Here is a 283843-nt window from a genome sequence, read left to right as displayed (position 1 = left end):
AAGGAAAAAGGGCAGGAACTGGGTTTATGGAGGAAACAAGTCTTAATTAGTTCTGCTGCTTATTGAACACCTTGTTCTATAGGACACTGACATCCTTCTGGTGTGTCCTGTCTCAGGCAGCAGTAGTCAGGAAAAAAGGAACAAGCAAAATGGTAAGAGACAGGGAGTGTAAATGTGAATTTGTGACCTGTCAGCTCTACTGACCAGGTCCTGAAGGGTGGGTGGTGGCCCATTGATGAGGACACAGGGAGAGAGCTAACAGCTTTTTGTTTTCCAAAGCCCTGGTTTTCCTTGAAAGAAAGAAAGTATATCATTTAAATGAGAACTGTGCAGAGGACAGGTTTTATTTGCTTGGGTTTTTTCCTTTGAGTGATGTGTTTAGGATGTGACTTTTTAATAGCTTATTTATTGTAATGAGAGCCCTGATGACCAGACATTTTCATGGGCAGGAATTTTGACGCTTGCCTGGAATGGAACAGATTGGAGGAGTCTCATAGCAGCATAATTGCCCTTACAGGGCAGGCATTTCACAGTTCATTTGTCCATAGTCTCAGTGGCAAAACTGGGGGAAAAAAATACCATAATAAGTAATCAACTCATAAATGTGCCAACCACAGGTCAAAATGGGGGATAGAGTAAATTCACAGAAGGGATTCAAAAACATGTGAAATACCCAGCAGTGATTTTTTTTTTCTGTGCAAGCAGTGACCATATTAAAAATATTTTTGACTCAGTGAAACACTTTCTAACAAAAGCTTTGGTGTGAGTGATCAGAAAAACCAGCTGTGTTTAGTTAGGATCCACTCTCCCATCTGATTTAGAAGGATGCCATGTGCCTTATGTCCCTTCTCTCTCTAAAGCAGCCTCAGTCAGAGATTTCCTCCCATGTGATCCCATGCTGTATCTCAGGAACAAAAGGGACAGAGTTACTCCTCAGCCTGTGACTCAGATGTGCCTTGATCCTGGAGCCTGGTTGAAGCTCTTGCATTCAGATAATGAAATAGTTTCCCCCTCAGCAGGATGGCTGAATCCAAACTGACTTCTGGGGTAGCAGGATCCCTTTACCAGTACCTGTCACTATATCATACACAGGACAGGAATTCTCCTGGTGAGGATCTCTTCCTAAAGTTCAGGGGCCATCAGAGTGAGCAAGCACCAGTCACAACTCCACCACTTATTCCGCACAGCATCAAAGAAAAAAAATTTGCTTGTTTGGCTTTTCTTTTTCTCCTCTCTGGAAATCCAAAATTTCTGTGTAGGTCCAGCGTGGGAGGGATGCACTCATTATCTGTTTCTTTTCATGGATGAGCCAGAAGATATTATATCTTTAAGTAATTGAAAATAACCTCCCTTGCTTCACTTGCCTGTTGTTTTGTGGTTTGGGCTTTTTCCCTGCATGTGCCAGAACATTTCTTTTGCCCATGGTAAGTAACACCACCTTGGTCCCTCTTAGGAAGAAAGGTGTATCTACTGTCACACAGAGAAGCTTTTGACCTTTGCCCATGCAGGTCCAGCAAGCAAATAATGGCTTAATAATCCCCAGTGCCCCACAATCCTTGCTGAGGAACAAACACTACTGCCCTGACAACCAGGTAGGGCTGATGCCCAACAGATTACAGGGCCAACAGATGAAGGAGTGGAATCAAACTCCTGAGAGGCTGAGGGAAGGCTCCAGTTAGAAGCATTATTCCATGCAGTCCTGGCTGTGCCATACAGAATCAGACCCTGTTGGGAGCCAGAGCAGTCTCTGACAGGCACAGAACAGCAAGGATGCCCAAAGCAGTGCAACCAAGCAACTCTACAGCAGAGTCACCTGGGCACCCCACCCACCCCTGGGTGCACAAGTGCTTGGAACCTTTGGAATGGAAATGCAAATGCAGCCATCTGTCAGCTACTCCTTCAGGGAGGCAGGGCAGAGGGGCTCATCAAATCAGAGATAATAAATAATTAAACTCACCAACAGCCTAATACTGCACTAGGTCAAAATAGATGGTGAACTCAAAACACACGGGGAAGATTCATGAGTTGCACACAAACTAGGGAGGAGGCAGGGAGCCAGAAAGGAGTCAGAGGAGATGGGTGCCAGGTGGGAGCCAGAGCCATGATGTGAGCAGAGCTCTCGGTGGAGAGCAGAGGGCTCAGGTGTGAGCCCAGTGATCCACAGGGAAGGGACTGGACAGCCTGAACAGCCCAGTAATCCACAGGGAAGGGACCTGGGCAGCCTCTGGACAGCCTGAACAGCCCAGTGATCCACAGGGAAGATGGGAAGGAGCCTGGACAGCCTGTGGCTTTGGCACAGGACAAAGAACCCAGAGAACTGCAGGAGGAACCTGCCAGGCAGAGACGAGGAGATCCTGGTGCACAGGAATGATGCTGAACAGCCCAAAAGTTTTCACACATCCCTGCTCCATGTAGCTGTGGGGCAGCAGCAGGGACAGCTGGGAACAGCAAGCTCTTGCTCCAGCTATTGAGAAGGCAGCTCCTTGCACCTTAGCAGGCATGAAAGGTGCTCTGCTCTGGCCAGGGCACAGGGAAGAGACATTTAAATTTCTTCATCCCAGCTCCTTCTGGGAGCAGCAATTTCCCCCAATTTCCCCAGGCAAGTCATGTCTTTGTCTGCAGCATCCTGGCAGCTGCCAAAGATGGAGCATCCTTGGGCCTCTGGTCACCTCTTCCAGCAGAGCAGGGGAGAATGAGATTGCCCTGGGCTCTTTCTAAGGCTAAACCTCCAGAGTCCTGAAAGGAGGAGATGGCAGGGAGGGATTGTGAGCTCTGATACACATTTGAAGTCAGGGATATGGTTATGCATGTTTAGTCATGGATTTACATCTCTGCTCTTGAAAATCTTCCCAGGCCTGCTAAGCTCTGTGCCTGAGCTGGCAGCCACGTGCAATATTTGAGTTTGCAAACTGTGAGGGGAAACTGGAACTGAAACCAAACCAAGTTATTTTGGGGAACATTTTGGTTAAGTGTAATAATGGTCTGGAGGGACAGTTGAGACACCAGCCTTCATAAGGGGCAGTGTGGAAACTCATCTCACCCTGTTTCAGCTTAATTCTTACTGTGACTTCCTTTGGGTTGCTGAAGTCTGAGTCCATCCACTGCCAAGGGGGTTTGGATTCACCCCTTGTGGGGGTGAGCACAGTTACAGGAAAGCCATCCATGTAGGGCACATTCATAATACCCATATTAAAAATCCAAAGTATCACTAATATTTATATGAATAAAATTTGCCAGTGTAACAAAGTGCCAGCAAATTCTTCTGGTCCAAGATGTCACGAAATGGGAGAACTGGCAGGAGGAAGAGAGAAAGCTTTTAGGAGGGCAAAAACCATAATGGCAAAGGTCATTCCTACCACACTGAACAGTGCTGTATTCAGGTTTCCTCTCTGCTCTCACAGATTTTCCAAAGGTCAAAAACTACTTGATCATGACCAAAAACAAACAGAGGGAGATGGAAATACAGTGTCTGCAAATAATAAAAAAGATAAGGCAACAGGACATAATGAATGTAATAAATCAAGGCAAGAGGAAAAACGCTTTGAATTTTATATTAAAGAGCACTTCTCTTTGCATTGAAGGACGGGCTTTGAGCTGGCTGAAGCAGACAGTACCCTACCTGTGATTCACACCAGCCCCTGGGTCAGGGAATCAGCCCTGTTAGGGTTGTTAGCACCTCGCTGAAGGCTTTGACAAAGCTCCCTAGGGCAGAAAAGATGCCCATGGCACCCAGTCCGTCAGAGGAGTCCCCGGAAAAGCCTGGGAGCACGCAAGGTGACTGTCAGGGGGACAGCCTAACCTTGGCCTTCCCTTCTCACCTGGGGAGCAGGGAAAGTAACCCAGCTGTGCGGTGGCACTGCACTCTGGTCATGTCCATGTGCCTGCAGCCAGAGCAGTAAGACCCAAGTTTGTGCTGGAGATGCCCAAGCTCGACTGCCATGTAAATAATGAATTAACATGACAATGCAGATTGCAGATAGTGCTTTAGGCTCCAGGCAGCTAATATAGCAAATGTGAATTTTTCATAGGAACATAACAATCCCACCAGTCTATAATATCCTTTCCTTACTTTTCTTTTGCTGAAAAGGTACGAATATCTACACATCATTTTCAATCATCATCACTTTCTGGAGGATTTTTTATTACCTCTAGCCATGACTCATAAGAGTGGGAAACAAATTACTCCTGCTCCAAGTATAAACAGTGACGGCTCAAAATGCCTTCAGTTTCTGTCTCCTGAACTGTCTGCCTCTCAATCAATTGGAGAATATCAGAACGTATTTACTCTGAAGAGTAACAGATGTTTTCATCCTAAGTTAAATTTAAACTCAGCATCAATCTCCCAGAGAGAAATGAGATAACACAGGATCTCTTTCAGACTCTTAGAAATGCTGAACAAAACCCTGCATAAAGCAGCTCAGAGCTGGGACTTGGCTATACCTTGCCAATTTAACTAAATCAGCATCACTCTTGTTCAGGAAGATTTCCTGTCTGACCAGGCAGGACCACTCTTGTGGCCATCCTCTCACCAGCCCAGACTTCCACTGCTGGGACAAAGGGGATCTGGGATTTGCTCTGTATTTAAGGAAGATGCCCCTGGCTCTGAGAATAGTCTGATTTCATGTTCCTAAAGTATTACAGTTGGGAATTTTGCATCAAGAGCCATAAGAGCAAAACCATCTGAGCCCTGAACTACACAGGAAAAGTTTACTTTCTTGCTTCTTGCCTAGCAGTTTTCTACTTCACAGCATTTTTGAAAGCACCCTATAATATCCCAGAGCAACAGGGACATAAACTGCCAAAGCTGACCTGGACAAGACTTTCTGCTCTAGGATGAGTTTTGCATTCCTGGCACAGCAAAAGCAGAAGCAGCTCCAGGGTGGAGGGTGGGAAGGATGGGGAATTACAGGGCAAAACTCCCCATACTTCATCCCCTGAGCCAGCTGAGGAAGCAGCAATTTTGGTGTGAAAAGTCTGACTTTGGAGAGCTATTCTGCAGGCTTTGCTCAGCACTTGGGCCTCATGGCTTCCTCACTTTTCCTCCAGTTCACCTCTGTTCAGCCTGCAGGGTCCTCAGACCTTCTCTCCTGAAGGCCCTTACAAGCTGACCCAGTGTTCCTCCAGGTGAGGAAAAACCTGCTCCTCTTCCCTTGTGGACAAGGCTCCTACTTGGACAAGCCTTGGCTCAGCAAGTGTCCTGACCAACCCAAGAGACTTTGTCCGAAGGAACAGAGCTGAGAAGCTGTGTTGGGACACTTCAGGCACAGAATTTATCCCAAAACCACCTTGTGTTTACCTCAATCCTCACAGTAATGGGGGGAGACTTGGGAAAAAACAGGTGGGACTGGTGAGTCTACCAAAACTTTGGGCTTTGAGCCATGGAAGAGCCTTGGAGATACAAGGCCTGATTGGATTAGTCTGAACTGATGGGAAAACATCAGTTTATGGGGAACAAGCTGGGGGCCTGATGGAGAGAGTTTGAAACTAGAATCCATGAGGGAAGGGAATGCCAACAGCAGGCAAAGCAAGAGCTGGCATGGCCTTACCTGAGGGGGGAGATGGCAGTGGCACCTTTGCACTGCTCACAGGAGCACAGCGGTCTCAGGGTGTGTCTGAAATTCTGGTACCCCAACGCATACAGTGTAAGGGAAAGCCAGGGTGAACTGAAGGCACTGGTCAGTTCCCAGAGTAAATATGGAATTATTCCTCCCAGAGTGATTGGTGTTAGTGAGACTGGGTGGGATGAGTGCCACAGCTGGAGTGCTGGGGTGGAGGGCTAAGGGCTGTCCAGCAGGGACAGGCAGGGCAGGCAAGCTGGAGGCATCACTGTATAGGGGAGAGGTTTGATTGCACAGCCCTTAAATTAGTGATGATGTGATAAAGAGGATTAAAGGGATGTGGAAAACAAAGAAATGTAGTGGGTGTCTACCACCCATACCCCAGCCAAGACAGGTTAACTCACTGATGAGTTATTCCACAGGCAATTAGGAGAAATTCCTGGATCAGTAGCTTTCAGCTTGCCAGGCACCAACTGGGAATACCATACTGCTGTGATGAGCAGGTCTTGGAAATCCTTGGAGTTTGTAGAGGATAATTTCTTGTCACAAGCACTCAGTGAGCCAGCTAGGAAAGGTGAACCCTAGACTTGCTTCTTGTGAGTAGAGAAGGACTCATGGGGGATGTGTTGGTAGGTGGCTGCCTTGGCCATAATGATCAAAAACTGGTTCAGCTGAAAATTCTCACAGTACTGAGAAAAAAGAAAAGCCATCAGAATTGCTGCCCTGGACTTCAGGAGATCAAACTTCAATGTACAAATGAAGAGAGGAACTGTAGTACTTGCTCCTGCAGGGCTTTTTTGGATAAGAATACTTGGTCTGACCTCACATGAGCCACAGCCTATCCTGTGGACCACGAGAAATGTCTGTGTGTCTAGCAGGACCTCCTGGCTTCTGGTCAGAGCTGTTTACCTCTGACACCCCTCACTGTTTATCCTCTTTGCCACCCTCCAGGCAGTGAGCAAGGATAATGTCACACATCTCAGGGAACCAACAGCCAGGATTCAATTGCTGGCTGAACACCCACTCACAAATGACTTCTCCAGATCATTTAGCAAATAAATTAGTCCAGCAAACAAACAAGGCAGATTCACTCCTGCAGAAGGAATCTGTCTGCCCTGGAAGGGACTAATTGGCCAGCAATATTATTTCTGAAGTCCACCACCCCAAAACCTGCAGGAAAATGCACAGTCTGCTCCTGGTTCAAGGCAGGTTGAACATTTTATTCCTACTGTTGTCTCAGCATTGCATGTGCTTCCAAAGCTTTGTGAAAAAAAAAGCTGAAGGACATGGCCGGGAGTTATTGTGTCTCAGTTATTGTGTCTCAGTTCATCTGGCTTTTGCAAGTGTTTTCTGTGCTAACACCATTAACAGCAGCTACTGAGGCCACATGGAGGTCCTGAATTCACAGCATCCATAACAGAACAGGAAATTCAACCTTGCACTGTTTGGTGCCACATCCATCCACACTTCTTCCTATCAGGACACAAAACCTAATCCCACCACCACTCCAAAGCAAGCACACAGAGCTTTGGGCAGCTGGCAACCCTGAATCACCAGGGCTTTGCAAGGACTACTTCAATTTTTATTTCAGAAATGCTGTGAGCAAGAGGCCAATTTGTGACATATCCTTCCTTTCATTTCACAAATAATTCCAGTTGCTATTCTGTGCATCAATCTCGTCTGCCTTTTCCACTCTGAAAACTCTTGCAGTGGTTGCCTTCAGCTACTGCTGCTCTGCAGCTGGAAGTGCTCTCACAGACACATGATTTAGGCTGGGGAAGGTCTCCATCACTAAAGCAACTCTCCCTGTGTTCAGCATTTCTTCCTGACTATGCCAGGCTGCTTTTAGGAACGGGATGGACAAAATTTGGGCACAAATCTTCAGAGCAAGGTGAACAAGTCTCTCTTCTGATGTGGGCTCACAGCTAGTTTGGCTGCCCACTGCTGTGTTCCCAGTGGGCTTGGGAAACAACCAGCTCTGCATTCCAGGTGGAGGCAGCCATGAGAGGAGGGAGCTCAGCTCCTGCTGCAAGATCCTGACTGCAGCAGGGGATTTGCTCCCATCAGTCACAGCCTGGGCTTCTGTCACTGCAAACTCCTCAAAACATCTCCAGGTCAGAGCAGAGACGCACTGGGTGTGCACATCTCCTTCAGTGACTTGGAAAATTTCTGGGGCCCTACGCATGGAATGAGGATTTACAAGGAATTTGGGGATTGACGTGCTCCTGAAAATCTTGTCAGTTCCACTGAGGGATTGGTTACATAATTCAGATAAATGCCAAGCTCCCTTCTCTGCATTTTCAGGATTAAATGTGTCTGTTCAGTCACAACAATTTTTTTCTCTATTTTTCCTTCAAGCTAATTGTTTCAAGTAAAGAAATCACTTGCTATCAAAGCAAAAAAAATCTTATTTTACCGATGAAACTATTATTTCAAATTTCTATTTTCCACTTTTCCCTCTTTTATGGCTTTAAAATCTCCAGTTTTGGGGGAAAAAAACCCCAACATTTCACACAGCACTAGAAGGAACACTGGTGATTCCTAACTGCACTTAACCCTGCTAGGGTAAGATGAAAATTTTCATCACAAAAATTGCACTGCTTGTGAGGTAGGCTGGAGTTACTCTGTTTTAGATTAAGTATCTGGGAGGACAGTAAATAAATAACTGGTAAAGCTTTATTGCAGCCACCGTGCTGCTACAGAAAGCATCACAGCTCCTTTTGCAATGCCAGAGTGCAAAGATGTCTGTGAATGGCACATTCTGGACCGCTTTCAGCATGAAAAGCTAACATTTCTGGTTTGCAGAGTCTCCCTGGAGACTCTGTGATGGAAGGGCCCTTCCCAGATGGCATTCCCACATGCCCTGGATGTGCTGTGCCTGGCTCTCAGCCCCAGGACAGTGGAAGAGCTTGCTGCTCTGCAGCTGGGTGAACCTGCCCTCGCCTAAAAGAAGTTCTCATGGCAACATGAGTTCTGTTTGAGAGCAGGTGATGAATGGAGTTGTTCTCCTGTAAGGAAATTGTGTAATAGCTCCCATGGCTGAGCTAATGGAAGCTCTCCATGGATGTGGTCTGTCTGACACGCTGTGCCCTCCTCAGAGACCAGCTTAGTGCCACACAGGTGGGGGCTCCCAGTGCCTGAAGGGACATGGCATCATCTCCAGCAGCCTCTCCTTTACAGTTGTAAATTTAAATTGTACCTCAGTTACACCCCAGTGCCTTTCTGACTGGGGTCATCATGAAGCAGCACCTCTGGGTGCATAGCAACCTGCACATTCCTTGTGGACACTTCAGGATGCTGCAGTCCTGGCCGGCTGCAAGCTCAGCCCTGAGACCTCACCAAGAAACCAGCTCTGCTCCTGGAGAGGTTGTCTTCTACCTCCATGCCTTCCATGCTCTGGCAAAGCAACCTCTAAATTAATAGATAAAAATAATGCATTAAAAAAAAATATGACTAATGTTTTCAGGATTTTTTTAAAAGTATCTCTGGAAACCAAGAGAAAGTTGCCTTGGCAACATTGTTTTCTGTTCCTGTGCTCACTGTTTTCTTGTGTGCCTGTTTCTCTAGCTTACATTTCTGACAGTGCACACAATAAATGCAGCTCTGGGAAGGAAATCAGCATTCAGCCAGAAAAAGGCTTTTCTTCCTTCTCACATCATCAGGGTGGAACAGTCCCATCTATGATCAAGAGCAGTCAATTACAAAAGCTAATTTAGAAATTTTCAATGCTGAATAGAATTTATATTAATTTAAAAAATGTTCTGAGTAGCTTCTGTAGGACAGACAACTCAGATTAGGTGGGAGGGGTAAGCACTGCTCTGAGCCTTTTTTCAACTGAGTATGAGCCCAAAAGGAGCTATTACCTCTATGTAAATGCCAATTTTCATTAAGCAAACAGAAAGTAGTGTAGCAGCTATGAGGTAACTGGGATATAATTCAAGCTGACAGCTTTGAAATCTCTTCCCTTTGGTCAGATCTCATTGAGTTTGGCAAATGGATTCAAGAGCTCTGAACTTGCAGGTGAACAGGAAGAAAAAAGTCATTATGTCCTCTTGCTTCCACCCACAAAAACTGTACAAAAAATGTTAAATGGTATTTAGAAAGACCAACCATCCCTGTTTGAGTTTCTTGAACTTTCTGTATGTCATGAAAAAATTTGTTTAATAATATATAAAAGTAAAAACTATAACTTAAATGTGACTAGAGTACTTCTGGAAATCCATTCTCTGCACAGTGCTTCTCCATCACACCTCATGGAATGCATTGACTTCCAGTTAATTCAAAATTAATATTTGTGACCACAGCACTTTATTTTTACCACATTTATGCGGATGTTTTAGTTAAAAGGTCCACTCTGTCTTCTCAACAACTCTCTCATCTGTAAGTTTGCAATCCACTCACCCTGCCAGGAGAGGTGCAGAGGAGCTTCAAGAGGACAGATCTCAGTGTCACAAATGTTGTGTCCCATCCAGGACTTTGGCCAAACCACCTGAGCTTCACAATATGGGGACAAGCCACGGGCACAAATCTCAGAGCTGCTCCAAGGCTCTCTGCTAATGTGTGACCTGGCAGCTGAAATGCCTTCCAGGTTCAGGTCTTTCCAAGCCAGGAGATGGATTGCCTGTAACAACTTCAGTGCTTCATCCTTCTCCCCTTGATGTAGCCCACATTTCAGAGTTCAAAAACATTTATTGCTCTCTGTAATTACTTACCAAGAGGCAACTGACAGCGTGTTGACATAATTTTGCCAGAATTAAAACCTTTAGATTTTCTGAGAAAACACTTAAAACCTTAGACTGCCAAATATCCCAGGATTTCATACATCTAAAACTCTATTTTATACAAAGTTTAAAGTGTTGAGTTTCTTTGCCTTGAAATTTTCCAATACCTTCGTGTGACCTTGCCTCGGGGAAAAAAAAAGAAACAGAAAGTTAATTCAAAACAGCCTCAGTCAGCACAGATATGTTCATTTCCCCGCTTCCTTTAGCATTGACAGGTCTGGCAAAGTTCTCCACCAGAGCAAACAGAGCCATCACAGGATCTCGTTTGTGATGCATGGCTCCAGCCTCACTGTAGTAGCTGTTGGGAGCAGATCATCTGAGTGTTTCTGTCTGAACAGAGAGATTGTGCTTCTCCTCTGATGGACTTTGCTATCACTGCAGCAAGCTGCAGCCCCAGGTGAGGACAGACTGATGGATGTAGGTCTGCAGCCCAGCTCCCACCTGAGACCAGCAATTCTCTCCTGCATTACTTGAGTCCCATCACTGGATGGGAAATTCCCCTCAGAGATAAGCACAGCCCCTTAGGTTGAACTCTGACAGCACTCAGGCCAAGGGAAGAGCAATTTGTGCCTTCAAGAAAGGCAGGATTTTGCACATCATGGGGCATATCAAGGACAGACCAAACTAGAAAGGCAGGACCTTAGAGCAGTAACAAGAAAGACCACAGGGATGCACGTGTACATGGACAAGAGCAGATCCAGAACATGATGGAGGGGAAAAGTGGTGCTGGACTGGAAAAACTCATGGGGCCTGATGCCTGGTTTCACATTCACCTTGCTGTGCCTCACCCTCTGACAGCCCCTGGGGGACAGCCTTAACCTACAAAGGACCTACAACCACAAATCACCCTCATCTTCCAGACAATGCACATGATGATCATCCTGAGAGATGCCTGTGGATCAGAAGACCTTCCCTGCACTCATTGCTCCTCGTAGTGTGGATGTTCCATTCCCGAGTGCCACTCAGCTGCTGAGTTACCAGATGGTTTGTGAACACAAGATTTCTACCTCACCCACTGCCACTGCTCAGATCAATTGACACTTTTGGTGTTGTTTAGGAGAGTTTTGCCCTCCCTGCTTCTCTCTTAGCACTGCCTTCCTTACACTTTCAAATTGCAGCTCAAAAATCTTCCACAATAGATGGTATAAACACGTCTTGAGCAGCAGCAGTGGCTCAGCTTTCAACTAACATTCCTCACTACCCCAAAGCTGGCAGGGAGTCTGCAGAGAGCCTTTGGCCTTTGGAATGAGTCCGTGTGTTTTATTTGCAAAGTATCTGTGGATGCTTCTGGTTGGATTTGCAGAGCTCAAGGAGTAGATGTGGGTGACTCAGAAGATATTCAGCCCTCTGAGGAACCCTGTGGGTCACAAATGAAATGGGCAGAGTGGAACATCAGAAGTGCCTGCCTTGGCACAGTCAAGCATTAATTAATTTGCACTGAAAAACTGGGGTTTCAGTTAAGTGATGTTTTGCAAAAAAAGTCTGGTTTTCAGCTAAACGCATTGAGTTTTCAACCAAAGCCAAAGTCCAATTTCTGAAAGCAAGTGAGAGCCAAAAGTTGGTAATAAAACATTGAGACTTGTTTTGGACAGATTGTACTATGACTTCATTTTAAACCAAGACCTCCTAAATCCCAAGAGGAAGGCAATTTGAGTGGCTTACCCACTCAGAGTATTACAGACTGGGATGTTTTATACCTTCCTCAGCAGGTTTTTCTGCTTGAACAGGGCTTCCAGTTCCAGCTGTACCCACTCAGGAACCTGATGTGAGAAAGCACTGAAGGGGTTTTTCACATAGTCAAAGGCACCCACATGATCTACCATGCCCTGCTTTCCACCTCCCTCCTCTGAAGGTACAGACACCGAGTCATCATGAAGACTCATCTTTTCCTCGTGTGGAGATGAGCTTTAGGACCAGCCTTGTGGAGATCCCTTCTCCTTGCACTTTTACCTCAGGATCTTTGGCGACTGCGATGCCAACACTCCCAAAGTTTCAGGAAGTGCTGACTGACATCATCTGCAAGACTGGCAAACCTGTTTGCCCATGAGCAGAACCAGAGTCTGAGGAGAGCTGAGGATCTATCACACTATCATGGATGTTTCTAGAATTAACATCCTGGCTGTTGGAGCCTTTCCCATAGATGTTTCTGATCCTGTTCACCTTCAGGACTCATTAATTCTATTCCTTTAGGAATTAAATTACAACAGTACCCAAAAGCACTGAAAAATGCATGTGTATAAAGAACTTTTTTTTTTTTCCTATTTCTCCACTGATCCCAGAAGCAAAATATTGAACAGAGGCTATGAAAATGAGATTGGTCTGCTCACTCAAGGAACCAAAAGCCATAGTCATCTGAAGGCTGCCCTGTACAAATTAGAAGTGTAATTATATGTCTCAGTTCAGATCTGCTTTCCCTGAAGTGTGAACACCCATTCCAATTAATTTCCCAGCTTGTGCAGCAGATGAAAACCCTAAATCAGGGCAAATTACTCTTAGCTCTTTTTATTGGATGTCTTTGCAACTTGATGGACCATAGCAAGAACTGGAGTGACTGCAAAATATATCTAGAACAAAAAATAAGCTTTCATGTGGTGGGATTTATTATTTAATTTAGGTTGAAAAAAATATTTGTTAGTTATGCAGTCATTTAGTCACAGCCCTTAGGAACTGAGATAATTTTGAGCATCTTAAAAGTCACAATTACCTTTTGTAAGTCTAATTTTACGTGCTCCAATATCAGTGCTGATCACTGTGATATAAGAGGACATTTTTGTTGTCCCACTGCTCCTCCTGGAAAAAAACCCTGGGACATTACAGAGTAACAAAACCCCAGGATGGGTCAGGCTGGAATGGACCACATTGGATCATCTGCTCCAAGCTCCCTGCTCAAGCAGGGCCATCCCAGAGCACGTGGCACAGGATGTGTCCAGGTGGTTCTTGGTTATCCCCAGGGAGGGAGACTCCACAGCCTCTCTGGGCAATCTGTCCCAGTGCTCGGGCACTGCACAGGGAAGTTCTTCCTGGAGCTATCCCAAAGGCAAAAGTTCCCCTTGCACAGCACCACAGCTGCTGTAGATTGCTGCTTCCAGGACCACATTTTCAACCTTTCTGGCAAAGCAGTTCAAACTTTGTACTTTCAAATGCTTACACCTCATTCTGTGAGAACAAGGCAGAAGGGGAGGAAAGGCCTGAATCGATGAAAAAAGGTTTTACTTTGCAATGTTTGAGGCATACCCATTTCAACAAAAATCCAGGATCAAGCAGTAGGTTTTCTGTGTTTTACACCAATATTAATGAACCCACTAACATTTTTTATTCACTGCCACAGAATTGACTCCAAATTTCACCAAGGAGCAGCATCTTGTCTCGAACATCGGACTCTAAAACTGCACATGCAGAGTGTTTGGTTACATAACTGGGGACTTTGAGCTAAACCTTATTGCCAGTTTTTGGGGCTGACCTTTCTCAAAGCAAGTCTGAAATTAAACAGCTGCAGAAAAATAATAAAACCTCCTGGAGAAGGCAACACTCACAACTCCATCCATCGTGGTGGCCAAGCAGAAAAACATTGCAAGCTGCATCTTAGCAATCAGGAAAGAGGCAGAAGAGACTACTACACACTGAGTACCACGAGGAAATCAGAGATGGCAAACTCAAGATAAACCTACTTAATTCAAAATGACACTATAGGGAAAAAAAAAAGTTCAAAGACTAGAAAGGCCTGTTGGGAATTAGGAACGAGTTTGCAAAATTATTTTAAACAATGAGATTTTGTGCTTCTTAAAGGCTTCTCTAAAAGAAGTTGACACTTTGTTTAGTTGGAAATAGGAAACCTACAAAGCTCACCCTTAAATATATTTAAAAGCTTTGTAAATGGATTATCTGAGCACAGCAGGCATCATGCTTTTGGTAAGTGCAAGATGATATAAGCCTTAGGGAACTTTTGAAGATAGTTCATTCAATAATTCATTCACTTCCCTCTAATACTGTGTTGAAGAAACGTTAAACACTGGCTCTGCTCTAATAAGTGAATGATCACTCAAAATGTGGTTTCCTCACAGGATTAATTCAATTTACCACCTTTTTCAAAGCAACCCTTTGCAAGGCAGCATCAGGAGCAAGGCTCAGGAGCGGAGGACTGTGCAGGCACCACCAGATAACTTATGGCCATACCAGCACCAGCTCTTTCTGAGCTACAGATACTGAGTTTGAAGTGCAGATATTGCAGATGGTGACACATTTTCACATCTTGGCACAACATCTGAGGCTCTCTTCTAGACCTGATGACTTGATGCAGGCAGCTTCCGGCATAGGAGGGAAGGCTTTCAAAAATCCTTCCAGGATTTTATTTTAGGAACCGCTTGAGTGATCCTGGGAATAATTCAAGAGATTTACATCAGCTGCAGGAAACCAGAATGTGAGGACATTGTGTTAAGTTTGCGAGTCCCAGCAGAACCCCTTGAAGAAGACAGCACAGGCAGGGCAGGAAAGCATCCCATATTCCTGCTCTGGGAAAAGGTGTGCATCAGAGATGGAAAAAGGTATTTGTAAGTGCTCTGCAAAATGCCATTAAAAAGGCAAGACTGACACTTACTAGGTAAAGTATTTCCAGAATACTTCTCAAGTGTGCCAAAAAAAAAAAAAAAAAAAAAATCTACAAACCAAGCTTACTTTGAGCCTTTGGAATTATAGGAGGAATTAAATAAACCAATTCAGATTATTCAGTAAATTAAAGTTTTCCTTTATGGGGAACAAGCCCCAGTTTCAAGAAAATTAGGAAGTGCTCCATTTCATAGAGCAAGTCTTAAAATCTGACTTTATTTGGGATCAACTGTTTTGAAAAAGTTGTGCTTTTGTTCATTTAGTGAGACTTCTCTTCAACTCCCTGAAATGAGCAGAGAAGCAACACAGGAAATAGGTATGGCTGGTATTCAGTGGAGGAAACAAAGTGTGAAGGATTTGAGGACGTGGCAGAGGAATTGTTCCCTAATGTTTGGAGGCTGCTGCTCTCTCACTCTCTGCATAGCATGGTGGCCTTGGCATGGTTCTTCTTTCACTTCCACTTCCCAAACAGAGCATTTCCAGCCTTGCACAGCTGAGCAGGCCATACCTCTATCAGTCACCCAGACATCACACTTTGACTGGGCTGGAGCTGTTTGAAAAACATGACCTGCCCCAAAGGCACCAGAGGCCTTTCCTGGAACTGCTGCAGTTTCGGGGCATGCTTTGCCTTAAAAAGAATTCACACATCTTGATTGTTAAACTGGTATAAATATATTCTTAGGCCTGAAAATCTATTCAGCCAGGCTGTGTTCTCATGCCTTTGCCCTCTAGCTCCAAAGGCTCCTCTGAGCAGCAAGTGGCCTCTTACCACTTTCTGCACAGCCCTGTGGAGAGTCAATACTCACTGCTCCAAACCCTGGGAGCACATCCTTTGTCTTTTGGTGCCATGTGACCCTTTGAACACTGCATTGTATTTAGAGATCATAATCTTATATCTTCCCTGTAGAAATAAGATAAAAAATCCTAAGAAGTAAATTAGACAAGACAAGGTGCTCCAGTGTGCTGATGAGCTATCACACCTGCTCATGTAAGGCCATCAAAGTTCCTGAAGACATCAGTGCCACCAGAAAACTACAATGTAGCTCAGCCTTTCCTTCCTGTAGATGGTCTTCAAAACAGTGTAGGCTCTGGGAGGATTTAGAAGGAAAAAGACTGAAAGAATTGTAAAGCCACAGGTTGTGTGGCCCATATCCCCTGAGATCTGCTCCCAGGAATTTTACAGATTCCCTGTGTAACCTCCAACAGATATTAAGAACTGTTAACATGTATTGTGGGCTGTTCACAAAGGAGCACTTTGGATGCCCAAGTCAAAATTAATGTAGATGTTTATGGGTACATTTCATTTCCAATGTCAGAAATTCCAGAAATTACGTTTTTTCTACTTAGGACCGACTTTGGCTTAGTTTTGCCAACTCCATTATCAGTGCAGTTCTGATGATATCAGGTGAATAAGGTTTACTGTTCAGGTTGGGGTACTCTTTATTTGCAAGGTCTGTGGATCATTTGGAAGCAGGAGCACTGCTGTCTTCATGCCAGCCATGGATCCTGCTCAACTTTGACCCAACCTGGGAAGTCATTTATGAAAATTTGCAGAATCATTGAGTAGCTCAGCCTCCAGATTACTAAGTCCAGCTCTCTGCTCAAAGCAGGGAAACTTCAAACCAGATTGATTGATCATGTCCTTGTCCAGTCAAATTCTGAAAACATCCAATGGTTACTGTTCTATCTTCTGCTTTTCCCTCTTGTTTTGTTTGAATGCAGGAATTTCTCAGGCGGTTTCTCACTAATGTGGTGTAACTAAGCAGAACAGGCAGTTAAATCCCAGCCTGTAAATCACTGACCCTGTAAAATGTGCTGATTCATTTGTAATTAGTCATATAATGCTCCCATTTCTCAATTTCTAGGATTATTTACGATTATCAAAATGGATATTAAGGGAAGAGTGTCCAATTCAGTTTTCAGTAAGTAATGGCAATATTCCAAGATGATTCGATATGTGTCAGGTGAGTTTCCAGCACTAGAAGAAAAACACAGGTTAAAGAAATTCCACAGTAATTATTGCAATGCCACAGTTTTTACTGTGCATTAAGGAAAGTTCCAGGAATTCTCAGTGCCAGGCTACAACTCAACTCAATTTTTGTGAAAAGACACAAATTTCCTATTTATTGTGTCTGCCCTTTCTAACACCTGAATTCAGAGGGGTGATCCAAGGACAACAGATTCCAGCACAGTTTGCTTTGCTGAGTTTGGCACTACATTAATGAGAAACATCAGCTTTCAAATAAAATCAATTATTAGAGCTGTTCACACAACAGCAAGAAATTTGATCATTAAGGCCACATTCACCTGACAGTTTCCAATGACAAATCCCAAATACACTGGTCCTGCAGTGACTTTCCCTTTCTATCCCAGGGGGAAGAGGCAGAGCTTTGTGGTCTGGATCAAGAGAAAGTGCAGCTTTATAGAACCACAGAACCATACAATGCTTTGAGCTGGAAATTACCTTAAAGATCATCAGGCTCCAGCCCCTCTGCCATGGGTTTTTGTTTTGTTTTTTTTTTTTTTTGTATTCCTGCACCCCAGCAGCTGGGAATGTCAGAGTAACAGGTAAACCTACAGTGTCTGGCACCTTCAAAACTACCTGGCATGTCTTGCTGGAGTCACACAGAGCTGTTGTGAGGCCAGTATTTGGTAAAAAGGGTAAATTTTGGTGGCCTACATTGCATTGCTTTTTTTCTGTTGTACACACGAGCTTCATGAAAATTTAGAATTTAAAAAATGCTCCTATTTCCTGTGTACACTTCCATCTTCTCTATCACTGACCCATGCTAGCTCAAATCCTGAAGCACTGCAGCTCCAAACTCATGAGGATATGGAAATCAGATAAAATCTTTGCTCCATCATTTGGATAAAATTGTTAGCAAGAGAAATCTAGCAAGTTTACCAAAAGGCATAGATCTGGGAAATACTCCAGCTAGCTCACAAAAGATGTGTGCTTGTGCTCAGAGACAGCAGCATGACAAAGCATCAGGTTAAATGTGGTATTTGGGAGGGAGAAGCCTCACAGTGACATGACAAAGGAAATACAGCCATTAAACCATCCCCCTCATTGCCAGGGACAGGCCACAGCATCTTTCACCTCCCACTGAACCTTTCACCCGTCAGGGGAAGGAAAACCTCCCTGGCTGGAGAAAGAGCATGGCTTCTGTCTTCCACTGCAAGGCAAGGAGTGTGGCCCACCGAGCTTCCCTCCAGCAGAGGGGAGTGCAGCCTGCACCGCACGAGCTGTCAGAAGCTCCAAGAGAAGGGGAGAGCTTGGCATTTCCACCAGCCTGGAGCGATGACTTCATCTTGCACAAATATCCGTGAAAAGCCCCGTGTTCCTCCTTCTCGTGTAACTCAGAGCTGCAGGAAAAGCAGGCTGAGGTTAGCCTGCTTTCACAGGGAGTCAGGTTTGGAAGGAAGCTGGTGATAAATGAGAATATTGCTACAGACCAGTTCCCTGTGCACAAGGATTTTCAAACAACTGCTCACACATTTTGGTTAGAGACCAAGTGAATGCTGAAGTGCATTTGTAAACTTGTTTGCTGGGTCAGACCCACAGTTCACAGTTCAAGCTGACTCTGCCCATTTTACTTTTCCATCAAGTATCTGCTCTCTCCTCTTGCACTTGGACACATTTTTAGTGAGTTGTTATGTGTGAGCTGTAATGGATTCACATTTTCCTCTTCAATACTGCTAAGAGTGTTCCAGAACATTTTCTCTTCCTCTAAAAAGATACTATGCAGCAAAATATACCTTAACTTCCAGCCTTTTGGTATAAGCAGGTAAGCTCATTTGTCACAGCACAGCCTTCTGAGGGAGTAATAATCCACATCAATGTGGTTGAGGTCACTGCTAAAAGTTTTGCAGGACAAAAGCCAGACAAGACTGAGAGAGTCAAGCGCACACTTGCATGATTTTTCTTACAATTTTCATCTCAAAAATTGATTTTCAAAATGCATTTGCTTCAGTATTGAGCTATATTGTCTCGTTATTGCTGTTTCAAGATCACATTTGTCCGTATCAATCACCATAATTGCTGTACTGTAAAGGAAGTCTATTAGAATTATGTCTGCAAAGATTTCGCAATTCAGTGCTAGGAAGAGCCTGGACTATTAACAAAGTGTAAGAGTAGTCTAAAATCCAAATGTGTCTTGGAGTCTTTGCCCTTGGGCACATTTCACCTGCTGCCTCCAAAGGGGAAGAGGGGAATCCTTTCTCTCTTGCCACTGAGATTGGGCTCTTTTTTAAAGCCTGTTTTCTACCTACCACAGAGCATCATGACTCGGTTCTGCCCTGCCCATTTCCTGACCTGGGCTCACCTCTCTGCTTCACTTGCTCAGTAGAGACTGAGTAAATCAGTTTGTTCCCAAGGGAATGCAGCGTCAGCAGATTTAGACACCAGCTGTGGTAACTTTAGTTTCATTTTGCTCCGCAGAACTGGCATCTGATCCAGTGCATAAATATGTTTGCCAGACTTCTTCACTGATGAGGGTAAGAGGAATTGATAGCTCTCATAAGAAATACATGTCAGAAAGGCAAGGAAGTTATTAATATGGAAAAAGTAGTAAAAGTAAGAAACCATATGGAAGAGTTTCCAGGCAGAAATCAGTCCATCAAAAGAAAAGCAGAAACACCACAATTTGTTCCTCTGACTTCAGGCACAGGACTTGATTGTAAATTACTGTACCATGAAGATAAGAGATATTTAGATATTCTAAAGTGTTTAACCTTTTTTACATCTAGAGCATCTTTTAAGCTAAATTTCTAACATATCTTGTGGAAACAGGTGCTATGGTCCTTGGTGTCTCCCCCAGTTCAAAGTATGAATGAAAAAGGCCCCAGAAATGAATCTGCAAGTCTGTCCATCACTAACTCACCACCTCCTGTGTGCATTGCTTTCCTTTGCTTTTTTAAAAAAAACATTTATTTTGTCACATGAATACCCCTGTTTCCACCACACCACCGAGGTGATACTATTCCCAAATTATCAAATGAAAGCTGTAATAGGCATTTGGCTCCAGAGAATGAAACAGGGATTAGGGATTTCCTCTTAGGCTAACAGAGAAAAAACACATTTGAAGTGGCATGGGCTCACATGCCTTGTCTCCTCTTATTTGATCTCTGTCTGTGATACTTTGATTCACTCTTTTTTCTCAAGCCATCCTAACCTCCCTCCCAGCTAGCTGGAGTATGCCAGTCTCTTCCTCTGCCCATATGCCCTTTCCCCAGCTCTCTCTCCTCACCTTCACCTCAAAGCCAGACCCTTCCTTTGCTTCCCACCAAAATCCTCTCCCCATCCTTTCTCAGCCAATCCCCCCACCTGTACCATCTACCTTTTGTAAAACAGTCTCCCTTTCCCTGGGGGTCTACAGGGAATTTGTTATCTCCTCCTCCCACACCCATGCTCGTGACCAGAAGAATGTGCCCCCTAAGCTGCCTTGCACCCAGAAACATCACCTTTTAAAAATCTGGGGAATATGTAAAGGCAAAATTGTCCCTGTCAAGCAAAGGGATAAAATAAAGAATGCAAGGTTTTTTTTCCCCTTTCCACCAAATGGGCAAACAGCAAACAAGTTTGCTTTGCAAGTGAAGCAGATCACAAAACAGATCAAAGCACGCCCCGAATCTCAGCAATAGTACGGATCATTTCTCAGTAACACATCCCATGGAGAGAGCGCTTTGCAGGGGCTGCACCAGCCAAAACAGGATTAGCAAGTGGTAGAAATAAAAAGAAATTTTCACACTTTCACTCTAGCAGTGAAAGCAGTCACTGCTAGAGTAACTCAAAATGTGCAAAGTGCTTTCACTATAAAAGATACCAAGACTGAGGGAAAAAATATATAGGATGGGATCCCTTGCCACCAAAATGCTACCACTTCTGAGAACAAGAATTGAAACTGTTAAAACACGTTTCACATTCTTGTTCCAAGTCATTTAGGGGCACATGGAAAATGCTGACTGCAAGGCACCTTGTACTTGGGCTCTGGAGATTATGTAGAACAGAATAGATTTATTGTCTGAAATATACTGCAGAATCTGTCACCTGTCCTTGCATGCTACACTGTTGTAATCCTTTGGAGGAATCCAACCCAAACAGAGTTCCCCATACTTATTTCTGTAAATTCATAAAATAGCACAGCCTGAAAACTCAGTGGTAGGGAGGAAAATACAGGAGGAAGGCAAAAAGTTATTCTTCCAGCAGATACATGGACCAGACACAGTAATTTTATCTCTGTCTGCACCTTGTACGATCATGTGCTGGGCACAAATTCTAGGGGAGACACACCAACACCTCTTCCTTGGCATATTTGCCCAGCATATTGGTCAGAGTGCAGGCCATAGGAGTTATCATCCTGTTAGACAACCTTGACAAATCATCTCTGGAAGAGTTTTCTAACTATTTTCTGAAGCTTTCTCTCATTTAAATCTTTAGCTTGTGGAGCACTTTCTGGCAGGGAGCACCATGGCTTCACTGTGCAACACGGGATCCATGGAAGAGGATCTTCTCTTCAGTCTCTTTTAATATCTCCTTAAAAAATCTTTGAAGGTTTTTCAATGATGAAAAGCAGCAGCTGCTGTTTCTCTGCTCTCACCCTTATTCACGGAGGACCTGATCACAGCCCTTTCAGTTGTTTACTTTTATATTTATATTTATATTTAAACTTATATTTATATTTAAACTTATATTTAAACCCTTATTAAAGACCATTCACCCATACCTTGGTTCCCAGATTGCTTCTTCCTGTCCCTCCACTGCGTCCATGGAATTCTCTGAGACAGAGGGCACAAAGCTTCCTGCCATGTGCAAGTCTGAGGCACATGTGGGGTTTATGCAGCAGGATAACCTTGTCATCTGCTTTTCCCTGGATATCTTTCCCAATAGTTTCTCACATCCCATTTTCAATTTTGAGCATGCTGAGCTGCAAATTGAGGTTTTCACAGTGATTTACAGAGTCTCACAAATCACCAGACCCTCTTTGTAATTGGTACATGATAATTTAGAGACAAACAGCATATATGCATATTGAAGGCTCCCCCGCATGCACAGATACAATTCTGCAGTTTAACAAAATGAATTTTATTGGCAAGTTCATTTTTTTCTGAAGCTCCTAAGTTAGTTTAGCCAATCCAGAACAGGTCTGTATCAGCAGCAAGCTTGGCCATATCCTCCTGGATGCCGTGTAGGAGATTCCACAGGCAAGTTCTCTCCATGGAGAAAACAAGCATTCATTCTTCCTTTACCTTTTGGAACTTTTGTTAAGATGCTTTCCTACACAGCTCCATTTCTTATTTCTATGTCCCCTCTAATTCTTTTCTTTCTCATGATTTCTTATGAATGTGCTTGGCAGATCTAATCCCCTGCACCACCATCAAGTCTGCATAACATTTCTGAGGACTCTGCACCCTTTAGAGATTTCTTCACCGGCATAATGTAGCTCCATCTAATTTTTCTCCCTCTTTACCATGCAGCATGGATGCCAGTTTAACAACCTGACAATCATTAAGATCTTTCAGAGCACTCCTCAAGTTAACAGTTATTCAAGTTTTCTTTTTAGGTAGGACATGAAAAATCTCATCTGTTTAATCAATGAAAGCTTCTGTCACCCAGCATCTGCCCTTCCCTGCCCCCCCCACAGGGAAGGGGAAATTAAAAAAACCCTCAAAAAAAAAGCTGAAGTTCTTAATTTAGGCAGGGAGGGGGGGAAGGAAATCATACCATAAAAGTTTATGAGGAAGAGCAAATGAAGGGGCTGCTCTGGAGAACATATGTTCCTTCTGCAGAGACACCCCAGCTGACGCCAGCAGAGCACCGGCTGCTCCCAGGCTTATCTTAGCTCCTGTTGACTCAGTTCCAGGCAGAGAGGGAGCCTTAGCACCACCACACTGCAGTTTCACTCTGCAGTGGTGTTGGAATTATTAACAATCTCTCACTGCTTCCAAATACACTGGAAGCACAGGCTTGAAAATGCTTGGATATTCTAAAAGCAGAATCCTTGCCCTTCTGGCAGCCTCAAGAGCTTAGACCATTAAGAATAACTGTATGGGCTTGAAAAGAACAAGTTTAATCTAGAAGACCTAGCTGGAGTTTAAGTTAAGGCTAGAGTTAAGTAAAACCATAATCTTGTTGTGGAAAAAATCCTGTTGGTGTTTGTGCAAATTTTAAAATTGCATTACTAAATCCACACCACAAGATACCACATCTCCTACTCTGAACTGGCAAACCTGCTGCTATAGAAAAAACCATGTTAGGTGGTCCCTCAGGTATCCAGGAGGGCCATCCCAAATGGCCATAAACCTGCAGGACTGTTGACCAGGGCTGGTTGTGGGGAGTGGACAGGCAGGTAAGATGGGCCATTTCTAAACCTAGGAATAACTTTTACAAGAGGTTTTGTTAACTAACATCACTTTAATTAGTGGAAACAATATACCCAGGGAAAGGGAGGCCAGGACACTTACACAAGAATTCACTGATGCAAAAGTCTCAGTTAAAAGGTTTTTCAAGGGCTGTGAACAGGGCATGGACACCCACAGCCTACACTAAAACAGAAAACCTACTGGCATGAGGGAGGCCCAGGCATCATTTTCCTGAAAATTTTACTCTCTCTTGGAGGTATCCCAGTTCCCTGCCCTCTCCCAGTCATGAGGGTGACGCCTGGGCAGTGAAGCACCCCAAAAATGAGAATAGGCACTGCCTGCGCAGGATTGGGGTGCTCTGGGGCTATACCAAACTATTTCCCATGTGACTCCTTGGAGTTCATGCTGGATACAATATTTTTCACGGGCTGGTAAATGTGCCCCAGCCAGCCACTTCCAGCTGTGGCTGGAAGAAAACTTGTATCCATCTCTTTGGAGAGAAGGAGAACTTCCCTGCTACTTTGCAAATGTTATCCCACTGTCCTTGCCATGGGAGGGAGGGGAAAATAGTGCCTCTTACTGCCCTTCCTCCCAAAATACAGCTGTCTAAAACCCTCCTCGGGCAGAGGCACAGCACAGAAAATTTTAGCCCCAGAGGTGAATGTCTCAGAAGGTTATGGGGAAATGAAAACAAATGGGATTGAATAGAATCTGACTTGTGACCTCAGTGCCAGCGGTTGCTACTAGAGCCCAGAGCAGGGATTGCTTGTGACAGGCTGAAAGCAATCTTCCTCACACCACCACTCACACAGATTAATCAAAGACCTTGGAAATTTTGATTTATAGATCATATATTCCTAATAAGGATGTATTTATTATTATACATCAGAAAGCATCCATACAAATGAGATATTGCTGAACTAGAGCTGTCAGATATTTATTTTTGCAGTCAATAGAAGTAATGTTATTAAACTACCCAGAGGCAGCCTTCAAAAGCAAGAAAAATAAATTCCAAATTGGTTTAAATGAATGAATTCATAGTAATCACAGCTGAAATATCAAGTGATCAATCTCTGTCTCCACTGCTTTCCAGGCCTGAATATTTAATTAGCAGAAGATGAAACACAGTGTGAAGGTTAGGGTGTCTGTTGGGGAGGTAAATCTGGAGCCAGCCCACACCCATGAAAGAAGCACTTGGCTCTCTGCTTTGGGCCTCCTGCTGGGTAAACAGCAGTCATCAGTGCCAGAAAAGTTCCTCTGTTGAACTTCTTGGAAATACAGGGAATTAAAGGATAATCGAGGTGGGAAGGGACTGTGGTCAGGCTCAGATGAGGTTGCTCAGGACCATGTCTGGCTGAAATTTGAGGGTTCCAAGTAGGGACATCCTACAGCCTATCTGGGCTTCCATGCCCATGTCTGAACACCACAGAGAAAGATTTCCTGGCAAATCTTCCTGTCTTCCTCTGGCTGCTGACACTGACCCCTTTCCTAGAAGAATGAGGATGTTTCTGACAGTACAAAAGGGAGCAGCAGAAGAATGGGGATGTTCCTGACAATACAAAAGGGAGCAGTAGGCAAAAACAGCTCCCTTCTTCTTCCTTCTGCCCTCCAACTACCTTCAAACAGGGGGTAGATTTAGACCAGGTATAAGGAAGAAATTTTAGAGGGAAGTTGTGGATACACCATCCCTGGAAGTGTTCAAGGACAGTCTGGATGGAGCTTTGAGCAAGGTGGTCTAGTGGAGGAGCCCAAGCCCACAGCAGAGGGTTTGGAACTGGACGATGTTTAAGGTCCCTTGTAACCCAAACTATTCTGTGCTTCTGTGATTCTGTTATTCTGGGCAGATATCTTGAGGAAGGGGGAGAAAAATGAGGACGCTTAATCAATGATGGGACGTGCCGTGAAGGACTGCTGCTCTGCCAGCCTGGAGCTCGCTTTCAGACCCCTGAGAACATGCAGGAAATTATTAATGATTACCTAGTAATTATTTTAATTGCATATTAAATCTCTCCTGTGTTGTATGAAATGCATTAACAGCATTAAGGAGCTGCTTGTGAAGTATAAGCAGCAATAGCCAGCTGTAAGAAATTCTGCTTTCTCCTCTGCTTTCCTCTCTCTTTCCAGGGAGGTGGTAAAGAAGGAAGCCACTCATGGAGGCTGAAGGTAGGAAAAGAGAATTTTGGGCTGCCCCAGAGCTGTGCACTTGCAGCTTTATGGCCCCAGCACCGGCAGTGTGAGTAATTTCATGCTTTTTGGAGGGAAGCGCTACTTTTAGTCTTTGTATTTCTGTTTTATAGGCCAGAGTTTCTGAAATGTTTCACCCTTGACAGGTTTACGGACCTGATATCTTTCTTTCATATTTAGTCATGTTCATGCACAAATTACCTAATTCCAGTCACACCAACACTGACATTACACCCTTGCTTTACTCTCTGGGTCTGAATATTTATCTTCTCCAGTTTGTACTGTTGCAACAGGGAGGTGCAAAGTACTGCCTTTCCCCAGCCCCCATGGGAGAAGCTGCTGCCTTCAGCAACGCTTCAACATATCCAGGAGAGTCTGGAGACAGCCCCTTTCACAGAGACACCAATAAAGGACATCAACATTGTCACCCCTGGACTTCTCTCCTGACCCTGCAGGTCCCTGTGAGCCCTGGAACATCTATGGACCACACAAAGCTCACAACACCAGGGAGAAAATCTGCATCTCTTCAGCCGGCAACAGGATCTGGAATGAGGGGCCCTGCAGCAAGCAATGGGCAGCTTCCAGTTTCTCCAGCACATGCATGGGCCAGGATTTCTGCTTCTGCACTGCCTTCCAGGAGCCAAAGATGCAAGAGAGTCTGGCCAGAGGACAGCATAAGAGGGACAGCCCTGGCACACTGAGGAAAGGAAGACTGGAAAATGTGGGGGATGAGGACCATCTCTGCTGGGGCTCCACAGAGGTGCCAGCCTCTCTGACTGGGAGCATCCCTGGCTTTGTCAAGCTAGCATGGAGCTAGTGGATAGCAGTGGCTTTGGATCAAACTGCATTTTCCCAGTGAAAGCAGTTTTGCTGAATTTAGACTCTAATTTCAGCAATACTCATCAGAGGCTCTTCATCCTGATTACAATGTTCATCTCCAAAAGCACTATTTCCACAGAAGTGCTGATTAATGTTATCACACCAACAAGGTTTCAGAAATGAAAACACACTGGAGAAAAGTTGTCAAGATCCCATCACCTCAAGATGACTGCAGATGCAAGGGAACCCCTGAGTTACAGGATGGGGACTCCTTCCTAATCCCAGAGGGCTAAAAATGATCTCTGTGATTCCCTGGATGACAGATACTTTCAGGCAGAATTCGGTGATCAAGCTTGCTTCAGATAAAGCACTGCTTTTATCCTGGCAGCTCCACTGCTCTGGGTGATTCTGGCCATCGTTTCACAGCAGGGGAACAAATCAAAAGATGGGATCTCCTTTCTGATCAGGACAAAGGAGTATCAGGCCATAAGCCAACTGTAAAGATTAAAAGTTTCTGAAATTCACAACATTCAACAATCCAGGGCTCCAAAATCCCCTCTGGCAGCAAGGATGATTGGCAGAGCTATGCTAGTGACATTCAGTCGTGGCTGAAGCAGACCTTCCTCTGGGTGGTTTGCTGTGATTAAAAGTGTGAATCTCCATTCTGTCTGCCTTTCTCTTGCCTTCATCCATCATAAGACTGTGAACATTTTGAAACCTTCAACTGTTGTGTTACTACACTTCTGTCATGTTTGCTTCTGTTTTCTGGGGCAGGTGCCGTTTTGTTTTGCCATAGCAGCTTTGCCATGCGCATCACCAGTGAGAAAAACAACTGCTTTCCCTCCGTGCATCATAGCTGTACCCAGAAGAATCCTATATATCTGTACCAGCAGAATCAGACATTTCTGTCATAAGTGCCTCCATACCTCCAGTGACTGACAGAAGTTGCCCCATCAATCCAAAGGGACACAACAGCAGAAAACAAACTCACACCATTTCTGCTTTGCACAGGAATGAACAAGAACAGAACAAGATCAAACCCAGTTTCTGCTTGCAGACTGAGGTTCCAGATGCTAATGCACCAGGCAGCTGTGAAGATATGGGGAGATTTCCACAGGAAACCCTTTCCCTGCACGGTCCTTGTGTGCTGGCTGTATAAACAACTGGACTGCAGGATCGGCCAAGGCCTGAGGCTATCAGCTCTGCAGGGTTTGTAGGCTGAGGCAGTGAGCTGGACCAAGCCAGCAAATCAGCAGGAAAGCCATGCAAGCAGAACCTTGATCTTTCCACTTTTTGCAGGTTGAGAATGATTCTTTTAAATTATCCAGACTCATACAAATTAGACATATTAGAGAGATGGGCAATCACCAACCATGTGAAGTTTAACAAGGGCAAACGGCAAATTCTGCACCTGGGATGGTGCAGCCCTGGATGTACAGACTGGGGAATGAGAGGCTGGAGAGCAGTGCCATGGAAAGGGACCTGGGGATCCTGGTCCATGGCAAGTTGAACATGAGCCAGCAATGCCCTGGCAGCCAGGAGGGCCACCTGAGTCCTGGGGCCATCAGGCACAGCATCTCCAGCTGGGCAAGGGAGGGGATTGTCCTGCTCTGCTCTGCACTGGGGCAGCCTCACCTCCAGTGCTGGGGCCAGCTTTGGGTGCTGATATAAAAAAGACATTGAGGCATTAGAGAGTGTCCAAAGGAGGCCACAGGGATGGTGAAGGGTCTGGAGGGGAAGCTGTGAGGAGTGGCTGAGGTCACTCGGTCTGTTCAGCCTGGAGAGGAGGAGACTGAGGGAAAACCTCAGTGGGGTCTTCAACATCCTCATTGGAGCAAGTGGAGGGGCAGGTACTGATTTCTTCTCTCTGCTGACCAGTGACAGGACTTGAGGAAAAGGCATGCAGCTGAGTCAGGAAAGGTTTGTGTTGGGTATCAGGAAAAGTTTCTTCACCTGGAGGGTGGTTGGGCCCTGCAACAGGCTCCCCGGGGCAGTGGTCACAGCACTGATAGAGTTCAAGAAGCATTTGGACAACAATCTCAAGCACAGGGTGTGACTCCTGGAGTGTCCTGCACAGGGCCAGGAGCTGGACTCGATGACCCTGATGGGTCCCTCCAACTCCACATACTCTCTGACTTCATGGTTCTGTGAATTTAAGAGAACAGGGTGGTGTTTGGGCAGCACACAGGAGCATCAGAGAGGAGGAAGGTGAAGAAGTGGCTTAGACCACAGGGATGGTTAGAGAAGAAAATAAAAGTGTGTTGATTCTCCCCAGGTCCTTCAGGGGCAGCTGGACAAAATTCCTGTGCACTGTACAACCAGCACCTCCTGTTTGCCAAGACCCACTGCAGGTATGAATTTCTGCTCCTAGGCTCATCTTTTGATGTCATGTTTGCAGATTTCCCTTGATGATCAAGATGAGAAAATGAGAAACAAAGGGACTGTTTAATGCAGAATGTTCCCTCGCTGGTAACCAAGTGTGCTGTCCTTTATAGACTGTTTGTCTCTGTTTGTGCTATTGTACCAGGGTTTCTTGGCTTGCCTCGCATAGTTTCCGTGGTGCGTTGGGTTCTTTTGAAGCAGATTGTGTTACATAAAGCAGCTCGGTAGAATGGCGTATGAATGGTGCCACCGTCCCCCTGCCCAGTGCTCCGGGCTCACGCAGCGATGTGATATGGAAGGGAGATGATGCTCCTGTCACAGCCAGCTCCGTGCAGCCTCGGAGGGCTTTTATCAGGCAAATGACGGGGCTATCAGCATCTGATCGGGTGTAAATGGCTGCAGCCCCTCATGACAGGCTGCTCTAGGCAAACAAATTAAAAATAAAATTTAAAAAATAATAAAGGAAAAAGGCAGGAGGATTTTTTTCTCCTTGCTTGGCAACCAGCAGTTCATTTTTTTTTTTCCAGCTGTGGTTTTCGAGTTTCAGATGACAACCCAAATATTTTCACTGAAAGCAAAACTCTCAGGGAAACCCTCTGTCTCCTTTACTTTTTTTTTTTCCCCCAAAAGCAAAACTTTCAACAAAATTGTTGAGCACATCCAGTGTTAAAACATTGTCTGGATCCTCTGCTTGCTTCTGCTGGCTGGGAGTCTGGCCTGTTGAGACCTGAGGTTTCTAGCATAGAATTTCAAAACTGTCATTTCTCTGATGTTTTAAATAAATGTAGGCAGCTGTCTCAGCCATACATCTCCCCTAGCCAAAATATTGTTCATTCCAAGTGGATTTGCTCCATTATAAGTTGCCTACAAATAATTTTTAAAAGTGACAGTGTTTCTTAAATTATCTTAGCTCTTTAAATATTGAAATGCATCAAATATTAATGCTTAGCAATTCAAAGTATCCTTAGTCCTGGTTCCTGCAATATTCTGATCAGCAGTAGAGCCACGTTCTGCCTGCTCTGGGATCTGAAGAGAGGGTCCTACCTAAAGGGAGGCTCATGACCACCACCCTCAGGAGCTGGTGCCCGGCCCCAGGGGTGTTCCTTGGAAGGGGGAAATGGGGAAGGCTAAAAGCTGGGCTGGTTCCAGCAGGAGTGAAGCCAAGGAGTGAGCAGGCACAAGCAGAGCCAGGAGCAAGCATGGACTGGTGCAGGCACCATCCAAACATGCTGCTGGTGGCATGTCTGGTCCCCAAGGCCAGCAGAGCAGGTCTGGAGTGAGCTGGTACCACCAGACCCATGCTTGTGGGCTTTCCAGCTCCTCTTTGGCCAGAGAGCCCTCAAAGTTACATGCAACTTGCAGCCCATGTAGCTGCTTCTGAATTCATGAATATCACAGTGCTGTGATCCTCATCGCTTCACCTGCAGAGGCAGCTCTGTCAGAAGACAAGGAAGTGTGAGATATAAAAAAGCACTGTGTGTGGATTTGGCATGTCACAGCTGGAAAAGCTGCACCTGCAGAAGCCCGAGTTCAAATGAACACAGATAATATCAGAGCAGCTCGTCCTTTTCTCCCAGCAGAAACCCCAGAACAAAATTCAAGTCTTGTCTTTTATAAGCTGAGGAGAAGGTCTGACTCAGCTGCCTGAAGTATCTCATTGGGAATGCTGATATGCCATTCTGCATGCACGTTCCCAGGCTGGTGTCCAGTGGAAGGGAGCTGGGGAGATGAGACAGGCTCCCTGACTTCTGTATTTACAGCTCCCATCCAGGAAACAGGAATTTTCACAACTTGCTCATCAGCACGTTTTCTGCATGGCAGATTGCCCCAAACTCTGATCCTTAGCAGTGCCACGAGGCTGGCAGCCAAGCAGATGAATTGTCAGGGAATCAGCAAGAGGGTTTTGATGGATTCCCTCTTTCCTTACTCCCACCCCACCTCAGCTCACCCCGTGGCATTTGAGGCTCAGCAAAATCAACATGTTCTTCTGGAACATTTCAACTTTGACTAATCAGGAGAGTTTCTGACAGAAAAATGTTCCACTGGAAAATTTTTGACCAGCACTAATTAGCATTTTTTCTATTAGCTTTGTCCTGAAGGCACAGTAATTTATGCCTTGGTGAAATAAACAATCACTAAGAATTGGACACTCCCCAGGTTCAAGGCATAGTTGCTTACCCTAAACAGAAAAAGTCTTGTTTGCTTGCAAAACTTTACATACTTAACACAAGGAAAGAATGACTGCCTGACTCTCTAGTGCTTTACCTGGGCACAGGCCCAACTGCATTTTAATCACTTTGCTTTAAAAAAAAAAGGGGGAAATAGTGGATTTTCACTTGCAGAACAGTAAGGTTCAAGCAACACTGGAGACAAGCCATGGATGTGCAACAAGAGCTGCCCCACACTCAAAGAGCTTGAAGGTAGTCACAAGAAACAAAAGGAAGACAGAAAATGTCACAGATGCCCTAGGAGTTCAGATTTCCTTGCTATTCCTCTACCATATGGTTATGTCCTAAACTGAATTTCTCACTGAACCACAGGAAAATCAAGGTTGTGAGGGAGCTCTGGAGGTCCAACCCCTCTGTTCAGAGCTGGGCTGGCTTCCACATTAGATCAGGTTGCTCAGAGCTGTGTCCAGCTTTCCCAAGCACTTCATGCTACATAAATGCACCTGAGCTACACATCTGAATATGCTGTAGCCTGCCCAATCATCCCTCTTCCCCAGAAAGCCTTCATTTTGGAGCCCTGTGCAAGCCAAATGCAGAATGACAAGTCCCTGGCGGTCTTTGGGAAGCGGCTGCGAATGCTGGGCAGATGGTGCAGCCTTTGCTGCAGTGAGAGTACAGCTACAGGGTCTCCCAGGAAAGCAGGCAGCTATATTTAAATCCCTCTTACGAAATCCACATTGATATTCATAAAAGACACTTCAACACCTCTTTGGTGGCTCGAAACTGCAGCACACAGCATGGGGAAGAGCACACATGTTTCTGAAGACCAAGGCTTGCTTTCATTTTGTGGCTGCAGCGTTGATAGCGGCAGGCAGAGAGGACAAATAGCACAAAAAGCACAACCTCCCGGAGCACAGGCCTGGACAATCAGCATCTAATGCTGTGGGAGAGCCTGGGGAGGATTTTCCCCAGGAAGGTGTACAGCTCTGGGATGGGACTCAGGTGTTGGGGGGCTCTCCAGGGGGGCCAGGCTGCAGCAGATGAAGCCCCACCACCCTCACCTGGCACAGACACAGGTCCTGATCCAGCCCTGCATCCACCAGCGCTCCTGCAAGCCCAGCTGGTGCCAAGCCTGGCAGAGCTGCTGATGTTCCCTACATGTCTCACCAGCAAAGGTGGCCTTTATCCTGCTGGTCTGCTTGTTTTGGGGAGGAGGAGAGAAGTCAGTGGGCACAAAGGTCAAAGGTGCTTTATTTCCATCTCCCTGAGGCCCTCTTGGTGCCTGGCAATGCGGCTGTCTGCTCTTTCTTTTGCTTTAGGAAAATGCCTTTCACCTTATCACCACCCTGATACAAACTTCACCTCTCCCAGCAGGGAAGAATGGAAAAACCTCTTGATGGAAAATCTGAGAAGCTCTTTGGCCACTCTCTGTGGGGGGCAGAGTTTAAGGGGGGTGGTGTCACCCATCTGGAGGGTAACACGGCCACTGTGCCAAAAGGCAGATCAAAGCCAGAAAACAGCCTACTGCCTTGTCCTTGTAGCTACTGAATTTCTGAGTGAATTTCTTTGTCGTGTTATCCTCAAAGCCACCTAGGTTTTTCTTTGGCACTGAAAACCACAGACACCTGTGGTTTTCAACATTTCCCTCATGGAAAGGAGGACACTGAGGTTTTTCTCATGCAATGAACTGAGGTTTTTCTCATCTTAGCCCATTTTTGTTGGCCCTTAGACCTCTTAGGAGCAATACCTAAAGTCAAGATGTTTGTGAGACGCAAATACACTCACGTGTGAGTGCCAAACCTTGTTAATTTTTTGTGCTGCTTCATGGCAGCTTCATGTCCAAATGTGGGCAACCTAGTAAAGCATAGAATGAAAATCACATCAATAACCCCAGAGGAATCAGAAGCATTATTCAATATTTAAAATTAAGCATGAATTCAAACACTTTGCTGAATCATGTTCTCATTTGCATTAGAGCACAGAGCTCCTGAGTCACCAGGTGTGTCTAACATGCAATGGTGATATTCCTGTTCAAGCACCTTCCTAGGATGAGCTTGGCTCCTGCTCTTGAAAGGCTGGAGAAACTCTAGGGCAAATTTCCAGAAGGAATTTTTCTCATCCCATTCCTCTGCACAACCTCAAACAACAGGGGGCTGTACACAAAACAGCCACTTGGAAAATGTACTGAAAACTGGAGGGTCCCCTTGTAACTACTTATCTTTTCCAAAATACTCCTTTTGCTGCCTGTTGCATGCTTCCATAGGCCTTCAGCTTGCTCTGGGATGTGCTCCCAGGGAGGCTGTCTGCTCTGGGTGCTGGGGAGATGCAGGGAATCTCCCCAGATCCCCATTTGTACAGACACTCCCATGCACATTCCCTCCAGTTTCTGAGACAGCAAACAGCAGGAGTCAAATATGCCACTTGAAGAGGCATTTCTAATTGGGCAATTTGTAAATGTAGAAAATGTAGTTTATCATTAATTGTAAAGGTGGAGCTGGTGAGCTCTTTTAAAACTTTTCTTCCGCCTGGTGTTCAACAGATGTTTCGGAAAAATCTCAAACAGTCAAGGTCATTGGTGTGTGGGAATACACAAGGAATTTCCATCTCCTGCAATGAATCAAAGCCACCATGTTTGAGGATGCCATTTTCCATGCAAGTGCCTGAATAGGGACACCTACATTCAGCCTTAGATATCTTAATTCTCTCTGAGTATGACTTTGACCAGTTTTCTTTCATCCAGAGAGCCCAGTATGAAGCAATTGATTAGCTCACTAATATCTCTGCCGCTATAAAAAACAATAACAAAGACATCTATTTAGTGTTTCCCTTTCACTGGAGCCCTTAACATTTCCATTTGCACAGCAAAGATTACAAAGGGCAGAGTTAAGGGTAATTATATGACTTCTTTCCTGACCTCCTGTGCCACAGGGCTCCCTCCCATTTTTGCTCTTTATCAGCCCTTTCTGAAACTGAAATCGAGGAAGCAGGAAAGTACCTAGAAAGATAGAAAAAAGAGCAAGGAGTGATTTATTCATAAATAGATCTGCAGGAAGCTTCCAAACTGCAGCTTCTCTCTTCATAGTTTCAGGCATGTCCCACGGTGGCTACTGTAATATCAGAGGAATGCTTACTCCTGCTACTGCTGCTAATCTGGGAGCAGTCACGTGGCTCAGCTGTATTCTCTCTCTCCAAAAATTTGACTTTTAACCTTCCTTTGCTACAGACATGATGTATATTGCTTTGACATGATTCCAAGTAGCAAACATGCAAAACTCTGACCTATAAGCAAGGCAAATGGAAAAAAAAAGATATTTATGAGAATAAAATTATGTGAGCCTGCAGGGAGAGAAAAATCTGCCTGGGTCATTTCTGTTTGCTTTCCCCTAGGAATAACTTTGGGAAAAACAGCAAAATGTTAATCTGGGGAGAAAGAAAAAAAAGAAAAGGTGTCCTGAGGTGCAAATAAAAAAAAAAAAAGAAGGAGAGCGGCAGCAAATGTAATTATTTATTCGCGCTCATTTACGTGTCAGATGAAGCTGAAAGCTGCCAGATAGCTTCTTTTCGACAGCTTGGAGTTACTGTTGGGAACAGATCCATGTATGGAAGCGAAAGCAGAAAAGCATAGATAAGCTGAGATCCAGCTATGCAAACCATCTTTAGAGACACTTAAAGGACAAGCACCCCAGCTCCTTTCTTTCTGGTAAATATAGAGACACTATCATATGAGGGTTTTTTTCCATTCTGCATGACCCACAACTGCTGAGCCTCGGCTGGGGTAAGTGAAGAGCGACTCAGGCATTTCTTGGGAACACCTGGGGATTCGGTTGGACTGACATCCTGGGAAAAGCTGTAAATCTGGGGCAATGGGATGGCTCCAAGAGCTGGATAATGGTTAAGCTCTCTGAGTAGGAAACATGACATATAACAGCTCTGCCGCTGGAGGGACAGGAACTTTCCAAGTGTCTGAAGGAGGCAAGAGAAAAATGTTGGGAAACAAGAGTTTTATCACTCAAGAAGTGAATTCACGGACTGGGTGATGATAGAGCTTCAGTGAGCAGGAAGGATCAGTGGTGGTTGCCAGTGTCAGAGTCTCTCCGTGTTTCTATTTTAAAAAATTTATTTCAAAAGTCAAGGGCTTTTTCTTCCCTGCTCTGCACTACTTTCGTTTTGAGAAACATGTTTCACTTGGGTTGAGCTGACTGGACATTAGGAAGAGCTCATTGTAAACGACTGTTGTTTTTCTTGGCACTTAAAGGCAGTTTCCCAATGTTTCTCTGTAGATTTGAGGCTGATTACATCCTGTGCAAGGATTTTTGGTTCAGTTTTAACTGCCATTGCAGTGTTGTGAAAGTCAGCTCCAGCAAAACCAGCTGTGTGCTGTTGTGAATATTTCCAAAGTACTGAAGTAATAGGTCTCCTTCAAACTAGCACAGAAATGTGTCAGCTCTGGGAATTGGGCACTGTCACAAAAGCAGAGTATAGCCTTGGCAGAGAGGCTTTCTTCACCAAGTGTTTTGTTAAAAAGAACACAAAAAAGCTTTTTATAACCTTGGCTTAAAATCTGGTTGGTATACAGTGGTACAGTTAAACATGAGGTTTTTCTTTAAATGCTAGTGAATGGATTTCGGTTAACATTTCATGTGTTTTCAGGTGTTATAACATTGTATTCATAGTCCCACTGCAAAGTTCTAGGTAAAGTATTGTCATTTTTCAGGTGGTTAATAGACTGGAAAAAAACCATCAGAGCAGGTGAAGTGCAATTATACAGAAAGAACTGAAAATAATATCAGGAGTATTGAAATTGTAGGAGATTTCCAGAGATATGAAGGATGATCGTAAAGGGAAATCACTTGACCACAAATGTCATAAACATTTCCATTCATGAATGAAAATGCCTTCCCTTGTCCTTACATAAGAAGAACATAATGGAAGTGTTTGCTTGTAACCCCATAGTAGAGTCTGCAGTTAAAAGGGCCAATGCCCTCATCTTCCCTTATTTGGCCAGCATCTCCACAGATATTCTCACTTTCCTCGGCTTTCACCCTCACTGAAATACACGTCTTGTCTTTCTCTGGTTTCCTTTGTCCGTGCTAGGCAAACTTTGATTCTTTTGAGAGGTATCTTTTAAACACATGCCACCTGCCTACAGGAATGCTAACACATAAATCAATCTTTAAATAATTGGGGTCAATAAATAGCTTTTAAATTGCTAGTGAGTCACTAACCAATAAACTTTTTAGCTGCTAATGCTATGAAATAACATTTCTGCATTTCATTCTTGCTCACATTGCTTCCATTTTCTATTGGATATGGTCCTGGTTCATAGGTTGCTGTGAACCTGCTAATATAAAAAATTTCTTCCTCAATTTTTCCTTTTTCTCCCCACCCCCTTCCCCAGATTGTGAGCTTTCCCTTCCCCAAGAGACACAAAGGCAGCTGATACGTGTGTGGTCCCCTGAGCAGGGCGTTACCCGACAGCTGTGCTGGGCAGGCCAGGAAGAGGATGGCAGGATGGAGCTGGAAAAGCTGGGACTTATTTAATTTGCTGTTTCCATTTGGTGCAGGGCCTGGGGCAGTGAGGCCTGGTTGACAAAGCCCTGGTGGCATGAGTCATCTCTTGGTTGCCAGCCCCAAGGCAGACTTGCACTTTGTGCCCCCCTCCCTCTATCAGGAGCATTTTCAGGCCTTAGTGTTGTCACTAATATTTATTGCTATGATCAGTGTGCTGGCTGCTTTTAATATTTACTATCGATTAGCCATGGGTACCGCTGGGATGTGTTCAGCCCCTTGCGTGCAGCGGGTGGGATGTCACTGAGAGACCCCAGCCGTGAGTACAAAGAGCCCCACGGAGCATCAGTGATAGTATCACTAACATCTTTTACAAGTGACTAGTCATTAGGAGCGCTGCAGTCTCCGAGCATCCGCCGCGAGGTCCTCCCACGCTCCATTCTCTGCCAGAGTGCAGGCAGGAGAGGGGGAAGGGGGAGCTCTGCTCTTTCTCACCATCAGCCTCAGCAAGGCTGCGAGCTCAGTCGGGGCAGCACATACACACACCAGGAGTGAAGGATCAAGGGCAAAGCTGAGCTCTGTGCCTATTCCTGCTGGCCTGTGGCAAGGGTAAAGCTGTCCTCACCCCAGTGGCACCTGGAGAGAGCAGGAATAAGTTCTGTGTCTCATGAAAGGAGCCAAGGCACACAGGACTTCTAGATGCACCAGTGGCTTCTGCTCCCAAACCTTAGTGGCTTTAAAAAAACCAAGCCAAACACACTTGGGTTTCAGACAACACATCTGAAGAAAGTCTTTGCACCGGGCATTCACAGTTAGTCCCTGAATTCAGACATTTGTGTGAGAAGGCAAAACCACTGGTTTACAGTGTGCCCAGGAAGAGAGCATCCCCGAAAAGAAATCAGCAAGGAGAGCTACACCCTGAATTCACTCAGTAAGGATTTTGCAAACTGGCTCTGACTTGAAGTAAGCCCACTGCATATCTCCTCCTCCAGACACCTCGATGGTTTTGTGGAAGGATGGGGTTTGGACACCATCTCTGTCTTTTCTCTAGGAAGTCAGAAGATTGGAGCACATTCTGAGAACATGCTGACAGACTGACCCACTTCTCTGGCCAGATGCACACTACTGCCTATGTCCTAGCAAAATGGGCTTTGTGCAATGGCTCTGCCTGCTCCCAGCCTGGAAACCTGCAGACCCATTTGCCAATTGAAATCTGATTTGGAATTCGGGAATTCAGGCCTCTTCAAAAAAAAAAAAAAAAATCTGAACATGTCCAGCTCTCTTTGGTTTTCTCACAAAAACAAAATCTTCCTATTCTTACAGGAAGAGGAAACAACAGGACAGCTTTAAGTAGTGGTGGTGTTTTCTGACAATTTACAAGTAAAGCAGGGAATTTATGAGCAGACATTCATTCTGGAGTTGATCCTTGGGGGAACTCATTTTTGTTCTGGCAGCATATAGGGGAAAAACAGCAACAATGCAGTAAACCTGGAGGTTTTAAAAACAGTTTTTTCCTATTTAGGGCTCCAGCCGTCACTGTTATCTAATCATAAATGCATTCTTATTGCATGGGGTCACTGCAGGGCAAAGCTTAAGTTATTTTGATTTCCATTCTTCAATATATTTGGACTTCTCTTATATTTAATGCTGAACTTCCTCCTAAGTTTGGGATGTTTGTTTTTAGGATCTTTCCCAAATCCTTGGAATGCTGAACTCTGACGTTGCTATCATAAAATGCAGGTTTCCATTTGTGATGTCTCTAGCTGAGTCTTTTCCAGAGACATGGAGAGGGAGAGGGAGAGGGAGAGGGAGAGGGAAGAGAAGAAGAAGAGAAGAGGAGACTCGAGGAGAGGAGAGGAGAGGAGACTCGAGGAGAGGAGACTCGAGGAGAGGAGACTCGAGGAGAGGAGAGGAGAGGAGACTCGAGGAGAGGAGAGGAGACTCGAGGAGAGGAGAGGAGAGGAGAGGAGAGGAGAGGAGAGGAGAGGAGAGGAGAGGAGAGGAGAGGAGAGGAGAGGAGAGGAGAGGAGAGGAGAGGAGAGGAGAGGAGAGGAGAGGAGAGGAGAGGAGAGAAGAGAAGAGAAGAGAAGAGAAGAGAAGAGAAGAGAAGAGAAGAGAAGAGAAGAGAAGAGAAGAGAAGAGAAGAGAAGAGAAGAGAAGAGAAGAGAAGAGAAGAGAAGAGAAGAGAAGAGAAGAGAAGAGAAGAGAAGAGAAGAGAAGAGAAGAGAAGAGAAGAGAAGAGAAGAGAAGAGAAGAGAAGAGAAGAGAAGAGAAGAGAAGAGAAGAGAAGAACATTTCACTCTGGAGGATTCCACATCAGTTTATTTATGGAGAAAGGTGGGCATAGGAGAAGGAAAATGCTAACAGAATTGGTGTTCTGCAAAATGTGAGTATTGGGTACAGGTACAGTGGGAAGACTCGTTTGGATTCCACTCAGCTTAACAATGATTAATGACTTATCTCTAAATAACCAAAAATAATGAATACTCAGGACCTTCTTCTGCCACAGAGAGCTGTTCAGGTATAGATTTTTCCCTGCCAGGCAGGAGATTCAGCACTTGGGTTGCTTTACTCCCCATGGGAATAAGTGCACTGAATAGTATATAAAATCCTTTTCTTGCCATCAGTCCCCCAGGGCTCTCAAGCTCTGCTCAGGATGAGTTTCACCAGAAGTTTTGTCCCTGTGGTATTTCCCAGGTTATCCCACAGACCACAGTGTGCCCTGGAGGTTGCAGACTAATCCTGCATGACACCACCACACATCATTTCCTGCTCTTCCAGAGAAATGTTCCTTCTTTCACTGGAACATCAATTTGGAGTTTTTTTATTCTCTTGTATAAGCAAAAGCAGGAAAATAGAGGAAAATGTAAAAATAACAAAACATGGAAAGTGCAGAAATGGGGCCTGCAACATTATTGCTGCTTTTCTATGTCCCCCCAGCCAAAGGTTTCCTTGAGTTCCTCTTGGAAACGCACAGGAAATGCTCCCTTGCTGTGCTTTAGGAATGGTATTCCCCAGTTTAATACAGCCACCAAAATCACTCTGTGCTGCTCCCTCTCCCCTCCAGTTGAAGGCACTCAAGGCAAAGATCATGGGTGGAGATAAGAACAATTTACTGGAAACAGCAATGGGATGAGAAAATGAATGGTAATAGCAACAATACGGAATGTCAGAGGAGATAAAGAAAAGAAACAATTCACATAGAACCACCCCCCGATAACAGTGGTATCTGATGGCTCCCCCAGCCACATTTTCTTCATCAGGAGGAAACCCTTGTGCCCAGGACAGTTTCCCTTGCCTCTAATCCTGGCAAAGACGTGAGGGGGTACAGAATAACCTTCCAGTCCCAACCATGTCCCCTTCTGGCTACTACACCCCTGCAGATACCGAGGTCTCCCAGGCTACAGGGAGATCTCCCATCTCAACAAGCCCTAGGAAGCAAGGGACAGCACATGAGCTCAGTGGAGGTGATGAAGGGGCCTGGCCCACAGTGACTCGGGCATGGTTTCAGCCTCAGGCTGAGAAGCCTGAGCAGTCATGAAGCAGCTGATGGGTTGTGCATGTCCACCTAAGGCATCCCCCACCACCTGTACGGGCCTAGGCTTTTGTGGATGAATGTATCTCTTGCCCCACAACCCCTCCACCCTTCCAAACCCGCTTGGTTTGACACCTGTTTCTAAAAGAGACAACCACACATCCAGGCTTTAGTGTGGGAACAGGGATCCCATCTCCTTGAAAGAGCCCCCTCCCAGCATCAGCGTTTGCACATCCACACACTGGAGCAAGGAAGCAAATCCAAGGTGACAACTCCTTTCCCAGCCTCTAATTCCCAGTTTGCTTTTGCTGCAGCCTGGCAAGCAGGACAGGAGAATTATCCCGTGTTATTTTTTTGGCTTACGGGGAGGCTCCAAGAGGAGATCTTGTGCCTCTGCCCTAGACGCAGCAATAAACTTCTGGATTTGCTGCTGCTGTGCTGAGACTGCCAACATGTACACAATAAAAGTAAAGCCTTCCTGTGGCCACAGACCACAACCTGCTAGTGATCCATGGTATTATCCTGTTATTTAGTGAGTCATCCTTGCTGCTGAAAAATACACACAGCCCAGTAAGTTGTTAACAATAACACTGGATGTGAGAGATTGGTGTTTGTTTTACTCCAGTGTAACTTATTCCATATGGTCCTTTAAAGCATGCTAAACATTACATCGCTTTGGGCTGCCAACTATTATTTCAAGATGAACTCACAGATCTAGAATATAGCTACTTGAAGCAAGGCTCTGAAAGCATTCTCTGTCCAGGAAAAACACCCAGCTTAGGAGCAGGATAGATGTTGGGGATTGCCCTATTTTTATCTGGATAATCGGGTCCCCACTTTTATTGAATGGCCACAATAGTGATGTTTACTGCTGCTCTGCTGCCTGCTACGACATCTTTCAGATGTAAGCCCCATGCACAGGGCAGAAGCTGTATCCTGGCCAAGGAGATAAGTTTAATTTCTAGCATTTACCTCTTTTGCATGTTTTTCCAAGTTGCTGATGAACCAATTATTTGTGGAATCCTAGCATGTTTTCCAAATCTCCTTGGTAGCCTTAATTCATGAGAAAAATACTGCAAAAAGAGAGACATGCAGCTGTGAGAGGTGTCCTCACTTCACTCTCTGACTACATTACTCAGAGGTTTAACACAACAAGGTCCAGCACCACAGTATCCTTGTGTTCCTGCCATCTTCTATCCTGGACTTAGCCCACATCACTGCTTGGAAAACAAACACATTAAAAAGTTTCTCTTGTCACCAGGGGTGTTCCCCAGGCCTCAGTATCAGGATGAGTCCTGTTTATTTATTTAGGAAATGGTGGAATCACCATTCCTGAAGATATTGAAAAGATGTGTAGATGTGGCAGCTGGGGGACATGGTTTAGTGGTGGACTTTGGTGTGTTAGGTTAACAACTGGACTCATTATCCTAGAGGCCTTTTCAACCTAAAACATTCCGTGATCCTACTTTTTTAGCCACTGGTTGAAGAAAAGAGATGCTCCACAAAGCATCTTTTTTGATAAGTGAGAGATTTGCCTTTTGGCTTGAGTTGATGTGATCCAAAATGAAGTTTTGAGAGCAAGAGTGACTGACACTTAGAGTTTTTTAGAGCCTTGCTGATAACCTCACCCTTCCCCCGAAGTGTGACATGCGTCCAAATTAATCTTGACAAAAGAGTTAATCTTGAAGGTTCTCTGCTGTGTGTGTACAAACACCATGGAGATATGTATGGGGATCATGTGAAGGAGAATTGTGTGTGTGGGATGTGAACCTTTCATTGTCAGAGAAGAGAAATCTTTGTACTGCTTGCCACTGAAAATCCTCTCAGTGGGCAATGATTTGTCTGTTAAGTTGTCAATCATCAGTTAGGATTCAGGACAAATAGTGATTATTTTAGAAAAATTACTCAGACCCTTTCTAGATGCTTAAAACCTCCAAAATAATTCACCAAAGACCCACTGAAGATCCATAATTTGGTGAGAGTCATTGCATTTTCAGAGGCCGGGACAAGTCTGTCTATACGTGCACCATCTTCATGTGTACCTGGAAAGGGCCTTAAGGTGTTAAAATGCCTGAAGATGTTAAAATACCTGAAGATGTAGCTCCACAATAATAAACTAAAAAAGTATTCAGCCTTTTACCCTTAATTTCAATGTTCTGACCTTAAAACTAACCAGGCAGACTATTTTGAGCATGCCTTGAGACACGGACCTAGAAGATTGCTACAAAACAAGACAAGTTTGTAGGCATTACAAGCTGCGCCACTACTGGTGTTTCCTAGACATTTTCTGTCCCTGTTGATGAGAACATGCCAATTTTTAACATTTGAAACACATTCTGGTTATCTTGAAACGTGCCTTGATGTACGCAGCTTACGGAAAATCACACAGCAAGACAAGTTTGAAGGCTCTAACCTTAAAAAAGTTGATGTTTTGCCAGCACAGATGCCCTGCCTTCATCCTGAGCTGTAACTTCATTTTTTGTCATTTGACCCATGTCCCTTCTTTTGTGGCAGTGTCTTATGCAGACACTTCACTTCAGCAGGGTCTTGGCCACACAAAGTCATCTGCAGGAAATCCCTGTGCTGAGTCAGGCTCTTTGAGGAGCTGGGTGTGTGCTGGATGTGGCAGACGTCAGTGACCTGGCTGACTTCAGGTACAGCCTCACACCTGCGTTGCTGTGGTGGTTTTGTATTGGAGGTATTTATGGCAGTGATGTAAAGTTTTTGTGCAATTGACAATCTGTTTGAACTACTAAGAAGTTGTATATGCTTGTGTGAAAAATACACGTTAAAGATGGAAGAAACCTGTGAATTTTTTCTTTTTTTTCTGGTTGGTAAAGAAGTTACAAGGTTGGCCCAGCCCTTGTTTTGGTTAGGTTAGGCTGGGCAGCCCCTGCTGTGGGCACTTTCTGGGTTTTTCTAATTAGTTGCTGAATAAAGGGAGAGAAGAAGTTATTAGCTTCTTTCTTTGGTGTGTTACTGCTGAGTTTTAGTTTAGTTACAAAGATCTTTGTTACTTTTCTTTAGGTGTAACTTTGATCTGTAAGGTACTGAGCCCGGCTAGGGTTAAGTGACTATTTGTAAGCCCTGGATAAGACATTAACTTTTTTTAGTGCTTCAATCTTCTTTTGAGTGAGGCAAAATAATAAAATCTAGGCGTGTAGAAGAACAACATAAAAACACTGAAGTCAGTAAAGAAGAAGTCAAGTCCCAGATAAGAAGGATATCCTTTAGTTTTAAGGTAAAATCCTCTTGTAAAATCAGGAAGAAAGACTCTTTTTCCCTACAACATGTGAAGGTAAAAGGAAATAAAAGTGTTCAAATTATAGATATCAAACAAAGGCCTCCATGCTAAAGAAAGCAAATATTAAGCTAAGTGTAATCCAATGAGACATTTGAACAAAGAAAGAGAAAAGAGTAATGAAGGTCCTGTAACCCCAAGAAAGGGAAGAAGATCTCTGTTCCTAAACATGAAAATTATTTCAGAGATAGATAATGAGAAGTTTTACCTTTAAACACTAAAACAATACCCCATAAGTTTAAATAAGCCATAAACACAGCTGTAAGAAAAGCTTATAGAAAATGGGAGGGATTTCATGATTATAAATCTCCCTGGGTGGCTGTTATTCATGAAAATTAAGAGCCACAAAAGAACCATTTTCTTGTGGAGAAGTCTCTATAACATTCTCTCCCTAAGCAAACTGCAGAAAGACTATTCTAAAAGTAGTAAACTAACTGAAATTTTAGGCATCCTTTCTTTACACTGTCATTAGGAAAGAAAAAGTACAAGGAGAAGAAAAGTGTCCTAAAAGTTTTGTTCTAATTCTCATTACTCTTTCTCTTAGTTACTATTAATAAATTTTTCTTTATACCCTTTCCAAATTTTAAACCTGCTTTACCTTTCTCCCTGTCCCACCCCACAATAAAAAAATCAGTAAGTACATTCTAGTAAGTACAACAGCAACTGGCCAACACTAAACCCACCACAGTTGCTCATTTGTCACGTTGCCATAATCAAGCATGCCGCTGACCAAAGGCCCCAGATCAGTCCGGGCTGTGTCACCTCCTTTACCTCATATTTTGGTTTTGCCTCTTTTTTTCTTCCTGGGTTCTGCTTCTTTATCCAGTCCCTCTCCCCCAGACAAGCCAGTGATTAAGCTGGTACCCTGCCTTTGTTATCAGCAATGTTTCTCTTTCCTGCCATTTGTCCTGCTGCTGTCTAGTCAGTGCAGCTGCTGATCAGACACAGTCAGCTGCATGTACATCACCCCTCTTCTTACAATCTGCAGGTTCTGGTAGCTTCTCATACCTTTACTTCACGTTGTTAGACAGCCATAAGTCAGAGTTAGCCAAAGATAGAATCTTTCATAGAATCACAGAATCACAGCATGGTTTGGGTTAGAAGGGAGTTTAAAGATCATCCAGTTCCAACACCCCTGCTATGGGTAGGGACACCTTCCACCACACCAGCTGGCTCAGTGCCCCATCCAGCCTAGCCAGGAACACTTCCAAGGATGGGGCATTCACAGCTTCTCTGGGCAGCCTGTTCCAGTGCCTCACCACCCTCACAGTGAAGAATTTCTCATTAACATCTAATCTAAATCTCTTCTCTTTTAGTTTAAAACAACTAGCATTGTTCTGTCACTATCTGCCTGTGCAAAAAATGGCTCTCCCATGAACATATTGTCATGTGAATCACTCTCTCTTTTGTACACTTTTAAAATTAATAGTGTTGCTGTTACCGTTCATTTTCTTATCTCTCTGCTGTTTCCAGTAAATTGTTCTCATCTCAGCCCATGATCTTTGCCACTTGTGTTGGAAGGGGGAGTGGGAGCAGCACGTGGCTTCGGTGGAGTATTAAACTGGGGAATACCATTATTCAACCACAAGAGCCTGGAACAATCCCACAAAACATAAGTGGGATTTACCATGGGCTTCAGAGCAGCAGTCAGCTCTCTCCCCTGGTGTCCTATGAGCTAAATGGCTCATCCACCCAGGAAATTGGCTGCCAGCCTGGAATGAAGGTTGGTCTGCTCCCAGGTTGTGTGAAATTGGATAGTTTTGCCACCTAGACTTTGCTATGCTCTCCCAGCATGGCCCAGTTTCCAAAGTTCTGACTCTTCAACAACACCAAATTTTTGTCCAAAGCCTAAAGGCACGTCTTCTTTTCTTTCAGCCTAAACACAGCCTCGGTTTTCTCTTTGTGATATGCTCACTGTCTTCTGATTGTTCATCTCAGATCTTTCTGGTGAAATGATGTTGAGAACTAGGTCACCTGCACCTGATCTGAGGTTTGCTCATCCTGATCTGAAAACCTTTCAGTGATAAAAGACACACTTGTCCCTCTTTACAGACCACCCAGCTGCCCACACCATTCCTATCATGGCTATAGAAAGTTTTCCCGTGTGCCAAACTTCAGTGTCCCTGCCTATAGTTTAACCCCCTGACTTCTTATCATGTCAACAGGAGGAATGGAAAGCATCCACTCTTTCAGATGTGTAAGGATATATGTCTCCTCTTGACTTGTCAGTTTGCATTCCTGCAATGTTTCCTCTTGAATCATGTCTTCGAGACCTCTCACCCCTCTAACTTCTTATGCAGCTGTTGCCTGCTTCCCTGATGCCACTGGTCATATAAATACAGCTGTTATCTCTGGATTTCACTGATGGCAAATAAAATCCAGGCACTGTTAGCAGCCCTGGCACAATTACCAAAACACCACACTGGTACCTTGAGGTGCAGGGGGCAAAAAGTTTCTGAGTGACTGAGGTGCACGTGGAAGGGAGCTGGATGAAAAGGGAAAGCCTGGATTCCCATCAGGCCTGGAAGACACTACCCTACCAAACACACAGCTGCCTGCACACCAGCAAAGTGCTTCTACAGCCTCAGAACCAAAACACATTTCAGAGAAGCTGGGTACATCTCCCCAAAAGAGCAGAAGATTTCCTTAAGGGACTTGGGGATTTCTAACCATGAGGCAGGTGGCAAAGAAGCATCTTCAATCATTTTAAAGCATCATCACAAACCAGAAAGACATGATAAAAACATTCAGCTCAGGGCAGCTTTTAAACAGGCCATGTTTGATATTTCAAGGGGGAAACAGACTAGCATGTGAGAGCATGGAAATTTGAAAGAAGAATCCAGTCTTACAAATGGTGCAGTTTCATATCTCCAAAGTGTCCAGCAAAACCCCCAAACCCATAACCACTAAGCAATCAGGAAGTTACATCTGGTTTTCTTGTTTCTTGTTTCTTTTTGTTTCTTTCTTTTTTTTTTTTTTTTTTTTTTTTTGTAAATTCTCTTTACATGCAGAGCTTCAATTCCTACATTTAGGGCATGCAGCAGTGATTTCTGCCTCTGTACTGCTTGAGCAGGCAGCACAGAGAGGATGAGCATTTTTGGTTCATGCATCTTCAGACAAAAGCAGAAGAACTGGAGCAGACTGTGCTCAAACAGCAAGATCTGTGTGTGCACCAGGGTGAGTCTCTGGCCAGCAGACTAAACTGTGGGGAAGGAAACTGGGAAAAGAACCCTGCAGCTGTCTCAGCTGTCTCAGGGGGAAAGTCAACCAGGAGCAAGGACACAGGATTTCTGCAAGGTGCCTTGGTAAGGCCAAGGAGCACAGAAATTCCAACCACATGGGTCCTTGTGGCCTAAAATTGACTGATAACAGCAGAGAACACGTTCCTCTGTCCCCAGGACTCGAGGACTCATCTCTGGCAGAGCCCTTGTGTGCTGGAGGGACACCTCGCCAGGCAAGGCCACTTGGAGGTGAAACAGAGCAGAGCTTGGTAAAGCCAAAGCAGCAAGGAGCCAGGGAACATTTCTGACCAGCCACCCTCAAGGACAGCAGATCAGAGTCCACTACAGAGAAGAAAATTTCCCTTCAGGAGAAATCATTGCACAGCCTCTCACCTAATGGGCCTGGCTTTTGCAAGGTGTTCCACCAGCCTTCTTGATCTAGAAGACATAAATAAAATATCAATACAATGCTTTGTGCAGCTGAGGCCAGTCACATCTCACTTTTAATAAAAAAGGCCATTTTCCCTGGAATACCCAGCCTTGCTGAAGGCTGGCAAACAGATGATACAGAGGAGGCCAAATTACTTTCACAACCAGGGGCCACAGCCAGAACCATGCACTACATCTGATTTGCCTTGTGCTCCCACTGGTAACTATGGGAACCTTGCTCATGGATCAAAGGAGAAATGGGGCCAGAGCTGCTGGGGAAGCCTCACAATCCCCAGTTTGCAGGACACAGCTCCCAGACAGTGCCACATGGTACTTGCACTTCTGTTTTTCTGGAAGTCCCAGCTCCTGGGGCCATGTGATTACTATTTCAACACTCTTATGGGTTTTTTTAACTTGCTTCTGGTTGCCAAGTAAATTGGAAAGCACCAAACTCTAGGGCTCAAGAACAGAAGACAAATCCAGAGAACACGTTATTTGTACTTTATAATTCTGTACTTAAGGGGGTTTATTTTTTGTTCAACCAAAATTTTTCCAGGCCTTGGAATGGTGGTGAAGGGGGTTGGAGTGTCAGCTGGAGAGTGCTAATGCCTATCTGATGGCAGTGCTACCCCAGGGCTGGCACGCTGCCCTTCCATGGCCCTTTGCAGGGAAGCAGCAGAGTCACTGGGCTATGGCTTTCATGGGGAAACAAATTTCAGTCAACCTTGCATCTGCATTTTGAGTCCCTGCGTTCTGAAGTCTTGTAACAGCAAAACAAAGCTTCATTGGTGTCATGGTCTTGCTAGGGAAAGAATCTAAGGGACAGCCAGTTCAGCAGGGGACATCTGGTCCCTCATTTTCCAGTGATTCAGTGACTCCAGCTAGGAGCTGGTTTTTGCCTGAGAAGTGGGAGTGAGATGCTGGTGTTAGCATGCACTCCTGGTGAGACAACTGACAGCTGCCAGAAGGATTTTTTGTTTCCACCCCTTTGAGAAGAGTGAGGAGACAGTTTGCACCTTGTACATCTCTCACAATAAGCCCAGCTCCTGAAGTAATTCTGTGCACATATTGAAGTTTTCCTGTACATTCCTGGTGACCAGAAAACGAGTTTTTTCCACAAAGAAAAGTATGACTATGAAGCAAAATTTGAATAGAAAAACATGCATCTTGCTTTTCAGCCTAGATGTTTGCAAAACATGAGCAACTCTCCCCATTTCCAAGCTTCCTAAATTCAAGTCCAGCCCCTCTAACTACTCCTTTCAGTCCCCGTGCAGCAGGTGATTTCCAGTGCAAATATACTTTCGTGTCTGTTACACACAAGCAGTGCTCTGCAAAATTTGGCCAGTCGATGTTTCTTCCAGGAAAGCTCTCTCCCAAGCTGTTAAATGCTATGCTCATGAATTTGTGCTCTGGATTTATTGTTTAAACATGCATAAAACACAGCACAGAGCAAATATCCGGGGGGAAGCTCTAAAGGGGCACAAGCTTGGTTTCTCCATTTACCTCTGCAGGCTCTCCAAGCAGGAGAGTGACAGCAAATCACACACTACCCATTCCTCACAGGTGTGCCCAAACATTCCATCAAACACTGCCTCCTCCCCGGGGTGCAGTATGTACTCTCAGCTTTCGAGGGAGAAGAACCTTTCACCTTTCACATCCAAGCCCCCTGGCTGGCTGATGGACAACTGTGATGCAATCAGACCTCCATGGGATCACTGGGGCTCAGACTGCACCAGGTACTTGAAAACAGTTACAGAGGCACTGCCTAGAGAGCTCAAAGAGAAATATATTGATGTCCAGCACACAAAATTGCCCTTCCTACTCACTGCTGTGTCCCGCTCCATTTGCCACATTTCTAAATGCCTGATTTATCCTCCTAACAGCAAAGGCTGGTTTGAAGGTGTCAGTGAAAGGAAGTGCTCAAATTGCTGGAAATGATGTTTCTAAGCATCTTTTTTAGAAACACACTCTCCAGGGATCTCCAGGTCTCTGCCAATAACATGCATAGAAGAGCCAGAGAATGTTCAGGGAGCGCATGCTCAAGTCTGCTGCAGCAAGGAGCAAAGATGGATGGCAAGCAGAGGTGACAACCCATCTGCTTCTGCAGGACCTCTCTGGCATCTCCTGAGGGACTCGAGGAAAACCATGACCAGAGATAACCAGCCAAAGCAGACTGACTGGTTATCCTCCAGCATCATCTGAGACCAAAGCATTCCACTGAGGAGATGTTCCAAAGAGGGATGAGAAAGGGTGGTAGGACAGCTCCTCGGAGATAAACATGCTTTGGCTGGGCTGAGCATTGTCCTGATCTCTTGTCTCTTACAGGGAATGCAAGGCAGAAATTTTTCAAGCAAAAAGTGCCAGAGGCTTTGTGTCCCCCTCCTCTAAACTGTGCATCAGTTCAGATGTCTTTTTTCACAAGGCACAGCACAGATAATTGGCCTGCACCATTCTGTCCTGTGCTCAAGGCTCCACAGCCCACTAACCCCATTCTTTGCCAGGAGGAATTGCCTTTGTGCTCTGCACATGCAGACAATACCCAGAAACCTCCTCCAGCAACTGCAGAGAGATGCAGGCTGCTGTCGGGGAGAGCTGTGGGTGGGCATGAATGAATGAGGGAGTGAATGAGCCGTTCACTACTACTGGCATGAGAATCTCCATGGTTTGGAGACGAGTCACCCGAGCTGTAAGCATGGCTGCAGTGGCAGGTGCTCACCTGCACAGCTGCAAAGAGTGACAGGCAGGTGGAGGTAGCTGGAGCAAGCAGCTGCTTCTCCCAGCACAGCGCAGGCTGCAGTCTGGAATGCTGGAGCATGGATGTGCCCACACGGTGACAGAAGCTGCTGTGTCAGGACATGAGCAGTCTTGCTGGGTTTTTGCCTAGCGCATCAGGCAGAGCGCAGCAGCGTTTGCTCAGCTCGCCCAGCAGATCTCACAGCCCATGCAGAGCTCCATTCTGTCACAGCCACCACTTCAGCTAGCTTGGCTGAGAAAAAGCAGGGTGAACCATGGCCACTGGAGTGGGGAGCAGTCCTGGAACACAGCACCTCCTCTCAGCAGCTGAACTCACTGTCTCTCCCACTCCCTGACTTCCACCCTTTCCTTCTGAGCCCATCTCCGCCTTTCTCTTGCAGGCTGTAAGAAATGAAGGTCTAAATGTGCCTGGAAAGAGGTGTGTGAGGGACCAGGGAGTGGGGCACATCTTCTCCAAGCCTCCCAGCCCCATACTCTTCCTAACCAGTCACTTTTGAAGCAGCCAGATCAAAGCTGCTCTCATGTTCAGATGGGAGAGTGCTGCTTCACCTTTTCTGTCCCAGTGCCATTAGGGCCGGGTGGGTACAAAGGGCTCCTGGACTAATGAGCATCACCACAAACACTGACAAACTCTTTGTTTTCTTCAGCTCCCCTGGGATGTCACAAAAATCCCTCAGCTGAAGCAGCCTGAGGGTCTCAGCAGGAGGCACTGGGAGACAGGAACACCACTGCAAGCTGCAGAGAGAGGTGAGTTTGGAGGAGCCATGGGCATGCCAGGCTCTTCAGAGGGCAGCTCACCAGTGGATGCCCATCAGCACAGCCTTGGTGATCCAGAGGAGCTGGGTACTGCATTCACTGAAAGAGCTGGGAAGTAGGTCAGCAACATTACTGAGGGAATTAAGGAGTTTTAGGGAGAACTCCATGACTAAAATTTGAGTTCCACTGCTTACTGCTGCAGTGATTGGATTTCAGTGTGCAGGGTGAAAAGCACCAGCAGGGATTGTGTGTGCTGCAACCATGCCAATTTCTCCTGCTCACCCTATCCTTTCGCCATGTCAGCTTGTGCAGTGCCTTGCATCCTGCAGCCACTGCCAAGCCAAATGCCACTGATACACATCCACTGCTCTGCTCAGCTCCTGAGCCCAGCACAGCACTGGGCATGCTGCACACATTTAGCTGTGCTCATTTTATATCAGTGGCCCTGCTGGGAGAATTGAGTACCATCAAAGTACTACACAGGGCCAGTCACAAACTTATCCCTCCTCTAAAGAGTTTTAAATCAAAAGAGGTGAGGCAGAAAATCAGAGATAGCTATTGGACAAAAAATCCTGTTTTTTTTCTAAACCAAATTCTTATATGGAAATGCCTTTCATTCCATATATAGGCAATAAGCTCTTAAAGTGAGACCAAAACTAAATAACACCCATAACTGCTGCAGCACTAATTATAAGTCCCTGGTTAGTTGGTTGGCCAGCTCATCACAAAGTGCTTCACAAAGGAGTTTTGTGACAGTGTCCATGTCCTACCCTTCATGTTGAACAGAGAAATTTAGTTTTCCAACTCTGCTGAAAGACATAGTGGTGCAAAACTCTTCAAAAAAAAATTTTTTTTTTTGAAAGCAAGTAAGAAAAGCACAAATGAAATTCACAGGTAAAATTCTGGGTTGCTGTCTTGCTAATGGTGACCAAAATTACAGGCAGAGCTGACACAGTAAGAGGGAGAGGATGTAAGAAGGTGCAGGAGCAAAAACAATATCTCTGCTTCCCCACAGTTCTTGTTGCACCTGAGGATCTGGGCACAGAGGGTTCATCAAGGTCGCTGGGAACTTGCACACCAGTGTGTGAGCTATTAGCTCTGGTCCTATTTTAAGTTCCCAAAGTCACAGAGTTTTGCCTGGAGGGTGGGACAATGGGTTCATCTGCTCCTTGCTGGAGCCAGCGAAGGGTGGAGGAGTCATTCAGGCATGGTGAAAGGGGAATTGCCCACAGGAAGGACAGCCTGAGGTGCAGCAAGTCCTTCTGTGCCAGGCTGCTGCCTTCCTGCAGGACCTCCCTGAGCAGAGGACCCTCCTGTGGGGGCAGGAAACTCTGTGGGTTCAGGGGCTGACCCAGCTGCCAGATGTGAGGTCAGCTCCCAGGAGGGTCCCAGCTGACCCATATGCTCCTTGCCTGTCATCCCATGTCCCCTGCTGACCCTGGCCACAACTCTGAGGATGTGAGAGGGGACTGAACGTCAACCCAGGGCCCCTTGGGATGCTCCTGACCTCCTGCCTCCCCACAGCGGCCATGGGCAACACTGTGGGGCACGGGGACAGACATAGCACGGCACACACACACGGACACACGTTTCCTTTCTCTCCATCCTTCCCAGGGCTCACTCCCTCCTGGAGGGTGCAAATGGGCTCAGGATCGCCCTGGCCGGCTGCAGGTCGGCGAGGGGGGTGTGGGCAGGAGTTGACCGACCAAGGTGGGGTGGGCTGTGCTGGGCTGCGCTGGAGGCAGGCAGGGCATGGATGGGGACTGTCCCGGGCAGGACGGGTAGGGCTAGGGGCAGGCAGGGCAGGGCTGGGGACTGCCCCAAGCAGGGAGGGCAGGGCTGCTGGGGGTGGGTCCGCAACCAGCCCTGCCTTTCAAAGTCCCTCGATGCGAGGAGGAATTCGGGAAATATTTCCAGCAGCGGGAGGACGAGGAGGAGGGCTGCAGCTGCTCCCCAGGAGCAGGGACGGCGGGTGTCTCGCTGCCCGCGCACCGCGGCCGAGGGATGCGGAGGGAGGGGAGGCTGCCTGCGGGGCGGGCCGGCTGAGCGCATCCCCGGGGCGCGCGTGTGTGTGCGCGCGCGCTCCCTCCATCCATCCCTCCATCCCTCCCTTCCTTCCTCCCTCCCTTCTCCCTCCCTCCCTCCCTCCCTCCCTCTCTCTCTCTCTCTCTCTCTCTCTCCCTCCCTCCCGCCCGCCGCCGCAGCCGCGCACCGGGGCTCCGCCGCCCGCCCCGCCGCGATGCCCCGCCGCTGCTGAGCCGGCCCCGGCGACGCCCGCTCCCGCAGCCCGCCAGGTAGGACCGAGAGCGGCCGGCTCCCGCCCCGACCCTGCCCAGCCTCACGCTGCTTCCCAGGGCGCGATCCGAGTGCCGGCGGAGGCTGCCGGGGGGCGGCACGGGGCACCCGGAGCCATGCGGGAGCGATGGGGAGGCGGGGGTAGGATGCTCGCACTCGCCACACAACCCGGGAACGCTTCCTACAACCCAGCCGCGGCACCTCCAGACGGGCGGAGGGGTTCGCCGCCCTCCCCCGGCGGCCAATCGCGACATGTCGCGACGGGAGGTGCGGCTGCGGCGGGGATCGCTTCCCCGCTAGCCCAAGAGTCCGAGGGCATTGCCGGGCAGGTGGGGTCGGCAGGGGCTGAGGCAGATCTCCTTCCCGGGGGGCTTTGGGCGCATCCCCCCGTGCGCGGCGGGGTGCGGTGCCTCCGCCTGGCGGGGCTGTGCGTGCCTCCAGGCAGGGCTGCTCTCCCTGCCTTGAAACGCTTCCCGAGGTGAGTGGTCGGAGGCACCTGCAGCCACGCCGAAATTCCCATTTTCGTCTGGAGCAGCGTGCGTTGTTAAGGGCTGGCATTAAGCAGCGCTCATCACGTAGGCTTTGTCTAGGTGGAAGCATGGCTGGGGCTCTTCCGTCATCTTCAGTTTAATTCTTTATTCACAGCCTTGTTGCTTCCCTCCCCGCCGAGCCATGCAAAACAACTCCACGCTCTGCTCTGTCTCCAAGGCGAGAGCAAACTGCCAAAATGTTGCAGAAATGCAGCAAGCATTAGGGAGGACTGGAGTCTGAAAATGAAAGCTGTAGTAAAATCACAAGGTCACGGGTGTGAAGGTGCGAGCGTGTGCTTTCAGAGCTCCTTTTCGCTTGCGCTTTGCAGAAACCTGTTCATTCCTCCAGTCCCAGATGTTGCAAATTCGCAAGTCAGGCAATTGAAATGAGAGCTGAGAGAGGCTGGGGCTCTCTGTGTTCTCCCCTGGCAGCTGCCTAGGAATTCACGTGCTGTTTGTCACAATGAGAAGGGGTGTGCTTTTGTTTAGAAAAGGGAAGCTGGGACACTTGCATATTGATGTGATGGTAGGGCAAAAAGAGCTGTGACATATGGCTTTGGTTGGGGACATAGCTATCATCAAAGAAAGGCATTTGTGATCCTTTGGGAGTGTCTATTAGCTGTTCCTTTCTCCCCTTTTCCTTCTGATTGGTTCTTCAATAGCCGCTTTGCCCCTTATCCAGCTCAGACATTAAGGGCAAAGAGGGAAATAATGTAACATTTCTAGGACCATCACACCTGCCAGCCAAGCCATAAGCCCCCACCACCAGCTCCCAGGAAAGCTGTCTGACTCCTCTAATGCCCCCACCAGCTCACCCCACCAGTTGACATGGACAATTCCTAAGTCAGGGCTGAGGAGCCACATTGGTCAAAGCTTCCTCTCTACCAGGCTTTTCATTCCAGACACCTGAGGAGGTTAAATGCACTCTCTGTGTCCAGCACCCCTGAGTGTCAGCAGCAGCAGTTCTAACCTGATGAAACTTCGCTTGCTTCTCCTTCCCTCACTTTCTCTAAGGTTTTTGTAATCTCTTGGCTGTGAATGGCTCCTGAAACTTAAATGTCCACTGTTCCTGTACCTGCCCAGGCTGTGCCTCATCTTCTCTCCTGGAACTGCTGCACATGACCTGGCACAAACTTTGGTTTATGTCCTCTCTCTTGGGAGTCTCTACAGCACCTAAAATGATGCTGTAGAGGCACAGCCATTTCTCTGCCTTTTGTAGTGTCCTGATACGCTCAGGGCATTCAGGGTTGTGATTTTCTGGCTTTGCATCTGGGACAAAATTTGGGTTTTTGCTGTGGCTTTGAGGGGATATGGTCCTGATTGCTCACTGGGAAAAAAAGGCCCATGTTCTCCTGCATCCTAATGAAACTTAGATCCTGTAATAAAGCCCAGTGCCCTGCAAGATACAAGCATCACTGGACAATCAACCAACAGGTTGGTCATAGACAACACAAGTGGCAGTGGGTCTCCTTGTGACTGGCACGGGGAACAACCTGTAGCCCTGTCCAAGCTCAGAGTGCTGGGATCTGCATGTGCTCCCAGCTCCTGGACATCAGTGCACACAGCTGTGCAAATCCTGGCTGCACCTGCAGCTGCTGCAGGCTGCTGTGCTCTTGATACTCTGGCATCCAGAGTGGGCTGAGCTGCCTGACTGGGCTTTCCCTTGCCAAGGGTGTGAGTGGTATCTCTCCAGCTGCTTTCAGGAACCTTGAAGGAACTTGGCTTTTGCTGTTATCTCTATCCCTCTGGTGATTTCAACTGAAATTGGAAAGAGGGGGGAGCAATGTGAACAGACAGACAGACATGGAAACTGTGATTTCATGTGCCTGGCTTCCTAAGGAAACCTGGCTACAAATAGAAGTGAGGTTTGGTGCTGCAAAGAGCTCCTGAGGAGACAGAGAAGGCGGGGGAGTCTGAGGAGAAGGAAGGGGTGGCTAACCTTGTGTGTGAGATGGGTAAAGAAGGCCTGGCACACACCTGGGCTTAGAATCCCTTGCCTGAGGTCTGGGGGTCTAAAAGCTGGCCATCTGCTCGGCACTAGCATCCAGCTCCCTCTAGAGTCAGCCATGCCAGAGCTGTGCCTCTGGACGTGGCTCTGCTGGGAGGTGCTACCACGCTTCCCCAGCCAGGAGCAGTCCCACAGATGGATGGAGCTTGCCAGGACGAGCCCCCAGCCCAGCCCAGCCTGCCCAGCTCCTGCCTAGTACTGTGCCTGAATTGCTCAGGTCAACAACCTGCACTTCCATCGGTCTTCCCCCACACCCATCCCCATGGACATTTCCACCTCTTCATCCGTGGATGTTCACGGGGAGCTGGGGATGGGGATTTATCTCCTCTCCCTTGAAGCTTTCTGTTCCTGCCCAGGGGAGCATCCTGCTGCACAGAAGATCCATACACAGCTACAAACCCAGTGCAAAAACAGTCCCGGGGGAAGAGAGGACACAGGCATAGGGGAAACCAATAAGCCTGGTAATTCCTCCCTTCTGGCCCCTTTGGGGCACCTCTGGGCAGATACTTCCTCCCCAGGCTGCCCAAAAGCCTCAGGCTTATTAACAGTGTTTTATTCTCCCAGCACTCACAGGAGATGCTCTACCCATTTTCCACAGAGACACGGAGCACAGGGAGATGCTGGGCTGCCCTGAGATCACACAGGGACTCTGCCAGCCAGGCAGCCTCAGGGCCAGCTCGTGGAGAACGGGCAGACTGTGCTTAAATCAGCAGGGAGATGCACAGGCACAGAGGAAGGCACCAGCAACCCCAGAGGAATCACAGGAAAGAGCCTGATGCTGCCTGATAAAGAAGAGACCAAAGGCAGGTGGTAAGAGTAAAGAAATGGTCTGAAGACAGCAGCAAGCAGGAAGACAGTTGTTTGAGAAACAGACAAACAAACAAACAAACAAAACCCAGTCCCAGAGAACTGTGGCATTTCCCCCTGGCTTCTCATTTCCTGGCATATTCCTTGCTGAGTTCTTGAGTCGTGGGAGAAAGGGACAACTTGACACTTGGTCTCCATGTGTGAAAAGCAAGACTGCAATTTCCCTGACAAACAGTTCCAAGCTCATTTTCTGCAAGCTGCCCCCAAATTCATCCAATGCGGTTGAAATTTTATATCAGGGATGTTTTATTTTCTCTATTTGTCCGTTTATTTTGGAGAGTTGCTGGGGAAATTGTGGAAGGAGATTGGATGTTTCATTGAAGAGATAGGATACTTGGAAAATTCAGTTGCAGACTGATAATTATTCTTAATTTTTAATGTCCTTTACAGAAACCAGGGTGGCCTGATATGTGTTTTACTTGATCGGCTTCATGGAGGGCTTGTGCCTCTGACTATATTTGGAAAGGTTTTCATGTTTTTTTGTACTGATGCAATCAGGATGCTGATGGCCTGGAAATCATTTTCCTGATGTGGAGATCTACAGGGTCATGGGTACGGGATGCCAACAGGCTGTGCCTGTTTTGGAGTGGCAGAGCTGGGTGAAAGGGAGCAGGAGCCAGGCAGAGCCAGAGCAGGGAAGCGAGCCAAGGGTTTTCCAAGCAGTGTTTAAAGTGCCGTCACGCTATGCAGCCCTGAGTGGCAGCACAGCCTTTGGATTTAGCAGCTCTCCTGCACGGTTTGGATGTGCCAATGTGGCAGAAGGGTCCTTTACCTGCCCTGAGAGGCAAATCTCACAGCTGTCAGGAGCTCAGTTTTACCAAAGCTGCGCCATGGGGTCAGCACCAAGATCAGAAGCGAAGCCAGCGAAGCCTGTGTCTGCCCAGACAGATCTCCAAGCACCCTGTACCTCCTAGCAGGGCTGTTGGCATCTGTTTTGTGTCCCTTGGCTGCAAGAAGCTGGACCTGTGATGGTCAGAGACCAGATGGCTTGTTTGGGTGGTTTTTTTCCCCTACGGCCATATCTTTTCCCAGACCAGGCTCTGCCCAAGCCGTCTGCTGGAGAGCAGGCTGCTGATTCCAGTGAGGCACAGGTGTACAGGCTTGAGCACAGCCAGGCAGGGTCAGCAGCAGAGAAGTTCACTGTTCCTCCAAAGATGGGGCCATGGCTGTAAGTGCTATGCATGGAGGCAAGGCATGCAGTGCTTCTTCCCAGGAAGATTACAGCAGATTCTTCTCCTCCTGCAAGAGAAACTGGGGGAGGGGTGCTGTAACCTGGGGACTTCAGGTTTGGGGTAGGAGAGAGTCTGTCTTTTTGGGGGTTGCTGTCTTTTCCCCTGGGATAGGGTGGGGAGCAGCTGAGCTGCTTTGAGGCTCTTTCTCCGTCGTGCAGGCTGGCTGTTCCTTGCAGTGACCACTAGCTACTTCCTCATCAGTTTTTGGTCCCTCTGGTTGAAGGCGTACTGTCTTTCTTCAGCCTATGACACCAGAAAAGGGTGGCTTGAGCTGCTTTCCCTGTCTCTCCCTATTGCATTCATTCTAGGAAAAGGTTCTCTCTTGTCTAGCTCTGACTGTAGGATGGGAAAAGACTCTTTGGGAATCCCCATGGTGTTGCAACACTCTCCTGGTTGTGCTCCCACATCGAGCTGCAAAGCAGCCACTCTCATGTGAAGAACAAACTTTTACTGGTCCCCAGCAAGCAACCAGGCACCCTGTAGGGAGAGGGTGCTGCTCCAGCCTCCTGCACGCTGGTGACACTGCTGTGGGGACACCTCCTACCCCAGCTGGCAGTAAATTGGCAGGAATGATGCTCATGATGAAGATGATGGTGTCGCAGTGGGGTGGGCACTGTTGGGGGCTGTAATGGTGTGAACACTGCTGTGTGCCAGCTGCTCTGCACACGTTTTCTGTGGGATGCTGGGAGAAAATTTCCACGTGGAAAGCCTCTCAGTCTTTCTTTGTGTGGCCACTCATTCCTCCTGAGCCCAGGCCATTTTCTTCCTTGCCCAGTCCTTCTGTAATTAAAGTGTCTGGACCAGCAGTGGTTTTTTTAGTGTTCTTAAAAATAACCATACACACTTATAGTGTGTTGCAAATGGTTATAGACCCGTGTGTGATACCAAGCTTTAGGAAAATAACAGGGAGGGTCTTACAGTGGATATTTCAAAGCTGAAGCGCCCCGATGGAGATGGGACTTTTGGGAGGGTGATGCAAAGAAAAAGCTGTGCTGTGTTGAAATGCAGAGCAGCTTTCAGGCTCGCTTTGCATGCAGCAACCAGTCAGCCTGAAGGATCGATGCTGCCAGGGAAAGATCAGAGCAGACTCTAAAAGGCTGTTTCCTCCCCATCTGGCAGCTCCTCAGCTGGGGGGCAGGAGCATGAGCTGGCAGCAGGAGCTCTCTCCTACCAATTTGTAAAACCTAGAGCTCCCATGTCCAGCAGGGAGGCAAATATCTCTACAACCCTCCCAGCCCTGCTGTGGGCAACAGCTGCCCTCCTGGTGTTTCACAGCACCAAGGAGTGGAAGAAAGGCTGCAGTGACAGCCCTTGGCCAGGAGCTCCATCTAAACTGGGCTTGTTCTGGAGCCTCTCCCAGGCTTTCCTCCCTGACTGTGCAGAAACACCTGCTGGCACCCCTGTGGAGCTTGTCTGGAAAGGGGAAAGGGCTCAGGAGAACCCAGGTTGGGCTCTGTCTCTCCTGGTTAGTTTTAGCTGTCCCTGAGAGCTCTCCAGCAGCACCAGGACAGTTCCCCTGCTACAGTGGTAAAAAGGGCTCTGGGTGCTGTCCCTGGGCATCAGGTGGTGCTTGTGGGCAGGGCAGTGCTGGGATTTTTCACCACATGTGTATGGCCAGCACCCAGCCTGAGAGCAGCCTAAGCCCCTGCTCTGTGCTGCCCTGATCCCTCTGTCCTCAGAGGTTCTGGGGCAGTGCCACCAAGGCCATGAGCACCGTGACAGGCAGGGTTTGCCAGGGCTGCCAGCCCAACACTGCATCAGCTGCTGCACACGCTTTTATTGCTGATGGCCAGGATGGGAAATGCAATTGAGACCTTAATGAAAAGCTAACAGAGTTGGGTTTGGAGAGAGGGCTGCTCTTCAGGTAGCCTTGCTTCCTCTTACAGCATATTAGAAATTATTTTTCTGGGAATATTCCTACACTATGCCACAGCGTGCTGACTGTGAGCTGAGACTGTAGGCAAATGCAGAGCAAGAGGGTCTCTGGGGACCAAGCTGTTTATTTTGGATTGTACAAATAAAGAAATGCTGATGATTTAATAGCAGGTGCTTCTCAGAGATATTTTGAGTGTCAGGCTCTGGCTGCATGTGTGTAACTAGCATGTTGTGGCCAAGCATTTCCTAGCCCTTCACAATTCCTGAGCCTCACTGTGAATTGGTTTAAGTAGGAAAGCTGGTCATGATGTGTGAACCTTGCCTGATGACTACACCACAAAATGCTGGAGGAAGTACAACAGGGTTGGGGGATGCTGCTGCTGCCCAAAGGATGCACATTGGCATGGCTGGTGGATGTCTCTTCCAAAGCTCCAGCCATTTCTTATCCCTCTCCAGAAAATCTCCACATTTCTTACCTCCCGACATCTGAGGGAAAAATATTATTTGTACATGGAGTGCTGGTTGGGAATGCCAGAAATATGGATTGCTCAGATGCAAGCCTCTAGGCCTTTTTTCCTCCTGTTTAAAGTAGTATGGGACTTGATTTCAGACAAACAAACAAACAAAATAAACAAAGCAAAACAAAACACAACTTATATTAGAATATTTGAAAGGGGAAACACACAGTAAATAAAGTTCAAATTTCTTATTAATTTCATTTCATGGGTGTCTTTTTTTTCTGAATGAGACTTCCAGTACCCAAATCCTTTTAAGGCTGGAGAGTTGGTCCAAAGTGTGATGGGACTCTCCTCTTCTTCATGACCTAAATCAGTGACCCAAAGCATAATATTTTTTCTAGAACCATCTGTTTTCTCTTCTTGCCAAGGGGATTTCACAATGCCTGATTGCTCTGAATAATTGTACGTGTGCAGGGATATGACTTGCCACAGGGAGAAAAATTAACTGAACAAGGACAGGTGGATGTTCTTGAGTTTTCTGAAGAAACTACTACCCTTTAGAAGGAGAGGGTGAAGAACCATGCAACTGAGTAATATTTTATGCCCACCATGAATTTTTTTAAGCTTACATATTTAAAAAGGAAACAAAACTACACTTAGAAGCTATCTCGGATTAACAGAGTAGGTACCAAGTCAGCCTGTGTTTTGACAGCCCCTTTATCAAATGTCTCTGTGACTTGGAGCAGTGTGAAACACAGGAGTACAGATGTTGGGTGACTAATTCATGCTTCAGCTAAATTTCAGTGACCATGAATGCACATCTGTTTCAGCTTAGCCATCCACTGAAGGGTGTGCAACAAGGTGCTCCTCTTTGCAAACATCATGCTTGCATTTTTTTTCACTTTGGGCTTGTAAGCAGTGGCTACAGCTCACATCTGGGGAAGCAGAAGGTACCCAGGCACTACGATCAGGGGGGCAATGAGTCTGGTAGTAAGAGCGTTTTTGTAGCATTAGCAGGATTCCCAATGCAAACAACTTTCTTTTAAATCTGTCTTCCCACAAGAGACTTGCTTTTTCCTGTTCAATTTCTCTGTTCTTAACACCCAGCTCTCGGATTTGCTCACTTGCTCCACTGTGTATCTTTTTATTTTCTTAATTGCAATACCAGAGAGTGGGGGTTGGAGGCACACCAACAGTTCCTAGTGAGAAAATGCCACTTATATGAAACCATCTTAATAAATTCTCAGTATTACCCTCCCAGACCAATAACAGAGCCACAGCATCCACAAATAAAAGCAAAAGCAGGAGAGGGCTTTGATCCACCATTACAGTGTCTCTCTGTGGAGCAGATCCCATATGAGGGATGGTACCCATTGATTCCTCCAGCCTTGTTCCCTTGCACACAGCTCTGTCCTGGCATTATATGCCCCTGCCCTAAGGAGGAGTTAAAACCTTTCATGGCTGAGCTTTGTTGGGTTTTTCTTTCAGGGGTTTGGGGTTTTTCTGAGGAAAATCAGCTCAGCTTTTTGTATTTCCCAGTGAAGTCGAGGTATTGACATGCTCATTTTCATCTCTTCATAGAAACATTTTTAAGTACCATCTGATTAAATTAACTTGGATTAGAGAAGCGTGGTATAGCAAAGGCTCTCCTTGAGGAGAAAATACAGCTTTAATAACTAGGGATCTAGCTTTTATTGGCTAGTAAATTTGAGAATGTAACACTGAGCATGCTCAGGTTTTTTTTTTTTTTTTTCACTAAGCATCTCTTTGTACTTAAAGGCATCTGTTCTGTCGGTTTATGCACTGTTAACTAACTGCAAACCTCTTTAACAGCTCCTCTACATTGCTGGAAAATCCTGAGGCAGGACAAGGGCAAGAACGGCTGTCATGCCTGATGACTGATGTTGTAAATGGAGTGAGAAAGGCCCTTGAAGGGGAAGCCGTCAAAGTTGACCTAGTGGGAAAAGAGCGTAAGGACATGTTTCCTCTACAAGCATGCCAAGAGAGCCAGGCTTCGATGCATATGCGGCTCTTTCCAGTTTTGGGAAGGTGCAAAGTGATGCACTCTGGAAGGAATGGCTCCAAAATCATTAATTACAGGCTGCCCTTCTGGTGCACCTTATGACCAAGTTACTGTTAAGAGTAAGGTTTTGCCAGGGCTCTAGCTCACTTTGTGCAGATTTCCAATGTGGAGTAGATGCTTGGGAGGACTGTGAGCAAGAAAAGACTGTGAAATACATAGTTTACAGTGATTAAAAAAGTATAAAAAATATTTAAGCATGATGAGGAGATAGTAGATTCTCCTGTCCTCTCCTGCTCTTACCCTGAATTCCAGTGAAGTGAGTGAGTGCACTGTAATTTTGAAATGGGAAACACTTCTGCCAGCTGTGAAACAGAACGATGGGCTTTAATTAGATTAGAGGAACAAGAAAATGCAATTGAACAAATAGGTTGTCAACAAAGAGAAAGAAACATCATGGTAGCTAAAGGAGGTAGGTGCTAGCTCGCTGGTACCATGTGAATCCATCCTGGTTCAGATGACTGAACTAGAGGATTTCTACATGGAAAACATCACCAGTCATAACAAAATGGGCTCAAAAGCTGCATCTTCTTGAGTAACAGGATAACTTGATCGTATCTTCTGAGAGGTAAATCTGTTATTTCTGGTTGGCCTCACTTAATCTTTGCTTTTTGCCTCTTTCAGGTTGAGAATGTTTGGGACCCGTCTGGTGGAAGTGGCCATGTCGCGAGTAATTCCCACGCACGCCTTCCCAGTGAGCTTCCCTCTGCTGAGCCTCGTCCTGCTGCTGCTCCTCCATGCAGAGGGCTCACGTGCGGAGAGCCCCAGTGAACTGCCCGCCAACGACACCGAGGAGTGCGCTGGCTCCTACATCTGCAAGAAGGGTGTGATTTTACCAATATGGGAACCCCAGGACCCCTCGTTTGGGGACAAAATCGCTCGGGCAACGGTGTATTTTGTAGCCATGGTGTACATGTTCCTGGGAGTGTCCATCATAGCCGACCGCTTCATGTCCTCCATCGAAGTCATTACATCCCAAGAGCGGGAAATAACCATCAAGAAGCCCAACGGCGAGACCAGCAAAACCACCGTGAGGATCTGGAACGAGACTGTTTCCAACCTCACGCTGATGGCCTTGGGCTCCTCTGCTCCGGAGATCCTCCTCTCTGTTATCGAGGTGTGCGGCCATGGCTTCACGGCGGGGGACCTGGGGCCGAGCACGATCGTGGGGAGTGCTGCCTTCAACATGTTTGTCATCATCGCAATCTGTGTGTACGTGGTGCCAGATGGAGAGATAAGGAAGATCAAACACTTGCGAGTGTTTTTTGTTACAGCGGCCTGGAGCATCTTTGCCTACACTTGGCTTTACATTATTTTATCTGTGTCTTCTCCTGGGATTGTGGAGGTTTGGGAAGGCTTGCTCACCTTCTTCTTCTTCCCCATCTGTGTGGTGTTTGCCTGGATAGCTGACAGGAGGCTTTTATTTTACAAGTACGTCTACAAGAAATACCGAGCCGGCAAGCAGAGAGGCATGATCATTGAGCACGAGGGTGACCGGCCCTCCTCCAAGGCCGACATCGAGATGGATGGAAAGGTTGCTAATTCTCATGTGGAGAACTTTTTGGATGGGACACTGGTGCTGGAGGTGGACGAGAAAGACCAGGATGACGAGGAAGCCAGGAGGGAAATGGCTCGGATCCTGAAGGAGCTGAAACAAAAGCACCCAGACAAGGAAATTGAACAGCTCATAGAGCTGGCCAACTACCAGGTCCTGAGCCAGCAGCAGAAGAGCAGGGCCTTCTACCGCATCCAGGCCACCCGGCTCATGACCGGCGCCGGCAACATCCTGAAGAGACATGCCGCAGACCAGGCCCGCAAAGCCGTCAGCATGCACGAGGTCAACAGCGAGGTGACCGAAAATGATCCCGTCAGCAAGCTCTACTTCGAGCAGGGCACCTACCAGTGCTTGGAGAACTGCGGCACCGTGGCCCTGACCATCGTCCGCCGGGGAGGAGACCTGACCAACACGGTGTACGTCGACTTCCGCACGGAGGACGGCACGGCCAACGCCGGCTCTGACTACGAGTTCACTGAGGGGACGGTGGTCTTCAAGCCCGGAGAGACCCAGAAGGAAATCCGTGTTGGCATCATCGATGACGACATATTTGAGGAGGATGAGAACTTCTTGGTCCATCTCAGCAACGTCCGTGTGAGCACCGAGGGCTCAGATGAGGGCGTTCTTGAGGCCAGCCGTGTCTCAACACTCGCCTGCTTGGGATCACCGTCTACTGCCACCGTCACCATTTTTGACGATGACCACGCCGGCATCTTCACCTTCGAGGAGCCAGTAATGCACATCAGTGAAAGTGTAGGAACCATGGAAGTGAAAGTGTTGCGAACCTCTGGAGCACGAGGAAATGTTATTGTGCCCTACAAAACCATTGAAGGCACGGCCAAAGGTGGAGGAGAGGACTTTGAAGACACCTGCGGGGAGCTGGAGTTCCAGAATGATGAGATAGTGTAAGTTGAGGTTTTATTTGTGTCTTACAGTCTCTGTTTCTCCTGAAATGAAATGCACTTAGCTCCCAGAGCTGCACTGGAGGTGTTTGGGTGCCAGTGCATTGCAATAAGCCATGGATGGCCTCAGGTGCTTTGGGTAGCCTGAAACACTGTGTCCCTGCCTTGCCGGCAGACTGGAGAGTGATGCCTGGTCAGGGGCACTGCAGCCTTCCAGGAGCAGGGAGGTGGAGCTGATCTGGGAGCCGTACCCATGCGCTAAGCAGATCTCTACAGCCTCTGCTGCAGCTTCTACTGCTTTGCAGCAGAGCAGAGAACAAAACTGAGGTGGCTGTGACCACCCAGGCACGAGGGCTCAAACTGAGTGTGTGAATTGTGGTACCTGCTTCCTGTTTCCTGCTGAGGCTCAGTTCATCTGGGTCACAGCTGTCCTACTGATGCTCTGCTCAGGGCTTTGGTGGAGGTTGCTTCACCTCTTCCTGTTTTAAAGGGTGCAGGCCTGGGTCACTGTCCAATACACATCTTGAAAAGTGTTGTCATGCAAGGAAGCCTCATGGTTAGGATGTAACTGCAGCCACATTCAGCTGCTTGCAAGTAAAAAAAGGAGGCTGAAAGCTGTTGGAGGCTACTCCTGAGTGTTGCTATTTGGATGGTGGGGAAATTATTAGTGTTGTAGCCTTATTACATTATGTGGAGAGCATAACTTTGCTCAGTAAATCACGATAGAAAACATCAATCCTTGGGTATGTCATGAAGACATTTCCTTGCCCAGCTGGTGGTCTGGGAAGAGTAGGGATTGGAAGCTGTGTTTTTCCAGCCTGAGGCTCTTCCTATAGTGAATTCTGTGTTTGCAGCCAACAGGGACTAAGTTCTGTAGCACAAAAACACCGCATAGAGCTGAAAGAAGTAACTGGAATAGGACACTGCTGTGTAAAGGGAGAGTGAAATTTTGGCTTTGGTGGTATTTATTGTGCTGCTGGTCTCCCAGGAGCTGAGACAAACCATGGTGAGTGCCCAGAGTGGTCCTTGTGTTCTCTCTGTCACCTGTATCTGCTGTGTCTGCACAGGGAGAATGAAACTTCTTCATAAAACTTCTTGAAGTAGATGGTGGGGGGAAAAAAGGTGATTTGTAGCTCTCAGGCAGGATTTATACCAGTTGGGATTTTGACTTCCCAGGAAAAACTGAGCAAAAAGTTCACAGCTCTACAATGTTGTAGCTCTGGAGGCTAAAACAGACATGTTGCTCACACAAGGGTCAAGAGCACATGGCTCCTGACTGCTGAGTGATAAATGTAGTAGAGACGAATGCAGTTATTTGAATTTTTTTTATCATTTTGGGAGAAGCAGGGAGTTGTCTGCAGAGATGCAATGAAGTAGGCTATAAGGATATCTCCCAAAGGCTCTTTGCTTTTTATCCAGGTCACTCAGCACTACCAAAACTGGGCTAGTGGCAGTTAGACTTTGCCATTTGTTCCCAGCTCCCATGGGATGTGACATGTTTACATGGCAGGCCAAACACACAGCCACAGGCTCTGCAACAGTGCTCAGAGGGGCTTGGACTACGCCTTGCCTTGGATCCACCACTGTGGCCAGGATCTCTGTGCTGTCCTTCATCCAAGACCTGTGTCTGGGCTCCCCCTTGGTGCTTGGGCTGTGATGAGGCGAGGTGCTCTCCCCGGCACTGCTGTGCTGGCTTGCCTCTGGTGTGGCCTTCCCTCCTCCGAGCCCTTCACTGCTGACTTTTGCCAACAGCCCAGTAACCAAGGGGTGTGCTGGAAGCCAGCTGACCACATCCTGTGGAATCTGTGCTGGTGTGCCCTCACTAGGGCTGCAAGCCTCCTCCTTCCTCTTCTCACCAGCTGCCAGAATGTGCCCAGCAAGCAAGAAACAGGGAAAAGCAGCTTTCTCAGAACCCTGAGCGTGCCTCTTCTGTGCAGATGCCATTGTATCTCTGTTGTCTTTAAACTGTGCCTCCCAGGAATCACAGTGAGTGATGGTCCCTCAGAAGTGCCCACAGCCTGGGGCCTGGGTGTAAGGAGGTGGTGGCTGCAGGGACAGATGGTGACCAAAGGGCTCTCTCCATTCAGGTGGGAGAGGACATTGACAGAATGAAACCAATGGTACATATTCCAATCTATCCATGTGCCTGAAAGGCAGCAGGTATTAATCTAAAGCTCAGCTGCTGCAGTCCATGTTCAGGTGCTGGGTGGTACAATCTGACTGGCAGGTTTCCTGCCAGGTCCATGTTTTGCCTGGACACAGGTTTAGGACAACACAGAGGCAGTGTTCCTGATGCTGAGCTGCTGCTTACAGGCATGCTCCCTTGGAAGAATTTGCTCCAATAAATATATGCTAGCACAATATGTGGATTATGTAGCTAAAGACTTTTCACTCTGTCATTGCTTGATAGTGCTGTACTTCAGTTAAGCCACGGTTATGTGGAATGGTGCAATTCCCTAGCACACTGGCTTCAATACAGTTCTAAAATTCCAGGTTTTCTCATGCTCTGATGGCCAAGAGAGATGTCTTTGCTGCCCTTTCTAAAGGTCTTTAGTGCCTCTTCAGTTCTGCCATTCAAGTCTGAATGAATCAGCTTGATAAAAGTGAGTAAGATGTGTTTTTCTGGGGCAGTAATAACAAAGGTAGGGCAGTACAGGGAGACATGAAGATGAAAGAAAAGCATGCACAAGCCTCTATTATTAGAGGGCTGGCTTGCTGGTAAGTCCCAGTAAAATTAGAAAGCGCTGGGAGGGCCCTGATCTTCTGGAGACCTTCCTCTGGTTCCCAAAAGGCCTAATTACGTAACATGTTGTTTGTTTGCAGTGTCCAGAGAGACTTTCCCATTTTGCAATCTGTTGCTGTCCCCCCTTCCCAGAATACACAAAATAGCAGTTTAACTGCTGAAGCCATGCTGCTCCTGTGCATTTAATCAAACATCTCATTCTGATGCTACCAAAAAAATATGTGTAGTGGAGAAGATGTTGGTCCTCCTGTGGAACATTTAACCCAGCACTGCCTCTTGGAGCAGTGCTTTTCTGCTCCTTGTTCCTGGAGCACAGCTTGTGTGTTCAATGGATGCATGTTTGGTGAAAGAAGCAGCTTTTAGGTGGGGTTTGCATGACACATTGCTCCAAGCTTTGTGGGAGAAGGTGTCTGGCTGGGGTCTCAGCAAGGTCAGTCTCAGTGATGCTGCACAGGTACCTGGGGCTCTGAGATATCAGTGTAGGTGCTGTGATTGAAAGCGTAAGAGAGCCTTCCCTCTGAGCCCAGCCTCAACAAGGTGGCTCCAGCCTTGTCCTGCATCTCCATTAATGACTGAAGCTTTCTGCATGGGAACCTGGAGAAGATGTGCACTTGTAGGCCCTTCCTGCCCCCCAGCTACTGCAGCTATTGTGATCATAGAAGAGGTCACTGGTTCATCCAGGCAGTGTATTTTTATCTGCTGACTGAATGCTAAATAATTCAAAAGAAGTCCAGCTTCCTATATCAGAGGAGGAAGCAAGCTTTCCCTCAGCTGATATCCCATCAGCTCTTCTCCTTTCTGTCTCAGCATCAGGAGGAGCACTTCTTCCAGATGTGACTGCAAAGCCCTTTGAAAACAGTGTGTTCTTTCATGTTCAAAAAACACAGTTTTTCTAGGGATAACATTGCAACTAGAGATCTGTTACAATCTGCACTCCAGATGTCTGCACACACACCCCAAAAGAAAAGATTTTACTGCATTAATGTCAATGAGGAAGATGGTACATCTGGATAACCAATTAAACTCATATTTCACCTATGCAGTCACACCTGTAAACGCTTGGAAAATCTTATGTCAAATGGTCTTGCTGTTCATAATATACAGTTTAGTTGTTTTTATAAAACATGTCTGCTGCAGATTTAGGAAATGACACTTTTTGCCCACTGAATTTTACTTGTCCAAGTCAGTTTTGGCATTTCTCTGGAAGCATAAATTTAGGAGCTGAATACTAACAGAGACACAAACCATCAGCTACATCCTCTGATTTTTTTTTTTTTTTTTGGGAAAGTGTCCTCAGAAACCACATAGGCTCCCTCCCAAGAGCCCTTTAAAAATGTCAGTGTCAATAAATAGAGATGGTGGCAGGAGGGGAACCAAGTGGTACTGCTTTTTTAAGTGCCCCTTTTATTTTCTTCTCCAAAAAGAAGTTGGGTCAGTATTTCTAAAGAAACAGCAAAAATAATATCCTGACTCAGCCCTGGAACCCCTCTATATGAGTTTTTCATCTGTAGCCTGCAGCTTCAGAGGAAAAAAGTAAAGCCTCCAGCATGAGCAGCCTTGCAGTAGGATGCAGTTGAAGAGCAGGATGTCTTTGGATGTGGCAGAGAGAATGCTGTAAACCAGGCTGGAAGGGAAGCAAAGAAGCATTCCCTTTTTCAGGTTTCACTGTTGAGAACATTCTCTTCCTCTTTGTGGTCCCACTCTGTCCCACTGGGCCAATGTGCATCCCCTGCCTCCACAGCCCCAGCTTCCACAGGGTTAATGTCTGGCAGCACGCTGTGAGATATCAAAGGAGACCAAACAAAGATTAAACTCTTGCTTGGCCTGCTTCCAGGGCCCAGCATGGGCTTTGCAGAGGATTCTCCCCTCACCACTGGAAGTCCTGCCTGGCCCAGTGGGATTTGCAGTCGGTACAGACATGGCCAGCTGGATCTAGGGCTTGGATCCTGGGTCCAGTGGGATTTGTAGGCAGTACAGACATGGCCAGCTTGAATCCTTGGCAGAAGCACCCAGTATTCCTGGCCCATCCAGTACAGATCCCTCTTGGGGAGCTGGCCCTGGCCAAGGCCCACGGCAGGGGTCTGAGCAGGTGTGTTGCACCACGCTGGGGCATGGAGGAGGCCTGTTTTCCTTTTGAGGAGAAGTTCTCTGGGCCTGAAATGTATAATTTCTTTGGTTCCTGAAGGCCAAAAGCTGGTTGTAACCTCTTCAGAGGAGAAGACACAGGTCTAACTGGGTCATCTGTCTTTTCTTTTTCTTGCCTTCATTCAAACAATGTTTGGTCTTTCCTGAACACTCCTAAAATGTTGGCCTGAATATCTCCCAGGCATGGGCACCTCTCTTAAACTGCTGTGCTCCTGCCTCAGCTGCGTGGTCAGCCACGTCTCTGTTAGGAGACAGCAAGGGAATAAGGCCACGTGATGCCCACAGACCTTCCCCTTTGTGCTGTGCCCAGGACGTGGCAGGTACTGGAAAACTCATTCCCAAGTGCCAGGTCAGGTCTCAAGCCCCTGAAGGGCAAACTCACAGCTGTGTCTCTGAGTGTCCCATGACTTCATTTGCTCCCCCGGGTGAAGCACTCCTGTGGCACTCCTCGGTGGTGTGGGACAAGTCCTGCCCCTGGCTCCCTCACGGGATGCAGACTGTGCCGTTTGCCCAAATAAGTCAGGAAATCCAGGAACTTGATTGCATGATGTCCCCTGTGGAGGGGATTAGGCGGTGAAGTCGTGTTATTGGACAAAGCAAGTTGTGCCAGCCCATCACTGGGGGTGAGTGGTGGGGGGAGAAGGGTGAGGACAAGAGTTAGCTGAGGAACTGACACAGTTTTTGTCCTTGAAAAACCAATGTTTCCTTATTTGTAATGAAATGTTGTTGGCAATTTACTGCTGCCAGCTGCATCTCTGTGGTTGATTAAGGGAGCTTGGATCTTAAATATGTAATAACTCCCTGAAAGCCATTGAGAGGTAGTTATTAGCTTCATCAGGGTCTGTGCACACATCCGCTGCGCTCCTTTATGAAAAGGCTACCTATTTAATGCATTGTAGTGATTCACAAAATGCAGGATCTAGTCTTGTTTTAAGACATTAAAACAACAGCCCTAGCAAAGCTTGTTAGCGCAGGAAAGTTATCTCAGAGTGAAGCACTGCTCCACAGCCCCCTGATGGGGGACAAGAACAGGAGGTAGGAGAAGTCCTATTCCTTTTTGCAGACCCTTCTCTCCCTGGCCTGTGCTTGAGCACTGCTGGGAGCAGCATTGGCACCAGCAGGTATTTTACAGGAGAACAGGCACCTCTTCCAGCTGTGCACATGAGATCCATGGCTGTGAAAAGCCCTTGAGCAGGGAGAGGTAATTCATTGTTACTCAGGATCCCAATGGAACTGGAGTTCAAGTTGGGCATTTGCCTTGGGAGTAGACTTCTCTCCTCTGACACTTTGCCCTTGGGTTTGAACTCAGTGGATGGCACTCAGTATTCTTCCAGCAGCAGGGCTGAATCCGTGGGCTCAAAATGAGAGTGACACGACAAAAAGCAGACAGCTGACCGTAGCCAGCATCCAAGCATCTGTACAGATGGGCTGAGAAACATCTGCTGCCATCCAAAGCCAAACAGAGAGGAGAAGCTGGACCTGGCAGACTGAGTCAGAAGCAGCCCCTCAGAAGGAGAGGCTGAGCCTGGAGGCAGCATCCTGCATGCTGCAGGCGAGTGAGTGTGATCAGCCAGCTCTTTGCTCTCAGGGGGATGTGATGTTGCCCTGCCCTTGTCAGATGCAGTCTTCCATGTCTGGAGCTGGTTTCTGTGTCTCTCCACCGGCTCTGCTCACACCAGGGACAAAATCATGTGTCCACTAGCAAGGACATGCACATCACTGCCATGCAAGGGGAAAGTCACCTATTCCTGTCCCTTGTCTCTGCTCCTTCCCCTATTCTCCAGCACGACAGGGGAACTGTTTTACCTTAACATTCACAGTCTGGTCTTGCTGACCCACCTGTGTTTTCCCAGTATTCTTGGATGAGGAGCTTTGGTTAGCAGTCTCTCACAGCCACAGTGTTTGCCATGGTGTGTGCATGGCCTGGCTGCACTGGTACTATGGGGTACGTCCTCCTCTTTGCAGTCCTGAGCATGGTTGGAGTTAGGGTCAGTCCTCTCCAAGTCATAAATGCCACTTAGCCTGAGGACATCTTGGGACATATCAAAAACTCTACTAATAAAGTTTCTGACAATGACATTAGAAGCACTGTGCTGGTTTCCAAGAATGGCAATGCTGGATCCTGGGTGACAACAAACAGTAACAGCATTCTCTGATTTAAAAATATCTTAGTGTAAGAGAGAAAATATTCCCACTGCTGTGTAAGTAAGAGGGTGACCAGCATGAGCCTCCTCTGCCCAGTCCCTATATGGTTCCATTTCCATAATGTCTGGACTGCTTCCTACACAATCAAAGTAACAATCAAATGTGTCTGGCAGGGAGAAACAAAGCAATAACAAAGAATGGGGGGCATGGCTGGATCCCTGTCAACTGGGTGCTGGAAGGAGAGAGATGGAACTGATGACATATGCCTGCCCCCTCAGAGCAAAGTCCTCTCCAGAGAAAGGTCCCCTGAGTGCAGATGGCTGGGGGCAGGGATGGGGCACAACTGAGTGGAGTCCAGAGACACTACCTTTGGAGTTTTTCAAGGGATGGTTTAAATTCTATGGCATTGTTATCAGGAACCTTCTTTTGAGGGTTTGAGTGATTCCTCTGGTTATTTGCTCCCATTGAAACACTGATGTGTGGTAGTCACACACTGTGCTATTTTGGGGCCACGCAATATGGCTGTAATTCAGCCACAAGCCCAGTACGCCCTGCATGAGACCTTTGTCCCAAGGGCCAGATGCACTGTCACCAGGTGGCAAAGCTGTTGTCTCGCTGGCTGGGACATAAGAAGGACATGAAGACAAAAAAGGATTGATTTGCTCAGAGTTCTTTTCCAAACTTGGTTGCTTGCTTCCTAGTAAGAAACTCATTTTGAGATGTGCTTGCATGCTTCCAGTTTAATTTGTCAGTACACGGGATGCTAAAGAACAAAATAGTTACGCGTGGGTTTTTGCAAACAATTTGGAGTAGAAATCTATGGATCCATGAGAACTCAGCAGCCCCCAGAACTGCCAAGCAGGCTCTCAGCATTCCCCCTGCCTGGCCCTCTCCCTGGCGCTTGCCCTCCCATCTCTGTACTGCTCATGTGGCCATGGCTGTGCCACCCTCTGCCCCAAAAGCTCCCCCGTGCATCCTGAGCAACAGCCTTGTGACAGATGACTTCTTCTGGCATGCCTTAAGATCAGGGCAGGCAGCAGATGACTTCTTCTGGCATGCCTTAGGATCAGGGCAGGCTGCACTCCTGTCTGCAGCCTCTGGACATCGTGCTCCGAGGAGCTGTGTGTCCTCAGCCACAGCCCTTGCTCGGCCCTCGGCAGTGCCGCCGTGCAGCCCAGGCTCCGCTGTGCTCACCCTGCACAGCTCTCACTGAAATTCACAGCCCTGTCACAGCATGTAAGGCAGGAAAAAAGCCAGTTCTGCAGGGAGTCTGGAATGAATTGGGCTGCAAAGAGCAGGGGAGAGACGCCCTGGTTTCATTGAGAAGAGGAGGCTTGATCTGAAACAAAACCTGTTACTTTGGCTGAGGCAGGTAGGGAGCAGGTTTTACCTGCACTGGAGCCAAGTGTTCGCTTGGTTCAGTAGATTTCCATTCACACTTCAGGTTTGGTTATTGAAATTTATCTTCCTCCTTAGTGACTGGGTATGTGACAGGACCAAGGGGAATAAGATATCACCCCTACACAGGGCAAAAATAATGTAAAAATAGTCAGTATCAATACCCTAGGTACATATCATCCTGGGAATAAGGAGGGAAGTGTAGCAGGAGATTTACCTGACTCATGAGCTCTCTGGTGACCTGGAACTCAGAAAGACTCGTACAAAAATCTGATAATGGGTCAGTTTAGTAGGGAGGATTGTAACAGAGAAGTGTGGGAGGGTTGGGTCAGAATCAGGCAGAGCATGAACTGGACAAGAATTAGATGGGAAGGAGATATTCTGGACATTCATGCCTTAGCAATGCAGAGGGAAAAGGGGAAAGGAGCTGAACAACAGCTTCTGCCAAGAAGCAGGTCCCTCTGTGATGTCTGTGATTGTGAGGCCTGAGGTGTAGGACAGAGATGACGCAGCGTGCCTGTCCCCAGAACAGGAGGCACACGGAGATCTGGCCTTGTGCTGTAAGGGGAGTGCATGGGGGGCTCTTAGCAGTCCCTCTGGAAGGTTTCCTGGCCAATAGGTGACATGTGCAGGCAAGCTCAGAAGCTGCCTTCAAAAGCAGCTCAGCCAGATTAGGTCTGCTTTTGTACCTAAAAGAGCCTAGAATAAATCAACACGTTATTTGTAAGTACCTCAAAGATAACAAGGAGATGAATAACAGCCAGCATATATTTGTCAAGAACAAATCTTATCAAGCCAACCTAATTTCCTTTTATGCCAGCCTTTTGGGTAAAGGAGAAGCAGTGTTGTCATATCACTGAGCTTCAGAAGGGCTTTTAATGCTGTCTTGTTTAGCACTGTCATAAGCAAGCCCTGGCTAAATGGGCCACTGGGGTGAAGGGGGCTAATCTGTCTGGAAAGAGAAATGTGTCACTGGATGGGGGTGAAAAGGTGTTCAGTAAGTGCTTGTCCTGAAATGGAGCTTGTTGGGCATGGGAAAGGGAAAATTGGTGTTTTAGCTTGCAGATAGAATAGTCTGAAAGTGTTATCAGAGGTAGGATGGGGATTTACAGAGATGTCAATTAGCCTGAACAGAAGCAAGACACTGCAAAGTGCTTGTGCAAGAACAGTCATAAACACAAATTCAAGTGGGAGGGGAACAACCAAGTCAGGAGGTGCCATTATGACCTGGCAGCCAAATCTGAGCTCAGAACACTGTGCTCTTGTGATGAATGAGACAGATGCCATCCTGAAGATATTCAAGAGGAGGGTAACCATCCTCGTGGCTCTCTCTTGGGGGAATGGGTGGCCTCTGTCAACAGCAGGAGACAGCTTAGAAGGCACTGCCCAAAAACTGACTGAAGGTATCAGGAGTATTGTCTCTTTCAATACACCTTGGGTCAGATGAGGCCTTGGGAATTCCTTCTCTCCTCTTGCTATGTGCTAGCCAGGCAAAAGTGTTCCTGCTGTGAGCTGCACTCAGTCAGATGGCCCCTTGTCCTGCAGGGTCTTCTGCCACAAACCTGTGATGGGATAGCATGCAAAGCAACCTACAGATGGAGCAGAAAGACCACATGCACACATGGCACAGCTTTCCTGTGGCCACCCATTCTGGGCTCCTTGCTCTCAAGGGGCACCTGGGGCAGGGGCAGTGCCGCCATCTGTCTCCTTTGCTAATAATTAGATGCAATCCAACTTCCCTGCAGGAGAGCCCTGTCCCCGTGGGGGAAGAAGCAAGGCTGCACACATTAAGGAAGCTAATTAGAGGAGAAGAGAGCATTGGTACTGAAACCCCAACAGTAAACTTTGAAATCTAGATAAGGAAGCAGTATTTAATTATACACAATTAAAACACCGTATCTCAGCCCCCTGAGAACTGGCAGGCCTGGAAAGCCCTCCCAAAGGTGCTAAGGAACAGATCTGAAGGCAGAGGTAGCCTAGGGGCTATGCTCATCAGACTTTACCTGGGAAACACACCTGAAGAGAAGAACTAAGAAAATTCCCTTGGACCACCACCTCCTTATTGCTGCACAATGTCCTCCCTCTCCTAGAGCAGGTAATGGGAACCCAGTTCTTTGGAACAGAAAGGGAGATTGCTGTGCTCTCACATGCAGCTGAGCAAGGCCATTGCAGGCACCTACACAAGGAAAGGCAAACCTGAGAATGTAGGGGAAGTCAGAGAGGATTGTAAATACTTGGTCTGAGAAACAACCTTTATGCCCTTTTCTCCCGGTGCGCAGGAAAAAAAATCTCCTGCCCCTGTGCCTGCCAGCCAGGGGTATCCTAGAATCTCCAGGGAACACCACGCCAATGGTCCCCTTGGCTTCCCAAATCCTGCAAAGTTATCTAGGCTATTTTCCTACAAGTTCCTCCTAGCCACTAAAGCAGCCACTTCCCCTCCCTGCTCCTTTGCTGCATCATGTATACAGTCCCTGACTTCTGATCCTTTCACCTGTCCTCTTCAAGCCAGGAGGGCAGTTTGCTTTCCCTGCAGAGTGCCTGCCTTGTGCCCAAACATTCCCTGTCAGCTGAGCCAGCTGAGCCAGCAAGCTCCATGGACTGCAGCAGCAGCTCTCATCCCATGGCTGCTGCTGGGTGTTAATGCAGAATCATGATGAAGGAAAGCTTGGATGGATTCATGTCATCTGACAGATTAGAACTGCAGAACCAGCCTCAAGTTATCCAAAATTCCTCTTCCTCAACAACTTCAAACCCTCAAGGAAGGCTTTTAGTTCAGGCTTGGCTGCCGAAGGAAGTGGTTCCTGTTTTAATTTGTAAATATAAAGTGCCAGAGGGCTTCTGCCTTCTGAAGGCAGCAGCTTTGAAAAGCACAGGTGAAAGCCTAGAGCTCCTTTTCCTGCAACCTGGTCTTGTTGAGGAACACACCTAGTGCAGGTCTCTTGTTCAGCTGCACTGGGAGCTGCAGGTTGTGCCCGGGGTGGGGGAAAGAACAGGAACTTCAGGCAAGGGGCCGTGCCCTGGCACCAAGTCTTAGTCTGGCAAAGGGTACGGGGACCTGCAGCACTGCCTCGGGGGGGCCAATCTCCTGGAGACTCTACAGAACCCAAATAAACAAGAAGACCCCAAACAGATATCAAGTGTAAGGGGCATAAAGAGCACGAGGGGAATGGGTGCACAGACTGTAAGGGTGCAGAAGCAAGGGATTCCTTCACTGACCCTGGAGCCACCAACTCAGGCTGTTGCTGTGTGAGTGCACCTCGATTAAATGAAAAGAACCAAACATCTGTAGGAAACCTGGGACTGAGACAGTGTGAGAATCTGACTGTGTGAGTGGGGTGTGAGGTGGGAACCAAGCTGGGTTCACTGGAGCCTCCTGCTGCCAAGGGGATTTGGTCCCAGCAGTGGAAGCCTTGGGGGTGCACTTGTGACTCCCAGAGTGGCTCCTGAACGGTCAGACAGCAAAGATTCCTTAATAATCTTTTGCCTGGCCTTTGCCCCCACATTCTGCCAGCGAAGAACCTTGCTCCTTTCAATGTGCAAAGCCCATGAGTCACATCTGTGATGTTGTCACACACAGCCTCCTTCCCTGGTGATATAGCTGCTTAAAATGTTACAAGACCCAAAAGTGATGCCAATGCCACTGAGGCTCTTTTTATTTGTCTGAGCCTTTCTGGTGATGTTTTCCTCTGCTGTGCCAAGAGCTAAAAACCTCAGGACATCCTTCACTCATTGTGTTTTATGTGAAAATTAAATTTGTTGTTGAATCCCAGGTCTCCAAGAGCTGTGGTCATAAGAAAAATGCTGACTAATATCTAGTGTGCCCTGTCTGGTCCTTGGTATGCCAGGAAAGAAGTCGCCATGCTTTGGGAGAAGAATTGCTCTTTATTGCCAGTCCTCTAGAGCTGGAAGGAAAGGTGGAAGCCTTAAGCTGCTTCTCAAGTCAAGCATTCCTGCATTAGTATGAATGAGCATGTTGGTGTCTTGCAAATACACAAACAGATTTCCACAAAACACTTGCTAATGAACCAAACCAGCAGTCTGTCCTTTCAGTGATTTGTGGGGAGTCGGTAAAAGACTCAACCTGGGGAGCTCATTACCCTGCTGAAGGAGTGCATTTTGAGGGGAGATGCTGGGAAGCTGTTAGCTGCCAGCTGTGAGGCAGGGCCAGAGGCTCGGCAGCGCTGGGAGGAAGCCTGGCAGAGGAGATGTCCATTGCCTTTGTGGGCACGGGCACAGGGCTCGCTCACAATGAGAATAATTTCTCTTTCTGTGGTTGTGGGGCACAAGAGGGGCTGATTTCCACCCCCAGTCACTGTAATCTCAGGGCCAGGCACGCTGATACTGTGCTGGGGTTTCTGGTGTGAAATGGAGAACAGCAGAGTCAGCACCAGCCACAGGGGAGGCCCACAGCAACCTGGTCAACCACACACGTGGTATAAACCAGAGGCCTTCTGGAAAACACAGCCACACTCCCAGGGCTTGAAAAACAGGCACTTAATCCTGTATATCAGAGGGAGTGTGGCACTGCTCAGCCACTGCTCTGCCTCACAGGCATTTGTCACCTACAGCCATTGCACAGCTCAGCCAGCTAATCCACACCATTGCCTTTCCTCTGGGTGTGAGTGGATGGGCTCAGGCAGCAGCTGCAGCCACCTCCAAAAGGGATGCAAATACCTCAAGGTGCACATGTACCTGAGGGCTGCACCTGCCCATGCCTCAGCAATTAGGGTAGGTGAAAGGATAACCAGGGAAATGCATCTGTGGGGATGAGGTGGGCTAAGGTAAAATACGAATAATTGGAAAAGGAGTGGAAGGAAAAAGTGAAATAGGGGCCAAAAAATCACAATGTTTTTTATGAACACCCCCTCTTAGCTGCTGCTGAGCACTTGAGAGCTGCAAAGTGCTTGGTTCCCCTCAGAACCCCCTGTCCCATCAAACCTTAGAGCAAGGTTGTGCTGCTCAGGTTGGCAACAGGTACTTTGAAAAAGCTGTCAATTTTCATGTTCAGTGTGTTTGCAGGGAGAGCCCTGGCTTGGCACTAGGCATCAAAGGTAAAAGCAATGAGGAAAAGAGAGTACTTCTAGCCTTGCCAAGAAAAATCACTTGTCTGGGAAAGGAAGAACTAAATTGATCTGAATTTTCCTGCTATTCATCAGCGTTTTGGTGCCAGCGCAGTGCATGTGAGAGAGGAAAGGAAAAGGAGAAGATGAAGAGCTCTATATTTAATATTGTGTTAATCTCTTCCCTCCCAGCTGGAGCAGAGGTTTAAAATACCTTTCCTGTATGTGAAGGAAAATGTACTGATCTGTGTGAGTGTTATTATTTAGAGAAGGAAGATTTACCTTTCAGGAAATCTGCAACCTGAATAAACCAATCTGGAAGTCTAAAGAAATTAATTGAAGTTTGGAGTTGTCAGATTTTGGTTTTAGTTATTTCTTCCTTCACAGAAGATTTATTTTGCATTTTGACCCAAACTTTCCTTAATTGACTTGGGAAACTGAAGCAGGGGGGATACATTTCAGGCCAAGTGTTTTGGGAAACCCTGCTAACAGCAACTGAGACAGAAGGTGAAGCAACAACACTTCAGCACCTCAACTTCTCTGTGAAAGCCCATACACTGGGAAGGAATAGATTGTCAGGCAGCTTGTGCAACAGCTCTTTGCAAGTAAGGATTTGCTTCTAGCACCCCAGTTCTGTGGTGGGAAATCCTGCAAAGGAGCAGGTGGAAGTGGCAAAGCCACGTGCCAGCTTTGGACCCGGAGCTCCACGTGACAGTGACCTCCCCAAGCCCCTTGGGGAGTGGGGAGCAGTGCCTGCCCTCCAGCCCTGCCTGGGTGCAGGCACTTTGATTTGTGCCATAAGTTTTATTCATTTCTTTCTTTCTGAGCTTAGGCTCGTGGACTAATTAGAGGAGAACTGGTGAGCTCAGCTAACGCATTTGAACACTGGTAGCTTTAGGCTTGCATTTGGGTCATTAAAAATGAAGTAAAATGATGTTCTCTTTGCACCAGCTATTGTGAGCAGGGGCCTTGGTTTGGCAGGAGTTATCTCCCCAACACCCTGCACTAATGACTGCCAGCACAGAAAGAGCACTGTGGCATTAACTCAACAGGGTGGTGGGAATCTGCTGTAGGCAAAGCAGGATCTGGGACACAGCAGTTTATGTCACACCTGTAACAAAGCTGGCACCAACCGGCTGAGTTTAGACCCTTGGGAGGCTGGAAGGCACCACAAGGGGAAGCCCTTCCCTCAGGGACATGCTCCCAAGGGTGTGGGCACGCTGCAGGGGGAGTGAAGTGGGTCTCCTGGGGGCCTCTTCTGTCTGCTGGTGAGTCCAAGCAGCCTGGGTGACCTTGATATTTGAGCAAGGTTTTCTTCATTGCTCTGTGGGATGTCTCTGCTGGCTGAAGGCTGGTTTTGGTTGAGATGGAGGCCATAAGTTTATGACATAAAAGGCTGTGAAGAAAGGCTTCATCTCAAATTTGTCTAAACTGCAAATGCAACATAGCTACGTATGCCAAAGCAGCTGGGGATGGCCTATGAAGATAATTTGGCTTACCTCCCTGTGGGACAGAGGTTGTATATGTTTGTTGGTTGTCATTCCTACAACAGCAGAAACTGAGGAAATGTTAGATTGAGGATTTCCCCCACAAGTACCTTGCTGCATTTTCTCCCCTCAGTGGAAGTTAGGAAAATTGGAAGCTCCACAGACACATACCTGCTTTTCATTAAAACAGCTGGAGAGGAGAAACCATGTAGATTTAGAGGTGTTGTTTGCTTGTATTTTAGAGTAAACACCTGGTATGAAAGAAAATGTCTTTTTTGCCTACTTCAGCCCCTGATGACAGAAACCTGCACTGCAACACTGATGCTGAGTGACCTGCAGAGATTTACAATGCTGGGAGGGCCCTGGGCCATCGTCCTGCTGTGGGGGCGCAGTCACATTGCTCCAGGTTCCATGGAGGTGGAGGCTTGCTTGCGTGCTGTGACAGTGGAAATGGCTCACATTTCTTGAGCTGCAGAACAAAATTACCTTCAATTTCTTCCTCAGTCTCTCTGTGCCTTGTAGCAATGCTCTCCAGTGGTGGTTGCAATGCAGGCATAAATAAAATTTGGCATGCACTGGGACTACAGATACCTGGAGCCATAACTTAATGAGTTAAATCAGAGCTTTTATTATCTAATTTCTCATTGTCATCCAGTTTCTTGCATCTCTGTAGATAATTGACGTGGAGAATAGTTCTTGCCTTCTGGAAACTGGCTGCCTTTTGAAATGCTCCCATCAGAGATGCTTTTTTCAAGCTTGTACTTCTTTCTTCTCATTATCCTGTTAATAGGTCTGACAGGGCCAAGGGGAGGAAGGGGAATGTATTGGCAGGGTGCACGGGGCCGGCGTGCCTTTGCCTTGAACATGTGGGCACTGAGGCCTGGGGAGCAGCCCCTGCCAGGTGAAGGGAGGATAATTCCCCTTTCTGCCAGAAGAGCTGTAAGGGTGGCTGCAGCCTGGTAGAGGGAAGCCAGCTGAGCCACAACTGGGGCTGAAAGTGCCTGGGAGCAGGAGGGTTAATCCCTGGCCACTGTTCCTGCTGGGAGGCTCTACTGCTGCTCTTTCAGCAAAGGAGCTCTTCTGAAATCTCAAAAATCCCAGCTGCAAAGGCAGTGCATCTCTGAAGTCTAGAGGAGTATAAAAGACTGCAGATAAACCTGAAGAGTTTTCCCCAGTAGCTAAACCCCTGGGTTATATCTGTTGAGATTGTCGAGAGAAGATCCAACAAATATTTGTAACAGATTTCTACCGAGGATGCCGCGTATTCACATGAAAGAGTGGAGATGGCTGCTCCTGCAGCTGGGGAGAGTGAGCCTGCATGCAAATATCACTGTGCTCTTTTGGGGACAGCTCCTTTTCCTTTCCAGCCTTGTGCTTGGGCATATCTGGCAGATGTGCCTTTCTTCTCAGATCTGTCCCTGTGCAGCGTTTGGAGCAGCACGTGTTGGGCTGTGGCACGCAAGGCAGGGAGCAGTGTGCACTGGGGACAGAGGTGGCCAGGCTTCCGAGGCACCTGGAGCGAGGGTTGGCAGCAAAGGGGCTCTCACATAAGGCAGCAGCATCAAGGTCTCTCCTCACTACACCTAATCCTCCTCAGAGGTTGGAAAACCCCTTTTTCCCAGAGAGATCTCTTGTCTTTCATCATAGTGCCCCTGTTTCAAGCTCAGCCTTCCTTCTGTTCTTCCTCTGCTCATCTTCTGTGTGATGATCTCAGGGTTAGGAGGCGTGTGCCCTGCCCCAGACCACGGGTCATCCTGCCTTACAATGTGCTGTGACTCCCTACACAGGTGAAACGCTGCTCCTGGCTTGGCCCTGCAGGCTCCCTGCAGAGAGGACTGGTGTCTGTCAGGTCTGACCCTAGTCCTCAGAGGTCACAAATGAACAAATGAGCTCTGTTTTCCTGGGATATAAATCAGGATACCCCGGTGCCCTCTGGGTGCCCCGGGCCGCAGTGGGATGCGCGGTGGTGCATGTGCGTCCAGCCTGGTGCTGCCTGCAGGATGAGCTCCTGCTGGGAATGCACCAGCACTGTTTGGATAAGCCCAAGAGTGCCCTCTGATGCAGCCCACACAATAAAAACTAGCACAAATAATAACTACCAGCACAACCCCCCTGTTGGGGGAGTTCTGTTTCAAACTGTAGCTCTCAAGCCTGCATATCCTTCTCTGCAGTCCCTTCAAAGAGGTTTGCTGTGTCCAGGGGTTGTTTCCACCCTGGGAACTCACCCTTTGCTGTGTCACAGCTGGCTGGTGTTACTGCTGCTTTGGCACTGAGAGAGACCAAAATTTGGTTGGTCGGTGGTTTCATGATCACACCCTGTGGGATGCAGCATGAGTTACAGAAAGAGAAACAAAGAAGGGTTGGTATTGAAATAGAAGTGGTTCTCATGGTTTTGACACCCCATATGGCAGGGACATATGCAGAAATGGATTTGCTGCAGTTTGCTTAATAACAATAAGCAGGTTGAGACAGTATGTTAGATCTCACAAAAGGAAACCTGACTTTTTGGTTATACTCTCTGCTTTTTAATTGAGATGTTCACTGCTGTTTTCTTGAAATTCAGCTGCGAGTAGTGGGAAGGCATTCAACTGCATGAAAAGGAAAGGCTGCCCCAGAGGCACATGCCTGTCAGAATGCTCTATGAGATGTCCAGTGCAGAGGCTGATGTCTTGATGAGGACCAAGCATTGTGAGCTCCAGCTCAAGGCTTAGACATGTTGGCAAACTCACTTGACTGGTTTGAGATTAACATTATGGGTGAGCTGTTAGAAGCCTGCATGCAGCAGGCTGAGAGCAGGACTGCCAGCTCCTTGCTTTTGAGCATGGAGCCATCTCTGTGCTGAACAGCGGGGTCTCAGCAAGAAAAAGCTTTTAATATCACAGGGTCAAAGCTGTTGATTCTTCAGGGCCACAAACCTGTTCTTCCCCCCTGTAAGAAAAGCCTGCAGTGCTGTTTTTCAGGCCTGTCTGATTTTGAACATACATCATAGAACTGTAGAATCATAGAATGATTTACTTTGGAAGGGACCTTAAAGATCACCTCAGTCCTACTCTCCTGCTGTGGGCAGGGTCTCCTTCCACTAGACCAGGTAGCTCAGAGCCCCATCCAGCCTGGCCTTGAACATTTTCAGGGATGGACAGCCAAAGCTTCTCTGGGCAGCCTGTTCCTGTTAGCAAATGCTCAGGTAAAAGCAGAGGAGGGCAATGAGGAAATGTCTCAATCCCACCCATGCTCCAGGGTGGAAAGAAGGACCTTGTGCTCTGCACTAGGGGGGACACAATGCGAATAAAGCTCTGCAGTTCATTTCCTGGTGCTGCAGAAGGAGGTGTGGTGGGAGTTCTTAAAAGAAAAACAAAAAACAAGTGTAAAATGTGGACTTTTGCTATCAGAAGAACTCCTTCAAAAAGAAATCATAAACACTAGTAAAGTCTGAAGCAACACATTTCAATGCCTTGTGATTTTCTAGGTCCCTTTTCATGCAGGAGTTGGTTTTGCTCTCGTTTTTTGCCAGCCTGAACACCAGAAAGCACCATTCCTCTGTTCTTGTGTCTTGTAGAATGCCCTGCCTCTGCCTGGCAGTGCTCTCCTGCAGGAGTGCAGGGCGTCACCCATAACTTAGCAGGAGTTAACAGTGCTTTTCAATTCCCAGCTGCTGTCACAGGCACACGAGGCCGGGGGACGTCTCAGCATTTCGGGAATGCTGCGCCCTGCCGTACACGTGGCTGTGAGTGTGACATGCTGAGACATCCCTGGGAGAGCAGAGCTCTTCATGCAACAGCATGACAATCATACTTCAAAGCTAATTGACGAAGCGGGCTTGCTAATTTTACAGAGGTTAATGGATCTTCTTGGAGCCCTGTGTATGAGGAGTGCTGGGGACTTAGCATCTTTTTCTCCCCCATGGAGTTCTTTGACCATATATAGCCAAGGTATCAACTTACAGGCCTGGGATTTCAGCTTTCTGTTTAGATTTCAGATGAAAGGCTGCAGTTGGAAGTGATTGTTATAAATATTTCCTGCTATCTGGTAGCAGGCTGACTTCAGCCCCTTCTAAGGAATTTGCCATAATTATCCTTTACCAAACTGCAATGAGAGCACCGCTGCTGGCAGAGGCTGCTGAGTGGAGCACATCCCAGCAGGATGGATGGATGGAGGGGCACCACGAACCAGAGAGCTCACTGGGGGCTGGACTCCTGTCTGAGGGGCTCACCAGGACTGCTTCTGCACTCCTCACCCTAGCTGGCTGCTTTCTCCTTGCTGCCAGGGTGCTGCTGGCCAGAGTGACCAGGGCTGGGCTGGTTTACAGAAGCTGGGGCTGGAGAGGCATCCTGAGGCTTGCAAAGGAGATGGTAGTGCTCAGTGCAAAGGGCAACCTGCTGCTGTGGCCACACAGGGTACAGGAGGTGGGACTGGCACTCCTCACTTTGCGGGAGCCAAAGATGCACCTGAGCTCTGCTCCCTGTTGGCCACCAGCAATGAGTTCCCAGTGGAAGGAAGGGAAGGAAGTATGAAATGTGGACTTTGGTCACCCAAATGCTCAGGGTAATAGGGATGAAAAGTGCTGTCACCCTGCCCAGGACTCTTCCTTTTTCATTTTTCCCTTTATCTCTCCCTCTCACCTATCTCTTTGAATCTCTTCATGTATCAGAAAGCCACATCAAACCAGCCAGATCTGCCACTACATGCAGTAGGGCTAAAAAAATAAAAATGCAGCTAGATCAGTTAGAAATCCTGACTCCCAGGGCCCCTGAAAATTCGTGCCACAGAAAGGCTGCACAGTTGTGCAATTTAGTGCTTCTGAAGAAGAATAAATTTGCTTTAAAAAAAAAAATCCATCAGCATATTGCATATATTTATAGTTAGCTGCAAGCCTTTCCAGTGAGAACTTTTAGAATTTATTTTAAATTAAAGTGACTAGCATGACATACCAGTACTTAGCCTTTTAACAAAAACATTTTAGTCGTATAAATACAGTTGCTATTATTAAACTCCAGGGAAAGCCAGCGAGCTGCTCCAAATAACATCCCTCTGGCCTGCCTGTCCAAGCTCCTCTGTTCATACCCAGAACCAAGACATTTGAACACCTTGCTGGAGATCAGGGGTTCGTTTTATTTTCTGTTCCCTGGATGGCTTTTTAAGCTTGTTTTAAACTTTGTTTCCACTTTCCCTTCTTTAGTCCCTTCTCCATTCCATTATGGTACTTATTATACTCTTTTTCCTTTTCCTTTAGATTTATTTTACCTTTTTCCTCCCCCTCTCATTGCCAGGGAAGCCAAATTTTCCGTGGTACGTTTTGGCCTTTCTGAAACCTGTTTGCTAAATCAGTTGCTGGAACTGACTTTAAATACATCACAAGTTGCCCTCTGGGTTAGCAGAGAGCAAGGGTGCTTCTGTGCATTGAAAAAGTGCCTGTAAATGAGATTTTAGAAAATCTCTGTCTGCTTATCCTGTCTGTATTTACATCTTTCAGAAGTGCCAAGCAAGAGCAAGTTCTGATGCTCCAGAGTAAACACCAGATGCGTTGCCAACAGACTGGTGGACAGATTTGGACCTGTGACCAGCACAGTGCAGGGAGGACCTCCTTTATGGGGACCCCTCCCCACCAAAGAGCTGTCTACAGTTAAAAACCAGGCAGGCAGTGCCTGGGGTTATTCCCCTCTCCTCCACGTTAGCCTTCACCCTGCTCATTTCCAAACAAAAGCTGAGCAGCCATTCCTCATGCAGCTTTTAAGCCTGTGTGGCTGCTAAGAGAGGGAGGATGCAATAAATCATCCAGTCAATTAACCAGGGACTTTCTCCTTATTTGTAACCTCCCTTCAAAGCAAATGAGTATGACTGGTAATGAAAGGAAACATATGCAATAGTTTAAAAATAGGTGTCTGAGGCCAGTGGGGGAAGTCTTTGCCCTGCTGTGTGTGGCATCCAGCATCTCCAGCTTGCCTGGGTCACCTCTCCACACAGCATCCACTGCAGCTTACTCCTTCATGTGATAGAGCAGCATTTCCACATCCAATGCCATGCCAGCACCATCCCATTCAAAGGGCTTTGTAGACTTTCTACAAACCTAAACCCCCCCCAAATCTTGCTCTTGCAGATGGGAAGTGGAGGCAGCGGGGTCTGGGAGCAGCCTGCAGCATTGCAGCAACTCCCCTGCCAGCCCAGGGCCTTTGGGGTGAGCTGCCAGAAATTCAGCAGCCCACAGGTGGGACCTGAGTCTGCTGGCAGGAGAAAAACAGCAGCTGTGCCCTATTCACAGCCTCCTCTTGCTGGCTTCAGTCGAGTGTCTCCTGAGGGAACCCACCAGACCTTCCCAGGGGTTCTGATGTGCTTCAGAATTTGCTGGGCTGAAAGGCTGGCTTCAGCTCTACACACTGCATTTCAAACCTGGACTAGAACCTCATGGCTTTGGGACACAGGTTTTTTTGTTGTTTGGGGTTTTGTGGGGTTTTTTTGTTTTTCTTTATTTTAAAAATTCCTTGAGGTCTTTCATATTCCTTGGCACCTGCCTCCTAGTCAGTGTGTGTCCCTTAATGTGCACTATGAGGGAAGAGCAGGGCAGCTGCTCATGGCTTAGAGGTCCTGATCCATGTACCTGGGAGACACAAGGCTTTCCAACAATGCAAGAGCATTGATTTGGTGGCCCAAACAAGGGCTCATCTGGTCAGGCTGGATGGACAGGATACTGGGCAGCAGGAGCATGGTATCATTGTCCAAAACAGTGTGGGTCTGTTGTGTTCCCCTGCAAAGCCAGGATTTGCTGGAAGTAGGAGAGCTTAAGATTTTAGCATTTATCTTTCTCTCCAGAATGAGAAATTGAAAGGTATCAGGAGTGTTCTCTGAATGTTAATTTCTGTTTGCTTTGTCCTTATTCCAGGTTTTCTTTTTTTTTTTTTTTTACCTCTCTTAATTCTGACAGTTTAAAGGACTCCAAGAGTTATGCTTCAGAATTAAAAGCAGACAGTCTTAGTTGTGCTCTGAAAATAGCTGAAACTTTGCAATTATGGGACAGTGATTCCCTCTTTCCCTGTCTGAGCTGGTCACTTGCCCTGAATTGCTTTTCCCCAGCTCAGCAGCACCCACCTGCTCACACTCTGCTGAGTTTCTAGCCACAGAAAACAGGGCCAGCATGGGTAGGGCAGTAATCCTTTAATAACCAGTAACCAGGAAAAAGGCAAACACTCAAGCAAGTATGGGGGAGAAAATAATTTAATCCCCCTAACAATCACTTTATTGTTAGGTTTTTGGTTTATGGTTGGGTTGGTTTTTTTTTGCCTGGAGGTTTTCTGATGGTTCAAGAGATAAAAAAAGTCTTTCTGCCATAATCTGTAGCTTTAATAATCACCCAAGTAATTGCATTGTTTGTAAACTGTGCGGTAATGAGCATGTGTAGAGCTGTGATGCAGAAAGCAGAGCTAAATCTGGCTGAGGGTGCCAGGCAATATGCAGTGCAGAAGTAATGATTATTAATAGTGTGTGTTGACTGAGGCTGATAAAGCCCCAGAGTTTTTGTGCCATCTCACCAGCGGGAAGCTGACGCTCTGTGCAGAAGACAAATACCTTGTAACCAGGAAACTGCCTGTGCCTGGGTTCCTGGGGCTGGACTGACCTTGGAGACAGCCTTTCCCCAGGAGACAGCTTTGTGGTGCCCCCTGAGCAGCCACCAGGGCAGGGGATGTGAGCTGTGCCTTGCAGGTCTCGTCTCACAAAGGGTCACAGAACTGTGTTCAGACACGACGCACGACGCAGGTTTGCCTGTGGGGAGTTAATGATTCCCATAACCACAGATAATCAGTGCTGAGCCCTAGTTTTGGAGGCAAATGCCAGGTGAGCTGGTGAAATATTAAATAGGAAAAGTTATTACATAGTCTGAATTGCACAGTCTCTCATTGAAGAGGGAGAAAAGAAATGTAACTGAAAAAATACAAAACCTCAGAGTACTGAAATAAGAAAATGCTGGATTAATCCATGAAAAATCCCTAAACCAACCCAAAACCTAGAATCATCTCCTTTTCTTTCTTTTCTGGCTCTTATTCAATCTTTTCAAATAGGACCATATGTGACTGTCAAGGCCCTGGGAGGGGTTGGGAAGAAATACTTCATTTGCTTTCTTCTTTAAGCATCTCTTTTTCTCCATCTTTCCCAGAATCCCCTGAGTTTATGGGAAGAAATCTCTGATATGGCAAATGAAAAGTAAAACTATGGCTATGGTAACTTGTAGCATTTCAGAATTTGGAAAACAGTTTAGCAAAGAAAATTAAGACAACAGTCATTCTTCCCCTCCAGGTTTTGCAGTTTTGAAAAATTAATGCAATGTTGAAAGTCAAAGAAATTGGTAGGACTCAGCAACAGTGAGGATGTAAAGGAATGGCAGAGAAATAGGTATAATAATAAAAATAGGAATTAAAAAGAACACTAAAAATAATGCTGTAAAAATCAGTCAGGGGAAATGTGGTACTCAAACATTTTGTTTGAAGAATAGAGAGGGCTTGACATTTTCAGAAAATAGTTCCAAGATAAGTTTTGGATGGGGAAAAAACTTCTAGCAAGACATTTTTTGGAAGGTCTGATAGTAAATATTATTCTTCTAAGGAGAATTGTGGACATTTAGAGGAAATAAAGAGATTTTCCTTAAGCCAGAGCTGCAAGTGGCCTCCACTCAAATTTAGTGATTCATGCTGCTTTAAGGATCTGAGATCCCTTATATTCAAAAGGAAAACTGGGAAAGGCTCCAACCATAAGGGCAATTAATACTTCAAATGTGAAATTTAGAGCCAAAATTTTCACAAACAAAGGTGTTTCTCATTGTAGGGCACTACTTCTCATCCCACGTGAGCTGGAATTCCAGTTGGTAAAACAAGCAGCTAAAATGTCACCTATGATATTTATAAAAATGATCTTATTGCACAAGGTGGTGATTTTAAGGGGTTATGCCAAACACCAGCGTGCAACTTAACATTGTCAGAGCTCAGGAAATATCACCTGCAACCCAAGGCCATTGGCATTGTTTAGCGAAAGCTTTCATAAAGATTTCTCCAGCCATCCATCTAGGCCTGGATAAGAACTCTGAGGGGCATTTCTGGCAGCAGAGAGCTGTTTCTTCTGTTTTCACTGTAGGACTAGGGGGGACCAGAAACCTTGGCTGTTGAGATCTCCCAAACCTGTTCTGTAAGAGATGGAGGACACAACCACAGATGCAGCACAAATGCTTCTTTCCTTCTGGATATTTAACAAGAAGTGGCTAAAAACCTGTGCTTGGCAGTGGGGCACTAAATAGCTAAGAATTGCAGTAGTAATAGTGGGAGGAATTGATTTTTTTTCTGGTTGTTTGGTTTGGTTTGGTTTGGGTTTTTTTGTTTTGTTTTGTTTTGTTTTTTGTTACTTAGACTTGTAAGCAAGTTTCTTTAGTGCCCAGGGAACTAAGGGATCATTTGGGGACTTGGGGTTTCTGCTAAGAAGCATCATATTTGAGGATAGGTGATTGATCAGGCATCCATGGACTCCTGTCATGACAGGCCATAGGAAGTGGTAGCATTGGTTCTCTCAAGCTGAAAACAACCAAAGTCGCTTTTGTTGCAGAGTAAGTGGTTTGGATCCTATTTTCCCATTGCATATTGTACTTTGCCGATTAAAAAAGACATGAGAAATAGAAGTGACTGATTTTTCCATTCCTTAAGCTGCCTCCATGTGGGTTGATTGCTCAGGGGATTTCAAGGCAGACTGAAACACAGACAAACGCTGGCTTCGTGTACGCTCTTAAATATTGCTGTGTTTTGAATTTTATTAGAAACTTGGCAGGCTTCTGCTTGAGCTCTAACTGCCTTTTCTGCCTTCAGTTTATCAGCTACCATAATTTTAGATGCACAGTCACAGTGTGCAGCCGTGTAGCCCAGCACGCATGAGCAAGGGAAGCACTCTAAAAACATGTCTGGTTAAAGTACTTGTCAAATTAGTAGCTGTCAGCCAGGATGAATTAGACCCAAAATGGTACATGCACAAGTGAGGAAACACGTTCTCCAGCACGCCTGGTGCCATCAGGCCTGCTGTGCTTGGACAGGGAGCTTAACCCAGGAAAAAGCCAGGATCTTCTCTCTCTCATATTGTCGGAGTTCTGCCCGAAGACACCTTGGGTCTACGTACTGGAGGGGATATGTGTTCAAAGGAGGGGATGTGATAAACCCATACATCTGTCAGAAAATAAACACAGCCTCGTGATCTTTCTGAGCTGGCTGCAGCTCTAAATCCTGCCGATGAGGCAGCCATAATTCCTTGTGCGAGACGCTGAAGGCAGATGTACAAATCCTAGTTTAACAGGGGAAGTAGGTGTTTTTCCATTGCTCCAGGGAAGCATCTGACGTGTGAAATCAGTGCCCTCTATTCAGTTTTGCTGCAGTTTGTCCTGTGCAGGGTCCAAAATGCAGGATTGCAGATGCTCCTGGGTCTGGCTGATTAGGTCTCACAAACCCATAGGGACGTGGAGGACACGAGCAATTTGGGAAGAAGAGATGGGTGCAAAACTCTTGCAGAAGGAACCCAATTCTTTGGAGCAGCATCTGCTCTCAACACTTTGATGACCGAAAAGGCAGGAGAGAAAAAAAGCTGATTGCTAACTGATAATGCTGGTAATGTGATGAGATGCTTTCTTGAGCATGGTCCAGGCCACAGCACGTTTGGGAGTCATAGGCAGCTTGCCACCTGCAAGGGAGATGTTTGTGGTCTCTATCAGTGCAAGACAAGGAAACTCCCTGCTTGATTTTGCTTCCCACACCAAGAGGTCCTGTGCTGAAGAACTGAGGTGTGCCTCAGAGCGGGGGACACTTGTTCTTCAAGGCACTGCCACACAGGCCTGCCTTGGGGGCAGCAAGGGCTTTGCCTGGAGTGGCTGGCACAGCTCTCTGAAGCAGAGGTTTCATCACACCACGGGGAAACACCAGGGAAATAAACAAGGCTTGCAGGTAGTCTGTCAAACGCCCACATCACCCAGTCTCAAGGTGGAGTGATAATGAAGACGACTTGGGGAAAGGCAATCTGTACCCAGGGAGGTTTTCCTAAGTGAAATTGGAAATAAATCACTGCAGATGTGATGGCTCATGCCAGCTCTCATCCATGCTCATCCCCTCGCTCTGCTTTCCTTTCCATTTGCTAATTCCTCTGCTGCAAAGCACTGTTATCCTGGTTTACTACCCGGCTGGGATAGTCTCTGAATCTGCCCTTGTAGAGGAGCTGCACAGGCAGAAATCAGCCGTCTCAGCCTGGGAGAATAAATTAGGAAATGAGAACTGGAGAGCCTGACACATTTGATGTTGCAGAATTAGGTGTACTGAACTGATTAAGAGCCAAGCCCACAGCACTTTGTCATATTTGTGTGCCCCCTTCAAACTGAAAGCTCGCTGTCATGGTGCCAAAAAGCAGCCCCCCAGAAAGGAGGGCTCCATGCCTGCCCCTCCCCTCCCATCATTCCAGAGAAGTTAAAGCAAGGTCTGGGAAAGCAGCCGTGTGCTGGAGACCTTATGAGATGTGGCTCAGAATAGAAACACTCTGCCTCACCACAGCCCTCTTGGAAGCCATCTCTCAGCCAGAAGGGGTTTGTTCCCATCTCCTTACTGACAGTCCTCCGGCTGTAGAGCAGGAGAAGCCATGGTTTGCACACTTCCCTGGGTAGTATTTGTGTTCTTGGGTGAAGGGCAGCTGTTCTTGCCTTGTTTTTGCCATCAGAGATGTGGATCTTTGTTTTGGAGCAGATGGACAAAGGCAGCAAAGTGCAGCCATTTCATAGTTATTAATTTGGAGGGAAGGCTGGACTGTGCTTATCTCACCATGCTTTGGGAAGCCAGATTGCTCCCCAAACCAGCTTGGTGTATTCCTGATCTCACATCCAGCCAGCCTGGCTTGCACAACTGTGCCTTACACGCTCTATGGCATGGGTTGGCACTCTGTGGCATAGAGTGCCAACCCTTCAAGGTTTAAAAGCAGCTCTGGGTAGTGCCAAACCAGACAGAGCAAGATGTGCTGGAACAGCAGGGCTGCCTGCAAATGTCAGAGAATGGAGAGCTGCACTTTGGGGCTGCTGGTGAAATCTGCAGCCAGCAGCCTGCCTGCTGCTGCTGAGCAGGATGCAGAGGAGCTTGTGGGGGCTGGAGGGTGTTGTCTGTGCTGCATCCAACAGCAGAGAGCTGTGAGAGATGGATGAGTTTCAGGAAATGGCCGTCCTTGGGGTAAGCTAGGACCACTGTCACTGTGCCTGAGGCATATCAGCCATGCCAAAGTCCAGCCAGGGGATTTCTCAGGCAGTGGCAGTGGTGCCATTGCACACAGGGATGCTGAAGGGAGGGTGGCTGGGGTGGCTCTCCCTCTGCCCAGTGGGCTGAAGTGCAAGGCAGTGATCTGAAGCATTTTAAAGATGTTTTCTCCTGATGTCTTTCCATTTGGCAAGAACCCAACTCTGCTGGCAAGAAGCCAGGAGTGCATTGTTGCTTAGAATCACAGAACCATTAAGATTGGAAAAGACCTGGTATCATCGAGTCCAGCCTTTGACCAAACACCACCATGTCAACTAAACCACAGCACTGAGTGCCACGTTCACACTTCCAGTGATGGGGACTCCACCACTTCCCTGGGCAGCCTGTTCCAATGCCTCACCACCCTTTCAGTGAAGAAATTCTTCCTGATGTCCAATCTGAACAGCTTGAGGCAATTTCCTCTTGTCCTGTCACTAGGTGCATGGGAGAAGAGGCCAACCCCAATCCTTGGGTCAAATCCCCTGTCAGGGATTTGTAGAAAGTGATAAAGTCTCCCCTAAACCTCCTTTGATGTTAAACCCCCCCCAGCTCCTTCAGCTGCTCCTCGCAGGACTTGTGCTCCAGCCCCTTCAGCAGCTCCATTGTCCTCTGGACTCGCTCCAGTGCCTCAGTGTCTGTCCTGAATTGAGGGGTCCAGAACTGGACACTCAAGGTGTGGCCTCACAAGTGCCAAGCACGGGGGAAGAATCACTGCCCTGCTGGCCACACTATTCCCGATCCAGGCCAGGCTGCCATTGGCTTTCTTGGCCACCTGGGCACACTGCTGGCTCGTGTTCAGGTGCTGTGAACCAGCACCCCCAGGTCCTTTTCTGCCAGGCAGTTTTGCAGCCACTCGTCCCCCCACCTGTAGTGCTGCAGGGAGTTTTGAGCCTTCTGCCATTGGCCTTGATCCCTCAGCCTGTCCAGATCCTTCTGCAGAACCTGCCTGCCCTCCAGCAGAAGCTCAATAACAGCAAGCAGGACTCACCTCACAAGGAGCGTGGGGATGAGCTGGCTCATGCTGAGCTGCCCACTCCATCCCACACTGTCTCAGAGAAGTGTCAGGGCTGAAGTCCTGTCAGTCCTGGGTGAATGCTCACTATCAGTCTGACTCTGTGAGTGCTCTGCAAAGAGCCAAGTGCCTTTTGGCCACATCAGCCTTGCTGTGCATTTCCAGGCAAACCTGCAAGGATGCACGTGCCTAGGATGTAACACACATGCCACACGTGCAGCAGGTTTCCTTGTTGCAGGTAGATGCAAAGATGCTGACTCAAATCTCTCAGGAGAATTAGGCAAGTTCTTTGCTGGCTTCTCCATGTCTCTGAATTATTCAAGCAATTCAAAGTAGAGAGTAGGTTACTCAGGGACCCTCTGTGAGCAGCCAGAATGGAGACAGTCTGGTGAAAAAGGCAGGGAGATTAGGACAGCTGGAGCAGTAGGATCCCCTGGGCAGATAGCCAGGGAGGCTCTGCTGAGGAAGGAGGACTGCTAATGCTGGAGGTGGTGATTGGACCAGAGAAGTGGGTGCTTGTAGCTCCTGCACCTGACAGTGTGCAGGCTCACTCTGGGTCCCCCTTGCAGACCTTCTGTCCCCTGAATTTCAGCAGTATTGCACAGGGCAGCAATCAGTGCAGTTTTATAGGATGTAAGACAGCGGCTCCAGCCAAATCTGGTTCTGAATTCGGGAGCAGCAATCAACCAGCATGACCCCCTTCTTGAACTTTTCACAGTTGTGTGTCCATGTCAGGCTTTGCACATCTGTGCATACCAAGTGCTCCCCAATTACAGAAATCTGGCATACAGAATCACTCGTCTCTTTCAGGAGCAAGTGAAAAATTTGCCTTGTGTTTCCTGGTTTTGGCAGCGATTCTCAGCCTTTCATCTGAAGCCCTTGAGATGTGAGAAGCAGGGATGGTTCCTTGCACACTGCAGATGGGCTGCTGCATGACAGAAATGAAATTATTCGTCTTGTGTGTAATCCAGAGGCTCAGCTGAGTTACTCATCAAGCCCTTTATAAACCACTTTGTAGACTGCCACTGCTGCTTATTACTTATGATATCTTACATTGTCTGATGAGTTACTGGATTTTGCCTGCTACTTCTTCCATCGCATTGAACTCTGAGCAGCTTTACTGTCTCAGGCAGCTTCTGCTGACTCAGAGCAACTCAGCCCTGCCGAGGAACTGTGAGTGGTTTGGAAGTGCACTGTGCAATCCACTGGAACCTGGAAGCTGAAGGGTGAGGGCTTCCAACAGGTGCCTTGGAAATATTCAGCATGGTGGCATTTGGGTAAGGAACTTTCTCCAGCTCTCTGTGTTTTGCTGCTAAGCATGCAACCACTGGTCTCGAGGAGGCACGTTCTCTGTCTGATCTGCATGGAGTTTGGGTGCAATAGGATTTTACACACATTTTCTGGAGTTTTGAGTTTCATTTCCTCATCAACAAATACAAGTCTGTGCAGGAATGGAAAGCACTGAAGTGCTGGAGAAGGTTCTGGAGGAAGCTCTATGGGAGAAGCACTGATATGAAAGTGTACAGCTTTGGCTCATCACAGTGTGGTGGAAATAAAGGGATCAGCTGAAAGTCTCTTACACTGAGTGCTGCTGGCTCTTGCTGGAAACTTCTTCCCTTCCTTTTTTTTTTTTTTTTTTCCCCTTGCTGTGTGCAAGGGGAAAATACCACAGCTGCTTTCTCTGAAAAGTCATGTCTCCTAACCAGCTCCTGAGTCTGGGAGGCAGGCAGTGAGGTACTCTGGATGCATCAACACGAAACCCCCTGGAAAACATTGCTTATGTCCCAGCCATCCTGCTGGCATGCTGGAGACAAGCCTTGCTGGTGGCATAATTCAGGAGCTCACTCTCTGCTTCAGAACATGATTCCTGCTATCAGTATTTCCAAAATAAAACAGCCAGGACTTTCAGAGATATGGGGGGGCCAGGGGGGCAGCCTGCCTGCCTAGCCCTGAGCCATGGGGTGGTTTTCGGCATGGCAGGGCTGGATTTGGGGCAGCCTGGCACAACCCCAAGAGAAAGCTGCCACAGGAGGCAGGGTCCATCTATGCTTCCTGCAGCAGCACAAGCATAACGGGCAGACATTAACAATGTGAGCTGATCCTCAGGTTCTCTGTAGGCTCCTACAAATTTGGCCAGGGTCTGCACTATTAACCAGTTAAGACAAAAATGCTTTCTTCTTTTAAAGAACCACTTCCTGGGGTTGGATCTAAGGCTTTGGTAGGTATGTTTAGCTTTAACTAGCTTGTATTTGTTTGGCAACCCAGCTCTGTTTTGTTACCGTGTGAAATGAGAGGGATTTCCAAAGAGTTCTGGAGTTTTTCCCACCAGCTCTAGCAAGAATCCCTCCCTGCAGCCTCACAGTCCTATTCCCTTCCCAGAGTCCAGAGTTCCCCTGCACTCACACCCTGGGCTGCTGAGCTCCCTGCAGCCTCTCTCGTGTTGATGTCACAGTCCTCTTCTGAAATTGTTTATTTCCCCCTTGCTGCCTTCACCTTGTGAAATCAGAAAAGACCAAGGGCAAACCATTTTCCCCATGGGTTGGGTCAGGAGGGAGGGCACAGAGGGCACCATTCCATGGGCAGAGCTGGCTGGCAAGAGGAGGCTGGGGAAAGAGCCCCAGCCACAGCACTGGCCCCAGGCAGCATTGGCCAGCCTGGCCCCAGCTCCAGGCTCCACTGCATCACCGTGACCTACATACACCCCTGCTGCTGGTGGATGCGTTCCCAGACTTCTAAAGAGTTTGTTCCCCTTGGCCTTGCTGGGAGGAGCCAGGGATGTTTTTTGGGGCCAGGCTCGGAACATGGCTCGCCTCGGAAGAGCTTCCTTAGTGTGCTCTTTTTTGTGGTGTAAATAATGAATTGTGCATTTAATATTAAACATCCTGCGCACTTACCAGACCTTGCTGTGCACGTGAAACTTGGCAGATGAAGTGCATGAAGGTGGTTTGTCTTTACAGCCATGCAGGGTTTCTAATGTGCCCCATTCTTTTTTGGGGGGCAGCAAGGTTTGATCCTTTGCCCTTCCCTCTGCTGCTCCAGTTACACCTCAGTGCATCTTCTACTGTGCTGAGCACAGTCCTCAGAGTTCCTCTGCCTTGGCCATCCTGCCCTTTCAACCACAACTACCCACATCTCCTCATCCTTCTGCACTAAAACCTCAGCTGCCTACATGGGCATGGTTCAGTGCACAGCCCAGGAGGACCACAGGCACAGGCAGAGAAAGCCTGAGGGATTTGCTTATGGTGAAACAGCAGAAATGTGTGTGCAGAGCCTGGTGGAACCAAGTCAAGACTGTTTACTGGCAGGAAACTCAGCAGGATGTTGGAGCTGAGCAAGGGAGATGGAGCAAGAGACAATTAGTCATTTGGGAAGGAAGGACTGTCCGTACAGCGGGTGACGTCTGCATGGTTAGCTCACAGTCTTCCAGGGACATGCTGGGAACCCCTCCACTGGAGTAATTTAAAATCCAAATGTATTCATCCATAGGGAGGGATCCTGTACAGGCAGTAGGGAGCTTGTGTGTGTAGGCATGGATGCATCCATAGGTGAGGTGGTGGACAGCAGCATGATGCGCTTGGTTTTTCCATCTCCGACTCCTGTGGCTCAAGGACCATTGATCATTTTGGAGAGCTAACCACATTACTCCACACCTTCAGGTGAATAAGGAAGCAGGCAGACTCCCTGGGGACCTGGCACACTGTAAAGCAGGCATCCATCTGGGAGAGCATTATTGCATTAGCTCAGCATTCCTGTTGGTATTGATGCATGTTCTGCTCTTGCGTGGCTCCTTGCAAGCGAAGGCTGCATGGGGTAACACACAGAGGGGGGTGAGACACGGCTGGGCACTCTGGTTTTTAGGTGCTGTTGTTTGTTTGTGTAAAATTCATGGGAAGCAGAGGGAGGGGAAAAAAATCAGGATGAAGATGAAAAATGATGCTGCACGTAAAGCTAGCTCTGAATCTGTAGAGCTGGCCTTTAATTCAGTCGTCATAGTCTGAAAGCAGCACACACACACACATGTGCAAAACCCAGGCTGCAGATAATGAATTTTGAGAAAATGATTCCTCAGCACCCCCTCCCCAGCTTTACTTTTTAGAGAATGCCCTTCCTTAATTTTGGAAATGATTGCATTATCTCAAACTGCTTGTAAATCTTGTTAGCCAAGTAATATAGTTTGGACTAAATGTCTGTTCCTACATGAGCCTCAGGGGAGTATGGAAAATAACCGATGCAGCCCTGTTGCAACCTCCCACCAGCTCTACAAAAGATACTCCTTTTTTCTGATTAACCTCAGTTCCTTTCAGCAGTGAGGCAGAGAGAGGCAACAAGATTAATGAAAATTAGGTCTATTAAAGCCAGCCTTGTTTTCTAGTCGTGTGTACAGCCTTGCCACAAGCTGAACTCGTCACCAAATGCACAATTAATCAAAGTGGAGTGCAGGCACTTGGTGTCTCTGTGTGCATGTGTGTGTGTGTGTGTTTGTGTGAGCATGCACTAAGGTGGCTGCTCCAGATTAGCAATTGAAAGGAGCAGAGGAACAGAAGCAATATGTTAGTTTTCCTATTTATTATTTATGTGGTTGAGAGTCTGCACCCAGCAAAGCTCGTGGAGCTGTGACTGATGAGTTAATTGGATACCACACTGGCATCTCTGGAAGAAGCTGTGGAAACCCAGGGACAGAAATAGTAGCTGGGACTGCAGGAGAGCATGTCCAATGTGTGTTGACGTGCTTAGTGATGCAAAGCCACAGCTCCTGCTCCTGCTCCTGCTCCAAAGGGAAGAGACTTGTCATTGTTGGTTTTATTTCCCAAAGGAGTCCAGTGTAGGGTGGGAGCTTCTATAAGGATCAAGATCCCTTATATTAAAGCTGTCTGATCCCCAGATTTGGGGGAATTGCTGGGGACGTGCCGGAGACAGGCCCAGCTGCATTTCTGTACATCCCAGATGAGTCTTAGATTCTCACTGTTGGCACTTTCCTCCTACCAGCTGCTGCCATCCATCCCCTTTTCCTGCTTTTCTGACAGGGTTTTATGGGGTGGGGAGGACCCTGAAGCCACTGGTGGCAATGATTTCTCTGTCCATTTCCTGATGTGTGATTGCCTAGCTGACCTCCTTGGATGTGTGTCTGTGCACCTCCTCTCTGCCCATGCAGAACCCAGAGCCTTCGCTCTGTCCCAGTGATGGTCCAGCTCTGAGTTTCTTTTTACCATGAACCAAGTCCAGCTTCTCTCCATGGATCCTCCAAGGACAGGGGGAGCTCCCAAGGCCCCATTAAATTACACAGGGAAGTTTAATGCATCCATTGCATCCATTCTCCCGGCCCTGATGCCATGGTGGAACTGGGTCTTGGCCAGACATGATTCCCCATGTGCGCTCCCATACCAAGGGGCTGTTTGTCTCACAGGGACAATGCCAGGGGAGTGAAGGGACTTGGAGACTTTCCCACTGCCCCTTGGTGAGACACCCCCATGGGGAGCAAGAAGGAAATCCCCAGCCCTCTGCAGCACTGCTTGAAAACTGCTCTGGGGCTAAACACCTCTGAACATTTTTCATGTGATGCCTTTGGAAGAAAATCACAAACTTACATTGTCCGAAAGCCAGTCTAAGCCTGCTGATGGCAAACAGGATGAAGAGAGCCCAGCAAGTCCAACAGTTTGCAGAGAACCTGGGCAAATGTAGATCTCCTCATTCTGGTAGACCATGCTGCCTTTGGGAGCAATGCAGCAGCTGAAAATGATGGGTGTTACCTTTCCAGCCTCCCTGTAGAGATTGTGGGGAGATCTGCAGTGGAGATTTCCTGTGGACATGAGGGGTCAAGCAGTCCCAGAAGGCTGGCTTGTTCATGTCACCCATCTCCATCGCCCTGTAGCAAACAGGATAAGAGATAGTGGCCCACTGGGCTTACCAAGGTCAGAGCAGGGGCTGGGAACAGCATTAGGGTCCTCTTTCCCCTCAGTGGGACCATTGAAAGGGAAGTAGTACCCAGTTGTAGTGACCAGCAGGCCTCTGTGCACCCCTGCTTCTGCTCAGGCAGCTCCATGCCCAGGCCCTGTCCACACTTGCTCAGTAGCAGGCAAAGCTCCATGTTTTTCTGTGGCTGGGAAGCCCTGAGCCAGAAGCAGTCACTGCTGCAGAGCACTCTTAGGGGGCCAGATGGGCAGAGCTCCCCAGCAGACTCAGTGCTGTGCCCAGGCCAGGTGCTGAGCAGGACCTTGGCAGAGTCACATTGTTCCTGTGCTGCTTCTCCTCCCTCCCCATCATCCCAGAGCTGTTCCTCATGGAAGATGTCAGTGCTCTATGGCACAGGAAGAAAATATCAGCCTGTCCAAGGGTACACAAAGATCAGCAATTAAGCTGTTTCACTCTGCAAGCATCCCCCTACCACAGTGAGTGGTTTATTTGGCTTGGGTTGTGGATCTTGCCAGGAGCTGCAGTTTCATTCCCACCACAAAGCTGAGCCCACTGTGGCATGATCTTGTCCCTTTCTGTACCATACCACTGATAAGGAGCAGCCCCTTTGCTCATTCTTTTCTCAGGGAGAGTCCCTTTCTGACTCTGGGGGACACCATCAAGGTGCCAGCAAAGACAGAGAGAGGAAAAAGCTTTTTGTTCCTGCAGCAGAGCAGCCCTGCCCAGGGTACCCCAGCTGGAGAAAGACCAGACAGGCTTGTGACTGGGAGGTCAGCTTTGGGCTCCAAAACTGTTGGGAAAGGGTGTGAGCAGATCTAGAGAGCACTTTCCCATAGGAAAGGACAGGAGGATGTGACCTCTGGAGCTGCACCCTGGGCTGCCCGTTTGCCCTCTGCATCTAGCAGTGATTTCATTTCCATACCCTTCTCTTCCAACCAGGCACTCAGCTGTGAAGCACAAGGTTGAAAGGAGTCAGGCCAGGGAGGGAGCATGGGGAAGTAAGGTTGCTGTAGGATAAAAACAGCTGATGGTTGAAATCCTATCCACTGAGAGCCAGGGGAAACCTTCCTCCGGGGTTATGCTGAGTTCTGCATGGCTCAGAGAAAAGGGAGTTAAATTACTCCCCTTACCCAGTAAATTCAACCCTTTTTCTTTCTACAGACACAGCAAATTTTTTTTTTTGTTCATCTTACTGCATGCAGTTACATGTTTCAGAATAATCATCTGGATTCCTTAGGATCCCATTATTCCTGTGCTGTTGGCCATGCAGGTTAGATCAGACTCTCCCAAAGGAGCAGAACCTGCCCAGAACCACTGAGGTGGGTCCACACTTGCCAGGTGAGCTTTCCAAGCCTCAGCTGCTCTTCAGCCTTTACCAGGGCCTTGAACAACCAAGTTGAGAGGTGGCCATGGAGGAAGGACCTTTTGGTGGCCTCACTGGTGCTGGGCTGTGGTGTTCCCAACTCCTTGCCCATCATTGTCTCCCTTTCTGATGCACCCAGCTCAGGACACAGAGAGAGGTGGAGGGAGAGATGCACCATTTCCAGAATCACTGCTTTGGGGCTACCTTCCAGCATCTTTGGACCAATTCTTTGCTCCTATTTGTTTGGCCTGGACTGAATGAAAAAACATATTTGTTAATATTTTCTCATAAAGGCACAGGGGCTTGCATGGGTTTTTTCCTAAACTTTCATTTAAAGTAACTGTATTTTCCTCCTAAACATCTGATTCTGTCTTTAATCATGCTAATTTCCTGATCTCAACAACATGTCAGTGCCACAATTTGGTGCACTGTAGGTAAGAATATAAAAACCCTTTTGTTTCTTTGAAATACGTTGCTTTTTCATTTCACTGAGATCATTTATTCTTGTGTCAAGGAAGAATAAATGAGAAGTGTCAGGCAGACCTTTTATATATTGCTTTATCTTTAAGCTAAACAAATCCTCTGTGTGCAGCCTGGCTTAGTATGGAAATCTCTGCACTCCTTTATCAGTTGTCACCCCATTACTTGATGTTCTCCCTTTCTGAAGCAGAATAACAGAAACCTCATATGTGCCCTTGCAGCTGCTTTACTGAATGTTATTGTGCTGGTTGGATACTATTTTTTTCAATCTACTGTTTGCACAGCAAAAGATTGTATTTTGTTTTTATGATGTCAGAGTTCTTTGCCGGGCTGGCTGCTGGGAAGTCGTTTTCAGGAGCAGCTTCAGCTGATTTACAATCTAGGGCATGTAGGAGTAGTTTGGGTCTTTTGCCATTGCTGTGTGTGCTGCTCTGCATTAGTTTCTTCAGACTTCATCTTCCCACTCCCTTGTCCTCCTCGGGTGCCTTTGGAGGTTCTCACAGTTCTCCCTAGGCTCGAGTTAAATGTGCATACACACGTGTGCTAGCCCCAGCTGGGGGTCGGTCCCTTCCACCAGGCAGCACTGACAGAACCAGAGGACACAACCTCAGGCTATGTCAGGGAAGGTACAGGTTGGATATTAGGAAAAAAGTTTTCACTGAAAGAGTAATAAAGTACCAGAATGTTCTTCCCAGGGAGGTGGTGGAATCCCCATCTCTGGATGTGTTTAAAAAATGTCTGGACATGGCACTTGGCGCTATAGTCTAGTTGAGGTGCTAGGGCATAGGTTGGACTTGATGATCTTAGAGGTCTCTTCCAACCTCATTATTCTGTGATTCTGTGGTTCTGTGATTCTGTATGTGTCCATCCATACACTTTTCTCAGCATGTTCAAGGCCTTCTGCAGCCCTGTGCATCCTCCCACGCACCCCACAGGTGAGCTCGTTCCTTTGAAAACTGACCAGTTATTCTTCCTCCTTGTTTTCCACTTCTGAGATATTTTCAAAGCCTCAGCCTCTCTCAGATCCCTTAACCATTGTCAATGGCTTTCACTGCTGTCCTTTCATGGGAGCTGGACCAGGCTGAAGCCACCTGAGCTACGCACAAGATACGCACAGAGTGCTCTTAGATGCTTATCCTCAAATTTCCTGCTCTGACACCAGACACCTCTGGTTGATGGCTCACTTGCTCTTCAAATTTAATTCAGTTACTGCACAAAGCCACTTTGTACCCTGAAAAAGAGGTTGGAAACTTTCCGTGTCGCACATGAGCTGGGGGCGGGAGAGGAAGACAAAACGTCAAAGGCCTTTTCTTAGCTCTGCCGGCAAACCAGCAAGGCAGATCATGGCCACTGGCCACTCACCCCACACAGCAGCTGCCCCTCTTGGTGCACTGAAACCCAAATAAGAAAGCATGTAATCAAATCTAATTCCCAGCCAGAAATACAGCCAGCTCCTTACAGAGGGTCAGTCACCACAGCCTGCTGAAGCCAGTGAAGGGTCCATGCAGGACCTGGGCCAGGCTCTGTGCTTTCCAGGTGGGCCATGAAGTGATATCACTGCTGCAGATCCAGGCAGCCTGCCTCAGCAGAGGAGGATGGGCAGCTTCTTTGGGAATCCTTCAGGAGGCCAGGAACAACATGAGCAAGTTTTACATAAGGCAGTGAGGCTGTCTGGCCCCTCTCCATCCTGAAATAAGATGAGTGGTGCATCCTCTTGGGTGAACATGAGGAGAGCTACTGCCCTGCTTGCTTTTGCTGTAGCCTTCCAGCTTTAGACCCACCTTGAGAGGAGCCAGATTCCTTCATTTTATTAAGGGCTCTTTTTTATTATTTTAAATTTAAGCTAACCTCATGTTCACTGAGTCCCTTTGTGGCAAATTTCCCAGTGACAATTCGAGGGGGGAGCGTTCCACTCTAGTGAGGTCTGGTGTCTCATTCAGCATGAGGAGTGGCTCTTGGCACATAAAATTTGGCTTCACCATGCTGGGAGAAATGGAGCCTATCATGCACGCTGTTAGTGAGTCTCTGTGAAACAATGTTAAATAGTATAGAGGAGAAAGAGAACACAAAAACAATCCATGAGCTTCTTTTATCCCCAAGCAGCACTGCAATGTGCGTCGGGGAGGGCAGAATTCAGAACTGCCGCTTTTCAGTGAAGTCTCATTTCCCTTCAGATGGGGAAGCCAGTCCCAACAGAAAAGCACTTGATACCCCACGAACTTTTCAAGGAGAAATACCAGCAGAGGCCTTAAGTCAGCAGCTCTGGTTGAAACAACACAGGAGATGGGCTGGTGCAGGCTGCGCACGAGTGGAGCTCGGGCACAGCTCTGCACATAACTGATCATCCTGCCTGGGCGGGGTTTGCTTTCCCACTGGGTGCAGGTGGCTTCCACTGCTCCCACAGGTCCTGCCTCTGGCTGAAAAGGAGGGAAAACCCCCCATCCTGCATTTCTTTCTTGGGTACAGATGCCATGCTGCTTTGCAAGGCCACAGAGATTTCTATTACCTTTAAGAAGTGACTAAGAACTCCTGGATCAGACCCAAATTGTACATAGACTTTCCCTATCAGGGCAAAGCCTTAAGGCTGATTTGGGAACTGAACCTACGCAAGGATTTGAATGGCTTTGAAGCCCATCTTCATGTGTCTTGCCCTCATAACCTCAAGTGAGACACTGGAACAGGCTGCCCAGAGAAGTTGTGGATGCCCCACCTCTGGAATTGTTGAAGGCCAGGTTGGAAGTGGCCCCAGGCAACATGCTCTAGTGGGTGGCATCCCTGTCCATGGCAGGGGTGTTGGAATTAGATAATCTTCCAACACAGAACTATTCTATGAAAATACTTAGACAGGCATGGATGTACATGGTGGTAAGGGCTCCACTGAGTGATTGGGCTGTGTCAGTGTCCTCGGCAGGGGGGACTCAATCAAACTGACTGAATTTACTGAGGCTCTCTCATTTTTTCATCATCCTGCCAATCTACCCAGCTGGGCGAGTGGTGAAAGGCCATGTTTGCCACCACAGGAAAAGAGAATATGGAGAAATACGGGGGTTGCTGAAGGGGTGTCTCCCAAGCTTGCTGCATGAGGTTTAGGCAAAAGTAAGTCAAATTTAATTCAGTTACTGCACAAAGCCACTTTGTACCCCTTTTGGGAACTTTTTGTCCCACATATGAGCTGGGGGCAGGAGAAGAAGACAAGCCCTATCTATCATGTGAAAATGAGGTTCCAAAATCCAGCTTAGGGCAAAAGGTTCCTGTCCTGCATGGTGCTGTGCTTCTCACATGTCTGCACTCCACTGGGGGAGTTACACTCTCACCTCTTTACTCAAGCACTGTAAATAGCTCCCCAAAACTGTGCAGGAGTGCTTGAGCTGTCCTCAGGAGTCCTGGCCTGACATCAGGAAGCAGGAGCCCATCTCTGACCGTCAGTGCCAGTGGGGCAGGGGGTGCTAATACCAACATTAACACTTGAAGTCTCCTGTGGTTTAAGAGCTGAGACCTCTGCTCTCAATTGCACTGAAATGAAGAGCAGATCAAAAGGAAGGATTTGGCCAAGATTCTGATGTGCCTCTGTGTTTATGAATGTGCACATGCACAAAACAAGTTACAAAAACCCCACCTGGCTGTGATTCACCCAGATATTGTGTGGGGGAATCGTTTTCCACCAGGGAGCTAATTGCTAATTACATGAGTGTGAAGCAAATTCATTTGCAAAGTTTTGCTCTTTGCAGCCTGAGAAACCAAATTTCGCAGAAGCTGAGCTGATGGGTATTTAGGCAACAGAGGTATTGTTACTTCTGTCACAGCCCTGAACTGAAGTTTTTAAGAAAGCTATTGCTCTTTAAAATAACTTCACTTTATTTATTAGCTCAAAACTTTCCCAGAGTGAATGACAAATAAAGCCTGTGTTATTTTTCCAGGGCTTATTTTGAGATAAAAGCTATCTGATATAAAGGGTCCCTCTGGCAGCTGGACAAGGAGACCATACATCAGCATCAAGGGGCAGGGAGAGATGCCTGACAGATGTGAGATGTGCTGGAGGATTTCTCTGCCCTGCTTGAGAGCTGCTCAGGCTGCTTGATACAGAGGTGTGGGGCATAAAAATGGGACATGAAAATGGTGCAGTGTGGGGAAAAAATATCCCCTCTCTGCTCTCCTGTCCCCTCCTTGGTGAGCACCGCCTCAGCAGAGCGTTGGTGTGGTCATGGGGCCAGAGCAGAGTGGCAGAACAGGGCTGGGGGCTGCCAGGGATGATTCCATCAGGAAATGCAGCGTGGCTGAACGTGTGGCAGCAGCAGTATCGTGGTTACGCAGCCGTGGAGCTGCTAATTAGGGATCATAAGCTCAAGCAAATGTGGCTTATTTCTTTGTGCCTCAACAGAGAGCTCATCCTCCCCTTATGAGTCCTTTAGTCCTCACAGCCCAAGTCCCTTTAATTTATCCAGCCCGTGCTGGGGTGGCTTCCGGCAGGTTTTGATCAGGAAGAATGGAGAGGGCTTGGGTTGCAAGAGCCGAGGGAAGCTGCATGAATCATTAAAAGCAAGATAAGAACCTAAAAGCCTCCACCAAATGCCCTTATTAATGCTGATTTGATTGTTTATGCCACTTGACGGGATGAAACCAGAGGCAGATGCAACAACTAAATCCTGGGTCACTGCAGCGCCCTGCCCGTGGTGCCTGGCCTTTGCCGGAGACATCCCTTGTGCATCCAGGCACGAGGCTATGTGTTTGGGGGAGCAGTTCTCCTCTCTCCTCAGGGGCTGGCTGCTGCAGGCCAGGCAGGGTGTGTGGCTGCCCAAACAGCTGTGGCCAGATGCCGTGCAGGATTTCTCAGAGAATGGAGAGCGGCGGTGGCGCAGCTCGGGGCGGCCGCGCTCAGCAGAGGCAGTGGCAGGCTTGGTCACTGTCACCCATCGGGCTGGGGGCATTGCTGGTGTCCCCCAAGGGCTGCTGTGGGTGCCTCGGGGTGCTTGCTTGCTGTCCTTCCTGTGCCTGCAGGCTTTTTGCTTGCAGCCAAGAAATGGGGGCTGAAGCGGGAGCTTTGAAAGGCTTTTTTTAACCTAGGTTAAAAGAGGAGGGGAAATCGAGCTCGTGGTCTTTGCTGCTTACCCCAGGGTAAGGCAGATGCTCGTGCTCTAGAGTCATTCTGTATAGGCAAGGGGAGCAAGCTTTGTGCAGCCTGGCAGAGAGGGACTGAGGGGGGACATCTCCCATCCCCAGGACTCACACCTGCCATCCACACCAGCTCCCCACCTGCTCCCAGCCAACAGCAGCAGCTCCTTGTATTGCAGAGAGCTGGTAAAGCTTGCAAGGTGCTCAAACACCATGGCAAAAGTGATAAATGCAGACAATTTCAGGCAGATTATGTGTGCTAGAGAAGCTGCCAGTGTCTGGAAGAGTCATTGAGGGACAGCTGCTGTGCAGCAGTGGAAGATGTTTCCTTTTCCTGCCGCTCCCACATAAGCAGTTGGGTTTAGGTGCCTTTTGAGCATTCTTTATTCCAGTGCATGCTGGAGACACTCCACCATGGAGCAACACTCTGCCTTGCTTTGGCGTCCTGCAGCTGAAAGCAGAGAACTGAAAGGCAGGCCAGCAGCAGCACCAGGAGCAAGTCACCAGAGGGATGTCCTGGCACATGTCAGGACAGAGCTCTGAGGGTGTTGAGGTCTGTCCTGACCTCTGCAGAAGACAATTGCTGGCAGTGTTTCACGTCTCCTCTCTGTTTTACAGCATTTCTCCAACCCATAGCAGTGCTCAGTAAAAAGCATGGAGGGTTTTTAGAGGAGGGCCTGAGTATGCACCAAGGAGCAACGTGCCAGGCTCTTTGCAGCTGCACACAGGCTTTGCTCGGTGCTTGTGCTGCTCTGAAACCTTGCCAGTGCCCAGTGCAGCCCTGCAGAAGGCCAGACAGGATCAGGTGCTGGAAGCTGGAGAGGTCTCAGAGGCACAAAGACCTTTTTTGGGTCCAGGTCTTCGGCATGTCCTGCATCTTGCTGTTAGTGGCAGATTGTCATTGGCAAACCTTTAGCACCATCCAAGCCAAATCCACCCCTGGGAGCGCTGGGAGAGAGTTGCCCTTATTTCTGTGAGGTCTTTCCACGTCTTGGCTGCCTTGGATGGCCAGGCTGGCTGCTGAGCTCGCTCACTTGCGCTGTCTCAGGATAACTGCGGCTGGCTGCACGTGGCTTTCACCCCCTGCAGCATGTGCCTGCTTCTTTGGCTCCAAGGGCTGAATTCCTGGTGCTTTTCATAGCATTGTGCTTCCTCCCATCTTCAGAGCAAGCCATGTTTCCCAAGGATAAAAGACCAGAGCTAAACCAGGCTGAATTCAGAGCTGTGGCGTTTGTGAAGCGGAGCTGATCTGGATTTAGATCAGCAGAGCTCAGCTCACAGCACAAAAATAGACAAAATTCTTCAAGGCATACTGGAAATGTTAGCAGCTCTTTGAACAGCAGCTCTTTCAGTCTATCTTCCTGACTTTCTCCCTGAAATGCTGCTTGTTGCACAGAATGGGCCCTGTTTTCTCCTCAGTCCTGCAGCTGTCTGCAGCTTTGCTGGCATTTGGAGCTGTCTCTGTGGCAGGCTCTCCTGGGGTTAAGTCACCCTCCAGCTCCAGGGTGATGGTCTCCCTGGGAGTGCCAAGCCAGGGATATTTCTTCAGTCAGTTTGAGAAGAGGAACCCTCTGATCAGGTAGATCCTTGGCTTTGGTGAGGTGGGGCTGGGTGGGTGGGAAGGGAATCCTTTCTGCTCTTCAAATGCATCAGACTTCAGTCTGGTTGCTCCCCCCAGCAAAGTCTTACTGGGAGCTGTGTGCACACAGGTGCAGCTGCAGCCCCTCCTGGCAGGAGACAGAAACTTTCCAGTGGGGAGCTTGCATGGCTCAGTAGAGGAGAATCAGTTCAGGCAGCCCCAGTGCTGCAAGAAAACCCAGGGTGAGAGCAGCCCTGAATTAAACATTTGGTTTAGGAGGGTACTTGTATAGGTCATGGCAGCTGCCACATTGTACCCAGTCCACACTTCCAGCTTTTCCTCTGTGAGTGTACAGGGAGAAATTTATGTTTGCAGAAAAATAAACTAGCTTTTTCATGCTGGGCATCCCCTGATGCAAATAAGATCCCTTGATGGTAATGGTATGCCAGCCCTGATCAGTAAATGCCTGGCTGTTGATGGCAAGAGGTGATTGCCCTGAATTAGCAGCAGTCAGTGCTCAAAGATCCCTCTCTGCCCAGGCTGGGCTGGCTCTTTGCACACGTGGAATCGGGGGGATGAGAGGCTCAAGGCTCAGTGCCTGCTCTATTTTTTCTGATCTCCATTTTTTTTCTTTTTTCTCACATCTGCCCTGTGCATTTTAAATCACATCTCAGGGCAGCTGCAGCATCCTGCCTTATTGCAGTGGCATGTCTGTGTATCGTCCACACTTGCTGTCTTCACAGATGAAGAAGCTTTTCAAAATAAAAATTCCCTCACTTGCAAGCACCACGCAGATGAAATACGCTTTCCTTAGTAAAATATTAAAACAAATCTCTTCCACACAGGCACAGCCCATGAAAATTTCTTTAAAACACACAGGGAGGCATGGATGCAATATTTACAATCTTGAGCAAGGCAATTTATAATCTGCCTGAGCTCCCTGATGCTATTTGAGGGTTTTGGGTTTTTTCCTGAAGTGTATCAGAACAAATTAATCAACCTTTCCTAACTACATGCATATGGACTTCTAAAATTTTTTGGCTGTAGGTTGTAGCACTGATTGCTCACAGGGTTTATCCAAGTGCCTGGGATTTGATGAGCAGGAGAATGCACCAGCCACTCCAGTGAATTTCTAATGCAAACTGACCAGCCCATTTTCCCTTCTGCAATTATTAAAGGTCAGCTCAAAATGAACCAGGCAAGGGGAGGGATCTGGTTGCTTTTTGCTTTGATACTGGGTTCTTATTTCTCTTCCTTGGACTGGGGGTGGGGGCAGAAATGGAAGCAAAGTGCCCTTCTTCCCTTGTGCTCCTGTGTCCTCACTCTGGGCACAGAGACCTGGACCCTGCCAGTGCTGGGAGCCCGGCCCACAGGGGCTTGCAAAGGGTCTCCTACGCCACTTCTTTTGGCTTTCTGCTCATTTGCCCATCTGTGAATTTTCCCCTTAAAAGAAGTGTATAAAAGAGACCATCCCACTGCTCTTCCAAGCTCTCCAAAGCCCATGAACTCAGCTATCACATGCTGAACCATTTCTCATATGGCAAAACACAGCTCCAGGCACCTGCCAAAAGACTGACTTTTACTGTTGCTATTAAAAAAAAAAAATTAATAAAAACTGTCTCCCCCCCCCCCCCCAAAATGTCAAATTTTATTGCCAGGCTTTGCCAGAGCTTGAGAGATCCCAGTGCTGACCCCTTGGGTATTTCACCTCTGGTCCCCTGCAAGCACTGGTGCTGAAACTGCAGGGGCACAGCAGGAACTGGGGTGAGGTGGAGCCTTTTTCTGGTGAGCTGGTTGGAAGGGCTTGCTCCCATCCCCTGCCACTGCCTGGATGCACATGGTATGCCAGGGATTTCCTGCATGTGCTTCCTGCTGAGGCTGAGCAACACTTCCACTGCCTCAATGAGTTTTCCTGCACTTTTCTGTGTGACAGCTGCAGCTGGGAGAAATATAGGAGAAGAGGAGTGAGGAGAGGAGCAGAGAGCTGCCCGGGGAAGCCTGAACATTTCTGTGGCCCTTTGGTGCCCCGTGTCACAGGGTGCTTGTGACCCGTGGCTGTGCATGGCTTCAGCCAGAGCCTGCCAAGCACGGGCTGGAGTGGTTGAGCATTGGGAAATGGCTGCTCACTGCAACCATGCTGCAGGAAAACCAAAGCTGTTTTCCACATTTCAGGATCCATGTTTTAGGAACCTGGTTGCTGAATTTTAAGACATGCCGTATATCCATGAATACTGGCTTGTTCTAACTTCTCGTGTGGAGACCAAGAAATGCACAGAGCTGTGAGGAGGCTGCTCTCTCACAACACAGGTCTGAAACCAGAGCAGCCCTGGTTCACATCACGTCAGGTCAGGACGTCTGCAGGCAGAGAGGGGCTGAGATTGCTCTGGAACAGGTGACACTGCCTGCACACCCCTCTGGGACCAGAATTTGCAGAAGTCCTGGTGAATCTGTAAAGCTTTCAGCACAAAGCAAACTGCTTTGCAGAGGTTCAGAGCCTGCTGATTGCCACTGGAGAGAATCCACTCCAGCATCTTCCAGCAGGAACTGCCAAGCCTTTTGTACCAAACGCTTGGAGTTGATTTTCTGTTTGCCACCATAAATTAAGACTTGGTGTTCCCTAAGTTTGTCCCAAGCAGCTGAGTTGTGTGCCTGGTAGCCAGAAGGAGAAGCTGCCCATGGAAGCTTTGCAGCACTGCTGACAGGTCCCTCTCTCCCAGGGTCCTGAGGGATTCTCCCAGCAGAGCTGAGTTTCTCTGGTGGTAGGCTGGCCAGCCTAAGTCTAAAACCACAAAACAGCTGCAACCAGAGCTGGGCTGCTGCTTTGGCCATGCCATCCTTGCAAAAGGTCAGTGCTGTGGCAGAGTCCCTGCTGCAGGAATGGCAACACCCAGCAAACCCGAGGTTTGGAGGCTCCCTGGGGTGGAGCCCTTCTAGCCATGGCATCAGGGTTCTGGGGGTTTCACAGCTCTGCTTTTGGCCACCAGCAGCTCGCAGGGCCTGTTGGGTAGCCCAGCCCTGATTGTTCATCCCCAGAGATCACAATGCCCCAGTCCCATGGCAGGAGAGCTGTGGGCACGGAGAGGTTGATGCTGAGACCAAGTGGAAGCAGGTGAAAGTCTCTTGGATGAAAGTCTTTCACAGTGTGACTTGTGGGGCAGCTAAGAGCCAATGTCTGGTCCCTGAAGAAGCCTGGCAGAAAAGTTACATGTGGTAAATCCCTGCTGCACAGCCCCCCCATGCCTGCCATGCTCTTACATCTTGTCAGCGTTTCCTGCAGATAAGGCTTCTGGGTGCTCCAGCAAATGATCCTGCAATAGCTGAACTAGGCATGCATGTCCTGCAGATCTTGATGCTTTTTCTGGGAAGTGAAGGTCAGCAGAGAGCTGCTGACCAAGGTTTGGCAGGTCCCTTCTGCTCCAATGCAGCTCTCTGCTCCCCTGTACTTACAGGGAAGGGACAAGAGGAATAAATGTGGAGGTGGGGTGCAGCCAGCTTGAGTGCAAAACACTCACAAGAGTGTGGGGAGGGCTTATTGAAATTGTTGCATCCTTGGTTTCATTGCCTTTCCTAGAGCAGACACTGGCATCATTGTCCCTTTTCCTGTCAACCAAAGTGCCACTTTTAAAGGTGCTGCTGAGAGCTGTGGCATGCAGTGTCCAAGTGCTTGTGCCAAACAGCCCCTTGGGCTGACAAAAGCCTGCCCTCCCTATTCAGGGAAGGCAGCAGAGGCTGGAGATTCTGCCTGACCAGCAGAGTTTCAGCACAAGCTTCAGGAGGACCAGGGTTTCTCTGGCTGCTCTAGGAACATAAAGAAGGGACAGCAGGAGGTCCTGGGCACTTTGCCCATGGGCACCCCTGCAGTACACTGGGAAGAGCAGGGAAGGGTGTCCAGCACCCACTGCATGGGCAGAGCCAACAGAGATATGGCTGTGGGGCTGCTGAGGCTCCAGTGAGCCCCTGAGAAGTTTTGGGTGAGCGAAGGCTTTGATGCACCTGTATAAACCAGCAGGGCAGCTGTGGAGTCACAGCTGTGGGCAGAGGGACTCCACAAGTGCTGAGTAGTGTATCACTGTGGTACTACCCCCAAAAGCACCTCCCTGCACTTGGTGCTTCCAGGATCCCTGTGCCAGGCACGCAAGCTCCATGATGGCTGGGAGAACCAAGAGGTTGAGACATTTGGTGAATTATTTATCCATTATTCATTTACTCAATATGTGTATAATGCCATGCACTGAGTGAGCAGGCGCAAAATTAAAACCCAAAATGATGGATGCTGCCTTATCAAGCTCTCCTCATCCCACTCTGGAGACTCATTCAGCTTTAAATATTGATGGTGGATTGCCTGTTGGCAAACAGAGATTGTGTAAATCCATCCATCTCCTCTCGCTGCCACGCTTTGGAGGCAAAGCTGCAGCCGTGGCTGAGGCGTGTGGTCTGTGCTGCCTGGGATGGAGAGGGGGCTCACAGTCCCTTTAATTACCTCCTGAAATGGTAATTAATCTGTGCCTGAGCACTCACCTAGGTGGCAATACAGCGAGCTGCAGTGTTTAATAAGCTGATCCTTATAACATCCCTCAGAAGCCCGGGCCACCTCAGCAGGGACCACAGCACGGCTGCAGTCGCAGGGCTGCCATTCCCTCTGCGCAGCTGCTTCAATGGCTGGTGCCTTCAGCTGCTCTCCTTTTACTTCAGAACCTGCCAGGCACGCATTAGTATGGAGGATTAACTAAAAAAAAAAAAAATAATTAAAAAGCAGATCCCTTCTGAGAAAGGTGGTGTGATGCCAGAGAAGCTTTGGGAGCCACTGTGTTGAGGGACTAGCGCAGTGAGGAGCATCTTCCCAAGTGCAGGGGGAGCTGCATTCCTGCCCAGGCCAGACAGTCTTTCCAAAGACCTGTGGGACCCTGCATTTCCCAGGTGGATCCTGCCCCTGCCACCCCCAGGCCTTCTCACACCTTTAACGGGAGCTGCATTCCCAAAACCAGCCACAAGCCGAGCAGACCAGAGGGGCTGCCTGCACAAGGATAAGTTCAGGGCTGTCCCAGGTGAATCCTGACGCTGGGGATCTGCTTTTTTCCTCTCTCACAGCCTCTTGCTGGGCCCATCCATGGGGCCCAAGCTCCTGACAAGAGTAATTTCTGAGACGACACCGCTGGGTGCTGAGCTCAGGAGGCAGCAGGGCCCCTCACACGGGCCAGCTTCATCCACAGCATGGAGTGGGGGAGCAAACACCTTTCCAGGGTGTGTGAGAGCACAGAGGAGATCTCCAGCCACAGCCTCCTCTACCCTGCCAGCGTTCCCACTGCTTCTTACACCATCCCCTGCCCTCCCTTTCCCAGCTGTCAGGAGTGTGGGGAGGGATGGGGGCTGTGCACAAAGGGCAGGGATTTATCTGCTCCTCAGCAGTCTGGAGGCACCCTTGGGACCGAGGTCACAGATGGATGGCCTGGGGGAGATGCCAGCAGAAAGCACACTGGAAACATCTCCTCTGGCTCTCCTGAGCTGGAGGCATGTGGCAAGGTGCCTCCCTGGGGACGCTGTCCTTGCTCGACTCCGGGGCTGATTCACCACGTGCTGCAGTGTGACTCCCATGTGGCAGCTCCTGCCTGCTCCTGCCTGCTCTGGCAGTGCTTGCAGGCGGCTCAGGGCATCGCAGGCCTTTCAGGACAGCAATAAAAAGCGGGTTTTCATGCTGGCAGCATTTCAAGGGACAAAGCAGCGTGACTTTGGGGTAAAGGCCTAGAGGATATGCAAGCTGAAGAAACAAATGCCATCAACCCCTCTCATCCTTTCTCTCTGGAAGAAAGAAGTGATATTCTTTGCACATTTGAAAAGCCCAAGACAAGGATCTAAAACGTGGAGCGTGGCCAGTCCAATTACTTCTCTTGGTCTCGTGCCCAGGGTTTATTCCGTGAAACATCTCAGTGACAAATGTTCCCACTGCAAGAAACTTTCTAGTACTTCTTTTTTTTTTTTCCATTTCTTGACACTGTAAACTTGTGCCAGAGGCTGCTCAGAACCAAGGTGTAATTCAGATCCATCCAGACCTCTGCAAAGTGCAGCTGGAAAATATCTCAGGAAGGAGATAATCGCTACAGCCTTGAGAAACAGCTTTGTGTAAATGAACCCTGAGATTTCTTTTGTGGGAATAAACTTCTCTTGGAGATATGTCCTTTCACTCCTTTAATCTTTCCACTGGGATTTCCATATCAGCAACCTAAGACCCAGCCAGACTGTATTGCTCATTTTCAGTGTGTTTTAAGCACAGATTAATTGCAGGTACCCAGCTCTCCTGCTCTAACTAGCCATCTCACACCATTCAACTAAACAACTGCCAACCCATCTGAAAGCATGCATGAATAACATTTCTAATTGCCATTCTTCATCCACTAAAAAGAAAAAGCCCTGATGGCAATTCAGGTTCAGACCTTTGCCTTGGAAAAAATCAGTGCCTCTCTGTTGAGCCATCTTGTGCTGGCAGAGAGCTTCTGTGTGTGTTGCTGCTTGAACGCAAACTGTTTACATAAAGGTTGCAAGAGGCTCAGAGAGCAATGGGAGCCGCCATCTCCAGAGGTTAAACTCTGCTCTGCACTTCTAGGCTGGATCACATCTTCTAAATGGGGAAGAAACTGGGAGGCAGTGGTGCATTTTGGAAGGACAAGAAGTGTGCTAGTGACAGAGCCACAGGCATGGAGGGCAGTGCCAGGCCGAGAGGAGCAGGTCACCATCCTGGTCCTGAATTGTGTCTCAACATTGAGGCTTTTTATTCAGTGCAGGACTCTGTGCAAATGTGTTGCCAGCTCTGGCTGCTTAGCCAAATTAATAGTGCCAAGCAGGAACAAGATGTACTGGCGAGCTTCCCTGGGACCAGGTGGGTCCTGGCTGTCTCTCCAGGGGAGCCAGGGAAGGGAAAGGCTCCCTTCTCCCAGGCAGAGTTCAGCCTTGATGGCCTTTCTCTCTCACAGCATCCCCAGCTCCCTTAAGCTCCACTTAAGGGTCGCATTGATTGGTCATGCTGGGAGTTAGGGACAGGCAGCTTGCAGAGATGTGCATCTTCTCCATCCCCCACCACCAGCCCTGGGTGACCATGGCTGACCCCTGCATGTGCCTCAGTCCCTCCAGGTATTTCCAAGCACTCATGGCACAGCAAGCACCAAAGTCCCTCTTTTTTCGTTATTCTTGTAGCAATGCAGTGCAAGCCCCCAGTCTGCAGCCAGTGACTCAAGCACAGACCGCTTCCCTTTGGAAAGCACAGGGACAAAGGGACTCCAGGGCAACTGGGGAGCACTGTGTGTAGGAAATCAGCAATACCTGGGACAAAGCAGTCACTTGCAGCTCACAGAGCAGCTGCTATGTGATGATGTCACAGACCAGCAGGCTGTTTGTCCCTGCCTTCCCTTTTGTCTCCCATGGGAAACCTCCTGCGCTGTGTGCATGGATTTTCCTGATGGAGCTGCTGGATCTTCACAAATCCATCCCTCCCCATGCCTCTCTTGAGGTGTCACTAGAAAGTCTGGAGTCTTGGCCATCCGAAGGTGCAGACAAAATGGGAATTTCCATTTTGAAGCAGCCTGACAGCCCAGGGGTTGCACACAGAGAAGGGTTCCCCAGCTCCTGTGCTGCCATGCACCACTGGCAGTGCTGGCATGCACCACTGGCAGTGCTGGCAGGTACCAAACCATGTTTGGGGTTTTTTACAAGCCATGGACTTACATTTACTTCTTTGCTTGCTGATGGGAAGGCTGCCTATGATTCTGGTCCCCAGCATTTCACAAAGGCTTCATTCACAGTTCAGTTTGGGGTCCAACAAAGCTTCAGATTTGTGGGAGACTGCTGGGAGTTCTGGTCAGTTATTAAAATATTCCTGGTATTGCTTCCACTACCCTCACCCTAGCAAAAGGCGCTGGAGAATGTGAGCAGTATCCTCTGCAGCCTGCAGAGGAATGGAAACCTCCTCAAACCAAACTCAATGACTGAAATTCAAAGCATGGCATTGAATTTTTTTAACAAAATGCTGTCATTATCCTAAATATAAAAATGCTTGATTCCAAACCTTTTTTTCATAGTAATATTAGACAAAAGCAGCTTGTTCTAAACATGTCACTTTTGACAAAACCAGCATCTTTGTGGCTGAAAATAAATACTCTGCGAATAAATCTCTATGCCAGTACTAGTGATAAGTCTTTCATTTCATGCTCTAATTGAACATTGGCTTTACAACTTAAAAGCAATCATCCTAAATTGCCTTCTGCTAATATTAATGCTTCAGACAAAGGGTAGCAGCCAGATTATAGGTTTGTATATTATTCAGGCAAATCTGGGTTCTTCATACATCACTTCTAAAAAGAAAATTAATTTTTCCATGTGTCAGGAATGAAAACAGTAATAATGGATGATACACTTACATCACCCCGTATTGCTGAGATTGGCAAGAACATTGCCTCTGAACAAAGTGAGCACAGATAGCATGCGTGCCTTCACGCCAACCCAAGCAGGCGGGTGAGCAACCTCAAAAGTGCCACCGCCTGTGACTTAAACCTGCACTTCTTCAAGTGACAAACTAGATCTCACATGCTGCACTGATAAGCAACACCCCCTTCCCCTGTTTAATGCACATAATCTATTTAAGTCCCCCACCTGGCAGGTGGCTATGTGAATTGGCAAGGACTCGCCCCCTCAAACAGGGCTGAGAGCAGAGCTGCAGGGGGGTGTTCTGTCACCCCAGCAGTGTGCCATGGGTCTGGTTTTGGGCAGGGTCGGTGCACTGCTCCAGGTGAGTGACCAGCAGCACCCATGACACTGAGGGCTGACACTGAGCCTGGGCAGATTCCAGCCATGGTAGTAGAAGTCTGGTAGCAGACAGGGTCTTCCAGTGGGAAATAAACAAAAGCTCAAACCTTAGCCATCACCTGAGGCTGTGGTGTCAGGGCTAGACCTGTCTTTGAAGCATCTGGATTCTCCACTGGATGGGAGTCACTAATCATTTGCACATTTTTCTCCTGCTTTATCCACTTCCCAGCCCAGCTCCCTCACAGGGACGGTGGTGGGTTTGCACAGCAGTGCCACTGTGCCACCCTGCATGCCCTCTGCTTTTTTGGCTGTGCCATGGGAAACCCGCTCTTTCCCAGGCCTCTGCTGGGAGTGGGGTATTTTTAGCTCTTGGTGACGGGGCCAGGTGTCCATGGATCCCTGGGAACTGCCTGTTCCCACTGCAGCTGCTGCCCTCCACTTGCAGGCACAAGCACCACCATCACCTCCTCACTCAGCAGCTTCATTCTCTCACACCTTGTTGCCTCTTGCAGGAGCATCTTCCCTCTGTCAGCTTTAGAGAGCTGCTTGTATTCACCCTGCAGTTTGAGATCCTGTCTGCCTTCCCACTCAGCCCTGACACGCTGACCATCTGATCCAGCCCAGCATGTCCAGGGACTCACTGGCACCTAAATTGTTGGGGGATGTCTTTTGCATCAGCTGGAGCAAGTCTGTGCTTGTTCTGAGCTTGGACAATGAGGTGGGATCACAGCTGGCTCCAGCCATCACATCAGCAGTGCCAGATCACCCCTTTGCCCTCCTCAGGTGCTCTGGACCTCATGCAGGAGATTTGTGACCCTGGTAATGATGGTGGGAACTCAAGGTCCCCCAGGCTGCTGAGGGAATGGAGGTAGCAGGTGATGAAGGGAAAGCACCACATTCAAACTGTGCTGTCCTAGCTAGCTCTTCCTTCCTTCCTTCCTTCCTTCCTTCCTTCCTTCCTTCCTTCCTTCCTTCCTTCCTTCCTTCCTTCCTTCCTTCCTTCCTTCCTTCCTTCCTTCCTTCCTTCCTTCCTTCCTTCCTTCCTTCCTTCCTTTCTTTCCCACATGTGGAAACAACTGCCCAGCACACTGATGGCTCCTTGGGCAGAGACAGAGTGGAAGGTTGTGTGACCTGCAGAGGCATCACCCAGTAAAAACAGTAACCCAGTAAGAAACACCAGCTGGAGCTGGGAGCAGTGCCTGGCACTGAGGGGCATGGCCCCAGCAGGGTCACATCCCTGTGGGCAGAGGCTGGAATGTCACGAGCAAGATGGAGCTGTCCTTGCCCTTGTTGGAGCAAAGGGCACTCGCAGCTCTCCTGCTCTTTCCTTGTGGGAGCTGAGGCTCCAAAAGGGCTGGGAGGGAATGTGTCATAGCTCAGGGCTTTCTTCTTGAGGTCAAGATGCTTGGACAAGCAGAGGGTGAAGAGCAGCTGCAGCCCTGGGGAGTGTACTGTGCCTGGCAAAGGATTTCTCTTGTGCTTACTGAGGAACATCTGATACCAACAGGGCTGAAGTGGTCACACAAGAAATCCTGAGCTTCTTTAGGCTCAGGAGGCCAAATCCAGTTGGTCATGCTGCCCTCCATGTCCCATACACCACCCAAGGATGCCATCAATGCCAATCTGCAGTAGCTCAGCAATTTGCAGCAACATCCAGAGTCTCAAGCAGCACTTCCAGCTTAGAGGTGCCCAGGTGCTTCCCAAAGCCTGGCTGGCCTCGTGCTGTCCCAGAGGTAGGGGACACAGTCACGGTGAGGCTGGCACAGAGGTGATGTGTGCTGGAGCAGAGTTGCCCAGCACGGGGCTGGCAGGCTGAGCACTGCCCTGGGCTGTGAGCAGCACCTTGTGTGGACAGAGAAGCACTTGGGGCTTATCTGCTGGCTGGTATTTACTCTGCAGTTGTCAGCCTCCTGTTAAGAGCAGTACAGTACCAAAATGCCTCTTGTTAATGGCTTGTTATCAGGTCTGGTGCAGCTATATACAAGCCTTATCTCCTTGATCCCATCTGTCTCAGGAAATGTGGTTGAGGGGAGAGTGAGGGTGGAGCTCAGTGGCTGCAGGAGTCCTGGAGAGAGCCCTGGGCACCCCACACCTACATCATGGCCATCTCTAATTCATCCCTGCTCAGTGGAGCACTTGGAAATGTCACTGGGGAGCTGCAGTGGCCATGATTGATCGTGTCTCTGCTGCATGCTGACGGAGGAGAGCGACTTCAGCAAGAGGAGACCTTGGCTCCTGAGCCTCCCCTTGAAGTGCAGGAATGAATTATGCAAACTAATCCGTCCCTTGGCTCCTCCAGCAGCTGCTGCCTTCCCAACACCTCCTGCCTTCACATCTTTCTTTATCTCTGAGCAGTTTTAGAGCCATTGAGGCTACATATTTTTTTAGTCTATTGTCTGTGTGTGTCTCAGGATGCCTGTGGAGATGGGGACAGCTCATCACCTCTAGTAGGATGTTGTCCTATACACAAAGATAAATTGCTAAACTAGCCTTGAGCAGAGCTTCTGGACTCCCAGGTTCATGAGGAAATCATAAACCATATTAAAATATAACCAGTTTCTTCTGGGAGCCTTCTTTTGGCTCAGCTAATGGATATATGAGGGCTCCTGTGCTGGGGACACACAAACACAGGCTGGGAATGGGTTGTTAAGCTCCCTGCATGGACTGATGCTGTCTCCAGTGGATGGGAGGAGGGAAAAGGGTGGAGAGATAATTGGGCCAGTGGAGAAGGGCATCTGCACAAAAGTGTTTGGTCAGGCTTTTGTGTCCATGTCCCATTGCAGAGGAGATTTGGTCCTCACTTGTCCAAGCTAAGCAGGTGTCCCCTCCTGCCCATGACTGCTCTGCACTGCTTGCCCTGGCTGCTTGCTGGGATTTTGGAGCCTGAGAGAGCTGGAAGCTGAGGCAGGCAGAGAGGAGGGCAGAGAGGAACCAAAGGGGAGCAGGATGGATGTGTTGAAGAAGGTGGACACAGGACCCTCACAAAACTCATAGCTCAGACACCTCTTCGCCACGTGCCTGCTGTGCCTCTCGCCCCAGTGTGACGTGCCTCAGCCACAGGCTGCCAGCACAGCCCAGGAGCCAGGAGAGCTGCCATTTCCCCAGCTGTGCTCCTGCCCTGCTGAAAGCCACATTTTATGTAGAAGTGAATTGGCAAATAGCCTGTCTCATTTTGATTCAAAAAGCTCCCAGACTGGAGAGCTGCAGTGAAAGTGGATGTTTTAATCTGTCACTTGCTGGCAGGTGGGGAAATGGGCTGACAAAGATTCAGGGAGGTCATCAGCTTTTGGGGGAATTAAAATGGGAAACATTTTTTTTTTTTTGTTCCAGGCGCTGGGGAAAACACAACCTAAACATCTAAAATCTTACAGAAATGGCTTCTGTAAGGCAGAGGGAATATTTCCTTCCCCCTGCTCTTTGTCCCTGCAGAGCAGGGGCAGGCAGGGCTCAGCTTTTATGCCAATATTGTCAGCCAGAAAAATGTGTTTTAGTGATGGCTGAATCTTGGAAGTGATGCTGAGTTGGGAATGCTCCCAGTGATGGCAGCTCAGAATGGAAATGGTTTAAAAGGACTGTTTCCCTCCTGCTCTCCCAGGGGCACTCAGTTGCACAGGCTGGCCTGCTGTGTGCTCAGAGAGGTTTGGGCAGGCAGTACCATCACACTTGACTGCTGGAGGTGTCGTATCGGAACACTGAACATCAGATTTATGGAGAATTTTTACAGAATTAAGGTTGGAGGGACAAGCTTTTCTTTCCTGCCTGTGGGCACTTCTGTGCACAGGTAGCTCTCAGCACACTCTATGCAGTGCAGTGACTGCCAGGCCACTGAGAATATGGTGTGAAATTATCAGGGCACTTGCTTGAGGCAAGACAGCACTTGAGAAGGCCATGGGAGCAGTGCTGTGTCTGCATGGTCACACTGCCCTGCTGCTGGGCAATCAAAGCATTAAATTCCCACAAACCACTCATCAGGAGTCTCTCAGCAAGTGGATGCTAACAGGTTAACCCTGCTGAAATGGGCTGAGGTCATCATTCTTCCAAGCAGCTCTTGTACAGTTTGCATTTTTAAGATACAGGGTTTGAATTTTTCTCTTTGCTTTCAGCTGTCTGGAGCACCAAGTTTTCAGCACACAAGATAATGAAATCCAAGATTATTAGCTTTTGTGGTTTGCCACTGTTTGCAGAAGAAAATAATAACTAGCTTAAATACCTATTAGTCACCCATAGCTCTGCCTGTCTGCATTGTGAGTTTAGAAAGCAAATGCAATTTAGAAGTTCAAGGGATTTTTTTGGTTTTAATTTTCTTTATGAAGAATCTCTTAAAAGTGCACTTGGGAAAAATCAGCTTTTAAGTATGGAAAACTTGATACGGCTTGGCAGCTCTCATCCATTAAAAAGCCACTGTTCAAACCCATTTCTAAAGTGCCAGTAGGAAACAGAAATGATTCCTGCCAGAGTTTAGAGCCCAGCTTAACCCTGAGCCCAGCTTCAGGAAACAGACGCAAAATGCTGTGTGTGGTTTTGTGGTATGCTGTTGTCTAAGGCTGGTTTTGTGTCACTGGTCAGGGCAGGGAAGTTAAAAACTCTTTTCATGGATCTTTTCCCTTCTTAGTGTTGTTTCTTTTCACTTTACAGATGAAAGCATCTTCCTCTGAGCTAGGGAGCCCCAGAGCCCTTCCCTGTGTCTGTGGGATTTCTGGCCAGTTTCTTCTCAAAGGCTTTGGAGAGAGGGCATGAAATAACCAGGGGGAGCTGGGAAGCCTCCTTCCTGGATTTGCCTAGGAAAAAATCCAAGCTAGATGGGCCATGCATCCATCAGAGAAGCCCTGACCCAAAAGTCTGAGTCTGTTGGCCAGGTATAAGGGGGTAGGCACAGGTTGGTGGGGAGGATGAACCCAGAAGAGAGGGAAGGTGATTTTTATTTGGCATCATCTCATTTCACTCGGTTAAGCTGCTGTCACCCCCATTTCATGGTCTGCAAGGGCCTGGCAGAGATTTCAAAGTGCTGCTTCCAAACCCTTGCAGAGGGAAGGCTGGGAGGATGTCTTTTTTAGGTTTGTGCTTGTGTCATAGACAGAAAACCAGGAAAGCCACATTTGAGAGTGGATTGGAGATGTCAGCAAGGGTCTGTCCAGGGCTCATGGGTTTCCTTGTGTAGCCCACATCACCAAGGCAGGCTCAGAGGGACCAGGCTCAGCCATGGAAGGTGCAGAGGGCTCAGGGAGAGAGCCCCAGCTGTGATGGGCTGAACCAGCCCTGCTGCCTGCGCCTGGGGAGCATCCTCCATGGATACCACACTGGACCCCTGTGGGGCTCACAGCAGAGTGTTTGCCGCCAGGGCTTCTTACTCCTTTGCAGCAGCAGAGCAGGGAAAGGCTTTTTTTGTGGCAAACCAGAGCATTAGACCCATGGCATGCTGCAAGCATGCTGCAGTGCCTTCATCAGCCTGGAAATATCCCAGGGAGGTGACAGACCCTGCTCACTAAGCCCTTTCTTGCAGGGAAAGATGGTGCAGGTCTCTCCACTGCCAATAAAATTCCATTCAAAGAGGCAGAAGGGAGCTGAGCAGCTATTCCCCCTGCAGGAGCTGAGAGCCCCCTGCAGCCTTTCCCACTGGTGGGGGGAGTATGGTAGAGAGGGACAAGCACCTCTCTGTGCTCCTCGTCCTCATCAGCAGCACCAGTGCAGCATGCAGGGCTCAGGATGAGCTGTGTTGAAAACTAGGGTGAATCTGATTTCAGGCTCCTGATCCAATCACTGGTCTGGGGAGAAGGAGATGCCCTTGCCACTCAAATCTAGGAAAAGTCGCAACTAATGGGTATTGATCAGAGGAGAGAGCGGATCTGTGGGCACAAATTTATGTGTGAGCTTGAAAGAAGTATGTTCCCTAAAAGAGGAACAGTGTGAATAATCAGGCTTTGAGACAAATGCTAATCAGCATTGCATCTTGCCTCTGAATCTCCAAACAGAGTGTTTAATGTCTGAAATTAAAAATTTCCCTGGTGAGAAGTTAGACAACTTCAAGAGGCTCGTGTTTGAAAGATTCAGCTTGGTGTGCGTTGGTTTTGGATCTTTCTGATTGTGTGGAGCTCAGCCTGGCCAGAAGCTGGCCCAGCCCCTGGGTCTCTGAGCAAAGCAAAACCATCCATTTCTTCCCTGCTTTATTGAAAGACCAACAGAGAAACATGTATTAGTCAAAGGCTACCCAGGATGGCTTTCAATCAGATCTAAAGGCACAGAGTTCTTCCTTGCGAGAGCCATGACACAAACATTTTCCCATTGGGAAATATTTTATCCAAGATTAAAGCTCAGATGTTTGTTATGTGGAGAAGAGGAAGAACACAGCCTCTGGAGAGAGGCTGTGGCTTCCTTACTTCCATTTCCATCAGGAGTGCACTCAGAGGAAATAAACTTAATCGAGAGGAGCACCTGGACCCATTTCCAGGGGCCCTCTGTGACCAGTATCTCCTGCAAGTGGCATCTTGGTTTTGGTAGTCTGTGGGACCATTTTGCTTTGGATACAGCTTAGCCATAGGAGAAGAATGGATTTCTAGGGACTTGGCTTGGACATTTGACAGCTGCAGGTGCAAGCAGTTGATTAACCAATAACTGGTATCCACCCCAGCTTTTCACTGCACTAGTGATTTCTAGTTTAAAGCAGTCTCAGATGGATTTACCTTTTATTGTGTACTCTGAGAGCCTGGAAAGTGTTCACCTGCGTGCATCTATACAGAAACCCACGTGAGCACCCTGCCCTTGCTTGGGGGTGGGCCTTGCTTTGACCAAAGATCTCCTGAGGTCCCTGCCCTGACCTCTGAGCCCTCCTACAGCTCTGTGTTTCTGTCCAGGCTTGAGCAGAGGGTGTCTGTGCTTCCCTCTGCTGTGTGTCCATATATGCACGTATGTGACGCTCACTACAGCAAAACAAGCTGAATGAAGTCACAAAGAAGCAAGAATAAAAACTGTGCCTTGCTAATAAAAAAATGAATTATTTTTAAAATACCACACCAGCAACAACAATATATAAGGCAGAGGTTTGTTTGTTCCTCTTAGGAATAAGTGTTCTGGTATTACACTACTTTTTTTGGAAATTTCATGACAGTGATTTCATCCTTTCATCCTCATCCACGTGTGGCTCGGTACATTTTTACCATGGTTGCCAAGTAACAATCACTAAGCATTTGTGTCTAGATCAGTAGAGGCAAGTGGAGGGAATGGATAAAATCTATTTTCAGAGGCATAATCATTGTTGGCTCTTTGTAGGTTAATGGTTAAGTTCACTCATCAGGGACAGTATTTTGAAGGCCTTGGGATTTACAAACAGAAAAATAAAAAGCAAAGAGACTAAAGAGGGGCTTTTTTATCATTATTATTTTTCTTTCAGAGCAGAATGGCTTATGAGTGATTAAGAAGGCATTAACTATGTTGGACATCAAGTCCCGCGTGCAACAGGAGCTCTGTAATCCCCTCCTTGGGGCCACTCTGCCTCCTGATGGTTTCCTCCCGTGTTCACTGTGCCAAAACCTGCCCCAGCACAGAGCCCACTCTGGCCTTCCTCTGCTCCTGGGGGCAGTTCTGCTCCTACTTCACAACCGGTGCAGGTGCAGGAATGGTTTTCCTCACTGCAGAAAAAGCTTTGGAGCAATGTGGGGAAAGCAGGGAGGGAAGGCAGGATATCTGGCTAAGTGTGGCACAGCAGAGGCACTGCTCCCTGCTCGGCCAGCCTGGGCCAGCTCCTGGCATGTCCCCAGGCTCAGCTGTGTCACTGCACCTTCATTGCCCCGGCAGGGCTGCTGCTATCACACAACTCCCCTTCCCTTTTCTCCCAGGAAGGAAAAGTCAACCCTGGAAAATGGGGCAGGTGTTAATTACATTTAATTACTCTTTCTGTGAAGGGCCAGCATGTGGGGTGTACCTGGAGAGAGGCTGTGGCTTCCTTACTTCCGTTTCCATCAGGAGTGCACTCAGAGGAAATAAACTTAATCGAGAGGAGCACCTGGACCCATTTCCAGGGGCCCTCTGTGACCAGCCTGGGTTTGTCTTGGCAGATCAAGACTCAGGGATGAGCCAAGGAGGAAGCGCTCACTGCTGACTCTGGCACAATTCAGCATCCCCTCCTGGGAGAGGAGTCAGGGCTGCCCTGCAGCTCCTGCTGTGACAGAGGAGTGATGAGGGAGGGCAGGAGAAATGCCAGGGAGCAGGCGTGACCTCAGCTCGGGGTGCTCGGTGGTGAACACGCTGGGGAAGGGAGCACAAAGGGGCTCCCCCTCCCCTGTCATTCCTGCCTCCTATGGAATGATACCTGGCAAGTGGCACTGCCCTGTGCGTGGATCACAGGGATAGCAAGCCGAGGTTTTACTCAAGGGGATGAGCACTCTGTAAGATGGCTGATCCTGCTCACTCAGGGGAAATCATGCCCGGTTTTGTCAAGGTCTGAGACACCCACAGGTGCTGCCTGCTGCCCACAGCCCTGGTGCACTTGCAGCTTTTGCCTGCCTGCTTTTGACATGGAATGAAGAGCCAAATGGCATGGGTGTGTTTGGCAGGAACAGGCTGTGAGGAAGGACTTGGAAGCACTGCCACACCTGGCACTGGCAGCACTTTTCCCTCCGGTTTCACAGGGGCACGAAATTCCTGCCTGGTGTCCCCAAGCCTCCCGCACACAATTCCCACCTGAAAGCCAGATTGTCAGCAGGCAGGAGCAGGGGAGAAAAAGGGATTTGCTGAGTGTTTTTGCAGGTGCCCTGGAGATGGCAAGCGTGGAGGGGGATCTATCTCACATACGCTCTCCCCACGGCAGGAAGGAGTGGTTCCTGATAATTGTGGGATGCAGGATCACTGTTCCACACTGCTGAATGGGCTGGAAACCAAGCAGGGCCAGACCAAAATGTGCCAGAGCAGAACTGCTGGCACTCTCCCACCCAGGCCCTCCCCCTCGTGAAACAGCAGTATTTTTAGAGGATTGGTCACATCACGGAGTTCACTTCATGTCTGTTGGCTGGGATTGCTGAGTCCATCTGTCATTAGTAAGTGACATAAGAGGGGTGGAGCTGGAAACCACCAGGATGGGTGGTGCAACACAAATGGGAGTCCCAGAGTTTGCCTGGGATGTGAGCATAAGCACTGCAGATCTGTCATTTGGGCCAAGCAGTTTTTGTGATCTGCTGGGCTGGTGTGTGGTTTAATGAGGATATAAGGACAGCTGGATTTAGGGCTGGGAAGTTGCTTTCATAGAAGTGAGAGTTTCAGTCATTTTGAGGATCTTGAGAGTGTGTTCATAGGAATGTTTAGGCTCCTATGTGATTACAAACATGGAAAGTAAGATTGTAAATGAATCAACTAAATGCATAAGCATTTAGGCTTATGCAATACCAATATTGCATAAGCTCAATATTAATGCAAATGCAATATAAATATTGCATTCAGCTTATGCAATACCAATAGCATAAGGTACATTGAATGGATCCTCAGACACAGGGAAATGCGTCATTTTTAATAAAGGAGGCACCTACGTATTTTGGGTCACAAATACCGTATTTGAGAAAATGAGTCTCCAGTGACCTCCTGTCCTTCAGCACCTTTTTCCTCCAGAGCAAGAAGGTTTTGAGGATGGGAGGGCTAACAGAGCCAGTTCAGCCTTTAGTGTCAGTGATGGCATTGTCACTTGTACTGCCAAACCCCCAGAGCTGGGGACAGCCACTGCCCGGCTGAAGCAGAGCAGAGCTTCTCTGTGTGCAGCCCATTCTGACCACAGTCCTGAGCAGGAGGAGACCAGATGTGTCCAGGTGTGGGCTGTGTGTTACTGCTCCTTGGGGAGTTACAGTCAACAGCTGCAAAGTGAGGTGCAGAAAAGGCTTAATGCTCAGATCTGCACATCTGTTCTGCAGGAAATGCATACTTGTAATAAATTAACATCTTATACCTTCTGACCAAAAAAAAAAAAAAAAAAAAAAACAAAACCACAAAAAATCCCCATCAACCCTGCTGAAGAAACTTTCTCCTTCCACTTATAAAATCCAGTACCTAGAGCAGCTCCCAGTCCAGCAGGAATTTAAGTTCACACTGAAGAGTTTCAGGGTTGGGTTGAGCGTGTTTTTTTCAAGTAGATTTTGACATCTAGATCCAAACTTAATTGTCCTCTTCCCATGGGCTGAGATTTGGGAAAAATAGAGACAGACCACTAGTAATTGCCCTGCCTTCCTCTGAGAATCACAAGTGGGGAGAAAAACCACACAGCCTCTTTTTCACATCTTCATCTGACTGCATTTCATGGAGCAGGAGAGATAAGGAGCCCTGCAGGACCTTTGCTTTTTAAACATGGGCTGAGTGCTGGATTTCACACCTCGCTATCAGAGAGTTTCTGCCTGTGCAGTGCCTTACCTATTTGGGAAGAGGCACATGGCATTCCTGCCTGGTGTGCCAGCACTTGGCCCTGGAGGTGTTGAGAGAAAGGCAGCTGGAGCTGGAGCTATTTGGCTTGGACCCAGCAGGACATCACTTCTCCAGGCAGATATGGACATCTTGATGTGCCAGCAGCCCTCCCCATGCCACCAGCTGGCTGGGACATTACACTTGGCACCTGCCAAGGCTGCTCGGTCAAATCCAACGTGGCCACACCATTCCTGCCTCACAGCCACTCCAGTCCCATTGGGTCTCCTGCCTGGTGAGGTGTTTTGGTGCATGAGCCCAAGCAGCTGCTGCTTGCAGAGGTGTGTTTTGTCATTTTTTCAGCAAGAGGAAGATGAGAGGCAGCTTGCACGGCAGTTTGTTAGATCAGCAAAGCACCCGAGGCTCGGAGGAGACCCCGCCGGCGTGTCAGAGTGGTTTCGCTGAGCAGCATCCCACTGGGCCTGGCAGCACCATTGCTCCAAGGCAGCTCTGGGCAAGCACTCCACCAACGTTTGGAGACACCCACTCAATGGTGTGGATGGTAACACAGCCTGAAGTGGGCATGGCATGGGGAGAGATGGCAGGTCAGCACCGTGGGGATATTGGGCATGAGTAACAGAGACAGGAACACTCGTGTCAAGCCCCTTTCTGAGTCAGTTCAGGCTGGGAGCGTTCACAGGCAGACGTGGTAGGGCAGCACATGGTCAGACTGTTTTTGGAAGCTAAAAATAGCAGCAGAGTGGAGTCAGTCCTTGGTTAATCTGGGCTTGTTAAGGCCAGACATCCAGTTCAATACTTTTGCTAAAAAGGCTGCATTTGCAGCGCTGCCGGACTGGCCCGTTGCCCACTAGGGTGACACTGGCCACTGGGCACTGGGCCAGCTTGACTGGGTGACTTCAGCATCCTCCTCCGAAGGCTGCAGCAAGATGTTGGCCTGGCTCATTCTCCTGAGACCTCATAGAGTCCGTCACAAGCAGAGCTGGGATTTCTCTGCTGGATGTCTCGGCCCCAGGCTCATGAACATCCTCTTCTGTCCCCAGAATTCTGCTGGCAGGCCAGAGCTTTCTAATGTCTAATAAGAACACTATGCCAAAATGCATTTTTGGATGTGGCTAAAAAGTCCAGGCCATGATGGACATCCCAAGGAGAGGGGAGGGAGGCAAGGCAGGAGAACGAGTGTGCATTGGTGATCCACCGTGTTTGGCTTCATAACAGCCTGGATGTTGTTCCCTGGACATTCTGAACTGTCCAGTGATGGAGGGGGCTGCTGAGAGCAAAGGCTGCTGAGAGCAAATCCATTGGCTCTGGAAGCACTGGGATGAGTCCTGTGCCTCTTTTCCTAGAAGAAATTATCACTGCAAGGAAGAGGGAACCAGAGAAGAGTGAATGGGCAGAGCAGCATGACCCGGTGTCTTCAGGCTGGCTTGGCTTGCCTGGAATAAGCCTGGGCCATCCAAGTGGCAATTTATGTCCTTTGTGATGCCAGGACAGAAGGTCACTGGCTTAAAACTGGGAGAGAGATTACTTTGTTTGCCCACAGACAGCTGATTAAAACCATATTTTCCACACATTTGAGTAGTGATTAGTGATGAAATGCAAATTTCATGTAAATTGGTGCAAATGGCTGGTGTGCACAGCCAGCTCCAAAGTCAGTCAGTTTTCTTTCCTCTGAGGCATTGGGCGCTTTTAATGTTCACGTGGAGGAGCTGGACAAACCTACTTGTGATCCAAGTATGTAGCTGAAGCAAACAGTGTGGAGAGAAGGGGAAATCAACTGGCACCTGAATGCACTCACCAAATTTAGGTGGCACCTAGTTTGGGTGCATCAATACATGGATCTTGTGCAAAGATCTTTATTAAACAAGCAGTTACAAACAGCTCAAACAGGCCTTGCACATCCCTCACTTCCCAGCCTTTGTCTTGTTTGCCAGGGCCTTCCTGCCGTTCTGTCAAAAGCAGAAAAAGTCCCAAACCCTTGCCACAAACAATAATCACAAATATATATATACAAAAATATGTGCATATTTTTAACTTGATTCCTGTTTTCCTTTGGCTAGCAGGTCCAGAGCATTGCTTCAGTCTGAAATGCAGTGAGGCCAAGTTCCCTCTCTTCCAGGCAGCTTTGTGGGGACAGCAGGGCCAAGAGAAATAAATAAATAATGGCTCACAGAGTGAAATATTATATTTAGTAAGGCTGATGGGTCCTCCTGAAACCCGGTTGTGAAAACTTTAAAAGTTTCTGTTTCCTGTAGCTATCAACATGCTGGAAAAGGGGAAGCCCTACAGGCTTGTCAAATTTTTCCCAGTGGCTGTAGCTTTCACAGCTGGTCCTGATTTGCCCGGATATTGCTCATTTTTCTGGAGCTTGTAACAACCCTGGAATGGAAATCCTGGCTCCCCTGGCACCCAGTGTATCTCCATGGTGTGCTGGTGGGTGAAGGCTGCCAGCCCAAAAATTATTTGTCCTCATTAGCTCTTGGCTTTCCCTGCAGTTTGAAAAAATGAGGCTGGAATCATGAATAATAGAGTGGATGGAGGAGACTAATAAAGGACAGAATCCGTGGTGTGTGTAAGTCCCATCAGGTCAGCAAACAGGTTGTGCTGCTTGTGGCATTGCCCTTCTCCACACACTGTGTTCACAGGGTTTGAGTGTGCTGGGAAACAAACCCTTCCTTACCTGTGCCTGGCTGCTGGTCATGAATTGCAGGAGGCAAAAGCAACCCAAGCCAGCAAGGAAGCTGCAAGTTCAGGGGCTGAGTGCCTCCAGGCTGTGCCTCTGTGTGTGTGCCTGTTAAATATACATGGTCCTGCTATTTGTGGGACACAGACAGGGTGTGTACCAGGGGAGGGACTGGGCTGATGTGGGAGCAGCTCTGCCCCATGGCAAACCCAGAGGAATGGGTGACTGCACCTTGATCTTCTCAGAATCAGGCGTAAATCTCACCATCTTCAGCTTTCAAACCAGCCACCCTCTGATGTTTTTCATGGCACAGCTGTTTCAGGTGGGAAACAATGGCATTTTCTGCCCCCCTGAAAAAGCTGTGGTGTCCCCCTTGCCCAAGGATGTGGTGCAGGGTTCTCTGCTCTTCAGTTGGAAATCATTTTTGTTCGCTGCTTTCCTGGCAGGGCCCACTGCATGCAAATCGTTGTCCACTTGGAATATACCTTGGGCATTTTTATCTGGGTTTCTGGGAGCTGGGAAACATGTTTTTCTGCCTATTTCTAGGATTTTGACATGCAGCTGTTTATTTGAGATGTAGAAATGGAAATCTCATCTTCCCAAGTCACTGTGGAATTTTCCTCCAAAGATCAGTGAAAGCAATCATTAATATGGGGCATCATTTATAGCTCTGTGCAGAATAATCCTCCAGGCTCTCTGGCAGCTATGAATTGGAAAACAATAAAGACCATTGCTAGAGGGTTCTTTAAAAAAAAAAAAAACAAATAAACAAAACAAAACAAGACCAAAAAAAAAAAAGCACACCAAAAAACCCACCCCAAATAAGTTCTTTGATATGTTGTCTAGCTCTCAGAAAAGGAGGCAGCAAATTGAAAAGCTCTCTCAGAAAATGCATGCAGCACCATTCCAAATTCTTACGTTTTTGGGGTTTGTTTTTTTTTTCCATGCCATGGCATCTTCTCTGAGTAGTGCCAATAAAATTAGAGACTTTTGCTAATGTGGCCTGTGAAGGTGCCTCTGGGGAAACAGCAGCCACGGGGAAATGTTCACTCCCAGGGAGGGCTCCGAGGCTGCTGCAGCTGCCCCTGGGCTCCAGGGCTCAGCTGAACTCAGCCCTGTGCCCGTAGAGCTGGGGCTCACCCCGGCTCTCCTGGTGCTGCCACACTCGGAGCCCTTCTGGAGGTTCATCCCGTGCTTGCTGCTGGGATTCTCCCCATTCATTTTGAAATGCAGTCAAAACGTGCTGCAGATTGAAGCAGGGGGAAATTTGACTGGATTGTGTGGGCTCACAGCCCCTCTCTTCAGCTTTGGCTGGGGTCCCCACTCATTTTGCTGCACATGGTGGTACCACAGGCTGCACTTTGGGTGCACTTGCAGCTTCTGGCCCATCAGACTCCAGCACATGGCCAGGAACCCTGACTCACCATGCTTGAGCCCTGCTGAAGTTGGGGTTTAATTTAACCTAAATAGTTTTAAAATGTGAACACTGGTGAGAAAATAAAACTTAACTGTGTGTGGCTACTGGAGGATCCCTACCTGACTGTAGTAAATAAATATGCTCGTGGTCAGTTCGACATCCTGCTATTCAATGGGAAGCTAGGTATCATGATGAGATGATGTGAATTGATGTGATGAAGGACAGCAGGGGGGCTGCATTGCAGAGCATTTGGAAGGGCACCTCAGCCTGTCTTTGAATGAAGTCTCCAGCTGAGATTTCATTCTCTTCTTTGAAAGCATTAATAGCCCCACAACAGCACTTGTCCATGCTTGAAGGAAAAGCAAATGAGTTTCAGAGAGGAAAAGGAGCAAGATACAAAAGGCAGCTTGTATTTCCTGGCTGGTTGGTTTGGTCAATTTGGTTTCCTCTTACTACAGTTTCCCTTTACTACAGTTTCCTTTAATGCTGACAGTGTCTTCAGAGCACTCCTTAAAAGCTACTTTCACAATACTGCAGTTGCCATCACTAGGGAGGCCTTCTGGAGCCAAAGGCAGCTCATGCAAGCTTTGCTTTTATCTCTCTCTCTCCCCCTCCCCAGTTTTGCACTGGGAGGACTCTTTGGGAAACCATTTTCCCCTTGGCCTCCCTCCTGCCTTCCTTGCACCCAACAGCTCCTAAACCATCCCAGTGGTTCCCACCGCACCCGCACTAGGGAGAAACTCCTGAGCACTGAGGTGTGTTTCCACTTCTTCATGCTTTAAATGCTTCTGAGTCTCCTGGTATTAAATTGCCCAGGAGCAGCAGGGGTTTTTTGGTAGCATGACTGCCCTTGCAGCCAGAGAGCACAGCACAGGGAGCAGGCTCTACTGACCCAGCCAAGCACTCTGGACACAGATGAACTCTAGCTCACCCCAGCAGCCCTGGCTCACTAAGTCAAGCTCAGGATCAGGACAGAAAAGGACAGAAAAGGAGAATCATACCCTGCAGATCCCAGGCTGAGTATGAGGGGACAAGTGTCTGTGTCCCAGCGAGCTTCATCATTTCCCTCCACATGCTGGTAAAAACACTGCAGAGAGCCTGCCATCCTCTCAGCAGAGGTGCAAGGTCTGTGATGCATAGTCCATGTGCCTGGAGACATTGGTAGCTCAGAGGCCAGCAGTGAAGGAGGAGGAGGAGGAGGAGGAGGGGAGGCATGGCTGTGGAATTTCTCAGGCCCCGTGGTTGCCCCTGCCATGGGTACCCAAGCCAGCCAGCTTTCCTGTTGCTGTCAGAGCTCCCAGCTCCTCAGCAGCTCCAAGGCTCAGGAAAAGCCCTGCTGAGGGCACAGCCTGTGCAAAAACAGGTTTGGCACTGGGAAAGAATGGAGCATTTCCAGAGCAGATTAAATCTTCCAAGACTTTGAGCTGCCAGTTTGAAGAAGCCTACGCATTTTGCAAGTTTTTAGAGTCTTAGGACTTGGTCTAATTTAAGCAAATTGGCACATCCTGAGCACTAGAGAGAGATCCTTCTGCTAAGTTTTGTCCTCTGCAGCAAAGCATAAGGAAGAGAGAATTACTCAATATAGTGTTTGGGGAAAAAATGTTTGCATGGGCAGAGCAGCATTTCTTTTTTTTCCCAAAGCTGAGACGGTGGGGCTTTTCATTACTCTCTCAGCAGTGGCCACTCTACATGGAAAGTTTCATTCTGAATGGCTGAAGTCTGGCAAAGCACCAAGCAGCTGAGACAGACTCTAAAATAGTGGAAAGTCGTGGGCAGGCTCAACAGCAGGCACTGCCTTTCACTCACAGCCCTTGACTGCATCAGGCATCCGGATGAGCATGTGTAAGATATGAGGATCTGCTGGAGAAACAGCATCTGGGAACTTTTCCCTCTCCTTGTCTTAACTAAGGGTTGCAGAGGGATGGAAAGCAGCTTTCAGGCTCTGGGATTTGTGTGGGAATTGCCACTTCCATGTAACATCTGCAGTTCCCAGCACAAGAGAAATGTGCAGCTGGACCTGAGGCAGCCCATGTGCACCCCTGTCTTCTTGTACAGTGTGGTGGCGCTTATCTTCTGATCTTTAATGGTGGATCTTGCTGATCCTAAATGTCTTCTCCAACCTAAATGATTCTGTGATCCTGTGACTGTTACAAATCCAGCACATGTGTGTCCATGGGGCTCTGCAGTAGGATATTTTCATCCCATATTCCATGTATCTGCCAGCCCCCTGATCTTATAGACAGACACTGGAGCTGCTGAGCTGGCCACAAAGGGTGGAATTTTTAGCCCCACACAGAGCTGGATTTAGTTTGCTCCCAGAGGGAGATCTCCTCTGAGAACCTGAACACACAGGTCCAAGCTGAGGCCATCGAGTGCCGTGTCCTGCTGCCACAATTGCCATAAATGGGGCTGGCACATGGCTGAAACCTCTGTAGGCAGGGACTTTTCTGAATTGCCATTTTTAAAAGCTCTTGGCCATTTTCACACAAGTACCTGCAATCCAAAATATGGAAGTTTTCCCCTGGGAAGAGGGGAAGAGCTGCTGGCCAAGGCTGAGCCCATCACAGGCACCCTGCTCAGCAAAGCCATCACAAAGCATTCAAGTGGCTCTTCCACTCTCACGTTTCTCTTGGCCACTTGGTTCCTCTTATTTTAGCTTTGTTTGAACAATCTCCTTGGTAACTGGAGACAGAAGCAGAATTTTTTCATGCTCCTCATTGGATTGATTTCCTGCCCATCTCAGCGCTGGGAGGGATCCTTGGCAAACCTGTGTTTGCTTTTTTGTTCCCACCACAGGCTTTAACCTCATGGATCACTGGGGACTTCAGGATATCTAGTGTCTCTTTCAAAGGGTTTTTGTGCCCAGAGTGTCAGCTGAGAGGGACGTATTTCATGACTGAATTTATCTGGCAGTAAACAGGTGGTGTGTCATTCATAGTGTGAATGGTGACTGCTGAAGTTGCCTACATGCTCCTGACTTCCAGAGTGTCCAGCAGCAGGGAAGTTCCACTGGTATGGCCCTTGTCAGGGTGCTGCAGCCACCAGAGCGGCAAAACCCTTCAGCAGGGGCAGGGAATGGCTCCTTGCTGTGGCAGAACCCTCCAGCCAGGTCCCACAGCCCTGCAAACTCTGCCTGAGGACATTGGGGTCCTTCGGTCTCTTTGGAGCAGTTTCTCTGGGGTAAGGGCATGAATCCCTGCAAATTCCTAAAGACCTGGATGTGTTTGAAAAGGCAGGGGAAAAATCCCATCTCAACTGACACACTTTTTTCATCTCAGCTCTGGAGATGGAAGTCATTGCAAAGGAAGAGGGGGTAAAAAACCAACAAACCAAACAACTACCAAGCTGTCTGAAGATTTGCTGGACTGAGACAAAGAACCCTACTGCTGGTTCTCAACTCTAGCACATGCTTTTCCTTGGCCAGAGCCATCCCCAAAGGATGAAAATAGCAGTGTGAATACATAAAGCAGCAGACTTGAGATTTTGGGGTCATCTGTTGACTTAATGGTCCAAACAGTGTCCCTGCTTAAAGCAGCATTGTCCCAGCAGCAGCCCCTCTCTGGGGGTGGCTGAATACTTTATGGGGCATTGTCTGAGCTTGCTGGCCTTATCCCTGCTTAGAAAGGACAAATGCAGGATCTGCATCACCTCCCTCACAGGGCTTGCCTTGTGGCATAGAGACAGCATGGCAAGGCACTGGGGTGTAGCTCTCAGCTTGGGTGATGGTCTTCAGAAATCCCTGCACAGCATCCCAGCTGTTTCACAACATCCCTGATGTTTCAAGCCTATGTAATGGCAGCATTTTGTGCACTGGTACCCAGACACTTCACTTGGTCTTTTGTACCATCAGGTAACTTCTGACACTGACCCAGCACGGGTGACTTACCAAAGGGAGTCTGGACCAGGGGTGAACTCTGCATCCAGTCACTTAAAATGCTAAATTGTGAGCATTCCACCTGAGCCTCCCTAGAACCCTGGCACAGGATAACTTACAAGTTCTTCTAATAAAAGTTCAGTGTGAGTCTACTGTCCAAGTCTTGAAATCCTTCACTGGGCAGGGGATGATGAATGTAGTGATGGCCAAGTGTTTACTCCTGCCAGACCATCAGGAGGCTTTGATCCTGCTGCTGGGTCACCACGCCAAGGATTTCAGAGGAGTGTCTGGAAAAGCAGGGCCTGATCTTTGAGGCCAGCCATCAAATAAGAGGAGTCAGACTCATGCCTGGCTGAGCATGGAGCTGAAATGACGGTGGATGCTGCTCTTGAAGGTAGACCCGCACATTCTGTATTGATGTTTGCCATTTGAATTTTTGTGGCATGCCCTCTGCTGTCACTGAGCATTCCTCATCTTCTCCTCCTTTTCCCCTGTACAGCTGCTTTTCCAGCAGCAGAGCTGGCTGTCAGCAGCCCTGGCAGAGTGGCAGGGCACAATCATGACTCCTTGTCAAGTGTCTTCCCAAATAAGAAGGGAGATTCTCCCTCGCCCTGAAACCCAGGCAAGCAGGAATTGAAATGTGCCTTCCCTGAGAGGGAAACACTGCCAGGATTGATACAAAGTCTTGCTGTAGTGGCGGTGCTGGAGCAGTTCATGCACAGCACATGTATTTTGGGCTTCCTTGGATCCTGTTTCCTGATACTGAAGCCATGCTGTTAGACATTGACCTATTACTTCTGGTGGGCCCCACTGTTTTGTTTAGTCAGGTTCAACTCGGCGAAGTTTGCTGAATGATTTACAGAACTGCAAAAATGCCCTTTTTTGCTGGCAGTTGCTCATTGAAATTCATTTTGTGGAGGCCAAAAGCCATATAAATAAGAGTGATGTCTTCTGTTTGAGGAGCATTGTCATGGCAACTATCCAGGTGCACACAGGGAAGAGCAAGTCATATTTATTTGAAAGGTGAGAGCAATTATTGTCATGAGGGGGAACCTGGCAGCAAAGAAAAGCTGGATGTGTATTTGGGTGCAAGAAGTAATTGTGTGCCAAGTTTCTGTCCCCTTATTTACCTGCCTGCACTACCCACAGACCTGACAGTCCAACCAGGTCAGTCAAGAGAAAATCCCAGAAAGGCAGACTAGGGGGAAATGCCAGATTTTGGCTCTTAACCCTGTAGGCTTAGAATTGGGATTTGCAGGCTTAGAATTGGGATTTGCAGGCTTTTATTCTGAGCAAGGATGCTGGGCTGGGCTGAGCCCTGGGCAGTCAATCCTTTGCTTGCAGCACAGGCTGGATTTTTCAGGACTAATGCAGTTTTCAGCTGGCATGGGCAAGGCTGTGCACAGCCAGGGGAGAAGTTATTTCTACTCTGTCAGCTTTCCTAAGTACCTTAAGTAATTGCTGCTGGGAGTGTTTTTGATCAAATTCACATCAAATGTGTTTTCCCTCCTAGTCATCAGTGGTATTGCACTCTTTGGGCAAGCTGTCCTTGGAGCTACAGGCACTGATCTAGGTGGGTCACTTCTCTTTGATCCCTCAGGGATCCTGCCTCCAGCAGGCACTCTGGGAGCTTTAAGGGCTGTGGATCATCATCACTAGACATGCATGGCAATGAGATTGGGAAAAAGCAGGAAAACAGCTTTTTCCTGGTGTCACCACATCCAGAGCCATGGAAGGGGAGGCCACAGCTGGAGCTGTGGAAACATTTAAACATGACCCAAGGCTCAGGCACTGGTTTGGGGCAGATCAAGAGAGTCCCATTCATTTTCACCCAGCTGGTCCCTTGCAAGATGTGGCACTGGCAGATGGATGAAGAGGTGCATTAGTCAGAGCATAGAATTCACAGTCACATCAGAGCAAACATTGAGGATTCGCCAGAAAAACATTTCTGATCTGACAAATCCTTCTCAATATGGTCTTCCTAGGAGGAGAGTAACGCAGCATTCAGTCTGGCATGTGAAATCATCTTACCTGGCAATCGTTGCTCCTAAAAAGTATTTTCTGAGACACTGAGCATCAGCTGTGCCTGTCATCTCCCAGCTATTCGAGCAGCAACAGCCCTCAGTCTTCCTGTCTCTGCAGACCACCTCTCATGCCTTGTGTTTCTGCAAGGCCAAGGAAGAGCAGGCTGGATCTTTTTCCAGGATTTTCCTGGTGGTGATGCTCTGGAGCAGGACGGTGTTATGTATTTGAGCCTTATGTTGTCATTTAAACTCAGCCCATCCCGAGGCCAGGGGAGCAGTTGGTTTATGCAGACACGGAAATGACAACACAGCCCTGCGGTCTGATTGATTCAGGAGACCTTGGGGAAGGAGGTGGAGGGCACACAGGAAAATGAGAGTAGCCAGATGAATTTTGACTCCAGAAGTGGGGGGAAGGTATAGAGGGACCATTTCCCCTTCCCCCTCCCCTTGTTTGCTGTGTCCAGGCTGGTTTGCTTGATCGTTTTGGGAGGCATTGGAGTGTGAAGCCCCATGCAGACCTGTGCTGCTGGACCAGCAAACCAAGCTGCCACATCAGATCAGCTCACATCCATACTTCCCAAAGCATGCGTCATGCTTCGTTTCAGGCAGGTTTTCCTTTTCTCTCCCTGTCATGTTTGCAGTGTGCTGCAGGCAGAATTTTCATTAAGTACAGACATTTCATGTCAGCGAGGCTTGGTTTGGCGAAGGATCCTGCATGGGTGACTCATGGGACATCTTACACAGATGGGAACCCATCAGCAGGGACAGAAACCCTGACGAACCCTCTCCTCTGCCAAAGACCACTGTTGAGCAGCTAAAAGCACATGTGGCACAAGGTCTTTCACATAATCTGGCCCTGTTCTGCCCCTCTTCTGTCCCTCAGGAAGGTTTGTCCCTGCGCTGGCTGAGCAGGTGTCACGTTGCCCTCACCTTTGTCCCCCCACACACACACCCTGTGGCTGGCACAAACACCTCCACTGTGGACCTGGGTGCCTCTCTGTACATGAGGCTGCCACCCCCTCACCATAAGGTGCAATTTTGTTGTCAACTGGTGAAAGAAAAGCCCCATCACCTCCTTTTCTTCCCAGCAAGAAGCAACTGTCAGGAATTTGAGACGGAAAGCTGCTCTTGGTGCTTGGTTCCACCCATGCCCGGGGGTCTGGTCCAGGCTCCTCACTGTGACTGGGGGCCATTTAGGTGGCCCTGCCCTCTGGCTCAGGTGGTGCCCAGCTGTGATGATGATGATGATGATGATGATGATGATGATGATGATTTGGGAGTTTTCTTGCCCCAAAGCCCCTCTGCACAGGCACTGCCCAGTGCCCAGTGACCTGTGCGAGGCTGGGAGCTTCCCAAGCCATGTGCCCATCTCCCATGGCAAGCTCTAACTTCAGCTAATTAAGTGACTGGCTGGCAGGCAGATGTATGAGAAATCAGTGTGGCAGGGTTCTGTGGGAGTCTGGGAGCCCGTGCTAGGACAGGCAGCACCGATGGATGTGGCTTTGGAATGTCACCTCCAGAACAAGTGTCCCTCATGGCTATTCCTCAGTTAATTGATGGCCCTCTGGGTGGGAAGTGCTGGTCTGTTGGGACATCAGAGCTGGCAGCACCAGGCTTAGGCAGCACAACCCACTCCTGGCTGCCCAGCCTGGATGTTGTAGCTGTGAATCTGCAGCTGAACATCCTCCAAGCTACTCCTGTGGCTCTCCTGGGCAATCAGTGGAAGCTGGATGGGTGACAAGCTGCAGAAGTGCATCATTCCCTCTGTTGATTCAGGAACAAGTGTCTGTGCAGACAGCAGCAGCGTGCCACATTCTCATGGGCAGGCTTGTTACTGACTGCTCTGACAGCTGGTTGTGTGTTTGTCGTTTTCCTGGCCCACTGGAGACACCACTACTGACTGTGGGCAGAACTTCTTGGCCATTCCAGCTCTGGCATGACTGTGGTTCTGAAAGAAAGCTGAGGAAGTGAGCACTGGACTTGTGACATCTCTGCTCCTGGAGATCTGGCCCTGCCAAGAAGTGCCCTGGATGATGTCCCCTGTCCTCCAGCATGTCCTTGGCCTGAATCTTTCCAGAGCTGGCTGCTGCTGCCCTCCAGGCTCCCCTGGTCCTTGCAATGCTGGTTGCTTGTCTGAGCCAGGAGAGGGGTTTCTGCCATTTCATTGAGCAGTGCAGTGTAGATTGGGAATGGCAGGATTTTTGCAAATACATTCAGGATTTCCATAGGTGTGTCATGACTGTGCAGGTGTTTGGGTTCAAAAGGAAAGCAAAGGTCCATGGAGATCCTCACCAATCATTTCTGATGCCATTTGATCCCTTAAGGGAAAAGGCCAATGCAGACAGGAGAGCTGGGAGTCCCAGATCCTTATATCTTTGGCCTGTGCTGTGCTCATCTTCTCTCCTACGGTCAAAAAAATACTCACAGAGAAATACTTTGCTGTTGATCTCTGTCCTGCTCCTGGCACCCTGTGCCAGACTGTTCTAGCTCATTGCATATGTACCTGTCCCTGCACACTCATGGGATTGCTCCCAGGGTGCCTTCCCCAGCTGGCATTTTGCTCTAAGCTTTGCTTCTCTTCTTGTCCTGCTTTTGCCATTGTACATTGTTGCAGCAGCTCTTCCCTAGGCATCACCAGCCAAGAGGACTTTTCCATGGGCTCTTGTAATTAAGGGTTATGTGTGGGAATGCTGTGAAAAAAGACCTCTTCAGTTTGAATGAAATAGCATGGTTTGAAATGAAAAGTCTTGATGGAGAGCACTGGACTTGGAGCGAGGGCAGAGCTTTGTATGACACATCCACAAAGTCACCACCCCTCTCCTGTTGCTGCTGGGTGTCTGCAAGAGGAGAAGAGCTGGAGCTGAAATTCTGCAAGACCTGTTTACTCTTTGATTTCCAGTACATGGAAAGGGGATGAAATTCATTCCCTCAGCAATTACTTGGGCTGCAGACTCAGGGAAGAGCAGTTTCTGGCACAGAAGTGCCGACAGTCGGATGGGTCATGGATGCCTTCAGTCTTCATGGTAGAGCAGGGCTCCTTAGCTCAGGTGAGATGGACCCAGCACCAGTGCAAGGAAAACCCAGCAGCATCAGCCCTGGTTTGCTGCTAACTTGCCCCATGGTGTGACTGGAGGAAGGAACAGGGAGGTGTGTCAAGACTGGTGATTTATGTCAACACAGGACCTCTATCCCCTAATTCTTCAGAAATTGTTCTTTCCCACCTGCAGCGTGACTGAGGGTCAAAAGAGGGAAAACTAATCCAGCCATTCCAAAGGCTGTGGTGTTAAGCACTCGTGGGATCTTGAGTGTTTGTCTTAAACACTCAGCTCCTGCAGACATTAGGTTATGGCAAAAACACCACTGTCAGCCCTAAATCAAAGCTGATTCTTGGCCTCTGTCTAGAAGGGGCAGCTTGGAAACACCCTGCACTATTGACCCCAGATTTCCACAAGGTGAAGAAAATGTGTAATGGTTTAGAGTCTGCTTTTATCCTTTGTTTTTTTCCCTCTATCTTGTGGCTTTGGGACTCCTAGATCCTGGCCCTACAGTGACACAGCACGAGGGGTTTCAGGGTGCTAATAATTGTCCCTTTGGTTTTCTGCAATGCACTATCACAGCTTTTTCTGAAAGAGCCCCTGAGGCACAGGAGACAGAGATCTTAAAAACAAATTTCAGAGGGTACTTGTGCTGTGGGGACTCTGTTCTCCCCATCCCACTGTGTCCAGCTGGGAAAGTCCAGGGACAGATGCTGCAGGCAGTGCTGTGGTTGCTCTGTGAGCCTCAGGCAGCCATCCTGGCTCTGCTCCACCTCATTCCCACCATGTCCTGGACCTGGGAGAGGAGTGAGAAGCAGGGACCACGTGTTAGGGTCCAGCAGGAGCAGGGGGACATTGGTGCCCGTCCTAGATTGCTGTAGCCAGCAGCCCTTACTCTAATGCAGGATAAAAGGTGCCGTTGCCTGGCCCTCCTCCTTTGCACTGCCCAAGCCCTGCCACATGTGTGCAGGACCCTGGAAGGGGCTCTGTAGCAGGCAGAAGGCTGTGATGGAGATCAGGCACGTTCTAACAATAGCCTGTGTTATTTTCACATCCTTGCTGTTCCTCAAACACCGTTAGGAGGTAATCCTTTCCTCCAGGATTGCAGTCTCATCCCAGGGACAAATTTGCCTCAGCAATTTTTGCTGATTGGAAATTCACCCAGAGAGCAGACTTGCCATTTGTTCTGCCTACCCATTTTCCCAGCAGCCTTGTGCAGCAGAAACAGCGGCAGCACACAAGTCTGCCCAGCACAGGGCACTTGTTCACACCCTGGAGTGATCACTTGGAAAACTGCATAACACCACCACCTCCTGGCAGTGGCACTTAAAGCCCTGTTATTCTGCTTTATTCTGTGAAGTCCTATTGCTGTTGTTTCTAAGCATCAGATTTTTTTTTTTTTTTTTTAATTTGGCACACAGATTCCTTTTTGTGAGGGAGAGTTATTCTGGGGGGCTTTGAGGAGTGTCACACATGGCAAGCCAGAGTACACCCATAGGAAGTTTATGTCTTGATGTGTCTGCTGCCCTCAGAATTTAAGAAGGCACCTCTCTTAATTAACTTTCCTGAGGGGATTTTTCCTGCATGAGGCCAGGATGCAGTGTACATTTTAATGGGAGCTGTCAGGAAAATTATTGATTTGGTTAGTAATGTTTCTGAAATTGTGCCATTCTGGTAATTCTATCAGGTTCTCTTTGAAAGCTTAACTGAGAGCATTTTTATATCCTTCATTAGTTTTTTAATACATGATAATTTCCCCTAACTCATCAACGCAAAGCAAGATCAGCTGCCTGCTTGGTAACCATTTTTCCTGTGTACAAACCTATTGCAGCAATAATTACAAACTGAACAAATTATTACAGATATTAATTATAAAATACAATTACACTGAGCCGTGCTGCATTGTTACACTTTTCACAGCCATCACTTGCTCTTGAGTAAATGGTTTCATTAAAAGCATGAAGGGCAAACTTAATACACTTCTGACTCCCAGCAAACAGCACAAGAAATCATCCTGGCTGTTCCTCCGAGTGCTTGAGGTGTTTACCCTGAATGAGTAGAAAGTTGACTCTGCTGCCAAAGACTTGTCAGCTTAACAGAGGGGCTCTGGGTGGCCAGTGCAGATGTGCAAGGAGAGGAGAAAGCCAGAAATCACGGCAATGTGGCCTCAATTTCACTCCCCTAGAGCGTGGCTTTTTTCCATGTTTATGGGTTTTCAGTGCTGGGACCTGCCAGGAGCAGCAGAATCTCCTTCATCATATCTTGGAGCAGCCTTGGGGCTGCTTCAGCTTGTGCTGGGTGCTCGTGGAAAGTACAGAGGAGCCAGGGGTGGGGGGGGAAACATTTCTTCGAAGGCCTGGGCATTCAGGCTTGGGCAGGGAGGGAGCAGTGGGGAAGCTGGTTTAGGTAAAAGCTTTCACAGGAGGACAATGCTGTCAGGGGAGTGTGGGGGAAAGCAAACCCAGCCAGAAGCAAACACAGGACTACAATCACTGCCTTGGCTTTTTGTTTTGTGCTGTTCCTTGTCTGGATTGAGATGAGAGCCAGGAGGAGGTTCTGTCCCCACAGCAGTGCCAGGACAGTGAGCAGAGCCTCCAGGGAGGAGCAGAGGCTGCTGGATTTCTGTCTGTGTTGTCTTTGCAATGGCTTTGCTGTAGGAAGCACAGGTCCACCACCCCATGTTTGTACCCCAGGTTTGGTCACCTTCTGGTGAGCAGCTTTCAGCCAGCTGTTTCTGTGAGTCCCTGAAAAGAGCTGAAACACATCTGTGCTAATTTTCTTCCTCTGGAAGAGCAATTTTTACTTCATTGGGTTGCTCAAGGAGCAAATCTCTCTCCTGGTGGCCCCAGCCTCCTGTGAGGCTTTCAGCTTCTGTGGTGTGTGCTTGTGGCTGTGCTCTGAGCCGTGACTCTGCCTTTAGACTTGTCCTGATGATGTTCCAGGGGCAAATTCAGCAACCCCTGGGTCATGTGAGAGTGCACTGCTGCTCAGCTCTCTAATGGGAGAGGACTAGACCTTGAAGGCTTGGGAAAGGGTGTGCTGCTTGTAAAGTAAAATTTAAGAAGCAAAATCCCAAAATTTAAGAAGCAAAATCCCACATGGAAGTTTTCCATGTGCCTGCCCTAACCAGAAAGGCCATTTTTCCTTTGCATTCCCTTCACAGAAAAAGTCCTAACTCCAACATCTCTTTTAAGCTTGTACATCAGAGCCTCCCTGAGCAGCTGATCATGATGTTGTTCATGAATCTGCTGAGGAGCCTGGGGATACAGAGCCTCTTCCATGCCCAAGCTTGAGCATCATGCTTCCAGGGGCTTGGTCCGTGCTGGTTCCCAGTGCCTGTGCCCATGCAAGCTGTGCAAGGTGCCAAGGGGCTGTCCTATACCACAGGTTTTTGGAAAGGGACATGTCTTGCCAAGACACTCTGGGAGAGGTTGGCCCAGCCTGGCCATGCCAGGGAGGATGGCATCGGTGCCACAGAGGACCACTGGTGCTCTGTGGTCCATGCCCATCCTGAGGCAAGCTTGGCCCATTGGCTCCTGCCTTTTGCTTTTGACTGTGCTGTCCCTCCAGCCTGTGCCACCAAAACCACTGTTTTCTGTCCACAGCCCCCTTTTCCTGCTCTTTCCACCTTCCTCCTCTACCTTCTTCTCCTTCTCCTGTTCTGCTCCCTGTTTCTCTTCCTCCCTTCTCCCCCCTTACTCTTGAATCTCTATTTCTTCTTCTCTGTTCCAGCAAAACGATATCAATCAAGGTGATAGATGATGAGGAGTATGAGAAAAACAAGACCTTCTACCTAGAGATCGGGGAGCCCCGGCTGGTGGAGATGAGTGAGAAGAAAGGTGGGGGATGTGCTCTGGGGCTGAGCCCAGCCTGTGTGTCCTTGTCTGACTCACTCATGTCTGGCACCTGCAACACCGAGCTCACATCCCCGGTGCCTATGGAAAAGGGCAGGAGCGAGGCCACTCCCCGTTCCCCCCGAGCACAGCCTGTCCCCAGGCCAGCAAGGCACGACCTGGGCCAGGTGGTGAGGATGCTCCTGCCCTTCCCCATATGCCCCAGGGGGGATGTGCAGCCCCTTTCCCCCAGCCAACCATCTCCGTCACCACAGCACCCGGGCGGACGTGACCTGCATGTGTGTGCGATGCCAATCATGTGTTTGCCTTTGTCTTGTGTTCCCACAGGAAATTCATTACCCTTAGAGTGCTTGACCGTGAGGAGTATGAGAAAGAGTGCAGTTTCTTCCTTGTGCTTGGGGACCCGGTGTGGCTACGACGAGGAGTGAAAGGTGTGAGAGTAAAACCAGACCAGCTCTCGAGGCGCTGCCGCTTTCTCTGTGTCTCCCTACTCTCACACTCCTTTCTCCTCGCACTTTGGCTCCTGGCCGTTTTTGCCCTCCCTCCTTTGAAGCTTGGCCGCTGCACCTTTTTGCTCTGTTTTCTTTCCTCTTTTGTTTGGAGAGGACTCCATCCCACCCCAGGGAGCGAGGAGTGCTCCTGGCACCACCCTGGAGCACCTGGGCTGGGGACAGGGAGCGTCACCAGAGACATTTTGGGAGTGCTGCCCTGCTGTGCCTTCATTTAATCCAAGAGAACATCCAGCCTCGACAAGTAAAAAGGGCAACGCTGCATCATTTTTATCAGAAGATAAAACAGCTTTCACTTGAAATAAAATGCATGGCCAGAGCAGTAATTTTAGCCTTTTTATACTGGCAGTAGGATCCGAAAATAGACGAAAATCACAGCCCAAGTAGGTAATATCATGAGATGCAATCAGTTTAGGTAAATCAGGTTATGCTCAAATGAAGTTTCATGGCTCTGCATTGGATAATAGCTTCTCACAGGAATAATAAAAACAATTTCCTCTTTCATCACATTTCTAAACCAAATGCCAAACTTCCCAAAAAGACAGAGTTCACCTATTTTCCCATGCTTTTTTTTTTTCTGCTAGAAAATTAAATGAGGATTAATGGCAGCGGCTGGTTCTGCACCCTACCAGAGCCTGAGCAAGAAGTAGTTTTAGAGTTACTTAAGAGATGGACCATTATTAAAGCCTCTGCAGAAGATTTGGTCTGTCTACCTTGGAACTGCTTTCTAGTTTCTGGGACATCAGCTCTCCCTCCAGCAGGCATTAGGCTGTAATGTTTCTTTGATCAGAACAGAGAGGGCCCTCAGTGGTCCCCACACTGAGTGGGAGCATGCCACGTTCCTCTTCAGCTCAGGTGCTAAGTCAGCTGCATCGTCCCCTCCATCAGCTTCCCGGCTGGTTTATGTGACTCTCTAACAAAAGCTGGGCTAAAAAATCAGACACTGCCATGACTCAGGCACTGCAGGTGGGGTCTGTGTCACTAAATGGTGCTGGTGGTATCCGTGGAGCATGGACAGTACAGCCAGGATAAAGTTACACAGGGACAACTCAACTCAGCACCTCCATCCTTGCCCACAGGGGCCAGTGTGGGCTCAGCCTTGCAAGTCCAGCAGGAGCAAACATGCTTTCCAGAGCCAAGGTTTAAAAATTGTGGTCCCAGCTCTGAAGATCCCAGATGAAATTTTTATCTAAAAATAAAAGGAAAAGGAAAAAAATTTCTTATCTTCCTGGTCACAAAGGTAACTGGAGAAACCTGAGCGAAGTTCACGCTTGCCAGCTCACTAAGTGAAAGGCAGGGCAAAACCTTAAAGGACTATTGAAGGCAGCTATTTGCTGCTTTGGCCATGCAGTTTTAAATTTTATTTCTTTTAAATTTGTTTCTTTGTACTTGGTTTGGTACAAGAAGCAGCGAGGCAGGAGGAGCAGTGTGCTCAGAGAGACAAGGGCATCTCTGAAATGTCACCCCTGGGCTGTGGTGGGGCCCAAGAGCCACCAGGGCACTAAGGGAGAGGCTTTTTCTTTCACTTTGGAGATCTAAAATATTGAGCAAGAAGACCCTTGAGCCAAGCCTTGCCACAGACTTTTCTTCTCTCCTTGTCTGTGCCAAAAGTGCAGCTGCCACTGGAGCCATTGCTCCCACCAGGCAGCTGGAGGAGGTCAAAGCCAGTAGCTGCTGCACATGGGACATCTTGTGTTCCCCCCCGGGGCAGAACTGCCTCTGAGACCAATGGAAGATCTTGCACATACAATTCAAAGGGGAAAAATGAATTTTTTGGAGTGTGTCTTCTAATCCCATATCCACCCCATGTTTGCAGTGGTTTTTATGTTAGATCCACAATCCCATGAAACATTTCTGTTTAGTGTCTTTCTCTTAACACTAATGGTATCCTGCAGCTTTACAGATCTGAAATCTCTGCCCTGGGATCTGGTGTCTTTCTGTGGATATCCCTTTTGATTTCATTATTCATTTACTTTTCTTCTTCTGTGTTTGTCTCTGTCTCCTTCACAGCCCTGTTGTTGAATGAGCTTGGTAAGCGCATTCATTTTTCCTTTCCATTTTTCTGGTTTGCGTATCTCTGGAAGACAGTCGTTTTGCTTGATGTTTTTCTTTGCTCACAGCATTCTCTTTTAGGGTGGTCAGCACTGTTTAAGCAAGGTCAGGTACCTAATGCCCCATCTTTCCTTAGACCAGAGCCCCAAAGTCACCAATATTAAGAGATGGTGCAAGGAGCATTTTTGGAGGGGTGGTGCTGTTACAGCCAGAGTAAACCTGTCAGCACCCTGAGATACAAACCTGGGCCACATAAATGAACCCATCACTTCTAAACTGGCGTGGCAAAACAGGATTTCCTGGTGACTGAGAGATGCTTGTGGCTGGACAGGAAAGTTGGCCAATCCTTTTTGAAGAGACAGTACAAACTTTGCCTCCTGTCTTGGGTAGACTTAGAGCCTAAGCAACCTTTGAATTTCCTTGCTGGCCACCTCCAGGGTAGGGCAGCTGGGGAGTGGGCACCCTTGTTCCTCATGCACCCACAGCCCAGGACAGATTTCACCCCTTTCACAGCACATATCAGACACCGTGGGGTGGCAGCTTGCAGATGTGGGTTGAAAAGCCTGTGTTCAGGTCTCCCCACACTATCCCTGGGGTGTGTGCTGCGGAGCAGACTCCATGTCCACAGTGGGGCAGGGAAGGACCACCATGTCTATGTTGACGTGCAAATGCTAATCCTCATTTATTCTCTCTCTCTCTCCCCTTTTCTCATTTTTGGTTTCATCCAGGTGGCTTCACCATCACAGGTATGGATTTCTACTCTTCCCCTGTCCCCCTGTTCCTTTCTGTTAATGGCCATATGCTCACCCTGCTCTTTCCTCTTGGTTTCCTCTTTGCTCTTGTTCTGTCCTGGAGGCAAACTCTGCAATGGTAAGCAGTGCCCGGCCGGTCCCGTTAACTCTGGTCCTGCCACAGAGTGCTCTGCCTGCCTCACACGCTAACCCTGCCTCGGGGAGGGTCACCTCTCACCCCCCAAGCCACAGGCCGCCCCTCTCCATGTCTTGGAGCAGGGTGGGCTTCTCCATCTGGTCCCCTTCCCTGCGCACAGGGCTCTTTCCTCACTTCCCAGGCCCGAGCGCTGCAGGAGGGGCAGGACCCCACAGCTGCTGCAGATGTGCAGCCCCTGCCCTTCCCTGCAGTGAGACCCAGCAGCAGGGCTGGCTCCTTTGTCATGAGCCAGCCAAGCTTCCCTCCTTCAGCTGAACAACACGGGACAAGAACATCCTGGGTCCCACACATTGCCCCTCAGGAGCCCAGAAACATAATTCAGATTTAGGAGGCTCTGGCTCCAAGGTGGGTCTCTTTGGCCTGCAGGAGGAGAAGGGCTTTCCCTCAGCTCCGTGCCACCTGAGCAGACAAGGGGCATCCAGCAAGGGAGCAGCACTAACCCCGTGTGACATTAGAGTGGAGTTCACTAACTGCACGGGGACAGCTTGTAGAGTGTGTGCAGTCCCCCCTGCTGATCTCCTGCTGATCACTTCAATAGGCAAACCTGTCTTCAGGAAGGTCCAGGCTAGAGATCATCCTCTTCCTTGCACCGTGGTCTCCATCCAAGGTACCTGTGCTGTGGCACCATGTCAGTCTCACGTGGACTGACTGGGGTGTTTGCCTACTGACAGATTAACTCCAGTCCTTTTTAGCCTGATGTTCTTCTGCCCACCCCTCAGGTGGACTGGAAGGGAGTTCAGTGGGGTCTGCACAAGGGACAGTGACAAAGGGCGTGCTGCCTGCAGTCCCCATGCCAGAGGTCACACAGATGACAGTGGAGGTGCAGACCCGCTTCACTGATCTTGTAGTCCCTCTGCTGCTTCCTCTTCTAGGGTTTGGAGCCAGGCATTGCCCTGTGGATGGCTTCTTACATCTGCACTCATCCCTCCAGCCCCGCCATCACAGCAGGTGTTGGCTGCCAGCCCCCTCTCCAAGGCAAAGCCCTGCTCAGAAGGAGGCAGAGCCAAGATTTCATCTGTGTCTCAGCCCAGGGGCTGCTGACAGAGCTCTCTGGCTGTAACAGGCTGGTGGAATTGCCCTGACTGTACCTCAGTGCTGACCTGGAGTGCTGGGGAATGAAGCAGCCTTAGTGCTGATCTTTCCCCTTCTCAGCAGCTCGGTGGGAGAGGCAGCAATTACCAAGCAATAAGCTATTCCCCAGCCCCAGGATGAGCATCCTGAGGCTGGATGAGTTGCAGACCTCTTGCTAGCATTCCATTAATCAATCCTGTCTGTTGCTCCATGAGCTCCTTCTCCACTGTTCTGTCGCTCACGCTCCCACTGGAGGCCTCCTGACCTCCCCCTCTGACAGGAGGCCAGATCCAGAGGGACCAGGTGGGCCTGCTTCACCCATGGGCTCTTTGCTTTGCAGAGGAGAATGAGGAAAAGCAGCCCCTGACTAGCAAGGAGGAGGAAGAGCGTCGGATCGCAGAGATGGGGCGCCCAGTCCTGGGGGAGCACACCAAACTCGAGATCATCATTGAGGAATCCTATGAGTTCAAGGTACTATTCACATCCTGCATCCCTGTTCTTCTTCCCCCCTCCTCCTTCTGGCTTTGCACAGCACTGGGAGGCACATGGTGATGGTACTGGAGCAAAGCAAGGCAGTGCATGGACTCACACACGAAACAGGAACTGAGGTCCCAAATGCTGCAGGTTGCTTTAAAACATGACCCTGTTCTCACAGTGAGTTCTACACACTGGTCCTACTTACAGGCAGCCTTGAGTGAGCCCCAAGCCTGGCACTCCCAGTGCAAAGGGCTGATAACCCCAAATGCAAGTAATGGTTGTGCAGCTCAGCTGCCATGAATGCATGTGCCTGGCCAAGAACTGGCCATTTCATTATCTTTTTCATTTTTCTGTAGTATAAAAATATAACAGGCTACCCTTACTGTGGCTCTGAGATGGTTCAAACTCCCATCCATAAGCAGGTTTCCAAAGGTCTTTATTAGCAGCAGCGAAAGGAATTGCAAGTACTTACATTTGGGTCTCTTGAGCTTGAAATCTGCTGACCTTGTTCCATAAACACATACCCATAAGCAGTGGCACTGGGGGGCTTTAGCCCAGTATTTCCAGCCCCTAATTCTCTGCTCTGCATCTCCCTCCACAGAACACAGTGGACAAGCTCATTAAGAAGACGAACCTGGCCCTGGTGGTTGGCACAAACAGCTGGAGGGAGCAGTTTATCGAGGCCATTACTGTCAGCGCGGGTGAGTCTGGGCCGCGGCTCCGCGTGAATTACGATCACCCTCGCGCCCGCCTCGGCTTGGCTGCATCACTAACACAGACTGTAGTGGAGCAGCAGGAGGCAAAGCAGGTGGCAGAGTTATTTACAGCTTCTGCATAAATAAGGCAACTGATTAAAGCCTTTTGTGAGGGCACCTTGTCTCATGTGTAGGAAACCTTCTGTGTGAAGCGTGTCTGTAGCACCAGGCAGAGCAACACCTTGGCTGGTAGCAGACGGCAGAGGGGGGAAAGTCAGTTCAGTGGGAGAGATCTGGGAGGAGAGCACAGTGTGGAAATTCAGAGTGGCATAAATAAGGCTGGTGTGAAGCAACAGTGCTCCCCTTCCCTGGTTCTCCCTGTACCTCTGTGGTGAGGACAACGCAGTAGTGAGGGTACGAAGCCTGAAGGCAGTCACTCTCTCTGAGCCAAAATTTTCCTTTGACAAAGTTTTCCCTTGCCCTGCTTTCTGGAACTCCTGCTGCCCCAGCCAGCTGTGGCTGGAGGATTATGGCTCAGCAGCCAAATAGCTGCAGCAGCACATCATATCTCTGGTTGAACCAGATCCTGTGTGATCTTATCTTCCCTCCCTTGGAGAATTGCCTTTCCCTCAAATGCCTTGTGCCGTTCTTGCAGGTGCCAGTGCCATGCTTACCAGTACAGGATATATCATTCCCATATACGTGGAAGAAGGAAGAAACAAGATCTCCTCCAGATGTTGTTTTAACAGCTGGAAACACTATTACTTACTGGCTGGATGTTACAACCTCACAGCCCAGCCTGGGCTGTGTGTGCACACATTAGGGCAAAATCAACCAGCTTAAATTAAATACCTGGGGAAGGCAATTACCTCTCATCTGGCTAATTGTGCACTGAAATGCATGGGGGAGCGCTCAGCTTCCTACCTCTAACTCTGCTCTACAAGGTAACCTCTGCCCAGCACCATGTAATTAAAAATGATGGCAGTACCATTTACCCTCTGCTTCTGGAAAACAAGGGCAGGACACTGTGCAGCTTCTCCTCAGATTGTGGTCCCTCCTCTTGTAGCACAGTTCTTCTCAGAGCCTCCAGGCAAGAGCCTCCCATTATTTTGGATTCAGCATGAACTTATCATGCAAGACAATCCTTGCTGCAGGTTTTGTAGCTAATATGGCTAAACTAATCTATGCCAGAACCAATTATGTAATTGCATCCCATGTTAAAGCAAAGATAGTCACTGACATTGGATCCCATTTCTGTGACACTCGTAAAGGCTGCAGTTATGTTGCCCCCATATCTGGAACATACAGCCATGATCAGAGCTAACAGATGATTAACAGGCATTTAGGAAATGGGATGTATTTTGGTGGACGTGAGCTGTCCCTTGCAGTTGTGGATCTCAGTGGTAGTTTATCTCTGAGCTCTGGAGGTACCCAGGCTTTAGCTCCTCAAGCTTTGTGCCAGATAAGTTAAAATGCCTTAAACACTGGAGGTTGGGTTTGAGTTTTTCCCCCACAGCTCACCTGGGATACCAGGTGAAAGTCCCCTGTCACCACTTCAAAATGTAACATCCCAGCTGAGAAAAGAAAGATTAAACCCCCATTTCCCACCCAATGATCAACTCAGGGCAGTGTCTGCAGGGGGATGGAGCAGCAGGAGGTGCTGAACACTGGTTGGCGTGACCACACTATCTCAAAAAAACTTCATTTCTTCTCAAACCACGACAGTGAGGTCTGTGGAAGGGCAGTGCAGGGGCAGACAAGGCTGTGCCATTCTGCACTGTCCAGAGCCTGTCACTCAGCTCCTTTGGTCTGCTCCCAAAAGCTATAAAGTTTCTTCCACAGCAAAAACATTCTGGGGCTTTCAGGCCTGTTGGTGACTGTGCCCCTGGGTCACCATCCAAGGCCACTCTGTGTTTCAAGTCACCTCCACAAGATCTGGCCAGCTCTTCAAAAGAGAGACTTCATGGCTGCTTAACAAAATGATAGGCAGATCTGGATGAGTGTTATGACAGTGGCATTCACGTTCATTTTTCAGTCTGTTTTATCATCTCCATAAAGATTTAGGTCCATAGCAGCCCTGATGCCTCCCTGAGCTTGGCAGAGGATTGAAATACCTGCTGCAGGATTACAGCACGAGCACAGCATGGTGTATCCTGCCATTAGCAGCCTTTGCACATTGAGGGAAAACACAGGCCAACATAGGCTTTCCAGGCTGGAAAACTGCTCCTTATCTTCACAACAATGCACAGGAATAGGTATTTATATCTGCCAAAATAATATGACTGATTTGCTGCTGTTTCTGCCATAGTGAGTTTGAAGCTCCTAAGCTTGCATCTTCCCCTTGCTAAGGAGCTTCTTTCAACAGCCATGCAAGGAGACCTGGTGCTCCACATCCTTGAGGGGAAAACAAAAAGCATTAAAGACGTGGAAAATCACCAGACAAAATGCAAGGCATGTCTTTAGCACGATTTAGCCTTGGAATCCCGAACATTTGTGACTTAGAAACTCATCCTTGTTTCTTAAGGGCAGCAGGAAAGCTCCCACTGGCTTAGTTGGAAAAGTGTCACCTCCCCTTCAAGTCTGGGAGTGGTTCCAGTGTGAGCAGGAGGAGTTTTTGACTATGATGATGTGCACTGTGCCAGGCTGGGGAAGCCCCACATTTGCCATGGAGCTTGCCTGAGGCACAGGCTGGCCAGCAGGCTCTCCAGACAGCTCCTCAGAGCTGCAGGAGTCAGGCAAGGGGCCACCAGCCCCAGTGGGCTCCCTGGTGGAGTCACCCCCACCCCGTGGGGACTCCCTGTAGGCTGGATGCCAGGTGCTTTTGCAGAGACAGGTGAGGTGCCACTGTCTGGAGCAGGAAAGGGAGTTCCCACTGACCTAGGAGAGACCAAACATCAAGGAGCAGGCAACCAGAGCTTATGGGGAAGCATGTGAAGGGGCAGGGAAATGCAGCAGGAAAGGACAGCCAGCAGTGGTTGAGCAGGGAGGCTTTAGGGCTGGCAAAAATCCATTACTTGATCCTGGTTTGCAGCAAAGGTAAGGTGAAGCACCAGAGAAGTTCAGCAACCATCAAAGCCAGCTGCCTTTCCGGAGAGCTGGAAGCAATTGCAGGCACTTGTGGAATGCAGCTCAGAACAGCTCAGAAGGGGCTTCCCTGTGGGAGTCTCCACAAGGCAGGAGTTGCTCTCGGTGGGTTTGCCTGCCCAGTCAGTTTCAGCCAGCATGAGGTGGTTTTTTCCCACTTCTTCTGGGGGAAGAGCTCTTGAGCAGGAGCTGAGTCCCAGAAAAAAACTGATGGTTAAACTCAGGCAGAGGTGCTGGCACAAGGCTCTGCATTTTCTGAAGTGCAGGTTGTTTTTTTTGAGCCATTGCCTCTGGGGTGTGTCTCTGTGCTGTGGAAAGGGACAAGGACAGGCCATCGAGCCACTTTGATGATTGCTCATAAAATAAGATATTTGGAAGTCAAGGCCTTGCAGGGCCCAAATCATGAGACACAGCATTCTGGGGACTGCAGTTTGCACAGGAGCTTTGCCCAAGCTCGCCCAGGATGAGCAAATCTGATCAGGCACTGCCGGTTTTCTCCAGGGGAAGATGACGATGACGATGAATGTGGGGAGGAGAAGCTGCCCTCCTGCTTTGACTACGTGATGCACTTTCTGACCGTCTTCTGGAAGGTCCTTTTTGCCTTCGTGCCCCCGACAGACTACTGGAATGGCTGGGCTTGCTTCGTTGTCTCCATCCTCATGATTGGCCTCCTGACAGCTTTCATTGGCGACCTGGCATCCCACTTTGGCTGCACCATTGGCCTGAAGGACTCCGTCACTGCCGTCGTGTTTGTCGCCCTGGGGACATCGGTGCCAGGTAAGCACAGCCACGGGGTTGGTTGTGAAGCTCCATCTCCACTCGGGCTGGGGCTGGGGCTGGGGCTGGGGAGGGCTGTGCTCTGCAGGATCCCAAAGCACAGGTTTGAGATATAGATGGAAATTGGTTTTCAGTCTCAGGTGGGCTGAAGGATAGAACCAGGATGCGGATTCAGGATTCAGTCCCATTATTATTTAAGGCCAATCCCACTGCAAAGACTGTGAAGTATCTATTTCTGTGGGCAGCCTCTGTGGTATCCACTTTCAGAGTCAGAACTGGCCTTCAGTTAAAATGCTGCCTGCATTGGCAGTCCTGCATTTTAGGCATCTGCTGCTTTCACCTTGCTCCTGGGTGAATTAAGTGTGAGTCCGTACTCAGGGCACACTGTCCAGCATGGACACCTTTGTGTAAGACCAGGTTCAGATGGCTCAAGGTGAGGTTGCTGAGCTGGGGGAGCTCTTGAAATGCAACTTGTGAAGCTCTGTGGATTCCCATGTCAGCTTGTGTAAGAGAGTCTGTGCCTTTCACTCACCTTCTCCCATGGGCTGTGCTGGGCAGGCAGAGTCTGATTTCTGGGCAAGGGGCTCTGACCCACCCCAACCATCCCTTGCATCAGACACACCTTCCCTCACCACCTTCAAACTTCCAGTTATGGGCACCCAGATGCTCAGAGATGCTGAAATTGTCCTAATGCTAGCAAAGGCAAAGAGAAGAAGCAGCAGAATCAAAAGAGAGCAGATCTGGGGCAAGGAACAGAAGAAGGAGCATTTTTTAGACCTCTGGCAGTAGAGGCTTTAGCAGAAGGTTTGCAGAGTTTCTTCACATGTTTGACAGTGAAAATCTTCCCTCCTGCTTTTGCTGGCATAACGTAGCATTTAAGAAGTTCTTTTTTAGGTTACTTTTGGGCTACTCTTGTTTCAGTTGGCTCCCAGGCCGTGCTGTGTTAGCTGGGTGCTGGTTGGGCTCCTTCAGCCCTGCTTTCCAGGAGATGGGCAAGCACCAGAGGAGGGTGCAGAGAAATCAGCACTGACAGGGACCATCCCTGCATTGAAAGCACTGCTCAAACTTGCAGAAGTGCACGTGGTTGTTTCTACACTCATTCCTTCTCCCCCAGTGGCAGCTGCAGAGCCATGGAGGCATCAGCACTGTCCCACAATTATTACTGCACCATGATCAAGGCCTTTTCCTTCCCTTAGGTGCATTTCCATGGCAACTTTTTTTTAAATAAAGCAGACTTTTGATTTCTTTGCTGCAAATGGACCCGCTTGCTGTGCTTCTATGTGCCCATCCGCTCCTGTTCCATGGAACTGGATCTTTGTGCCAGGCTGCACTTTGCCATCTCACCTTGGAGCCCGGTGGGGAGGAACAGAAAGGAAATTCTGTAGAATTAAAAGAGGTGAAATATGACCTCGTTGTTTCCTTTTCCTGAGCCACACTGGGCTGCCTGTACCCAAGGGGATCTGGAAGTGTAAATATGTTCTGGGCTCCTCTTCTCCTTGTTAGCTGAGAGTGTTCACCTGAACCAACCCACGGGCTAACCCCCCCTGCTCTTCCTTCCCTCTGCAGATCCAGAGTGGGTTTGGATGTAAAATCAGCACTTCCCTGTGGTGCAGAGCAGTGTCAGACTGGTCTGCCTGACACCAGGTTTTCCATTTAAATGGCCAGCCAAGTTTTATCACTGGTGTTAAAGCTGGCAGAGCACCTGGGCAAGCATGCACCCACCCCCACGGTTTTTCTTCCCAAGGGATGGAGGATGACCTGGTTTATCAAGGTGTCAGGGCATGCACAAGGCACTGGACTTCAGGGAGGCAAAAGATGCTAGAGGCCATACTGGGGGAAGCCCTGTATTTCTGACCATTGAGATTCCCCCCTGTGCATTTCCAGACCCTGATGGTCCAAGAAGAATCGGATGGTCCCCCGATTCCCTAGAATTTCCATTAGAAGGGGCTGTACCCTATCTCCTTACCCATTACTTTCTTTCCCCAGGTGTTGCCATTGACATTTGTCCCCAAGCTACCCTCTTTTCCTGGCTGTTTCCTGAGGGTTTCTCCCCATCTTTCCTTTGCAGACACATTTGCCAGCAAAGTAGCAGCAACGCAGGACCAGTACGCGGACGCCTCCATCGGGAACGTCACCGGGAGCAACGCTGTGAACGTTTTCCTGGGCATTGGGGTGGCCTGGTCCATCGCAGCCATCTACCACGCGGCACACGGACAAGCCTTCCAAGTCTCCCCTGGCACTCTGGCCTTCTCAGTCACCCTCTTCACCATTTTTGCTTTTATCAGTGTGGGAGTGCTGCTCTACCGGCGGAGACCCGAGATCGGAGGTGAGCTGGGCGGGCCGCGGACTTCCAAGCTGCTCACATCCTCACTCTTTATCCTCCTCTGGCTCTTGTACATATTCTTCTCATCTCTGGAAGCCTACTGCCACATAAAGGGCTTCTAAAGGGACAATCAGAGATAGTAAATATGTGTATATCTATATATATCTATATAGAGTGATATATAGGTATAGCTATAGATATAAAGCTGTGTATAATGAACAGAGAAAGAATAAAAGAGATTTGCCATGTTCACACACCTGCTGATGGAAAGCGGCTTTGGAGCATCCTTTGAACTAGGCAGGACCCCAAAGCCAGCAGGACCCCTCCCCAGGCAGCGGCCCCGTCCAGGAGCCAGGGGCAGGGCCCATTCTGCAACTCGACCAACAGGAGAGGCCGATGGCCACCAAGCCCCTTCCCATCGCTGACTCCCACCCGCTGGCCCCGGGAAGACGGATGAGAAGGCGACCGGGGTGCGTCGGTGTGAGGAAGGCCAGAGTAGCTGGTGAGAAACAGAGCAGTGGGCAAGGGAAGGAGAGGAGAGCAAGGGTTCTGATCTCCCACCACATCCAGCTGCCTTCGCCACCCGGGAACAGGCCCTCTGGCCCTGTTGGAGAGGAGCGAGAGACCAAACTGAAGACAAGGGGAATCTGGGAGCTTTCTAAGGATAGAATACAAACCGTTTTCGTCATTGATTTGGGGTTGGTTTTTTTGTTTCGTTTTGGCGTGTGTACAACTAGCATTTCCCACCCACATGCCCCTCGCCTTTCCCTGTCCATGCTTTGGGGGTGCACAGCCGCAGCCTCGTGTCCCGTGTCCCAAGCCGAGGCCATGCGGAGCGGCGGGAGCCTTCCTCCCACTCCTCCGCCTCCTCGGGCATGCTGTCGTGGTACTTGTAACATTTGCATGAATGAAATGAAATCTATCTGTATATAGCATCCTATAGCGATAGTCCTTCCAGCCATGTGGGTTGAGCATTGCAGATTACAAGCGTTTTCTTTTCACTGGGTTTTATTTATTTTTAGTTAGTTCGGTTTTGCCATAGGGTTTTGCTCGTTTGTTCGTTTGTTTCCTCTTAGCGGGGGTGGGAAGGATGGAAAGCTGTCCCCACTTACTGCTCATGGCACGGGTCCATGAGAAGCAATAACAGCCATGCAGTTGTAGGTTTCTCAGGGCAGGAAAACCCACACCCCAGAGACTTCAGGCTCTGTCCAGCTGTGTGGATGGGGTCCTCTGACGTGCTGAAGCCAGTGTGAGGCCTCCTCTGCCCGCAGGAGGTGTTACACAGGCTCCCAGGGAGTGGGGTGAGCAGTCTGCGGGGAACAAGCGTGGCTGATTCCCAGCACCTCACATGCTTCTGCCTTTCGAGTCAGTGGCTGCCTCAAAGCCCTTGGCCCCCTGCTATTGCCCGTACCCCCAGAGGTGTAGTGACAGCCCCTGTTTCTGAGTGTTAAGCCATCAGGACCAGTCCCCAAAGCTGGTCCTTCCCCACAGCCATTTGGAGGCAGGGCTGAAGGGCCGTACAAGATCTCCCACTCCACGGAGCGTGACCAGGACGCATCCCCCCAGGAAAAGGTCATGTTTTGCACTCTCCAAATCCGAAGTCACTGGACAGGATGAGACGGGGAGGTGTGACTCAGCATCACCCCCCTGGTGCCAGGAGGGCAGGCTGGGATAGAGAGCTGAGCCAGGGAAATGTGGGTGTAGAGCTCCCCAGGGCACAGCACGGGGCAGACACTGGGCACTGGTGTTGAGAGATGTCTCCTGAGCCTCTGCCCTTTGCCAGGCTTCCTGACATTCCAGCCAGGCAAACTCCCAGCCTGCATGTCCATGGTGAGCTCTTCCCACTCAGCTGAAAACCATGTCTGATGCTTGTACCATAACCAGCTGGCTGGGGGTATTTGTACTCATCTTGAGCTATCTGTGGAAATTTTAATTAACCTGCTGTAAGATTTTCTCTAGGAATATGAAGTTGTGGTTGTGTTTTTTTTTTTTCTTCTTGAGCCTTTTTTCACTTTTGATTTGTTTTGGGGTTTTTCTTTTTTGTTTCTCATTGTTTTGGGGGAAAAAATCAAACACAGGTGCAGATTGTTCAGGTTTATGATTACCTTTATGTACAATGATTTCATTTTCATCTGTTTGGCTTCATTTTTTTCTTTGTGTGTATTGCCCACCACTATAGGCAGTGAGTCCACTAATTGTGATGATCCTTATCAATGGTACACAATGCACAGAGAAATAAAGTTTGTAGTGATTCCTGATGGACCCAGTACTGCTCCTGCATATTCTCTATGGAAAACCCTTCTCTCCCCTCCAGCTGTTTCCCCTTCGTAGCCATCCCTCCTTGACTCATTGGTTTGCCTTCCCCGTGTTTCTGCCTCTGGCAGGGGCAGTGGTGCCTTGGCACGGCCGCCCCTGCCCCATCCCATGCCCTCCCTCCCTCTCCATCTCCATGGTGCCTCAGGCTTGGTGTGTGCTGCCAGGGCTCACAGCCTGCTCCACTCTCAGGGGGATGCAGGAAACCACCCAGGGACAAAGCTGCAGGGCAGCCCACCCTCCTGGGGCCAGGAGCTGCCCCTGTGCTGCATCCCTGGCCTCCTGCTGGCTTGCCCTAGGCTTGGGGAGAGCCATGGGTGTGCCCCCAAGGTACCAGGCAGCTCTTTCTTCTTGTGTCCTCTATAGAACTGCTCTTGCTACAGCCTCACAGTGTCCTGTGCTGGGTTAAGCCACGTGCTAGCTATGAGGGAGAATGCAAGAGGTGCATTACCAGGGCAGGGTCCATGGGTGCCAAAGCAGATCTGAGGCACCCCACGAGGCTGGGCTGCCCTCAAGAGGTGCCTGCCCGTGCCCCAGTCCAGGTACCGTGGGCCATTTCAGACCCATCTGTGCCTCGACACAGCTCAGCCAGCACTGAGGAGGAGAAAAGTCTCCCCATGGCCAGAGATGTTGTTCCTCCCTGTTGAGCTGTCCCCAGATAAACCCTCCCTGCAACGCCTGGGAAGTCCTGCTCTGACAGCTGAACTCAAACACCAGCCCTGGAGATGGGCCCCAGGCAAGCACTGCCTTCAACACTCCCCAGCAGAGAGCACAGCCAATGTCCACGTGCTTCTCCCAGGCAGTGGATAGTGAAAGCAAAGCAGCTCTTCTGACCCAGTAATTGCATCTGCTGAAAGGTGATGTGGGTGTTTTCCCCTCATCATTTGCTTCTTCAGAATGAATTGCCTTGGCTGATGTAATTAACAAGTCAAATGGGACTTGTGTGCCCACTCAGGTTAGCAGGCAGTAAATAACTCTTCTGCTCACAGAGCTTTCCAAAGGGAATGATGGAGCAGTGCTTGCTTAGGACCAGGCCTAAATCACAGGCTGAACACCAACCCTGTCCATGCAGTTGCTCTCTGCCAGCTGTGTGCTTTTGGGCATCTTTACCAAGGCTGTGCACAGTGGGACCTGAGTGTGCCCAGTGGCTCCAGGAGGGGTCAGGGGGGAGCAGCCAGGGGAAGCGGTGTTCCCAGGGGTGTCAGGCCTGCTCTTCTGCACAGTCTCCTCTTCAAACATGCCCTCCAGAGGCAGAAGAGAACTGCCCTCCCTGAGAAGACATTGGCTGGCAGTGCTGGGAGGCAGCAGGAGGAAGCACATCCCTGGCACAGTCACGCCTTGTCACAGCTCAGCTCCCTGGATCCCTGTCCGATGCTGGAACACTCCCATCTCTTCCTTGTCCAGCCTCCCACCCTTGCCTGCACAGGGAGAACATTGAGCACCTTTGGTAAAGGCCTGGGTTTATGGATGTTGCCAGAAGCAGCAGTTCAAACCCTTGGCCTCCATCCATTTCCCTGCCCCATTTGCTCTCACCCCCTCTCATCACCCCACCACCCAAAGGCAAACCTTTCCATGGAAAAGGATGCAGCACATGTCCAAAGGACACTCAGAGACAGGAGACACCCAAATAACTCCAGAGGCCACTGCCAAGCACGTGGGGACAAGCAGAAGGAACACACTAGTGATGGCCCCAGCCATCATGGACAAACTGTGTTTCCAACTCTTCAGGGCTCAGTGGGTGTGGAGGCAAATCCCAGTCACAGCCTGAAAACTTGGAAAAGGCACAAGAAAAAAGGAAAGAGCCACAGATCTGCAGTGCCTCGTGGCTGAGCCCACCCCAACTGCCACCTGTGCCAGGGCAGCACAGGGACTGCTCAATCCCGAGGTGTGAGCCCCTCATCTCCAGCCAGACGAGGCTCCTGCCCCTGTGTCACCTGTGCCAGGCAGCCCCTGGTGCCTCTGGGGCGAGGGGCGATCGCGAGACTCCTTTGTGCATCTTCATCTCTGCTCCCTGGAAGGACAGAGGGGAGAAGAGGGACCTGGAGCCCGCCGTGGTCACAAGCCTGGCTGTGAACTCTCTGCTCTATTTCTGCTGCTTGCAGGGACTGGGGAAGCAGAGCCCCTGTGTTATTGTTACAGCTATTTTTAAATTCTCGCCTAAGAATCGCCGGCGTTGGTGGCCATATCCATAACTCAGGAGGAAGTTCAACTACATTCCTGGAGGGACAGAGCTGAGCACAGCCAGAAAGTGAGGAAAACTTAATGCTGGACGGTGTAATTCCAGGACAAAGCCTTGCATTATTTTCTGTAAGCTTTGGCACCCAAGCCCACCTGGAGAAACGTGTTTGCAGAGCACCAGGAACCTCTCTGGCCTCTCTGAGCATGCAGTGACCAACTGCTGATGCCTATACCTGTGATCAGCACAGCTGTGGAAGAGCCTGTTTATCTTGTAAAAAATTGGCTTGCACAGGAAAGCATCCAGAGGCGTCCGTATTCTTGCAAAAAGCGCCGAGGGACAATAAATACAGTGAGATTCCTCACCTTTTAAGGACTTGAGCCTTTCTGCTGTTGGAACTGGAGGTGCCAAGAACCTCTTGCTAGCCAGCAGCACCCCTCACATGGAGGGAAGGGACACTGCAAGGGAAAGGGGCCTGCCTGGCCAAGTAGGAGCTGTTGTCAGCAAAGACAGGCAGGAGCTTGCTGCTACCAGCAGGATTTTCTGCCTGTGGGATGCCCCTGAGAGCATCCTAGGAGTCTCCACAGGGCCTTGCTCTCTCTCTGGAGGATCTTGAGAGCAGCAGTCCTGTCTCTGGGACTCAGTGCCCCCAGGGTGGTTCAGCACCCTCTCCCCTGGCTCCTTCCCCTTTCCCAAAGGGAATGCCAGCTTGGGGCTGCCCTCCCCACAAGTGTGGAAGAGGGCACTGGGGCACCCAGTGTTCCCAATGCAGTGCTGTGGAGCACTGCTGGAGCTGGGTGTGCCAGTGGGATGCCCAGCACCGGAGGGCATGGGGAAGGGACGAGTGCCAAGGGCTCCTACTCAGATCTGGAAACCTTGTTCAAGCACTGCCACAGCGTGTCCCCTGCCCTGGCTGCCACGGGCACGGACATGCACCTGGATTTCTGCACAGACACAGCACAGCCTCCAGCTTCTCTGGCTGCCCATGGGCACCAACCCCAGACAGTATTTTTATCTCTTTGAGTCAAAACAGCCCCTGGCCTGTTGCTCTAGACCAGGAAAGCTTTCTGCCCCTCCAGTGACCATTAGTGACCCCACCTGATGCCAGGGTCCTCCACATTCTGCCTTGAGCCATCTCAAGGTCCCAAAATCTACACTCAGTGACAATCCAGCCTGCAGCCTGCTCTGTGCTTGCCTCCCCTGTGAAGCCTCTTCAAATTCCATCTTCTCCCAGGCTCCCCTGTCCCTCCCTCCTGCCTCTCAGCTGGGGGTTTCCTGTGTGGGACAGATTTCCTTCCTCACTGCCCTGAACAACAGCACTTGTTAGCTCAGCCTTGCTGTTTGTGTCTCAGGACAAAGATGAACCATCCCACATCATGGACATGAGCCCCTAAAACCAAGGAGCAGGCAAACATCCACACAAACCCCACAAACCCTCCTGCTCATCACTCAGGCACCATCACAGCCATTACCCACAGGCACAGGTTTTATTGTGCCACTGTCCTTCACTCATTAGTCTGTTGAAGATTTTTTGCTGAATTTCCACCATTAAGAAGTCCCACAGATGCTCCAACTCCACCCCCCCAACCCAAATGTCCTCTATGCTTCCAAAACAAACTAATTTGCTTTAACTGGGGGTTCAAGGCTTTCCCACTCTTGCTTGAAATGGGCAGTGGAAATAAGCATCCCAAGCAAGTTGCAATGGCTTGGGATGCTTATCCACACTTGGAGCTCCTAAGCCCTTGCAGCATGTGGGAGACTGCCACGGGGCTCTCTCCCTGCACCTCCCAACCTCTTTGTGGAGGTGGGATTTATTTCTCCTCCATTTCTTCCAGCTGAGAGGAGTCTCTTGACAGATCTGAGGATGAGACCTGCATGGAACACAGGCTTGCTCTGCTTTCCTGATGGAAATTGCCTGTCCATGGCACTGCCATCCCCAGGAGTGTGTGCCCCTCTGCCCCAGCCCACAGCCCCTGGCAGGTTCCTCACTCACAGAAATGTGACATTCTGGCAGATGAGCTGCTTTGCAGAGATACTTAGAAACACGCAGAATTTCTAAGTCCCTGTGAAAGTGCTGTGCTGGCACAGGCAAGGCTGGATCCTGGTGGTGCAAAAGTGTCCCAGAGCTTGTTTGGGAACATTAATGAAAGGTTTCACAAACCAGCAGCTTTGTGACTCCCAGGGACGTAGGGAGGTGCACAAGTGGATTCCTCCTTGTTTCATGTAATGCTGAGATGCTTCCCTTGGCTTCAGCTCCAGCCCTGTGCCCTGCCCTGCCCTGCCTTGCAGTAGGAGCTGTGATGAGCTGGTCCTTGGCTGAACCCCCCCCTGCTCAAATGAGAACAAACTCATGCCTGTTTGTGTCTTCATTTGCTTGCCCCATGTTGCCTCCTTCATCTTGCGAGCTCTTGAGAAAAATGTGCCCATGCAGGGAGCCTTGCAGGAGCCCTGCTTGTCTTGCTCTTTAATCAGGAAACATACACTACTTTCTGCAGCTCAAGAGAGCAAAAGATGGCAATAATATCTCTTACATTACAGGCACTGTGTTAGCAAGGAGGAAAATGTTATTTATTTTTTCCCTGACAATACCTGTCCTACTTCTTTTTTCCATAATGCATTAAGCATTAGGAGGCACAGCTCTGCACACAGTCCAGCTCTCAAGACTACCTGTTGAGGACATTGCCCAGCAATCCTGCAGTTTTATTTGTGGATGAAGGGCGGAAGGTGGTGAATTCTCCTAGGATTTCTTGCTCCTGCAGGAAGACACACAGCCATGCTGGCAAAACCCACAAAACGCAGGGGTTTGTGAAATGCAGCCCTTTGTATCCTGGGTCTCTGGGCCAAGAAGACCTAGCATGAGGTTGTAAAATCCAAATAATGAACTTCCAGAAGACCACTCAGCAGTGATGGGCATCTTTATCCATCCTGCTGTCTCCTGTGCCCGGAGAGGTCTCTGGCACAGCCGGTGTTCACCACGTGAGAACGTCACCGCTAATCAAACGAGAAGAGGACACAGAGAAGACAGACCACATCCTACCTCCCACCCCAAATACAAGCCCACAGGATATTCCCAGCAAAATGCAGCCACACTGCTAGGCAGTCCTTGGGAAACCTCCCCCATCTCAAAGGCAGCAGGTTCCCCATGGTACTCACTCCCCACATCGCTGCCCTGAGGGAGGGGCTGCTCGCAGCTCAGCATCCTGCAGGCACAGCCAAAGGAGACACCTGGGCTCCCTGGGCTTCCTTCTGGGAGCATCAGCCAGAGAGGCCTGCAAGGAGTGGCCATAATATTCCAAAGGAGAGATAAATGAGATGGGAATTAGTTAAAAAACCCTACAGTAGGGATAATTTAGATCCATCACTTATTTTCTGCTGTAATGAAGTGGCCCAATTATCTTGATGCTTGAATGACCACTCCAGTTCTCAAAAGTCATTTCTGCACACTTGAATGGCTGCTCCTCCTTCCAGAGAAACCATCTCAGAAAGGAGCACATCTTTCTTGGCAGAGAGGTAATCCATGTCAGCAGCTCCTCCCACTGTCCCTCTCAGGAGCGGAGGGAGACTTGGGCAGGGAGCTGCCTGCACAGCCTGTCCCAGGGTTGCTGGACACTCCCCACAGCAAGGGTCCCCTGGAACAGAGGGATGCAGGAGGGAAGGAGCTCAAAGTGAGCCTGAGAAGTGATGGGGACAGCCGGTGGCTGGATGCAGCCCATGAGAGGAGGCAGGCAGCAGGTGTGTGTTGAGTCTCCTCACGGGCACCCCATGCCAGGGTGGTGGCTGGGGACAGCACTGCCAAGGCAAGTTGTCCTCTGGAATTTTGGATGTGCTCCAGAAAGAATGGCTCTCACTTTCCTGCTCTCCTCTGACAGCCACCAGTCTCTGACAGGCACCAATGTGCCCTGCTCAGCAGCCCGAGGGGAGCTCCCCCGGAGCAGCCTGGGGCAGGCAGGCAGGGAGGAGGCTGTGACCACCCTTCCTGACGCACCCAAAGCCACCTGCCACCGCCATCCTGTCACCCATCACCCTGTGTGTGCCCCCCTCACAACTACAAGGCACTCTAGGGCAGACAGACATCTTGTGCAAACCTTGACAGAGAGAGAGAGAGGGAGAGATCTCGGACAGCCCAACCAGCCCCCTGGTCCCCCCAGCAGGGACAGGGCAGGCAGACCCCAGCTGGACAGAGCCAAATTATTCCAAAGCTGGGCTGAGAGTTTGCAGGAGAGCTGGTTTGCCTGGAGACAGAAACCAGAGCATGGGTCATAAACTGAACTCCACCTTTCCTCTGCCACCTGCACCATGCTTGGTGCCACGAGCTGGCCCTGCCCCAGCTTGTGCCCCAAGCTGAGGGCCACCCCCGGGCTCAGCAGCTGGAGCCCCCCCAGTCTCTCTGTCTCTGTCACAGTTCCTCACAAATTCAATGGCACAATGCAGCTACACTATTTGAAAAGCCATAATACTTGTTGGTACGACTCTTTTATTACTGTCAATTTATATATATATTTGTTGATAAAAGAGGTCATCTTGGGAGACACTTCCAGTCTACTGGGAAATAATTGTCCGATGCTGTATATTCTGTACATGCTGTATAAACAAAGCAAAATATGTAAATCTCAATGTTTGGTGGACTCGGTGGCACGGGCTGCAGGGGGAGATTGGCACCAGGCAAGGCCCCTTCTTGGGCCACCACGGCTCGGGCTGGGGGCTCCCAGCAGAGTCCCCGTCCTGCTGGGCTCTGGACACAGTCTGGTGCAGGGCCCGGCCCCGTGCAAGGGCGAAGCCTGCGGCTCCCTCGGTGCTTTTCCCGCACAAGGTGGACGGGGCGGCTGCGGGAGCGGGAGCGGCCGCGCTTGGTCTCCCTCCCGGGGCACAGCACGGGGCCGGGCACGGCCCCACCCATCCGGAGCCCGCTGTCACCCAGCTGCTCCCCAGCCCGCAGCCACCACCCAGCAGGACGTCTCTAAGCCTTGGGGGTCCGAGAGAGAGGATTCCCCGCGGGAAGACGGCCGGTGAGGGCAAAGACTGGCTCCGAGCATCCGGCTTCTCCAGCTCCTTCCCACGCCCGGCCAGCCGTCCTCCCGGGGGTGTTCTACAGCAGCCACGAGCTGTGACCTTCTAACCCGACACACGCTCTTAGAAAACCTGTTTCATATTTTCTGTGGTATCGATCTACAACTTTTGAAATTATTGGACACAGTCATGGTAGCCTAAAAGTTGTGCTGAGCTCATATATTTTTATATTTGTGGTGTTTTCCTATCAATAGAGAGTAGTGAACCCTATAGCTGAAAGTGAACTATTCAAAATAAATATATGACTGCAGAAAATATTTGTAAAAATAATTTATTTTAAATATTCTGCCAAAGATAGCTCTCTAATTATCTGTAAGATGTCGTTTCTCCCTTTTTGCTCTGAATGTCATTGTGAAAGGACCTTTCTCCCCGTATCTTTTGAAGATTTTTTTTTGTATCTTTAAGGGCAAAGAAATATTCCAATGATTTTTTACTAGAGCAGAAAATAGAGTAGTAGGGAGGCACGAGACAACTGTGCAAAGGTGATAAACAGGATCCAGTATCAATCACTCGAAAATCCGGTTTCTCCCATAATTCCTCTGGCTGACAGAAGGGGTTTGAAGCCTGGGACAGCTGTCCAGCAGGAAGACCTTGGCTGCTGCTGCTGCTGCTGTGGCTGCTGTGTAGCTTACCCAAAGGAGAGAAATCTCCCTAGAATCCCATCCCCAGGCTTGGGGCATTTGGATCCCCTTGCATCCAATCTTAGCCTCTTCATTATTTATAAGCATGATTTATTTATTAGCCCTTAATAGGCCCTGTGGCACATGGGGAACCCTCACCCAGAGCTTTGTGGGGCTTCAGTCCAAAGCCATTCCCTCCACACACCTGCCAGCAGCCCTGAACCCGTGGCACAGGGAATCCTGCTGGCATCCAGACCTGTCCCCTTCCTCCCGTGGGGACAGGGCAGGGGACAGCCCGCCGCCAGGGGACACTTTAGCAAGAGGATCCATCCCTGCAGGTATCCAGTTAAAACAGGAGAAAGTACAGCCTTTTACCATGGAGAAGCTGCCTAGATTAGTCTTTGAGAAATGACTATTTTTTTTATTATTATTATTATTGTAGAGAAAAATCTTTCCCTTCTTCATTTCTCCGTTTTGAAATGACTTTTCAATACTAGGGAAAGCCTTCATTATCTTCTGTGATCCCCAGGTCTGCTGCTGTGGAAATAAATCCTCAGCCACATCTGTTAGGCTCCACCACTTCAAAGAGATTCTTGGCTCAGATTTTTTCCCTTTCTGAGCAGATTCACAATTTCTTAAATGTCTTGGTCATAAACGTCTGGAGGAATTAATGGGTAAAATAAGAAAACAAACCCCTGTTCCAGTGAATGTGTTTCCGCAAGCAATTCAGCTTTTGACTCCCACAAGGTCAGGCACGTGTGTAAGTGTTTTATTGGGAAGGGAGGTGGGAAAAGCAGTTTCCAAGCCATAGGGTGTGGTGGGTGTGATGGGAGGACTGCTGTGAGTGGGGCGTGGGTGGCACTCTGCAGCCGTGGGGAGCACTGCCAGGGAGTCTTTGTTCCCCTGGGCTCTCTGAACCCGGGGCTGTGCAGCTGCTGCGTCACAGGGAAACGTGAGCGAGCCAGGGAAGACAATGGTGAGAAGAATTGGGTTTCTGATCACTGTGCATTTTGTTAATTAGTGAATTCAAATAGTTTTATTTTTACCAAAAACAGATAATCTTTATTCCAGTAAAGACAACAGTTGACTTGAGATATATATAAATATATATATATTATTTGAATGGTTTATATCCTGTTGCTCTAACTACATAAAATGGAAACATGTTGCAAGTTGTGTCATTTCAATATACAAAATAAATGACTTTTCCCTGCATGCTGCCTGGGTATGTTGTGATTTGAATTAAGAGTTATATTTGAATTGCCTTATTCAAGAGGTTGTATGTTACCTAACTGGGGAATGACCTGGCACTGTTCATCACATTACATGTGTACTTGATGCTGTGTTATGTCAAATTCAGATGAGTTGTCTGTCATCTATGTATTTTGTGGGAGATCTTTTATCTTGTTAAACTGTGATATGTAAACCTTCATTGCCTGAAATAGTCACAGTTGTATAAATCAGTGTCTTCAGCTGTTTTCCTAATTTTAACACAATTCCTAACACAAAATATAGATGTTTGTAAATTCTTCATTCATTTGGTCTATTTTTATGGATGAGGCTTTTTTAATCTGGCAAAGCAATAAGATAAGGCAGCTTTCCCGGAATTTTTCAATCAAGGCTCAGCTACATTTCTATCCCTCGGCAAGAGGCAACAACCAATTTTCAGCAGGGACAATTGGCATTGGGGATGTCTGTTTATTGCCATTATCTTTCCTGGCTCGGATGGGCCATTATCACCGTAGACCGCGATGATTAATGACGAGCCAGACGTGCGGCTCCTGCAGTGACAGCGCTCCGGGGACCCCGGGCGCTCCGCAGCGTCTTCCTCAGCCCCGCACCTCTGCGGGGCCCCAGGCTGGCTGGGAGGGAGGGAGGCGAGGGAGGGAGGGGTCCCTGCAGACACAACTGGCGGCAGCCCCGCGGCCAGGAAACAGCTCGGCTCGGAGAGCAGACCCCCAGGAACCCACCCCCAGCTGGTAGACGACTGGAGCATTTCTGGACATTTTCATGCCTAAAACCCCGAGTAAAGTAGTGGCTGGGATCATTAAAACGCTCTGGCTGGAGTCAGTCGCTGTCACTGCTCAGCTGTGCGGGTGCCACATCGTCCCGAGCACGAGCAGCAGAGACGGCTCGGGAACACGAACACGCCCAGACGTCTCCGCCGTGGTGTGACAGCCCCACCGTGCACTCCCCACTCTTCCAGTTTGGACCGGAGTTGCACAGGAAACCCTGCTCGCTTTTTATGTCAGTAACCATAAGAAACATGTGGCCAGAGAAAAAGAAATTCCTGGAGCAGGACAAGCTGTGGTCCTGGGTTATTGAGTCTCTATCCAGGGCTTCGAGTGCTAAAATTTCCCATCCCGTCCGCAGACGTACCCATCTCTTTTTTATCTTTTTCTCCCTTTACTTTCGGCATGCTCCGGGTTGGAAGGGTGTCAAAAAGGGGGAAATGCGCTGGGAAGGGCTGGGGGAGCATGGGGAGGAGACTGCCAAAGGCAGCGCGGTGCGGCAGCCCGCGAACGACCCAGAGAACTGGGGGAAATAGGCTCGCTAGAGGCAAATGTGCGGTAGAAATTCCAGTTTTTGCTCCAGCCCCTCGGGGCTGTCAGCGTGACCCCGAGAGTGTCACGGCGGCGGCCGAGAGTCGCAGGGGGTCACCGCGGCCGCCGAGACCGGCGCAGCTCAGCGCAGCGAACGGCGGGGATGGGGCCCCGCCGCTAAGCACCGCCCTTCACACCCCATTGGCTGCCGTCGGCCCCGCCCCTGCCGCCATTGGCTGGTGCGCGGCCGGGTTTCCCGCGCGCGCGGCCGGGCGCGATGGCGGCGGAGCGGGGCATGGAGCTGGTGCGGGAGCTGCACCGCGCCGCCGGCGGGCACCTCCCGCCCTTCCGGGTGAGCACCGGGAACACCGGGTGGGCCCCGCCGGCGGCCCGCGCTCACTGACTGTGCCCGCTGTTGCAGACGGAGGAGCTGCGGCAGGCGCTGGAGGAGATGCGGACGCTGTACGAGCGGAACCAGGCGGACGTGTGAGTTGGGCGCTGCTCCCGGCGCGTCCCGCACAGCACGGACGGCGCTCCCCGGCCCGCAGCTCCTCCTACTCCTCTTTCTCTCTCCCCTCATCCCCCAGGTCCGAAGCGAAGGCGGGACGGACGGACCTAATTTTCCTCATCCGGTTCCGGCACTGCTGCCTGCTCCGCAACCAGCGCTGCCTCCTGGCGTACCTGTGAGTGCGGCGGGGGGTGGGCGCCTCCCCTGGGCTCATCCCTGGCGGCACAGCATCGCCAGGGCCAGGGTCGGGACTCTCGGGCCGGGCAGGTGGCTTTTCCACGAGCAGCAAGGCAGCTGTGGAGCTGGTTCTCCTTGTGTTCGTTGCTGATATCACCGCTCTGCTTCCTCCTGCTCTTTAAAAGTTTAGATTACTGGATTGTCACTGCCCCTCTGGCCTGGGGATGTTGCCAGCACTCACCTCAGCAGAGGTGCTGGGTTTGCCCCATTTCTTCCCCTAGGTATGACCGGTTGCTACGGATCCGAGCGCTGAGGTGGGAGTATGGCAGCGTTCTGCCCAACACCATCCAGTTCCACATGTCAGCTGAGGAAGTGAGTCAGCCTCGTTTCAAACTCTTCCCGCATATTCCTCCTGATGGATTATTTAGTACAATCAAATCAGGGTAGTCTTCCCCCCACTATAAACATGACATTTAACATGTCTTTCTGTAAAAACTTGTGTATTCATTGTCTGTGGGTACACCCCTGTTCATGCCCACAGGTGGAGTGGTTCAATCGGTACAAAAAGTCTCTGGCTACCTACATGAGGTCAGTAGGAGGAGAGGAGGGGCTGGACCTCACACAGGACATCAAACCTCCTAAAAGCCTGTACATTGAAGTAAGTGCAAGATTTCTGGCTTCTATCCATCAATAAACATTTCCATGACTATCTCTTTTCGAGCATTTCATCCTCATCCCAAGTCAGTTCATCAAGCAAGACCTTTCAGAGTTCTAAAGCTTTCACAGGTGTTTTACTTTGCCTGCCAGCATTTTATTCCTTCTACTGAGAGCACAAAGTATTTTGGGAGATGGCAGTTCTGGTCTGCAGGGAGTTTGTGGTGGGGCGAGTTATCCAGTAGGAGGTTTTTGCAGGAACTTTAACTAGAGCAACTAGAAACGATGTTCCCATGCCAAGGACTGTCACCTGGAGGGGGTGGTTGTTTTTTATTAGACTCTTACAGAGCTGTGTTTCCACTTTGCAGGTGCGGTGTTTAAGAGACCATGGGGAGTTTGAGATCGATGATGGCACTACCATCCTGTTGAAGAAGAACAGCCAGGTACCTGTGGCAGGAGTGTGGTCTGTTCTCTTCCTTCCCTTTCACTTCCATGACATCCCTCAGCTTATGCTGGCCTTGCAGCATGTCCCAGTCCCTGCACACAGCTCCTTGCATGTGCTGTCTGCATGGTCCAGAGTGCAGCTCTGCCTGATCTGGTACCATGAGGCACTGGATGTACAGCACACCAAACAGAGCTGGTTGTGTGCAGCAACAAATCCAACAGATTCAAGGAGGGTTTTTCTGTGTTTCTGTGCAGCACTTTTTACCCCGCTGGAAATGTGAGCAGTTGATCAGACAAGGAATCCTGGAGCATGTTCTGTCCTAAGAATGCAGGACAGGAGGCACAGCTCTTGCTTGGTGACCTGCCCACAATGGGAACTGAGCTCTGGTGTGCGCAGGACTTCAGAGACCTCAGTATTTCTGCAATGGCACCCTGCCACTCTTTCTAACAGCCTTTGATGCCTTAAAACCACAGCTCTTCATGAGCAAAGGGTGCATGCTGGTAATATAGCAATCCCGGGAACCCAGGATAGTGGGGGGGGGCATTATCCAAGCCCCACAGCTACACCCAGGGTTTGTGAATGCATTTTTTTGGAGTAGTTCTTTGTTCACACCGTGCATGTAAGACAACAACTGGCTGGGCTCTAGAAGCCAGGAAAGCTCCGTGGTTGCAAAATAAAGAACTCCTTCAGCTTCAGTCTCCTGGGTTTTTAAGAGTTAATGTGGTGTTCATTCAGCACTGTGATCTGGCTCTCCAGCCAAACCCATCCTGACCCTGCAGTGTGATGGTTATTTAAGTATCTCAGTGGAACTGCTCCTCCAAGTGTCAGATGAGGCTGCACAAGGTTCTTTCCAGGATTACACATGAAGCCTTGTCCCCATCAGAGACCCATAAATGTTGTTTCTCATGGTGCTGTGTGATCAGTGCAGTCTGGATCGTGGGCCTGGGTTTCTCCCAGTGTGCCTCGCCTGTGCCTCTTCTCCTGTGAAGAATCTCTTATCCCAGAGCACTGGTCTGGTAGGGCCTATGGGCTAGTTGGAGTAGGAGTGGGAAAGGGAGTGGAGGGTTTTAAGGATTCTGGTTAGCACAGAGCCAGAACAAGGCTGAAGAGTTGCTTTCCCTGTCTGCTTTTCCTAATGGAGCTCCTCAGCTCTTGCACTGTCTGGGAAAACACTTGCAAAAACATCAGCCCTAGGTGAGATTAGAGGTTTGCTTAGCCCCCATTTCAGACTCGAGGTGAAAAAGCAAATAGCTGGGGAAGAATGCAGGAACAGGATAAATGTCTGGGGCATTAGAGCATTGCTCTGTCCTGCTCACGGCAGAGGCAACAGTCTGGTTGGTTTTGGATCCTAGGCTCAGGCTGCAGGAGGAGCTGTTGGGAATAAATGTTCAGCAGCAATTGGGGAAGGTAACAAATACAGAGCAGACTGCAAATAGCAGGAGGTGCTGTAACATTACACATTTTTTAATGCCACAACTCAGCTTTCTTTCCTGCTTGGAGTGAGCCAGGCACAGGGTCCTGCAAGCCTTTCTGCCCTGGCTTTTGAGATCTAACTGTGCCTCCAACATCAGCTTTTTGCAGAGAGGGAGCACCTACACCACCACGAAACACTGCCAAAGGAAATCCTGTGAGCTGGCTGTCCTGAGACAGACATGACATAACAGCACACTGCTACTGAGAAAGGCACCAAGGCTGCTGCTTTCAGTTGGAAAACTCAGCTATCCACAAGACCAATTTCCTCAAAGGACTCTATGGTCTCCATTTGGTATTTTCTGCACAGGAAAATCCTGGCAAGACCAGAGAGGACAAGGCTGATTTCCCAACCCAGGCATATCTCCCATTCTGGACCCGACCAGCCCCAGCCAGGACCAGGGGCTGCCACTGCAGATGTTCCATCACCCACTCAGAGATGCTGGTGTGATTTTTCCAATAAGCTGCTTCAGAGCTGAGGCTTGTTCCTCCAACAGCTGGTTTTTCTCCTCCATGCTCTTCTGCTTCAGCTCAGCAGCCTGCAGGGCCATTGCAAACCTCCTGTTCTCTCCACGCAGCTCTTCAATTAAGAGTTTGTTCCTGGAGAGTTGGGCCTAAAGCAGGAACAGGAGGCTTCAGATTCAGCATCACATGCAGGGGTACCAGATGGGCAGGGACACACAGCACCAGCCCCTCTGGCACTCACCTGGGCATCTCTGAGCTGAGCTGCCCTCTCTGCCAGCACAGCTTCAGCATTCCTCAGACTCTGTTCCAGCCCCTCTGCCTGCTCCACAGCTGCCTGCAGCAGCTGCTCATGCTCCTCCTGCAGTGGGCAAGAAAGTCTATGTGTGGGTTGTCCCAGCACTCTCCTGGCCTCTGGCAACCATGGACTGTAATTTCCCCAAGGCCCTGTTCATGGACCCCCATGCTCCTTGAGGCAGAGCAGGGGGTTCATCAGAGGTGCAGGATACAAAGAGCAGTGGGACAGAGGTCTAGAGCAGTACAACCTTCCCTAGGTCTGCACCCAACAAGACACGACAAGGCACAGATTTTCCAGTTGTGTTTTCTATAAAAATAAGCCATTGGCCTCCCCTCTCCCAGCCATGTCCAGGAAAGCTCAGGGAGAGACAAAGTCTCCTTGGATGCAGTACTTGTGCCTGCTCATTATAATTCCTTAGGTTATAATTTGCCCGATCTTTCCCTAGAAGACAAACTCACAGAAACCCAACACCTGGTTGCTCAGTGCCCTGGAGATAAACCCACCTGTTTGAGTGCAGGCTGGTGACTGAAGGATTCATAAAGAATTAAAGTTGCAGCTGAATTTGAAGGTAAGTGCATTTTCCTTGTGGGTTCTTTATATCTACCATCTTCCACCCAAGTCTCTGGTGGCTTCAATGACAGCTGCCTTCCAGGCTGCCAGGCCAGCAGTGTTCCCTTCACAGTACCCTTGACTGAGCTCCTGCAATTCCCTGCTTACCTGGGTCCTGACCAGCTGCCTGCATGTTTGCTCAGCCTGCAGCTGGAGGCTTTCCTGGAGCTGCTGAGTCTTGCACTGTTCCTCTCTCAAGGTGTTTTGCAGCTGCTCAAACTGCTTCTTTGGCACCATGTTGTTTATCTGGGCCTTGGCCTGCTGCAACTGCAGAGCGTGCTGGGCCTGGGCCAGGCTCAGGCTAGCTTTGGCTTCCAAAAGCTGTAACACAGAAAGGTTTACAGCTGCTTACAGCTTTGAGCCAACAGCAGGACAGGCCCAGGCTGTGTTTTGGGGGAGAGGAGAGGTTAGACAGTGCCCTCAGCCTTGCCTCGGCTCTCACCCCAGCACAGGCACAGCAGAGCTGCAGCACCACAGCAGTGGTGCTCACTGGGCAGCCTGCAAAGCAAGGGAGTGAGAGCACTGAGAGCTGCAGGAGGAGAAACAGAAACCCCTTGCTGAGAGATGCTCCCCTTGCTGAGTAGTGAGGAACAGGAGTTGCTGGAGGGATTCTCTGGGAGGGAGTCCCAGGACCAAGGGCCACAAGAACAAGAGACAGAGGGGGCTGCTCACTTGGGTTTTTGGATACATCCCAGGCTAGCTGTGATGTACTAAATGTCCTGTACTACATGTCCTCTGCTTCCTGTCACCAGCAAAGGGTAAAACTGGTAATGGGAAGCAGATCTGCATTAGGACTGCCTAGGGATGGCTGGCATGGGTAAGCTGTACTTTGGAAAGCTAGTCACCAAGGTGGAATGCAGGAGAGGAATATTAACACATTGGAAGGTTTCTCACATTGGCTTTCCTCCCTCTGTCCTGGTGATCCACATTACTCTGCTCTGACCTCCTCATTTCCCATCTCTCAACAAGCCCTGTCTGGCTGCTGTCATCCCTTCCCAACCCTTATCCAATTCTGCCACTGCTCCAGCTCCTCTGTCAGCTGAGTCACAGGGAACCACAGCTCCTGGCACCCCTGTGTGAGCCACCTCCACTCAGCCCCCATGCCCTCTGCCCAGCCAGCCTGCACAGGACAAGGACAGGGAGGGTATCACAGGGACAAGCAAGCAAGGAGCTCCCCCCAGCTGAACTGGCTTCGGCCATAGCTGAGCAGGAGGGAGAATCCTTTGTCCCCCACAACGAGGAAGAGGACAACTTTTTTTCTGAAAAGTTGGACACCCTCCCTTCTGGGAGGGTGTCCAGCACAGCCCCAGGCAGGACAATACCAACATCACAGAGTCCACTCAGCAGCCTGCCACTGAATGAGGGACACTCACCTTTTCCTGCGAGGCCTGGAGCTGCTGTTGGAGCAGCTCCATCTCCATCCAGCATGCTGCATGCCTCTGGTGGTGCTCCAGCCTGGCAGCAATCTCTGCTCCTCGTAGCCACTCAGCCTCCAGAAGGCTCTGGCTCTGCAGCTGGGCAGTGCCAGGGCCAGCACTGTCACCAGCCTTGTGCTCAGGGGGCTCACAGCCCAGCTGAGGCCTCTTGACATCTGGGTGAGAGAGCCCCTCCTTGCCCTCATCACTCTGGAAAAGATGGAGAAAAGAAACAACAAATCATGCACAGGAGGCTTGGGGTGGGAACACAGGCAACAAAGAGTGACTGAGCCATGTGGGTTTGAGACTGGGAGTGAGAGAAATCTCAGGGAGAAAGAGTGAAAGTAGTGAAAGTCATTAAGCCATTACAGACTTTCCCCTTCTGTAAGACTTTCAATGTCACAAAAGTTTTCGCTGCTTTACAAGTTATAAGATGAAGATGGTTCTTCAAAGGAAGACTGGGTTTGAATGTTTGAAACAAACATTTTTGCTCTCCTCTGTGAACATGTGCAACTTTTACCCTTCTAAATCCTTCAGCCAAGAGCCTGGCAGTTGGGATTAATGGCTTCTTACCAATGCTGTTAACTCTGCTATTTCAGCCAGCTCCTCAGCTTCTCTCTACCCAAATCACTCCCATTTTTCCTGCTGGGAAGAGGGGTAGGATCAGCTTCAGACCAGAGAGCAGCAAAGCAGTCCCCCAGGGGAGAGCCCTGCTTTGGGTAGTCCCACATCTGGTTTTGGCCTGCAAGAGGAAGCAAAGCCAAGCCAAAACAGATATGGCCCTGAATCAATGCAGGAGTGAGTCAGGTGCCTCTGCCCCAGCAGGTGACTCAGCTCAGCCCAGCTCAGGGCAGACAGCCTGGGAAATCCAAAGTCCTGCAACGCTGTCAGAGACCTAAAACAAAGGAATGAAGAACAATGGGAGGGACAGTTTAGCAGACTGGGATCATCCACACCAGAAACCTGTCTCTCCCCAGATTTATGGCTCAGTGGGTGACACCAGTACCTAGCTAAAGCTTCCTAAGGAAGAAATCCATCCCATGTTAACTCTTCAGCAAGCTGTTCTCCAGCAGCCAGCACAGGTCTCCTGTGCAGGGAGAGAGAGCAGAGTGAGAAAACCATGCACAAGCCCCATTTGGGGGCTGGCATTCTGTGCTGGCTTCCTGATCTTTTCCAATTTGGTTTCCAGTGACAGCTAGGGACTAAGGAAAACTGAGAAAAAAACATAACAGGCAAAACATGTGGGGACAATCAAGAGACAAGAGTAGAGAAGGAGCAGGTCTTCAAGGGAGGGGAAATAAATGGGAATAAGGACAAAGAACATCAGACTGAAGTTATGTGGCTTCCAGCTGGCTAAAATTATTTGGCAGTCCTGTGGATACAGTGATTTGACTCATCAAGACACACCAAGACTTCATTGCAGGGTAACAGGTGGTGAGGCCAACCTCTCAACTGCAATAAAACCAGGTCTGGAGAAAAGAGGCCTCTTGTTTGTGAGGCCTCTGTGCTGGACACAAAGCTGTGACCCCAAATCCAAGGTGGCCTCATTATCCTTCCACTTCTGTTGGTTCTCCCAGTCTCCCAGGAGGCCATGAATATTGGCACTTGTGGGAATGAAGCTTAGTCCTGTGCTGGACAGTCCTATCCAACAACTGCTGCTAAACACCAGAGCCACACAGGACCCAAATTCCTCAAGGGAAGGTGCAGGATAACAGACCATCCATCCTGGCAGGGAAGACAGCACTGCAGTTTGTGGCAGTGCCTGTGGCACGCAGAGGAGCTGTGTGAGGAAGTTCTTCCTCTCTTCTTGAAGCACAAGGACCAGTCCATGGGCTATGTGGTGTTTGCTCACCTCAGTGCAGCTGCTTTTGGGAATTTTACATTGAATTCACATGCTGTGCTTCCTGTGGCATCTCCAGCATCCATGTCCAAGGCAGAGGAGATGAGTGTGCAGTCAGCCACAGCCACAGGAGCACATTCCAGCTCCCTGACCACACTCCTACAGTCAGCAAAAGACATAATATAGCTTTTGCATTTGTCTGCATGTCCTCAGTCATATTTATAAATTAGAAGTATCCTAGTTCATAGTCCAGTTCATGAGAGCAGCAGAACAAAGCTGCTCTTGGAACATCCAGGAGAACACAGCTGCTGTTACAGCCTTCAGCACCATCATGGTGTTAAGCAGCCTTGTGTCTCACGAGGCACCTACTTTTTCTTTGCAGCAGCATGTTAGATCTTCAAACTACCTTTGCACTCAAATCTGACACTCTCTTGAGCTCTGGGTTCATTTTCCAAGTACTGCATGACATCTTTGAGCTGCATCAGCTCCAGTTTCAACCTGTTCCTCTTCCTCTTCAGCTCTGTATTGACAGCCTGAATGTCAGGTTTCCTCCTATGCTGTTACACCTCTGTCTCCCAGAGCTTTTTTCTTTCTTGTCTTGCCCTGCAGGGTCAGGTCTATGTCCTGAGATGTCTGCTCTTTGAAGGCATTCAACCTGCCTCCTTCCCAAGCACATCCCCTTGTCTATCAAGATTCCATTTCTCTGACAAATGCTTTCCACTTTGCCTCCAGCTTCTAGATTGAACAGGCCATTTGTTACAACAAACACCTGCACTGTTTGCACTGGTGTGTCCATCACACAGTTGCTCGTTTCTTCTCTGTTCCTTCGGTGTTGAAATTGCAACAGAAGATTTTGGTCTACCTGCTCATCTGAGTCTTAGGGGATCAGCTCATTTTCCCCCAGAGGGCAGCTCTCCAGACACCTTGTCCCTTCCAACAGCAGAGCCCTCAGCTTCACTGTCTCTGCATTACTGCCATTTCATCCTGGTGCCTTTTTAATCTTTTCATACCCAACAGCCAGCATTTCAAACATCTTGGTTCATTCATCATTAACATTTTCTTACAACTTGAGCTGCCTCTGCTTTTCCACAGGTCTTTTTTCTTCTGCTTCCACTGCTGCCTCTCATGGTGCCCTGCTCTTGAAGGCCTCACCTTGGAGCCTTTATTGTTGGGAAATCACCTCCTCTCACACCACTGCTGCTGCAATGAAGCCTTACAGCTGTCCTCATGCTGGCATTCACTCCATGACAGCTCTTGGTTATGCTCAACCTCTGCACCTTTCCTAAAGATAAAAACCACTTTGCTGACCAGGGTTTGATATCACAGCTTGAAATGCTCAGCCAGCCTCTGAATGTACATTTGCTGGAGAGGCAATACAAAGGGTTTTCTATGCTGCAAAGTTAAGGCAATTTGTTAAACTTCACAGAAAGTTCCCACATCTTTTGCACTTAAAGACACACAGCCAATCCCATCTTTTCCAGCAACTCTGAAAGCTCCCCACTGCAGTCAGCCCATCTGCCATTCACCAGAGATAAAATAGCTTAAATGCCTTATGGGTTTGTTTCTGGGTTTGTTTCCCTGGTCTACCACAGACCGGTGATTCAGACAAATCACCTCCCTTCTCCCTCACCTACCCCATATCTCAGCCCTAGAACAGGGATAGTGACCTAGCAAAATCCTCTGCTGGCATATTGCCAAGGGGAACACTGATCCTAAAGGAGACACAGCAGGGCAGAGGCAGGAGGAAGGGAACAAAAACAGTTATTCAGCGACAACCTCTTTCTTTCACAAGCCAGACTCTTTTACCTATATGGAGAAATTTAAGACATTTTTTTACTGCTTTTAAGATAGCAAGTTGTGATCATCTAGCAAGTAGAGGCAGGTTTGCTGAAGGACCAAGAAAGAGGTCATAAGAAAACACTAATGAAAGCTCTTTTGTATCTTTCACTATTTTAAGATTCAGTCTTTGCTGGGCACTGCCTCTAACACAGCCTTGGAGAACATGCAGAAAAACTTAAAGTCTTGAAATAAAAGCACTCATGTCAGGGGAGTTAGATGCCTCACTTCAAACAATTGAAACCCTGCAATTCTGCCTAGATTTTCTTCCAAATTAAAGCAGCTCTCCAGCCCTGTGAAAAATCAGCCCAGCCTACTCTGGTATGAGCAGGAGATGCACCCCTAATCTCCCCCTTAGCCCCAGAAAGAGACAGTGCCAGACCCCAGGCTCACTCTGTCCCTCTGCTGTATCTTTATTTCTTTCTCCTGGTCCAGCTGCTGCCCTGGATGGCAAATGTCTTCAGTGTGCTGCTGTCACCCTGCTCCATCTCAAACCTTTCCTCCAGCTCCAGGCTCCATTCCCATTTTTGCTCGTTCAGCCCATTAATTATAGCCCAGTACTTTGCAACTGTTTCCTCAAGATCTCTTCCCTGGTATTCCATCTTGCACATCTCAGCCTTGAAACTTTCCTCACTGTCCTTCCTCTCCCTCTCAAAGTTTTTCCACATTAACTCTATTTCTTCCTCATAATAGTTTATCTGTTGGAAGGAGATAGGATTGGGATATTAGCACCATGCTCCTGAGACCATTCCTCTCCTCCAATTCAGATTGATCTATTGGTCCCATTCAACACAGGACTCTCTTCAGGCAGTTCTGGTCCCTGCTGAATAATCAGTCTCATGCAGCAGTGTCTAACAAGCAGAATCCAGTGAGTCCCAATTGTTTCTCTTTCAGGCTGCTGCCAGCAAGCAGCACGGTTCTCCCCATTCTCCTTGTTTGCAAGGAGCCCCAGAGAGGAGAAGGGAGAGGCCAGGGCATCATCTGCCACTGCTCCTCATATCCCTTCTCCACTGCAGAGTGGTTCCTTGTCAGGATGTGCTGGTAAGAAGCTGCTGCTCCCCACAACTCCCCTGTGAACACCAGAAACTCCAGGATTTGATGTGCACAAAGGCAGGACTATAAAGCAGGCAGAAGATCTGTAGGTAGCTTTGTGCTCCTTGATCTGTTCCATCACCTGCAGGGCGGTTTAGGATTTTCTCTTGCAGTGCTGCAACAGAAAACCCAGCAAGCATCACTGACCTCTCACTTCAGCAGCAAAGAGAGTAAATATGGAAACTGAGGCCTCTCCCACGAGCATGCACAGCTGTCTGAAGAGGAGGTTGGGCTCACATTGTCACCTCTGAGCAAGCAAGTTAGAAGTGTGCTGCAAGCCAAGGGTGACAGGGCTCTGATACAGCCCCTACCATCAGGAGACACCTGGCTGTTTCTCCTCTTGGTCCTGTCCCTGGTTTTACTGTGACAACAATACTGAGTGATCTCTGGTTCCTCACAAGACCCACACAAACATTTCACAAGGTGACAGTGATTTCCACAGAGCCTTTGCCAGCCAGTGAGGCAAAGGCTCCAAACCCTCCTACCAGTTAAGACAAGCTGGAGAAGCACATGAAATAGCCCCACACGAGCGATGAGGCACCACCCTGCTCCCCAGCCTGAACTCTCTCTCCAGCAACCCTACTCGAGCAGATGTCTCATCAGTCACGCTGTAGCAGCTGTGCTTACCAAGCAGTCAGGACACCTCCCCCCACCCCACTCACCTTGGTTTCCAGCTGCACCTTCAGGTCCTGCAGCTGCTCTTGGAGCTGCTCCACTGGGAGTGACATTTCTGTAAACACAGAAGTAGAACAAGAAGGCTTGGAAAGGGGTGTAAGGGCAGAGAGGAGCCCTGTGAGGGGGGAGGCCTACAAGACAGGACTGATCAGGATGGCTGCAGCTTCATCCAGTCCATAAGGGGTTTGGGGGATGGCATACAACCCCAAAAGATGAACATTCCTCATCTATCTGGCAACTAGTCCCAGTGCTGTATCACCCCTCTTGACCAGAAGCTTTCATCTAATGCTCAACTTGAATTTTCCAACCCACAGTTTGAGGCTACTTCCTCTTTATTGCATTATTTCCTCAGCATCTTCAACACTGAAAATCTGCCAGTTCACCCATAGCTGCCTACTTCACAGGTTCCATCAGCAGCTCTCAAGTTGGAAAACCCTCCTCTCCTCCATCTTCCTCCTCCCCACCACCCATCCTCTCCTTCTTCCCTCCCAAGGCTACCCAGTACCAGAACTGGCAGCAGTAGTTCAGGCACAACAAGCTTCCCCACACTCCCATGCAAACTTGGATGCAGAGGGAACTTCGTCATTGCTGAGAGGATGGGCACTGAGCCCTCCTGCGCGTCACCTGCTGCTGGCAGCCCTCCCTCAGCCCTGCTCTCCTGCAGCTGGAGGCGCAGCTTCTGCAGCTCCCTTCGCAGCGCTCTGTTCTGCTCGTACAGCACCTGAAACAAACACTGCTCAGGACACAGGACAAAGTTCCTCCAAAGCTCCTGGCAGGGCCTCTCCCAGCCCCAGCACAGCCTTCCCAAACAAAGGAAGACATTGGAGAATTTGGAGGAGCCAAAGACGAAATATAACCTCAGATTTCCAAGACCACCATCGCTACACAGTGTAAAGCACAAAGCAACTGCCCCTGAATGCAAAAGCATGCAAAAACAGGGTGTTTGCCAACACCTCAGGGGGCTGGGCCTCCTGAGACCCTCCTGACCTAAATAACCATTGGTACAATCCAGAAGAAACATCATCATCTCTGCAGAAGGCCAGGGGTTTGTGTTTACATCCTCAAGATTCTCTTGTGGCCATAGGGGCTGGCCAACAAGCACTACTCTATGCAGAGAAGGCAACCAGCAGAATTCACAGTGAAGCAAAGCCCACAGGCCTCAGGGAGGGAACTTTTCCAGGTTGCAGAAGGAATAAAACAAGGGAAGAAGGTGCTGATCCCATAGGAAGCACAGCACGAGGCAGGTCCTGCTGGTTTCCTGGTGCCAGAGACACCCTGAGGCCAGCACAGGAGCTCATCCCATCTCCATCAGCAGGGAGTCCCAGAGCTGAACACCAAGTAATGAGCCACCACACCAGCGCAATGAGCCACTTCCATGGAGGGGTCTGGAGACGGGCAGCTGCTTGCTTCACTTCACATCCTCTATCCTGTACTGGAAGCAACAGCATACAAGGCATCCTGCCTTCTTCTGGACTGTTCATTTTGAGCAGACATCCAATTACACCCCATATCCTGCCACCAGGAAACTGATGTGCTGCAAGAGTCTATGAACTAGGACACTTCCAGTTAACAAATATTACTGAGCAGATGTAGACAAATGCAAACCCAGTTTGTTTCATCTCCATTCTAAACACGAAAGGGGGGCTGAGAGCATTCAATGAGGGTAAAGGATAAACCCCAGTGGGTGCCTTCACAGGGGCAGGTGAAGCCTGAAGGTCAAACATTTCCATCCATCAGCATTCTCATGGACAACTCTGGGGCTGCTCAACGAGAGGAAAAATTGCAGCACTGAGCAAATCCAACCCTCTGGTGCCACCTGGAGCAACGCTGCACTGGATAGTGCTTGAGAATATTTGCCTTTAATTACAGCTTGGAGAAGGGCTGCCTGATGCATCCACAAAATGGCTTTGCTGAAAGTCTGCAGTTCAGCCCTTGCTGGGGGGATGTGACTGTCCCTGTCCCTGTTCAGGGGTGCTCCCCAGCCACACACAGCATTTGGGAACAAATAGGCAATGTGACAAGTGCAGAACTCAAAGAACAGAGCACCCAGCACAAGTTAAAGATACACAAGTTAAAAATGCAAGATACACACGTTAAAAATGGGACAAGGGAAACAGTTTGTGCTCGTGCCTCAGAGAGGCCCAAGCTCTGGGAGGGAGCACAGCACCCTGCAGGAAGTACAATACACACAGCACCAGTTCTTGGACCACACACACACACACACACCCACACCCACCCACACCAGATATCTGGATGGCTTACCTTGACTCTCTAGCAGAGTTCAGCAGCAACAAGATTTTTAGGGGTTTTTTTTAAGCGGGGGCAAGAAGGAAGGGAAAAACAAAAAGATAAAAGACTTTAGCTGTTAATATGGTTTCCAAATTAGAACAGCTTTTTCTCCTTGTGCTCAAGAAGAAATCCAACAGAGCCCAGGGTCTGTCCTTAAAAACAGAGGTACATGGTTCCCTAACAAAATAGTCCACGGCTACAAGCAGGAAGGAATTTATGATCCACCCCTACTCTCTCCTGCCAAAATCCTAGCAAGACAAACAACCCACGGAGGGCTTCAGGAGTGAGGAGACAGGACTCTGAGCAAAGTAAGAGGGATCCCTCTGCCCTATGATCAGGTCTGCCTCCTTCCACTCCCTCAGGCCCAAGTGGCCAAGAGATGTGCTGCAGAGAGCACCACTGTGACAGTAGCAGTGCTGCCCACACATACCTGGCACTGCTGCTCATACTCCAGGACAATCTCGGCAAAGCGCTCGCTCTGCTTCAGGAACTCTGGGCTGTGGGGCTCCCCCTGCTCCAGCTGCACAAAGAAACACTTCTCATCAAGAAAATCATCTCCAAATCGAGATTCAAAAGCTCTGCTAAATCCCTGGGGTCACGGGGCACACCCATACATTCAACAGAAGGCTCCCTAAGGGGCCCATCACCTGTGGGATGGGTCAGAAAGAGGAGGAAAAACAATTTTCTCCACATATGAGACACCAAACTGCAGGCAGGCTTTCCTGGCTAGCAAGATCACAGACTCACTACTTTCCCCAGATTCATTTTAGGAGTGGAAGATACTAAAACAAACCCTTTATTTCAATACTAGTGAAAAATAAAACTTTTCTGGAAACCGAACTCTGTAAGTTTTCCCTTGAAGACTGCAGATTTGCAGAATTCTCTACAACTGGAAAATTTCCTCACACCTTTCCCCCCCCCCCCCCAGCTTCCAGGCTGTCATTAAAGCACAGGAGAGCTGACACAGGGGGAGACCATAGCAACTGACACAAAATATGCAAGATCAGTTTTTTCAATGAATTCCTGAAAAGTTCTTATTTGACTGCAATAAGGAAAAGTTACCTTATCCTTCACAATGTGGTTGAGTTCTTTTTGCAGCTCTGACACCATTTCCTCAGAGGCTGACAGTTTCTCAGCCATCTCCATGACTTTATTTTGTAGCTGTGTGTTCTCCTGCAGATAAAATGGAGATTTCCCTGATGCAGTGGGTCCTGACATGGCAGGATGGGTTTATCAGCCATCCTGACCACGGGATCATCTCTACCTCTGCTCCCAAAAATTGTGGTTTCCCTCACAGTTAACAAAGGCAGCAAGTCCTGAGCTATCTCCATCTGTACTTTTACACTGACCAGAACTGGGGTAATCCCAGGCATGCAGACACCATCATCTCTGCCTTTGACATGGCCCCTGGCACAATTTTAGCTTTGGCCATTGTGTTTTCAGGTGTTACCAAGGGCCAAACCACTGCCAACAGACAACACAGCAGTTTAGCAATAGCATGGCAAGGTAACAAGGTCTGTATTTAATACAACTGTATGGATGTGGCAGATGATTCTTCTCCATAAAATTCCTGTTCTTCCCAACAAGAGCAAAGTGAACCATCTATATTTGTCACCACCTCTGCTTTGCCACCTCTGAAAGAGTGAAGGTGTTTCATCCAAGGCAGTTGTACTTACATTCATCACATGGTTCAGTCTCCCTTGTAGGTTGGCCTCTTTGCCCTGGAGGAGCTGTGTAGCAGCCTCCAGCTTTGCCTGGTGACTCACTGCTTGCTGCAAAAGCAGGTCTTTTGCCTCTACTTCTGCCTGAAAATTCCTGGGGGAAAAAAAGCAACATGGTTGGGACAGACACAGAGCATGTTCCTGGATGGCCACAAGCAGGAGATGAGAGCTTTGTTGGAAGGATGCTGAGATAATAGGGGTGGAGAGGGGTCTTCAAGGACTTTCCTGCCACTGACACATTGGCAAAACAAGTGGGAGATTCAAAAGGGATGTGTAAGCACATTTTCTCCACCCCACCAAAAGAACCCCTTCTACCTGAGTTTGCTCTGGGTGTGCTCAAGAGCGATGTACTGCTCATCCAGCTCCCTGCCCAGCTGCAGGCAGTGTTTCTCTGCCTTCTCCAAACTGAGCTTTGCCTTGTCCCTCTCCCTGGCGATCTGCCTCACCTGGGTCCTGCTGACACAGCGAGCAGGGCATGAAGACACCCCTCAGGCAGCCCATAGAAGGCCCTCACAGGGAGCAGAGCCCTTACCAGAGGCACTGCAGTTTGTATCTGTAGGAGGTGCCAGCTGCAGGCTGGAGGCCACTCCTGGGGACCATGAGTGTGTTGTCCCAAGCTGCAGGCAGCCCTGCCAGGCTCACCTGCTGCTCCATGCTGCTGCTCCGCCTCTGCAAGAACAGCACAGACTGAGATCACTTCCTCCCTCTTCTAACAGCTCCAACAGGATTTCTGTTGTCACACCCTCTGTCCACCCTCCACTCTTTCAGGGATGCCCCCCCATCTCACAGATAAGCCTAGATCACATCCACCCCCACATTCCCCCAGGCCTGGGGTGACCAAACCCATCCTGAACCTGGCTGCAAGTGCTTCTCCCACCCTGGGCAGTTGCTCACTTCACCCTCCAGCACCGATCCAGGCAGAACCAGGGACCCTGAGGATCTCCTCTGAGTTCTTCCAGGGCTCAGGTGGCAATGACAAGTTGAGGCTTGGCAAATTCAGTGTCTTTGCTGAGGCTGGAGAAGTGATGTGGGCCCAGGTAGCTTGGCCAGAAGAACAGGCTGCTTCCCTGAGCGCTCCCCTCTGATGCTGAGGAAAAAACCAGCAGGAATAAGTCAGTGGGGCCAAACTGGCAGAAGAAAACTTATGGTTTTCAATATCAAAGGGAAACTTCAGAGACCAAATCAATACTGAAGAGCATTTCAGAAACAACCCCAGGCTGCCAGGAGGGAGATATTCTGAGCTGCCCTCATGGCAGCTACAAGAGCAGGTCTGCAGGCACAGACCATTCAGTTTGGTCTCCCTGCTGACCCATCAACACCCAGTGTCCACAGAAAGACCAGCACTGAAAGTTGTATCACTTACAGGGTCTTGTGAAAACTGTCAAATGGGGACTGACAGCCAACATTTTATTTGACCAAAGAGCAGAACCCAGAAAGCTGATACAGAACTCAGAATATTTCCAAAAGTGCCAATTTTTTACCAGCTTTGGAAGAAGGCTGTCTTCAGAGAGCTGTTACCTCAAAGTCTGAGGCCAAAAGAACGATTCTTTTTTCTTTTTTTTTGCTCAAGATCCTGGATTGAGCTGTCCTGGCTGTCAAGGCAAGCAGAGCTTCTCTTCCACCTTAGCAAATTCACGTGGTGCTACTTCAAAAGCAAATGCCTTGCCAGTCCTTGGAATTGAATGCACTAAGGAGAAAGAAGTATTTTACATCAAACAAAGAAAACGTGGATGAAGCTTGTTCATGCACTAAAAAAAGGACAATCTGTGTCACATGTGAGGTGCAGAGACATCAGCACTTCTCAGATCAATATTAGAACTAGCGTGATGTTTTTCCTTTCCTAGGATGTGCATCCCTCTCCCTTCCATAAAAAGAGATGCGCATCCCTCTCCCTCCCTGTTGTTCTGCATTATAATCCCACACCACCTAGGCAGAGACTGCTCCTACTCAAGCAGTTCCCAAGGGAGCCTTTCAGCCACCATGCAGTGGCTGCAGCACAGACCATATCTAAAAACTGTCTTGCAAGTGAAAAATCCTCCCGCAGATCACCACCCTTAGATGCCTGACTGAATCCTGTGGAATCACCATGAAAGATTGTGAAAAGAGTATCTTGGCCTGAATTGTTCTTAGTAAACCCTGATCTTCGGCCTCCTTCTCCTGTTGTTTTTGTTTGTTTGTTTGTTTGGGGGTTTTTTGTTGTTTTTATTGGGGGGGGCACAGGGAAATGGATAGTGTAACCTAAGTGTGTGGTGTCTGGACTCGTTTCTGGATTCCCTACAGGATCGTTTTAAAACATCAAACACAAACGAACTGTCCTGGATAGGGGACTGGCAAGGACTTAATTGCTCCTTACCCAAGGTTAGTGGAAATCGCCTCATGGAGCTGCAGATCAAGGCCATCAACCAGGATCCTTTTTACAAAACCTCATCCCATAATGATGCTGAGTCTTGGCTGCTTAAGAGACACTGACATACCGTGGGAAACGGGGTTAGGCATCCGCGGGGACGCAGGCACGGCAGCATCGGCCCGGCTCGGCTCGGCAGGGCTCGGCCCGGCTCGGCTCCGTTCGGCTCCGGCGCCCCGCGCATGCGCAGGCCGCGCGCACACCCCCGTCCAGCGCCCTGGATGCGTTTCCTGGGGTGAATTCCGAAGAGCGGCGGCAGGAGGCGGAGGGAGCTCATCCCGCCTTTTTGCTCAGCTCCAGTGCTGTGTCCAGTTCTGGGCTCCTCAGGGCAGGAAAGGCAAGGAGCTCCTGGAGAGGGTCCAGCGGAGGGCCACAGAAGTGATGACGGGGCTGGCGCACCTCTCCTGAGGAGAGGCTGAGGGGGCTGGGCCTGCTTAGTTTGGAGAGGAGAAGACTGAGAGGGGATCTGATCTCGTCAGTATATACAAATATCTCAAAGGCAGGTGTCAAGAGGATGGTGCCAGGCTCCTTCCAGTGGCGCCAGCGTCAGGACGAGGAGCAGTGGCCGTAAACTAAAACACGAAGTTCCACCTCAGCATGAGGAACAACTTCTTTGCACTAAGCGTGCCAGGGCAGTGGAACGGGCTGCTCAGGGAAGGGAGGTCGCTGGTTCTCCCTCTCTGGGGACACTCCAGACCCAGCGGGGCTGATCCCCACAGGGCCCTTCCAAGCCCCGGCCATCCCGTGGTCCCGTGCGCATGCCCCGTGGCCTCAGGCGCACGCCCCGCGCAGGCGCATTTGCGCGACGCGCCCCGCGCCGCCCTCGGCCCGTCCCCGCGCAGGCGCGCGCCTCTCCCGTCCACCCCCCGCACAGGCGCAGTGGCGGAGCGGGGCGCGCGCGGCGGGCGTTGTGCGGCGGCGGCGCGGCCATGGCGGGGTCCGCGGGGTCCGCGGGCGGCTCGGCGCGGAAGCGCTTAATGAAGGAGGAGGACATGACCAAGGTGGAGTTCGAGACGAGCGAGGAGGTGGATGTGACGCCCACCTTCGACACCATGGGCCTGCGGGAGGACCTGCTGCGCGGCATCTACGCCTACGGTGGGCGGCGGGGACGGAGGGGGAAGGGACGCGGGGGAGGGGGCCCGGGGCCGGGGGCACGGGTTGAGGGCGAGGAAGGGTTCGTGGGCCGGGGCTGGGCCCGGATGTTCGCCCAGTCGCGCCTGCGCCGTGCGGCCGGGCCTGACTGACGGTGTGCCTTGGCCCCCGCAGGGTTCGAGAAGCCGTCGGCCATCCAGCAGCGAGCCATCAAGCAGATCATCAAGGGCAGGGACGTGATCGCCCAGTGAGTGCGGCCGGGGGTGGGGCGGGGGATGTCCGGCACGTTCCCTGCCTTGAGGCTGGAAGCGGGATCGGCCACCCGTGGGCCTGGGCTGGTGCCTGGCAGAGTGTGGGGAATGACCTGAAATTGGTTGGACACGGGGACAGGTTGGCCGGAGCAGCTGTGGGTGTCCCATCCCTGGAAGTGGTTAAAGCCAGGCTGGATGGGGCTCTGGGCAACCTGGTCTAGTGGGAGGTGTCCCTTCCCATGGCAGGGTGGGGGATGGAACTGGATGTTGTTTAATTCCCTTCGAATTCAAACTGTTCTGTGGTTTTATGGTGTGACAAGCAGTGAAGTTGCCTAACAAGTTGTGATCCTTTCTCAGTTGTTGCCAAAAGTTTATTACTGTAAAAAATATGCCTTAGAGGCAAAGAAGGATATGCATCCCACTGAAAAAAATTTTTCTTGGTCATTAGTGCAAATTACTGGCCTTGCAAATTGCATTGGTTTATCTGTCATTTACTTGGAAGAAAGTGTATGTGTGGCAGATGGCAGAAAGTTAAAATGCTGGTCTGATAAGGAGTGAAGGTGCCAGAGCTGGGGACCCTGGACTGTTCTGTCCCTGATATTGCAGTTCTCAAAGCTGCTTGACAGCAGATCAGGCTCTGATCATAACAAGGCTTGGTTGGCACTATTGAGTTCTTTGAGGTGGGGGGGTGGGAGAGAGCAGAGGGTTGGAATGTGTTGAAATTGCCTGTGCTGTTTGTCCAGACATGCAGAGTATTCACCAAACATCTGTTCCTCAGGTCACAGTCGGGAACAGGGAAGACAGCAACGTTCTCCATATCTGTTCTACAATGCTTGGACATACAGGTAACCTCAGAGCAGCACATGCTAAAAATAATTTTTACTAAATCACTGGTCTTCATCATAAAAGTGTGTTCTTTAAGAGTGAGTAAATGAAGTTTTACTTTGAAATCTTTTAATTATGGGCAGTGAACCTCAGACAAAATTCTGACTGAGAATTCTGTAACAAGACTCTGTAACAATTTAACTGTTAAAGCCAGTCTGACAAAATAAGTTCAGATCATGTCTTATAGTGATCAAGTTGTCTTTAGCAGCTGACCTCTTTCACCTGTTGGGGCTAAGTTAATCTCTCAGCAAGCAGAATTGTCTTTAGACAGTCCTAATAGCATCATCAGCCTATCTGAACTAGTGCCACAGGTTGCACAGAATCAAAGCTAGGTTTTTGACTGACAGCTGTTTGCTCTTGTTCTGCTCAGGGGCATCGTGTCCATCCAATAGTTTTGGGTTATAATTGGATGTGCAGATGCAATTGAATAAAAGGGTGGTTTTCAGTGGGCTGGGATTGTTACTCATCTGTCACTGTCTGGGGATGTAAAACTTAAGGTTACATGTTCCAAGTAGAAAGGACAGCTTTTGATTTATTTCTGTAAAGTGCTCGTAATACTTTTAGAGGTGATACTTCAAAACTTTGTCTTGGAGTCATTGAGCAATGTGTTTGTCTGAACCAAACACACAGAACTGAAGGACTTGAAATTTGGTTCTATCTAGCAAGAAGTGTACATGCCTTTTTTTTTTTTTTAGCACAAAATTCTGTGCTAAATCCTTCAGCTGTGACATTTCACAGCTTTGATTCTGTGAGATCCATCACCTCTTGCATGCCTGGCTCTGGCCTGTGATTAACTGATTCACTTCCTTGTGATTCCATGCTTTAACCAGGTTCGTGAGACCCAAGCCTTGATCCTGGCACCAACTCGGGAGCTGGCTGTGCAGATCCAGAAGGTAGGAGCATTTCAGTCCTTGTCTGGAAAACCTTGCAAGGCCTGGGGCCAGTGCTCTGGTGTTTCTCTAGCAGAGCTCAAAGCACAGCTTCCACTTTTTCTTCCTGTTCCTGAGGGAAATAACAAAAGTATATCTGATACAGGGCTGTTTGTTCCTCAGCATTATATTCATTACTTTGGCAGTCTGAGGTTTTGCACAGCCCTGAGTTTTTAAGGCCAGCCCGTCTAAAGCAGTTGTGATCCCTGAGGAAATGAGTTCCCAGTGTTTTAAGGCCTGCTGTTGTGGAGGTTTGGGTAACAGACATTTAAAAATCCTAACTGCTTGTGCTGACATCTCTTTAAAAAACCCACAGCATGGCTGCACACACCTGCATCTCCTGACAAAGGCAGCCTAGGGAGAGCTGGGGTAATGAATCCCTTCCTTTGTACCCACACAGGGGCTTCTTGCCCTGGGAGACTACATGAACGTGCAGTGCCACGCCTGCATCGGGGGCACCAACGTGGGCGAGGACATCCGCAAACTGGATTATGGGCAGCACGTTGTGGCTGGCACTCCAGGCCGGGTGTTCGGTAAGGAAATCCTGACCTTTATTGTAACACCCGTAATGTAACATTGATGTGAAGTGTAACAAGGTCGCAACTTACTGCTGTTGTGCCTGGAAAAGACATGCGGGAAATCAGTGGTGATGGTGTTTTCATTTTCTCTTTTAATGCTTTTCTTTCCATTGTTGAGGTGACTCTTTATGTGGTGGCTTTGGAAAAAGGAGAAAGTATTACAGTTCCTGAATTGTCAAGGGGATGGGAGCCAGGCCTACCTCAATGCCAAAATTAAGCCCACATTTTCTATGTCCTGGTGGTTGCTCCATCTTTGTTAAATCAGGTGCACTTGCAGCTGGTACCTTCTGGTTTCACTGCATGAAGAGTAGCATTTACTGCTCATGGCAATTACCACAGGGGTAGTGTTGGCCTTCAAGCTCCCATCTTCTGGGTGTCTGAGGAACACACAGCACTTGCACAAGCTCCTGTCGCTGGGAGAACATGAACTGGTCCCCACAGGTGTTAAAAAAACCCCACCAAAACTTAGCAGCTGCTGAGCTGACGCTCCAACAGGATTTGTGGGTTCTGTTGACATAAAGTTCACCTGGCATTTTGTATTTCTCACATCTGTCCCTCCTCCTCCAAAATGCCCTGACAGTGGTGGGGCTCGCTTGCTTTCAGAGCATTCTCATCTCACAAAGTGAAATCTTACAGATATGATTCGTCGCAGAAGTCTAAGAACTCGTGCCATCAAAATGCTGGTTTTGGATGAAGCAGATGAAATGCTTAATAAAGGTAAAACATTTGCTTTCCTTCTACTTGCTTTCTCCTTGCTTCTTTGAGATTCTAGGGTGTCCCAGACTATTGCAGTTAGTTATAGGCTGTAGTTGGTTAAGGTACACAACGAGCCTTTGTCTGATGTTACTGATTCACACATTTATGTTCATCCCATAGTATAGACCCAGTACTGAATTCCGGATCAGATTGTGAAAGAGGAGGATATTTGGGAGAAGGATGTGCTAACTGTTCTGTGTGGCTTGACTTGCACTGCAGGATTCAAGGAGCAGATTTATGATGTGTACAGATACCTGCCTCCAGCCACGCAGGTGGTTCTGATCAGCGCCACTTTGCCGCATGAAATCTTGGAAATGACCAACAAATTCATGACCGACCCCATCCGCATCTTGGTGAAACGGTCAGTGAGTTTCCTTGGAGAGAGCAGGGACTCTGAGTTGGTGCAGCCCTTGGTAGTTCACAATATTCACTGATTTAAATGTACAGGGAGTCTCTCGTGTTCCTTCCCATCGTTCCTGAGTGTCCCCAGATGTGCTCATCTCCTGTTTCCCAGCAGGGGCTGGCTTATCTCCCTGACTTTATCCTTGTCCAGTTCTCTGTGCTGCTGCTCAGCCTGGCTGTCCCCTCATTCTCCCCATGGATAGCAGTGTCTCCTCATGGAAATCTATCCTTCACATTTATCCAGTTCCTGGGCTCCCCCAGAGGATATTTTTAGGCTTCCTGTTAAAATTTACTCTTACATAGGAGGCAAAAAGCCCCTTTAGCAAACTGATCCCGGGTGTTCTTGGCGGCACAGTTTGCATCTGGTGGTGTCACAAGTTCTTGTGCACTGGGACTTGGGAAGAGTCTCCCTCTTGCCTGAGCTCTTACACTGCCCCATTTATTACATTCGAGCTTCTTGAGACTTTCTTCAGTCTCTCTTGTCAAGAAGCTGGAATGTAAAAATGATGAGAACAGAAGTGTTCCCCTTTGGAGCCTTCTGGCTGGAGCAGAGCAGTTCCAGTCTCTGCTAAACAGGTCACATTCAGGGCCCTTCTTAAAGCTGAGTTTTCCCAGGACTTTCTAGAACAGTTTGGATTCCATCTGGACCCAGCAACCCATGGGGCAGAGGGGTTGTCTCTGGTGAAGCACACCCAGCCCTTCTAACTGCTTGTGGTGTTCTTCTCTGCAGTGATGAGTTGACCCTTGAAGGAATCAAGCAGTTTTTCGTGGCTGTGGAGAGGGAAGAGTGGAAGTTTGATACCTTGTGTGATCTCTATGACACGCTGACCATCACCCAGGCTGTCATCTTTTGTAACACCAAGAGAAAGGTACAGGGGCCATCAGAGGGGTGTGGTGCTTCCTGAGGGTGACACAATCAATGCTGGATTAGTTAAGGGGTCTGGTTGCTCCCCCATTTGGAAATAGTTCAGTAGGACCATAGGTTAAACCTTTGGGATGTGCCTCACTTAAAACAACAGAGGCAGACCTGATACAGCTGACAGGAATTGCCTTTTTAGAGAAGTTAGAATGTGCTCAATCTAACTGCTTATAATTCCTAGAGCAAACCCACACTTCCTGAATAGATGCTCTTAATTCCTTTCCTTTCAGGGATTGTGGAGCCCTGTATCATGCAGCTGATGCTTTGTAAGGATTATTTACTTCTTTAGTCTCAGAATGCTTATGGAGGTGTCTCTCAGTCCGTACCAGCTCATCTCAGCAAACATTCTCAGCTCAGCTGCTGTGTTTGGCTGTCTGAGCAAAGAGCTAACCCAGGCTGTGTTCACAGGTGGACTGGCTCACAGAGAAGATGAGGGAAGCCAACTTCACAGTTTCCTCCATGCATGGGGACATGCCCCAAAAGGAGAGAGAGTCCATCATGAAAGAGTTCAGATCTGGTGCAAGGTAAATGCCTCAGACAGCATTGTTTAGAGCAGTGCTGCCTCAGGGCAGGGAAACCCTAATGCCTCTGTCTCAAGGTTTTGTTCAGCTCAGATTAAGGAGACCTCTGATTTCCTGTGCTGTGGAAGGATTGAGAGCTTGCTATTTTCCAAGGAGGGGATACTCATACCTTTGGGTGGAGAATTAGTCTGTTCTATTTTGCTAAAGATGTTGGGAGTTGCTGCATTTAAAATTCAAGGAAAAATGTTTGTGCTCCATCCTCAGTATTTTAAACACTTGGGAGCATTATTCCTTCTGAAAGATCCAAGCTGTGTTGGGCCTGTCTTGGCTGAAGTTTGGTGATAGTAAAAGGGGCAGCTTTCTGTGCGGCAGAAGTATGAATGCTGCTGGTGTGCTGTGGGTAGTGGAGAGCATGGAATAGCAGGGGATGCTCTGTGCTGGAGACTGGGGGTTCCCAGAAAAGTCCTGACTGTGCCCTTCTCTTTGCAGCCGAGTTCTTATTTCCACAGACGTTTGGGCTCGAGGCCTGGATGTTCCTCAGGTGTCGCTGATCATTAACTATGACCTGCCCAACAACAGAGAGCTCTACATACACAGGTAGGCTGGGGCTTCCCACGGGCCACTGGGGCTGGGGGAAGTCTTCCCACAGTGGCTCCATTCCCTCTCCCCTCGTGCCTCTGCAGAATCGGCCGCTCGGGCAGGTACGGCCGGAAAGGCGTCGCCATCAACTTTGTGAAGAACGATGACATCCGCATCCTGCGGGACATCGAGCAGTACTACTCCACCCAGATCGACGAGATGCCCATGAATGGTGCGTGCTGCCTGGCCCATCTTCTGGGGAGAGCCCGGGGGCAGCAGTGTTGTGCTGTCCCACTGGGCTGGGGCTCTCCACACACTCAGTTAATACTTCTAATCCTTTCATTTTGTCTCGTTTCAGTTGCTGATCTGATCTGAAGGTCCGTGGTTAGCAGGAAGTTGTACCTTTTGGTACCCTCCATAATTCTGTTTTGGGCCCACATCCTTTTATCGTATTTTTGGTCATATGTTCTTGAGTTGAGCTGCACTTGAGAACTTGTGTAAATATTGCCTGTACTCCCACCCATGTTTTTCAATTAAAAAAGGAAGTTTTACCATAACCTGTGCTTAATTACTTAAACCCAGCATAGTAACAGGCAGGGAGTTTTGAGATACTGCTGTGCTTGGCTAGCATAATGAAACAAAACACTGGACACTCCCTGTTATCTGGGTTCATAGAACACAGTGCTTCCTGTTCTCTACACTTTTGTTATTTTTGTGCCACACCACCCGATATACTTTTAGTTTCCTTAACTTAACCTTCAAGGATCAGACATCTACAGGAAAAATCTGTGGCCTGGCCCTAGTCTGCTGTAGGAAAGTAAAGTTAGGAGATAGCCAGAAATTTCCTGCTGGTTACGTCTTTCTGGAGCCAGAAATCACCACATGTACTGCTCCAGATGGGGATTTCCTATCCCAAGGAACTTGGGCACACGCTTCATTACATCTGCCCTGTCACCTCTGCTCCTGTGTCTCTGGCACGATGCTGTACTTTGCCAGCTGTAGGATCTTCCATGTAGCTTTCCTACCTCACTCTGCCATGTCCCTCTGTGAGGCAGGAGTTGGCCACAGGTCAGTTACCATCTTCTGCTGTGTGCTTTTCCTGCTGAATTTGGCTTTTTGCATGCTCAGGGAGGACAGGGGAAGCAAGGCCTGAGTATACCACAGTTAGCACAGAATTGGATCAGGTCTCGGAACTCCTTTTCTGAGTAGCAGTGGAATAGCCCAGGGTAGAGAAAGCAGCTGTCACCTCCTTTAAAGCCCTGTGAAACTCCTTGGTTCCCTGAGGAGCCCACTCTGCACCAACCTGATGTTCTTACCAGTACACAGAAGTTGAGAAATGCTAAGGTTGTTCTATTAGGAATACTGATTGTAAGGGGTTGCCCATGGAGGTGAGGCCACTACGGCTTCATGCCCCCATGTGCCACCTGCAGCAAGGCTGAGCCAGCATTCCCATTGGGCACACACATGGAATGTGCTCACGCCATCCATCCAGGTCAGTGGCACAACAGCACCAATGCTCTCACCCTGCCCCTGCACCCAGTCACCATGAAGGGCTGTTGGGGACAATACATAGGCTCTGGATCCCTCCAGGAACTGGGCAAGGAGGCTCAGCTCATCCAGTATCCATCCTCAGGATCACCAGTCTGCTCCAGTAACCAGCAGCTGGACATGGCCCACAGCGGCACTGCAGCTGCTGGTTCAGCCCACCTTGAGACACAAGTCTGTCCTCAACTGGCCCTTGCAGAGCCTCTCTTGCCCCCACAGAGGGAGTCGCACATGATAATGGACCCCACACCCCCCAAATAAGGCCAGACCTTGTCCCTCATGCAAAAATAGACGTGTCCAGCCCAGACCTAGAACTGCTCCCACATCTGGCTCCCAAGCCCCTCAACCTTGCTGGCTAAATCCAGCTCGCTGTTCAAGTGACACCTCACTCCAGGCTGCTGCCACTCCAGAAGGGCAGCCCCTGGGACCCCAGGTCCCATTCCAGTGCCCACAGAATGGAGGCCTCTTTTCAGGGAAGTGTGAGATGGGGTTAACAGTCAACACGGCCAAACAAGGACCCGCACCAGCAGCAGCAGTTTCCCAGACCTCATCAGAAGTCATCTTCACCCCTCTCCTTCCCTACCTTCGATCCCTCCCACAAGCTCGAGGGGATTTTGCATTCACGCTGCAACTTGGTAGCACAATGTTCAGGAACTGCCCCCGCAAACCCTGAAGAGTCTGTATAAAGCCTCCCAACTCCTTGTCCACGTGCTAGGAAGAGTTCTGCTTTTGCCCTCTCCGCGGGGCACAGCCTCAAATCTGACCTACACCTTCCTGGAAAGCACGAGCAGCAAGGGCAGGTATGGCCCTGCGAGCCCCCGTGTGACTCATTTGGTTGGTAAGAGATTAATCACCAGAGCACAGGCTTGTTTGAATAACAGTATTTAATCTGTACAGGTTGAGATATCATAAAATGCGACATTCCTACCTCATCTTTAGCATCATTCCCCTGGAGCTGAGCCCTCACCTGCAGAGGGCAGGTAACCACCACTCCCCAGCAGTTCTTTGCAGTGCAAAAGTCACAGTGCAATTGCTTTAGTCCTAGACAGATGATTTCCCTCACTCAGGAGAGGGGAGATGTTAAAGCTCAAATGCTGATGAAAATTGTTACCATTAAGGAATGCAAAAAACCCAGCTATTGCACACAGCCATTTCCAGCTGAAACTACAGCAGTTAATTGTTTAGCTGCCTTTACACTCCACACAGTTGATACTGATTTAGCCAAGAATGAAAGTAAAGCCAGTAACAGGATTTCAGAGTGATACAATTGTCGGAGGGCAGAATCTGACAAGCAACTCCACAAGTCAAAAGCGTGCTTAAGAACAGCAGGAGGTTTTCCTATACAGGGAGCGGGTATGAGCTGGACAGAGGCCACCTTCCAGAGACAAGCATGAGAGGAACATCGGCTTCAATAGAAAGCTATGAAGTACAATAGAACAAATCTGTTCATATAATTGTCAGGATAAGTATTTGACATAGTTTATGTAGTAGAATACAATACTTGAACATCTTTTAAAAATAAGCACGGATTTCATTTCATATATACACAACTGATTTTAATCATGTACTGAAAATAAATTACAAGAAATAAGTTTAAAATGCAACAGAAGACAAGAGTTTCACAACAAACATTCCCATTGATTTTTCCAAGGGGGTGAGAGATTGCAGTGCTCAAGGCAGGTAAATATCACAAATATATCAAAAAACTTCAAATTGTTGATGCATTCACACATTTACATGAGCCACAAACATTCCTTTACAGGAACTGCACTTAGCTACCACAGAACCAGGTTTTGCCATAAACTACAAAACTTTGATACAAAATCGTATTTATATATTTATATTTCATATACATGCCCTATCTGTGATTTCTTAAAAAATAAAAACTAAACACACTGTACAGACAATCCTAACTCATTGCTTGGTAGCTGTAGGCAACATTTTTGGATGGAATTTCTTCCCCAGTAGAATTAATGGCAATATTATATACATGAAGGCTAAACTGCAGAAAAAGATAGCTCAGTTCCGATATGCACCTCCCTCGGGACCAGGTCTGCGAGATCAAGGCAAGACACCCTCTGTGCTGAGCCACTGCCTCCCTGACAGCCCAGTTCTGCGTGAGGAACCAGCACATGCATCTGTGTAACACTGGGACAAGGCAAGAAAGCAAGAGACGCGTTGTAATGGAGTGGCTGCTCCGATGGCTGCACCTGCCACGCACAGAAACACTCGCGGGAGCTGGCAAGGGTGGTGCCGAGCTGGGGACATCGGTGAGAGCGCAGCTGGCGTGGGGTTGATCATGACACTTCCCTGAAGTCAGCTGCTGCAGGGGACAGCTTCCCCCTGTAAGCCAGAGCCTGCAGGGACTCACAACGCTGGGGAAGCTCCCCCTCCCTCCCCCAAACACGGGGCACCAGGACTATGCAAAACTGAGCCACTCCCTCCCACCCCAGCAGGCTCCATGGCACCAGTTTGTCTGAGAAGCTGAGCACTGACAAATATAACTTTTCCCCGGTGATGGCAGCAATCTGTGAAGCCAATCACACTAAACTACTTCTACAGTTGATTGTAAACTTTGGTTTATTTTTATTTATTTTTTTTTATTATTGAGTTCTCATGGTACAGCAAGCATGTCTAGGATGAGAGGGAAGAGTTGAAGAGGAGACGAACTGTCAGTCTGTCTTTAGTCTGGCATGGTGAGCCACCTGCTCGGTCAGGCCTGCTTTGATAGAGTTTTTTACAGACTGCCTCACATGATCCTCCATCAAATTATCACTCATGGGCTTCAACACCTGTGGAATGAGAGATGTGCAAAAGAAACAAGAAAATGAGGTAACCAAGGAAAATAAGATATAAAATCATATAGAGAGATGAGACTTGAAATCATGAAAAAACTTAGAATGATGAAGTCTGACACAAAGTGGCATGAACTGAAAGAGAAATGAATTTTGCTGCTAGAGTAATGAGGTTAAAGCAGTCACATGCTATGGACACAAGTGATACCCCTCCTACACAGCAGTATTTCACTGAATTCAAACCACTTTACAGTTCCTAGAAGATGGATGTGCAATTCCATACCCCATATGCAGCATCAGTCTGGTATGGTTACAGCATTTATGCAGACCGGCCCAGACGGTCCAGCTTATTGTCCTATATGTGTAAGTGTGAACACTTCAGATACAGAAAGAAAGTTAAAAATACTGGCTAGTTTTTCTTCTTGTTATTGTTGGATGAGAGTCGCTGTCGCGGCACTGATGTGAGAGCACGATGAACCGTTCGGCGTCTAAGGACTTCAAAGAGTTTGGAAAACACCTAAAACATGAATTCAGCTGTTAGGGAAAATGGCTCTCACAACACAGCAGAAACTCAATCAAGTTCAGAAAAACAAAAAAAACCTGATTGCCAGTAACTTCTCACCTTCCTGGGATTCCTCTGAAGCAAGGAGGGAAAAGAAAGGCAGAGATTCAGAAAAATCAACAGCAAGAATGAGTATTTAATCAGAGTGACTCAGACAGGACCTGCAGCGCTTTGCATATTACTGGTGATGTGCAGCTCTAACAGCAACACTGCTGAGGTCTTTTGAAGACCACCTTCCTCCAGCCCCCAAGTGGCAAGCTCCAAGCCAAGCTCTCCCCCTCCCAGGGAAGGTAGCACCCAAACCAAGGCTTCTGTGCTTGGGGCATCCTGCAGCAGCAGCAGCTCCAGTAGTACTGGAGAGCCTCAATTTTAATCACTAGTGAGTGGTGCTCACTCAAGATTTAGCTACCAATTTATTTACTGATGCTCATTTCCCTATTTTTAAGAACCCACTTTTTCTGCTCCAGTGTAACTCAAAAGCTGACTGGGACCCTCAGCAGGTTGCTCAGATAGGCCTAGTGTACCAGTGCCTAGGATCAGCCTTGAACACAGGAATTTTCCAGCTGTGAAAGCAAGCATCTGTCCAGAAGGCTCCAGTTAGTTATCTGCTCATGCCTCACAGGACACCCCAGATAAGCTCACCCTTTATTTCCAGTAACAACAGCAGGAAAGTGCTTCCCTTCTGCTAGCACAGGACAGAGCTAGTCAGAATGCTCCAAAAACGGCTGGTCAGGAATTCTCTACATTGACCTTACTGGCACAGTTGAGTTCAGGCAGCAAAATCTCTATGCAGAAAGTTTTCTCCTCCAGCTCTGTTGTCCTTACACTCACATCTTTTCTTCCAGGAATTTGCTGAGTATTCCTTGCAAACAGCAGTTGCACCCACTGAAGCTGTCACAGACAGCACAAGCCTCCCTGACGGACAAAACCTGGTGTGCACTCTCTGGTAGCAGCTGCTGAAAGCCATCACTCAGCCAGTTCTCTCCAAGGACTAATCAATTCCTTGCTCTGAATAAGGAAATAGAGTTTTGAAGAGTCTCCTTTACCATCTAAGTAACCTTCTGCACCTTAAGTAGCATTTCTTTGATAATATCCTAAGCTTATTTACCATTCCTTGTGTGCAGCATCTGTTCCTGAAGAGAGCAGTCGCACTAGTGAGCAGATTTTCCCTTTGGCAGCACTAGCATTCTCTATTAGTCTAGACCAGCTTTTCCCTCTCAGCACTGAACAGAAGCTGTTTGATATGTCTGCACAAGACAGCAAGATTTTGCAACAAAGACAGATACCAACCTGTTCCCATATAGCTTCAGCGATCTGATCAATGGCTGTTCCAACTTCTCTGAATTCCCCAGAGTACTTAACGTATGCCCAAGTACAAAACGATATAAGAGCCATCCCCAGCACGAGATTACACAGGGCAGCTATGGAGTTCATGCCAAGGAACCCAGTCAGTCCTGAGATTATGTACATGGCAAACATGACTGCAAATAGAGTGGCAGGTGTACGAGCAGCATAAAAGATGTTTTTGCCATCGTTGTGCTTCACAAAGTTTGCATAGATCTCTTCGATTTCCACTTCGAGTTGCTCCTGGTAGCGCCGGCAGAACTCTTCCCCTCCCATCTTCTTGACGGAGCGGAACTGGCGGATGGCGCTCTCACGGAAATCCTGGTGCTTCTGCTCCAGGTCCGACGGGGCAATGTAAGGCTTATCTCCCCCACACACCTGAGGGAGAAGCAGACACCATGGAATCACACCTTGAGCACCTGCCCCTCGCTGCCCCCCGCAGCTCCCTTGGCTCTGTGAGCCCCAGGCCCATCCAGCGAAGCAGCCAAAGGTATTTTGGATCCTGGCGGGGCAGGAGCCTCACCTGTCCAACTACACACAGACCCACCGCACAGGCCTGAACTCATACTTCCACTGTTCTCTTCAGGCAAGCCCAGGACAGGACAACAGCCACACACACATCCCTGCTTTTTCCCAGAATGAAGTCTTCCACATCCACCAGATCTCCCTGGAAAATGCCTACCAGTCTCATCCTCCAGAACAGTTTTTTCACATTGTCCACAGCATGTTAACACCAGGAGCTACTGAGGGATCAAGAGGCCAACCACACAAATAACTGCCACTGTTTTCTTATACTCTGTGACACTGCACCTGTTGTTCCTTACATATCAGGTCATAAGGGGGACAGTATTTGGTTATGCACACTCAGCAGCCGGCTTTGGTTCATGAGGACAACTCAGAAGCTGCAGCAAGAACTACCTTTATATAATCGAGTTTTAAATCCGAAGAGTTCCCACTTCTGTTCTTAAAAATAGAAGTTTCAGAGCTGTGTCAGATCAAGAACATCATAAGAGACATCTGGATAAAAAACTATTCCATAATTTGTGCATATCTCTACAGTGATATAAAAATATACAGTACTGGGGAACATTACTATGGAAACAAAGTCTGTTTAAAAGAACATCTGTTTCTGTTTATTCCCTGCTCCAAGTTAGAAACCTTACAGCTACAGAGTCTCAACAACCATTGAAGATTTAAGTTTGGAAGGCAGCCTTGGCACTTAATGTAAACAACACATTTGCTATTTCAAGACATTTTCCAAAATGGAAATAGAGGAGTTCCCTTAAACCAGCAGAACATTCTCCAAACAGCCTGCTAACAAATGGAACTGGCTTGTCTGGCACTAGCACTAGGTCTTACTTTAATTTCAAAACAGCAATTAAGACCACAATTAGCCTAATTAATGGGGAGCTATGTTTGTAGCATGTTCTCACACCTACTGGTCTTTCTGGTTGTACAGCTTCACAATAAGCACAGTCCTGTTAAGCTTTATGAGATATGTAATGGTTTTCAGAATTTCCTATGATAAAACTTTGCATACCACTACATTAAAGTATGAAATCCATTCAGCATTCAGCTTAGGCTCTTTTAAGACCACTATCTTCAAGAGAAGAAGCAAGTGGGAAATTACATACACAGGTTTTTCAAAGTAATTCTTGTATTCTAAGAGGTTTCTTTAAATTTTTTAATCACTTCAATGCTTGCATTTTACAGCTAATGAATGGCCACAATTCAGAAGAAATGACACTACAGAACTAGAATTCCACCCCTGTGCAAGCCTGACACAACAAATGTCCGCTCACCTGCTTGTGCATTTCATGTCACGGGGTTTTGAGATGCCTGTCAAGAGCTGTAGAGGGAACTAACAGGTGGGAATCCTGCAAACACACCCATTCTCAAACCTCCCCAGCATCACACACCCAGGCTCAGAGCAGAGTGCAGAAAACACACAAGTCCTGGCCCTGAGTTACCTTCCGCCACTGAAGTGCTCACACACAGAGGACAGCATGGAAGCTGAAGGCCTGTATTTGCATGTAGGTGTTTAGGAAAGGTTGTGCCATCATACCTGCTCCATGCCTTTGCTGTACAAGTCTTTTGCTCCTGCCACAGCAGCAAGATTGTTCGCCTCAGCTGTTGCCTAGAAAACATGGAGCATCCTGTGTCATTCACAGCATTCACAGGTTTTACACAGCACTGCACCCCAAACACCTCCAGAGCTCCTGATGGCCAGGAAAAGGCCACACAAAAATAAGTGAAGTTTAGCAATATACATTAAAACATGCTGCTGCCTTTCTTCAGCTTTCTAGCACACAGCTGCAAACAAATCTCAGCTTGCTTGTACAGGCTTTTCATCATGAGCAATCTCTTCTGAATGTTCCACTGTTAATAAACACTTAAGGGTCACTAAACTATTATATTTTAATCCTGGTACTGGATTACTTCCAGTACCTGAGAGGAAAGAAGGAAGCTGTGATTATTTCTACATTATGAATATACAGTTTTGGTGTCAATCGTAATTGTCAAATTTGTTAAGAATTTAAGTCTTATTTTCTACCTGTGTCATGTCAGGGACAATTATTGTAGTTAAAGTTGCAAGATGTCATTTTCTGGATATCTCCCAGCCAAACAGCAAGTTACAGGAAAACAATGCTTAGAGAGCTAAAAAACCCAACCAACCAGACAGACCCCAGCTCTATCTGGTTGATTTAATTTCATTTGGTTGATGAAACTGAGGGAAAAGTACCCAACCATTACAGTTCAGGGGGCTTTCAAAGCACACAGATTCTTCCAGAACTACAGCTGTGGGGGGGAGACTCAGGCCCACAGCAGTCATGATTATCCAGATGCAAAGAACTTATAAAGTACACATCTACTCAGATTATTTGAAAGAAAATAAAATACCTGCAGCATAGATTTTGGATGAGGTAGCTCCTCTCCTTGATAGATTTTAATGTAAGCCTAAATGGGAGGGAAAAAAAGTTTAATTTTCTAAACATTTGTGTTTAAGGACAATAAGAAATGAGGGATGATACAAAGACAGAGCTCAGATTATTTCTCTGTAATAGTGCTGAATACTAAATTATGTCATTTTCTTCACAGAAGTCTGGCAATTTTTTCCCCTTCACTTTCCTATGCCTGAGACTGGGGCCCAGCAGGACAGCAGAGCACCCTGAGGAGACATCACCACTGCCCCAAGACATGACAGATTTTGACAGCATGTTTCTACTCCCTCAAATGCATAAGGTCTTTGCTAGACAGGGAATCTTCACCCATAACAGGAGTGGAGATGACTATCCCAGCCCTTCTGGCAAGAGGTCTGCTCAAACTTACCCCAGTGCTGGGAGAATCAATATTTAAATTTCCCCACATGCCTTCATCTACTGAAGTGTAGGAGTTAAAAAGCCAGATCACAGATCAAGGCACTTTCCACAGACAGAGCTGAGCAGACAAAACACTTCCAGAAGCGAAGCAGGCAGCCTATCCCACTGTGCCCCACCCCACTTATCCTCAGGTGTCCTTTCTTTCCCCAGGGTTTCAGGGGGCTGGAAGAGAACACACACTTCACTTCTTGTCCAGCCCCCACAAGCTGGCCCATGGCACAGATCCTGGGGACAGGGAAGTGGGGCACAGCAGGCAGCAGCAGCCATTCCAGGGCCTTGGACAAGCTGTGCAAGTTACACCAGCAAGGCCACTCTCAGCCCCTTGAGGGGAGGTCTGTCCTCACTCTCTTCACACCACTGCTGCCTTTCCCTCCCTGCCCTATCTGCAAGCCTCAGGCCTGAGGATTTTTTGCTCCAAGGGAGGAGAGAACAAGGTTATCAGGGTCCCCCTGTACTCAACGCTCTTGGTTGCAGAACAGCCTACAAAAACATACAGAGTTATACAGGACTCTGTTCCCTTGACACCCTCCTTGCTTCTGTAGCTATTTCCTCCAAGTAAAAGCCCTACAGTTTCCAACTCAGGCCTCACAATCTCAGCTTCAGGTGCACAGTCCCAAGGGGGCAGTCCTCTTTAGTTACATAAGCATGGCATTCCTGCAGTCCCCCACAGCACTGCTCCCCGAATGGATAAAGGATGCTAATCAGCTTTCCAGTAGAGGTTTTACACTTGGGTTTTTAGGATGCAATCCTTTCTAAACTGCTGCTGAACAAGCCCTCCCTGCACTGTACCTGAGTGGGTCCTACTAGAGAAAAACTAGAGCAAAAAGCAGCATGCAACCATGTAAACAGAGAGAGTGAACCTCTGTGCTCCCGTGCTGATTTTACACTTGTCAGAACAGCCATCACTTCTGCATTCCATACCATATCTTTCCCTCAAAAAGTTACTTTGTTTTACAAGTGAAGTTCAATGAGCTCTGGTCTCAAATTCCTTGCTTGCATAGTTTGTTTCATAACATCAGCCTAACTTGTCTACCCCAAAAGTAGCAATGCAAAATTCCTGTCTTTAGGAGACAGTGGCATCATTCCCACGTAGCCAACTGTCTAAGTTGTTCCAATTAAAAAAAAATAAGGCTACACACACCAGACCAATCCCTGGTGATGCAGAGATTATGTTATCACATTTCTGCTGGTGTCACCATTATACCAAAAAAGCTCAAGACTAACAGCTGTGAGTATCCTACATAAATATTTCAGAGCATAGTGGTGCTACATATGCAAGTGTTTAGAAAGCAGCTTCCTTGCATGTTAAAAATCCAGAAGGGAGTATCTGAAATTTTCACTGCATACCTAGCCATTTAAGAGCTGTTTTTCTATCTGTAAAAATTACGTGAGACCTACTTTAATTCAAAATAACCAAAATAAAATTAAAAAAAAAAAAAAAAAAAACCACAACTGGGATTTCAAAGCAGGAAAAAAGTATCTAATAAAGCTTGAGTTATTTCAGCCTACTCACTGAGAGGAAAATAAAAGCCACCAACCCACAAATTCTGCTAACAGTAGCTTGCAAAGAGCTGTACTGTTAGGAAGTAGTGTGCCAGTTCTGGAAAGTCAGATTAATGAAATGAAAATAAAAGTGAGCTGATCAACGAGTGTCAGCCTAGATATCTTATCTTCTCTGGGAACAACATGACCTAAAATTAGAATACTGTCTTTTAAGCTATTAACAGAAATAATTAGTATGAGTTTGCTTACCTTGAAGTATTCTACAAGATCTCTACAGGTCACCTTGGATCCACTAATCTCTTTTTCTACCAAGTTTTCAGGGGCAAGCAGTAACGGTATCAAATTCCGCAGTTCATTCTTAAAATCTTCATCTATATCTAGTAAAATTCAATCAATTTCAAGAAAAAGATGGTTAGTTTTCAATCTTGATCTCCTAAAGGAACACTGATAGCCCACAATCCTTCTAAATCCACAGCATCACAACTCTGAACAGCATTTTTAAGGTATTTAAAGGCTTACATACATAATATAGCTTTAGGAAATGCCACCTACCAATCCTAACTCCAGACTGGTAGAACAAGATTCCACTGTCCTTTCAATATTTTAAGTGCCTTTCCCCAATTACACCAATGCACAATGACCTCACAGGTGTGTGTCCTCAGCACAGCATGGGCTGGCACCCCACCACTGCAACTCACTGTTACAGCCATTGCCCTTCTGACTCATTCCCTCCGTTGGGGAACACACATCCCTTGGAGGAATCCTGACTGCCTCTCATTCGGCAGTAGCAGAACCCTGTGGCTTTCATTTCAGCCATTTCAGAGCTGACCTGTGGTTCAGCAAGTTCTCAGAGAAAAGCCTTTCCAGAAAGTCTTTAATCTTGGGAATTCTCCCTCTGGAGCCCTTAGTTATCTTTGGAATCTCTATTTAATGACCTTTAAGCATGTCTCAAGTTATCAGATTACAATGAACAGCTAGACACACAGATATCCACTCCCTCTCCCTGCTTAATTTCTCTACTTTTAAACCACTAAAAAGAGCACACAATGCACATTTCTAAATTCTGCAGCTTCACCTTTTAGCCTAATATTTTCCAGTCAGGCATTTCAATAGCTAACCATTACAGTGCTTAACTTTCATCATATAAGAAAACAAATTCAGTGATCTGAATCAAGAAACACAAAATAAAAAGCTTCCTACCATTCAATCTCCCATCAAAATTTGGATTTGTTGCAACTTTAAGACCAGGGTGGGGCAACAGGAAACACCCAAGATTACTGAAACAGGAGTGAATATGCTTCCTTACATTCTGTAGTTCTTCATGTTGGTTTTGCTTTACCTGAAGGAAAAAAAAAAAAAGGCATTAAGAACTGCTACCAGTTTTACAGCACTGCAGTTAAGATTAACCATCATCTTAAAAGCAGTAAGAGCACAAAAGTGTGTTCAAGCTTTTATTTCTGAACCTAATAATGTCAACTTTGCCTATAAGTAGAAACACCACAAATGTATTTCATTAGCACAAGGAGCCAGCTCATGATGCATCATTGTCTTGACAGCAAGGTGCCACTTAAAAGATCAGAACAGGACTACTGGAGATAACTTACCTGCAATCTTTTCTCTAGGAACTTTCTTCCTCCTTCCAAGCCATATGCATGTTCATAAGGATAACTCCAATCTCTAATTAAGAACATTAATGTCTGCAACAGGAAGAACAACAGCAGTGAATGGTTTGCATCATTTCTAAGGTCAAAAATTCTATCACATGTGCTTATTTTAAGTATCTGGCTGCTCTAAAACTAAATACGTTATACATTACAAGCAAAGATACTATGTAAGTTTTTGGGTATATTTGGCTGCTCTAAATGTAGCAGCCTTGTAGTTCTGTGGTGCGTTTGCTTGCTTAAAAACCAACTAAATAGAACACCCACCACCAAACAGGACCTTTTCTCAGAACCATCTACCACCAGCAGGGACCAACCACATCTCAGAGTATTAAAAAAGAAGGCAGCACAAAATTTTTCTCCTTAACACCTGCATATCACCTGACATTTTGATTCCTTTTATGCCTTATAACTCAAGCACAAAACTATACTTGCCCAAAATGTGATCCTCTTCAGCATTTTTCCATTGGGTTTTTGCAAAGCCATGTGGCAATAATAGTGAAGGAAAATTAGTCTTGCAAAGAACTGGTTACCTTCAGCCCAACTAATTTATCTGTAGAAATTATTCTGAGCTCATTTTCTACACATTCAACTGCTTAAATCCATTTAACACATAGTTACCTGAAACGGCTTTTGGTAGATTTCTTCCATAGCTAGTCTTCCATATTCTGTAAACAACTGAGAGAAAGAACAGTGTAAGGATGTGCCACATAGAAAACACATTTTTCTGCTGTGAAATATTCTATTATGTCACTAAAAAATAAAGCAATCAATCTTATATCTTACTATAGGTTTCAATCTTATATCTTACTACAGGTTGAAAACGGCAAACAAACCCCAATAACGAGTATACCAACCCTCAATAAGGTTCAGGTAGGAGACATGATTCCCACAGGCTTCAAAGAGCCATTCCTGAACTGTCAACACACTGCAGTTTTAAGTGGGTGGCTTGTGGGCTATTCTCAGAGAAAAGCTGGCTGCATTTCTCACCAAGCCAGCTTCCAACACTTGCTTCCTAGGCTAAGGAGGTAAGCCTGTCCAACATTTGCCCCTTACTTCCCACAAAAGGTTTATTCCTGGAAATCCCAGGGAACTTGGCTCTAGCCAGTATATCAGACATTTAAATACAAGCCAAGTTCAGCAGCTTCTCAGATCTCTGCTTCAGCTCGTGACCTTAACTATTAATTGTTCCTTCCCTCCAGTATAAAGGCAAGTATCAGCTGTCTTCCTCTGACTGCTTTCACCATCTCTAACACCAGCAGCAGCATTCCTTGCTGGCCTGAGCAGGCCAAACCACCCACATGAACAGGAATTAGGGACTGTGCTGGCTGCTTCAGCACAGGTCAATACTGGCAGGGGTCGATCCATGCCAGCCTCCTTACAGATACTGCAGGTCAAGATGATGAAAGCACACCAGAACTCTCCAGTAGCAGGCAATCATTATTCTACATTAAACTAACTCCTGGAGGGCCTCAGGTAGATTATGGCTCAAAGGGCAGTCCTCGGGTTGATCACAAGAGCACCTAAGGAACTTACAAGAACAGCTTAATTTCCAAGCCCTTGTCACCCTGAGCAAAAGCAGCTGTGAAGTGGCCAAGCACCCATAAGAGTCTGGTTTATTTGAGCCAAACTCTTTACCTCATTCACTTCCCTGCTAAATGCAAAAGGCAATCAGACTAACAGTATTTCACAATTACATAAATTTCTGTTAAAACAGAAATCCACAATTTCCTTCCCTTAGATCATGACTCCCTGCTGCAACTTCAAATGCATGGGTGCCCCCAACCTAGTGCTTGTATTTATCATCCTTCTCTTCCCTTCCTTCCTTCAAATCTCACCCTCCAGTAGAACAGAGATAGATTGTTTTATTCAGATTACACCAAGCCTGTTAAAGGACCAAAGTCTCAAAGGAAGCCTGGCTCTCAAATAATTACCTACAGCCTTTTTTTATTTTCACTGTTTGGTTGGGTTTTTCGGGATGTGGGGGGTATGGGCCCAGTGATACAACCCTCCTGAGAACAGCTTCATAAGACTGCTTTTAGTTAGTGCTCTTTCACTTCCAGCATTGGCAGCTACTGTGTTGCAGCACTGAAGACATACAGAACAGTTTTAAGCTGTGACAAGGTCATGGCCTTGGCATTTGGTAATACACAAGCTATTCTCTAAAGCTACAGGTTTTAAGTTAAGGAGATAAGGTTCTTGCACCATTCACATGAAGCCATAATTGAGTGGCCTTTGACCATGATGTTGCATTAGAAGAGGATAAAAACCCCATGCTGAAGAGAAGATATTCTCCTGCTTTTATTTCTAAGCAGAATAAAACTCTGCAGAAGATTCTCAGCTGAAAAAACAGAGATGGCTTCTGGGCAGAAGACTCTTTCTGATCTGACCCAAACTCCAGCACTTCCTTACAAACTGGTTACGAAATAACATTCATTTTCCTATTTTAGGAAAAATGTGTAGCACTGGAATTTCACCATCAAGGATTTCCACAAATCATCTTCCTTTCTCATTTTTCAGTAATTTTAGAACTTGCAATACAGAGAACAGACTTTAAAAGAATCAGCCCCATTAGAAGCCCGTACTATTTTACCTCTACACTGGCACAGCAGAAGCATCACGGAGTTGATGCAAACACAGTTTTTACAGACTGTACCAGTTTTAGTATCAGGTCAAATTCAGTGTTTTACATGAAGCAACAAACAGCTCCCAAGTCAGTTACATGAATAGTAACTTCTGGAACATTATCAAGACTATAAGTTCAGAAGCAGTTTAACATAAATTCACCATATTCCTACCTGCAAGTGTTGAAGGTCATCTTCCTGAATATTCTGAGACAAGTTGTATACCTGCAAGAGACAGTCAGAGAATTACAGTGTCACATGAAACCACTGTCTTACATTCATATAGTCTCTTTCACACATTGAGTATTTTTGCTCCCTCCAGAAAAAGTGTAACTACCCAAAAGACAGCAAGTAGAAAGGTGTCACAGAACACATCTCAAACAAAAGTCACCTCCTTATTCAAAAATGATGTCACCAGAGCCAACTCCACAGGACAGAAGTAATGCTCTACATACTCCTGTTCCTTTTAGATTGTGGCATGTCTGAAGAAAGTTACTTGTCACACCTCAAAAACCTGCTCACTTTTGGCACTTCTAAGGCACAAGCTTAGAAGTAGTTTTGAGTATAGTACAATTCTCAGGAGTTTAATTGTCACTTGAACAGAAGCAGCAATTTTAAGTTTGGCTGATCACAGCATAATGTCACACCAAACTGTATCTACAGCCTTAAAAAAGATTCTGTAACACATCTGTAAAGCAGCAGTTGCTATTTTGACATCTTGGGGGGAGGGGGATTTCCCAGTTCTGTCAACAATTTAACTCAGCCTGGCCTTGCATAACCTTGATTCCACCGAACAACTTAGGTAGTTTATGTACCACACTGAAAATCAGAAAAAGTATGGAATTTAAAATCAGAGATGGAGGAAGATATGCAGGTGAACTTCCCAAGTGTGATTCAAGAGATATTCTTTGCACATTCAGGACAGAGGGTTCTCCCTTTATTTGGAAGCACAGATATTCTCACCTGGACAGAGCTTGTCATGGTGCTCAGGGCAAAAACTGTTGCACAGTCTTTGATAGTGGATTGGCTATCAAAGGCACCTTGGGTATCCATGAGTAGTACAGCAACCTGCAGAGTTTGAAAGAACACCAGCAGTTAACCAGATCATGGACACCTTCACACTCCTGGCCACTGGGGTCAGTTCAAGCAGAGCAAGCCTCTGCCCCTGTGCTTGCTGATGAAACCTCAGCCAGCTCCCTGCACACATGACTACACACACACACACCCACAGCTGAGTGAGCAGCAGCCAGAGGGCCCTGCCAGCCGCCTCAAGCCTCTGGCCTTGCCTGGCTACCTTCTCCCAGAGAAACAGCCCTCCTTGGCCCAGTGGGGGTGCCATACAGACTGACTGATAGCTCTCCTTCACTGGAAGAACATCAGTCTCAGCTGCAGATCTAGCATAGTTCATCAGAGCTAAGAGTAAGATGCACTTATATATATATATATATATATATATATATATATATATATATATATATATCTTAAGATAATTTTTTTTCAGCAGAAAACAAGATAATTGATACTGTCTGCTGAAACGACAAGGAAGGAAGTGATATTAATGAAAAAAGTTTATCAGTCCAATTCTCGTCTTTGGGATCTGCTACACCTCCCTTCTCCTTCCCACTGAGAAGCAAGAACAAGTAATTGATTTGTTCCCAAAGCATAAGCAGATTCACATGTAACTGGTTTTTAACCAGAGAAATGTTTGGTCAGCTGTGAAATTTGTTAAACACCACTAAGCCACTATTTTTAAAATCCATGTCCCACAGACTGGGCATCAGATGTTTCCTCTGCATATGCAAAGAGTATGAAATTTAAATAACCTAAAACTGATGGTTCAGAACACAAATAGTTCAAGATCACCACCACTATTTTGGAGTAAATATTTATTAATGACATTAACACTTTGTTTCAGCATAAACACCTCCAAGTAAACTTTGCAGTCAAACTGACTTGAGAGTTAAAAAAGAATCAAGTTAGTGCTTTTTTTCCCCACTGTTAGACTTAGTCCTCTTTTACAGACTGCTCGCTAAAATTATATGGAAGGACCAGCTTCCAGACCCTGAAGTACTTACAGCCACGCACTACACTCTACTAAAACACAGCTAGAAGTTAGAACATATTCTCACCCTTCAAAGAACAGTGTGTGTTACAGAGCTTCTCCCCCCAGCATTTGTCTGTAGATGGTATTTATAGCCATTACAGTTTTCCAACATCCCCAGGGTAACCCACCCATCAGCCCGGATGGGGTAGACTTTGCCAAAACAAAGTACTCTCAGAATGAAACTATTGTTGAAGTTTTCTGCTGGGTTGTAAGAATCAATCTCCATCCTCATACTGATAACAGTTTCCAGATATGTTACTCAGCTGCTCAGTGCAAAGGAAAGCAACCAATGTTCAAACAGCCACTGTGAAATCCATTACATCAAAAGTGTACACAGAGGCAAGAATCCTATTTAAGTTTTAGAATGACAAAAAACAGTTTAGGCTGAAAGGTACCTCTAAGAATCACCTTGTTCCAATCCCTCTGGCAAAGGCAGATACACCTTCCACTAGACCAGGTTGCTTGGAACCCCACTGAACGTGACCGGGAACACCTCCCGGATGGGGCATCCAGAGCCTCTGTTTCATTTTTAAAAAAACAAAAAACAACAAACCAAAAAAAAAACCAAACAACCCACCACACAACCAAACCAAGCCTACAACTCCCGCAAGGGAGACCTTGAGTAAATCAAGACAAGTTAAGCACTCACCTTTGTTCCATTAGGTTTTTCAATTACAAACACTTCACTCCAAATCTGAATGCCAGTGGTTTCCCGTTCACATCCACCTCTCCATGTAAACCCAGTCAATGGCTCGGTGTTTCCACCTATCCAACAAGGAGAAGTCTACAAAACAAAAGGAAAACTTATGTAAAACCAATAAGGAGATTTCTATTTTTTTTTTAACATGCTATGTTTTAGCAGACTTCCACACTGTTATTACATTTTCCTCAGAGCCAGCTGACAACACTACACAAAATATTAAAACACAGCGCTACTCTGCTGTGTTTCAAGATCACCCAAAGCAATCCCATGGTACCTGAGTGGCTGCACAACTTTTCAGTCACTGAAATATAAGTGTGCACAGTTTTTGAGTCTCCAGCACTCAGAGGTATTGAGAACAGCACAGTTCTGTCACCAGTTTCACTCTCATGGCTGAGAAAACTCTGCTCAAACACAACAGCAGATATTTAAACTCGGGAACAGCTAAACCTCAGCAAGAGACAAAACATCTGATCTTAACTTAATCCTCTCCCTTCCCCCTTACTAACAGCTGGCTAAGCATTTGAGTCCCCACACTAACAGAAGCCAGTACCAGACTCCTAAAGCCATCTTGCAGAAGCCACGGAGAACAGATAACAACCAGAAGATTCACAATCTATACTTGACAGTTACAGAGGAAAGGTCAGTTTAAGAGTTTGATAGATGCCAACCAACCCACTCATATTTGAGATGAGAAGCTATCTGAGAGGTGACTACAGTTGGCAGCTAACATTCCTGGCTGATGGAACTGTAATGAGGTCTTCAAGGACAGGACACGCAGAGCAGCAGTTCACCCACAAGAATCCAGAAATTATATGAGCACATCTAACCCAGAAATGTAGCTCATGCACTGGCAAGTAAGGAGGATGAGCAGGCACCCCAAGGAAGTTTCACTTTGATAGGTTTTTCTGTAGCCCCCTCATCAGTTAAACTGTTGTCTGCCTGCCACTTCTTTCATGAAGGATTTCAGTGTATACAAAGCTTTCTTTCACAGGCTAGAACACAGCAAGCTGGCATAAGAGACATTTAATGAATTGCCTTGAACTCCCCAGAGTAGATTACCAGCCAGGAAAGAGTCCACTGAGAAGGTCAAAGTGGAGATTCCTCAATTCACTTCTGGGCTCTACCTTGCTGACTCCACACTGGCAGTTTTCAGATAACAGCTCAAGACATTTCTTCACATGTCAGAACACAGCCTGAGTACCCAGGGACTGTACAGAATAAAAATACTTTAAAACAACTAAGTGAAACTGCTTATTTCTAAAGGGGGATGGGAAAAAACCTGCACGTTTCCCTCATGCCTAGTAGCATGCAGGCAATCCAGCAGTTCTGCACCAGCATTCTTCCAAACACTAACAGTGCACCACTCACTCTGCTACTTAGATGAGACAAAGGGGAGACAAGCAGATAAAAATTCAGAAAATGAACACAGGCATGCAAGTAGAGAGTTCTACAGGTCTGTACAATTGTTTGGGTTTGGCTGTTTGGGGTTTTTGTTCCCTTTTGTTTATTTTGATAGGCACATGCACCTCTACCAGAGACACTAAGCAAAACCTGAACAGCTTTTTTCTTTAATTTTTCTATCCCAGAAGATGCTTATGCTTCCACATACCACTCATAGAAATGAAAGCTCCAAGCCTGCTTTGTGCTGCAGCACAATCCAGGATACAGTCTGACAATCTGTATCATATCTCACATGTACCTGCCAATGGACTGCAGCTTTTTACTTTTCAAAAAGAATCTGTTACTCAGTATGTTCCATTTTTCTTTTATACAAGAATACTTTAGCCCATTTTGGTCCAAACATTATTCCTATTTGTATTATTCCTCCAATTTGTAACAAATCAGATCAAAACTACACAGTTTCACGAGTCCCTCAATGAGCACTAGATATGACCTCATTTGATTTCACAAGTGATTCATATGACAGGAGACTGTGGTGTTTTAACAGGCTCAACTTCACCTGAAGTTGCTCCATCTTATGGATGATGTACTTAAGCCTGCCTCTGACTGACCTCTGCACCACTTTGAAACACTCCTAGCTGGTTACCTGCATCTTTCCTTAGCTAAAGCTCAGTATTTTAAGTATCCATCCATCAAGCTGGCTTGAAAGATATCCAGGAGAGGGGAGGAGGAAAAAAAGGCTCCTACCTGAAATCAAGCTATAAGTTGCTCTACAATTTTATTTCAGTCACCTAAAGGGTAATTTCTCTAACTTTACTCCACACTAAGGAAAAGCCCAATGCAGCTTGATTTGCCTAGTGCATTAGTACACAGTACACCTCGAGGATTAATTCAAAATAAGAAGGTGGCACTCCAGCAAAAAAAAAAAAAAAAACAAAAAACTTTTACATCTAAACTTACAGGTGTTGCTGCACCCAACTCTTACTAAAGGTTAAGACCACAGGATCCTTGCAGCAGCTTGCTGAGTAGCAATCACAGCACTAAGGATCAGTGCTTGAAATGACATGTCCACCTGAAGGCAGTGATAAACCTCTGCCGTGCCAAAATCCTACCTGTGACTTCAGCTCGCACCAGTGAGATTTTTACAATGGCAACTTTCCACATGACCTCTGGCACTCAGTTTAAGACAAGAAAATGAGATTTGGAAGGTTTCATTGACAAGTTTTTCATTATGCATGCTAATGTCCACATAAAAGGACACCCCAAAATTGCTTGATTGGCATATGAACTGAATGCAGTCGCTTTAGTATTCTGTGCAATATTTAACTCATAGAAAATACAGACTTGCAATTGAGCCTGAGTAAAGATGGAGGGCTCAGACTAAGTACTATAAAACTATACCAAGATCTCTCTCTCCTCCTGTACTAAATTTGGATAAGCAGAGAATATCATTTGACTTCACACAACTCAAGAGTGCTCCAAAGAGGAGGCGTTGCATTTATCCTCCATCACCCCCAGTTCCCATCAATCAGTTTGCAGCAGTTCTGATGCTTGTCCAACTCCTTCCCTAAGCCAATTTACGTCACTGAGCTGGCAGAAAAGCAATTCAGCAAAGTGCAATGTCTTCTGATGCATCAGTGAGTTGAATCAGCTCAACTAAGGGTCTGCAAGCAATACAACTTCAGAATAGAAATACCTGGCCAGAACCAACACATGGAGAGCAAGACTTTTCTGCTCTTGTTAAGAAACAGTTGTTAGAGTAGATGGCCAAGCTTGCTTTCACCTTCAGTTTAAGAGAAACAAATGCTATTTTGAAGGACATTTATAGAAAATTGAGAAAAGTGACTGCACAATAAAGGAAACAGAGAGGCCTAATACACAAGGCTGAAACAGCACTTCAATCTGTTTTGCTACATGAACATTTGCTTTATTTCACAATCTGAAAATTAAGAGTATTTGTTTAACGCCCAGCCCTTCTGTTTTCAAAAGGAAACTCACACTACCTCTACCCAGCAAAGCACCTTGCTCAGATCACTGTAATTAGGAGTTTGTGTTTTTCTTTGTTTGCAGGGATTGGTGGGGGTTTCATTGTTTGGCTCATTTTGAACACCATCCATAATAAATTAATTTTTCCTCCCTAGGTTAAAAGAGACTCAAGAAGTTAGGAATACCAGCTTGCTACTCTGCATTCCACCTACCCTGAGACTCTATCCTCAGGGTCTTTCTTCCACAGCTCTTGCAAAATGAGGTAGAGGAACTCAATAACGGGCACCACTGGGACTGAGAGAAGGAAGTCTTAATTTGCCAACTATCAGCAGCTTTTCTGCTGTACTCTCATACTTCCTGTAACTACAGGGTTTATCTTGATTTTCCCTCAAGCCAGCTAGCACAAATTAGCTCCAAAGAATAGTGAACAAAGAAGGAATCAGTTCTGGGTTTCTAAGAGCTTCAAAAAGCAACAAAACACTGACCTGTCAATATTCATAAAGGAGATTAAAAGAAACACCCCACAAACTGTGACAGGCAAATGTGTATGGTTCACAGAACACCCTACTCCACCTTCTCCATGTAAGCCAAGGGCTCAAAACAAGACAATGCTAGCCAAAATCTACAAACTAAAAGAAGGAATTAGATTTTGGATTAGGCTTTAATCAATCAATAACTTGAAAGGATTTTAAGAGTTCCTGGACTGCATTCAGAAATGCATTCCAAGCAGCGAAAAGGAAACTTTCTCCTTTTTGTCATACATCATATTTAAGCAGATTTAGCTACCTGGTAAGATTTCTGCAACAATGGGCAAGTGAGTGCTACAATATGATTTCAGGAGATAGAGTCACAGCAAGGCTCCTCTAAGTCACCACCTGGAAAAGCCCTTACCCAAAGCTCAACTAGAAGGCCATCACATTTCATCATTCAAGTTCTTCTTGTGTCCACTTACACTGGGACACCAATAAATTCCCTTGATAACTGCAAGATAGGGTACATTGAAAAACTGTCACTTAAATACCCTTCTTCACAGTGTAGAAGCAGAGTAGCTGACTTCCCCTTCCCCAATATATCAGAAAAATTTGACCTGCTATATTTATGCTCAATTTAGCAAACACAAAGGGAAATTACTAAAATACCAAAGTACTTTTCTCCTGCAGGAAAAATCCAAAAACTACTCACCCTGTTATACATGTATCTAAGCATGAAGTCCAGCAAAAAAGATTTTCCTTTGCGGAAAGCTCCTGCTACAGACACAACTACAATGTTAAGATCTTTAATATGTTCCTGAAGCAAGATTTTTTCCAATGCTGATTCATCTAATTCAAAGTTATGGTCATCTTCATGAGCAAGGACAATCTGTATGGGGCGCGGCTTATCCAGTTCCACCTCGTCATCTGAGTCCGGCAGGGCATCTGAGTCTGGCAGGGCATCGTCCTCTTCTTCTTCATAAAGCTTACCTGCAAATTGACAGGTGAGAACACTTTGGTGAGTCACAGCTTAGGGCAAACAACACTTTTTCTTTTATTGTGAAGCCTTGAGCTGGGCTTACATCTCCAGCAGCAAGGGTGATGTTCTTGGGAATGCAAAGAGGTCAACAGTAGCTCCCTGTCTGTTTTCATCAGCTTTGTGTCTAGCCTGTACTTCAGATCTTCTCTCTTTCAGATATTCTTTATGTATTAAGGAATCACAAAAAAAAAAAAACCCAACCCTGATTTTCAGCTTCAAAACCCCTTTTAAAGGCATCTTAAGTCAAGGGCCTTTTATCTGGAAAAAAAAAAAAAAGAATCGTTTCAAAGAAGCTTGAAAAAGGACTAAAAAAGGGCATTTTTATATCACCACCTTCTTGTTGTAAGGGTGTCAAGGGAAATGAGTGTTTCCTGTCAACAGGTTTGCTTGCCAACAGGTACAAGCAAGAACACGGATCTAGAATGGATAACAAACACCAGATGAATAAACTCCTCTCTAATTCCAACACTGTTTCAAGTCTCAATAGAGCACAGACTTTAGAACACCTATTCCCTATTTGCAACACAATAAACTACTGAACATGTGCATGCCCTAACACTTCTGGGATAAGAAAACAAAAAACAACCACTGAAGCAGTTTCTGGCTTAATATTCTTCCTATAATGCACTATTAAGCAAGATTTAGTAACAGTAAGTATTAACTCTTTAAAAACAGTTAAGAGACTATTTTATACACAATTTAAGAATTAATACCATTTCAGGATAAAACAATAGCTGAAAAAACTGTAACTCAGATTAAAGTTACTAATGAATGACAAGGTAACATAGCCCTTCAGACACACACTATACCAGTGCCAATATCCTATATTTCTGACTTTTAGAATTCAGGAGTTAATTGGATTAGAGGTGTAAAAGAAAACCAAACCACCCTATCCAAGGTGAAGTCTCCTCTCTTGTTCAGGCACCACAACACTGAAGTTTGTCCCACAGCAGAAATCAACTGTACCATTCCTGACTCTACTTTTCCTGGCAAGCATCTGGAAAGCTTCTTTGTGCTTACTGAATTGCCTCCCACTCCAAATTTAAATTTTGCCATGTTCTATTGGAAGCCCATGAGCAAAAACCTGATCAAGGCACCTTCCTACCAGTTACTTATCTGGGATTATCACATACGATTTTCAGTTACACTGTCCTTCTAGTCATGTTTCCATTTCCAAGACAAGGCAGCAGCCACCCCCAATCCCCTCATGTGTTGCTCACAGAGAGGTTTCCTGTGGAAGCAGCCCACTAGGAGTGTTCTCCTGCAGGATGCATCCATGAGACACCAGGGAACACACAGTTTCATTCATTCATGGCACAGAACCTGCCAATGCTCACAGGACCTGCCAAGTTATTCCTGCCAGACTTTGCAAGAGAGATACCATTCTCAGCAAAAGACTTATGAGCAGGGCACCAGTTTTGTGGATGTAATGAGACACTGCAGCTATTACCATGAATTTGAAACACTGGTACCACAGTGACCCTGAAGTTTCTCCAGCAATTTTCTCCCTACCCAGCTCTAACAACACCTCATTTAATTGCAAAATGACAGAGAATGTTTCCACTTCCAAGCATCAAATCTTGTGCTGTCCCAAAGCCCAATGGTATTAAATCTTGAAAAAATTTGGTTTGTACATACTAAGCTTTCATGGTGCTTGGTTTGAACAGGAAGTACACTTGAGTGCTTAAATCCTAAGCAGCTAGAACTAAACTGCAACATTATCCAAGTGGGTGGGCAAAACAGACCCCAGCATCACCCTAACTCTAAGTGATTAATACAGCAGGCCAAAACACTGATCATACTAACAGGCCTGACAACGGGAAGGAGTAACTTTTAAAAGAAAATCTGTCAACAGGACACCAAACTATACAAACTACACTGACTGGTCAGCACTTCAGAGGAAAGTCTCTCACTTTTGGCCTCAAGGTTTTGTATTCCCAGATATTAAACAAGCCCTCTCCTCTTTTCAGAAAGAGCTTCTATACACGTTTTGCCTCATATAGGCAGGATCCTTTGGAGGCCAGAAACTTTGGGAGGATAGCCCAGGAATGGAGGGACAAAGATTTTGGCAATCAGAAAGAAAGCTTCCAGCATCACAGCCTACAAACATAAAGGGAATATTCTACTGATAAAAGTATTGACATCAGATAGTTCCAAGAAGAGGTGCCTGTGTTTTAGTAAACACATTCACACAGTGTTTCACAGCCTCTGCTTCAAGGTATGTCCCTGGTAGTAAGTGTAACTTGGTTACTTGGAACAGCCTCCTATTCTTTTACGTAAATACACACTTCACTTAAATACACAACTGCAGTATGGGATTGGGTCTGTAAACTAGGGCAGACTGAAAAATGGTTTGAAGCCACACCTGCAGCTTCTCTTCATTCACTTGAAGCTTGACACTAACCATCCTGTCCTACCTGGAAGTCATCAAAACTTGTCAGACCTCAAAGACCTGAAGCTGTAGCAGTATCCTTGCGCCAGTGCAGAGCACAGCCACACAAAACCTCTTCAGGCCAAGGAGATTTCAGAACAAACAAGTGGAATGGTCCTTTATCATTAGTTTTTTATAAACAAGCAAATTCTCCCTATCACAAGGAGACAGTACTATCAAGAGCTTACACAAAATATGCCCATTAAAGCTCACATCTTGTTAACAGCGTTATGCACCACTGAAGCTCATTAGCTCAGAAGGAACAGGAGAGAATATTCATCTAGACCCTACTAAACTCCTGTTAGATTTCACTTACCAGCAGAAATTGGAAGTCAAGTCCAGAGCACCAAGTTGGGTTTGTTTGGTTGGTTTGGGTCAAGTTGGATTGTTGGCTTTTTTTTTTTCCCACTGACTAACCAGCTTAATATATCTAAAAGTTCCCAACCTACCTACAGAAAAGACCATCATGGCCATCAGTCAAGGACTTTAGAGGGTGGAGACCTACAGTGCTGACAGCTGTGAAAGCAATTTGATCCATCCAGAAGAGCTGGCTTGATAACTTCGTGCTTGAGAGGCAGAGAACACCCCTCCTTTCAAGATTTTGAACTAGTTGGCAATTAACAGGACACACTGCACAGGTTAAGCATGTTAACTACAGAACAAGTGCTACTGCTTGTCCCAGCAGCATAACCAGCGTATGCAACCCTGTCAGGTGTCCTAGGCAGATGTCACACCTTTTTTTGATCCTTTATCCTGCCTTGTGGCTGCTCACCCTGTCACTCTGGCTAGTTGCTGTCTCAGGCAGCACTTAGGGAGCCTTTCTAGAAGGCTTCAGTATCATGGCCAGAAAGGTCACACTACACTTCCAAGAATTACTTTCAGTGCAGCCTCTGGAAACAAAGGTCAGGACAAGAAACACCCCCCTCCACAGTCCGGTTTTCTGCAAGAGCACTGCAGAAGTTCTCCAAGTAGTTCATAAAATAAACATGCTGACAGCACTGTCCGGTCAACTCAGGCCAGAAGTTTATGTAATTCAGAACTCAAAGCCCTGTCCCTTGGCTGTCCCTCATTCCTCACCTGCCCCAGCACAGTCACAGTGTACTACTTAAAACTCAGAATTTAATCTGATTTGTTCTAAATCTCACAGACTGCTCTAGGTTCTTGCAATAGTCCAGTCCTAGCAAATCAAGTATAAAAGAGATGATAACTAACTTTAGAAGAGGTGGCATTCACAGAATGGCCACCTCTACACTAACTTCTACTACTACACTACAACTACTTTCTAGCTTGCTGGTCAGTACTTTGGACTTGCAAAGCTCAAGGCAGCATCCCTTTACAGGTCTCCCTAACAATACAGTTTCAGTACTGCTACAGAGGTAATCAAAACAACAGACTTTAGTTGGTTTGGGGGTTTTGCTTGTTTTTTATAGTACATTTTAACACTTTGCTAAGCCCAGTTTCATCCCAGTAATGGAGTTACCAACCCAATACATTCACAGAGGGAGTGGTTGTTTCAGAGGAATGTTCCATGTTCTGCATACACAATAGAGAGGCAATGCTGCCTCCTGACACAAGATTAAAGACTGATCGATTCACCAAACTCACTCATGTGGTTGATCACTATGCTGTTGGAAATTCCCATGTGCACAGAAGATCTGAACCTTGGGCTTTCAGTACATACATACATATGTCAAACCATATGGCACTAGAAATTGTAGCATAGCGCTGCAGACCCAGGAAGTCACAGCTACATTTTTCTTTTTTCAATATGTTAACCTTTGAAGTTTCTGTAGTACTGAACTAACAGACTCTAGACTAAGGTCATATCTGCTGCCCGGTCTGGAGCTGATGCAAGAAGATGATCAACTGGACTTGCCCCTGAAGTCTGCCATCTATTCACACCTATTATTGTGCTGTTCACCAATCAGTCCCTATGTCATTTTGGCTTCTTCCAACCTGAATTATTCCATTAGAACCTGTGGGCTACTGCACAGCTCTGACTGACATGATCACTTCCTAACCCAGGTCAAACAGGCTCGGAGACACAAGAGAATCAACATTGTGCAGCAACACAGAAGTAGACAGATTTGAATGGGAGCAAATATAGCCAAGGGAAGATACTACCACTCAGTTTCCCTATAAACTCCTTATTCCACTTCCTAACCCAGGTCAAACAGGCTCGGAGACACAAGAGAATCAACATTGGGCAGCAACACAGAAGTAGACAGATTTGAATGGGAGCAAATATAGCCAAGGGAAGATACTACCACTCAGTTTCCCTATAAACTCCTTATTCCACTCAGTAACAACTACAGCAGGACTGCTATTTATTCTCACCAGCTAAGTACCCAGAACAAGCACCATTTGTTGAAATACTAAGCCAGATTTTGAGAACAGTAGCTTCTTGTATATGCAGACAGTATTTCAACTGAACAAACCCCACTAAATAACCCATTTCTTAAAGCATGAGGTAAAATGAAAAGCCAATTCCTGCTTCCCCTAAGTACACAGCCAGCAGCTGACCTACTTGTCCTGCAGTGTAAGAACATGAGCGTGAAAACACTCAGACACCTGCATGCTATGAAAATAAGAGACAGCCTCCTTTAAATGCAAGTTCTTCCCTTTAAGCACTTTAATTGACAGAAAATACAGTTACCTTCAAGTTTCAACCTAAATACAGCTTGAACTCTTTGAACACATTATCTACATCCTTTAATTAAAAAAAAACAAAAGCACATACTAATTGTCAAACTCATTTGGTTTTAGATACAGTAAAGGATTTTCATCAACAAGCACTGCAGCACAATTAGTAATTGCTTCTGTGGACAGTGAGTTGAACACAACTGCCCACAAATGCAGAACATTAAAATATTTTAAATCCCATTTGCTTTTTAGTTTTAAGTCACTTTCATCAGTGTAGCTGTCCCTCATCAGTATTTCTATTTGCTTTATCACAAGGAGTTTAAAAAGTATAAAGCAGTAAATCTTCTAGCTGGTAGTTTTACTATCTTGCTTGCACAGAAACCTGCACTTTGCTAGAAGTCAACTTCAAATCAAGACTTCCAGCACCCTTAAACACTTCAGCTTTGAGCATCCCTGAACTCTTTTTCCTGGTGCTCTAACAGCACCACACATTTGCCTCCACACAACAGCAGTTCAAGTCCCCTGCTCACATTTCAATACAGATGCTTCACAGGCTCCCTCACCATCACCTGAACGGTGTAAAGCAAACTGAAGTGAGCTACACTAAGTTCAAGCCATCTGGCTTGAAATTTTGCTCAACCTCCACACGCTGAGGGAGTTCATGGCTTGAATCAAAAAGCTTAAAATAATTTATCATGAGGAAACTGCTGCACTGCATTGCAAAGTAAGGCATTTGCTCAGTGCTTCACATAGGAAATTCTCCTTGGAGAGAAGGGAGACAAATTGCTTAAACATTTCTTGTTTTGATGTAGTGAACGAAGGAAAGTGTAGGCATGTGTGAAGTGAGTTCCAGAGCACAGAAAGAAAATATGTTAACCTTCAAACCTTATTTGGACACATCTTCTGGAAAAAAAAAAAACTCTAGATTTAAGCCACAAAATTGTCCTCCCCTTTTTCCAGCAGTGCTACTCCATGCAATAAATTCACACAAAACTATGGTGCTGCCACAGACCTTAATGCATCACTGCCTTCCCATTGCTGACTAGTAAATAGTGCCAAGTAGCTCATTTTAAGGCCAGAAATAATTAAATGTTTCAAATATTTCAGCTATAAATAGGACTGATGAGCTAAGTTCCAAAGACTTGTTTGGATATCCAATAAGACCAATAGAGGAGTAGGGGCAGGGTACAGAGGGAAAGACACATTTAACTCTCTGTGTTCCTTCAGGGCAATGGGATGTTAAAGGGACAGATCTAGAACTGTTACATAAACTGTGAGCTGAAGCGAAAAGCACCTGAAGCTACAATTCAGGAAAGAGGAAAAAGATTATATTCTGATGACCTAGATACCTCTGAAGCACCACAAGTAATCAAACAATAGGCTTGTCTACTCCTAAGTGCCTTAAATTGCTTCTCTGCTGAATGGTCAGCATGCATGCAGGAGCAGACAGCTCTCCCCTACACAAAATACTGATAAGCTGGCATTTTTTGTTCTCCCTTTATCAGGACAAAAAAGCAAGAGGGAAACTTCACATAACGAAAGAATGTAGCAAAAAAAGTCAACCCTCAAATTCAACTCTTCTCAACCAATACAAGTAAGAGAATGTCAATAAGCAGAGGCTAAGACAGAAGCAGTACAAACCCAGAAAAAAATTATAAAAAATTACTACTTTTTGGAAATCATATTATGAACTTGGTAAGAAAGATGTTTGTCCATAGCTACAAGAAAAATTGTGCAGGGTAAGGACAGTGGCAAAGCATGTTTCTCATTCTTCTTCCCCTCTGCCCAAAAATCACAGCTATTAATAGCACACTCACTGAAGGACCTAACAGGATCTCTACCCACAGTAAGATTCACCAGTACTTTTCCAGCCCCCTCAAAGAAAGCTGTATTAAAACACTAAGGGCAGATTAAAGCATTAAAGGCCTCTTGCTCGCTTTTTCTCCCCTTTCTTACCCATTAGGCCAGCTCTTGAGAATGGGAATGAGAGTACTCCAGATCTGACAGTGCCCTAGTTAACCATGAACTCTGGAAATGGCAAGTGACAGCTCCTCATGAACGCTGAAAGCTAAGTGGATCCTTGCAGGCCACACACATTTAAACCAGGCAGACTTCTGCTTGTATTTCAGAGTGATTTTATTTAAGGTTGTTGCTCACTCAAGGAGTCAGTATTTTCTAATTGGTTTAGGCCATAACTGTGTTTTATGTACCTTGTATGTACCCTCATGTCAGCAGCCAGTAATTTAAACGATGAGCAGCTAACCTAAATTGGTATTTTGAGCGAGAATAGGGAGAAAAGAATAAAGTGAGAGACGCCAACTGCAATTACCCCATGTTTGGTCTTTTGATTGCCAGTCAGAGGTGGTTTAGTTACTGAGGTGCATCTGCACCACGGCCACTGAGGAACTCAGCAGAAAGCAGTGAATGCTTCCTTTGGCTGTACACAAGATATGCCAGAGGGTCAGGTTTTCTACTCATTTCCAGCATAAACAAGTTGTCACTCACAAATACCAATGTAAGGAAGCACAGTAAGCCAAAGAGGCTCAAACCTTTCATTTTTGCTTTTAGCAAGCTGAATGGCAGCAGCAGTGTGGCCAGCAGGATGAGGATGGTGATCAACCTCTTGTACTCAGCAGTGGTGAGGCCACACCTCAAGTACTGGGCTCAGCTTTGAGTCCCTCACTGCAAGAAAGACCCTGAGGTGCTGGGGAAGGGTCCACAGCACAACTCTGATCAGCTGAGGGAGTTTAGCCTGGAGAGGAGGCGGCTCTGGGTGACCTCAGCACTCTTTACAACTCCCTTAAAGGAGGCTGTAGTGAGGTGGGGGGGTCGTCTCTTCTCCCAGGTAACAAGAAGAGAAGAAATGGCCTCAAATGCTGCCAAAGAAGATTTAGGTAGGATATTAGGAAACATTTCTTCATGGGAAGGGCAATCAGGCACTAGAACAGGCTGGGCCAGAAAGTGGCGGAATCACCATACCTGGAAGTGTTCAAAAAAAAAGTGGATGTGGCACTTGGGGACATGCTGTGAGTGGTGAACACAGCAGCACTAGGATAACAGCTGGACTCTGATCTTAGAGATATTTTCCAATCTTAACAATTCAATGCAGCTTCCAACCAGAAGTGCTCTTTCAGTCCAACCTCAGTTCAAACTCAGCTTCCCATCTCTCAGTTCCTGCAGCTAGGAGAGCCTTCCAGCCAGTTTTTCAAGCACTGAACCCCAGAATCCTACATTTCATTTCAAAGAACAAAGGGCTGTACAGAGAGAGCATAGGGTTCTTTAAAAAACTGTCTTCTGTAGATCACAGAGTTTGCAAAACTGATACAGTAACTACCTGCAAACAACTCCATGAAGTATTTCAGCTGCTTCTTCTCCCTTCTTAACTGTTCTTAACTTGGTAAGGCCACTGACACCCATCAGACGACAGGGAGCATAACAGGGGAAACACAACATGCGTCAACACAATTAACACCCAGATCAACAATGGGAATCAAAACAGGAAAAAAGTTCCACACAAGGCACAGTTAAAGAGAATTAAAACAAAACAAAACAAAAAAAAAATTTAAGTCACATTTTTGCAAGTCTTCACTTTATCTCTACTGGAGGAAGAGATTTTACTCACACAGCTACAACAAAAATAGTTTTTATCAGGGTCTCTGCTACTAAGCATGCAGAGAAAGAGGCCTGGGCTGCCATATCCCTTTCCTGCAATTAACCCATAATAACTGATACAGTACCAAAGTCCATACACTTCAAAGCCCCACACATACTGCCACAACTCCTGAGTCTCTGCCAGGCATCACTGCTGCTACACACAAATCCCTTGTTAAGGCAACAACTCAAAGTACATTAATTCTGCCAACAGGACAGCGCCAGTAACTGCCTCCTCCCCTCTCCCAGTTGCCTCTTCAAGCCTGTTTCAATAGCACAGATGAGTCTTAACCACCCACTCACAGGGCTCTCCCACTTTCCCATTTCCAGCACCATGCAGCACCACACTACCTTTCCTGCTAATTCTGCCACACATTCAGCACTGCTTGAAGTCAAGTCAGCTACCAAAGCCAAACCAGCAGAAAAAGCAATCCAATATAAGCAGTTTCCTACAGACTGTATCACCTCAAATAGAAATCCAGAGCAGCACTAGAACTGAAGACAAACAGCAGAGCCACACAGTCTCTTCTGCAGGGCACAGCTCAGCTGCACTGTTGAAGAGCCCAGGGCTGCTGCCCTCTGTGCTGGCACCACCGTCCCAGGTCCAGCACCAGCTTATCTTGGACACCAAGTGATGTGCTCTGCACTCTACAGCCACACAGCACCGCTGAGGGGGAGGCACAGACTGCTTCACTGGGCACTGACACCAAAAGAAAAGTTCAGCTCTGTAACTACAACCCAGTTCAGCCGGAAAATTTTTCCAGACTCCCAAAACTCACAAGTACAGTTAAGAAGCATATTCATGTAGGAACTGACTTGGTGATATGTGATAACACTGCAAAGATGGGTAGACAACTGGGCTGTAACTGGATCTGACTTTGTGTTGCCAAAGATTTGTCTCTATCTGAAACTCCAGATTTAGGCTGGGGTAGCCAACACATTTGTTAACCTTCACTTAAGAAGAAGGTTTCCTTCCCTTACAAATGGAGGCTGCCACAGGTTTCAGTTTGTCAGTGTTACAGGCCAGGACGTGTGACTGGTAGGAAGACCTCGAGCTTGGCACAGTCCTTCCTGCATGGGAGGAGTACTCCCTCAAACACACCTAGTGAATACACTGCACCTACTGAGAGCTGGGCCTACTACAGAGGAGATTAGAAAAACCTTGATTTCAATATCACTCATTAAGTTGTCCCAAGGACATTATAACACACACTTCAGCAGCTCAGCTCCATACAAGCACCTTTCTATGTTCAAAGGGCTCAAGGCTCACCCAGTTACCTAACAGTCTTTAACATCATTCACAACTCTTGTCACCACAGAAACATCAGCCACTGCTACAGAACAAGTCTCAACAACTGGAGCATTTTTGATTTTTAAACACATTTTCCTGAGACAGGAAATGCCATTGTCATGTGTACATTGATGGCTGCTGGCCAGGCAAGCCTAGAGGTATGGAAGTGAAAGAAGTCAGCAATCTCAGGTGTAAGGCAAGCCACACTTATCATCCCAACAAGAACAAACACGGTGTGGGGGGGTGGGGGTGGGGGGAGTGAGGCTGCTTACTACTTCTCTTCACATCAAGTTCTCAAACTTGTCTAAATACATCTGGACAATCAAACTGCTTTTCTGCAGGACTACCCTATGTTGAAAGCACAATGGTTTAATATACATCTTTCACTTAGGTAAAGAAGAAAGACGCAAATACAACTCTACAAAGTCTGTATGTTTTAGCACAACCCTCCAAGCAACAGTGTAGTCTCTGTAGATCATACTTAATGTCCTCATTTGGTGGATCCATGAAATCTTTCCTTACAGTATACAGAGTATGCTCTGGGGAGAAAAGGCTAGGATTATAAGATGAACTGAAACAGAGAAAGATTGCAATGTGCTCCTCTTCAAAGTTCACTAAAGCTTAATCTAGTCCTAATGCACCACAGAAATAAATCAACAAAAGATTAGACTAAAGAACAACTCTGTTTGACATTTGATTAATGACACAGTGATATGTCTGCAACTCAAAGTACTTAGAACAAGACTCTAAGAATAATATTCAGTCTTTCACAAGCCAACTTCAAACCTCTTCAAAAGCACCAAACTGCATTTTGAGGGTCTCCTCAAACAAGCAAGATTTCTCATAGCATCTGAAGGTTCTACAAGCATTTAACCATATTTGCTATCCAAATGTTCACAGCGTGTTCATTTTTCCATTGAAAAATAAAAAGTTTAAAAGCAGAAGTCACACTTCTGAATGTTTGTACCAGCACTACTTTATTTTGAAAGGGTTTTTGCCTTTTAAATCTCAACATATAACATGTAGGTCTTCAGCAGCTATTTCCATAGTACTATTAGCTTTAGAAAACACTCCAGTTCTATGTCCTAACCCTGAAAATCATTACTTACTGCACTTTTGCAAACAATTTATTAGCAACAAGCCTGACAGACCAGCATTTCAAAAGATTTCCTTTTAAGAATTCTGAACTTCTCTCCCTTCCTATTCTAATGACAAGCTTAAGACTTTGCTCCCTGAAAGATAAATGTTAACTGCTTTGAGGGCATCTTCAAGGCAATGTTTAAAATCTTAAACACAGTTCCTTAGTTCAGGATTACAAAGTATTTAAGAAACTTAATTCTCTTAAAAGCAACATGACTTCTTGCTTTAAGAAAGTGATTTGATTACATCAGAAGCCTTAACCTCATTTTCTACAGCAGTAATTTTCACTATTATTTTATGTCTAAGCAATACTTTAAAGGAGGCCAAGCTTCTGTCTCCATGCCTAGGAGTTCACATACTTCAAGCGACTGTTCCTTCCCTGAAATCAGGGCTGTGATGATTCCCATATTAGGCAAAGGATTGACAGATTGAACCTTTTATTTCCCAAAAGTTTACAGTTCCCCAAGTAGATCACACCACATGGACCAAGGCAAATGAACACCTACAAGCAAAAGCCAGAAGACCCTTTCTTTCATGCAGAAGAGGTCAAGGAGGGGAACAAGACAGCAAGTTTGCAGGCAGTATTATCACAGGATTGGGCTTAAAGAAACAGCTAAAATAACAGCACTTACTCTTCCACTCAGCAGTACCACCCTGCTGGAGGAGATAAGAGGTGAGAACAACTTTTCCAAGTATGTACAACACAGGGAAAGCAGTCCTAACTGGTCAGTACAAGCAGCTGACACATGTTCTCCAACAAGTTTCTGTAATTTTCAATCCAAGTGGAAAAAAAAAAAAAAAGGCATCTTGTTATACTGGAGGCATTATCCAATACATTGCTCAAAAAGACATTCCAAATATTTTACCGAGACCAATAAGAACTTGTAAATTCAACATGCTTATCTCTCAGGTGATGGTGGGAAAAATAAATGCATTATAATTTGAACTAACTACAGACTGGAACCTGTAGTTCGTTCAAATTATAAATGTATTATAATTTGAACGAACTACAGACTGGAACCTGATTCTGATGTCACTGGAACAACACCTGCGTAAGAGCAAATCAGGTTCTACTCTCAAATATCAATTCACTGGGAATTGCATTCTACATTTGATGTCTACAATCTGTACAACATCTTATCAGTTCAAGCCTTCAACATTTTGGCTTCTATTCCTTTAAAAGAAACCTGTTATGACCTGCAGTAGCAAATCCAACCTTGCCATGCAAAAAATCACCAATATATAGGGCTGGAAATGCAATCATCATTTGCTCATCATCTGCACTGAAAATAAAGCTGAAAATACATTTAGGAAAGAAAACCAAAACAACAAACTACATGAGACATCACTCATCCTAGTAAAGCATATCAGAATTTCCCCCATACAAAGGGTAAAGAGAGGCCACGTAACCAAGCTGTGAACAAAAAATCCTTCCCCAAAAGACACTTTACGCAGTCTTTTATGTTGACTTTTGCCAGTCCTCTCACCTATTCCTCCATGAGAGACAAGAGCAGGGCCACTCTTAAAATAAGCTGTATTTTCACAAATCATTTCTGCAAAGGCCCAAATGGACTTCTCTTTCACCTTGTACTTGATTTCCTATTAGTCCTGCTCATAAGTTCATCAAGTGATCATCAAACAAATTTCAATATCCATCTTACCTGCATTTACTCATGTAAGTTCCTCTGGACTGCCTTGGCTGCTCAGTAGTGCCATCTTTGGTGGAAAACATTCTACTTTAAGTTTTTCCAACCTTAAAGAGAAGCCTACTGACCATAATTAATTTAGTATAGCTTTTCTCTTTTTTTTCCTGTTTAATTAATTGAAGGAGATACTTATATAGCTTCAAAGATCTACTATTCTCACACTGAGATATAAAGCAGTCTTGTTACTTCAAGGAGTAACATTCCCGTGGAGCAGCCAAAATTCTCAGTGACAGATTCCAGACAAACTGAATAGATAACTTTAGGAGGATGTTCACATGCTTGCACATCCTGTAGAGATAATTATGGCCCTAGAACAGGGATGTGGGCTCCCTCCCAAACAAAAAGGGGGACAATGAGCTCCTTGCTTCGCTGCAGAGCAAGAGCTCCAGGTAAACACCAACTTGGGGAGGTGAAGGAAGGAACTTCAACAGTCCTTCCAAGTTTTATATTCAAAGTGTTTCAAAAAGCTTGGCAGGCAAGCAAACAAAGTCTTGTTTTCCTGGAAATGAACACTATACAGACTATATTACTTCAGAAATAAACAGAAGCTAAAGGTCAGGCAAGTTAGTTACCAATGAGTTAGCTCAAAACACAAGTTCCTATTATGTATTAATTTGCCTCTAGAAATGCCTTGATTATAATTCTTATCCTAAAAGACATCACTTATTTCTTATCAGTAATTTCTTTGCAGTTAACTTAAAGAGCAGACATCAACGTGAGCCATGTTTTCACATATATCTAAAACCTGCTCATTTGCTTGCTCTGGTCTTTCAGAAACAAATCCCAACCCCAGAAATGTATTCACGTAAATCAACTCCCTACGCAGCACCATGACCTTAAAATCAGCTACAGGATGAGATAACAATTATTTGTTTCATATCAAGAACAACCTTCCAAAACCAAGGAAAGCTACTTCTATCTTTCCTCCAGGACATCTCAGGAAGATCAAGTTGTTGAAAATGCTTTAAAAAAAGAAACCCAGTCATACTTCAGCAAGAGTAAAGTCTAAAGAACCACCATACATAACTATCTCTGAATTTTTTCAGTTGTTGACCAATGGCAAATACTGCAGAAGCTTAGAAAATATTTTTTACACTTTGTTCACCTTAGACAGTTGAGGTTAAAGACAAAACCTAAAATACTGACAACTAGTATAGTAAGTTTAAGAAGTAAATGCAGCCTTCAAGTTGAAAAAATGCACTCAGGCAGCTCACAGATCACACTGTAGCAGAGCATGCAGCAACAGTAGAAAAAGAAATTAAGTAAATTAAAAAACAAGGCAACAACAGCCTGATTTTGAAGTTTAAAACTTCCCATTCAAAGACTGCCTTGAATATCAAAAATCATCCCAGGGATGGGGTCTGTTCATAATCACAATACAAGAACAAAAGCAAATTCAAACCTAACTTACATAAGGTAACATTTGAGTAAAATTTGGTAGTTTTCCTTATGAATGTCCTTGAAACTCCCATGGACTGTGATAAGATGTACAAAAGTCTACTAACAACAGGCACAAAGTTAAAAGAACTTTTGTTACAGCACTGAAGTGACGCCTGTGATCCTGCTGGCGCTGGAGACCAAGACCACTGTGGTTCACTACCAAACCAACAGGGACACAGAACTCACACCTGCGTTCCCATCTGCCTGTTTCATCTGGTTTGGAAGTTGGGAAACTCAAAGCTGGGGACGATGTGATGCAACCACCAGGAGATAAGTGCTCCTCTATTACACTGGAGGAAAATCCCCAGCCCATGTCCCCCAAACAGACTGGCTCCTGTCCAGGCTAGCCAGCATGAGGTAGTGTACCTTCCATTATTAGGGCAGGAAGAGAACACAACTCCTCATCTATCACAGCACAACGGTCCAGTCAGTGCTACTTTACTAGTACACTCAGTAAGCAAATATTAATCACTGATATTCAAGTAAACCACAGGGACTGCAGTTGACACAAGGCACCTAAGAAGTATTAGGACTCTTGTAAGACGTGGCTCAAGCATTCCTGTGCATTCAACACAAACAAGAGCTGCCCAGCCTCATAAACCAGGTCAGACTGTCATGTTTAAAAACAATGCTTTCACAACAATTCAAGTAGAACTCTTCTGTGCTGGAACTATTTCTCTGCTAGGTTTTAAGCTGCAGGCAAGTAAATGTGAAAAGGAAAGAATACAGCCCTCCTCAACTCCACTCCCTGCTTTCAAAATAATTCCAGCTGAAAAAACAAAAAACTAGTGCTATCATTTGAGGAGGTGCTGTAACATGATTATTGATTTTAGGGTAAGCTAGGACGTAACAGCTGTTAAGCAACACTCAGTAATGGTACAGGAGGAGTTAAAGGCCTCTCCTGTTTCACTGCTGCTCTCCTAACTATTCCAACCTACCCCTCTGCTTTATTTCACTGTGCAGAAAGCCCTTCTGCAGGCAGGCACAGACCATCCACACAGACCCCATCACCTAAGCTGTTCCATGACTAAAGTTCAGATGCAACTAAGAGTGACATGTGCATGTTTCCACTCCTAACGATGACACAGCTAATTAAAGGCCATTTATTACAGGTGTGCTGGAACTTATATGACTGAGAAAACTATGCAATAATCTAATGCTTTGAGATAATTAAACGACACAGTGACGAAAACACAGAAAACTGAAATCAAAGAAAACTGAGCAGTGCTGGGAGGAAGAGAGACCAGCCCTTGAGCAGAAAAGCAGTATCATATCCTCAACTTCAATCTCTCGGGCTCTTTTAAATTATTCAAATTGCAATGCTGCCAAACACAATCAAACTTTTCCTGATGCTCAGAAGCACTGCCTTTTCCTCCCTGAAAATCAAGCCAGGTGAGTTGTCATTCTCTATCTCCCAGTTTATAGTGCAGCTAGATTTCCCTATCTCTAGTTGGCTTGCAAATCAAGCAACTGAAACCAATCGTGGCACATGGCATCTGCTAGGTTTTGTTTAATTGTGCCCAGTCCAATCTTTCTGCTTCCAAATTAAGTGAGAGTTACACAACAAAGATGTTAAAATAGTTCAGTGTTCCAGTGCAGTGCTAAAAACCTCACATGATCCAACTCAGCCTTCGAGGCAGTACAACCCTCACAAGTCCCAGGTGCCCCCTCGCCAAGCGTACGGCCGGGAGACTGCTACGAGCTCTCAGATTTTAAGCCGTTCCTGAGAAATAACCATACTTTAAGAAGCACACTGCGCAGACTCCAGCATACCCGAGGCTAAACACCCAGCCAAAGCCATGTCCCATCCCCACCAGGGGATAGATTACAGGCAAGAGCAGCGCTGACAGCGGAGCGCACCAGCTCCATGTGGGGGACGGGCCGACAGCGATCAGTCACCTCCGTTCCCGAGCTGCCCGGGGCTGCTCCCTCCGCAAGCGGACGCGGCCCCGGGAAAGTCGGCGCCCTGCGGGCTGCCTGGCTCCGCTCCCGGCACTGTGCAACGCTAGCGCCCCGCGGCCCCGGGGCCGCAGCCCCCGCTCCTCCCGGGGGTGAGACACACACGGTGAGGCCCCGCCGCACCGCAGCGGGGAATAAGGTCACCGACAGTGGCCCCCGGGCCGCCCCGGCTCCGGCACGCGCCGCCGACCGCAGCGGGGGAGGCCCCGGCAGCGGAGCGGGGAAAGCCCGGTGACCCCGCCGGGGAGCGACCGCGGGCCGGGCGCAGGGGCCGCTGCCGCGATCTCCCCGCCGCCCCTCGGGGGCGGGCGGTCGCCCACGCCATTTTGAGGAGGGGGGAGACACGGGGGCCTTTCCCGCGGCGCCGCCAAGGCCGCCCAGCCCCGCGCTCCGGACCGACCTCGCGAGCGCAGCCCCGCCGCCGCCGCCGGGCCTCGTTACCTGCCGGGGCGGGCCGGTGGCGAGCCGGGCCCGCGCGCCGCGCCGCGTCCCTCGCCGCCATCTTGTCCGGGTTTAAAATTAACTCCCCGTGACGTCAGAGTTCCGCCGCGAGACCTTTATCGCCCGCCGGCGGCGCGCGGGGCGGGGCCTCGCGCCGGGAGGGGCGGGACCGGAGCGCCGGGGGCTGCAGCGGGAAGGGGGAAGCGCTGAGGGGCCGGGCGGCGGGAGGGCAGCGCGGGGCTGCGGACAGAGAGAAAGAGCGAGCCAGACAGACAAACAAATAAACAAACAGACAGACAGAGACACAAACGTACACACAGGCCCAGCTGCCCGGCCCGGCCCCCGGGCTCAGTGTCTCCCTCACGGCACCCCGCGTGCGCTGAGGTGCAGCAGCGGGGCTCCAGCGGGGCACAGGGTGAGGAGGCCGCCAGGCCATACAAACACCTCCTCAGGCAGTGCATCCTTCAGGGGTCCCTCCCTGCCTCGGCCACAGCTCGCTGCTGTAGAGCTCACAGCCGGATCGTCACCCGTGTGCTGGTGTCCACCTGCGCCCTCACCCTGCTGGGCCCTCGCGTCCCATTTCCACCTCTGCTGGGCCCTGGGGACAGCCAGGAGAGCGACCGGACCGCTCTGCATTTCCAGCCCTCACTCCCAGCTCCTCGCTCCTCACTAGCACTGCTGCTGCAGTGGGGCTGGAAACGCGCAGGACAGCTCTAAATCAGAACAAGCCACACAAGTTTCCAAGGAACCAAACATTCCTGTTCTCTCTGCGGTTTGCAAGAGTCTTGTTCCTCTCCATCCGAACTGACCTTGCTTCATCCTTTTCAAAAGGCCAGCTGTGAAAGTGAGCTGCCCTTACTGCATGAAGTTTTTAAGTCTGTGAGGTTTCCTATTGCTAAAGCTTGTGTAAACCTTCTCAGGCAAATTGGTCAGTATGACCTTGTCACTTGTTAGAAGAACACAATGTCCAATAAATCATGTGAAGTGAGCAACAGGCTTGCAAAACCCCACTTCACAGTGGCAATGCTCTCTGTAGAAAACATTTTTCTCAGGTTTTAGCTATGCTAACTTACTTAGTCCTGGAGAGGCAGCTTGTGATAGCAATCCTAAAAGCAAACAGAGTTTGGTTCTGCCAAAACGGAGGTGGAGGGAAAGCTCAGAAGAGATTTTCAAAGTAAAAACCAACTATCAGAGAAGCCTGTTTCCAAACATTCTTTTCCTTTACTACCAAAGTAGCACATAAGGGGTTTGGACCCCTGTCCTAACGTAGGGGTTCATGACACCTCTTGCTGTGCTTACACCGGCAGCCCTTGTGTTAATATCTACATACACATGAAAAAGAAAGTAAAATGTCCAAAAGATGCTGCAATCACAGCAGGTGAGAAATGCAAAAGGATACAATGATCAAACTATTATCATATATTCAATTCTAGTTATGACACTTGGATTAATAAAATATGCAGTTCTGTAAAAGAATTTTATTATTGTAGATTTACGTCAGCATAAATGGAAGCAGGATTCAACCCCTTTGTTCAAAAAACCCCAAAATATTGCCATTGGCCTTTTGCAGTTTAATATCATCTATTTATTTGCTGAAAATGAGCATACCATTGCCTGTCCTTCTAACCTCATACCATGTGAAGGAAAACATTTCTTTCCATTGGAAGGAAGGCAGAGCACACTCTGTACACAGAGGTATTGCAGAGATATTCAGGCAATCGGGCAAAGGGAAACAACTTGAAGTAAAACACATTGACACTGTTAGCTGCCAAATTTAAGCTTCAGCAGCTCAATCTGAAAACTAAAAAAAAACAGGAAAAAACAGCACAATACTAAAGAAGTTTCCTAATTCTGCTGTTAGTAAAGAGCCTTGTTCCTGGTCAAGTTTGGAACAGTTTACGCAGAGAAGAGTTTGAAATAGTGCGTGTTCAGACAGATAGATTTCTGCTTCATGCAACAGGATTTGCTGCTGCTGTAACGTGAGAGCAGAAGTCAAGAACTTGGAGGTCAGGAAGCTCAGCCTTAATTCTGTCCCCTTATGTTTGCAGGAAGGAAGGAGACATTTTCTGAGCTGAAGATTTTGCTATCAACATGTCTTCTCCTGGTTGCAAAGGTCCCCATCTCCACTGCACTCCCAACTACATTCCTCTGAGCCAGGCTAGGAAAGGAGTTAGGACTGAAACTGCTTAAGCTGGCTGTGGATTTGGCCAGGAAGGAGCTTGGGAATGACTGTGCAAACCATAGGCAGGCTGTGGTGGGAAGGGACACCTGACCCCCATGAGTGCTGACTGGGCCAGTAGTCCCTTCAGCCACCAGAATCACAGTTTTGTACTACAGGCAGCATCTTCTCCTGGATTTGGCCATGCTGCTCTGAAAACTCTGCTGACCCAAGCTTGTCCCAAACCCACTTTGGGCCAGCCAACAAATACCACCAGTGTCACCCATGCAGTGAGACAAAGGCTGCTCAGCCATGCTGCTTGGAGAGCTGTCCCTTCCTGCGGCTGGAAGAGCCACCACAGTGTCTCCTGGCCTTCGGCTGTCATAGCATGGCAGGGGACTGGCCAGTTCCTGACCCATGCAGGCCAGAGGAACCCACTGGACACTAGGAAAGGTTGAATCAGACTTGGGTCCTTTATGCCTTTCCGTAAAAAGTGTTTCTCAATCCTCATCAGCCAGCCCGTGCAATGCAGTTGGGCTTGTTTAAAGTAATCCATATGATGACAAATCCTTAAGTTAAACACCTACCTGAAGCATGCTGAGCACCACTGTTGGGCTGGGGAACAGAGCCATGTCCCACCTTGGAGGGCTGAGGGTCCTGGGATGAGCTGGAGATGTCTCCATTGGTGCTTTTGCGCTTACCAACCTGTCTCCTCATCTGCTTCAGACTGCTGAGTCCAAACTAGTGACCAGGAGGTTCCACTCCTCCTTCCAGACTGTGCAGTGCTGCAGGCAGTCAGGAGCTGAGGACAGACAGCTGTGAGATAAAGGTGGCTCTTCTGAAAACCACCCTGTCAACAGCAATAAGGCACCTCCAACCCTCTGGCTGCAGTGGCTAGGACCACTCAGGGCTTCCCAAGGAATAAAACTGGGGAGGCAAGGAGAGGTCAGCTCTGCAGCGGTGAACCAGTGCTAGCACTGGGAACAGCCAGGGCAGGCACTGGTCAGCTGCCCTCCCACCAGACCCCACAAAGGGAGCTGTGTCATTCAGGCAAGTCTGAGATGTCCTAACAGACTCCCACTAGGAAATCCGTCTGGATCTCAGGCTTGTTCCCAGAGGCAAACACGTGCCCTCCCACAGATTGGAAATTCCCTACAAGGCACCTCGTCTTGCTTTTCTCTGAAAAACACCCAGGCTGCCGTACCACAGTCCTACTACTTATGGACTTCTCTACTCACAGCTTCCCAACTCTTCCAGCTGGAGCGCTCCTCCCTCTGCACCGTGCCAGCAGGCGCTGCAGGATGTGCTGCTCCCCGAGCCCCTGCCCTCTCTGCAGCTGGATCCTCCCTTTGGCTCCCTCTTCCCAGCACCCATTCCTGGGCCCTGCCCACATACAGAAACGCCCTGCTCGGTCCTGCCCGGGATGGCCTCAATACCTCGGCAAACATCTCAGTCCCATAAACAGGCAATCTTGGTTTCCTATGCATTTTTTTTTTCTGGTGCTCGCCATTTTCCAAGGGCATCCCTCTCAGATTCAGGGCTGTCTTCATTTGTCACACAGGTGATCGAAGAGTTGTTGTGCGTCATTAGAGAGTGCTCAGCACGGCCCCGGGCTTGTAGCTACCTGTGTGTATTGGCATAACCTGGGGCTCACCCAAGCAAAGCCAAGGTGAGACACAGCAGGAATCCAAGATTGGTTCTTCTGCAGAGAACTGTAACAAAGCAGAGGCATTTGGGAGCAGAAAACAAATTGGGAAGGAAGGGAAAAAAAACATTTTACTTAACCTCCTCAACCTGAAGCTGTCCCCCATGCTGAGAGGAGATACCTTTTTAGCTGGCTACAGGCTACATGCTTGAGAGAGAGAAAGCAGTCCCTCTCATATGACTAGTTTATAGCAAGCTGAGTGGGAAATGTCTCATTTTTCCCTGATGTTGACCCAGGAGCTGCTCCTCTGGGGAGGAAGGTGGAAATAACATTGAATTTTAGCTGTGAGAGCAGCTCAGAGAAAGTTGCTAGGCGCCAGCTGTAAGAATTGCCTGCAGGTGCTCTTGCAGGAGAGGTTAGGCCGGTAGATTGGGCTCTCCTGGTGCAGCCAGAGTGCCAAATACTTTTGAAATGGGCATAATCCATTCTCAGCCTGAAGGAGCTATTGCACAATCTTCCCAGGATTAAGGGTTTAAATCGAGGGACTGTGTCACAGCCGAGGAAAGGGCACTGGGCAGGCTCAGGAGCCGTGCTGGCCTGTGTGGCTCCCTGGGGTGGTGGGATGCAGCCTGCCTGGGGAGGTGACAGTCTTGCAGGGGCGCATGAAAGCCATCTCCCTTGTCCTGCCCTGTCTACATCTTATCATGGTAACTGAAGTCTTCAAAGGATTAAATGGCTAAGTGGTTTTCTTCTGCTCCTGGAAGCAAAGCTCCATAGCCAGCTGAATCTTTCATTGCAAGCATTTGCTCAAGCGGAGTCCTATCATTTCAGTCTGTATAAACACAGTGAGATTTCCATCTCCCTCTTAAGCAACAGCACAAGACAAGGCTGTTTTTAAAGTCTGGCTTAGATACTGACTCCTGTGAAGGCTGCAGTGCTGCTTGGAGTGCCAGTATGCCTGCAAACCCCAGGGCTGCAGAGATGCCCCTGCCTACAGCCAGCACGCTGCTCCCAGCCTCATCTGGAGGCCAGCTCTGCTTACCCACCTGCTGCCTGCTCTGCATCTCTAAAAATAAGAAGCACCTCTTGGGTTTGGATCCCATTGGTGTCATTTCCCAATGACCCTTTATGCCATCAAGGACAGAGAAAGAGCTTTCTCACACCCCTGGACTCTATTTTCCAAACTTTTCATCCTTGGAAAAGAAGCATTGCTCCAGTGTGTGTCCCTGTGACACCCATCAAATGTTTTGCAGAGACAATACCAGCCCCCAAAGTCACACAGCCTCCTTCCAAGAGGAGGCTGTTTTTTCTGGTACAAGCAGCAAGCCTCAAGGGAGGAGGAGTCCCCATATGATCAGTGACTGTGCTTCAGCCCATACTACCAGTGCTTTGTTTGCATGGTGCAGAATGCAAAAATCAGGCTACCAGGGACAATTTGGGATGGAAAGTACTCTACCATCACAGAGGCCAGAGTGGCAGTTCAGAGTCTCACCAGGAAAAATGCTGTGTAGACATTTCATTCTTTAATGTAATAAAATCGGACTAATTAGCTCAGTGTGCTGCAGGCGTTTACCAGCAAACACTCCTATCAGCACTGGTTGTGGGCTTTAGAAGAGGATATTTGTCCTTGCAGCATAACTGATCTCTCATATCAAAAGCCAGCTCCTCCCATGTGGGGCAAAGCATCACCATGTGATCCTGATTTGAGGGAGGCGCAGCTTTACACCTGGGGAGGGTGTTGGGAATGAGCCCTGTGCAGGCAGACCTGGCTCCTGCTTACGTGTGGGGTTGTCCTGGCATACAAAGGGTGCTAATTACACAGCAGATTTTATTTGCATCCTTTGCAGCTACATGACTGGCTTGCTGGGTGAGACTTACAGGTCCTCACGAGGAAGTAGGTAGTTTATTCCCAGGGTTTCACATGCTTGTTTTCCATGCAAGTCCAGACTGGCTGCATAGAGATGAATTGTGTTTAAGAGAGTCCTGCTGAATTCCCACAGCAGAATCTGACCTGCAGCTCTCATTATCCTTTTCTGGAAGGCAAATCCCTCCAGCACAGGGATTTGCACCCAATTACACCCAAACCCATCCTATCCTGACAGACCTTCGTCCAAGGGTGTGGATGAGGGTCTGTCAGGATAGGATGGGTTTGGGTGCAATTAAACCACATAGTCGCAGCTCACTGTACCCATCTCAGGAGAAGTTTTGGACTGGCACAGGCTTCCTTGCCACGGACTTGGGTATCTCAAAGACAGGATAGTTGCCAGCAGGAGCTGGCATAAGACCCAGTGATGGCAGCACCCAGGAAAGCCAGGTGAGGTGGGGATCTGAGCTTTCCCCAGCAGCACCATGGGCTTACAAGAGGGTACCTGGGGCAGCAGCACCCTTCAGGGCTGGGATCACTCCTGCGCTCCTATCAGGCCTGGATGTAAGTTGTGATCCTTAACACACCGATGGAACTGTCTGGATCTAGTCTCAGCATTGAAACAAGGTCTGAGTCTAGACACGAAGGGCAAGACCAGTTCTGTGGTCTGTGTTTGTAGGTTCAGTCTGGCCCCTGGGCCAAGCTAAGGACACAGAGTAGAATGTGCCATTTAATCTGGCTGGATTAATGTGTGAATTTAACTAGATCTCATCTTGTCTCAATAAAATCTAGAACATGCTGTTGAAAATTTTTATTTAATCTTTCTCCAAGACTTTTTGCATGTATTTGAGCAAGAAACTTGCGGCACAGGGTAATTGCAATGGAATGAGAAACCAAGTTTAAGCAAAACCCAGAGCGTGGGGCTGAGATCAGCATCCTGTCATCTTTAGATTTGTGAATCTGATTCAGAGTCTGTCCTGCCCCCTCTCCTGCAGGAAGGCTGTAAAATTGATTTAGGTACTATCCTGTAGGATCACTCCAGGACAGCTGTCTCTGTACCCAGTCAGCCACAAAAAGCACAGTATTGCACTAGCTATGATCACATTTAGGTAGTTTGACAAAAAAAGGCTCCAGGGACTCATCACAAGGAAAAACATAAAATTGTTTGGAAATATTAATCAGGGGGATATCACCAGTTTTGTTCTTCTCAAGTAATGCTAACTTGCAAGAAACAGAGAAACAATGAGAGAAGGAAAAGGGTACAGCAAGCCTGGCTGTAGCAGAGGGCTGGAAACCAAAAGGCAAATTCATTTGAGATCCAGGGATTAAGATCCAATCATTTGACCTCAGATTAAAAAGTGGATAAGCACAACAAAGAATAGCTTAAAACATTTGGGAAAGTGTAAAGGAAAATCAAGTGGCATTAAATAACAAAACAGCTGCATTAAGCCAGAATGCCTCCCTGATCATAGGCAGCAAATCCAAGTAAGGGATACCTCAAGCTTCCTCAGCACCATCCAGTCATCCCCCAGCATTTCTATTTCGGTGCCACCCTCTGAGTTAAATCAAAAAGAACTCGCCCTGCTCCACACCAGTTTGTTGCTTGTATTGAGCTGCTCTCCCTCACCCTCAGGGGAGCACAGCCACCTGCCAAAACCCCTTATTAGGAAGAAACTACCCAGCAGAAGTAGGCTAGCTAGCTGTAAATGCATGCTGGAGGACAGGAATCCCAGGACAGCGATGCTCAGGCTCTGAGTGCAGTGTGGCTGCTTCCCAGCTTTACTTTGTGAGCTTCCCCCACCAGCGTGGTTTCTTTTCCTGGACTTGGCCTGTATCTCCTAAGGAAAATCATCCAGCTCATGGCAGGTCATGGCTCTGCCCCAGCCTTGGCTCCACTGCAGGTGTAGGAAATGCAGAGAGCAGTCATGGGCTGGGGGCCACAGAGCTGAGCTGGATGGAGGCTGGGTGTTCCCCTTGCCCAGATTCAGGGAAGAACCAGTGTCCCTGTGACAGGCACAGTTCCCTGCTAGAACACTTCAACCACAGCATCCCACAGGCAAACACCAGCCACAGCGACCTCCCCACTGCCACCATCCTACAAACAGGCTGTGTCCTCGCAGAGTGTTTCTGCCACTGAAAAGCACCTTGCAATGACGGGGTCTGAGCATGGGACTTCTTCTGCCCAGAAGTGTGTTACTGCTTTTCCTTCTCCTTCTTGTCCAGTGGACAGTGATCCTGTTTTTCCAGCAGCCCCACTGCCAGCTGCAGTGGCCTGGCAGGCGCAGTGACCCCAAGTGATTATTTAATAGCGGATTGTATAACAGAGCAGGGCAGACATTACATTTCTGTCTCTGACCTCAGCCCTGGGACATCTCCCACCCATAAAACTTCCAGTCTAATCTTTCAGACCTTAGAGGAGCAGCCTTAGGCATGTGACACCATCCTTCAGAGAGAAGTGACCACTGGGGACCAGGTAGCTCTGGACAGGAATGAGCTGCCCAGCACCTCTCAGTCCCACAGAAGGGAAAAGAGAAGGGAGCCTAATGCTCCACAAAGGCTCAGGTTTGGAGCCCAGACCCTGCTGAAGTGCCCAACATGACCCTGCAAAGTCCCTCTGCTCCCTGCTATTAATCAAAATGGAGCACTACACTCGCCTCTCCATTCATAGTGAACTGTTTCAGCAAGGTGAAGATGGATGAGCTGGCCTTGAGCAGGGCAAGCCAGCTCCACCAGCTCCCCTGGGTTCCAGCCACACAGCCTCTGGAATCTGGGAGCAGCTGAACCCCTTGGACCTACTCCAGTAGGGGTGGACAGTGCCCAGGAGCCAGTGGAGAGGTGCCTGCTGCTCTGAATAGTCCAGAAGTCAGGACATGCCAGCCTTGTGCCGGTGATATCCCCAAACTGTGTTGCTCTTCCATGGAGCTGAGGAGACAGTTCAAGGCAGTAGGTTGTAGCCCTCAGTGGTCAGGAGGATGCTGCGGTGTTGCAAGGAGGTGGGCACAGGCAGGCCTTGCTTAATCAGTGCTGGGCATGTGCCAGGTGGCTCAGACCCATCTCATCCAGAAATCCATCAAAACCAGCTTCTCCTGAAGCCTTACTGGAGCAGACATAACAAGGAGCTTGTTTCTGAGCTTGACTTCAGCATGTCCTGGCTCTAGGCATTCCCTTTCAGCAGGACTTGGTGGGTGTGAACGGCCCCTCCAGGATGAGCACCGATCTGCTGGAAGCTGGAGAGGACTAGCAGGGCCACCAGGCTGGTTGAGGTCAGGAAACATTGCCTACAGGGAGAGGTGGAGACAGCTGGCTTGGTTAGTTGGGAAGGAGAGGAGGTTGGGGTGATTTAGCAGGAGTCTACAGTGACTTGGCAGCTAGAAGGGAGGATGAAGCTGAAGCTTCTCCAGCAGGTAAGTCAGCCTGGCTGGTTCAGGGTATTAGGAAAAGCTCCTTCCCTGGAAGGGTGGTGCAGCCCTGGGACATGGACCCAGAGTGGAAGGGTTTCCATCCTTTCAAATTTTCCAGCCTTGGCTGCTCTGACCCAGCTTCGGCAACAATCCTGCTCCAAAGGCTGGCTGAATCTGAGACTGCCATAGGCCCCTTCTCACCAGCACTTTCTTTGAGAGGCAATTCTATACCAAACTAAGCCAAAATCAGCCTCCTGCCTTGAGCTATTTGTGCCAACTTCCATCAGATACTGCTCCTGTACAACTTACCAAAATGTACCTGCTCAGGGGTGCAGCAGTGCAGAGAGCATTTCACAGCAGCCTGAGCTTAGAAGCACACAGTTTACCAACAGCCACAGCAAAAATAAGTCCAAAGGGCAAGATCAAAATCCAGCATTTAAAATCCGTGACTCACTCCACAGCTGGGCCAGGGAGGCAGCTGCTGCAGTGTGGGTCTAACCATTAACCAGGGGGCTAGAGAGGTGTGATGCTCTCTGAAAAACAGGGTGCTGGGCCTGAGGTCTGTGTGCCAGCACTGGGAGAGTGTGTGCAGCAAGGCATAGGGATGTTCCTGTAGAGCCCACTCTGAGTCTGGCAATTGCTACCATGTCTGACCCCTCTGCACTCTTCAGCAGCAACCAACTCTCAGAACTCACCTGAAACCATGTCTGATCAACTCCTTGGCAAGGAAGAAAAGAATAAGAAGGCACATTAATGTATTTTTAATAGGTTACATAAACGGTTACATTCAAAGCTGCTTTGCAAACAGGTGACACAAGATACCAGTGCTTCCACAGACAGGAGAGCCAGGCCTTTAATGCAGAAAACATTTTGGTTGTCTCAAAGGCAAATTGTCCTCCCCTCGGAGGAGACAAATCTCAGCTGGAAGCAGCGGCTTCCATTTGCTAGGAGGATTTTTATTTTTCAAAGCCAGTCTATTTCATTTACAGGCAATGGGGAACCGGATGGGAGCAGGTCTGTGGATCTTTAAAGCCTCCTGTGCCTGCCTGGTGCCTGCCGTGCTACTGCTGGCAGGGACAGCCCTGCCTGGCCCTCACCCCCCTGGAGTGATGCAAGAGATGCCTTTGCACTTTGCCTTAGTAGGAAAGCAGAGCTGGCAGCAAACCCGCCCGGGAGGCAGTGCAGGAGGCTGGAGGTGAAGGACCAGAGCTCGGTCCCCATGGCAGGGTGGGTGACAGCTCTGGGCAAAGGGTTTGCCCAAGGAGTGTCCGGGGGCAAGTGCTCCCTTATCACACACTCACGGGGCTGTGTTTACCAGGCTGCTCCTCCAGCTGCCTGTCAGCTGGAGTTTCTACCCTGCCCAAAGGGCAGGGGCTCATGGTGGATTTTGCCATCTGATCACATGGATCCAGCAGTGCCCAAGGACAGCTGGCCACACTATGTGTTCCCCATGTCACAAGGATCAGGGGTGTCCTGACATGGAACAGGCTGAGATCCCGGGCCCCGGGTCTCTCCCAGGCCAGCATGACAAGTACCATGGAGTTCAGTGCCTGACACAGCTGTGGGAGTGGGAATGCCAGCAGCTGCCCTGCATTTTCAGGCTACTCCTGTCCCTAGCAAGGCAGCAGGGATGGCACAGAGAGCAGCCCGGAGCCTGGAGAGAGAGGGCTGCCAAAAATACCAAACCAAGGTTGGTCCTTCTCCCCACAAGTGTTACAAAATCCATGGCTGAGTTTAAACATTGAAGAAACTGTGACCTCTGGCTCTAGGCAGACCCTTGGAAACATGTGCCCCAGCCTGAAAGAAAGGAGCATAAACGAAAGGAGAACCCAAAAGGAGCAAATCCAGAAGGAAAGCATTGCAGGAACAAGCCCAGCTGAAGCCAAGAGGGGAGGGCAAAGGAACAGCTTTCCAAAAGGCACAACTACGCAGCTGCTCTATGACTGTTGCAACATTCCTGTTCTGAAACACCATCTAAAGCCAATTTTTCTTACATGTAATGACGACAGAAAACAAAAGAAGGTGGAAAATTCCCAAAATAACGAGCATGGTTAATGTGGTATCAAAACAACTGTTTTGCTCTGCATAGATGTGGACTGTCTCCAAGTCTGAAGCTGCCCCCACCCTCTCCCAGGAGTTAAGATAACACTAGGGAGTCCAGAGAACAGGCAGAGCTTGACAGCACATAGCTGGCAGGATCCAGACTTTTCCCAGCTCCTGCTTTGGCCCATGGCAGCCTCCACCAGTGTTAGGGCTTCTCCTTCACCTACATCTTCCTTCTGCAGCTCATCATTATGGAAATACATGCCCACAGCCTCTCCCTCCCACCCCAGTTTCCCTTTTGAATCTCCCACTTGTTTTGCCAATGTGTCAGTGGCAGTAAAGTCCCTGAAGCGCCCCCCCCCCCCCCCCACACACACATACTCTATGGTCTCAGCGTCCTTCCAACCCAGCTCTCACCTCCTGCTTTGTGCGTAGTGAGAGTGGGTGTCTCTACCCTGTGACCATCTGAAAACAGTCTCCTCCTTGAAAAAAGCCACCAGGGAGCTCATCAGGTAGGCTGGGCTTGCTGCTCCCTGCGTGGGGGTGAGCTCCAGACAGAGCCTGCAGGGCATGGCTCAGGAGTGGCACCATCCAGCAGCCAGGCAGGAGCCAGGCAGGCAGTCACAGCCCCACCTCTGCCATTATTTCCCTGATGCCCCTACCATGAGAAGTGGGAAAAGCAGAGCCCAAAGGAAAATCAGGAGGAAAGGGATGGAACCCAGTCCCACCCTCTCCCTGCATCTCTTTTGTGAGCCCTTTGAGGCAGATGTCTCATCCCGCAGGGGACCCTCTGAGCTCCACCTATGCTGCTGTGGCAGTCACTTTTTCATGCCTTTCACTGCCTCATTGCATTTATTTAATTACTACTCCTCAGGAGTAGCATTGCTCACATCTTTGGCTTTGTTGGAGCCTTTTCCATTCTGTTCCCAGTGGAAGCAATCACACTTGTCTTGCAAGATCTGTTCTTGCTAAGCCAGGCTGCCATTTATCCATTATTATTGAAGTATCAAAGGCATTTGCACATGTTCAGGAGCACACCAGCTCCCTCAAGGAGGAGGGATGAAATATCACCTCTTGCCTGATAAATTGCTTACACAAGTGGAACCAAACCCAGGTTTCTGGATTATCCACTGGGGCTCTTTTGCAATGCTGCTCTTAGGAACAGGGTTGTGGAGATGTCTTAGCTCACACTCCAGAGCTGGTAAGACTGCAGAAGAGATTCAGACATTGAGTTTTCCACCTTGGCGGCCTCTTGGTCACCCAGAGGAGATTCCGACATCAAGGATGGGTTTCTGCAGAAACAATCTTACAAGCTGCCCTCTCCAAAGCACAGCTGTGTTCAGCCACATATGTGCTTAATGCCCTTGGCTGTGCCCTACACAGTCTCTCTCCTCACCCACAGACAGCTCAGCAAATTCTGGAGTAGCCATTCTGATGAATGAGAGTCCAAACTCAAGCACCTGGGAGTCCTTCTGCACATCTTGGCAGGTCCTTGAGGGTGATCCAGTGCAGACGCTGCAGGACAGCATCCCATGACCTCACACAGCCCTCGAGCACATGTCAGATCTACTTCAGAGAGTTTGTCTAAGATTTCACTGTCCCCAGTTCAGCAGAAGCCAGCACAGCAGTCCCCAGTGCTGAACTCGGAGCCAAGGGACCTGGATTTCTTGCTGCCACCTGCTGTCCCCTATCAGCAGGGCAGGCCCTGCCCTGCTCCTTGCCAGCTCTGCCCCAGAGCCCCCGCCTGGATCCAGGGAGGAAACAGCAGGACCCACTGATCCTGTCCCCCAGCCCCCGTTCCCTGAGAAGCACTAGACAGACCCAAAGCCTGGATATTAATGGAAACACAAAAGCAGGGATCTTTATGTCCTGATTCTCCTGGTTACAAAAGGCCACTCCAAAATTACAGTTGTGCCTGATTGTCTCCCTGGAGGACACAGACTTGGGGAATAGTGGCCCACCTTTGCTGTTAGCCAGGACAGGCCCACAGGAGAGCTTCCCCCTGCTAACTCAGCCCTTCACAGGGAGGGAGGGAAGGCGACAGCTGAAGACATGGAAGAAATAATTAATTAATTAATTAATAGTAAGAACATAATCTATGCCTGCTACTTTGAGATAGTAAGTTTCCTGCTTCAATTGACAGATAAGTAAGTTGAGTGGATGCCAGGACACATTTCAGATGATCAGGTGTATGGTCCAGCGATGCAAATCAGGTAAAATGCTGCAGAAACCTGACAACAGCAGAGCTGCAGGTGCTTGGTCCTGAAGGACCCTGCCCTTTCCTCCCTTCTGTATTTCTGATAAACAGGGCAAACCAGTATTTTATCACCTGGGCTGTGCCTGGCATAAAAGGAATTTGTGACTACACATCATGTAAGGCAATTTTTTCATTCTTTTTAAAAATATTGTATCATTTATTTCTAGGCAGAACTATAGGCCATGAAAGGAACTAGGAGAGGGAGAAGAGGCAGCAGTCTGTTGTGAAAGGTCTGCAGAGACATAGTTGATAAATGTCTTTGTGGCAATAGCTGCCTTATACTTCACTGAGCTCATGTCCTCACTCTCACCAGATTCCTGGCAGAAACTGGCACCCCCTGGCCCTACAAAGCTCTGCAGGCAAAACCCAGGCACAGGTAGGTTATTCAGTGTCACCTCCACACAATGCACAAGTCCAGTGACATTCCCCAGCAAAGTCTGGACTTGCGGGAGGACAAGGACAGCCACTTGGCTGTGTACCTGTGGGGACCAGTGCAATCTCCAAGGTCAAGCAAGCTGCATGGGCATGCTGCAGGGGCAAGCTGCTCCATTTCATTAGGAAACCAGGAGGAAGTGGCAAGAAAACAGGGAACTCAAAGATCCTGGGCCTCATGTATTCATCATGTGCAAGCCAGGTGCCACAGAGCTACCTTGTACTGAGCCCAAAGCTATCTAAACTGCCTAAAATCCATTTTGCCACAATCAATCTATCAGGCACCTGTGTGTAAACTCAACCAGCCTGGCTCTGAAAGCTTCTCTGCTTTACAGGCCAGCAGCACAGACACTGGTGTCTGTTCTGTGCTGCTGCCACAACCAAGAACCAAATGTGCTCATGTTCCCCTTGCTCCTTTGCTCAGCTCCCTGTTCAGAGAGCAGATAAAAACGGTATCTCCCAGGCGAACACAGTTCAGCCTCTCCACCCACCCTGCCCCCAGATCTCGGCAGGGAAACTTGGACTGGGTTTGGAAAGGACACAAAGCAAAATGCAGTTGTTATCAGCTTGGCCTCTGTGTTGCATAGCCCTGGGTACAAGGCTGATTCAGGGTTATTGGCAGTGTGTTTGGATAAAGGTAAACAGACTCCTCAGCAAGCTGCAGGACAAAGTGTGGACAAGTGTCTGAACTCCCAGTGAAATCTGGAGCACTGGGCAATTTGGGCAATTTGTTTTTAGGGCTCTTTTGCTCAAAAATATAAGAGCAAACTCCCACCCTCCTTGGCTCATGAACCAAGCTCACAGCTGGCAAGCCTAAGCTCAAACCACACACACAGCTCAAAGCAGGCACTCAAGTGAGTGACTCTTTGAATACTGATCTACAGAGTCTTTAACAGGAACCAGGCAAATGCAGGTACAAGCAGTCACACAGGGAGTTGGGAAATGGGGAATATCAGCATCTCAAGAGGACTACAAGATAGAAGCAGCTTAAGTGCTTGCAAAATGGCTTAAGAGCAGCTTCACATGGAAAGTGACTGCTGCTTAAGCAGTTTAAAGACGAGCCCCTCTCAAACATTGGTCAGCTATGAGCAGCTTAGTGTAGGAAGGGCTCCTGCCAAGGCTGCTGGGATGGCAGCATGCCACAGGAGAGAAACAAGTGTCCCCTTGGAGCAGGGAGCCTCACCCCACACACATTCCACCCATGAACGTGTGCCATCCTGGCCTCAGAGCCGTTCCTTCCTCCCCATGAAAGGAGCCTTGTCCTTGGCCGGATGTTCTCTGGAAAGGTCCACAAAGCAGAGTTCCTGGAAAGCTGAGCCGGCTTTCAGAAAAAAAATGAAATTTAAAAAAAAAAAATTAAATTTAAATTTAAAAAATAATAAAAAATAAAATAAAATTAAAGTAAAAATTAAATAACAAAATAAAAATAAAATAAAAATTAACAAAATAAAATAAAATAAATTTTTAAATTATTAAATAAAATAAAAGTATAAAATAAAAATAAAATAAAATAATTAAAATAAAATGTTTTAAAATAGAAAATAAAAAATAAAATATAATAAAATAAAAATAAAAAAATTAAATATAATAAATTTAAATATAATAAAAATTTTTAAAATAAAATAAAATAATTAAAAGTTTTAAATTATAAATAAATAAATAAATAAAATAAAGTAAAATAAATAAAAACATAAAAAAACTAAACTAAACTAAAATGTAGGCTGTGCTGGCAGTCTTAGGCCAGGAGCTCCAACTTATTTCTTCCTGCCAGTTTCAAAGAGTAAGATTAACTTCTGTTGTCCTTGCATCCTTGAATATCCCTGCCCTATTTCTTGGGAATTTTCAAATTGTGCAGAAGACAGAAGAACAAACTTTGTTCAGAAGCTATGGGAGATAAAGAGGAAAGTCTCCATTTCTTCTTTTTTTTTTCTGCAATGCCAGGGTCATCAAAGCAGTGGAGCACTGGAGGTAATGGCAGGGGCAGATTGAAGCAGCACTAAAAAGTGAATGATGTCTAACTCAAACGTGTTATTTGTCTATGGTGAAGAAAGCAAGAAGAGCGGAGTTGCACTCAGCTGTGAACTTGGGGTCCACATACTTGAAGACGTGGTGAAGTGTTATCACCTTTTCTTTCTTTCATGAGAGAAGCCTGCCCTTCAGACTACTTCAGGTAGGGTTGTTTTTATTATTACATGAAAGAGCTGAAAAAAAGCAAGACTAGAGAACATGTTACTTTGAAATAAATCAATAGCTTAGTCCTAATCTGGAATCCTCTGGCTAGCTCTCATTGCTTCCTGTTAAAAGGAACAAAAAGGAGGAGTTAGGGGCATATAAAGGATCCTTCTGAAGGCACAGACAAGTCTTTGCCCATACAGCAATAAAGAGATGGAAAAAACACCACAGAAATCTTGGGCAAGGGAAACATATTTAAGTGTAACTAAAATAATCCAATTTGAGTTCTATCCTCAGAAGTCAGGAGTTTGTTTTGGATTTGAAGTGCACCCCAAGAAGATAAGAGAACTAGAAGTTCAGTAAGCAGGATTCCCACCTTCAGCTACTGAAGTTTTAGGTTAAGTGTGGTTTAATCAGAAGCCATGCAGCAACTTCAAAAAAAGATTACCATGTCACTGTCTGACCAGGCTATTTCTTAGACACTTCTGAAGCCTTTTGACGGGATGCTTATCTAAAGCTCACTGATTTAAGCTGATTTAGCAGTTACAGTGCTGTGGTTAACAGAAGAGAAAATAGAAGCATAATCTATATTACATGCAAATCCCTGCATCCATGCCATTCAGTTTAAAATGGCCAGAAGTTTGCACTTTGCTGATAGAGAAAGCATCACTAAAATACAAACTGTGCTTCCTCAAACATCCAAAGACTATTGTATTAACAGCCTAAGAGACAGAAAATTTAGGATTTTCAGTAAGAAGCATTCTAATAACTTCTGGAGGCTTATTTGACTACTACCCACTTGACTTTTGAATGGAGCACAAGCAATTTAATTTTTTTAGTAGCTTGAAGAAAGATGAAACCACAAATGGAAAGATGGCAAGAGAAAATAAACTGATAATGGCTTATATGAAATTGAGTAATTACATCCTGCATTGTGCTTCAACTGCCAACCTCAGCCATCCCCCATCCTACAATCCCATTCCAGTGTTTAATTCTGAATACTGCTACACTGCCCCTGCCAGGATTAATTTGTTTTCCTGGATCCCAGATGCTTTGGAAAAGAGGGTTAATTATCATGCCATAGTTGCTGGCTTCCTGGCACATTCCTGCAGGACTCACTCCCTTGCATGAAGACCCACTCAGGCTGCAGCTGCTCCATGAACACCAGAGAAGGAAAAGTTAAATAAATCATGCCAGAAATTAAGACCACGCTTCAGCAGCTGCAACAGTGAGAAGGAAGAGCAGGGAACCCATCTGAATTCATGTATGGCTCCAACCCAGGGAGCTGGCTGGGAAAGGCCAGGACAGGAAGGCTTGGCACAGGGCAGATAAAGCTTTCTGAATACAAGAAAAGGGACTGAGGTTACTTCCTTCAGAGAGTCATGGTCAAAGCACAGCACAAGTAATCTGGCTGCATTAGGTTCCTCCACATCCTGTGACAATTACAGTCCTTGGAGGAAGAAATCCTCTATTTTTAACAGGGAAAGGCTATTTTGCATTAGGAGACTAAGCAGAACACAAATATTTTGCTCTTTTAACTTGATCATGCAGCTGTCTAAAAAATGGATTGACCCTTTATCAAATCAGATGCTTTAGCAGTAGAACATGGGGGGCCTCATCATCCCCGAAACGTTGAACACCTATTTGCTTCTGGTTATTTTTATATGACTCTGGTATTAAGGAAACCAAATGGCAGCCTAGAAACATCACATTATCACAAGAGCAAGCACATCTGACCACCTCTCCCCACAAGTGTCAATATTAATGGTGCAACTGAGAAGATATTTGAATTTCACAACAAATCAGTCATGCAGCATACTTCTCTCTGACTGGCTAGATATAAAATAGACACAAAACCCTGTAATGACTAAAAAACCCACTGGTAGCTACAGATGTGGGAATGCAAGGTATTTTCAAAAAAAAAGGAACACAGAAAAGAATCCCAAATATGTTTAAACACATCCCTGAGATGAAAAAAATAATTGAGCAAAAAGTGTTCATGTCCCCAGACCTTGATGCATTATTTAACAGAAGAGACTGAATATCTCCTGCTAAGCCACCAGCACATTCAAACAAGTTCAAGAGCTGTTCACAAGAACACACACAGCAGGAAAAGGAGCAAGTTGCATTTAATTACAACAAAAGGGTTTTAGCCAGTAACAAGCCAGCTCGCCCCAAACATTATCCCTTTCTAAAAGACAGACTTAGTGACACCACATCGTTATATCATTCCTTTCACAAAGCAAGACACCCAAACACAACCTCCACATTTTTTTTAACTCTTCTCTTTCATCACCCTAGCAATACACTCTTTTCTTGCTGTGGTGGTATAGAAAGTCAAAAACCAACTCTTCACACTTCTTGCATATAAGGAAAAATAAATATAAACAAGAATTAGAGCATCATGAGAAGAGGAACATATCTCCACCTGAACACATCTTTGCCCCAAGGAAAGGTGATCAATTGGAAAAACAAACAAAACATCATCAAAAACCAAAACCCAACAAAACAAAGAGTGGGACAGACATGAAGAAATTACATTGTGAATGACAGCTGCTTACAAGCAGGGAACGTGCATAGCGATGTTCAATGTTCTGCTTGTGTGACTTAGGCAAAAGAGACAGGGAAAAACCCCTGCATTAAGAGACCTTGAAGGTTTAATTTTAATCTAACAAGTATGGTAATACCACTGCCAAATGAGAGACAAACTTCACTCTCTATGGAGCAACTGATTCCCCACCTGCCCCACTGTTTGGGCTCTGTTCTAAAGAGCAAGAATAAAGGTGAACACAGACTTCATGTGTGGAAGAAGACCAACCTCATTCCTTCCTGAGGACAAGAATCCACTCTTGTAGGCCCAAGAGAAAACATTATTTTCTTTTAACAGCAAAACACCTACAAAAAAATCTTTCCTGTTCTCATGAAGACATGAATAAGAGAAAGAAGCTTGCACAATTCTTCATTCTCCTCTCTTTTCTGCCTTACATGTTACAGGCTACTCATTTTGCATATGGGCCTTCCAGCTGCTATCAAGTCCTCTATGATGCACCCAGAACCATGCTCCATTTGATCTGGGAAGACACAGGAAAGATGCCTTTCACCTGAACATCTTAGGCACTGAATGCTGTGATCCACTGAGGAAACCAAAACATTAAAGTGCTTTTTTTGTTTGTTTGTTTGTGGGTTTTTTGTTTTTTTTTTTTTTTTTTTTTAATGAAACCTGAATGTTTTAAGGGTCACTCATTCCACACTACAATTTGAAAACAGACTGTTTTTAATGCTCAGCTACAAACAACTTCTGGAACTACATTAACACAACTAGCAATGGAAATTGTGACAGAAGAAACAGGGTTCCACAGAACATTCAAGGTGATAAAAGAGAAATGAGAGACTGGGAGAGATCTTTTACAGTTAAAACAGTAAGCAGCACAGAGCATTTCACCAGCAGCAAGATATAGCATGTGGACTTCTGCCCTGGAGCTGTCTGGAAGCAATTTCTGAGGAAAGAGGACTCTAGCTGAAAGAGTCTCAGCAGTGCCTCTAAAATGAAAGTCTCATTGCTACCTCACAGACAGGAGGCTGGGATTATTCCAAACCCTGTGCTGAAAGACCCGCCAAAGAGCAGCTGGTTTTCAGTTCCCAGTTCAGACATATTAAAAGCCTGATGTGAATACCTAAAACACCCGTTTCCTAAAGCATGAACAAAATGGAGGTAGACAGGGCAAAAATGAATCATTGTTGATGAGAAAACCTGAAGGACATCTGACACATTTTCCCTTCTGTGATAAGGAATATTTGCCTTGAAATTAAGAATGGGGAAAATCCAGTCTATTGAAAGATGTGCAATGCTCACAGCCTGTAAACAACCTACAACATAACCTCTCAAGGACAAGCACTCTGCAGAAATCATCTTGCATAAAGGATGGATATAGATAAAATCTGTAAAGACAGAGCAAAGAACTTGTAGGAGAAAGCATAAAATAGCTGATAAAGTAACTTCTCTTCTAAGAACAGAACTGAAAGAAGCCCTCAGCAATCCACTGCAAATTCAGAAAGGGGAACACACACAGAGCCTAGGATAACAGCTCCCAGACTCCACTGCTTGGATTCCTCCTTCTGGGGGCTTAGCCCAAACAAGACAACTCCAGTTCCAGAAGTGAGGCTTCAAAGTATTGGGACAGAACAAAACATCTTCTCCAAAGTGAAAAATTTCTCACCTCGTTCATTTCACGTCACACAGTTAGTTACTTTGCCTGAATCCCATTGAGATTACCTCACCTTAAACTATGGAGAAGCCAAGACTATTCACTCAATGAATTCTTTTATGGTCATAATAGATGTTTAAGGTAAATCCAAAAGAAGAAAACGTTGACTTAACTGTCCAGGTATGAAAGGATATGGTGCAGGCTTTCTTTTTGTTTTAACTACTTTTACCACCTTAGTTTCTATTGTGATCCATGTTGTCACCCCCCCCATGACTTTTACCATTTAGTATGTCATAACCACTGCTTTAAAAAAAGAGTCAAAAGGATATGTTAAACACCAAAGACTTAAGTTGAAATCATGGAAAATGAGGATGAACACATTGATACAGGCTTGCAATTTTAATTTTTAAAAGGCCCCTATGGTGGGACTAGCTGTAGATGGCATCATGCTAATGCAAATGGAAAATAGGACTTAAAAAAAAAAAAACAAAACCAAAAGAAAACCCAAAACCACTTTAAATAAGTATGAATTCATACCATACACGTGTACATACTTAATAATTTTCTACGTTAACTCTGTTTAAAATTATAAATCAAGTCTGTACTACTAAAAGTTCAGTATGTGCAACATTAATCCAATCAAAGCATTTTATAAATACAAGCTTCTTTTTAGTATTGCAACATACTTCACTACTTAACATACTGAAAAACAAATTCTACATTTAAAATTCTGCTAGAATAGTTCTATCTGCCAATTAAGACTACAAATGGAAAAATACTTGCTAATCTTTAACATTTGAAAATGCAAATATATTTCATTTTTTGAAAAGAAACAATCTTGTTTATCCTACTGGTGCTTCTTTAGACATTTGAAGATACTACACTAACAAAATACAAACTTTGTAGTAAGCTTACAACATGTACTCCTCAGAGGCAAAAATAAAAAAAAAATCTGGTTTGTATTTATGAAGGAACATCCATTTATTATAAAACAAGATAAAAGATATTAGAATTAAGTTGAAACAAGGCAACATTAGAACAACCACTTTAGAGCTTTGTGAACGAAGTGTAGTTTTTAACTTGCAAATCCAGGTGAACGTAGCTCTTAACATGCTGTCCTCTTCTCTATAAATGGGATGAAGTAGAGAAGCAAAGCTTCAAGGTGTAAGGGTTGGAGCCATCTGTGAGGAGACAAGACAGAACACACCGTGGGCACAGCTCTCCTGCTGATTCACCTTCCATAACCTGGCACGTTCACCAGTTCTGTGTATTGCACACTCACACATCCACTGGGGTTTGCCTTTTTCACATTGAAAGAGAAAGCTTTTCTGCTGCTACCAACTCTCCAAACTGAGATAAAATTGAAATTGTGAACAGTGAGCTATCCATACTATCTTCAAAAATATCCTGTCCTTAAGGCCCATTATGAATAAGGTGGACCAAAGGTGTGGGGGAATATAAGAGATTTAACCTGTTAACACTTCACAGGGAGACAAACTCATACCAGTTAGGAGGAGGTAGTTTAAAATAATATTAGACACTGGCCTGGATTCAATATTATGTCTGGGAACACCTGGAAAGATTCCATTTAATTCAGTAAACTATTTTAATTGTTCAGTGCAAATCTGGCCTATTGTGTACTTGTTTAGCAGGTGAACTCACCCCACTCTATTCTTGCTAGTTTGGAGCTAAATTCAGCTTGGCTTCACAATTTCTGGCTTCAAAGGGAACGTGCTACAGGAGTAGTAAATTGAGAGCAATGAGCTGAGTAACTTTAAGAATCCTCTGTTCAAGACATTGCAGATTACTCTGTATTTATTGTGAAAGAATCACGGAAGGGCTTGGTTGGAAGGGATCATCTCATTGGATCATCTCATTCCAACCTCCTGCCTTGGGCAGGGACGCCACACACTAGACCAGGTTGCTCAGAGCCCCATCCAGCCTGGCCTTGAACACTTCCAGGGATGGAGCATCCACAGCTTCTCTGGGCAACCTGTGCCAGTGCCTCACCAGCCTGACAGTCAGGAAAATCATCCTAATATCTAAAACCTAAATCTCTCTGAGTTTAAAATCCTTACCCCTTCTCCTATCACTATCTGCCCCTGTCAAAAGTCACTCTCCCTCTTTTTATAGGCCCACTTTTAAAGCACTGAAAGGCCACCATAAGGTTATCCCGGAGCCTTCTCTTCTCCAAGCTGAACAACCCCAGCTCTCTCAGCCTTTCCTCACAGGAAAGGTGCTCCAGCCCTCCAATCATTGTCGTGGCTACCAGAACCCTCAACTCCTTCTCCACAGAAAAAAAATTCCTGCAGTAAGATCAGGAAAATTTACTTACTTGGGACTCTTATCTGGTAGTGATTAAGTACAGTGAGAGCTTCCACTGCATCTGTCTTACATTCCCATTCCAACAGACCAGACAGTGTTTTGGCAGAAGCTGTCAAAATGAGAAACAAAAATGGAAAGGAGGGGATCAGTAACGTCTGACAGTGGATACTCAGATCAAAACTGGAATCAAGGCACTTCCCAAAAAGGTCAAATTTTACTTACGTTTTGGGTCAAACACTTTGTATTTAATAAAGCTGAGAACTTCATGATCCTCACATAACTGTCACAAAAATAAAATAAGATATAAAACTCCAGTAATAGTGCACATAAACAAATTAGCAAAAATTCCAAGTTCCTGGAAGAGACACACAAAAAGGAAGATTCTGACTTTTTAAGAGAGTTTGCAAGACTTCATGGCAAATCATTTAAAAAATATGTTTAGATTGGTATTCTAAAGAGTTACCATTCTGTAGTATAAAAAACAAGGCCCCTGTATCTGTGATATCACTGCTATCTCCAAAAACATATTATTATAATAACAAGTTCTCCTTTTTGGCATTCCTACTCCAATACAGTAGCAGTGAAGTTGGTCATACAAGGACACCACTTGGGAACCAGAGTTCACTTTCAGACAGAGTTGGAAACATTTATTTTATTGAACTGAAAAAGAACTCACTGAACTGTCAGCAATCTTGCCACTGACTCCACTTAAAGAGGCCCAATATTCCATATTTTAAGCATCCAGCGTTCCTTTAGGATACAACTGTGCCAAAGGCTCTAGGTGCATGCTTGTCTCCATTCCAAAACATCCTAGCAGTCATTACAGGGAGTCAGTAAATCCTTTGTGAGTTGTAGTCCTAACCTTCATGTATTTGGCTTTGTGTCTTTTCCCTTTCCTCCAAAAAAACCCCAAATTAAGCTCCTCAACTTTATTCTCAAGATTCTGTTTCTCACATTAATAAAATATAAATAAATAAAATTGAGACATTAACTCCAGAATTGTAAACATATCCAGATGGGCTATAAATATATTTTAAGGAACAGCTCTCTTCCAGTGGCTCTGCTACAAGCCTCCCAGTTACTTGTTTTTAAAAGCAGCACCAGGAAAAACCAGGACAGGGCCCAGAGAGCAAGGCATGTCAGTCATTCCAAGTGCTTACCTTTACAAATGTTTCCTCAGTCACACACAGGGGAACATTGTAATAATGCAGCACACAGGAGGGTGGCTGGATGATGTTCTTGGATGCTTGACCAGCACTGGTGAAGCGATTGTTCTTGCTCATGGCAAAATCCTTGTAACTACTCGTGCCATCCTCCAGTTCAAATATCTGGCTTGGAACTACTGAGTGCTGCTTGGAAACACTGGAATTTAAGGATAAAATTTCTTAAATAATTAGGGCTATCATACTTTGCAGGTTATTATCTAACTAGAAAAGACCTGATGTTTCTTTAAAATAATTTGAAATATATAAAGTAAGAACATGATGGGTTGGATTTGACACCTTCCTTAAAAAATGTAGAAAGAATGGATAAAACACATTAGGGAATACAGTTTATCAGTGGCCAATCCATGTAATAACAATATGCTTTATGAATGTAAATAAATAAAATTATAAATAGTAATAAATATTAGAGTGGTTTGGGTTGAAAGGGACCCTAAAGATGATCTCCCTCCAACCCTCCTGCCATGAGTAGGAACAGCTTCTACTAGAGCAGGCTGCTCAAATCCTGTTCCAACCTGGCCTTGAGCACTTCCAGGGATGGTGCATCCTCAGCTTCTCTGGACAATCTGTGCCAGTGCCTCACCACCCTCACAGTAAAGAATTTCTTCCTAATATCTGACCTAAATTATCCCTCCTTCAGCTGAAAGTCAAAATAAACAGTTGCAAATTGGAAATCACAACTCCAACAATGATAACAGAGTAGTGTGATATTGTCCCTTTGAAATCTCAGTCCATCTGCCCACTGGTGGACTATTAATCTGATAAAACATATTTACCAGACATTGAGTCTCTTTCCAAATAACTTGACATTATTGAGATGTGTGACCGCTCTTTCTACAGCGTATTCATCACCCATTTCAACCAGTGCTGTGCCCGGAATAGTCTTCATAAATTTCACCTAAGACAGATAAGGTAAAAAAAAATATGCATTGCAAGAAAGAGCTCAACCAATAGTTTTATAAAACATTAGGATATATTTTTAAACAACCTCAGGCAGGCTTTTTCCAAAGAACTATAGTGGTTTCCAAGTTTCTAATCAATTATGTCTTACCTTCTCAATGTTTCCGTACAAGCAGAACAGGTTGAATACCCTTGAGCAGTTCATCTTGAGCTGATGCAACCCACTAACCATGACAACTGACCCAGAAGGATTTCCACCGTGCATGTAAGAGGAGGATGCCTGCGGCAACGGGTAAGCAACGAGTTCGGGAGTGTCCCGAGATCCCATTCGGTACCGGCTTGGCAAGGGCAACAAAGGACCATGGGAGCCTAAGGAGATGAGAGACCATGTTTTTATGTTGTTTGAAATCATTTGCACTATTTAATCATGCATCAAAGCCCACACACATAATGTATATTTGAAGGAGGGGTAGAAGGTAACAGCAATTGCTGAAAAAAGATACTCCAGTAATTACAAAAATCATTATCTTCCCTGCAGCTTGCAAAATATTTGAACATAAACCTATCAGAGGAAATAATTAAAATCAACATTCAGAAATATTCCCATCTAGTTACAGAGCTACATGGCACCAAGAAAGAATATTACAAAGTCGGGATAACAAACCAAAAGGAGTGAGACAGAGGTCAGGAGATGACACAGCTCTTTTTCCCAGAGATATGAGATTAAGTAAGAAGCCTGTCTTTCTACAAAATGCTCATTTGGAAGAAACAGGAATACTTAAACCTCCACACTAATGGAAAATGAAGTTCCTATTTTCCACTATAGATAAAGTGACAAGTTTCACTGAAATAGACAATTTCTTTTTTTTTTTCCTTTTAGTGATGAGACGCTACTAGTAAGCAATACCTCTGCTCATAGAAAATGTCAGCATTACAGACCAAGGGGAGGATCCCTGATTTTCTGAGATAAAAATAATGTGAAATTCACATAAGCCAAGTATAAAAGGAAGCTTTTATCCTTTTTTTCCCAGCAAAAAGCAGTAATGACAGGGAAAGACTGGTATAGGAGGAGATGGACACATTACTTAAGGTAGAAGGATGTATCAAAAGAATGAAAAAGAACATCACTGAATCAAGGTGGGACTTGGAAATGCTGGAGATTTGAAGAACCTTTGGAAAGAGTAGGTAGGATGTCAACCTACTTTGTAAAATATCATAAATACCTTTGCAAAGAAAGGCAAAACAAATCACATTGCACCTGACAGCTGAGAGAGTAACTAACTAGAAAAGTCACATGTGAGTGGGGACATTTGTTTCTCCACCCTGAGGTCTTTGCTCAGCACATGAAAGTGACAGCAGACCTTGCCTTACCGAGAGCAGTGGTAACAAACACAGTACTTTATAGCACCAATTCCAAAACATCATTCCTCTACAGTCACACAGCTGCACAGTCACATTCCTTTTCTGAATCACCTAAATTAGAAGAGCAGATGCCAACAATTCATAGCTTTGCATGCAAAAGCATCAGAGCTCTCTGTTGTAACAAAGCACTGATCACACTATGTTGCCATTTTCTAGAAGAAAACTGCTTTCCCAATCCAGATATCATTTTCTACCCATTGCCAGGGTGATGGCAACTGAAAGGAAACTTTCTTCCAAGGAATAAACCTGTAGAGCTGAACGCTTTGGGTGACAGGAAGGGTTGAGGCAATGAGTGCACATGGATTTCACTGAACCAGCAATGTTTCAGTAGGCAGACTGACAGCACTGCAGGTGAACTGCTCATGCTGAAGGGAACCACAGCCAAGCATTGATTAAATATTTAGAATTCCTTAGAGCATGTAAGAAATCATAACCATCTGTAATCCCATGATACTTACCATAGCCATCATGTCTAAAGGATGATGGGTGCTCTCCCAAAATAGCTTGTCTCTGCCGGCCCTTCCCTCTGTCTAACGTGGGAAGGGAAAGAAATCAGTTTAGTATGCACAACCAGGCACTTGATTTCTCCAGTTAAGACATAAAGCTTCTAGTTAAGAAGTGAAAAAGTAATTTGAGTCCTTGTTAATTTTATAAACGATTTCTCATTCACTCTATGTCTAAAAATACAAGCTGGAACCCTGGGACACCAAAATTAAAAGACTGCCATCTGTATAACAAATTGCACTTAAGTTGATTGGGGGCAGTGGCCAATGAGGAGATGCAGACATTTAAAGTTTACGGAGATACCCAATAGTTCTCCTAAACAGACATCACACATTAGTATAGAAAACACCATACAGCAGGATTTACCCATGTGTCTCTTAAAACAAATTTGAAATGCAGTACTTTTGAAAGACAGTACCTGAATCATAATATTAGCTTCAACAGCAACACATTTTCAAAGTGGGCTTCTTTCAAGAAGTTTCAGCATAAGCCAACAACAACCTGTATTACATGGTTTCATAATCAGTAAACAGAGAGCATTACATATGTGTACATATATATTTACAGAACACCTACTGATTTATGGGCGTGCTGAAAGGATTGGACATTGTGGCATTACCAGCAGCACATAACAGTTCAACTGAGGGAAAGCATCACTGAGTAATGCACTTACACAACAGTCAATCCTTTAAGAAAACCCAGTTCTCTAGGATATAAAGTTAAGCAAGGGGTCTACATTAATGGAGGGAAGAAGTGCCTCGCAGCCAAAGCTGTATTTTCCAATCACATCCATGCTGCATGACAAAAAATAAAATCTAAACTTCCAGACTTCTTTGTGGTAAGCAACAATTCTTTTCTTACAATTCAAAAAAAAAAAAAAAAAAAGCCACATTGAAAAGATGAGGCAAGGCATTTATCAGTTTACAACAATTCTCAGGAAATTTAAGTATGACTGCTGAAAAGAGTAACTCCAGCCCAGTGCAGCTGGAGGTATTTTCCCCAAAACCAGGAACTATTTGATTACACAACAGTGGTAGATGAAAATACATGTGGCCCTTTCTGCTCAGGATTTCAAGGCCAGGTTCCAAGTCAGATATTTACTTTGGCAGTAAAATCTGAAGAGAGAGCAGTCCTGAATACTTTCAAATATATAGAAGAAAGATTACTGTTGTCAAGTTTACTTTTCCACTTCCTTTTCAGGGTAACAGCTCTGGTTCTTGGCTCTAAAAAGCAAATGAGCAGTCAGATCAAGTATTTTGAGCATTTAAACTGTACACGTAATTATCTCAGAAAAATCAGTTGTGTAACTCCAATCTGCGGAACTAAGTGCTTTGAAACTGCCCACAATAAAATACAGCAAAGAATCACATTCTTCAAATAAAGAATTCTGTGAGAGAAGTTTGACAAATATTTCCTCCTCGTGGTGGTACAAGTCTCTCCTTGCCCCATGCTTATTCCTTCCTTGAACCAAGCCCCTGGATTGTGCCAGTACTAATACTTGTGTAAACAAGCACTGAAACACAAGAACCTACCCGTGTTAAAAAGAATTCTGAAGGGAAAGGTTCTTTATGACCTTCTTTAAGCTTGGGTTCCTTGATTTTTAGTTTTGTTTTTACATCAGGTCCTTGAGTCACTGAGCAAGCTGGTATTACCACCAAAATAAATGCTCCAAATGACAGTTAGAAATTTCTGGCTAAAGGCCAGTAGAATACTAAGTCAGGTGGGTTTATTTCATTCAATCTAATGCAATATGAGTTCACAGCAGCAGGCACTTGTTAGGAAGTTTACTTTAGTGGAGAAAGACTATGGGCAATTTATTACCATAAAAAACTAAAAACAGTTCTTAAAAGAAATCATTAGTAAAATGCATTTCTTTCCTAACATTTGAAGGGCAGGTGTGAAATTCTGAAAGGATTTATTGGCATGTCTGTCCTTGGAATGAAATTCCTTTGGGATAAGTTATTTGCTGCAGTGAGGGCCCTACAGCTCAGGTCACACTATGTTCAAAACCCAAATAGTGCTGTTGCAAGAGTGAGTTGAAGGACAAATAGATAAACTCTTTCAAAGAAAACCCCAACTCCTTGATTACTTTATGAGCAAAAGTGCTCTAGATGCCTGTTTTGTCAAGTACATTTTACTGTTCATTCAACAACTTATATTCCCATTGTCCACATAAATGGATGTGGATCGTTAGTAAATGAAAAAATCATACTACATACAGTATGTAATGATTGAGATAGACAGATAGACAGATAGACAGATTGACAGAAAGAATACAAGTCAATTTTTTTTTTCCCTCCTATGTGTAGTAGGGTGCTTATGTGTAGAGAATAGAGACAGTAATAAAAGAAAAACAAAAGAGCAGAGTTCTTGAAAAGAGCAAGCCACACCTAAGTTTTTCATTTTCCACTGTTTGCTCAAGTTTGGGGAAGTTTCAGTTCATACAGTCATACCTATCTGCAGGCCAATTACATAATGCATTTAGATGCACAGTGTTATAAGTCAGCCTCCAAATACTGCAATGATCAAAAGGTACAAGGGTCGAATTAATCCTTTCAATTTTTCAAATTCAAACCTTTAGATTTTTTTAGATTTTTTTTCTTGTCCTTGAGTTTCTTCAGAATCCCTTTTCTTTGACTCAGGAATTTGAGAAAAAAAATTGAATCCAAATACAAATAGTCATAATCTAGAAGCTGCAACCAATACTGTAGCTCCCTTGTTAACTTTTTACAAGAACTTCATTTTGAAAAGCCAAGCCCAAAGTTTTTAGTTGTACAACAGTTTCACAAGCCCAGTGTCTCTGCAGAATTACTCTGAAAGTGCAAATCTCTTGAGACAGCCAAAGCCCTGGTTCTCATAAGTAGATATTCTATCTTGGTCACATTGTCTTCACTTTTCTAACTTTACATTGAACATATTATTGTACATAGGTTACTGAACACTGCACTCAATAGTTACAGATTTTTGGTTATTTTTAAATAAACACTTAACAGGAGTTAGGCTAGACAGCAGTTTGACTGTACATATATAATCATAGTTTCCACTGACATGAGTTAAGCCCTGAGAATTTCACAGCTGAGTACTCAAGAGACAGTATGCCTGTACCAATTATAGATCTCCCTATTTTATTACTTAAGTATAGCTGAGGAGTGTTATTGGTATTGCACTGCTCAGTTCCAATTATCTGCATATAAGGACTGAACTTCCCTACTACTAAACAATATTTACATTGCTAAGTCTGAATGCAACTCTCACATACAGCAAGTAATAAAAAGATTACAATGTCAATGATATCAACAAAAGGTTCTTAATTTTGTAGGTTCTCGATTTTTCAGTGGTAATTTTAAGGGAAATAAGACCAGCATACATACAAACTTGAACAGAATGGGTACAGTCTATCGTGTTATTCATCCCATACAAATCTGAAGTACTGAAAATGTCCTCCTTTAAAAACTTGTGGTGGTGGTGCATGCAGTATGCAGACAAGGTGAACTGCAAGTCTGAGGTTTTTCAGAGGGTTTTTTTGTTTGTTTGGGGTTTTTTTTGCTGATGCCGATGTGGTGCATGATGAAGTGTAGAGTCAGCCTGCTGAAGTCCTCTATCCTTCTTAATGCCTTGTCCAACATAGGGGAAAAAGAGTCCTTTCGAAGGAGAAGCAGTGTGCAAGTTTGTAGTTTATAAGGAATAGTCTGTGCCAGGTTTCCTCTCCTCCAAAGAGAGAGAGCTGCTTGGAGAAATGCAAGTCCTTGAGAACTGCGAAGGTGCTTGGAGGTGTGGGCTCCTTGTTGCACTAAGTGGCTCAAGCACACGGCAGTAGGGGGCACTAGGGCTCAGGGTTAATTCCCTGCGGTGGCACAGCCTCCAGCAGCACTGGCCTGCTTTGGAAGGACTGCTGCCACACAGCCTGACCACGTGTGAAGGGCTGAAGGGCTGGCATTAGTACAGTCAAACAGCTACAGTGAGAATGGATCAGAACCTACCTCGGCGGCCCAGATATGGCTTAGTGTAGTCCCAACTATCGTTGTCGTTCCTAATGACATTAAGTCGAGTTGGCTGTTCAAATAAAATAAAAGTGAAAGAGGTTAAGTCTTGTATACATGGTTTTTTTTTTTTTTTTTTTTGGAGTAAAATTAAAAGAGAAGGTCCAAGCATTACCCTTGCATATTCAATTTTTAGTGTGCAGCATCCAGCATAGATATCTGCTCCATTGAGTGCAGCCTTCGCCTTCTGGGCACAAAACACTGATTCAAACATACACATCATGTTAAGGATCTTTTTCCCCAGATGTCTCATTCACGCGCCTTTTATCCGACAGGGCCTTTTTTCTTTTGTAGCCTGCAGGTATTTCACTATTGTATACACTACAAGAACTCTACAGATATTTATCACAGTAGTTACTTTACATCAAAAGGATTAAGTGTACACCCTTTTTAATTCATTAGCCAAAAAACCCCACATAACTAAAAGAGAGACTTGGAGTGAACAAATACTCATCTTGCCTAAAAAAAAATACAACAGGCAGATGCATGTACCAGGCTCCAACACCCAGATTATTTCATATGCTGCTCATACTCCAAGATTAGTTTTGTGATTAGCAGAAAAATGTGCCTGAGCCTTGGCACATTACAACCCATGACCTCACCCATACTCAATAATATATGGTGTCAGAAAGCCTGAACTTTGCAGCAGAACAGACCTTTTGCACCATGTCTTGATATAATTTAGTGACATTGTAGAAAAAGTCTGAAACAACAGAATGTGCCTTGGTTTTACCACATTACTGCAGCTCACCTTCTTCCAAAGTGATGCAGGTTCACTGGGGAACTTAAAAATTAGGACAGTTAATCTTCCCAGACCTATAAGAAACTGACACTGGCCAGAACTGGAGAAATAATGGGTACTTCAAGTAGCATTTAGATTTGAGCAAATTTTTGAACTTCTCCGATAAGGCTTGTCTTGAAGTTCACTCTCCTTGCCACCCCCAGCTGTTTACCTTGCTGCTGCATTACTTCACTCACATTTGTGAATTTTCTTTCAATTGCTGTCTGGTTTAATTTTCAATAACAGGCATGTTACAGAATTTAATTCAAAGGACATAAGGATGGCAGTTTCTGAGTGCATGCAGGACCCTCCCCACAACTTCTCTAATCTCTCACAAGATGAAGAATAACCCCCAATTGTGCAAGTCATCTGATGGGACAATTCCATTTATGACAAAATTAACACATACACTAATTCAAATTATTGTCTGTTAGGACACACAGTTCAAATTTTCTATATAGATAAAAAGCAATTAGTTTGATTTAATAGAAGTTAGGTAGTTCCCTTTGCCTGGAAAATCATCAAGGCAGCCATCACACTGGTAGCATCTGAAATCACAAAATAATGCCAAATAATTTGGCAAATTTTGTCCAGATAACAGTTAAAAATGGATGTAAATAAAGCTTTAGGAAGAGGGCTGTCAGTTTCATAAATTTAGGCTTAATCATATCAGACTTTGGACTTCACTAACCACAGCAACACACCACAATCCTGAACATTCAACCCAAGAACAACTTAAGGCTGCAAATAGAGTAAACAGCAGGATAATAGAGCAGGGAATTTCTTCTTGGATGCCCAAGAATCAAGGTCAAGGATGCCTAAGTTGGCCTTTGCTTTATGAAGTCAAAATAGTAAGACAAGCAGTACATACTGGGACTATTTTAGAAGAGTCTGAAGAAGACAAACTGCACCTCTGCAATCTCTTACCCATTTATTGAGTATCAACACAGGCAGAAGCCATGAAACTTTTGTGTAGAAAGGTGCATATAAGGGATTGTCAAATCTGTGATATAATTCATGTCTGCAGTTATTAGACCTGAGGAACTATAAACATGGTTATCAACCACTGCTGACAATGCCATTTTCCTAAAAAGATGGTATGTGCAAGCACTACTTTGTCTTATAGACATACAAAAATTAGAAGTTACCATGTCTTAGACAGAAATTAAGAAATTATTTGGTCTCAAAACCACATGTTATTTTTCTGACATTTGCATGTTAAACCCATTTGGAGTCAAGAATCTACAGCAAAAAAAAAAAAACAAAAATAAAACCACCACACTCAAAAAGGATATTCAACCATGGCTTGTATTCCATTTCTCTTGAATATAACAATGCGCTGAACTTTTCCAACAGGGTTGCACACAGTGTACAAAACATCCTAAGAAAGAAGAAAAAAAAATTTAGTCAGATGTGAAATTCCAATCACTTATGGTCCACAGAACATTCTCCAGCAGTGGAATTTAAGAGCCAAAGAGCAAAGAAAAGGCTTGTTAACTTTCCATTTCTTATTTTCCCCTCTACAATTAATACATTCATGATTGGCATTTTTATCAAGTAGCATACTACAGGCAATCAAATCTGAAAAACAGGAGAAGACCTCCATAAGAAGTACTCAAGCAAATACTGGTTTAACAAGTATCTTCAGCTGCGTCAAAACCCAGTAACTGCATCCATGCCTCAAGCTCTGCTACCTTTGAAGCACTGCCCTGCAGTAGTTCTACCACAGCAGAGAGACAAAGTGACACTTCTAGTTGTAACATATTTCGTAGGTTTCCAGCAGCTGAGGTCATGTTCTTTTTCAGAGAGTAACCGGGAATAGTTCAAAATGTAAACTTAGCTCATCAAAATGAGAATTTCAACAGCTTTCATCCACCTGAAGCAAGTGGGTGATATGCTCCTTCCTTTCTTTTTATCTAAACCAAATGCCTCCAGAATTATCATTCCAAGATTTTGGTGTACATCCTCAGGTTTATTTGGGAGTCAAGAGGAAGAAGTGGCAAAGGAAGTAGGTATAATATTTATTATTATGTTTTGCAGACTAGAGGAGCAATTGGGAGGCAATGGAGTAGGGGGCATGTGGATTTCTTCAAACTAAAACAAACACAGCCTACACAGCCTGAACCCATAAAAAATAAGACCTGTGCGATCATTCACAGCACGCTTGGCAGCACAAAAGGCTACCCACCACCTCTCCTGTTTGGGAGAAAAGATTCCTAGAAACTTACCAGCTCTAGGTGGCATTAATTTTCACATTACTTTCCTTCATAATTTGTGCCTCAAAAAATTTCTTCACAGCCACTTAATTAAAACCAAAAAATTGTCTTTCAAAACACAAGGTCTACTCCAAACCCTATCAGTGTCATTAACCAGCAGTCACACACACAACTGGATTATTTAATCATGTTTCATAATTCAGCTACTTTATATTACCAAATCAATCAAGTGGTTCACCAAACACAGTAATGAGGGCTATTTATTAAGAATTTAAGCACTTGTATTATATACATACTAGAATATCATAATTCAGTTGCCAAGGTACATCACACCTTCCTCATGCATGTGGGAAAGTCTCTTTGAACAGACAAATCTCTGAAAAAGTTCTGCTCACAGGTAAGGAAACAAGGAAACTGAACTTCAAAGACCTGTACATGACATCTTGGGCATAACTCTTCAAAACACCAACAGCCCCTATCCCATAGGGATGAAAAGCAATTAGGAATTAATTACAGTTAATTTGCCCTTCTTGCTCTTTGCTGTTACAGCCCTCAAAAAAACAAAAAATGTTCTGTGAGAGAAAGAAGCTGATCACAATTGTAATTTTAGAAGAATTTTGCTTCTGCCACAAGAGGCCTTTGAACAGACTAATGTCTCTCCAAAAACTCTATCTTATTTTTAAAGTAAAGAAGTAAAGCTCTTAAAAACTTTAGAACAGTTTACTGCAGATACTCAGACTTGCCACTTAAAACTGGTTGCATTTTTTCATCTCTTTTTTTCTAACTGTAGTTCAAATTTAAGAAGAACTTGAAGAGGAAAAAGTAGTATTGGGCTTTGTATTTTTTTTTTTGAGGGTGAGGGATATTTCATTGATTTTTGTTTTCTTTTGTTGGGGGTGGGTTTTTAAATAATGCATATTTTGTCTAAGGCATTCTTAAATTAACTAGTTTTTAACCACTGGACAAGTGCAAAATTTGTATTTTTCTCACCACATTTTTAGTTGCTATGGGCACAGCTGCTCTCCCCAGTTGCTGTGACTATGCTGCCTTCAATGAGCTCTGCTGCTTGCCAGTAATTCTGGAAATCTGCCTGCTCCCAACACTCATTTGTATATGCTAAAGAAACAGCTGGGGGCAGTGGGAAGGAAGAGGTTAGTGGCGGGTTGTTTGTTTTTAAAAGGGAGCTACTGTGCCAGAGGCTTCATCCTCAGAATTCCCATGGAATTCTCCTAGCCCAGAACCAGGCTTCTGCTCCCAGTTTCTTCAAGCATCCACCTTTAACTGAGCAGCTCATGCAAGGCAAATTTAAAATTCATGAATGAAAGAGAGTTTCCAAAATTTGTATTACAGTCATGTGCAAAGAATACTTTAACTCAGTCAGTGGATTTGTTCACACAGCTCAGAGCAGGTTTGTTTTTAAACACTAAAAAGCAACTCATACCATGGCATGCTTTTCTATAAAGAAAATTGAGAGGAAAAACAAAATTCATCACTCACTGGTGAATCAACAGACAAAAAAGCTACCAATACTCTCAAGACAGTGAAGCAGAGAGCATGATGTGGAACTGACTACTCGAAGTAATTTCAGGAATACTAAATTGCAGTCAATTGCTCTCATAATATACAGCACATTAAATACAACCTAATGCTTGCATTAAGTTACTTGGTTCCACACACCCCAAACACTTTGACTGATCCATACCATCCTACATCCTTAAGAAAACTGACTCATACTTGTATCATAGTACACAATTTAATTTTTTCCTGAAATATTTCTGTGCAATTTAACATCTACTATAAAATCTCCTATGAAAAATATAAGCATTTAATGCATGATAAAACATAAATGCCTAAATACCAACAACAATAAAAAAAACCCTGTGTCTTAAAAAGACATGTACATGTGCCATTAATAAATGGTAATAAATTAGGATGCAACTGTATAAATGGTACAACTTGAAATACTAAAAAGGAAAATATGTTGGCCCAAATAAAAGTGAGGAAGATTCCATCAAACTGGAATTGATCATCATAAGATAAAGGTTTCACCTTTCCACAAAGGAAATACTTAAGAAGGACTGCAATAATATAACCCCTCACTACTGTAAAAAAATCCTTTCTCTTTAAACAAACACCAGTCAGAGCCTAAAGGCTCAATAACAACCTTGATGTTGTGGCAACACATCTGGAGATATTCCAGAAGCATGCAGGAACTTAAACATTTCAAAATCTTCACTTCCAAAGTCTTCAAATGTATTGCAAATCATCTGTATGAGACTGAATTGTCTTTATTTAAGAACATGTGTGCTACCTATGTGAATATACAAAAAAATAAACAAAAGACAAAACATACCACGGTAATTGGGTAGAGAGGATTCTGAATTGACAACAGGAGAACTTTATTCCCACCGGACGGGTCATCAGTGTTCCCTGGCCGAGTGATCCTCTTGCTTGTGGAGTAGTTGAAGAATGCCTGCTGCCCAGCAATGTACACAGGCTCATCTGCTGCAAAGGTCACACATTTCTTTGCACTCTCCACATTTTCAAACTCCACGAGAGCCTGGCGCTTGAACGGCATCATCATGACATAGCTGGTGAGGGAAACATCACACTAAGGTTTCCTGCTCACTCAAAACAACTCCCAGGTCCCATGATGGTCATTTACAACATGTTTTTCTCCAAACCATTCCTAACAAAGACATACCATATGGTTCCAAACTTCTCAAGAGCTTCCACGAGATCTGCTTCCACGACAGATTCACACAGCCCTCGGACATGGACGACAGGAGAAACAGAGACTTTGTGATGACTTCCCCCGGCATCCTAGCAACAAAATGACATTTTAAAAGTCAACACAGAGCAAGGAACACTCCTATCATTAATTAAAGTTAAATACTTGGTAGACACTACACTTGGTCCAGAAGCAGCCATCTAAATGCACAATCTAAGCAAGTGTTAAATAATTTAACTTTTCTTTCCAAATGGATTGCCAAGTTCAGTTGCTGAAGTCTACTTAAAATAAAAAGCTTTTCAGATTTAATTAATCTGTTTGCACACACAGAATTTTTCTTGTATTAAAAAAAAACCCCAGCCATTTAACACTGATTGAATTGCAGGAGGTCTTACACACACCCTATTCATTAGGAGCCTTAAAAAAAAACTAGGACATGTCCAACAGCTAAAATATTTCTGACACTCTGCTTGCTGATGCTGGTATTTTTTTGAGACAGGCTGGGAGAATAAAAAAGCAAGAACAAACGAGGGCCATCCCCCATTGTAAAGTGAACACAAATTGAGAATTTTTCCAAAGCTCCACAATGCAAGAAAATGCCAGCTCTGGATTATGGTTGAAATAAACCCAACCTCCCTTCTAATTCTGAACACACATTTTTAAAAACTCACAGTTTCTGTACATATGGGGCTCTTTTCACCCCAAGGCTGACTACTATTAATGGATCCAGACATCATACATTAGCACACAAAGTTCCCACCATAAATATTTTTCAGAGCCACATTCAGACAGGCTCAGCTCTGCACAGCTGAAGAATTTGGGCTGGAATCAGCTTATCTTTTCATGGAAACCCTGAAGTAATGCTGAAATTTACCTTAAACATTCTAGGACACAGAGAGGGGAAAAAAAAAAGCCAATAATGACGGATGATCAAACAAAGATTAGAGATAATAGAGGGCACACTAAAATATACTGCAAATACCCAGCACCCAAATTTCGTATTTGTAACAGCAGTGTGAAGCTGATGTACTCAAATTTAGTGACTACATCAATGTGTTCCACCTAACAGATCAAGTCTTGTTGATTTCTCACTTAAGCAGCAGCACAACATCTTCTGGATCATGAGAGAGATTCTCATTTGTAGCACAAAGGAGCACTGAGCTCCAATAATTAAGTAACCACAATGATTGCTATTACTGTTAGACTTTCCTCTCTTCTCTGTCCATTTGAACTACAGATGCCAGGAAAAAAACACATTCCAGATAACTACAAATTGAGTCTTGTGTGTTTAACTCGTGTGGTTCCATGCACAGTTGTCACTGAACAATTACAGATTTCTTTCTTTAAATCGAGGATTTGACCATTCTGTTTGAATCAAAAGCCAGCACTTCAGGCTTCCTCAGATGTCAGAACAATCAGCTGTGTAATATTTCAAGCTTACCTTACATTTTATTTGTTTGCAGTAAGAAACCATTTTAAGTGGCAACACACTTCTTTGAATAAGAACTCGGCAATGCTGGGAAAACACCACTGGTGATATTTGTATAAGTTACCTTGTATCCTGAATCAATCAGCTCCGGTGTACAGCAGGAGCAGTGATCAAAGGAGTCAGGAAAGGTTAATACTTTGAACTGCAAATGCTTAGGCAATTGCAGAAGGAACAGAGCTACAGAGAGATTTTATTTTCAGATTGTATGTTCTTAACCCACATACATACTTTTCAAAGCTGAAAAAAAGCACCTGAGGAAATCTTCAAAAGAAAATTAACAATAACCATCACTTTTTCCTGCAAACCCTATTACTCTAAGATGTTGAAATAATAGGCACCTTTATTTACAGTCTACAGAACAATCAAAGATTATTACATCAATTATTCATTGCCCTGCATGCTTGCTACCATATTAAGACCCCAGTTATTGCTAGGGGGATGCATTTTGCTTTTAGGTTTCTTTAATACACTCAAGAAATCCCATCTAATATTATTTGTGTCTAATCACATTGTGAATACAATAAATTATTTACTCATTGAAGCAGACTCACCACAAGGAATAGTTACTAGCACCACAAGGAATAGTTACTAGCAACTTAGTACTTGCTGCTTACTACTTTTTTGAACTAATACCTCCATAAATCACATCAAGCTTTTCAGAGAATGGATACTCAGAAGAGTATTTCTCTCTCCCTCCCCTTCCCAGCTCAAACTTCTGGTTTAGTTTCAGTTCATGTTCCTTTGTTATGCACATCCCTTTGTATTTTTATCTACTAGCAGGTACTAGTAGGTACAAATTTTTCTAATAGTGCAAATTCTCTCAAAAATTATTTTAAGACTTTTACACTTGCATCTTCAAATCCTTTATCTATGAATTACATGAACATGTACTGGTGTTTGCACTTCTGCAGAATATCAACAAATACAAATTTTGCTCACTGTTATCGTTAAAGCAACCTTTGGCTTTCCAAACCCAATTTCCTTCTCCCAGAACACCATACAAAAGACATTCTTTTAGCAAGGTTTAGCAAGAGATTTAGAAAGAACCAAAACCTGCCATTATAGCAACCTGTGCACAAGCTCAAGAAGCATGGAATAAAAAAAACCCAAAAAACTCCCCCAAAACAAACAACAGAAAAACAACACACCCATCCCACAAAAAAACCCAAACACAAATGAGTGATATCTTGGCCACTTGCCACGAACTTTAGGATTTACCTACAGAGAATTTCAGAACCACTTTTATTCACATAAAGCCACTGAGGTGGCCAAATCAGAGGGTCTGTGCTTTACTCCAAATAGCTTCTAGCCAGCAGCAGTGAACAGCAGCACAAGAACCAAGCACAAATCAGTCCTGAGCTAGGAAGCCTCAAACTAACATTCACAGAGCACACGGGCTGGTGAAGGATGGGGACATGTGTCATAGGGGCAGGAAAAGTCTTCACAAGGGGCAGACACATCTTATTGTCAAACAATTTTGCAGCTACAATGCTGCAGTATCAAGCAAATCTAGAATGACCCTGGATTTCCTCTATGAGGAGAAATAAAACCACCAGACCACTTGAAAAATCAAACGTGTCTGCAGAGTGTAAAGTGCACAGCTAAGGTCAGAACATTCACAGCTCATCCAACTGCTGCTGGAATTTCTCCCCAGAGAAGAACAATGCAGGATTCCGACCGAGATCTCACAGCTCCTGTATCTTGAAAGCTACATGTGCTACAGTTGGCACACAGACAAAGGTTACATCAAAGCATCTGCTCACACTCTGACTAACAACCACCAGTATTTCTCTGCCTACAAAGGAGTCTTTCAGTAACTCAGCTCCCATGAGAGCACAAAAGCCCATGCAAAACTCCAACACCACACTTGCACTCCACCAAAGCCAGGAGAACAGAGTAGAACAGAGTAGCCAATGTTACAACTGTACCATTTTTACATATATATATATATATATATATATATATATCTTAAGAGGATTTGAAACCTCAGTAATGATTTATTGAAGAATCATTAGGCTGGACAGAAAATGCAGTTAATTTAAATAGATAATGGAAGAGACTTCCTGCTCAAGACCAGTAACAAGGACAGAAAAGGTTTCCTTCAAGAAAGAAACCAGGAGCATAAAAATCCTTACCCTGAAACAAAGCTGAGGCACAAAAGGAAGCACTGACATTTTCAAGCAGATGAAGTACAAACAAGTGACTTCACATACCTAAGACTGCAACAGAAGCAGCTTCAAAGAATGGCTGTGGCATCTTAACATCCATTTTTTTGTGACCTACATACCTCTAGACAACATTTGAAACATATCAATGGTTTCTTGCCAACTAATTACAGTTTGCCATTCCAAAAAGGAAGAAAGTGATCATGAGCTGTAGGACAATGCCTGTCTTGCTCATCAACTCCATATCAGAATTTTCTCACCAACTGTTTGCACAAAAATTTGTCCTTTATCCCTTCTCCAGTCAGACACTTTCCAGTCAGTATACTCATATTAGCCCTATTAATTTGCACTACCTATTTTTGAGCATCTGCTTCTTTGTCTTTCACTATTTACCTCCTCCATCTCTTTTTTTTCCCCTCACTGCAAAAGGATGGCACTTCTCCTTCATATTCCCTCTGCCAAGTACCTAAATATACTCTTATTTAGTTTCTCACCTTTTAGACTATCTTATTCACTCTCAACTTTCTCCTCTCTCTGCATCCCTCTTAACTGGTCTGAAATTTGTCTTACAGATGCAACAGAACTGGTGGTGGGTGGGGGGAAGTGTGTCAGAAGAACCAAGCAGGCAAGACTAAGTTAAGGTTCTACGACAGTGGAAGGATCTATCAGTTTTGTATATCCTGGGTTTATGCTTTTTTAATTGTTGTTAGTTGGTTTAGGGGCCTGGGGGGCAGGGCTACACAGAAGAAGGGGGTTAAGATTAATCACACCCCATACTCTGGAAGGTTACCTGGCAATTTAGTTTTGTTTCGGATGAGGAGTTTAGGTACCATTTCTCTTTGTTTAATGCATCTCTACCACCATGTCCTTTCAACGATTTCAACTGCTACAGAAAGAATGCCTGCACTATGACCCCTTCTGTTAACTCTGAATTTGACCTGAAATGGTCAGGTATTTGGACCATATCATTGTCTCAAGTCCCTTCCAACTGAAACAGTCTATTCTATATTCCTCTCTACTCATGACAATCTGAATATCCTTTAAATAAAACCAAGCAAACATCATCCCAAACCAAAACCCTAAACAACACATCATCATCAGGAGATTCATCCTGAGATACTGCAAGAAGAACCAGCCTGAAATGTAATGTTTTGGATTTTTTTTTTTTTTGAGGGAGGACAAAGGAGGGAAAATTATTTACATTTACTCAAAACCAGCTTCTAGGACGGAGTTCATTGAAGAAATGGACAAGTCAGTGCAAAGTAGGTGAAGATCTGAACTCACTGCATTTAGCTGCTGTTACCACACTGCCTGTGTTAGACACGAAGCAACTGAGTTGCAAGGAGAGCTGCTTTCCATTTAGCACCCAGGAGGTTTCAACAGAGCTGGCTGAGAAGCTGCAAGATCACATCCCTGTTTTACCTTGCAACAGCTGATAGCTCTGTTTGTGTACTCAGACACCACATCTCACTTCCCCAACTGTAAGAACAGAGATAACAGATCTTCCTGACTTCACAAGAATGCTTAGCAGTAGGTATGTCAGAGACAGTGAGGGAGGGGAGTGCTACAGGTGGTACAAATATGACATTAATCCATAGAACCAGCATTTAAGGGAGGAACAGGGGATGGAGCTGAAAGGACCACAAAATCCCCTTAAATTATCCCACATTATCCCAGTGTCCTGACCCTCTGCTATGCTGCAATTCTGATTCCCCTGACAGGGCTTCACCACCACTCAACACTGCTTCTGTAAAGGTCATTCTTCCAAATCACACACTCTCCCACTGAATACTTCTGCAGGAACACATCCTGCTCCTTCCCTGGTCAACATCCTGGTCTGTTCCTGGCTCTCCTGGCTCCTCAGCCTGGAGATGAGCCGTGAAGGAGAGGGTACACTTCTGGCTTACGAGAAGTGTTCACACAAGTGAGAAACAGAGAAAAACAAAGAGCAAAATAAATGTTGGATTCCCTCTGGATCTCACATAGAGATTTCTAGGCACTCTTTTCAAAAAATCAAACCAAAAGAAACCCCACAACAACAAAAGACACAAAACAAAACAAAAAAATAGAGCCATGAAGGGCTTCTTCAGCCAAATGCAGCAATCCCAGAACAGGAAACTGACACAGTGATAAATACAGCCCAGGAGGGTGACCCCACTAACCTGCCAGAGGAGTCCTAGCACAAAAGAGCTTTTATACAAGGGCATATAACCCATGAGTGTACAGTTGACTGATATTTCAGGGCATATGTAAGGGAAAGATCAATTAAAATATAATAAAAATTAATTAGGAAAAAAATCCCACCCAACAAATCATATGGCTGCCAGATTCATATCACTCTTTACCCTGATCATCCACTCCTTATCATCATTTCACCATCATTTCCCATTTCTCCTCCTAATTCCCCATTCGCTATAGTTCCTCCTACTTATTTTTCTCTCTCTTCTGAGGAATCCAGGACACTTACACTTCTTCCCTCCTCTCAGTCTACTTTCATCTTCTATGTCTGAACCACATACAACTTTTATAAGCTGAGAACATTTCCCTGCAGAGGAATCAGTAAGATACATCACAGAATACATAAGTTTCCTGCACATTTTTGTATCTGTTAGAGAGAAAAAACCAAGAAATTCACATTAACTAACTCAACTTAATAGAAGTTGGCATTTTGCTATCAAAAGCTTCACATAAAATTACTAACAAAAGCACTTGGTCATTCACTTTTCATCTCTCCATTTGATGTTACAGCTTATGCTGAAGAAACCAGTTCCATCAAGACAACTCCTGCCTCCCCAACACTGAATCTGTGAATACAGTTTTGCCAATAAATTGTCAATGACACTGCCACTGACACAACCAGCTGCCGAAAACCCCTTATGTTCTCAACTTGCTACACATTTGTTTCAGTTTCTTTACTCACAAGCCTCAGCACACACCATAGCTGAGATGCAAAAGGTGAAGTCACATACCCCATGGTGTCATTACCATGAAGGGTAAACTTGAATAAACTGAGACATTGAGACATCATGAAGACACTCTGAGCCAGATCCCAGAAAGAAGGAAAAAGAGACATATAAGAACTAGTTGATTTCATAAAGGTGCAAAAAAGAGGAAAGGCAAAAGCAGAATTTCCTTTCTACTTGAAATACTCACTGCATGGCGTTTAGCTCTCCTGCATGACAAACTTTCCAGATAACTTAAGCAAGTATAAGGATTTCTTTCAGCACTGGCCTTTAAGAAAGAGCGCATTGCTAAGTCTTGACTGCAACAGAGATGATGCTTTGTCACAAGAAACTTGAGAGTTAAAACAGTTCTCTTCAGAAATTTATTTTGTTACAGTTTATCAGGAAACTTTTGTAATAATGTGCTGCTTTGGGCTAAGGTAAAATTAATTTTCTCGACGGTAGTATGGGCAATAATTTGGATACGTGCTCGAAACACTGTTGATAATACAGGGGTTTTCCTTGGTGCTAAGTAAGAATCAAGGCTTTCTCTGCTTCTCCTGTGGCTCCACATGTGAGCACAGCCGAGACAGTGACCCCAAGTGACCTAAGGGATATCCCAGACCCTATGAAATCCCCCTCAGCATAAAAAGTGGGGGAAGAAGAAAGGAGAGCAGGATTTTCCTCACTTGTACCCTTTTGATTCCCTCCCCCAGCAGCTGGGCAGGAGTCAGCTGCACAGTGCTTGGTTGCAGGAGAGAGTTAAACCACGACAATAAATTTAGCAGGCACCTTCTCTATCAGCAGATTTAACTGACAGAGAACGGTAGCAGCAAATGCTCCCTCATTAACTCATCCCAGTGATAAGCAAGTTCATTTTAACAAATCACAAAACAAGCTTTGACATTAAATCAATGTTTTCTTGATTTGGCTTATTCAAGTAAGAAACAGAAAGAACCATCAAGGAGAAAAATGGTTGTAATCAGATGGACAATTAGATAAGGAATCAAACAGTAGTCATAAAAGTCTCGTTAGCTCAAATTTATGGGTCAAGGACTACGTTGATACTTAGATTCAAATTCACGAGAAAAAGGTACGTAGCAAAAAAAAAAAAAAAAAAAAAAACAACGAAGTGAACCATCGTGCTCACAGTGGGAAGGAGAAAGTAGAATTAGAAATTAATTTTAAAAAGAGGCAATGGTTTAAGATCAGCCTTATCGCCGTGTGGTGCCAGACACAAAGGTAGAACGGAGGATGAAAGGAACCCTCGGCCGCGCTTTCAGCCCCCGCCGCCGCCCCCCCGCTCGGTGTTTCTATAGTTACGCTCAGCAACAGGGCCGGCACTAAACTTGCAATGGCGATGCCCCGAGAGGCGCGCAGCTGCCCGCGGAACAGGGGCAATCCGTGAGCTCCCGAACCCACACCCCTCACACCCACCCCTCCCTCAGGCTGCCGGCCCGGCCCATGCCCGCGGGCAGTGAGGAACAAGCGTACGCCGGCGGCGGGCAGCGCGGAGCGCAGCGACGACCCGGCCCGGAGCCCCCGCCATTCCCACCCCGCCGGAAGCGCCTCCATGCCTGGGAAGCGGGCATAGGGCCCCGACCCCGGGAAGGCCTCGCGGCCGTGGGAAGCCCCCCGCCCCTCCCGAGCACGGCCCCCTGCCCGCGGAGCAGCGGCGAGGGCGGTCGCGGCCTCGCCCGCGGTAGGGGCGGGGCGGGGCGGGGCGGGTCCCCTCCCCCCTCCAGCAGCCTGAGGGGAGCCGCCCCCTGCCCGCCGGCCCCGCGTCCCTCACCCCGCTCGAGAAGCCGCCGCCGCCGCCGCCGCCGCGCGATGCGGGGGGCTTGTCCCGCCGGCCCTCGCTCTCCTCCGCGCCGCTGTACTCGATCTCGCCTTCCTCGGCAGTGGCGCTGGGCTTCAGCCTCTTGGCCTGGCTCTCGTAGGCGCCGTCTTCCTCCTCCTCTTCCTCCTCGTACCGCTCTCCGGACGACGGCGACGACATGTCCGCGGGAGGGAAGGGGGCTGCCGGCCGAGGAGACGACGCGGGAGCAGGGACGGAGCCGGCGGCGGCACCGAGCCCGAGCGATGCTCTGAGCCCCGGCCCCCGCACACGGCCCGCCCCGCGCCGGCACACGGCCCCGCCTCCCCGCCCGCCGCAGGCACCGCGATTGGCTCCAAGCCGAGGAGGGAACGGGCACGCCGCGGCGATTGGTTTTTACGCGTGTCCATGAGGAAACAGGGCGGTTCGATTGGACGGGGAGCGCGCCCGTCACCGCACTGTGGGGCCGCCTCGGCCCCGCCCCCTCGCCGCGGTGCCTGAGGGCTCGGTCGGGGGGAGGCGGTGGGAGACGCTCTGAGGGTCCCCCAGCGCCCGCCCTGCGCCCCCGGCCCCGGGGCCTCTTCCTTGCCGATCACCGCCTCCTGCCGTCCCCGCCGCCTTTGTCTCCTTCCTAGAGCCACTGGCTGATGGGGCAGCGCGGGACGCTGACCCCGGCGCTGCGGTCCGCCGCGAGCGGCGCGGCCGGTGTGTCCCGGCTGCGAGGGCTACGGCAGCCGTGAGTTAGCAAGGTCACAGAGGCCTCGGTGAGCCGTCAGACTGCTCCTCACCACCCACACCTAGCCCTCGGCCCCGAACAAGAAGCTGGTGCTGGTTCACGTGGACCGATGGGGTCCGGTGTCCGCGGGTGAGAAACAGCAGCGGCCTTGGTGTGGTCCCTGCGAGCTCGGTGAGCTGGAGACCTGTCTGGACAGCTGGCACTGTAGTGGATGCGGGTCTGCTTGCTGGCAAATGGTGGGGCTGGTCTGGTTCCTTCTTCAGGGTGGTGTTGGTGAAGGTGGCTACAGGAGCCCCTGCCTATCTGCATAGAATCATAGAACCATGGAACAGCCCAGGCTTGAAGGGAGCTGGCAAGATCATTGGTCAGACTACTGTGGGAGAAAGACTAGGTGAGATTATCGAGCACCCTGGTAGCTTGGAAACCTCCCGTGACAGGGACCATACCACCACATCCCTGTGTTTCAGTCATTGGTTGTTCTCACCATAAGAAAATTTGCGTTGTGCCTTGTTTTCTCCATGCGGTCCTTTGTGAGGAGAGCCTCAACCCTCTTTGTAGCACTCTGGTGTATTGAGATTAGCCTCCAGCCTCCAAGCCTTCTCTCCTCCTGGGAGATAAGATGTAACTCCTTCCGTCTTTCCTCACAGGGAGAGTTGTCCTCACCACGCTGTTTAGTGGTATCAGCAACCTGGGTGAAGGTGCTTTTAAATCCATCACCCAAGTCCTTGTGAAGATGGACAGTGTGGAACCCAATGGCAATCTCAGGGAGACCCCACTTGCAACAGGTTGCCACCCTGAGTTGAAAACATTGGTCACAACCCTCTGAATGCAGCCTCTTGGCCAATTTTCTACCCATCTTGCAAGCCACCTTGCAAAACACAGTCTGTGTCTTGCCACTTAGTCCAAGAGAAGGAAGGCTTCCTCATCAGTGGAAGCAGAGTGAGAAGACTTACAGTGTAGTAAGTGGCTTGCAGGACTTCCTAGCTGAATTCATTTCTGTGGCTGCCAAAACCCGAGGGATGTGGGGTGGAACCCTGCTGGAAGTAGATCAAGGGAGAATGGGTATAGAATTGCTTTTTCAGTTGAGCAGCCAAATAAGAGGGAGGGAAATAATTCAGAAGACAGCCAAAATAAATATTATTTTCTTCTTTCTTTGCTCTGTGTGGGGGGAAAAAGTACCCTCCCCCATTTGTATCAGATAAAATGTTGTTCAATCTGAAATGGTGCTTGTAAGTTTTCTGAGCTAGAAAGGAAAGCAAATGGTGTGCTGTTTACTCATTTTCAGTTATCCTGAAATACAGTAATAAAGGCACTTCTCCAAGAAGTTGGAGGAGGTTCAGTTTCCCAATTCTGCCTGGCATGATCTGAATTTGCATCTCTCAGATAGCTCATCTCATCATCTCTTCTGCAAGCACATGCATCTGATTGAACTCAGCTTGTTATGTTTCTCACCTTCTTGTTTTCTCTTTGGTCTTTGTTTTTTAGTTTGTTTTCCTTTCAGTATTTCTTATAGTTGTACCTATTTTTATTTTTTAACAAAAAAACACAACCCCTTGCAACTCTAAGAGCACATAGCCCACAGGGCTGGAGCTGTGCACACATCTCTTGTGGTTGAAACAGTCAATGAGGAACATGCCATCTGTGAGCACGAAGCTTTCTTTTCTTGGCACTTCTTTCCAAATACACCACTGAAATTTCTGCTATGGACAAAAATGCTTACGTGTCAGATGACATTTCTAGTAAATTAGTTTTGTGTGATAGGGCCCAGGGATTTTAGCAGACAGTTTCACCATAACACTGTAAAAAATAACAGTCTGAGAAATCACAGACTGTACCAGAGTCAGAAGATTGCATAGGAACACTGCAATAATCAGATTTTCTTGAATAATTAAATTTTCTTTCCTGCATGTTTTTAGTACTGATTTTCTGAAAATGAGGAAATGACATACTGTTTGACCAAATTCTTATTTACTCAGTGTTCCCTGAAACAGAAAAGTTTCACCTGCTCATGTGCAGCATATGGGCTCCAGTGTCACTGGGCAGCAGACCCTGCTGTGCTGACTTAGTACAGTGTTTAATTATCCCACTGTGGAGACATTGAGCTATTTTAAATATTTAGGTTGAAACACTGAGGCTTCCACTCTCAGCTACTGTGAGCAGCCTTGGAGCAGACATTCCCTCGTCTGTGCCTCGAGTACAGGAAAGGAGGGAAGGAATATGGAAATACACCCCAATTATGTAAGTTTGAAACTGAGCAGCAGACTCAGCAGAAGGATTTCACTGTCATGTTGCTTGTCAGACCTGCTTCTTTTGTATAAAAAGAGAAGAAAGATGCTAAAGCTGCCTGAAATAGATCTTTTCATACAATTTTTATTACCTGGAGCTGATAAACAGAATTCATGGTTTTAGTCCACTACCCTCCAAGAAGAATAACAATTAGTGTTATTTGCTTACCACCACGCAGTCAAATACAACCACATAATTGCAGAAAGAGGAGAACAATGACATGAAAAAAATTCCCCAAATCTGGTAGAAATTTAAATCACATGATTATGCTCATAGTTTTGAAGGACGTGTTGCTACTAGGGTGTTTTTATCCCCACTTCCTTTTGTGCCTTGTCTTTCCTACATCCTTTGCTGTAATTTAAATTACATTATTAGTTCACTGTGGCAGGGAATGTGTCTTACAATGCTGAAGCATTACACTTGCAGAGTTTTTGTTCCTTCTTTGGAATTTAGTCTCAGCAGTTTAAAAAAGCAGTGCACTGATCACCCTCCTGTTGGAAGGTAACACTGCCTCAGTTGCAGAGGGATGGTGAAAACACCAGCATACCTGGACAAACTGAACTAGAAATTTTTTTTCAGTTTAAATTTTTTTATTATTTTCTTTTCAGTTTGTCCATGCTCTCCTCTAGGCTGGACAGCACTTACTGCACCTTGCCACTTGTTCCTTGGCATCAGACTCCAAATAACTCTGAGTTTAATTCTCTAAGTAAACTTGGTCTAGTGAATACTTCTGGAAAAAAAATTCCTTTGATTGCAACTGAAAAACATGATTTTTAAATGCTCCCATGCCAGGGGAAACCCAACTGTCAGCCCAAGTACACGATCCATTAATTCCCAAAACCAGAAGCGAGTGCCAATTAAAATTGCATTATCTGTGAAATGAGGTCGTAAGCATTCTAAATGGCTGGAACATATCTGGCCAGAAGCAGTCTACACATCACTGCTCTGCCCCTGCAGCACAGTACAGCAGCTGCTCACCTCACATGGCAGCGCTGCACTTTCCCTGAGGCAATGAAAAATACTCCGAAGTAAACAAGGCAGCTTTACCAGAGGAAGGAAGAGCTGAAGAGCCGCTCTGGGCACGGCCTGGGCTCCCTGGCTGAGTGGGAGGAAAGCAGAACCTGAGCTCCTCTTTGCTACCTGGGCTCAGCCTGCTCAGCACTCCGAGGGAGGCTGAGGCCCCGCCAGAAAATGAATCAATGGCTGTAAAATAAAAGTCCTTATCACAACAAGTGAGGCACGAGGGGACAAAATCAGTCTGCTTTTGCAACTTTCATCTTGGCATTTTCCATTATGTATATTTTTTGACTTTGTATGCTTTGTTCTTTTTCTTTGTTATATACAGGGTGTGTGATTAACCTCTGTTAAAAGGATAAAAGGGCAACCTGACGGGTTATCCTGTGGGATTTTTCAGATGTGAATGCAGCAGAGATACAGCAGCAGATAAGAGCCACTACACTTGTTTGCACTAGTGCAGCCACAGCAGAGATAAAAGTCCCATTGTCACAGCTTTTACTCACATGTGGGGCCCTCGGTGGGGGGTGGTTGTTTTTTTACCTTTATGGTTTCTTTGGTTACTGGCATTCCTGCTTGGATGGACAGTGTAACCACTCAGTCTAGTCAGTACTTCCTCTTTCTGGTTCATACCACTTTTCTCTGTATAAACACTAGACACCATTTGTTGTTCAAGACACTGCAATAGCACTTTTACTTCTTCCAGGGGTGGCTTTGCTTCTTTGGAGCTGTAGAATAAAATTACTGCAGTTCTGAAATGCCTTCCTTTTGCCGGCAGGTTGCTGAATTGTCGGCATCTTTGGAATAGTTGGACACCTCCAGTGACATATGGATGTGCTGCACACATTGCTGGTGCCCTGTGCAAGGTCAAGTGCTTGGAAAGAAGCCCAAACAGCTTCCTGGCTCAGGAAATGTGGACACAGAGTGAGCAGGACATTGGGGTGATGAAGAGAAAAGAGGACTGACCCTCCATGGCCTGCAAGGGTAAGAGGCCCTGGCTACCTGTCAGTGTAATGCTCTCAGGACTGCTCTCACAAAATAACCCTGGGGCACCTTGTCTTGCTGAGGAAGCCAAAAGCCTTCCTGTCCCATGGACACAAACCATGCCCTTAGCCAGCTCTGACCTTTGCTTACATCCTGAACTGTCATCTGTGGGGACAGTTGTATCCAGACACCCAGACTGTCCTCCCTATCTTAAAATAGCTGCTCCATTTTAAAGAGATTTTGGAAGCATATTTTGTTCCTGAGTGTTGCATCCCCAGAGGAGGAAGGGGTAACAATTCTGTACTTACATTAGGCAACAGTTCCTAAAAATTATCAGTGCTCAATTAGTGAAGCAGGGGTTACTTCTCAGACTCCCCATTTGGTAAGCACCTGTGAAGAACTGCCAGAAAGGGTATGATTGACTAAAATAGTAAATTAATTGATGTCTGGTGGCTTGTATTTTGGTCTTTGATGGTGAAAATTTAACAAGCATAAAGCTCAGTGTCAAAGCAAGAGAATTTTTGGGAGCCAAGTGCTCTCCTACAAGTTTTTCATATTTCTAATCTTGATTTCCTTTGTCTCTTTCCATTCAGGATGAAGCAGCACTACTGGACTACTTTCTTTGCTGTGGTAGGAACACAAACTGGTGATGGATTTTGATCTGACTGGTACACAAGGATGTCTTCAGGGTGAGGCTGAGTACAATACAGGGGTTTCCCCACTTTTGTGCTGGCTGGAGATGCACCACCCCAGAGCACAAACTTGTCTTTGCTTGGGTGCCCAGAGCGATTTGTGCCCATTACACAGCATGAATACTTTGTAAGACCAAAGCAGCTCTGCTTACTGATGTCCTTGTACTTGATGTGGTACATGAAGATTGGTTCTATTGATTAGCACTAAAATGTTTTCTCTGCCTATTTTTGCCTATTCCAAAGAAGGTTCTGCTGGCTAAAGCCAAACAAAGTATTTTGTACCATTCCCCCCAGCTAGCTGCAATAGCCTCGATGTAATTCCCTTGTGATTTCCCTATGGCATTACTTTTGCCACGTTCCTGGACTCCCTGAGCCTGACACTAAGCACAAGGATTTTGACTGTAACAAAAGGAGTGAGTTCACCAAGTATTGCTTCACAAGGAGGAAATTAAAATAAAATTAAATAAAATAAAATTTTAAAAAATTAATTCCCTCTTGTGCTTTGTCCTAACTGACGGCATCAAAACCTGTGACGATGACATGGCTGCTGCTGGCAGCCACAGCTGACAATGCTCTGGTGGGGGTGGAGCATCAGGCTCAGTGAATTCATGGTAGGTATCTCTGTGCACTCAGCTTTCTCTTGTGCAATTGCAATGAAATTCACCACCTGAGCTATGCAGGACTACTCATTCAGCTTGCACAACCTCCCTGCCTGAGGAACTGCTGTTTATATGAATAAGGAGCATCTTTGCTGCCCCTTCAGAGCTCCAGTGACTTGGATAGGAAGTTGCATTTGATGAAGCAATGTTCCTAAAGTGCCATTGACACACTTACTTGGGTGACACTTCAGCTTTTCGCACTCCAGGAGCATTCAGGCATTGTCCAGCTGTTGCCACACATTTAGACAGGCTACCTGCCAAAGATAAGTAATTTTAGTGACATAGGAGAGAGCAAACTTTTGAGATTTTTTTTTTTTCATCTTTTGGTGTCTTTTCTGGAGAAGAGTTGCTGCTGAGAAGAAATCCTTATTATGCCAGCAAGGATACTTGTCTAGCACAAACAGTTTCTCCAGTAGAGAAAAGTTTTTGCAACCTCTGTGAATTTTTAACGTAGCTTCAGCTTTTGCTCTTAATATAAAAAGGCTTCCTGAAGTATATGTTCTAAGTCACTAGCAGCTCAAATGCCAAAT

General features: G+C 47.0%; 6 protein-coding genes and 2 long non-coding RNA genes across 26 annotated transcripts; 4 read left to right on the top strand and 4 right to left on the bottom strand.

Annotated features, from left to right (window-relative positions):
• The first annotated feature begins 52577 nt into the window (after positions 1–52577).
• Positions 52578–166575, top strand: SLC8A1 (solute carrier family 8 member A1). 4 transcript variants are annotated; one of them, XM_059840911.1, is made up of 11 exons: positions 52578–52653; positions 62329–64164; positions 142809–142915; positions 145450–145470; positions 146220–146237; positions 146347–146361; positions 146978–147046; positions 147851–147981; positions 148589–148688; positions 152268–152543; positions 154612–166575. In XM_059840911.1, exons 2-11 carry the CDS (start codon positions 62336–62338, stop codon positions 154986–154988), a joined length of 2943 nt encoding a protein of 980 aa, XP_059696894.1. In that variant the 5' UTR covers positions 52578–52653; positions 62329–62335; the 3' UTR covers positions 154989–166575. The 4 variants fall into 4 exon arrangements, with proteins under 4 accessions (XP_059696894.1, XP_059696892.1, XP_059696893.1 ...); XM_059840909.1 differs by lacking the exons at positions 142809–142915; positions 145450–145470; positions 146347–146361; positions 146978–147046 and adding an exon at positions 143258–143361; XM_059840908.1 differs by lacking the exons at positions 52578–52653; positions 142809–142915; positions 145450–145470; positions 146347–146361; positions 146978–147046 and adding exons at positions 61490–61594; positions 143258–143361.
• Positions 166576–167805: 1230 nt separating this feature from the next.
• Positions 167806–185231, top strand: GINS1 (GINS complex subunit 1). Of its 4 annotated transcripts, XR_009485687.1 has the most exons (8): positions 167806–167937; positions 168007–168071; positions 168173–168268; positions 168552–168642; positions 168812–168928; positions 169293–169367; positions 172045–172167; positions 178194–185231. XR_009485687.1 is itself a non-coding variant. In XM_059840928.1 (7 exons), the coding sequence occupies exons 1-7, from the start codon at positions 167863–167865 to the stop codon at positions 172108–172110; spliced, it is 585 nt and encodes a 194-aa protein (XP_059696911.1). In that variant the 5' UTR covers positions 167806–167862; the 3' UTR covers positions 172111–172171. The 4 variants fall into 4 exon arrangements, 3 of the variants coding, with proteins under 3 accessions (XP_059696911.1, XP_059696912.1, XP_059696910.1); XM_059840928.1 differs by lacking the exon at positions 178194–185231 and having other exon boundaries at positions 172045–172171; XM_059840929.1 differs by lacking the exons at positions 172045–172167; positions 178194–185231 and adding an exon at positions 170941–171254.
• Positions 170813–183739, bottom strand: LOC132324616 (ninein-like protein). 4 transcript variants are annotated; one of them, XM_059840922.1, is made up of 11 exons: positions 183609–183739; positions 183392–183529; positions 183032–183170; positions 182418–182528; positions 181786–181875; positions 179691–179787; positions 179054–179121; positions 173582–173833; positions 172317–172529; positions 171546–171662; positions 170813–171453 (listed from the first exon to the last, which is right to left on the bottom strand). In XM_059840922.1, the coding sequence occupies exons 1-11, from the start codon at positions 183728–183730 to the stop codon at positions 171265–171267; spliced, it is 1536 nt and encodes a 511-aa protein (XP_059696905.1). In that variant the 5' UTR covers positions 183731–183739; the 3' UTR covers positions 170813–171264. The 4 variants fall into 4 exon arrangements, with proteins under 4 accessions (XP_059696905.1, XP_059696904.1, XP_059696906.1 ...); XM_059840921.1 differs by having other exon boundaries at positions 183392–183532; positions 183609–183738; XM_059840923.1 differs by lacking the exon at positions 171546–171662 and having other exon boundaries at positions 183392–183532; positions 183609–183738.
• Positions 185232–186367: 1136 nt separating the features above from the next.
• EIF4A3 (eukaryotic translation initiation factor 4A3) lies at positions 186368–192949 on the top strand. The gene is made up of 12 exons (XM_059840926.1): positions 186368–186575; positions 186747–186819; positions 187602–187668; positions 188539–188601; positions 189038–189170; positions 189852–189932; positions 190191–190332; positions 191104–191242; positions 191701–191816; positions 192303–192410; positions 192497–192624; positions 192751–192949. Exons 1-12 carry the CDS (start codon positions 186410–186412, stop codon positions 192765–192767), a joined length of 1233 nt encoding a protein of 410 aa, XP_059696909.1. The 5' UTR covers positions 186368–186409; the 3' UTR covers positions 192768–192949.
• A 1854-nt stretch (positions 192950–194803) lies between these two features.
• Positions 194804–235728, bottom strand: ATL2 (atlastin GTPase 2). Of its 9 annotated transcripts, none has more exons than XR_009485686.1 (15): positions 235608–235724; positions 234957–235185; positions 215183–215460; positions 210560–210694; positions 208770–208874; positions 207981–208031; positions 205804–205860; positions 205126–205218; positions 204722–204860; positions 203771–203898; positions 201540–201596; positions 200704–200775; positions 198585–199016; positions 197016–197249; positions 194804–196729 (listed from the first exon to the last, which is right to left on the bottom strand). XR_009485686.1 is itself a non-coding variant. In XM_059840916.1 (15 exons), exons 2-14 carry the CDS (start codon positions 235084–235086, stop codon positions 197142–197144), a joined length of 1785 nt encoding a protein of 594 aa, XP_059696899.1. In that variant the 5' UTR covers positions 235087–235185; positions 235608–235724; the 3' UTR covers positions 194804–196729; positions 197139–197141. The 9 variants fall into 9 exon arrangements, 8 of the variants coding, with proteins under 8 accessions (XP_059696899.1, XP_059696895.1, XP_059696897.1 ...); XM_059840916.1 differs by having other exon boundaries at positions 197139–197249; XM_059840912.1 differs by lacking the exon at positions 197016–197249 and having other exon boundaries at positions 235608–235726.
• Positions 235729–238674: 2946 nt separating this feature from the next.
• Positions 238675–241666, bottom strand: LOC132324613 (uncharacterized). The gene is made up of 2 exons (XR_009485685.1): positions 241589–241666; positions 238675–241156 (listed from the first exon to the last, which is right to left on the bottom strand). It is a non-coding gene; the product is annotated as an uncharacterized LOC132324613 (long non-coding RNA).
• Positions 241667–253344: 11678 nt separating this feature from the next.
• On the bottom strand, positions 253345–277242 carry HNRNPLL (heterogeneous nuclear ribonucleoprotein L like). Its single transcript, XM_059840906.1, has 13 exons — positions 276919–277242; positions 268504–268622; positions 268153–268390; positions 264879–264964; positions 262918–263014; positions 262743–262815; positions 258717–258788; positions 256988–257205; positions 256713–256834; positions 255874–256075; positions 254936–254993; positions 254724–254822; positions 253345–253569 (listed from the first exon to the last, which is right to left on the bottom strand). The coding sequence occupies exons 1-13, from the start codon at positions 277123–277125 to the stop codon at positions 253514–253516; spliced, it is 1647 nt and encodes a 548-aa protein (XP_059696889.1). The 5' UTR covers positions 277126–277242; the 3' UTR covers positions 253345–253513.
• A 161-nt stretch (positions 277243–277403) lies between these two features.
• On the top strand, positions 277404–283142 carry LOC132324612 (uncharacterized). Of its 2 annotated transcripts, none has more exons than XR_009485684.1 (3): positions 277404–278069; positions 281757–281962; positions 282556–283142. It is a non-coding gene; the product is annotated as an uncharacterized LOC132324612 (long non-coding RNA). The 2 variants fall into 2 exon arrangements; XR_009485683.1 differs by having other exon boundaries at positions 277406–277849.
• Positions 283143–283843: the final 701 nt, after the last annotated feature.

Source organism: Haemorhous mexicanus, chromosome 3 (genome assembly GCF_027477595.1).
Source record: "Haemorhous mexicanus isolate bHaeMex1 chromosome 3, bHaeMex1.pri, whole genome shotgun sequence".
In the NCBI taxonomy this organism is placed as follows: domain Eukaryota; kingdom Metazoa; phylum Chordata; class Aves; order Passeriformes; family Fringillidae; genus Haemorhous; species Haemorhous mexicanus.
The sequence above is the reverse complement of the archived record's forward strand: the minus strand, read 5'-3'. Positions and strand labels throughout refer to the sequence as shown.

Coding starts and splice junctions, on each gene's coding strand:
- SLC8A1 (XM_059840911.1), top strand. CDS start 62,336: ATGTTTGGGACCCGTCTGGTGGAAGTGGCCATGTCGCGAGTAATTCCC. Junction 142,916..145,449: donor GGAGATGAGTGAGAAGAAAG/GTGGGGGATGTG, acceptor TCTCCTTCACAG/CCCTGTTGTTGAATGAGCTT. Junction 147,982..148,588: donor AGGAATCCTATGAGTTCAAG/GTACTATTCACA, acceptor CTCCCTCCACAG/AACACAGTGGACAAGCTCAT.
- GINS1 (XM_059840927.1), top strand. CDS start 167,863: ATGGCGGCGGAGCGGGGCATGGAGCTGGTGCGGGAGCTGCACCGCGCC. Junction 167,938..168,006: donor GGCACCTCCCGCCCTTCCGG/GTGAGCACCGGG, acceptor CCGCTGTTGCAG/ACGGAGGAGCTGCGGCAGGC. Junction 168,929..169,292: donor CTAAAAGCCTGTACATTGAA/GTAAGTGCAAGA, acceptor TCCACTTTGCAG/GTGCGGTGTTTAAGAGACCA.
- LOC132324616 (XM_059840921.1), bottom strand. CDS start 183,730: ATGGAGCAGCAGGTGAGCCTGGCAGGGCTGCCTGCAGCTTGGGACAAC. Junction 183,171..183,391: donor CACACCCAGAGCAAACTCAG/GTAGAAGGGGTT, acceptor TTTTTCCCCCAG/GAATTTTCAGGCAGAAGTAG. Junction 181,876..182,417: donor ACCACATTGTGAAGGATAAG/GTAACTTTTCCT, acceptor TTCTTTGTGCAG/CTGGAGCAGGGGGAGCCCCA.
- EIF4A3 (XM_059840926.1), top strand. CDS start 186,410: ATGGCGGGGTCCGCGGGGTCCGCGGGCGGCTCGGCGCGGAAGCGCTTA. Junction 186,820..187,601: donor GGCAGGGACGTGATCGCCCA/GTGAGTGCGGCC, acceptor TCTGTTCCTCAG/GTCACAGTCGGGAACAGGGA. Junction 187,669..188,538: donor TACAATGCTTGGACATACAG/GTAACCTCAGAG, acceptor TGCTTTAACCAG/GTTCGTGAGACCCAAGCCTT.
- ATL2 (XM_059840912.1), bottom strand. CDS start 235,086: ATGAGGAGACAGGTTGGTAAGCGCAAAAGCACCAATGGAGACATCTCC. Junction 208,032..208,769: donor CCATGACAAGCTCTGTCCAG/GTGAGAATATCT, acceptor TGTCTCTTGCAG/GTATACAACTTGTCTCAGAA. Junction 204,861..205,125: donor TCCTAGAGAAAAGATTGCAG/GTAAGTTATCTC, acceptor TTTTTCCTTCAG/GTAAAGCAAAACCAACATGA.
- HNRNPLL (XM_059840906.1), bottom strand. CDS start 277,125: ATGTCGTCGCCGTCGTCCGGAGAGCGGTACGAGGAGGAAGAGGAGGAG. Junction 257,206..258,716: donor CTTTAGACATGATGGCTATG/GTAAGTATCATG, acceptor TCATCTCCTTAG/GCTCCCATGGTCCTTTGTTG. Junction 253,570..254,723: donor CTACCAGATAAGAGTCCCAA/GTAAGTAAATTT, acceptor GTCTCCTCACAG/ATGGCTCCAACCCTTACACC.